The following is a 211282-nucleotide window of genomic DNA, read 5'->3' on the forward strand; positions in this document are numbered from 1 at the left end:
GCCAATCAATGGAAAAAACATTAAATTTTCCATCAGTTCTCTAGTAATAACATGCATGATGAGCTAGGCAAAAAAGCATAGCGTAGGGTCCTGAGCTTCCAAGCTCTCTCGTTTTGGACAGTTTTTTTTTCTCTGAACTGACTTCCTCAGTTCAGTTCCATCTGCTTCAGAGGCGTTTGTGTCTTTCCCTCAAACTAGTCAAGAATTACTTTTGCCTAACTATTATTCAAACTGATTGAAACGTTTTTGCAATACAATCATGTAGCCAATCAATGGAAAAAACATTTCCATCAGTTCTAATAACATGCATGATGAGCTAGGCAAAAAAGCATTGCGTAGGGTCCTGAGCTTCCAAGCTCTCTCGTTTTGGACAGTTCATTTTTTCTCTGAACTGACTCCCTCAGTTCAGTTCTATCTGCTTGAATTCAGAGGCTCCTCTCCATAACACCTGATTATTTTTAAAAAAAATGACAGCTTTTCATAACAACTTTTAATAGAAGTTTAACTCGGATGGTGAGCCAATTCTATGATCTGTATAAGATCTGGTTACGTTGGTGGACAGTTAGTTAGTCATAACTCGTAACATTTTGTCCTCCTTTTTCATCGAAGTGGTGAAGTGTAACGCAATCATGTTGATCCGCACGTGCCGGGTTAGACACCACCGCACAGAATGGAAACAGGGTGGAATGTCACGGCTACCGCTGTGGAGTAGTTATGATCATGAAGACTCGGGAAGGAAAAGGACAAAAATGTTACGAGTTATGACAAACTGTCCACCAACGTAACCAGATCTTATACTAATTTTTCCTTTCTTCATCATAACTATATTGGCTCACCATCCGAGTTCAGCAATGGAGTAGAGTGAGCATTGCCATTGAGACTACGTGTGTACCTGGGGGAAGGGGATGCTGACCTACATGTTTTTTTGAAAATCCGGTAGATTTCAAGTATAAAATTTCCGGTATACCGGGATGAAAGCAACAAAACAAACACAAAGGATTTTTGAAGTCCGATTAAAAATTGGAGGCGTATCCAATTTCGAAAGAAAAGGTGTCAGCACCAACGTAATCCACACAGTCAAGTAAGCCGATTTGGTAACCGAACGTTTTCGTTCCCTTCTCATCATGGGTATTATTATTACATGTAGGCGCATTTTCGCGTTGAAGTCGACCGATAGTTCCACTTCTTCGCTTGTACTGGACAACGAAGGCAGGAGGATAACAAAATGATATGCTGTGGAAAAAAGGTCAAACGATCACTGTATCAGAACCAAAACAGTACAAATCAGAAGAAAAGGGGCAAAAGAACCGCAGAAGTTTAAAGTCAGTGGTGCCTGAACAATGAAGTAGAGAGCGTTGAGTGATGGTGTGGTGAACAGCAACAAAGACACCATTCAAACACACAATGTTGCATGTACATAATCATTGAGAATAATTCAGATATTGCAGTGTCATCCGTCCCTTGCAGATCCTTTTCTGTTACCCGTTGACACAGAGCTCGCCACTCGGCCCGATCCGCAGCAATTTTCCTGATTCTGTGCAAGTCCTCCAGACTACTCAGCTTTCCGGCATCTGCTGCCTCCAAGTCAGCAGATATTGTACCCGGCAGGCTGGTCCTCGGTCGTCCTCTCCAGCCCTTGGGATCTTTGCTGGTGTAGTAGCTGACCATCGCCTGGACGGCTGGTTTGCTATCGGACAGGCGGAGGACATGTCCGAATAGCTTCCGTCGCAACATCTTGATGGTGTGGCTGATCGGCTGGCTTTCGCATCGAGCGTATACTGAGTGCGTTGTTCGACATTGTCTGAGGCCACCTGATGCCTATTATAAGCAAGAGTTTATGTACTCTTGCTATAAGTATAAGCGACCTCAGTTGACGCCGATGGAAAGAGTCCAGTCGCTCCTGAGCTGTCTTGGTAACCGCCCACGTACCAGATTTGTACAGCAGTACAGGGATGATGAAGGCTTGGTATAGCCGTAGGCGAAGCTTTTCGCTGACCTGCTGGCCTCGTTTCCAGAGGTTCCACAGGCCACGGAAGGCAGCTATCACCAGTTGCTTCCTCCTCAGCACATCCTCGTCATCACCAATCAGACTTCCAAGTTTTCGTGTTGATCTCCACTCTTCTTTGTTGCGATCACATTGAGTCTGGTGATTTCTGTGTACTCCGTTTTGTCATGATTCATGTTGAGCGACCATTGCACCAGGGTGGAACTCGCCGTAGCTTCTAGCTGAGAGAGCCACCGCCGACTGGTGCTTACAAAATCTGTGTCATCAGATTAGCTCAAACGGCAGGTGAAGATCAGCATGGGGTCTGGGAGCTGCTTCCTTTCTCAGTTGCCGTAACCAGGTAACGCTGCTTCCAGGTACAGTAGGTATCGGTTATAGCGTGGGTGTTCATGGTGTTTGAAAACGACCAGGGAGTCGTAAAATATCTTTACGACTCCCTGAAAACGACATTTTGATTCTTATTGCCGATATTTCTTACACACGGTAAATCACGTGTGACATATCATTGTTCCTTTGGGGCCCCAGCTTTGTGCATTTGTCACCATGAGTTTCGCCAGCAATTATCGACATACTGTAAATATACAAAATTTCGGCGCTGCAAAATTTCGGCACTTCACGATTTTTGACATTTCGGCGGCGATTTATTTTCGGCGTGGGGTAGAGGGCATGGCATTGCGACAGATGCTGTGAAAAATTTCATCGGCGTTTTAATTATTTAGGCGTTTTGGGTCGGTGCCGAATATAGCCGAAATTAAAGGGGAAGTTAAAGGGGAAGTCCGGTGAAAAATTTAAATTTCAGGTTCGGTAGAGTTTCGGGCGCTGAGTCGAATGGTGTTGGTCCCACGTGTCTCCGACAAAGCGTTCTCGAGATATTTCCGTTTGAAAAACTGAGTTTCGGGGGCTGCGCCATGACGTCATGCGGCCGCGCCACACCCTCTGCAACGTCATAGCGTGCAGCTAGGTCAAAAGGAGTGCGTGAAAGCAATAGTGTCAGTGCTATTTCAAATGATTTGGCGACAGATAGTTTGGTGCAAGCGACCCCGAAGACCTGTAACTCCTTGTGAGAGTGAGGATGCAGCCATGGCTGACCTTCATGAGTTCGGTCTGGGGCTGAGAACCTCGGTATTCAGCTGAAGAAATGGCCACGCGGGCCGGTCAAGAGTGAGCGCTACTGAGTTTCCGACTGATGAAGAAGCAGCAGCTATTGCAGACGAGGCTGATCAGATCGCTGGAGAGCAGGGTCGCCAAAATGGAGAAGAGTGATGCGAGTGCTCTAAATGTTGTTCCATACCGATTAGATTCGCTTAGACTCCAGTAGCCTGCCACATGGTGATGTTTTGGTGCGAACTAACTTACTTGGAATATTTCGGACTACTCAATTGGAGAACAGTGCAGGCTCTTTGAACCACGGGCACGACTCTTCGCTCGCAACGCTATGGAATCTGAAAGTTCTAGGTCCGGGAGCTGTTCGCTGTTTTGTCACTTGTCACGGTTGTGCACTCATCGCTGTAACAGAAAATAATGAGGCGGGTGCGGAAAACTAAAATTTTCTTTCTCAAAGCACAACCACCGGCACCGGCAAGGAGAAACGCACGTTCTCTGACTACATCATACATGACTGAACAATACGACTGATACGAGTGTACATGACAAGTCCGTGTGTTGACTAGTTTTCTGAGTCTTGTGTCAGTTGTGACTCAAGTCTTGTACAAGTCATACTACCCCAGAACGGCAGTGCGGGAGTAGTTCCGTCTGTGATGAGTTTGTTGACTGCACTACAGCTAGATAACACACTGCACGCACTGCATGCACGCAGCGCAGAGCGCGTAGAGGCTGACGGAAAAGTCCAACTCGGAAACGGCTATAATACGGTATAACCTCCAGGTTTACCGAGCTGAAAATCACAGGGTACGTAGTGTTTGTAACACTGAATCGAATGGTCTTGGTCCGAAGAAGCTGCGACAAACGGCTCCCCAATCGAACGCGCTCCGAATATGGCCATTTTTGTACACAACTAGATGGTGTGGCTACCTGGCTGCACGCTGTGACGTCATCACCTGGATCTGGGTGATGTGCGCTCAAATTCGCACATGTTCGATTGGGCGTATCTGACGAACCATAAGCCGCAGCCTCCTCGGACAAAGACCATTCGACTCAGCGACCCGAACTCTACGGACTGTGAAATTTAAATTTTTCACCGGACTTCCCCTTTAATGCCAAGTCAGGATCATGTGATGCACACCTGCACTGCTACGTCACGTGTCAATGCATTGTGAACAATACTCGAGTCAATACCATTACATTTTTGTATACTATTTTGTCCCATCAAGAAGTAACACTATTAGTGGAGTGCCTGGTAAGTGTGCCGGTCCACCTAACCATGTACATGTACGAGGCCATGCCAGGGATACTCCTCTCTGGCATGGTATGCATGATCCAACCCGCCTAGCGCCTGACATGATTGATGTATGATGGATGATGACAATGCAGCCAGGCCCAAGGCCAAGAAATACATGTCTGGTCTAGGCCGGTCTGGAGCCAGTGGAGGCGTGTCAGGGGTATGGCCATTGGCATTGTCTGCATAGCAGGGATCTAGGGCGATGTAAACTAATGACTATGTGCTTGACGTGTAAATACATGACATGATGTCGGTCTACTTGGCTAAACTCTTTGTCCTTGACAGTACTGAGTAGTGTCATATCACGGTGGTATGTAACTACTACAACTACCAAGAGGCAAGAGTCCATAACCCAGGTTATGGACTCTTGGTACTACTAGTACTAGTAGTCTACAGTAGTGGACTACTACTCCAGTACTAGTAGACCGGTACTTGCACACGGCTAATGAAGCCTATCCTTTCGTTTCGGTCTGTGGGCGGTCTGTTCACTCGTGCAACCGGTGTCGGTGAGCTCGGAGGTGAGGAACTAAACGATTTGGAGGAACTCATACGTAGGTCTACTGGTAACATAATTATTATTACATACACACAAGAGTGCATAAACACTGCACTCTTGATACACACAATAAAACACTGGAAAGGTAGTAGGCGCTACATAATGTCGCGGGCCCAGACCCCAGGCGCCAAGGCATATGCACATACATGTACAAACAAAAAAACATGTACCGGTAATCATTTGCGTGGCCGCGCCGGTGATGATTATTTTTTTAGAGTTTTTACATACACGCAAAATCTTCTGTCTGTAGCTGTGTGATTCACACAGACAGATTAATAAATTAGATGATTTTGCGTGTGTAAAACCCTAAAAAAATAATATACATGAAAATCAAAATCAAAATAAAGAAAACCCTAAAAACGAATTACGCAACCTCGCGAACACGAATCACGAATTCACGATCGCCGCACAAGCGATGACGACATGCGGGTGAGACAAGTGTCTGTGTGCATTTACGCTGTAGATCTACGTGGTTGTCAAGAAGATCAACCAAAGCAACGAATACAGTCACTGGTCACAACTCTCTCAAATCAGCACACTCAGAGTTTTGTTTCTGAACACTGTCGGCTTGTTTTGTTCTTCTCCATCATGGTAAGTATCATTCTCGTGGAGGTAGTGGCGACATTTCCGAATGGGTTGGATTCAGCTGTTGCTGCATTTTGCTTGTCGTTCCTGCGATCCAGACAACGTATACGGATAAGGGACCGAAGGTAATTTTGGGACTTATTCCATTGTTTCTGCTAGATAGGTGTAGACATGTAATACATTTGCTGTGAGAGTGTAATCCTGCCTTGAAGACTGTGCAGTTCTGTTGAGATTCTTCGATTTATTGGACAGTTTTTGAATGGGTACGTCGTACTCGTAGTAAAATAGGCACGTGTGTCGTACATAGGATGGTTTTTTTTAATCTCTTCGCCAGTAATTATTGTGTTGAGCACATTTTGTCCCACGAATTTGCAACATGTGAACCACAACATGTTGCTTATGTTGTGGCAGCCGACAGCTATGACTTTTGGAAATGCATGGTACTGGATGCTAGGTTCGTGACGTCAGGGCCTGTTCACCTTGTATGAGCCCTACAATTTGTAGTGTCAATAGCATGTCTTTTGTTTGCCTTGTGCGCATACCAAGAAGTATCCTCTGAAACATGGTACATGTGCTGCTGGATGTTTCATTGGTGATGCATACAGCCATAGTTTTGATAGTATTGAATACAATGTGTGCGTCGGAACTCAAACTTACACTTATTTTTTAAGCAATTATTTTCTCATAGTAAGTCCAATTGGGTGAACCCACCCATTCCAAAATACTCTGCAAATTCCGAACCATTCCATTATACAACGTTTCGGCCAATGGCCTTCTTCAGGTAGTCAATGATGTCCCTGAGGCTGCAAACGGGCGGTTTAAATATGTGCCTGTTCCGCCCGAAGCGCGCGATCTATTCTGCTAACGGGTATTTTCTCATAATAACAATAAAGAGAACACATTCTGCTGTCATCGCCACACTACAACGAAGTCATGAAAGTTTACCAAAATCACAAGAAGATCGATTTTGGTAAACTTTCAAGACTTCGTTGTAGTGTGGCGATGACAGCAGAATTTGTCCTCTTTATTGCTATTATAAAATTGTTGTCTCCACGTCGATTATTTTAATTATTTTCTCGATAGCAATATTCTCAATAGCAATATTCTTAATACCACTATAATTATAATAATACTTCTATAATTATAATAATACTATAATTCTGAAGAAACCACTATATAAGTGAACAAGCGCTTCGGAGACAGCAGTTTTAATATAGCTACTAATGTACCTTTCGTTGTGTGCCTTGCGATAATCGTACAACATTTTACGCATACATGTCGACATATATGAAATGCTTACTGTGCAATTAATTGTCTTTGTAGCTATATTAAAGGGGAAGTTAAGGCAAAAATTAAAATTTCACCAATTGTAGTCTTCGGGTCTTGGGATTCAAGTGGGAAGGGAGCGTCTCAGCTTTCTCGGACCAAGACCATTCGACTCAGCACCCCGAAGACTACAACTGGAAATTTTAATTTTTGCCTTAACTTCCCCTTTAATATAGCTATATCTCCATTGTAATAGTTTATGCAGTAAGTACTGCAAAGAAAAAAATCTCTATAAACTAATACCAGAAACACTAATATTCTAAAGCTAGCACTATAAAGGCGTTATTACATGGGGAGCAAGCGGAGCAGTGTGACAGCATGTGCAAATTGGAGAAGTGTGATAGCATGTGCAAATTGGAGAAGTGTGATAGCATGTGCAAATATTGGAGAAGTGTGATAGCATGTGCAAATATTGGAGAAGTGTGATAGCATGTGCAAATTGGAGAAGTGTGATAGCATGTGCAAATTGGAGAAGTGTGATAGCATGTGCAAATTGGAGAAGTGTGATAGCATGTGCAAATTGGAGAAGTGTGATAGCATGTGCAAATATTGGAGAAGTGTGATAGCATGTGCAAATATTGGAGAAGTGTGATAGCATGTGCAAATTGGAGAAGTGTGATAGCATGTGCAAATTGGAGAAGTGTGATAGCATGTGCAAATTGGAGAAGTGTGATAGCATGTGCAAATTGGAGAAGTGTGATAGCATGTGCAAATTGGAGAAGTGTGATAGCATGTGCAAATTGGAGAAGTGTGATAGCATGTGCAAATTGGAGAAGTGTGATAGCATGTGCAAATTGGAGAAGTGCAGGTGAGAAAGGTACATGTACTGTAAAAGCCATGCCTGTATAACGAATTGCTAATTCTAACGGGTTAACGAGGAGAAATCTGTCGTTAACGCTGAGAATGAGTGACACTCGTTGCCTTTGGTACACGTAAACCAGTCAATTTTGGGAAATCGTTATATATGCGCCTCGTTAGAATAATGGCTTTTACAGTATGTGAGTGGGTATATGGGTTTTGGTATGTTAAGTGAAGAGTGTGATAACGCCTTTATTAGTGCTAGTGTCATGACCCGGACTCGACTCGTCGTGAAAGCGACCACGCAATGAGATTCAGCAGCCAAAAGCTGGGCTCCGAAATATTCTAGAGTTCGGTAAGAACCATGATTAATCCCGCGAAGGATTTGGCACTTTCGTTAGTTGAGCAATCATGGCTTACAACTCGTGGCCTCGAGTCACAAGTGTTGTCGTACGGCGGCTACACCTTCAGTACAAGTCGTCAGCATTGTACTCACTACACTGTTGAGCTTGAGGGGACCCTGCTTAGTCCTGCAAGGGAGCTGATACCTTTGTTAGTCGAGCAAGCAAGGCCCCTCTTCTCGCGTCATACGACGTTAAGGGTCCTGCAAGTGCTTCGCGCACTGCGGACTCCGTTATCCCTATTTGGGAGAGGTCGCGGCTTGACCGTGAAGCGCCCTACGGGGTAATGAGAGGGAAGAGCCTACGGGGCAGAAGATGAAGGGTGACCCAATCAAGACACCGTACGAAGGCGGCGCGCTCTAGCTGCAGCAACATCCGACGGCGTACTCCAGGCTCCGTCGCACGATCGACGTACGAATAACCTCGGAGATCACTCATATTTGTAACACTATCATGTAATGTGGGTGAGCGAGCTCCCCGAAGCTATACTAAATATTTCCTACTAATTATTATATCACAATTATACTATAACCAAAATCACATAAAAGCCGCCTTCTTCCAACGAATAAAAGTATCTTTGATCGCTCCCCTTCAACCTTCGACTACCTTGTGTGAGCCGGAAAACAGGTGTGAGCTAGCAACTTGGATGGCGACTATATTGGTCGTCTACCTGGGTAGCCACTAGACTGATCGAAGCATTTGTGAACGCTACAGGGAACCCAAGGCAGACTTGGCGTGTATTGAATCAGCTGAGCGGACGGCAGCCAGTCCACACTCTTCCCAAATGCTCCCCGGATGACATTGGTAATGTGTTTGCAGGCATTGTCAATGATCCTCAACGTCCCCCAGCCTTGACTCTACCTCAAGGCCCCATGTCTCCGAACAGCCTTTCAATCTTTAAGCCTGTTACCATTGCCCGTGTGCGTAAGCTCCTATCGTCAATAGCCATGACAAAAGCTACTGGCAGTGATGGCTTGCCCGGAACGATTCTTAAATCATGCGCTGACCTTCTTGCACCCTCACTGATGCTCATCTTCAACAAATCATTGTCCGAAGGCCAGCTGCCACCAAACATGAAAATCGCCAACATCACTCCCGTCTACAAAGGTGGTGACCCCAGTCAACCCACCAACTATAGACCTGTCTCTTTGCTCCCTATAGTCTCCAAGCTGCTTGAGCGTATCGTCCATGAGCAACTCAGTCAATACCTGGCTGAACATAATCTTTACCCTTCCTGTCAATTTGGCTTCAGACGCCAGCACTCTACAGAGGATGCTCTCACAATGGTTACAGACAAATTCCTAAGAGCCCGAGATGACGGGCTGTCAACTGGCGCTGCTTTCCTGGACATGTCAAAGGCCTTTGACAAGGTCCAGCATCAGACACTTGTCGAAGACCTATTCCAGCTTGGAATCTCCGGCGCAGCCCTGAACTGGTTAAGCGACTACCTCTCAAATCGTCAACAACAAGTCGCCATCAGCGGCGATAGTAGCTCATCTTTCACGTGCTCAAGTGGGGTTCCCCAAGGGTCTGTACTGGGACCACTATTGTTTGTCATATATGTCAGGGATGTGGCCAGTGAAGTGGATCAGTTTGCCGTCCAGGTAACCCAATTCGCGGACGACATCATGCTACACGATAGCAGGAAGGACAAGGTAGTGCTGTCACACAACCTGTCTTCAGCCATCACCCATCTCAGCAACTGGCTTGGTGAGCGCAACCTAATCCTGAATAGTCGAAAAACACAAATATTGTTTATTCCTGCCAATCGTCATGACGACAAGACATTGAATGTGCACTGTGCAGCTACACTCCTCCAGCAAGTGACAAGCGCCAAGTACCTGGGCTTGCACATCGATGACGACCTGAAATGGAACACAATGGTTGACCATATAGCCAAGACAGTGTCCTCAAAGATTGCCATTCTCTTCCGCCACAGGCAGTGCCTCCCAATGCCATGCCGCTCAACCTACTTGAGATGTATAATTTTACCCACATTCCAATACGCATGCAACAGCTTTTCCTCTTCCCTTTCCTCTGCACAACGTGATCGTCTTGAGAAACTTCTCAAGCGAGCTGTGCGCGTTGTCTGCTCTGCTCCGTTCCTGTCTCCAACTGCCCCTCTTTTTGAACGCCTCAGCATTCAACCCCTGCAATCAATGTATTGCCGCAAACTCCTCCTGCTAACCTTTCGTGTAATTCATAATAACTGTAGTGTGCTTCTTCATGACCTTGTCACACCTCTGTCACACACCCGTCGAACGAGGAGCACAGATGTTCCCCTGCTTCTTTTCCCGAGGATCATATCTGCCGCTGCCACACGCAGCCCTTCATATCAATGTCCCGCTCTCTGGAATAAGTTGCCTGCATCTATACGATCACTGAAGAAACCAGGTCAATTCCGGACCGCTCTCTTACCCCACCTGAAAAATTCACCGACTTACGTTGCTCACTGATCAAATAATTATGCAATCTTTCCTCTGCTAGCTAGCTGCTGTCTTAAATCCTACTCTTTTTTTCTATTTTCTTTTTTTTCTTTTTAATCTTTTCCTTACATTTGTGTGCCTGTTTGTCTTTAGTCGATCTCATGTAATAAGGCAACACTGCCTGTTTGTTATTCGACGTTAAATAAACCAATCCAAATCCAATCCAATCTAAGCCAAGTCACAAACCCGCCAAGCGCGGCCATGACACTAGCTTTAGAATATTAGTGTTTCTGGTATTAGTTTTAGATCCGATATTGTTCACTTTATGGTACCATTATAATGTCTTTCCTTTGTATTCTCTATATGGAAATGGCTGGCAAAAGGTTTTGCAGTATGCAATTTGTTGTGCAGTATCCTAATTTTAATATATTGCACATGGTGGCCTTTTAGCATGTGTCCCATCTCCTATTCTTCTCTGCAGCCCGACGTTGGCAAGTTTGAAGGGTTCGATCACATTACCTTCTGGGTCGGAAATGCCAAGCAGGTAAGTGTGAAATCTTCTTTTGTTGCATTTAGTCCAGCGCACCATATCTATGCAGCTGTCTAAACACACGTGCACTTCTCAATTTTGAGCATCGTAGCCAGCACACTATGTGACAGGCATGTAGCATTCCATCGGAGAACTGGTCCAGCCACCTTAACAGTACCTACTTTTAAGATGGTCCGAACAGTCCACTGAATAAGCTTTTGAGAACTGCCCCCCCCCCCCCCCCCTGCGCGCGCAAGTAACAGTTTTTGAGTTAGGCTGGCTGCTATGGCCGTGTTGCAGAAGTTGGTGGTCAAACACTAACTCTCGACCTAGACACCTGCCTACTCTAGGCACTGCTCTATCTGTTTTCTTCTTCTTATAAAAGATGTTATTGGTGCATTTGCTACTTCACTGCATCCTCCCCATCTATCCTGTCACTTTGTATGCTCGCCAGGCCGCTACCTTCTACAGCGTACGGTTTGGCTTCGAAGTCCTTGGCTACCGTGGGCTGGAGACTGGTGACCGGAAGGTGGTGTCATGGGCACTGAAGCAGAATCGCATCATCTTCGTATTCCAGTCTGCGCTGAACCCAGACGACCAGACATTAGGCCCCCATCTTGTTCGTCATGGCGACGGAGTCAAGGATGTGGCTTTTGCCGTTCAGGACTGCAAGGGAATTATTGAGGTTAGGAGACCTGTGTGTGGTGCATGACTGTCCTCCTCTAGTGCCTGAGTAGTGTGTACTATCATTGTATGTGTATGCACGTCTGTGTGTGTGTGTGTGTGTGTGTGTGTGTGTGTGTGTGTGTGCGTGTGTGTGTGTGTGTGCGCGCATGTGTGTGCGTGTGTGCGCGCGTGTGCGTGTGTGTGTGTGCGTGCGTGCATGCGTGTGCATATGTACTTTGCCAATGCATGCATTTCTACAACAATAAAGTGATAGTCAGTCCGTGCATGTACAGTATGCGAATCCCCTCGTATCAGCTGTTGATAGGCTTTGTCCGGACTGGGCCATTGTGGAAGAAATCATTATACATGTCTTCTTTGGTCACCCTCATCTTCCGCTCCTTTTGCTGGGCTTCATCAGAATTAACCAATAACATAGCACTGGTGTTTGTTTGTTGTGTGTTCAATTGTTTGCTCTGCTATTCAGAAAGCACGCAAGCGTGGTGCAACAATTGTAAGAGAGCCATACACAGAGTCAGACGACAATGGCACCGTAACATTCGCACAAATTCAAACGGTAAGTTTTGTGTGACTGTGTGTGTGTGTGTGTGTGTGTGTGTGTGTGTGTGTGTGTGTGTGTGTGTGTGTGTGTGTGTCGTGTTGTCTATAATGGTTACTCCAGCAAGTGTAGGGTGCGCATAGTGGTAACTGTCTTGGCCGTTCTATTCCGATGTACATGTACTCCGTGTGGTGTAGACCAGTTGTGCATTAGGGGTCGATTCACATGGTTTCGCCAGTTGTGTGGATTAGACAGTTATCTGTCGCTAGTCTTGTTCTGTTTCATTCAGAATCAGATCCATGAGTGCACATCCAGTCCATTTTCAGATTTGTGTGCTTCTCTTGCGACGGACGTATACATGGTACATCATCGTAACATGGCACATGGTGCGCGTATGTGTGTGTGTGTGTGTGTGTGTGTGTGTGTGCGTGCGCGCGTGTGTGTGTGCATGCGTGCGTGTGTTGCACTCAACCTGCCCTACTCTTCTCTTTGTACACAGTATGGTGACACTACTCACACATTTGTGGAGCGTGCCAATTACAGTGGACCATTCCTACCTGGCTACCGTATCAATGAGAAAGTCGATCCCATCTTGGCTAAGCTGTAAGTGTCCTCCTTGCCGGTTGCTCTCGTTGCTACGTCTTCTTCACCATGATGCTGGTGTTTTGTTTGAATGCTTATCGGGCCATTTGTGGCGATGGTTTTGTTTGTATCTCCAACGTTATGGTATCCATGTGCATCTGTGTGTTTCTGCGTGGATGGTTGGTTGTTGTGCGATTACCACAGTCCGGTGATTGGCCTGCAGTTCATTGATCACGTGGTGGGCAATCAGCCAGACCTGCAGATGGAGGAGGCAGCCAGTTGGTACGAGAAGAATCTCATGTTTCACCGCTTCTGGTCTGTGGACGACTCTCAGGTAGGTTGTGGAGTTTCGAGTGTTTCGAGTGAAACTCGACTCACGCCATCTTTATATTATTTACTCTGAAGTTGTGCACTGGGTGACTAGTACAGGCCCACACACTCCAGGAAAACAGATCCGCCTAACAAAAGTTCAGGTTAAGGATATTGTTGCTAGTCAGAAGTCCTGCACGCAGTAGGATTGCAGTGCTCTTCAGTTGCACTTGTCTGCCCGGACTCCAGACCTTACTGGTATTACAATGTACAGCTAAACGCTGCTACTTGAACCATGTCCTTGTACCGCTACATGTGGTGGTGTTATACTACCGCTGCACTAGGTGAAATCCGACCTCCCGAAGGACAAAACTGGCACCCTGGACCTGTTCCGATCATAGCATTGTACATGTGTACGCCTAGCAGCATTCAACACCCCTAGCCCTTCCCGAGTGTGCAAGTCCTGGGCACCGAATATGCACTTTGGGTTGGATTTCATCTGGCGCAACTCTAGTACAGTACCAGTGGTTGTCACGTGACAATGCGTGTCATTTCTTCTTCAATATCTTCCTTTTCATATCACGCTTAGACCGTGCTAACTGCTCCCTTGGCTGCTGGTGGTAAATGTTTTTAGCTTTAGTGTATAACACACCGCAGCCAGTGTGTGTACTCTAGTAGCTGTATGCATCTGAACTTTCTCACGTTGTTGACTTTTGTTTGCACTTGGGTAGATAGTTTTCCACAAGGTTGCAGTACGTAGTAGCTGTACATACAAGTACGCATCCTTGTTTCTGTTCCTTTACAACTGGAGCTTCTGAGATGCAAGTTGTAGTAAAGCTCTGTCTTATGCTTCGAATTTGTGCTATTTGTGTCAAATAGATGTACTTTTGCAATCTGTATTGATGTGTGTGTGTGTGTGTGTGTGTGTGTGTGTGTGTGTGTGTGTGTGTGTGTGTGTGTGTGTGTATGTGTGTGTGCACGTGTGTGTGTTCGTGTGTATGTGTGTGTGTGTGTGCATGTGTGTGTGTGTGTGTGCATGTGTGTGTGTGTGCATGTGTGTGTGTGTGTGTGTGTGTGTGTGTGTGTGTGTGTGTGTGTGTGTGTGTGTGTGTGTGTGCATATGTGTGTGTGTGCATATGTGTGCATGTGTGTCGTCACAGATCCACACAGAGTACAGTGCGCTGCGTTCGATTGTCATGACCAATTACGACGAGACGATCAAGATGCCAATCAACGAGCCAGCGCCAGGCAAGAGAAAGAGCCAGATTCAGGAGTATGTTGACTACAATGGTGGTGCCGGTGTACAGCATATTGCCTTGAACACATCAGATATCATCAAGACTGTACGTACTGAGTCTGGCCGTATATGTGTTCTGTGCTCTCTGCCTGTGCTCTCTGCCTGTGCTCTCTGCCTGTGCTCTCTGCCTGTGCTCTCTGCCTGTGCTCTCTGCCTGTGCTCTCTGCCTGTGCTCTCTGCCTGTGCTCTCTGCCTGTGCTCTCTGCCTGTGCTCTCTGCCTGTGCTCTCTGCCTGTCTGCTGCTGTCTATTACATGTAACACATACAGTACTGGACGTAAGTTAGTTCCCCGCATTACCATGTTTACAGTACCTGTACCTGTTGTGGAGTCGGAAAGCCAATGGTGGCGACGCTGTGCTGCCCTGGCAGCATGCTTTCGCACAGCATTATGTGTTAGCAGCTTAGCATTACTGTTGTGTGTTGCGAGTGCATACAATACGATTCGCTTGTGACTCGGGCAGACTGGATTTACCGCACCTGTAGGAGCGCCAGCATGCGCAAGGATGGTGAATGCAATTGTATTGTATTGTATTGTGCTCCTATATACCGTAAAGTACCGCCAGAGCGCCCCACCTTGATTTTTACAACCAGGGAAAGGAAAATCATATGGCAGAGTGCAACTAAACTTGTATGGTGTGAGAACCTTAATGTACTACAATCACGCTCAGCCTGTTCTTGTAATTGTGTGGAGCTCCAAGATGAACTGAGTGTGGATTGACTGCACAGCATGCAATGTGTGCACAAGGTACGTGTCGTGTATGACGTACAGACCGCTGACCACCTCTAAACACGATCATGGAAGGGAGTAGATTATGGGGCTCTGTCACGGTACTATAGGGTCCATGTAAATAGATGATTGTATTGATAGTGACCCCCGCTGTGGACTATTCTCTGCCTCACGTGCGCGGTGTTATGATGTTTTTGTCTGTGTTTGTTAGATAACTAACCTGCGTGCACGTGGCCTGGAGTTCTTGAGTGTGCCTGATTCGTACTACACGCAACTCAGAGAAAGACTGGCACAGTCCAAAGTCACAGTTACAGAGTCTCTTGACATTGTAAGCCATTCTTTTCTGTTATTGCAGCACTGTGTGTGTGGGTGGGTGTGTGTGTGTGTGTGTGTGTGTGTGTGCATGTTGGTGCATGCGTGTGTGTACTGATTGAATGAGCGTACGTTGAGAATGCAAGCCCCCCCCCCCCTTCCATAGAACCTGTCTGTAATCTGAGTCATCGTCCTCGTAGTGTTTGTCATTGAGTCAAATTTCACCGAGCGCAACTGTGGACAGTTTGACCGTTTGGGTATTGGCCTCAAGTCCTGTCATAATCAAATCAAGCACACTCTGGAGATCATGGTGGCTGATCTGCTCCTTGAGCTCATCCGGGGGGGGGGGGGGGGGGGGGGGAGGGCATAGTGACCTCTAGAGTGTGCTTGATTCCACACGTCTGTCTTAGTGCTTGCTGTTGTGTTGTCGACTGTTTTTTTGTTTGTGGTGACGCGTGCACAGATCCAGCAGTTGAATGTCCTCATAGACTACGACGATGACGGTTACCTGCTTCAGATTTTCACCAAACCTGTGCAGGACAGGCCCACACTCTTCCTAGAAGTCATCCAGAGACACAACCATCAGGTGAGTAGTCCCAGTGATAAAAATAACTCGCCGACTTCGCCTGCCGTATAAGCCATGAGTCTAGCGAGACGCATATTTTTTAAAACAATTATCAGGCGAAGGGTGTACGCATCAGCACGTGGCCGCTTATTCAACCGTGTTCGATTGGGAATAAGGGCCGATTGCTGCAAAAACCTGGTTGACGGAGCGTCCGAAAGACTACCACATACCGTACTCACTCGATTAGAAGCCGGGAGCTTCTATTTTTTCAATACCAATTTTGAGGAGGCTTCTATTTGAGAGGGGCTTTTTATTGCTCCATTCCATACCAGTATTCAAATCGAATCTATAAAACTTTCATATTCACAGCAACTCGGCCCTGAGTTAGTTTGCACACCCTACGTCGACCAGGACATGTACCAATATGAACGAGATTTTTTTTGCGCACTTGACCTTCATACATGGTACTACCTGGTCACCCCATGCTTTGCGAATAGTAGTCCGGGCTTCTATTCGAGAGGGGCTTGTAATTTTTTAACAGTCCTTGTGCGGGGCTTTTACTCGAGAGGGGCTTCTAATCAAGTGAGTACGGTATGGGCTAATCTCGTTCAACCGTGCTTTTATAAGAACGAAATGGCTTTTAGTGACATTTCGCATACAAATCCCCATCTAGTAGGGCGCAGTCACCCAGTTTCAGTGGAAGTGGCGAGTTCGATTGGGAATAAAGGAGGAAGGGTGTGTCGGCACCCTGAAGACTGAGAGTAGTGAAATTTTGATTCTAGGCCATATTTCATATATTATTGGTAACCTTGGACATGGCATGAAATGAAAGGATACTAGTAAAAACTTTCAAGATGTTCAAGAGCCTGAAGTGTGTGTCCTTCTTATCAGTATTACAACTCTTTCTGCAAATGCTGTTTCTGCATTTCTGGGTGCTAGGGATTTGGTGCTGGCAACTTCAAGGCATTGTTTGAAGCAATTGAAGCTGATCAAGCAGAACGTGGCAATCTTTAATTTTGTCCGTGCCAACGTCGCTGCTAACAGTTTAGCGGTGTGCAGTGGCAGCGTGATTCAGATACATCTCTATTTACTCTGATGCCAACAAAAGAAGGTCCAGCGTCCTAATATACATTAGAAGAAGGTCCAGCATCTAATAATAAACATTACGTCAGTGTTAGTAGTGTGAGAGAGTATTCAGTGTGCTACTTCGAAGTGCGCTTATAAGACAGGCCTCATTTTTGCAGTGGGAAGCCAAACTTTATAGTGGCATCCCAGCAAAGACTGACTGGCCGTATTAGCTTTAAGGCATGGCAATGTGGTGTTGTATGTATGGCCTATGTGTTACTTACACAGGTTGCTACAAGTTTTGGGAACAACTGACTCATCAATATCAGCGATAATTATATTCGTTCTCTGATCTTTCTGGCAAGAATGGCACACCAATTGATTACCCCTTTTTTTATAGATCAGATTCTTGATAATTTCCATTGTATTGAGAGTTTGCTGGCACATCCTCCATACCGGTGGTGTATTGTGTATCTACTGCCGCTGGTGGTGGCGGTGCTGCTGGTTGTGGTGGTGGTGCCGCTGCTGGTGGTGGTTCTGGTTTTGGTTCTGGTGTGTTTGCTGCTGGTTGTGGTGGTGGTGGTGCCGCTGCTGGTGGTGGTTTTGGTGTGTTTGTACACTGTACTTCAGTGGGCTTCTCCACTGGGACATTCTCGCCGTTCGTGTGCTGGCTCCTGGAACTGGTGCCGTGTCCTATGCTTTCGCTTCCACTGCCGTTGTGGCTATCGCTGTTACTACTACAATGTCCTGTGCTGCTTGAGCTGGTGGGATGTGCCACTCTGGTGTCATCCTCCAAGCTTATAGAGCTGGGAGTAGAGCAGTCGTAAGTAGAAACAGCATGGGCCGTTGTCTTGTTTGATACATCTACCCTTTCCGGTGGTAGATAATCAGTGCCATGACCCTTCGGAAAATGCACTCTGCTGTCACCTTTTCTGGCAGGCGATGCTAAGTGATCTGTCTTGCCATCCGAGGGAACATCAACTCTTTCCTTTTGTGCAGTGGTGTGATCCCTGAGAAGAGGGTCATATCGGCGAGGCGAGGCAGCATCACCATCAGAGCTTGCCGAGCTTTGGCCAGATGTGTGCGAGTCGGTGCGAGGCCTATTTGAACCACCTCTTGCGACAAGCTCGGATTGCGCATCAGTTGCAGCTCCTTCAGCACCAACAAACCCTCTTCTTGCTGTGCACAGCAAACACACAGAAACTCATGCATTGGTGGCCCATGTACATGTATTGTGTGCAGTGTCTGAATTCAAATGGTCCTAAGCAGTCGCGTCACATGGGGCATCAAGGCGTTTTTTGTCGGTGTGTTCATGGCGTTAGGGCACATGTTCCGATGCGCTACAGATAGTTGCTAGTGTAAGAACCATGGCCCACACAACAAGTAACAATTGGCGATTGCGACAAGAGTGGATTCATTGAGGCAAATTGTTAAAGGGGAAGTATACCCTAAAATCAAATTTTCACCAGTTGTAGTCTTCGGGGTGCTGAGTCGAATGGTCTTGGTCCGAGGAAGCTGAGACGCTCCCTTCCTCCTTTATTCCCAATCGAACTCGCGCACTTCCACCGAAACTGGGTGACTGCGCCCTACTAGATGGGGATTTGTATGCAAAATGTCACTAAAAGCGCCATTTCGTTCTTATAAAAGCACGGATGACCGCGATTGGCCCATATGTTGTAGTCTTTTGGACGCTGAGTCGACTGGTTTTGGTCCGAAAAGGCTGCGATGCAGCGTTCCTCCTTTATTCCCAATCGAACATGGTTGAACAAGCGGTCACGTGCTCCTGCGTACACCAGTCACCTGGTCACCGTGCCTGCAGGGTACAACTTACTAGCCTGTTTGACCTTTTTTGGGTGCAGTCCTGTCACTCGAGTTGAACCTTGGTGTGAAAGTTGTCGCCTGCTGGCGCGGTGACCAGGTGATTTGGGCACCCAGGAGCACGTGACCGCTTGTTCAACCATGTTCGATTGGGAATAAAGGAGGAACGCTGCATCGCAGCCTTTTCGGACCAAAACCAGTCGACTCCGCGTCCAAAAGACTACAACATATGGGCCAATCGTGGTCATCCGTGCTTTTATAAGAACGAAATGGCGCTTTTAGTGACATTTTGCATACAAATCCCCATCTAGTAGGGCGCAGTCACCCAGTTTCGGTGGAAGTGCGCGAGTTCGATTGGGATTCAAGTAGGAAGGGAGCGTCGCAGCTTCCTCGGACCAAGACCATTCGACTCAGCACCCCGAAGACTACAACTGGTGAAAATTTGATTTTAGGGTATACTTCCCCTTTAATGCAATGTGACGCAATCTCATTATCTGCGATGCGAACTAGCAAAATACTAGTAGTAGCATTCACAAGGTGATGTCAGTAATGCGACATCGCCTTGCTCATATGTTTCAAAGTGTAATGCAGCTGTGTACGACAATCTGGCATTCACATGGCTGGGTGCAACTTGTGCAATTCTATAAGCAACAGTTGAACTTAGCATACAACCGTTGCCCAAATCGCATATCGCATAGTGAAACTTTGGTGATAGCCAGTTCCGACGTATGCATGTCTTGCATGAGCTGCTGGTGCATTTGGGAATGTCCTGGTTTAGCGGCGTTACGCATGACATCGCAAAAAGGAAACCCAATTCAGAAATAGTGGAGAGGTTGAGCATACTGAAAATCTGTACAATTTGACCGTTGTGGCCTTGAGTAACAGAAGTCGTAGGAACTTTCGACGGAAAAAGAGCTAAGCAACGATTTACTTTCGTTGCAATCGCCAAACTGTCACACAGTATTGAGTAATGTACGACAGCTGCGTACTGTTGCACATTGAGCGCATGCATGCCTGACAGTGAAGGCCTAACTTGAAGCACTTTTGCGCAAGCTCTGAATCAACTGATTTCCAAAGCCTTTTCCGCTGTTACTTGATCCGTCGAACGTTACGAAACTTCGTTAGGCGCAACCTCATTTATCATAGTCTTAACATAGTCTTACTCCTTGACCTGCCCGGTACGTGAACCCGTCGATTTATTTTTTATTTTTTAACATAGTCTTACTTGATGGGAGATGTGCCATAGTATCTAGCTCCTGCGGCTCATGTTGAGTAGGGGCTGTAACGGCAGGATCGCGTGACAAGCCGTTTGTCTCGACGTTGCTGGCATTCATCTCCTGACTAGCGTAACAGACTGGTTGAGTGGAGATTGTAGTAGGAGTAGCAATGTTAGGCAGACTGATTGACAGGTCCTCTTGCTCCATCCTTATGTCATACCTTGAAGTCTCCACCAACTGGCTATGGGCCGAGTCGCTGGGTTGCGTCGCTTGGGCTACACGTGCAGAAAAAGACAAAGTGGCTAACACTCACACGCATACAGTCGACTCCACTTGTAAAAAAACCCTCACATATAGCTAATTTCATGATATACCGAACCATTGTCCATGTCCCTGTTCGAACCCATACAAAATTGACCCTTTGTAGCGAACCGTTTTCGTTTATAACCATAATTATCTGGTCGGGCTGCATGTAAACCAAGTGCATTCACTCATACCATCATGGGTCACGTGCCAGTTAGGATGTGTTGCCTGTATAGTGTGAGTGCATTTCTTTTACAAAGAACTTCGGCTACAAAGAACTAATTCTCCTGCACAATGGTGTTCATTATGATCAGGAGTTGACTGTATATTGGTTGTTATCATGGTCTGGTGAATAAATTGATATGTGATCATACAGTCATGGCAATGTACCAGACTCAGCAGAGGACGTTCAGGTTCGTTACAACTCCGAGTTTCATGCCACAAGGCAATCACCAGACAACTGATACTGGGGATCTATCCAACATTACACTTATAACGTCGTTATATACACATGCATGGCCAAATCTAGTGCTGGGTGCACGTCAGCATTAGATTGTCGGAAAAGTGGGCAGAGGTGTTAGAAAGACAGCGGCCGGCAACAGGCGGGTGGTAGGGCTAGGAGGATGGCGGGCAACAGGTGGAGTTCTATCCGCCGATAGGCGAGAAGCTCCTCGGTAAGCCCTATCGGTTGCAGAACAGTTAATCCCGATTGAGCAGCGTTAGATGGCCATCATCATATGTGCCCGAAAATTGCTCCTGTTCCACAATCGTCATCCCTGGATGAAGGACAAGGATGGCATTATGTTTGATGTAGCCAGGAGCAGTTATGATGGTGCTGAGACATGAGAGCTTGTCACGGCCCCACGCTGCTCTCCTGCTCAATCAGCTCCCACGCCACGGTGATAGATCTGCTCATGGAAATCTTCAAGTGATTCGTCGACCCGCGAATGACTATCGACTCCTACCAGAAGATAGCGGATTTCGTGGACATCACTATGAACCTGGGCACGTGGAAGTTCCGGCCCTTCTAGAAGCCGAACGACAACCCGCTATATGTCAGCATTGTCAGCAGACATTCCAATCATCCACCGAGGATCACCAAAGGTTTTCCCCGTTGACAAGTGCCTTTCAACTAGCCTATCATGCGATGCTGACGGGTTTAACAATGCAACCCCCTGCGCATCGGCATGTATTCAAAGCCAGTGTGTATGCATGAGCCTTGAGCTTCCAGTCCAAGGTGCAAGAGGAAAGGAGTAGCAAGAATCGTAGCTGGAAGGTTATTTGGTTAAAAAAATACCTCACTTTAAGAATGTGAGCACAATTGTCGCTGGCAGATTCCCCGGCCTTGTCACCAGACATTTTTTCCCCGAAGACATGAAAGAAACAAAACATATGTACCCAGAGAGTACCAAAAAAGATTTTTTGGTACTCCCGCTATGTGCTGCAGAAAAGTTCCACATTCTAGATCCTGACGGCACCGAACTGAGAAGCTTGTGCTAAACACGCGACCCGAGATGATCTCAAAATGCAGGCACGACAAAAAGCTCCACGCCTCGCAAATTTTATACCTAAAAAATGAACTGATCAAATGCTATTATATTACCAGTTGCCCGCTATCTCTCCAATACCCCGCCCCTCTTTTGACAACTCATGCAACCCTATGTGTTTATATGGGTTGAACCCCAGTATCAGTCGTCCGAGTCCATCATTTTACTACGGTTGACATACATATACAATATACACGACCATTGCTTGTTATCGAAGCATTCCTATGCCTACCCTCAGTGACAGTGTGGTGGATGGTCTGGTGGTGGACTGCTCCGTCGGATTCGCCCGGTTGGTCCTCGTGATGCACCGCCAGTGTGGGTATTTGTGACGGGGCACCTTGACGCATGACCCTAACGTCGCGCATATGATTGGGATCAGTTGCTGGTGGCCGAGGCTGGTTCTGCTCATCCCGCCGGAACGCCAACACTGAATACTGCATCTCCTGGCTGGCATACAAGATGCAACGCTCACTATTCTTCTCTTCAGGCTCTGCCACTCGTGTTGGGTATGCTATAGCAAACATAGCAAGTATGCATGGAGAAGAAACATGAAGACTGAGACAGTGGGATGACAGTTCACTCAGAATTTAGCCAGAGAGCATTTTTCCTTTTTTTTCTTCTTTGTTTTACTTCGCAAAATCCAAACGGGAATTTCTTCCCAATGACAAGGTAGAAGAGAGAGAAGAAAAAAAGAGAGAAAAAAGTGTGTATGCACTGGAAATGATAGTCAGCTGGAGATCAATAAGCCCATTGCGCAATGACGTAATTTGTACCATAAACACCCCAGACAGCCACCTGGGCATGGTCGTCTGGGGTGTTGAACAGTGCATTGCTGATCCCAGTGTACTCACATGCATTACTCATACCTTCCATTTTGGCAATGCGCAATGGGCTTATAGTACGGATCCATTGTCAAACATGGCATTTAGTACTGTTGCATGTATTTAGCAAGGAATACATCAGGCACAGTCAAGGACCAATTGCATACGGTACTGCTGCAGCTTTGAAGGAAGCATCACTGACATTTTCAGCCGGGCCCGGCAAATTTAGGGTCAAGCACATTTCACAGTCATTATCTCGTTTGAAGCAAGAGCTTGTGCTCCGAGTCCTCAAATGATCTGTACTACGGATCAGTTTGGGATATGTGTACTTTTCCAATGCTCTGTTTTCTGGGCACTAGCCGCTACAGCAATTAAAAATAATAATAATTACCTGTAGCTTGTGTTGAGGCTTGGGCTACTGGCGAAGCAGGATGATTTGGCCGATCAGCTGTAGTGAATAATACATGTACAGCACAAACCCATGACATGCTGGGTCAGGGAATTTAAACTGATCTGTACTCGTACTACGGATCAGTTTGGGATATGTGTACTAGTACTTTTCCAATGCGTTGTTTTCTGGGCACTAGCCGCTACAGCAATTAAAAAATAATAATCACCTGTAGCTTGTGTTGAGGCACTTGCTTGGTCTGCCTGTGTTGAGGCTTGGGCTACTGGCGAAGCAGAATGATGTGACCCATCAGCTGTAGAAAATAATACATGTACAGCACAAACCCATGACATGCTGGGTCAGGGAATTTAAACTGATCTGTACTACGGACTTGGTCAAGCATCCTCAAGAAGATGACATGCATGCACTTGGTCTTGGTCATGTGTTCTGTACGTATTAGTCCCCGATTGGTCGTCCCGATTTGTCGTCGCAATATTACTGCTTGTTCTTGTTGTTTTCTTTGAGTCTTTTCCCGGGTGTCTTTTCCCGTCGTCGTTTTCAGTCTAGTCTTTTCGTCTTTCTCCTCCTGTGCCCTTTCCGTTTGTATAAGAAGTCCGAAACTCTACCAAGTTGTTTGCGCTGTTGTGTGACAGGGGCCAGGGGGAGAAGGCAATACTATTTATATTTCACACTGATGCAGGTGGAATGTGAAGATCTATGGGCTTTGCTTCTAGCCTATCTAGGGTGTCCATTCTAGACGCCTCTGTGGCCCAGTGCTGAAGAACTGGGGGTCAGCCTTCTAACCTGGACCGTTCTTATTATTATGTATGCACACATTCTATGTCAATATGCATTACTGGACTGGGCGGTGTTCGGGACCAGCATGTTGTGGCCTCAACCTCAATAATTTCACAGAGCACGGATCACAGAGCGCTTCAGCCGGGGTTGAAGCACACTTCACGATCACACAGCACTGTCGAAGCGCACATCATTCCGGGCGCTGTGATGGGTCTCACGCCATCTCCCTTCTTCCTCCGCACACTTTTTTAAGACTTGCTATCGTGATTGATGATCATGCAGGAAACGTGTTTCACTGACCCGTGTCCCCCCCCCCCCCCCCACCTCCCACCTCTCCCCCCTCACCATTGCTGACAGACTCCTGACGAGGAACACAAGATGGTATGTCCACGCATTGGTTGCCATGGCCACTCCTCGAGCGTCTTCTCAGCATAAGTATAATCGCCAGAATGATGGCAAGGACCACTAGGACACCTGCAGCTAGTCCAATCCATAAATCTGTATGAGGAAGACACACAGGGCAACCATTGATAACTACACCAAGCTGCATGCATGCCCACAGAAGCGGTCCCTTGAGCAACAGTACAATCCACGATCCGGAAATCGAACAAAAAGAGGGATGTAACAAAGTCTGAAGAAATTGTTAAAACGTATTGGAAACGGTCCCTGCTGGGATGCGGATGATTACACCAGCCAACGTAGTGGGAGAGCATCTCTTGCCTATAAGTTAGTGATGGTCCCTGGTTGGAGTCCTGGCGGTCACGGTGACAGTTCATTTTTTCTTCAGATGTCTGCACCCATTACTAGGGGCCATTAGTCAGTTCACCTGCCTCAGTAACGAGTATATGACTCACCCGTGCCTACAGTATCTGGACAATAGCAGATTGGGAGAAATATGACTTTTTTGCAAAGTAAGGACAGTTTGGGAAGGCTCGAATTATTTTTTTGGAAACTCACCAGCTGCATATTAATGGGAAATACATGTAACTTCTACTAACAAGGTATTCAAAATAGAAGAAGAAAACACATGGACACGAGTTATGAAGCAACTATCCACGAATGTAACAAGATAATAAGCGGTGAGTACGTGCTATAACAGGGCACAGAACTGACAGGCTACTGAGACATTCAGCAACCTAAGACCTAGCTCTAACACATCTCCAGTGCGCAAACCAACAGCCTTCCAACTTGGAAGGTTCAAGGTTCTATTTTACGTTTCATACTGGCTCATTATCCTCGTTGAATTGGTACTCAAGCTAATAATCACTCCCGACCCGTGTGAGCTGTGGTGCATTTAATGCAGGACGCGTGGCAGGCGAATTGAATATTTAAACCAACAAGGAGAAAAACAAGTCATCTAAACCGTGGCAGTTACTGTGGAAGCTGTCAAGGTGACCCGCTGCACTCTGATAGGGTGACCACCTGTTCCAAAGGGCCACTACAACTATGACCCACGCGGCAATGAATGTTGTTTTTCCAGTCAGTGAATGAACCTGGATAAGAATAGTGACGTCTGTACACCACATCCGGACCACATTGTGTTAGGTACCTTGAGAAGTATGATTGGTGGATGGGAGGGGGGGGGGGCACTCTGAGCACTGCACCCTTGGCTGGATGTGATTCCCAGCCATCTAGGCTGGCTGAACATACCCACTATCAGTCCGCAGTGGTAACACACTGGTTTGGCCTGTGGTGAGAACCTGAGTTTATAGCGGAATTATAACACGAGGTTGATCCTAAACCTCAAATCTGAGGTACGTGTTATTGATGTTGACACATCCAATGTCAATTCACAAAGTGTGATTATGCAGCAAACTATTAGGAACATAATATTACCATACATACGTATTACCATCTTACCAGTTTTATCGTTGTGTGCTTTGCTGGGAGCAGTTGCTGAAGCAGCCGATTCCTTGACAGTGCCTAAACAATGGGTAGAGAGGATGCACAGGTAGGAACGTCACATCATTGCTATAAGCTGTAGCATAAGCTCAGCAACATTCCTATTTCCAGTAGCTCCTTCTTTACAAGAGAATGCCGGGCCAAATAAGCAGGTCGCAAAAGATACGACTGGTACCGTATTTTTCCGGTTGTAAGTCGACCTTTTACGACTAAAAATAGAAGGAGAAAGGGTGGGGGTCGACTTACAACCGGAAACTATCAGAATCTTACAAAAATTGACCTGCCCTGCATGCATGAGTGCACGATGTGTACACATGTTTGCCAGTTTATTGGCATTTTTCAAGGATTGGGACGTTACACCCTCCAATAAGGAATGTTTACATGATTTGTTGATGTGTTAGTAGCAGGGAATGGTTAGTAGTGCTTCGTTGGGTGAAAACTTTAAAACGCAGAATAGAGACCTCCGGATACGGGGGTCGACCTATAACCGGGGTCGACTTACAACCGGTAAAATACGGTACATGACGCTGTCAACCAATTCGGACATTTTACCCTCTGGTCTCTCTCTCTCCTTCTCTCTCCTTCTCTCTCTCTCTCTCTCTCTCTCACACACACACACACACACACACACACACACACACACACACACACACACACACACACACACACACACACACCATTGGACCATTGGACGCCCATCGCCGGAGGCGATGATAGCGATGCTACGGCAGAAGCCATAGCAGCTTGTGCTGGGATTGCACCATTCAACAGCTTGCAAGGCTGAAGAATTGGCCACCACTATTCAGCCTGGTCTACACCACACAGCTATGAAGTGGCTTTTTCTGGCCAGTGAATCCCTACTTTTTGGTCTTTTTCATTTTTTCATTTTTTTTTCACGCACACGCATCACGCCACATACTCCGGCATGCACTGGCTGTTGGTAACCACCCAGGAGAATGAAAGAAAAGTCAGGAGGAGTCTGAGAAAGAGAAGAAAGACGTGTGTGACCATAATCGTCGGGAATCGAACCCGCAACCTATCGATTGGACACACACACACACACACACACACACACACACACACACACACACACACACACACACACACACACACACATCTACCCGGGTAACACGGAGTACACCATCACTAACAGTTGTGCCCTGCAGAAGCCCTCTCTAGCCAAGGCCGTGCTGATGCCAACTGTGGCCACGTGGTGTGTGTAGCACACCAGTACGAATTGAACAGTAAAACCCAGTTTCTTACTGGCAGAAGTGTGGACTGTCGGTATGGTGGTGAGAGGAGGAATACACAGTCCTCCAGTGGAGTTACGGCATGGCTTCACAGCCTGCTGGTCAAGTGATGTGCACATGAGGCACTGCTCGCAGGTGTTATTGGACTCTTCGCTGCACGAGGCACAGGCTGTGTCGTGAGTGCTGTTGCATAGCTTGACGTAGGACTGTTTAGTAATCGCATCACAAACAGCAACAACAAAACAACAACTGGATCAAGTAGTTGCAGGCAAACCTCAGTGACTCACTTCGCACAGTACCCTGTGTGCACATGGGGGTACATGAATGGTCTCCAGCTGGTCCGACCTGTGAGCTCTATACAGGGTCAGGGCGAGGGGGGGGGGGTAGCAGCAACAGGTCCATATGATTGTCAGGTTTTGGCTGGACTCACTCCGGCGGCTCTGCTCATCACCACAGTCCAACTGGCCAGCTATCCAGAGGTTGAGAGGTTCACTGTGCATTTAATGATACTTGGGCACATCAGTCAGTATGCAGTGATACGGTTCAGTATACAGTCAGACCTCGCTTATCCGGATCCCTCGCCAACCGGAAGAAAATCGTTGGTTACCGATTTACAGCATATGCCATGCATACATACAGTATGTGTGTTCGATTATCGGGTTCCCTCGCCTCTCCGGAAATTTTTGTGGAAAACGGATGTGTGCGGTTAAGCGAGGTTTGACTGTACCATACTAGCCTTACCATGGATGGGACGTAAAGCACTATTTTCTAAGGACTCTGCATTATGCTATACCATTCGCTTCGCCTTGGACACAGTGTACTGCAGCTAAAAGACAAGTTGTTACAACCCTTGGACTGTTGGAGGCATGTTATACTCAAGTACAGTACAGTACAGTCATGGGATTCAAGTCAGCAGGTCTGTTAGAACCACCTGACCGGCATACTGTGCTATTATCAACTTACCCCTGCACTGCACTGAACAGTAGCTGCAGGTCTGCAGCGCCAGCACTGTGCTGATGACACGGTGGGAGAGTAGTCAACGCCCGCCGTGCATGGGTAGCAGCTGGTATCGCTGCGCAGGCGACAAGAGGTGGCCACCGCTCCAAACCCTGGACAGCCGGGAGAAAGCAAGAGAAACATGCGTCATAATTGTTAACTGAACATCACCCTTTTGTAACATTTCACTTGGTGGTACACCAATAATACATTAGTGCGCAATTGCGCATGGTACACACCCTTTCCTCTTTCCATTTATTCTCCCAAGAAAAGTACACTTTAAAAGACATGAAAGTGGGATTGGTTCCACACCCTTCCCTGTACCATCACCCTGCTGCCTGACGGCAAGTTGCACCATACATGGAGTGACTTACGGCAAGTTGCACCATACATGGAGTGACTTCAGCGGTACGGGTATTCTACACTACCTTTGGTACTACTGTTGTGGACATGGAAATCCGGTCCCACGTCTAGCGGCCCCAGAGCGCTGGCCATCCAGCCGTGGATAAGCGGTACACACTTGTATTTCAGCGCTGCAGCGCTCTGGTCGCATCGGATCAACAATGATTATGTGCATTGCACGCAGCGTTCTGTACTCGCTGAGGGCGCCGGCCCCGGTCAATCGACTAGATTTCCATGTCCACGGCAGTAGTAGGTTCGTTTTTGACCAGACGTGACCACAAACATTCTCGTCTGGTCGGAAAAAAGAACCTACTGCTACTATGAATCGACAGACCAAATGAAGATGGCAGCATCGAATTAATTGCTACCTTCAGAGCATGTGCCGCACTCGAAACACTTGGTGTCATTGTAGCACACGCTGTGGCTTGGACACTGGTAGCAATCGCCGTGCACGGTTTGCACTAGCCTGCCAGGACGCAAGCCTGGATGCTCTGTTGTTGCCGCCACCAGATCCACGGGCAGCAGCATGACACACGACAGGAACCCGATGGCCTGTGCACCAGAAAGTATATAAACAACAAGATACACTCATGGAGAGTCACGGCAGCTCGAGAGAGTGCTTGCTGCAGCCTACGTATATCAGTCACATCCTCAATCTGTGGACAGAACTGTTTCGTCCTGCATCTATATCAGTCACATCTATAGGATGCTGTAGTCAATACTGTCTGATGTCGCTAAAGCGTGAAACTCGGAGTTACAGCAACAACACGTTGGTTCTCTTCTCTGTACAGTCAACTTTGCGGCTAACAGCACCCGGCGGGGCATCAGAAAAGTGTCCTTATTCGCAAAGTGTCCTTATACCCGAAGTCTCATTATAATTATGTATACAGGTAGAATGGACTTTGCTCTGGGCATGGAAATTCTGTCGTTGTTGGCGAATTGTCGTTATATCCGCAGTCGTTATTAGCGAATTGTCGTTATATCCGCAGTCGTTATTAGCGAATTGTCGTTATATCCGCAGTCGTTCTTAGCGAGAAGTTGACTGTACGTTTTAAAAACCAAGATCAATATCATGGCACCAATCAGTCTAGGGTACAATGTAACTGATCGACGGGCTACTCTTTGAAGATGTATGCCATAATAGGGGTTATAGTGAGACATCAACTCCTGGCATGTAGCCTGGATTCTGAGCACAGCGGGGCAAGTTAAGTCAACCCAGCCGCACATGGCACAAGGTCAAAATAATGATGTTGTAAGCAGGGAGGGACTAGACTGGAAGCCTGGTCCTGTATGTACAGTAAGACCTCGCTTATCCGGTCCTCTTTGGCACCCAAAGCACCCCCCCCCCTGCCTACGCCCCTGCAGGCATCGCCTGGTAAGATCTTTATTGTACTCCTTACCATAGTAATATACAATACTACAGAATCATCGGAGTGATATTTATGATAAATGTGATCATAGTGAGTAGGTCATGTGGTGCTTAGCTAGCCGACTTCGCGCGGTAGATCTGTGTCTGGACTACATGCGGCCCAAGCCAGAACAGCTAGTTCTCTCCGCATTCATGATCAGTGTGGATAACCAGTCTGATAGGAGATATTCCGTAGTCAATAGTGAACCTGTAATTATTATTGACTATGGAATATCTCCTCACCGTATCCGACTAGTCATCACTGTGCGCGCACAGTGATCATGGACATGAATGCGGAGAGGAGTGAAGTTGAACTCTGATTCAGTGATTGGAGTTCGCCGAGGCTCCTCCATTCTACCTTAATTTTACAGTATGTATGGAAAAGATAAACAAATGCAGAACACAGCACCGACGAGGCCGCAGTGACCGTGATAATTATTTTGGCGGTCCGGTCACGATTGTACGAGTCACAGCTCTTTGCACAACTGTGACAAGATTCCTCCCCATTGGTTTCAGTAGAAAACTGGCGCGTATGACTTCTAACACACCACTCTACCCTTTCTCTTCGTCTTGCTTTGTTTTCACCAGTTTGAGCATGGGGAGTAGGCCTCGACCAAATATGCTGGCGCATATTTCCGCATATTTTTGTGGGACAGTTCATATAGGCATATTGAGCGACAAAGGAAATATTGGAATGAAGCCAGCATATAATTCAATTATTCTGAAGAAAATGAGGACAAAACATTCATATTCTGGACAAAATGCGTTCAGAAATGCCTTTTATGGATGAATTTGGAATGGTTGAGGCGTTTGCTATATTTCCCCATGGATGAACACTATCGCTACTGTTGCTGGGGACACACCCCAGCCATACTATTCCGCATGTGTTTTGATTTGCACCATAAGCATGATAGCCGTAAAGCCAATGAATATTCCAAGGTTGTAATTTTACTGAAATAATCTACACCTTCTGCTTATGTCGAGCATATTTTGGCATATCTTTCTGCATATCTTGCTAAGCCTTTGGCATATTATTATTATGGACGTTTTCCCTGATATGCGACGAGCATAATAATGCTCTTTTTTTAGCATATTTGGTCGAGGCCTAATGGGGAGGGAAGCAATCGGCATTTCCAGCACTATTCAGATTTCTGAAAAGACAAGTCAAGCCTCCATTGTGACCTACACAGTCCGGTCGGAGGGAACCGCAAATCAGTGCTTACCAGCAAAATCGTCGCCTCTGGCCTCTTTGATAGGAGCCGCCCTCTCGACATGCCGGATGGACCGTCGGGTAGCAGAACCGCTAAGACAGAACGCAGTACATTTGCAATGTACTAGTACCATCGGGTGGTCGGGCGCAAACGGCGGGCCTAAGATTTCAGTCGGGCAAGCTGGGCTACACGGCAACTCACAAGTGAAACAATGCACCTCGGGCTACACTTGTAAACAACATGAGGAACGGTCAGCGTTGGGTGGGGCCATGTGTGAGTCCGGCTAACCTAAATTCCTCGAAGCAATGGGCAAAGAGAGACACAAAAGCACAACGAGAAAATGATACCGTGACAAGGTTTGTGTCAAGCAAACAGAAAGAGACGAAACACGGTTGCGCGGGTACTACTAGTACTTTTTAGTTTTGGTCTTTCGTCAAGCGGCTTGTCATTCACACCTCCCAGTATGGTGCTGTCCTTCGGCTACGCAAACTGCTACTGACTGGTGATGGCACTTGGCCGTACAGGGACTTGAACGGTTCAGCGGTCAAGCACGTGAAGAACGTTTCAAGCTGGCAAAGGGACTGACCCAAGGCTTGCAAGGCGATAAAACTCAACAGCCTGTCTGGGCGACAGACCGCAAGGGGATTTTTCTTCGCCCTTTCCATGATCCAGGCAATGCATCGATGACGAATCGTCGAGTCGACTGAAGCTTCTACTCTCGTACTCGAAAAATGACGGAATGTGACAAATGAACACTACATGTAGGTACTGTCCTAGTGACATAGCCTAGCCAGTGAACCATGATGAACATACATGTACTGCGAAGTAACGGTACGACGGACTAAAAGAGGTTGGTCTAAGCCTCTAAGCCTTAGGTTGTATGTTGGCCTACACAAACGATAGTCACCCCGTCCTCTGATCAACCTCACTTTCCGACCTGCATGCACCACCACACGCCCAGGCCTCAGTGTCTTGCCTAGCATGCCTGCCTCCAGATGTATTATCATAATACTACTGATAGTTATACCTTGTAGATATTCCTTGATTGCGTAAGCATGAAACTTAAAGTAGCAGCAAACAAGCCTTGATTGTCCTTGTTGTTCTGTTGTGTACTACGCTCTGCCTTTGTGGTGTTGAGCACTTTCAAGCACTCTGGGTACATCCTTCGGTAGATATTCCTTGATAATATTATTTGCAGCAAGAGTATACAAGCAGGTTATGTACTCTTGATTGTGATAGCAAAAATGCGGCAGGTTAAGCAACGAATGCACGTGTACGTAGTAGGAAGTAGCACTCGAAGAAATGTGACTCCCCCTACCTGTTTCGAAGTCCACATTTTTTTAAATAATGATAGTAGCTGACTGGCCGAAATTTAAAAAATGTGGAATTTTCGTCCTGGGGGTTGGACAAGGGGAAGTAGCCATGCAGGGGCGTGAGCTCGCCTTCCGGCACCGGGAGTTGCAGCTCGCTCGACTTGACTCCACTGAGTGCAGAGGACCCACATTTGTTTGGATCTTCACACAAACTGTGTTCCTTTGGCTTTCACCAAATTTGCTGGCGTACCTCTTGACCATACATCATGCTCCTTGAGGGTAGATCTACGCATGAGTACAAGCCAGGACTTAGCGGCTCACAGCACTACAGGATATGCTGCCGGCATGCCGGGTAGAAACACTTCACTTGTACCCGGGAAGACAAAAAACACAACCGTACCGTAGATTCTGAAATTCAATCTGAATCCATGTGCTTCGTTAAAAAAGGTAGAAAATAAGAAGAAAATACGTATCTAAAAACAACAGGAGAAAAGAGTAAGAACATGTGACCAGTGGTTAGCTAGCAAAACCTGCCAGACATTATACTGATACAGGTAGTAGATTTAGCAAGAGCGGGATCGCTCAAACAGCATTCCCATTTCAAGGGAGGGGAAATGGTAAAAGGGCTGTAGGTGCTAGGTAGGTAAGGGGTGCATGGCAGAACATTTCTACTTGTCCAGAGCCAGAGAAGATTAATGGGAGACAACGAGTAAGTGATAATAGTTCGTGGGGCTAAGACAAGAAAGGTGCACTTCCTGTGCTCAAACACCAGACAGTGCCTGACTGCGCAAGTGTGTGTGTGTGTGTACGTGTGTGTGCGCGTGTTTGTATCAGTGTGCATGTGGTGTGTGCATATGTGCATGTGTGTGTGTGTGTGTGTGTGTGTGTGTGTGTGTGTGTGTGTGTGTGTGTGTGTGTGTGTGTGTGTGTGTGTGTGTGTGTGTGTCAGTGTACAAACATATACGTGCAGAATCGGTACAGTTCGCTTGGCTCAAAAGTTTGTGCGCAACGCCCTGTGCTGCATGTCGAGATCAGACCAGACGTGTGTGCTCGGTAGTAGGACAGTGCCAGCCCAGCCCAAAGGCACATGATCATCCGCATTGAACATCAGTGTCAACAAGTTGCCGCTGTCGTCACAGACATCAGTCATCGGTAAAAGTAGATCAACTGATAACGCCACCAATAAGAGGCAAGGGCAGTAGTTACCAGTTTCCTTGGTTGTAAGCGTGGCTCTTCATCATGCTGGCCGCATTGCCAGCACCGCCACCCTGCGCTGCCGAAGTGTTGTGGGAATGATGCTTGTGCATGCCACCACCAGCGGAGCTGCTGCCACCGCCGCTACCGCCCGATGGCATCTGCGACGTTGAGGGCATGGCAGCACCGCCAGCGCCACGGCCACTGCCACCGCCTTGTTGCTGTTGCTGGGACTGTACAGAGACTGCTGCAGCGGCGGCGGCCGCTGCAGCCGCCGGGTTGCTGGCGTCGAGCACGGCGGGATGGAACGGCGAGTGCAGTGACTGGCTGCCGGGCAGGGTACCGCCGGTCGCAGCCGCCACCGCCGCAGCTGCCGCCAATCCGGGCATCATGGCGTGCTGCGACGCCGCCTGTCCCGCGGCCAGCTGCTGATAGGCTGCCGCTGCCTGGGCCGACTGCTGGTTGCCAGGTGCTGGGAATAGACCACTGGAGCTACCCTGGTAGTTTGATTTATCATACTGTGGTGGTGGTGGTGGTGGTGACAGAAAAGAACAGAATAGCCCATACCAATGAAAACCAGTTGACGAAGTTCACAAACCGTACACTAGCTCAAATATTCTTAGCATTTTTATACTTTATCAACCACCACACATTGATAAGAATCTGGACAAGGCCGAATGCCGCTGCTTACCCCTCTGGATCATTGTTATACCTGTAGAAGCAATACAGATCCCCACAGGACAAACTACTGGTACCCCAACCGGTCTACTAGGATATACCATATGCTACACTGGTGCAACACCATACACCACTGACAGGTGAAGTTGTAAACGAACACTGGAGAACGTACTTGACTATTTGCACTGAAGTGCATGTCCGGGGTCTTAGCCAAACACCAAACTTCTGATCTACTTTCAGCAGTGAAGTTGTAGCCAAAGCCGCGGGAAACACGGTACTGTGGGCACAATGTACCCCCCCCCCCCCCTACACAACGAGCACAGGTTGGAATGCAACCTGTCTCTGGAGAGGCTGGCGCAAGTGTGTGTGTGTGGGGGGGGGGGCATCTAGCTACTCAGCAGAGGTATAGAGTACTAAGGACTACACGTGATTCTACACACGGCACTTGCTTGGCCAAACACAGCACTGATAAGGAATTCAGAGGCAATGCTACCTGGCTTACCGGATGCGATTTGTTGTAGGACGAACCAAGATTACCACCGGCCGATGAGTTGTACGATGCTGCAGTACCAGCAACACAAGCACAGAAGACATAAAGCAATGACACACTCATACAATGATAATCCCCCCCCCCCCCCCACACACACACACTGGATCAAAACACTGGATCGACACAAAGTCATTAATGTCAAATTTTGACATTACATGTATCTTCATCTTCTAGTGAAGAAATTGTCAGTCACTGCAGCTGTCCTGAAACAATTTCTACGGAAAAGAACAGCGCTTCCTAATCCACGTCATGAAAAGCCTTCGGACAGCATCACGTCGTTCTGAAGAACGGAAGAGGAGCATGGGCATAGACAATTTTTACGACTTCCAGTGTTGTTGTTGTTCGCCAACATTGCTGCGCACGAGTTGGTGCGGCAAGAAAGGCCACTGAGATCCGCTAAGGAAGTCAGCCACCTGGAAGAAGTCATCTCCAATCAAATCTTTGCACTTTGCCTCCCACGGGCTTGAATCAAATTTCTAGAGAAGGTGGGTTTCTTGAACGCTATTTTCGATCCTGAAGCGCCATCAGGGATCAATGTTTGAGCTACTCTTGAAAAGAATGAACTTCGAATTACAGGTATAAGAACTCCCTCTCACTTCGAAATAAGCGTTCGAAGGACATAGTCACTGTACTGTAAACTGCTCTTCTGTACGAAGACTGAGTTCGAAATATACAGCGGGCGCACTTTTCTTACTTCGAATTATACCGTATTCGAATTTGACTTGAAGTGACTTGCAGGAGATCGGTACGACGAAAAAGTTTGAATTACACGGAATGTTCGAACTTCGAATTATACCGTATTCGAATTAGAGGGAGTCTACCTGTATCATCCAGTAGATCTACATGTATCCTCATCTTGAGAGCACTATGCCACAATCAGATGATTTGTCAATATTCCCATCCTGGTCTCAGTTCACCTACCGGATGTGCTTGCACCTTTGCTGCCTTGAGTTGATGGCTGGTAGAGCGAGGTCTTGAAGTCCACATCATCGTATCCTACCCCAGTGGAGCACACACACCCCACACCCACGCATGCGCCCACACATACACACACATGCAACACACACACACACACACACACACACATGAAATACACACACACACACACACACACACACACACACACACACACACACACACACACACACACACACACACACTACTACTACTACTACTACTACTGCTACTACTATGTACAGCTACCCTATCGGGCCACGCCGCTCCCAGAAGCGGGAGACAACGACAAGAAGAGAGAAGAGAAGAGAGAGAAATCGCAAAGTCAACATATTTGGCATGGCGTTGCAAGTCCTGTGGCCTTGAGAACCGTCTTTCGCAATGCTCGCATTCATGACGGCAGTTGTTCCTGGCTGCACGTGACATCCGTTTCGCACGGTCACAGTGATGACGGCTCACACCAGAACGAGAGCGGAAAGAGCGGCGACAAACATCACATCGAAAAGAGTCAGATTCATGGCGAATAGATACAGTGGGGACATCCGTGGACACAGGACAGCGATGCACAGCCAGTCCTCCAGCGCTCCTCAACACACACACACACATGCACACCCACACACATGTGCACACACACGCACGCACACACACACACATTATACACACACACATGCCCCCCCCCCCATACACACACATATTGCACACCACTGAGACCGCTTGCATGCATTGCGGATTCATTTGCTAATTTCTAGTACAATGACAGTCACACTCAGGTAAACATGAGTGGAAAGCGAGCAGCAGCTTGTCTCTCCACAAAGGGTTTAGGTGGACAGGGTTTTCTTTATTCTAATTCTGCAGAGTATAATTCTGCTCTTTGAAATGGCACTGTAAAATGGCCCAGCGCCTATTTGGGGACAGCACTTGGAATGTTTGTCAAAGCCAGAGCAACACGGCACGTAGCAGCGACACTAACCGCTTACCCTGTCCATATGCAGCCGCAGCAGCAGCTGGAGAAGGCATGAAGCCCGGCGCGCCAGTACCGAAGTGACTACCCTTTGGTACCTGCAAGCAACACGCAAAGGAGAACATCCCAGGGCTTGCACTGAATCTGAAAGGAGAAATTCCAGTTTTCAATACCCAATCTAGACCCAGTGAGAGAGAAGAGATCAGACTTTTCCAAGTTCCAATTTGGAAAATGGATGAAATTATACAGTCATGGAAAAGGCTGGTATAATCACAGCATATCAGTGTTCTGCTTACAGTTGCCAACACGAAACTACTGGCTCCACAGTGCTGATACGTTTTAATAACCATACAGCCCATAGAATTTTCACAGTACAGATACAACACAAGCAAAGCTAATGGTTCCCCAAACCTTCCTAAACTCTTGACTGTTTTTTATGAACTTTTCCAGGCTTTGATTCAGTTCAAACACAACCACATGCACGCTCTGGCCTTTCTAGGCTTGGAGAAGATATTCTTGAACACACTTTTCCCCACAACGTTCAAAGCTACTGTGATACGAGGCCAGAACTTCCTACTTGCTCCTGACGTAATTCCACAAAACCTACCCTCAAATTGATGGGCCTCAATTACGTTGTCATGCATGCGCAGAACCTTTAGCAATGGCGAGAAGAAACTATCAGCTTCACTTGTGGAATATGGTGATGATCACTGTCCGGCCACTTGGCGTGTACTTACCGGAGGAGGATAACCGCTGTACATAGCGGCCGGGAAAGGCATCATCGGTGCCATGTACATATTCGGATACATGCTGTACATGCCCAGCTGCTGTGCTTGCGGCTGCGCCGCCATGAAGTTCATACCGCCTGCACAGTAGCGTAGATACACCAGACATATGCACAACAACCACACCCACGTCATAGTAGAAATGGGATGCATACAAGTATAGGCGGAGGGAGAATGTCAGATTCATAGGGTTTTTTTCTCCATGCCATAAACCCATTCATATATGGAGCTGTATGCCAGTGCACCACGAAAGACCCATATTTTCATGGAGAACCAGGCCAGGAATAGAATAGAGTCGTATATTTATAATATTCATGGGAGTGGGATACCTGTAGCACCACTAGTGGGCTATCTGAGAGGGCCACCAATGCTCTACTACTCTTTTTTTTAAAGAACTCTTTTGTCACATGGCATGCTGCATCATTTCAAAATGCAAACAAATTAGGGCTGAAACGATCATGCATTTAGCCCAATCGATTACTCTTTATCATAACGATCGATTATTCGATTATAATCTTTAAGAGGCCGCACCTGGAATATGTACGTAGAAAGGCCAAAAGTGGAAATATGTACAAAATTTTGCACAAAAAAAGTGTTATGTATGCAGACCGGACGCGACCTTGACCTTCGAGCTTCATGCTCCAGCTGCGTTGTACTACACTGCACTAGGATAGGACTGTTTTTCGATTTTGACAGCATGTAACAAGGCGAGTCGCGCGTGCAGTGCGTAAGAAATTGAAAATTTAAAAAACGCAAAATAATCGTAATCGGTACTCTAAACGATTGCTCGATCGTTAGAGTTATCAAACGAGTACTCGATTATTCGGTATAATCGTTTCAGCCCTAAAAAAATGCATGCAGCATGCCACACTCACTGGGGGTGCCAAGGATGGAGCTTGACGAAGATGATCCTTCGTGTCCAAACTTGCCATCCGCGTTGCCTGAAAACGAGGAGAGTCGCAATCAATAGCAGGAGCTCTAGATCACACTGTCACGGTCAGTGACAATAGCATTCATGCTTGTGTATGCGAGGAAATCATCCACCATCTTCTTCACCCCCGGAGAAGGCAAAGCTGAATACAAGGACCAATCATTTGAATGATTCTGTGTCTCTCGCAATGACAAGTTTCCATTTCACAAGGATGTGAAAGGGAGACACTAGTTGAGGTGCCTCTCAATGGAATATTCGTCATGCAATGGGGGTTAGTGCAAGAGTCACAACCAGAGACTGACCCGAAAAGCGATGTCATATTAAGTTAGAAGAAAAAGCCTTGCCTGTGGCCGGTGCACATACCTTGGAAGTTAGTATTTCCATCTCTCACACCAGACTGGAAACGGAGTAAAAAAAAAGTAAGAAACACAATGACAATAATCGGAAACGGACAAACAAAACACGCACACAAAAGGTGGCATTGCAATCCAGCCAGAGAGAGAGAGAGAGAGAGAGAGAGAGAGAGAGAGAGAGAGAGAGAGAGAGAGAGAGAGAGAGAGAGAGAGAGAGAGAGAGGAGGGAGAGAAGGAAAAAAATTCGACGGGTTCGCGTACCGGGCAGGTCAAGAACAAGGAGTCATACAACTCCCTGGTCAAGAACCACCTTTCCGCTTCCGTGGGACGCCACCACCCCACGATCAGGCGTCAGATGCGGCTCCTAAACGGTGGGGGAGGATAGATCAGATCCACCAACCATAGGCCAAAGGCCTAACTAAATCCCATTTGCCACATCCATGTTTTATTCATGCCAGGCCACGAGTTCCTAATTAACTGTGGGTCGCAGCACGGTTGGAAGGAAAAGGAAAGAGAAGGAAAGGCAGAAGCAAAAAGGAGAGACAGAGAGCGACCAAAAGTTTGATTGACATACCATTGCCAGACCACGCTGCTGTTGAGCTGCATCAAACTCTCCAGAATAACCAGGCATGACGGGCATTCCCTACATGACAAATACAGACGGATACACCGACACACACCGACTGCTATTTTAGGCACTTGTGCAGCACCAGCGAAAACATTGTCCATATTAATTAAAAGCAGAAACTATTGTCGCACACATTCAAAAAAGGTTAATCACATCGCCACGCCGGGTACAGTAAACTTAGGCGTGCGCTTGTGCTCCAACAACAGCATACACTGTGACAAACCTGGCCAGTAACTGCTACAACAGCGCACATGGTATCAAACCTGGCCAGTAACTGCTACAACAGCACACATGGTATCAACTCTGGCCAGTCAGTAACACTACACTAAAACATGCACTGGAATTCAATTACAGCACGTACTAGTAGTGGTGCAGCATGGCTTCTCAGAGACCAGACAGCCAGAGGAACATGAAGATGCTACTGTGAAGCAGGTGTACATGTACTTCCTCCGTATACAAAAACTTCGTGACTTTTTTTGAAAGCTGCGCACACCTCTGGAATTGTTCCGTTTGACTCGGAATAACACTCGTGGCATTGTCTAACCTGTTTACACGCTATATACAAAGAAAAAAGCAACTCAGACGAATGAGATTGAGTTTTTTCAGAGTCTTCGTCGCTCATGTCATTGTCACCTGACGACGCTGACTCCGCATCGCTAACAGTCGCTGCTTCCGCTCGCATTTCGTTCAGATTCTTGTCACCTGCAGTGATGATCCGACGCTGGACTTTGGCTACGTCCTCTTCATCTCTAGAGCTGTGTACGAATCGGTGTCGACTATATTCAGTCGTTCCAACCCGCGACCTCCATTATGCCGTGAAATGAGTCGTACAAGCACATCCACATGCTTCGCATTTTCTCGCCAGGAGAATCCTCCAAAACATTCTACAACGGCTTCGAGGAGGTCCCTGCGATTTCTCTTGGCGACAAAGGAGACGTCTGACTGGTGAGAGGCGAAGAAAGCCAGGCCATCGACATTCTGATCCTGAGTCTGTGCTGGTTGCACGACGACTGAAATGTTTCATTTCGCCGTGCGAGCGAAACAAATCTATGTTCTCACCCTGCGTAGATCTATGGGGCCGCGCACCGCAAGTACGAGCCTGGCCAGTTTCAGGGCAGCGAGTGCCGCGTGACTCTGTGTTCCAGCCACGAGCTACACTTCGTCACTGTGTCAGTTTCGAGCAAGTAAGTGTTAGTTTTTTTTCATTTGACTCTTGAGTTTCTGTCGGCAACGTCCTCACACGCATGGCGTCCGTGGAGAATCTGTTCGGGATCAACCAAACTAACCTCGACATGGACGTGGGTTGCCGATGACAGCCTTTGGCGTCGTTCGTTGAGCAGGTTCTTGCTCAAAAACACCGTTCAAACAAAGTCAAGAAGTTTTTGTATACGGAGGAAGTACATGCACGGTACAGCAGCTGAGTTTTACTGTGGTCACAAAAAGATGGAAATAAGAATGCCCGCCGTTGGCCTGGATTGTTTCTCTTGCTTTTGCTTCACATCTGTAGGGGGGAGTATCCAAACAGGCAACTCAAGTGTGCCAGGTTGCAGATGCACTTTTGCACAGCCAGACGTTTGAGAGTGCTATAGTATACTGGTTGCAAGCTCCGGGTGACTCTCGATGCATGTACCTAGAAAAGAGAGGATGGCTGCATTCTCGCTTTTTGCTCTCACCATGAAGTTAGGCATGTAGGCAGCAGCATTTGGTGCTGTTGGTCCCATCATCATGTTCGGGGGCATGGACTTCATGCCTATACACACACACAAACACCGGTATGAACACACAGCACAGCACAGCACAAGACACACAGCATGCACAGCACAAGACACACACACACACACACACACACACACATACTCAGTACACAAAGCAGATGTACATCAAGAGTGCACGACAGAAAAGCATACCAACAACAATAACTACAATCACATTTGTATCATGTTCGCACCTGTAGCGCTCATAATCAGCTCACAAAGAGATGCAGCAACATGGCATCTCAGCTGCCAAATGCAGCAGAACAACATACAAACCAGTATAAGTCCAGACTACTAGTACATTTCGAAAACATCACAGCAGAAGGCAGTGGAATCTGATAACGGGGCATTTCAACCCGGCAACACTCGACGGCACCCTACAGTTGTGCAGTCCAGCACGGTTGACGTACCCAAAATGCAACCCACACCGCAGTTCACGAGGCAATGGTCAGATTTCACTGCGGCCAGCACTGTAGTATTATTATGTTACTGCAGGTTACAAAACTTGCTCCACGTGCCACCGCTGAAAACGGTAGAAGAAACAAGTGTGAACAGCTGCAGGCGTTTGCTGTACCCTACCGAAAGAAATCGCAACACAACCGAGTAATGTGAAGCGATTCTTGATCAGGGTTTACGACACACACACATACGCGTTGGCATGCGTGCGTGCGCGTGCACACACACACACACACACACACACACACACAAGCAGAGGATCTTAACATCACGCAGACAGTCATTGCCCACCCACCTGGCATTCTCATCGGCAAATTACTAATTCCTGGTGGAGCACCAGCATGGCCATGGTGTGCCGAACCAGATGAAGACTGTCCAGATGTTTGCTGGTGCTGGTGTCCATGTGTTTGGCTATGAGTACTCGAGTGTTGCTGTTGCTGCTGCTGATGATGTTGCTGGTGGTGAGATTGCTGGTGCGACTGCTGCTGGTGATGGTGGGACGACTGAGAAGAGCCTTGCTGTGACGACGTTTGTCGCTGCTGGCGCTGTGGTTGCTGCGGTTCTTCAGTGTGTGCTGAGCCCTGGCTTGCGGCAGTGGTTGCCGCCGACGTCGTCTGGGGCTGTGACTTCTGTTCGGCCTGCTGGCTGGTAGCTGGCTGCTGTGCTTGCTGCTGAGGGGGAACCGACGGCGGTTGTTGCTGCTGTTGTTGCTGTGAAGGTGGCATGGCAATAGGTGCTGGTGGTGAGGCCGAGTGAAAACCAATGGTGCTAGGGTCCTGGGCAGTCAGGCTTGGTGACACCGACACCGCTGGTGACTGAGTAGAGCGCAGCTGTCACAGCACACAGCACAAAGACACGCATTGCCGCAGCTGAAACTCACAATGCAGGAGAGAAAGGGAGATGGAGATGCGCTTCCAGGAACAGAATTTCTTCGATGACAGGAATCTTCATCTGGATTAGGGTGGATTAGTGTACATGCAAAAACTGTCATCAAACGGAGAAGAATGGCAGTTTGCGTTTTTTTCTTCTTCAGACTCTTCCCTTGACTGCTGACGTTTTCACAGTTGTAGTTGTCTTGTCTTGGCAAACATGCCATGCCTATGGGGGTTCGGTGATGGGACAACTGTCTGCTCTCATAGGGCTTCGGCTTCACAATACCTACGGATTGACGAGGAATGTCCACTATTCCTCCAGATATGCGGTCGACTTCTAACTCTGCTCCTGTTAGCCGCATGGCAGGCAGGGCTTCCATGAAGGATGAGTCCACACCTCAAGCACAAATTCCAATGTTACTACTTGTACTGCGACAAAGTACCTGAAACACTAATACATATACATGGACATGTCTACATACCGATGGTGCAGGCGGAGTTCCCACAATTAGAGGTGACTGATGGGCAGTGATACCCGAGTCAGCACCCGGTGCTGAGCCTACATTCGACGAGGCGCGGTCCAGGAAACCCGACGTGCCGAGCGAGCCAGCCGGTGTTGAATGTGCGGAGGATGAATGTGCTCCGGAACCGGGAATGGCTATGGCGCCTGCAGCAGTTTGAAGAGACCAGAAACAGGCATTGCACACTCCCAGTCAACACACATACGTGTTACATCATACTTATCACCATGACTGAACAATGTGGCGTGTAAGCATGGTACTCGCTAAGCAGTGCAAGCACACCGAGGCAAGATTTACCCGCAACATTATGCCCTGCTGCTAGTACGTACATGCCGTGAGTACTACCCAATGCTGTAGACAGCAAGCTGTTTCAACCATAAAGGCCTCATTAGTAACAGCTACGATCTTTAAAGGGGAAGTTAAGGCAAAAATTAAAATTTCACCAGTTGTAGTCTTTGGGGTGCTAAGTCGAATGGTCGTGGTCCGAGGAAGCTGAGACGCTCCCTTCCTACTTGAATCCCAATCAAACTCGCGTACTTCCACCGAAACTGGGTGACTGCGCCCTACTAGATGGGGATTTGTATGCAAAATGTCACTAAAAGCGCCATTTCGTTCTTATAAAAGCACGGATGACCGCGATTGGCCCATATGTTGTAGTCTTTTGGACGCTGAGTCGACTGGTTTTGGTCCGAAAGGGCTGCGATGCAGCGTTCCTCCTTTATTCCCAATCGAACATGGTTGAAGAAGCGGTCACGTGCTCCTGCGTACACCAGTCACCTGGTCACCGTGCCTGCAGGGTACAACTTACTAGCCTGTTTGACCTTTTTTGGGTGCAGTCCTGTCACTCGAGTTGAACTCGAGTTGAACCTTGGTGTGAAAGTTGTCACCTGCTGGCGTGGTGACCAGGTGATTTGGGCACCCAGGACCACGTGACCGGTTCTTCAACCATGTTCGATTGGGAATAAAGGAGGAACGCTGCATCGCAGCCTTTTCGGACCAAAACCAGTCGACTCAGCGTCCAAAAGACTACAACATATGGGCCAATCGCGGTCATCCGTGCTTTTATAAGAACGAAATGGCGCTTTTAGTGACATTTTGCATACAAATCCCCATCTAGTAGGGCGCAGTCACCCAGTTTCGGTGGAAGTGCGCGAGTTCGATTGGGATTCAAGTAGGAAGGGAGCGTCTCAGCTTCCTCGGACCACGACCATTCGACTCAGCACTCCGAAGACTACAACTGGTGAAATTTTAATTTTTGCCTTAACTTCCCCTTTTTAAATAGGCCGAGAGTACTATAAAGATTCACACACACACACACACACACACACACACACTGCAGGTATTACAAAGCATCACGTTTATCACACTGACCTGATTGGGTAGGTAGCAAGTCGCTGCTTAGAGACAATAGCGCATTGGCACCAACAGACGAAGGTTGGCCGTCGGCACCCAGTCCTTCTGCTACAATCTAGAAAAGCGGACAAGAAGAAGCAGGCAACCACTGCAATCATCATTAGAAACTACAAAAACAGGCGTATGGCTACTCTCTAACAAACTATCGAGTACATGTACAGTAAGTTCGGACGTCAAAGAATGGGCTGCTGAAGAACATCCAGGCTAGAAATTCACCAAGATAATAATAAGTTTAAATAATAACGTTTCAGGCTTCAAAAAAAATTAGGAGCACCAGTGTGTGTTTTCATGCAGCACTGCATGCACAGTGTACCTGTACCAGATAAATGTACTGGCACAGAACAAGAACAAAGACGCTGGAATCTCGAAAATGAGATCACTAGCATGAAACGGAGCCCGATTTTACATTGGAATTTACATTGGAATAAACACCACACCAATTCTCACAAGAAAACATTTCTTCCTTGTTTTCAGCAGCACACTACGGTGGGAAATTCAACCCCACAGCCACTGTGACCATGCACAGAACCATTGGACCCATAGACACTACAAGTACACAGTATGCTGCACAACACGCCCAGATCATAGCGACCACAATACTCATAACTAAGCTCCAACACACTAAGAGTACCCGTCTATTACAACTCAGGCTGAGACAAGGATGTTACCGGTATGTATAATTCTAGTCACAAAAGCCAACAACTCGGAAGTCACTTCAAGGACTCGGAAGACAGAACAACAAGGAAAGGGCAAGGAAGCACAGGTTGGCCTGCGTGCATGCAGAGTCCTAGTGACGTCTTAGTGACGTCAACACAAGACATGTACATGGATATCACACCATCAACCTACACAATCTATCAAGTCTCTACCAATACTAGTGTACGCCGCTCAGGAACCAACATGCAGATACCGGTAGGCCATATTTCAAGCACAGCAGTCTATACACAAGTCTACATACACACCTACCGGTTGTGTATCAATGGGCGCATACATACACACCTACCGGTTGTGTATCAATGGGCGCATACATACACACCTACCGGGGGTTGTGTATCAATGGGCGCATACATACACACCGGTTGTGTATCAATGGGCGCATACATATACACCTACCGGTTGTGTATCAATGGGCGCAGCAAGTGAAGCGTGTCCAGGTGGCGGCCGCACATGACTAAGCGCTCCCATTTGACCATGATGTACGTTGGTCAACGGCGAGTCAAGGGTGGTCAAGTTCGGAATAGGTGATGTGGAGCTCAAGGGCAGGCCCTCCATGCCAGAAACACCACCGGTTGGACTGGATGGGCTATTGTAGGATGTAACAAAGGGCACATACACACACACACACACACACACACACACACACACACACACACACACGCGCACGCACACACACACACATACACAAGGCTATACTGTACCAATGTCCAGTGCATATATACAAGTATTGAGTACACGCTAGAAGAATATTACATATCTTGAAGCATTTTACATGCGACAAGTTACCATGCAAGAGTTACACATCCGGAAAACTTACGATGCCAATGTCTGGTGTGCCGACGAAACATATTCAAGGCGGTCATCCTGCAACGCATACACACCATATGCACAAACACATTAGACTATCAGACACTGATTCGTAATATCCACAGTTCTGCAGCGGGATAAGCCTGTGTGCAAATCCTCCTAGAAACATTTGACCAAAAAAGTCTTGTGTCACTTCTCCAAGGACACGGGAGCTAATCTCTCTGTTTGTACCCTGAAATTTTGTTAGAAGGATAGTTCTTCTCCTTCAGTTATCGTCCCCAATCCGGAGATTGGAGGGGGGGGGGGGAAGCCATCCTGTAAACAATGCAAAGGTGACGTCATGGTTTCAAAGCTGCTCCCAAAGCTTGCCACAGCTCAGTTGTTGGCAACAGCAGTTGCTGTACCATCCTCGAACTCGCTCAATCAGCGGGAGAGTAAAACTAGCGAATGCAGTGCCATGAAGATCGGCCATCGGGCAAGCTGTCTGCTTCCATGGTTGGTGGATAACTGGCTAAGATCTCAAAACCTGAACTTTGCTTTGCAGATGTACATGTACACTTAGAGCACATTTCTGGAAAGGGTTGATCCGATCCAAGACATCTTCACTGAGAAGAAAAAACTGGCCACAACGATGCATCTCCCTCCCGAGACGCCAAATTAAATGAGGTCACATCGACAGTTGTTTTTGTTTGTACAGTACAGAAATGCATGTGCATAGTGGATGCCAGGCAGGCCTTTCGGAATGAATGTTTGGCTTAGAACACGGAGAAAGCGCAATGAGCATAATATGCTCACTGCATGTTCCCCGTGATATAAGCCACAAAATTATTATACAGGTCCAAGTGACGGAGAGTATAAAGTCTAGCAGACACAAACCTGAACAGAGGAGAGATTCGCAGGTGTCGAGCAAGGCTCTGTCTGGAAATTACCAAACTGTCAACACAAACACCCACACACACATACACGCACACACCCACACACACATGCACGCACGCATGCACACAGACCCACACACATCACCGCCACCACAACACCCACAAAGACAGAAACACTCAGCATCAACACATTTAACACACGCTAACACCACAAAATCAAGTTGATGGAAATAGCAACAGATCAAACTCTTGTTGCCAATGATATACTTCAAGTAATAAACGCAACACATTCCACCAAAAAGTAGAAGGGCTCGATAGCTGATATGTGTAATTGCCTAATTGGCAAACTGCGGAGACCCCATACTATTCATCAATCTTCTTTGCACAAATAGAGCACCATCGGCTTCAAAATAGACTTGCGGAACACGGTTGACAATCTGCAAAATGTGCCCGGCAAGGACCAGGGGTGTTTCCTTCAATTCCAAACTACAGTAAAACCTGTGACTAACGACCACCCCTTGGGGCCAGAGAAAGCGGTCTTTAGTTGCAGGTGGTCCTTACTTAGAGGTTTGCACCGCGCAACCATTATATGAATGTGAGACCGTCCGTGCCTGGCAAAGTGGTCTGTAGTGCCAGGCTGGTCGCTAGTCACGGTGGTCTTTAGTTACAGCTTTTACTGTAGTTGAGAGTTAAAATACTAGCACGCATTGCTATGAACATCATCTACAAGGAGGACTCAGCGCCACCAACACACCTGAATATGGCTGATGTCTTGAATGACGTGATGAAGAGTTGGCATTTCTACCGGCTGAGCAGGGATCTATCACAAGGCGTAACAAAATGGTAGTAAAGGATCGAGTCGAGCTGTGTTGCATGAAAAACTAGAAGAAAGCAACTCCCAAAGCACCAAAGCAGCTTGTGCATTTGGGGTGAGGGTGGGCTAGGCATGGAGCTGAAATGGAAAGGTTCAGCAAACAACAATAGGGAGGTGACAGCATTTGCCGAGATCATTACTACATTAGAGTTGAAACGACTATGACACAGCATGTTCACACGGAGTACAGCGTTTAAAACGAGTGGGCTGTCATGTCCTGAACATGGACCATAATGTATGTAGTGCGCATGCTCGCACAGGAGCTGGGTCTTTTTCGGGTATGGAGTTTGAGATGAACTGAAATTTGTAATGGCCTCAAGTGTGTGTGTGATCGAGCTGGATGAGTCCGAGTAGAACCCACCTGGGGTAGGACACAACAACTGGCGACGAAGATATGGCTCGGATATCATCGCTTCAGCCGTTTTCCGGCGGCGACTTTGAAGAGTTTGAGGAAAGACTTGAATTCTATTTCTTTGCCAATGATATTGGAACCGTGGCTGCTTCGGCCAATGCTGCAGACAAGTTAGCTGCCAGCAAGAAAAGGAAGGCTGTATTAGTGAGTTTGCTGTCTGCGGAAGTCTACTCGATTTTGAGGAGCCTCTGTCTGCCAGCGAAAGTAGCTGACAAGAAACTGTCGGAGATTTGCGATCTTTTGAGGAAGTATTTTCAGCCTGCAATTTCGCAAGTTTCGGCGACGTTCAATTTCCATCAGTTGAAGCAGAAGGAAAATGAGTCGACTGCGGATTTCATCATTCGTCTGAAGAGATTGGCTGTGAGGTGTGAGTTTGCTGATCCCCTCGATCGAGCGCTTCGAGACCAGTTTATTGCTGGCTTGAGCAGCTCATCCACTCGAAATTTCTTATTGACGAAAGAAGATACTTCGGCACAGTCGTTCAATGACATCGTCAAACTAGCTTTGACGCAGGAATCGGCTGCGCGCGCGGCCGTGCAGCTGACCTCTCGCTCTCAGCAGGAAGTGCACAAGGTGAATCACCGGCCAGTGGAATCGCGTTCGCAGGCGCAGTCTGGTGTTTCTCATCAATCTCGAGAGCAGAGATTGTGCTACCGCTGTGGGTCTACTCAACACTTGGCGGATAAGTGCAAACACAAGGCCACTGAGTGTCGTCACTGCCACAGGAAGGGGCACTTGGAGCGTGTTTGTCGGCAGAAATCCACGTCAGGCGCGTCGGTGCACAATGTTGTGACTGATGACGCAGGTGAGCATGAATCTGCTGATCTTGAGTGCATGCCAATGTTCCACATTTCGGATCAGGGCGAATTGAAGAGCAAATCTGTGCCCTCCTACAAATTGGAAATTGCTGTGAATGATGTTCCTGTTGTAATGGAAATCGACACGGGCAGTGGCATTTCAATCATTTCTGTCCATGATTTTGAGTCACTTGGGGTGTCTCGTACAAATTTAACCAAACCGAGTGTACGCATGACCGGTTTTTCTGGGGCAGAAATCAAATGTATTGGTGAAGGGAAGTTCAATGTCAGCATTGATGGTGTGGAGAAACCAACACTACTCCGTGTGGTGGATAATGGTGGTCCGTCATTGTTGGGCAGGGATATGTTGTCCCAATTTACTCTACCGTGGAAACAGATTGTCAATGTCAATCATGTTCAAATGGATGGTAGGAGGAGAGCTCTCATTGAGGAATTTGAGGAGCTATTCGATACGACTCAGGTTGGCAAGCTGAGGTCGGCTCAAATCACCCTGAGAGTGGATGATTCTGATCCAATTTTCCACAAGGCGCGTCCCGTACCGTTCTCTATCACGGAGAAGTACGAGGAGGCTTTGGAGATATTGGAAGCAGAGGGAGTTATTCGCAAAGTTGAGCGCTCCAAATGGGCATCGCCTACTGTGCCAGTACTGAAATCGGATGGTAGTATCCGAATTTGTGCTGATTACTCTCGCTCAATCAATGCCAAGTCTGATTTGGAGCACTACCCGCTACCTACTATTGAGGAAATGTTAGCGAAATTGTCGGGGGGAGATGAATTCACCAAATTGGATCTCTCCCAAGCCTATCACCAACTGGAGCTTGATCCAGCTTCTCGGCCGTACACGACAATCTCTACTCACAAGGGGTTGTATGAATACGTGAGATTGCCGTTTGGCATTCACTCGGCAGTGGCAATTTTCCAACGCACAATGGAATCCATATTGGCAGATCTGCCTGGGTGCATCGTCTATGTGGATGACATCCTGATTACTGGGAAGGATGAGGATGAACACCACAACAACCTGATCAGGGTACTACGTCGCCTACAGGAGGTCGGGATGAAGCTTAATCCCAGTAAGTTTCATTTCATGATGGATGAGATTTCCTACCTGGGTCACACGATTTCTAGTGCTGGTGTGGCTCCCACAGCGGATAAGATTGAGGCAATGCGGGACGCTAAGGCTCCTTCGAATGTTAACGAGCTTCAATCATTCATTGGAACGGCGAATTTCTTGCGACGGTTCATACCTCATTTCGCAACAATAATGGTACTTCTTTTCTCACTCACACGTCAGTACTGCACACATACTCACACACACACTCTCTCTCTCTCTCACATACACACACACACACTCACACACACTCATCACAGAATAACAACTGCGGGGGGACAGCCACAGCAAGGCTGGTTGCACTCTTGTGTCCAGAACACAGACAGAAAAACGTCCAGCGAAAACAACACCTCATAGAGTGACAGCATTGTGCGAGGTGAATCATACAGAAAAGCACAGCAATCGACAGAGCATCCGCACATTCCACACCTCGCACAACTTATAACCTGTATTGTAGCAGCAATATTGAGAAATCTATCAGAGAGAGAGAGTAACGCAGCGCTCTCACAATCATGATCTGTGTGTGAAAACCGTACAAAGCTCCTCATTGGGAGGGAGGGTGGGAAACCAGCTTGCAAAGCAAGAAAACAAAAGATGAGGGACTGCGGCGTACCAGTACGCCCAAAACTGTTGGACCTCGGTCCCAGACCTGTTCGTTCGAAAAGAACAACATTTCTTGTTTATTTCGTAAAACTCAGCCAACAAGAAATGAAAACTTCTTTTCTCACTCACACGTCAGTACTGCACACATACTCACACACACACTCTCTCTCTCTCTCACATACACACACACACACTCACACACACTCATCACAGAATAACAACTGCGGGGGGACAGCCACAGCAAGGACACTAAAGCATAGCAGTAGAGTCACACAGCTAGCACTTGAGACACCTGCAGCAGATTGGGCAGGGATTCCTGAATGTAAGCCTTCATAGCATCACTTCTCCATCCTCCCTGTCGCTGAATGAGCCTATCTGGTACTCCTGCTGCAGCAGCCGTGGATGCACCTCCCGATCTCAAACTGTGTAAACCATACTCATCTGGGTTTACGCCGATACGCTTCAGAGCTTCACGCACTAGCTCTCTTGCTCTGCTGTAGGATAGCGAGTGCTTGATGGCGGTCCTGCCCTTTACACGAGCTATACGCCCGAACAGCTTGACATGACCTTGGTGCCCTCCTTTTTCAATCAGATGCTCCACTAGCGATACCGGGCACAGGTCACTCTCCCACCGGCTGATGAACACCCAGCTACCTTGCCTCAGTTGGTCGTTCTTGCGAACTTGCAGGAAGACCGCCATATGTGATGACTTGATGGCTACCTCATCCACGAAGATGTTGGCCAAATCATCCCACCTCATCATACCGGCATAACCCAGTACTATGAGGGTTAGGGTCTGCAGGTCTTGCAGTGATGAGCTTGACAGTTCCCGATGGAGGCGCTCCAGAAGTGGTTTTGATAATGGCAATTTTCTATCCTTCGGTCGAGCCAGAGAGCGCTTGGCTGCCTGCATCACATTCTTCACCACTCCGTTAGAGCATGGGTCCGAGTATCCCTGGATATCATGTTTCCATGACAAGGCGCACACGGCTGAGACCAATGGGCTGACAGTTTTGGCATCTTGCATGATGTAGACCAGATATAGGGCTACGTGAAATGGGTCTGCTGGCAGATGAGGCACCTTCTGACGCTCTGCCCATTTGCTCCATCTACAGAAAGCAGAGTCGTACTTCTTCACAGTTCTTGGTGCCCGACTCATATTCATAATGGATGGCAGACATTGTTCCAGCGCCTTCATGTCCTCTGAGAGGTTGTCCTTGGCTGGTTCTGAACAGAGAATAGAATGGTTTCTGTCAATGCTTCCTAGCTGGCTATGTCAGAGCAGTCGACTCGTCAGCTTCCTTCTTCCCCCAGGGGGATGTCGTCGCTATACCTGGCGATCTTCCACCACTCCTGCCATTCACTCGCACCCACAGCTTTCCACTGCCAGGCAGTTGCTTACGTGCTCAGAGCACAATCACCTCCCCACAGTGGGGACATCCTGCAGCAGGACCTCGCAGACACTGCATGCACGCATTCTCGCTCATCACCACATGCTCCACAAACAGACATCTTTCCGTCAGAGAAAAACTCCAGCGGCCGGCGAATTTCAGCATCCCTCTTCTAACAAACACAGTTTGTCACTGTACAAATGCGTAGTGCATACACGTCACAAGGACTCACACTGCCCCCAAAGAAATTGTATGGACAAGTACCCTCCAGGAAGGTATCATGAGACTTTGGCAGGCTGATTGCCTCCTTAACGAAATCTGCCCACTTTGGGCCGCAACGCAACTTTGGCCACCATGGCGCCGATTGCCATTCTGGAACAACCAAAGTACCGTGGCATTTTGACACGATCAACATATCTACCACACGCCCTATCAAGTACATTGGTGGTACCAGCCAAACTCTTTCTCCGCTCCAATTCACAGTGAATGCATCAATACCCGAGCACCCCGGGTTCCACCACCTTGAGCAGAATCTACTCATTTGCTTTGTTCTGCTGCTTGCAAAGCAATCAATGCTGTGAGGGCCCCACATCGAATCAAGCCAATCGAACAATTTGGGATTTAACTGCCAGTCATCCGTATCAGACAGCTTTGAAAGGTAATCGGCCAGCTCATTTTCTTCGCGAGGCACCCATTCTGCCAGCAACTGAATACCATGCACGGCGCACAGCTTGTGAATCTCCAGTGCTTCGCTCTGCAAATGAGATTTTGAACTGCCTACTTGTATTATGTGCACGGCTGCCTGGTTATCGCTTCTGTGAATGCAAACGCCACCTTCAATCTCTTTCGACAGCGAACTCAGAACCAACAAAATAGCTCGCAGCTCACGCCATGTGGAGCTGGCACCAGCCTGCACAATTTCTTTGGTCCATTCCCCTTTAGCTAATTCAGTTCCTTTTGATGTAACTGAGAAACCTCCCCAGCCAGAGTCGCTCGCGTCGGACCACGAGAGCACTGTCACCCTGGGGTCTTTTTTCCAAAAAGGTTGACCGTGGCATTGACTAAACGAGCCAGACCAAAACTCCAGATCTTGAAGCGCCATTTGAGACCAGCTGAGTTTTGCATGCCACGACTCACGGTTCATAATCAGTGCATAAAATGACCTCGTCCTCAACCTGCACACGGGGCCCAATGCCAGCGACATAGATAGCAAATACCCCGTAAGCCTGGCCAATTGTCTGGCAGTTGGATATTCGACCTGTGACAGCTTTTCTACAAACGTCTTCAGCTTTTCCACCCGTCCCTTAGTGACCCGTATGATCCCTTCCCTCATGTCGACTTCCATGCCAAGCATTTCTACCGTCTGTGAGGGCTCCCAGTGGCACTTATTTTCGTTTGGAACAAATCCGGCCTGAACTAGATCTGATTTCAATCTTTTCGCTACTGCCTGTGCACCCTCAACTGTAGAGTGCCCACCCGACCCGTCATCCATGTAAAGCTGGCATCTGATGCCGTCCCTCCGCCAGTGTCTTAGTAAGACACGGGTTACCTTCGTGAAAATGTATGGGGCAGTGGATAAACCGAAGGGGAGAACACGGAAAACGAACCACCTGCGATCACCCCCCTTCCCCACCCAGGAGAAACCTAAGTACTTCCAATACGCCTTCGCAATTTCAATATGATGGTACCCACTCTTCAAATCGAACGTAACCAAATAATCTCCCTGAGAGTACACATTTGCCACGACCTTCATGTCCTCGAGCTTGAACTTAAAGTTTTGCAAATGCTTGTTTACATACCTCAAGTCCACAATGAGTCGTAGCTTCTTGCCGTTGTTCACAACGCCTAACGGACTGGTGACTACAACATCCTCCCTTTTTACTTCTTGAATGCAACCCTGGTTCAGCAGACTTTCCACCGAGTCACAAACAAACTCGGCATTCTCGCATGCACTGCGGTGGTTTGCAAATTCTCTTGCACGCGGGACCTCTATGAAGGGCAGTGCGTATCCATGCAGTACTATGGTTTGAATAAACCTAGATGCCCCCATCATGCGCCAAAATTGCATACATTTAGCTAGGCTACCTACTTGAACATCTTGAACACCAACTTCACGCACATCCCACCCACCATCAGCCTCCATCAAATAAGAATCAACATCTCTTTCTTCATCGGAATGAATTGGTGCAACAACAGCAGGCTTATTTTCTAGCAGCGGGGGCAGAGATGGTCTGGGTGCAGAATCTGACGAAGTGGTCAGCGCTGCCGCAGCGGTGGCACACAGGCCTGGGGGGTCTGGGGGGAACTGCTGGGGCAGGGGTTGCTGTGACGCCCGGCGTGAAGGGGATTGGGGAATTGCCCCAGCTCCTGGACGAGGTGGCTGGGGCACTGCCACGAAAGGGCTGCCTAACGTTAACAGTGGGGGCTCTTTGCTTCGTGCTTTGAATCGCAGCGATTAGCTTTTTTGACTTTTCGGAGGACGACAGGATGTCGACCAGCTCACCCCCCTCTTGAAACCTGCTGGCCGCCTCGTGGCCATGCACATCCGCCACCACCAACCATTCTTGTCTAGCAGACAGCAACGACTCACCTCTTCTGAGCCTCTTAGAGAGACTTCGGCCACCCTTCAGCTTCCGCAGGTCCCGCCTGGTCTTCTTGAGTTGGCGTTGCAGCTGCTCATTCAGGCCGTGCTGCACTTCATAAGACCTTGTCTTCCACTTTCGCGCTGACATCGAGGTGGAGGATCTTCGCGACTTCTTCGATTTTTTGAATTTTTTGGTTTTTCTTTTCCGGCGGGAGTCATCCGACGAGTCAGACGAATCTGATGACGAGGACGATGAAGAAGATGATGACGAAGAAGATGAAGACGACGACGACACAGAAACATTACGGCGTTTACGCTTGGACGAGGACGACTCATTTCCCCGTTCCAGCTGTCCCTCGAGGAGCCTGATTCTCAGGGCGCTCTCTTCCTTTTCCGCCTCAAACTTCTCCCTCATTGCATTGAGCTCCACGGTCAGCTGCGCTGCCGAGGGGGCCTTGGATTTTTTCCTTGGAGGTACCAGCTGCGCTGCCGAGGGGGCCTTGGATTTCCTTGGAGGCATAACGGAAAGGCAGGTAGATCTACGACTGACGAAATCAAGGGAGTCCAGAAAAAGGCAACCAGCTTGCAAAGCAAGAAAACAAAAGATGAGGGACTGCGGCGTACCAGTACGCCCAAAACTGTTGGACCTCGGTCCCAGACCTGTTCGTTCGAAAAGAACAACATTTCTTGTTTATTTCGTAAAACTCAGCCAACAAGAAATGAAAACCTCTGTACAATCTGGTGAAGAAATCTGCTGAATGGCAATGGGACCCCGGAATTTCAGTGCGGCCAAGCTGTCCTGGCTTTGAATTTCGGCAAAGGAGGAGATAAGTGGGCCCCAGCCGTGGTCACGGCTGTTCTCAGTCCGATGACGTATCAGATACAAGTCGGTGATGCAATGTGGAAACGCCATCGCAACCAGCTGCGTCCTCGGCAAATCCCTCAGTTCGATGCAGGGGTGTTTGAGCAGAGTGGAGCAAGTTTAACCCTTTGAGAGCCGATTGAAAATTTCAAAATTCTGCATATTTTCATGTTCTTTGGGACGTAACTTCAGTTCTACTCACTCAAACTTCACAATCTTGGGCTTCCTGGAAAGGTCTCCGCGAGAGGAAGAGACTGAGGTCACGCATGATGACCAGGACGCCATATCTCCAGCGCCAGAGAGCAGCGACCTAGCGAAAACTGCTTGAAATGCGTGCACTTTCGTCCTGCTCCAGCATTTTCATTTTTCTTGATCGCAGAGTTTCGATTTTTTCGCTGTGTACCCTTGGAAATACTACCAGTGAAACCCACGCAAATTTGAGTAACTCAGCGCGAGGAAAAGTCTCAAAATTCTCAACTTTCGAGTTGCACTCCCACGCTTTTCAAGTGCCGCGATCGCGGCTGAACTTACGAGCGATTTATCTCAAGAACCGTTGATCGCAGCGCGTCGCGGATGGGTTCTACGGCACGCTGAGAGTTTTCTCTTCAAGGTAGATATTTGGATCGTTGAATTTGAGCTAGTTTTGACCGAGTTACGGCCAGTTGAAGTCTCACAGTCGAGTGTGTAGAATTCTACACATTCAAGTATGGGTCGGCTCTCAAAGGGTTAACAGCCCAGGCACAGCCGTCACTCAGCAACAACGACGCCAGTGTCACGGCAGCGGAGCTAGGCGCGCCGGTCTCAGCAATAACCGGTACTAGTGAGTCTGCGTCGGTTAGCACTTCACGTGCCAGCTACAGCAAGACGTCGTCACCGCAAGCTGAACGACGGTCAACCCGCGCTACTGTTCGACCAGTTCGTTTCAAGGATTGACGTTCAGAACACACAGTTCATATAGACCTATTCTAGTCTGTGGAGTTTTAATGATATATTTTGGACTCTGCTGGATATTGTATATAATTATATATTTATGGTGTAAATATGGTGTATAGTGTATCATGAAATATTATGTCTCGGCAGTTTTGAGTTTTGAGATTGCATGTTGATATGTTTACTATTGCATAGTTCTAGATGCTTCGCCTCAACTAGTGAGGGGGAGATTGTCATGTCCTGAACATGGACCATAATGTATGTAGTGCGCATGCTCGCACAGGAGCTGGGTCTTTTTCGGGTATGGAGTTTGAGATGAACTGAAATTTGTAATGGCCTCGAGTGTGTGTGTGATCGAGCTGGATGAGTCCGAGTAGAACCCACCTGGGGTAGGACACAACAGGGCTATCCAGGTAATCGAAAACCTCCCTGATCAAAAATAAATGGCTAGACCACTGGATGGTCTACTCAGTCACCTCGCATGTGGCATTCCCTAGACTAGATGGAGAAAAAGAACAACCTTGCGGATGTGCACTCACAGTACACGTAGGCTCGCATCTACTTCCATGCACATGTACCATGACGTGCACAGTGACATCAGCATCAAGCAAAAAAAACAACGTGACACACGTACCTCTGGTCGCTTGACGAACATGGACGTTAGAACAGCTTCGGGCATGCCTGCGGGAAACGTCATGTGGTAGGACTCCAGGCTAGTGCTGGGCAACTCAACAACGAGCCCAGTCGGAACAATGTCATCCGCAGCAGCCAGCCTGAACAAAAATAGCAGCCACACAACAACATGTGAAGCCATTGACACTGATTCAAAAATGAATGAAGAATCACGCCTGGAACACAATTTGCAACTCAGCACAGGCAGTATTCCAACAGCTAGAACTAGAAATGAGAGGTGCACTTCGAGCTCGTCACAAAGTGGACTACATTGTATTGGCACGCGATGTGCTCACGCTCATGTTGTCAACACATACCCCAGAGTGGTACATCTCACCACAAGACAGAGGAATTCACGGGGAATACGACATGAACAGCATCCAGCAGTCACTTACTGTTCACTGGACTCAACAGTAGTCATGCCGAGCATCGCATCCTTGCAGGAAGAAACAGCAGGTCAGCATCCACAGAAAGAACACAACGAATTATTCCCCCAAGCTATTCAGAAGACGTTGCACAGGGGCGTTTGGCATAGCCAAGGTTCACAGCATAATACAATTTGAGCCATGGAAGCCGTGATCCATTCAAACTCGTAAAAATAAATAAATATAAAGCAAAAAAGGTTGATACAGTCAAGCCTAGACAGGTGGTTTTCTATGCAGGTCAACATGTATGTTGAAGCGTGGATTAGTGACAGAGATGAACGGTATCTACAGGCAGGTGGTGTCCTATTGCAGTGGTCACTACATACAGGTTCCACTGTACAGGTATATGATGTCCTTAGCCCACAATCAACACATGCTACCTATGGCAAACAAAGGCCTGCAGACATATTGCCGACAAGTACAGTACTGTACTACTTAACCCTTCAAAACACCTAGTCCGGTTAATTTAAAAAAAAAATCCGACGGGTTCGCGTGCCGGGCAGGTCAAGAACAAGGAGTCGTACAACTCCCTGGTCCGGTTACCATTCCTTTAAAGACGGGAAACCAGTTAGCACAGTACACTTACCTGCACATGATCAGCATCAACATTGCCATCAGCCGGCACGGCAACAGCAGTAGCAGTAGCAGTAGGGGTGGCAGCACTAACATCACCAGTGGTCCATTCACTGGCGTGCCCATCAACGTTGTCTCTCCAGCTTTCGATCTGCAGCTGGTGAGAGGAGTCATCGGCAGACTGCCAAGTGCTGGGCTTTGCGGACACATCGGCGTCGGACACCAACGCTACAGGCTCACTGTCAGTTGGCCAGCCATCTGACTCTTCCTTCGACTCTGGCTGAGTGCTAGGCCAAGTGGCAGGTGTTTGCTTAACAGGCGAGGCACTGATGTCATCTCCCCACTGCGCGGTGCTGGTCTTAGCGCCAGTGCTCATGCCCCAGCCTTCATTGGCCGACGGCGACACTGTTGCATCAGCCCAATTGCCCACGACCGGCGGCGGGTCGGCGGTGCGGTTGAACCTTGGCGTGGCATTCACGTCCGTGCTCCAGCGGTCAGACTGATCGTCGTCCAGGCCCTTCGGCACTGCTTCCGGCGCAGACTTGTTCATAGTGGCGCCCCAGCTCGGGGCAGATCCACCTGCACCCCACACTCCAGACGCTGCGATCGGCTTGTCGACCTCGCTGTTACCCGCTGCAGGCCAGCCAGAATCTAACAGAAGCAGAATAAGTCCTAGGATTAGCTCTTGCCTTCCAATGGGAATCCATGCTACTGAAAACGGCCCACAATCGCATCTACGGTCTAGTTGAAAGCACAGTGTACAGTTTCAGGATAATAGTATTGTAGTGTTATCTTGTATGTGTGTGTGTACCCATTGTGCATGCTTGTTTCTCTTATTTGTACCTTCTCTTTATAGATCTAGACTATCCATTACAGTATCCCTTTCATGATTCATCCCATATCTAGATGTCTCATGCACCGTAGTGTACCCTCAAGTACTCTACTAGATCCCAAAATGGAGTACCCGCGACTGTCTTGCTGTATTATGTTTCTTTCACGACTATTTGTGTTCTTGCACTGATAATGAAAAGGGTTCTTTGCCTCACAACGAGACCGTGTTAAAGGGGAAGTTAAGGCAAAAATTAAAATTTCACCAGTTGTAGTCTTCGGGGTGCTGAGTCGAATGGTCTTGGTCCGAGAAAGCTGAGACGCTCCCTTCCTACTTGAATCCCAATCGAACTCGCGCACTTCCACCGAAACTGGGTGACTGCGCCCTACGAGATGGGGATTTGTATGCAAAATGTCACTAAAAGCGCCATTTCGTTCTTATAAAAGCACGGATGACCGCGATTGGCCCATATGTTGTAGTCTTTTGGACGCTGAGTCGACTGGGTTTGGTCCGAAAAGGCTGCGATGCAGCGTTCCTTCTATATTCCCAATCGAACATGGTTGAACAAGCGGTGACGTGCTCCTGCGTACACCAGTCACCTGGTCACCGTGCCTGCAGGGTACAACTTACAGCCTGTTTTGACCTTTTTTGGGTGCAGTCCTGTCACTCGAGTTGAACCTTGGTGTGAAAGTTGTCGCCTGCTGGCGTGGTGACCAGGTGATTTTGGCACCCAGGAGCACGTGACCGCTTCTTCAACCATGTTCGATTGGGAATAAAGGAGGAACGCTGCATCGCAGCCTTTTCGGACCAAAACCAGTCGACTCAGCGTCCAAAAGACTACAACATATGGGCCAATCGCGGTCATCCGTGCTTTTATAAGAACGAAATGGCGCTTTTAGTGACATTTTGCATACAAATCCCCATCTCGTAGGGCGCAGTCACCCAGTTTCGGTGGAAGTGCGCGAGTTCGATTGGGATTCAAGTAGGAAGGGAGCGTCTCAGCTTTCTCGGACCAAGACCATTCGATTCAGCACCCCGAAGACTACAACTGGTGAAATTTTAATTTTTGCCTTAACTTCCCCTTTAAGTATCACGAAAAAAAGATCAAAATGGCACATTAAAACCAACGGCCAACTGTAACACTAACAGGTTCTTCACAGAAGAGTGAAGACGTACAGCAAAAAAAGCAGGCGGTTCATGTCTCACTTCTTGCTAAGCCATACTGATATTGCAGTTGGTGTACAGTGGGGAAAGTGAAATCCAATCGGCGGTTTCAAGTACATGAGAACATACAGAGCAATCAAGCCTATAATCTCGCTGAACCGCAAGAATAAAGAGTCGGATTTCACTTGCTAACACTGAACATCTGAGCTTTAGTCTATTGTAACAGTGTGTGATATTCAATTATTCAATACACGACTGAAACGCACCATCATTCTTGACATCAAATCCTTCTTCAGCAATTGGGGCACGTCTCCCTCGGTTCGCTGGAGTCTGCTGTTGTCTGCCACCACGACCTCCGGCACCACCGCCACGACCATTGCTACGATTCCAACGTCCACCTCCACGTGGATTCGTGTGATCGTCACGTGGTCCGAAGCCGTGAGCCGGTGCACCGAAGCCAGATGAATCAGAAGCTCTGCCACGCCCTACACGACAGATGTGTGCATGTATGCAAGGGTGTGTATGTGTGTGTGAGAGAGAGAGAGAGAGAGAGAGAGAGGGGGGGGGGGGGGAGACACAGACACACACAGACAGAAAAATCAAAGACAAACGCATGAGAACTATAACCAGAAACAAATACTGGAGACAGTGGATATACACATGTGTGTGTGTGTGTAGCCGATCCACAGATAACTATATCCCTGGGCTGTTTACAGCACAGCACAAATCAAATCAATAAAATCACAGATGCACAACAGTAGCTTCAATTGATTCTTCACACGGCACAAGACAAAATGAGACGACACAGTGCCTTTATCTAACTCGACCCTCGCAAACTGTCCACCCGTGTGACCTTGTAGCAGGAATCAGGTGAAGCTCATGCACAAGTCCAGATGAAGTAACTACCCAAAGCTTACCAGCACGACCACGAGATGAACTATTACTATCTGTGGAGAATGCTGGTGCAGAGGCTGTTGTAGATGCGCCAAACGATGATGCCGGGGTGGCTGCCGATGTCTTTTTGTTACGACTGGTAACATTGGTCCACTCGTTGTCATCGCTGCCGCCCTCGAGCAACGAATGGATAGCAACCCCCTCGTCATAGCCGCAGTCATGAAGAGCAGCCGCAACCTGAAACATGCCACAAAGGTACAAAGGACAAAATTGATTAGAATCCTACACGTATGTGGTAACCTGTTAAACGTTTGCTTCTGGTCCATGATCACCTGCATCTTACTGTACCAGCTTATTATTAGAGTGTACGGGCAAAACGGAAACCGGGTGCATGCTTCCAGTCAATGACGGCACAGGTGTGCCAAGTAGGGGTGCCAAGGTTATGCGGTGTGTGCCACATACATCAGTGGGACAACTTTGTCAGGAACAGGCAAGGACACTAAATTGCTACTGTGCACGCAAAATACTAGGACACAGAGAGCTTGAAAAAAAACAAGTCCTGGCACAGGAGGGACCAGTGCTTTTGTCTTGCAAGACATAGCACACGCTGACAAACCACACCACCAAGTTGTGTGCTTGTCCTGACTACTTTCCGTACAAGGAACATCATCACACGAGTGGGATAGAGCATCCATCTCTCTCTCTCTCTTCCCCTGCGAGTCTTTGCTTTCAGTGGCATCAACTTGTCAATGGCTGTGTGCGTCAGTAGGCATTGTGCAGCTACACTTAGCGGTATTTCAAAATTCTTTGAAACTTACGGACGGCTCCTAAGCCCCCTGAGCATGCCATTCATACACTACAGTGCTGCACAATGAAATCCGATTGCGTGCATCAAGTACGCGGCGGGCGATGCGCAGCCCTAGACCTGCGCGATCGGATTTCATTGGACAGCACTGCACATAATAAAATAAAATATTATAGGTGGAGGGTAAAGTAAAGCACTGCACATGTACTAAAATTGCTTTTGTCTTGATCGTGAATCTCATGCCAACAGCAAATCGAACAATTTCATTCAGTGCGTCGACGGCCTACCTTGTCCTCGGACGCACTCGTCACTTCCATGACATTGCGTACCATGCCTGCAAGGCGGTCAGGGTCGACTTTGGGACCGTCCATCATCTCCGCCATTCGCAGCTGCTCCGTACTGGCCGCCTGACCATGGAAGCAAGACAGCAAACATGCACAGAACGATGACATCGTCATTCTCGTCGTACAAGTAGAAACTTCATCAGACGTTTAGAAATCCACATACAGTAAAACCTGTGACTAACAACCAGCCTGCTACTACAGACCACCGTGACTAACGACCAGCCTGCTACTACAGACCACCGTGACTAACGACCAGCCTGCTACTACAGACCACCGTGACTAACGACCAGCCTGCTACTACAGACCACTTCGGTAGGCGAGGACGGTCTCACATTATGGTTGTGCAGTCCAAACCTCTAACTAAAGACCACCTGCCACTATTGACAGCTTCCTCTGGCCCCAAGGGCCGGTCGTTAGTCACAGGTCTTACTGTACATGTTTTGTTTTTTGCAAGACAAAAATCATTTTAAATGGTCCACCAAGACAAGGGCTGCAGGCTCTGGAGCATAGCACTGACCTTGGTATTCAAAAAGGACAGTTACACATACGACAGCCACACTACATTTCTCCAGCCCGGAAAATACTTGTATCCGCTCACAGACCATATCCACGGCAAAAGCAGCTGCTTCTGACCCTGAATGTGGCCCAAAACTAATGCAGTACCCCAAGCCATTGACACTGCTGTAGATGTGCCCGCACCTCCACTTTGATGGGGAAAGGCCATAGATATGGCATATGGTGTCACTATTTCCACAAAAGTGACAACAACAAAAAAAATCACGGTTCGCGTGAGACTCGGCCAAAGGCCCAGTTTTCCGCATCAACAGGAACGCCACCACCCTCTTGGATCAAGGCGCAGATGCAGCTCCTAAGCGGTGGGAGGTGAGTAGATCAGACCCACCACAAAGTGGTCAAAGTGACAAAAGAGTTGTAATATTTCCACTGAAACTCGCCCAAAGGGTGCCCGGGAGACCGACGTGCCCGTAACTTCGGTATCTGGATAACCGAGGTATGCGTGTACGGGTGAAATCCTGATAATTTGAATATGGCTTAATTAGAAGTTTCCTCCGGGACCGATTTCTGTCAGTACGATTTCCACATAACAATTTCTGATACCGTAAAGTCGCGGATAAAAGCCGGGCTTATAAGCACATAAGCCGCTTTCTGCATCAGGCTTCAATGCAAACCAGGCTTGTATGCAAACCATGCTTATATGCACCACTGATATTTTTGCCAGGCTTGTATGCACATCGGCCGATCCAGGCTTGCATAGAACTAAGAAGCCAGGCTTCTACGCGCGACACGCGTAGATCTACCACTGACTACCGGTATGGCGGCAGTTTTACTATGCACTGTACATAGCGCATGCACTCTTGACCTACCCGATCCGCGCCTGCATAGAAGCCAGGCTTCTACGCGCGACAGGCTTATATGCATTTGACCCGTTTGATTTTCAGGCTTCTATCCGCGATGTGCTTGTATGCAAACCCGGCTTTTATCCGCGACTTTACGGTAATTAGAACCTCGAACTGGGTATGTCCGGTTAATTAGAAGTCCCACGGAATCCGCTTACGTAGAAAATGTGTGGGATTCGTGCTGATAATTCGAAGTTAGCAAACCATAATTAGAAATGGACCGATTGCCATTTGTACAGATCCACGAAATCCCGTAGAATCCCGTAGACCCGGTAGGGTGTTGAATGTGCAGGACCCAATTGTGTTTTCTGCTATTTCCACTAAGAAATGGGGCCTGAAGGCATTTCATACGAAAACTTTTTCTGACAAAGATCTAACTAGTCAATAGTTCTAACCAAAGTGAAGAAGCTGGAAAAGCCATTGCTGGTCATTGAATAATGACGCTAAAAAGGTCAAATGCGCATGCATAGCACACAATGAGCACCCTACCGGGTCTACGGGATTCTACGGGATTTCATGGATCTGTACAAATGGCAATCGGTCCATTCACTTTATTTTCTGCAAATCAGTTTGGTTTGCATGCGCAGTCAGTTCGGTGTCCACTAAATATGTGTCTAAGGTGCGTAGTGCACTAGTGCTATTCTGCGTGTCAATGCGAGCATTTTGACATACTGTACATAATGTGTTGTGGGTACATGTTTGGATAATTAGAATGTCCGAATAATTAGAAGTTTTTCCCCGGCATTTTGGTGTTCGAATTATCAGGATTCCAAATGTAGTAGTATTCGTCTTTAATAGTCTATACTTTACACGTACAGTACTGTCAGGCTGTGTTTACATCAGAGTTTTCAACCCGGATTGAAAGTCTGTATGATGGAAAAAAATAGAAGCCATCATGGTTGTTTAAGTTAACTAATGTTACTTTACATAAAGACAGGTGACCCGGGTTAATTACTGATATGCCGCCAAAAATCCACTTCTAGTGCCCAGTATACCGTAAAATTCCGTTCTAGTAAGCCCTGGGCGTATACTTTGCAGAGCAACAAAAACCGGGCGTATTTATTTATTTATTCAACATCTTATGGCTTCCGATGGCAGCCAAAACGGGAAGATGTGGATGGTAAAAGGAGAAGATTATATACATGAAAAGGAAACAGCCGAAAAGCTATATTGATTAGTATATTTGGGCATGGGCGTTATTTCGGACGCATTCTACAGAAGATCAATCGATCAGCAACCCACTAGTTTCAGTGAACCACCATTCACACTGAGCGCGGTACATCAAACCCCAGCTGGAAATTTGGTCGTAACCAAGAATGTAGCGATGAATTACAGATTTGATAGGTAAACCACTTGTCCACTTTAATTAACGCCCTGGGCTTATTTCGGGCATGGGCGCTAAAACGGACTTGAAGTGTACACCGCCTAAAACTGGGCTTATTATCGGACATGGGCGTTATTTAGGGCGGGCTTGTTTACGAAATTTTACGGTATATGGTCACGTGAATACTTTCGCGCGAAATTTGCCTGTGCAGTGTTGTTCAAATCTGGCACCAGGTACACACACAGAAGTACGGTAGAATGATTTCTCGATTTCAACCCTCCCCCCCAGGGGTGGGTTGAAATCAACCCGGGCCAAGCCCAATACGTCGTGTATCAAAATGCGCCAGTCAATCTGTATTCATGGCGTGCTGAAACTTGACCCGGGTTGAAATGATTCATGTAAACAGTCTCAAGTGCCGAAGGACTGGGGGTCAGTCTCGTAGCCTAGGCTGTTCGTAAAAAAATTATGTAAGCTGTCTTTGCGCAGTAGAGTCACTGCTGTGCTTGGTGAAATTCTAGCCTGTTCGTTCTTCAGCACCGGACAGTACTGTACACTAAAGAAGTCTGCACAGAACTTTCTTTGCTCATTTTAAAAATTAGGTTTAATTAATAGTTTCATGAGAGGGTCAAACAGCCCCCCCCCCCCCCCCCCCTACCACCATCCAGATTGTTTGAAAATATTTGATTCTGTATCTAACTCATATTGATGATCAACTAAGTGGCACAAACAGTGGGATGGCATGCCGGTGGGGGGTGTCATGCCAGTGGGGTGACCGTGGGGCTACCAGAATTGGGGAATGGCCTTTCAAATGCCTTTTTTCCTGGTGTGGAGAGCCCGGGTACACAGAGCTGTACTCAACAGCTGATATAACATAACTGAGATGTGTACTCTACACTACTGACAACAACAACCGACGTGTAGCACCTTTAGCTTGGTGTTGGAGCGAGACGAGGCTGAGCCAGATTGATCCTGCTTTTTTACATCATTGCGCGCCATTGGTCGCTGGACTGGCAGGATACGCTAGGAGCCAACAACGTCGAGAAAATACGACAAAAACAGAAATGAGAGCAACAGAAACACTTCTTGGATCGATATCACTGGCTACCGATGGCAGGAGCACCGCCATAGGTGCTGCTTGCACGAAAGGATCCAGAGCAGCTAGCACCAAAAAATTCATATCAATGACCTTGAAGATTCAGGACTTTACATTGCCAAAGTCAACGTACCAGCAGCAGCACAGAGCTCCACTGGACCAAACAGGCAAAAGCTTCTTCGAGATTAAAAGTGATGTGTTAGGAAAATAGGTCCAATGAATACTGTTACAGCTGATAAAAGATGATGTCTGAGAGAGGGAGAAGATAATCAGTATCACCAGCGATCAATTTCGTTTTATTTTTTGCTGCCGCTGTAGCTTGTTCTTCACATGTGCATCATACTTCCTGTTACAGCATACCCAGGCTAGGCCCAGACCAACCAGACTACAGTACATACCACGCCAGAGCAACCAACCTGTGACTGTGTAGACTGCGGTGGCTGTGAACATGGTGAAGCCAGAGCTACAACACTCAACAGTCAACAGACATTGTGAGACAACACTCACAACAGTCAGTGCAAGCGCACAAGATAGTTAGTCATGCATGTACTGATGTCGTGATGAGGAAAGCTTTCACACACACTGTTTTTTTGCGCTGGGGCACGCGACACTGACGCTACTCATAGTATCGTCAAGGTAACAGTCCACATGGCGCGAAAATCCAAAGACAAGGATGTGGAAATGGCGCACTTGGACCATGGCTTTCCTGTAGCCTTAGCGCGCGCCTTTCCTGTAGGCGCTAGGCGCGGGTACCGGGCACGCGGAGCGGGGAGGTCCGGACGCTGATGACGTCCGCGGATCCGGCGCGCGGCGGTCCATCATCAGGTCAGGTCACTCGATCGTATGCGTACGACTCTGATAGTGATACATGTATAGCCTACACTACTCACTACAAAAAAGTGATCCTGTAGTCTAGATATAGACAGTGTATAGCGTGCAGTGTAGAAAAAAAAAGAAAAAAAAAAAGTGTAGAGCCATGCCCATGCCGGCCATGGAGCTAGCTAGCTACCATGGCTACGGGGCTACGTAGATCTACGTGTACGCGTGTGTGAGTGAGTGAACGCAGCGTTAACGCGTTACAACGAAGCGTGCCTGCAACGTGGAAGTCGTTGAAATGATCACTCATCACATGCGCAGAACACACATGCACTGCACTACACTCACGATCACTTGCACTGAGATCAGACTGTAGCCTGTTCTGTTCACTTGCGATGCCGGTGATCTGGCTACAAAAAAAATAGAAAGTCGAACACAAACTACTTTGACAAAGCTAAAGTCAAGACAAGTCCTGATTAGCTTTACGTGTTGTTTAGTTTTGAGCCAAAATCTTCTTGATAACGGTGGTCACTCATTTCTTTACTTGCAGTGCTTGATCTTAGCTCGTTGAGGAGTGAGCCAGTTTCTTGGATTCCATCGTTGAACAAGTAGCTGATTTGTGTGGTGGCTTGAGGCCTTCCGCAGGATATTTCGCTTGGTCTGTCACAAGATTTATTTTTTGTGTGTTGGTGGCCATGATCTAGGGCTCTGTGTCCAGTGGCAGTGTGAATTTTGTCGGAAGGACTGCGGTACTAGTATTTAAGAGGTGTAGAACTAAGACATCCGATGGAGAAGTCACTGTTGACACTGCTCGTTGCAGTTTGTATTAGCATTAGCCATGCATTCTATCTACCTGGATTAGCCCCAGTCTCTTACTGCAAGAAAGGCGCTGTGAGCAATCCACCCTGTCAAGTAAGTTCTTAGCTACCTGCGTACGATAAGTATAGTTATTGTACATGTACATGTACTAGTAATTCTCTGAACCGTTTCTGTCAAATGGATTTGGCTGCATCTGCCCTTCTTTTACTAGTAGTTTGCTGAAGTGACGTAATTATTATGAGGATTCTTTTCGTTTACAGTGTACCTGGAAGAATTTTTCCCTTTCACCCCCCAACTAATGAATATTTGGAAGACAAACATTATGATTATGCCAGTACATATTGTAAAAAAATATATCCAATTGGTTGTGTCCAGTTTGAAGCTCTGACCGTTATGCGATACACATAGAGTGGGTTCCCATATACACGACTCATACACTTTGTTGTATGAATTTTGTCAAGAGTACATAACCCCAAGAGTACGCAACTCTGCATATGGGGTCTGGCGCGGCTCGCTGCCTGCATTACGTAGCCACAAAGATAAGTCGACTGGCCAGTCGATAGGGTTGAGTCAATAGAAGGAAAACCCTTATCAACTCGCACATCTGTTAAAAAGTACATCGTAAATGCCCAGAAAGTACATGTAGTTCATGTACTTGACCTGGAGTTCAGGCCATGTATTGTGAAGTACACTTGACACGTAAATCCATTTTGCTTTAACGCACAGCTGAGTCCAAGAACGGTGCAAAACTGGCACATTTTGCATGGGTCCATTTTAACATTGAAACCTACAGTGTGCTCATATCGTGCTTCTGTTTGCTTGTGCATGGGTGTGCGACCATGCATGTGCATGTATGGATGCGTAAATATATTGTGATTGTGCTCATGTGCGAGGGCAATGCCAGTCGATAAACAGTCGATAAGGAATTTGGGTCAGTCGTTTCATCCCTAGTCAACAGTGCTGTTGGCATGATCTTCTTCGGCCTGAGACACAAAGAAACTGTCTACCGCGACCTTGTGTGTACCATCGACCATTTCTTATCTGTAGGGGTCCGGCATTAGGGAAATCCCTTTTGTTCTTGGTCATGTCAATCCAGCGTATGTGGGGAATATTAATCTGAAGGCTCTTGCTGGCCACAATGCCAACATGCCCCATGTGGTTTCGCCAGTGATCGTTGATAAGATGTCCGAGCACTCGCTTTATATGTTCCGTGAATAAGGTTTTTATCAATCTATATTTGAACAGGCGGCGAGGTGACAACAGGTTTAAGATGGCAATAAATAGAATCAGCTGAAGCGACATGTTACGAAGGTTTTATTGAGATTTAAAGTGGTGTTGGACAAAGAAATTACTGTGGTGGAAATGTAATGTGAAGAACAATTTGTCAATAATAGGAACGATGAAAAATAAAAAAATGCATCGAACTTGTTGAGTGTTGTGTGAAAGCTAGTTCGATGCATTTTTATATTTTTCATCGTTCCTATTACAGGTGGAATCCTGATAATTCGAACCTCAAAATGCCAGGAAAAAACTTCTAATTATCCGGACATTATAATTATCCAAACATGAACCCACAACACAATAATTATGTATGTCAAAATGCTCTCATGATCATGCAGAGTTGTGCTATGGACCTTAGACACAGATTTCACGGATACTGAACTGACCAGCACAGCCTGTTCATGCAAACTGAACTGACCAGTACAGTGTAGAGTGAGCTTCGAATTACACTTTGCTAACTTCGAATTATCAGCACAAATCCCACACATTTTCTATGTAAGTGGAATTCGTGGGACTTCTAATTAACCGAACATGTCCAGTTCGAGGTTCGAATTATCAGAAAATTTTATGTGGGAATCGTATTGATAGAAATCGGTCCCGGAAAAACTTCTAAATAAGCGGTATGTTCGAATTAAGCCATATTCGAATTATCAGGATTCCACCTGTATTGTTCTTCACATTACATTTCCATCACAGTTATTTCTTTATCCATCACCACTTTACATCTCAATAAAACCTTCGTAACATGTCGCTTCAGTTGATTCTGTTTATTGCCATCAATCTATATTGAAGGTAATAAATTGATGAAACAGGCTTTTGTCTGCAAAGAACTGTAATTAACATGTATTGTAAACGTTGCCTTTATCTGCAGACTGATATTAAAGTATTCGTCAATCGGTTAGATTCGACAGAATCCATTCTCCCGTATGACTATGAGAAGTAAGTGTTGTAATCCGCATCATGCATGCGTCTGTCTGTTTTCTTTCGTGGGGCAGCTGCGATGTGCCTCGATGTCACGCATGGCAAACTTTGTTTACCATCAAGCCCCGGTGACAATAGCTGTATCCACCAGTTCCCATTACATCTGTGCATGCACTGTAGACCTCAGCTTGTACATGTTGGTGTCTATGTATTCTTGGTGTAATTTCCCGACTGTTTCCTTTGCCAGATTTGATTTCTGCGAGGCAAAGAGTGACCGTCCATCCGAGAACCTTGGACAGGTACGTTGTGTACAGTGATGTATGGTGAGCGGTGATGGTTCAGTGAATACCCCTTACACCGCCTGCACCTGCCAGTGGTTTAGTGGTATGCCTATTTCGCATGCATGGAGATTGCTCTGCTCTCAAATTCACCACCAGTTGGCCCACTATTGAGCTTTTAAGAATAGCTGGCATCTTTGTAGCGTGCACAACTTTCACCGGTATGCAACTCTTGTAAAGATGCAATAGTTTTGTTCGTCAGTTTGGGGGGAATGACATTGTTTGGCATGTTTTATTCTTGTTCTACTTTGCAGGCTGATTGTTGCTGCACGGGGTTTTGTGTTCCATTAACCACTGTTAACTTGGAAATTGTTTCCTTGTTCTTATTTGTTGTTACAGGTGTTGTTTGGAGAGCGTATTGCCGGATCCGTTTACAATGTAAGTCATTCTTCAGGGCTGACGAAACTATGGTATAGGGTACGAATACCTTCTAGTTGTTAGCTTCCCCCCCCCCCCCTCTCTCTCTGTTGCTGCTGCTGCGGCGGCGGCAACAGCAGCAGTAGTGGAGTGTGGGCAACATTTTAGGAGCATGTGAGAATGTTCAAGTGTCTCTGCTGGATGTATTCTCCAATTTTCTTTCTTTAAAAAAATTGTGTTTTCACCCTTCAGCTGTCTATGCTGGAGCCAATTGCTTGCAAGCTGCTCTGCCGCAAGGAGTACGCTAAGAAAGATGCAGGTCAAATGAAGAAGCTGGCTTTCCTCGTTTCCAAGATTTTGAAGAACTACGAACACCACTGGTAAGTTCACCATGTGCTGTTGTGCCTTATGATAGTCATGTGTGTTATGGTACTGGGCTTCTCGGCAGACATCTCATTCATTTGTTAGTGCAAACCAGGCCGCCGGCTAGAGGGACATATCTCCATTCAAGAAGTGATACAATGCATTGGTAAAAAATAAGAATGTCCGCACTTCCGCGTTACCACCGGCTATACAATTGTGGTGAGAAACACACAACCAGCTTAGGAAGCTTTGCTCGTGCCAGGCCATCACCATGCCTGGTTATACCAAGGGAGCAGCAGATGCATAGCCCAGCAGCAAGGGCTTGCCCTCACTCTGACTCGCTCTGAGTAGTGAGTACCCATTTGACTGTAGGTGTTGGTTAAAGTCATGCAGTTGAGTGTCTTTCTGGTCCACATCACTTTCTTTTCTTGAAATTTCCGCTCCCGGCTGCATTGCGTTACTTGCTTGCACTTTGCACGCATATTCATGTGTTCTTCCAACACTACAGCCGTTTGGACTTGGTTACATGTGCAGTGTACAATGTACATGTCCATACTATCGTTGATCGGACTGTATGCCATTGCTCCTGCAGTCAACGTATGCAGTAGACTCACAAGAGCATAGACACACTTCCTGAGTTGATCAGAGTGGATTATTAGCAGCAGTAACTGTTGTAACCAGTAACCGAAGAGCACCATTTTGACATACATATTGCATACGGTGTGCCCAACTAACTAAAACATAAACCTCACTATAACGTACAACTTGCCATATCCCAGAGATTACGGTATAGCAAGGTCTGACCTGTAGCTTGGTTTCTTGCGATTCTGACAGTATCTTCGGTTGTCCGAAGTCTTTTCACTAACTATGTACATGTACTATCACACATAGTACAGTTCCTACGTGCTGTAATACAATTAATGTGAACCTTGCAGGCGAGCTGCTCGGTGGACATTTGTTCATTCAGCTGGCGCAGGCGCAGGCACATTCTAGGCCACACCGTTTTTTTTCTATGTTTCGCGTCACCTTTATATTCGATGAAATCAATGAGGGAGGCGAAAAAAATAAAAAGCCATCCAAAAAAAAAAGTGTACGTGCATTGCATTTGTGTATAGTGGGGCTTAACCCTTTCAGTGCCAGAGCACTTACTACACAGTTGGCCGGCACGCGCGCTGGCACTACACGCACTATTCCCTCTGGGCACAAAATATCGCCATTTCACTCACCAGTAACAGATTTTCCTCATCTTAGGCTCTCTAGAAACCTGAGGATCTCCCCTGTCGATCCATGAGGCTCAGTGTTCTGTAGGTGCAGGAGAACGGCCTACAAACACTTCGAAAGCTGCTCCAATGCGCCTTTGTAGTGCTATTCTACACTCAGCGACAATTTCTTTCGATTTGCAGCTCGTACTCAACGTACAGCAACGATTCAAACGCCAGCAGAATCAGGCTGTTCTAGCCCTCAGTTTGGTGTATGTCACGCATGCGCTGTTCCCCGGGGGAAATCCCCGTAATCAAACACCTTGTCAACTTTTGCATGCAGTGTGTCACAGTCACACACTTGAAATTTGACATTCACCCGTTTCCCGAACTTCAAGCTTCGGCGCTCGAGTATTTTTACTTTGCGCTATATCAAATAATACACCGTTGGAAAGCTGTGTTCAATAGCTTTCCAATGAGTCGTCATTGGATGAATTTGAAGTAGGGATACCGAAGTTATAGGTGTTTGTACAGTGGTCTATGCTCGTTTCTATGCCCCGTGTGCGGGACGAGTTATCTCGTCCTTGGCCATTCAGGGTGGTTGTTTCAGGACGAGTTATCTCGTCCTGTGTTAATTCACACATGCATACATGAATACATGAGTGTATTTATATAAATACGATGAGCGTCGCAAAGTAAGTTTATTGCACAATGCAAAATCTACTGATTGGTAACAATTGGCCAAACTGTGTCAGCATTATCAGCTGGATGGGAAGCCACACCTCTGCCATGCTTGTGGTCCATACACAGGTGGCATGTCTTCCCAAATTTAATGGGGAAGTTAAGCCTAAAATCAAATGTTCACCAGTTGTAGTCTTCGGGGTGCTGAGTCGAATGGTCTTGGTCCGAGGAAGCTGAGACGCTCCCTTCCTCCTTTATTCCCAATCGAACTCGCGCACTTCCACCGAAACTGGGTGACTGCGCCCTACTAGATGGGGATTTGTATGCAAAATGTCACTAGAAGCGCCATTTTGTTCTTATAAAAGCACGGATGACCGCGATTGGCCCATATGTTGTAGTCTTTTGGACGCCGAGTCCACTGGTTTTGATCCGAAAAAGCTGCGATGAATGCTGTGTTACTCAGTGCAATTTAATCTGTCCATCACCTATCCTCCTAAACACTGCACATCTGTGTATTATATGTGTGTGTGCTCTTAGGATTGCAGACAACATGCCCGTCACGTGGTGCTACGAAGTGAAAGGACAAAAAAAGCCGTACTGTGCCACCGGCTTTCCGATCGGCTGCTTTGCCAACGACAAGGGCGAGCCGCAAGATGCTTGCGTTGCTTACACCAACATGGCGGAGAGGGGAGCAGTGTATGTGTTCAATCACGTTGACCTGACCATTACGTACCACAACCCTACTACTAATGATAACGTGCATCGCCTTGTCGCCGTCAAGCTGCAACCGCGCAGTATTCACCATCCCGATGACGCTGCCTCTGTAGCATGCAAGGCAGACACGAAACCAATGAGAATCGTCTCCGGCAAGACTGCTCCTGACAAGCAGGTCATCAAGTACACCTACTCAGTCAAGTTTGAGGTGAGTGCCATGCTGGACAACGCATACAGTACTGCCAAATACTTTTCTTCCAGAATCACCTTTTTTCCAGATGGCCAGTGGAGACCGGGCAGTCACCCTCTTGTGCTATGGTTGCATACATGTAGACTTTACTCAATCTCCGGACAGCTAGTTGTTTCGATCTTGTTACTCGTCAGCGGAGCGCTCCGAGTTACTGGCTGAACCGATCGCAATATGTTTTGTCGTTAAGTAGACTGTATGTGAATACACGTGCATCGTGTAGGTCGGCATGAGTGTGTCAAACTGACCACAACACGTGTACATGTAGACTACATGTATTATGACAATGGGGGAGCTTTGTTACAAGGCAGAGGACGCACTGTAAGGAACATTGCTCCTGGCTGCAGAAACCGGTCTGTTCCTTGCAGGTCCTCCACCTTGTAACAAGCAAATCATTGTCATGCCTGGTACTTGTACATGGTGAGCTCACAAGTAAGCCTTACATATTTAGACTACGGGTGGGATCGTGCTGCAGGATATAACTCTGTTTTTGGTTCATTTTTGTTTGCTTTTTCTGTCATTCCTACTGCTCTGCAGAGAAACCCTGATGTTAGATGGGCTTCTCGGTGGGACTATATCCTGGCGTCTTTCCATCATTCCTCCATTCAGTGGTTCAGGTGAGGTTGCACCTGCTGTACTCTGCACAATGTTGGCTGTGTTCTTGTTGCCGGTGCCTCTCTCGCCCTTCATCTCTGTGTCCTTCCTGTGACTTTGTATGTTCTGCGTACGTTTTTTCTAACCCAGCCAAGCTGCCTCGAATCTGCACAGACTATCTGTGCAGCTTTTCAATGTATTCACGTTGCTTTGCTCTAAATGCCCTGTGTGATGGTTTGTGACTCTGTGCAGCATTGTCAACTCGATCGTGATCATCCTGTTCCTGTCTGGTATGGTTGCAATGATTCTTGTGCGAACCATTCACCGTGACTTGGTCCGCTACAACCAGGAGTCTGCTGTAAGCTGTCTGGTGTTATCTCAAGGAACTGTAGTACTGCTGCTCAGAAAGGGCACCCGGAGATGGCTACAGATAAGATTCTGCTCCGCTCGCCTCGATATCTTGCTGAGCCTTGCACTACAATCTAGAAACTTGATATTCTACTCCGTTTTGCTTCGGAAAACGGGTATTTTACCCACTTCCCGTACAAGGTTTCATAAAAATCTCCCGGTCGGTTTCTCAACACGGGTTTTCACACATAATATTATGTCATTGTCACGTGTGTGATGTGTCCGGGTTCTTCCGAAATCATGGTGATCCACAGTGAATCCCAGTGATATTTTCAGTGAAATGATTTTGCCTTGTGCGATGTAGCGTGCTGAGTGGGTAAGAAAACAAGGAAATCCAAGGATCAGGCATCAATTTTACCCAAAATCTCGATATTTTGCTCCGATTTTGGCGGCATTCCCATATTTTTCTCAATACTTTGATATTTTGCCGAAAGAATTGCCGGCAGAATCTGTCTGGGCATATCATGCACGCATGCACATGAGTGATTGACTGATTGATACAATGTACATCATGTACATTGGAGGGGGCGCAACCCTGGACTGAACCTCACCGCACTCATGTCCTCTCTCTCTCTCTCTCTCTCTCTCTCTCTCTCTCTCTCTCTCCATTTATCCTATTCGATGTCGTTGGCCTTCTTTCACTTTGGTGGAGAATGCATGTACATGTACATGTAGTTCACTTATTATCTTTGTTGTCCGTGCATGATACTTGTCTACTTGCCACCAACACCACCACCAGCCTGTGCGTTGTTTTTGCTGCTGTTGTACAGGAGGACCCACAAGAAGAGTTTGGGTGGAAGCTTGTCCACGGTGATGTGTTCCGACCACCCCGCTTTGGCATGTTGCTTTCAGTGCTGCTTGGCAACGGTATCCAGGTGACCATCATGAGTCTTCTGGCCCTGGTCTTTGCCAGTTTTGGCTTCCTTTCACCATCAAACCGTGGTGCTCTGATGACTTTTGTGCTGGTAAGTTCAGGACTGTGCTGCTAACTGCTGGGCAGGAGTTACCATCACCAATGCCTGTGCATAGCTGTGCTTACTTTAGTCCTAGCTCACTGCTCGCACGGACTACTTTTCTTTACTATCCTTGAATCTATGCATCACTTTAATATAGGAGCATCTCATAAGTTCGCATTTTTTCTTTCTAAACGTAACGCATTTCGAAACAAGGGTAGCGCCCTTTTCGACTAACCCTTGCACTGCATGCATGCAGGCTACTCGAGGTGTCTAATGTCACATCAGCCTGATCAAATCGTGTACCTGGCCAGCTTTTCCAGCAGTACATTTTAATTGTACAGTTGTGGAGGAACTATGCATTTTTAATTAAAATTTTAATTATCCTCACTCTCCCTCCCTCCCCTTTTGTCTCTCTCTCTCTCTCTCTCTCTCTCTCTCTCTCTCTCTCTCTCTCTCTTTTCTTTCCCTGTGCTGTAGGTATTCTATGTCCTCCTGGGCTCAGCTGCTGGCTTTGTGTCGGCCAGGGTATACAAGATGTTTGGAGGGGAGAAGTGGAAGTCCAATGTTCTGATGACATCCTTCCTGGTGCCAGGCTTTATCTTCGCCATTTTCCTGAGTCTCAACCTAATCCTGTGGTACAAGCAGTCTTCTGCGGCTGTGCCTTTCGGCACTCTGCTGGTCGTTCTTCTCTTATGGTGAGTGTGAGCATCAGTAGAACTTGTTTGGAAGACGGGTTCATAGTTGGATCTAGGTCGTCTTGGGTCCAGTTATACCGATCACGTTGCATGTCCAGTCATTTGGCTGAGTATTGCCAGCATTCTGTGCTCAGTCCAGGGATATTGGGCAGTCACCAGTGATGCAGTGGTGTGCATGTGCTCAAGTGTATTCTCGCCCAGCTGTCCTCTGAATCTATTTGTTCTGCCGTTGCGTGATTGAATTGATGTATTTAGGTTTGGAGTCACTACACCGCTGACCCTGGTCGGTGCATTCATTGGTTTCCGTAAGCCGGCTCTCGAGCATCCCGTGCGTACTAACCAGATCCCGCGTCAAATCCCTGACCAGGTTCTGTACGTCCGACCCTTCTTCGGCGTTCTCATGGGCGGTATCCTTCCGTTCGGCTGCATCTTCATCCAGCTGTTCTTCATCCTCAACAGCATCTGGTACGTTCAAGCTTCAAGCTGTTTAATAGTCTTCTCATCATACTCCATAGCAGCTGTGCCAGTAAAAGGCATTTTAGTCCTTCTGATCATGTGGTAACTATAGATCATTGATCATTGCTGTGCCGTTGGCCGAGGGCTGCAAGTATGGCTGCTGTTTCAGTACATGTGTCTTAGAATGCCGAAGAAAATTTAATGTATTGAGTAGCAAAGTATAGGTTTCTTCTATTAACAGTACAATCATGTACATATCCAATAGTGTGCCATCACTGGGGGGGGGGGGGGGGGCCTGTGGAATTTTTTGTGGTGTCAATCTTTCATGCCCATTTGGCTTGCTAATGCCATAACGTGTACCCAGAGAATCTGTACCAGTCCTTCGCATGATGATGCTATACTTTACTCTGTGTGCGTGCGTGTGTGTGTGTGTGTGTGTGTGGTACATGGTGTGTGTGTGCGTGGTTGCTGCTGCTGCTTCTACAGGTCTCACCAGACATACTACATGTTTGGGTTCCTTCTGCTGGTCTTCATCATCCTGGTCATTACCTGTGCTGAGACGACCATTCTTCTCTGCTACTTCCATCTATGCTCGGAGGTACCGTCTATTGTTTCTCAGACACCTCTTAAAACTTTTGAGTTTTAAAATTTTGAAAGTTTCTTTTGTGTAAACTTGTGCTTCTTGATGATGGTGGCAGTCTGACTAGCCTCATGCAGTGGGGGTTCTACTGCAGTAACGCTACCACTGCTTTGTTCAAAGTCCATTCAAGAGAGGGCGCTGTTTTTTGCTGATACGATAACATCACCCAGCATATAACGAAGAAAACATAGAAGAACAAATTCTTAGCTTCTAGTTCTGTTAGGCTGTGATGCAACCTTATTCTCCGCCTCACTGCTTTACTATCTTTCTTTGGCACAGGACTATCATTGGTGGTGGCGTTCGTTCCTGACCAGCGGCTGCACGGCCATCTACTTCTTCATGTATTCGCTGTACTACTACCACTACAAGATGGAGATGAGCGGCCTTGCTAATAGCATGCTGTTCTTTGGCTACAGTCTCATCATGGCCACGCTCTTCTTCACTTTCACAGGTAACGTTTGTCAATAGCATATCTACCTCACACCCCACAACACTGCATTGTTTGGCCTGCACCGTTAAGTTTGCGCAAGGGAAGCTGTCTGTTTCCTGCCCCAATCCCCCTCCCCGAGATGAAGTAAGCGTCTCTGAAGGTGATTGGTCATGTTAGGCCACGTGGCTGCTCCTCTTTTCTCCTCAAAACTTCAAAGCCAGCTAAAAACGAAGAAAATCATCAGTCAAACCGCGGACCTTGCTATTCGCAAGCAATACTCTAACCAAAGATTCGAGTCCTGGTGATGCCGCCACGGTAGCTAATGTGTTTTCGACTTTTCGTGGTGGTGATGGTAGTGGTGATAAATTGATAATGGTGGTGATAGTGGTGGTGATAGTGGTGCTGGTGGTGGAGTTGTAGGTGTTGTTATCTTTTGTTTTGTTCTTATTTGGTTTGTCAATGTTGTGTTTCGGACACAGAGAGAAAAGAGCTGGGATGGGTGGGGCAAATTTCCTTAATTAGACATTTCCGCGAAGTACAAGTCTGAGGCTGAAATTGCGATGAATAATGTTCTCCTTGCTTTTGGTGTTCCATCTCTGTACATGTCTGTCGGTCCCTGCAGGCTCTGTTGGGTTCTTTGCTTGCTTGTTCTTCGTGCGGAAGATCTACAGCATTGTCAAGCTCGATTGACTCATAGGCGTGTGATCCTCAGGCTGCCTGCTTTCATCTACCCTTCGCTGTATGTGCTCAGCTATAGGGCTGCTGTAAAATATTCCCTTTGCCAGATGTAAAGTTTTTGAATGCGTTGAAATTTAAGCTGTGTCTTGTATGACACATCGGCCTTGTGTGTAGATGCTAACACCACTTGTGATATCTATGCAATTACTAGCTTCCGCACAGGAAATTTGTGTTGCCTTTCACACAGCCATTTGCCCTGTGTGGTGCTGTCAGTGTGTATGTGCGTTGAGAGCAGTGAATACACAGCGAATTTTTTTTGTTTGTTTTTGACCCCCTCGGTGTACCGCATCCTGCATAGCAGAATACTCCGTTTAATCACGGTGTTGTATGCTCTGCCTCTCTCTCTCTACCTCTATAATTTCGCCGGTGTGTGTCATGTGGAATATGTGTGCATTCATCTTCTTCTTTTGTCGATACTCACACGCCCCCTTGGTATTTGTACGAGCACATTAATTTTGTAAACTGCCCATTTATTTCATTCCCATCGATAGTCCGATTAATTCCTTGTCGTTCCCTCTGTCTTATTGCTGTAGGATCTATTGCAACTAACATGTATACGACTGCTATGTTGCTGTTGTGTATTGCACGCAATGTTCTGATTACCTATCCTACTTTGATATGTTCAATATCGAAGCAAACCCTTTTTCAGAGTCTCTTTCATTTGTTGCCCGTGCAAGTTTCACATTCTGTGGTAAGTCTGCGGTCACTGAAAGCTCAGCCAACACCGTTGCCTGCAGATGTCTCACATTACGTCTAGCATATGCACTCAAACTTCACCAGCCTCGTCCTCACACTAAACTTTCAAGCCCCATACAGTGACTCCATTGAAGAAGAAAAAACATGCACTTCATCTTTGAAGTACTACAATGTAGTACCAGCACATACCTCAAAGCATTGGCTGTCCATGGCAGCAAGAGCAGTCCTAACCCCCAAGAGTGTGCAACTCGACTATGGGAAGGGGGGGGGGGGATTATGTACTCTTGATGGCAGCGAGCGAATTGAAGGAGAAAGCATACTGGCACAGACACTGTACTGCTCAAACCGTATTTTTTAAATAAAATGCACAATACTACAGGAAGGAGAGAGAGAGAGGGCTACGGATGGTTAGCAGCAAGACTCTATAACCAGGTTGGTGACGGGGAGTGGATGGGACGCGCAGTTCAAAAAATGCTGCGGACAAAGACTCTATCAGTAAGCAGAATGCAGGCATGACATACAGAAAGAATATTGGCATCCAAGCTACTAAGTTAGTACAAGCCTGCTTGCCGTCATCATTCACAACAAGCCGGAGATAACAAAGTATACAAGAATACAAACCAAACTCAGAGCCATAAAAAAAGGTTTAGGAATAGGCTTCGTGAAAATAGGGGTCACCGGTGGGTGCCGAGTCACACTGTGTGGCAGCAGCATGCATAGCTACAAGAATATTCACAAATGCGCCTGGTAAACAAACAAATATTAATTTCAGCCGGCACACATGATTGTGTGAGCAAGTAGCTTGCAGACACCAGGAAGTCGCTACTTTAAATTAGGTTATATAGGCCATCTCGCATCAACAAGCCGGGGATGCATGCACTATAACAGGATGAAGCTGCAGTGTTTGTGCACCACAACACAGCCAGTGCTCTATCCATTGTAAGGAGAAGGCATGCCACTGTAGCCACCATAGCCACTATAACCGCCGGTGGTGGCTGGCGCCTGGCGAGCGTAGGGATTGCCAGCACCACCCGCTGGTGGTGGTGCTGCTGCTGCTGGTGGTGCAGACGTAGCACCACCGTATGGTGTAGGGAAGTTTGGTGGCGCAGATGCTTGCTGAGCGGGCTGCTGCGCTTGCTGTTGGGGTTGCTGCTGCTGCTGCTGATAGGGATAGCGAGCCTGCTGGGCACCATAGCCACCACCGTAGGGGTTACTTGGCGGTTGGGTTGCTTGTGGCGGCCCTTGGCTGCCTGGCTGGTTGTAGTAGCTGGCAGCTGGTGACGTTGTAGCAGCATTGCCAGAGAAACTTGCTGCAGGGTAGCCAGTAGGTGGTGGGGCAGAAGCACTTGTGCTCGGAGGCGCTGCTCCACTTGCTGGGTATGCCGCAGTCGACGATCCAGGATACCCAGAACTGGTCGGGGGCATTTGCTGCTGTTGTTGCTGCTGGCCAGTTTGCTGTGGCTGTGGCGGAGCTTGAGAACTGGGCTGCTGCTGCTGCTGACTTGGTGGGTACGTGCCTGTAGTCATAGCATCTGACGGAGGGGCATTGGGCTGCTCCGGGGGAGGCGCCATCTCTGCACAATTGAGAATATTACGAGCAGAACGAAGAAGAAAAACCCCATATTGCTCTCATTACTGCAGCAAAGTACACACCCAAGCAGATATACCCTGGTTGCACCTGGACTCACATAATACACTTTACAAGACAACTACTTCAAGTACAGATCACAAAGACACAAAGGCGGAAGAGAATGGTGATAAACGGTTTTAAAATTAAATTATAGTTATAACGCAGTGCTCCATGCACATAGCCAGGCTAAGGAAAATGAAATCCAGGCTCGCTGTATACAACCAGCGGCGTTCCTTACCGTCCGCAGAAAGGCCAAACGAGTCGGCAATGGCTGATGCCGTTCCGACGGGTTCCGTGGCGGACGATACAGGAGTGGCGACTGGTGCTGCTTGCACTGCTTGCATTACTGCGCCACTGTGGTTAGAAGCAGCTGGGCTTTGCTGTGGTGGCTGTTGTGCTTGCGGTGGCTGCTGTTGCTGCTGTTGTTGTTGCTTGAGAGGATCAAAAAGAGTCTGAGCAACAGACAAACCAGCCTGATCCACAGGGCGACTCGGATCTATAAGTCATAAAGGAAATACAAGAACATACACGGCAGAAAGGTAAGCTGCCAGCGGGCTAGCCGGAGTGGTCTGAAACAGAATCGATATTGGTCGATTAAAGGGGAAGTTAAGCCTAAAATCAAAATTTCACCAGTTGTAGATTTCGGGGTGCTGAGTCAAATGGTCTTGGTCCGAGGAAGCTGAGAGGCACCCTTCCTACTTTAATCCCAATCGAACTCGCGCACTTCCGCCGAAACTGGGTGACTGTGCCCTACTAGATGGGGATTTGTATAGCGCCATTTCGTTCTTATTAAAGCCTGGATGACCGCGATTGGCCAATATGTTGTAGTGTTTTGGACGCTGAGTCGACTGGTTTTGATCCGAAAAGGCTGCGATGCAGCGTTCGGCCCTTATTCCCCATCGAAAATGGTTGAACAACCGATCACGTGCTCCTGCGTACACCAGCTCACCTGGTCACCGTACCTGCAGGCTACAACTTACAGCACGTTTACAGCATGTTTGGGCGAGTTTCTGTCACTCGAGTTGAACCTTTGAACCTTTGAGTTGAACCTTGGTGTGAAAGTTGTCGCCTGCTGGCGTGGTGACCAGGTGACTGGTGTACACAGGAGCACGTGACCGCTTGTTCAACCATGTTCGATTGGGAATAAGGGCCGAACGCTGCATCGCAGCCTTTTCGGACCAAAACCAGTCGACTCGGCGTCCAAAAGACTACAACATATGGGCCAATCGCGGTCATCCGTGCTTTTATAAGAACGAAATGGCGCTTTTAGTGACATTTTGCATACAAATCCCCATCTAGTAGTGCGCAGTCACCCAGTTTCGGTGGAAGTGCGTGAGTTCGATTGCGATTAAAGTAGGAAGGGTGCATCTCAGCTTCCTCGGACCAAGACCATTTGACTCAGCACCCCGAAGGCTACACAACTGGTGAAATTTTAATTTTAGGCTTAACTTCCCCTTTAACTGGGTGATCAAGAGAATGGCGTTCAAAACACTAAGCCAACACATGTTCATATACATATAGCTGATGGTCAGACTCACCTTGTCCAGTGGTATCAATAGGTGCTGGCTGCTCGATAGCTGGCCCACTCTCGTGTTTGCTTGCATCAGGGACAACCAGGTCAAGTAGATAGTTGACATGATCTCTGATCTTGATGAGCTGCTGCCGTACATCATTCACGTCACAGGAGCAGCCTGAAATATGCGGGAACATCTTTCCACGAACTGTGTGCCAACACACACACACACACACACACACACACACACACACACACACACACACACACACACACACACACACACACACACACAAGATAAATGTGGGACATACTGTGAAAGCTCTTTATAATACAACGAGGTACAGGTGGAATCCTGATAATTCGAACCCCAAAGTGCCCGAAAAACTTTAGTGGACACTGAACTGCCTGAGGTTCGAATTATCAGACATTGTTATGTGAAAATTGTATTGATTTATCAGGATTCCACCTGTACTACATCTAACAAGGTAACAAGGAGACATCTGTCGTTAAAATAGAAACATTACAATCATGATATCAACACCTACCTACAGAATTCAGTGGTGAATTTGAGTGAATGAGCAAGACCCGTCATTTTATTATACAGCACTGAACTAGTAGCTGGTCAAGTTTAGGAAACTGTACATGCAATAATAATAATTTCATTCAGCTGACCAGCTAGCTACTGGATAAAATGTGCCTAATTAAATTCATAAGCCCTCAATAATGACCTTCACAGTAACTTACTGTAAATCTTCAAATGCAGAATCCGACTGCACTGTTTAGCGATGGTGAGGTCAGAATTGTCAGCCATTGTGATGAAGTCACCATCTAGCACACATACACATACGATACACATATCCGTAGATTCGAAGCGACCATTTCACACAAAGTATACTCCCAAGCACAGAAATCAAAGCCAGAACAAACGTACAACAATATCACACGTATGCACAGGTGTCATATCGGGATCTGTAGGGAGGTTTAGTCCCACGTAATCCGTGTGTACATTTACGTTTACGTGTGTGTACCATGTGATACTCAGTGACCCACGTACAGACGTTTTCTGATTCACGACATACCGTGTAGGGAGGCTCACCCACGTTTCGCCAGAACGTGGGTGAAAATCAGAATGGAGCGCATTGTGTAAGCTGTGAGGGTGCTCAGCTGAAGAAGTTTCCGAAGCACGAAATCAAAATATTCGATGAGCTTCGAAGCTTCGTCTTTGACCAAGTTTGGGCCTTTCGCTTCATGCTTTTGTTTGTTCCGTGTGACTAAAGACAACATTGCGAACGTGGGTCCATTGCATGAACTTTACGTGTATCACCCACGTTCCCGTATCCGTTACGTGGGACTTAACCTCCCTACTACTACTTACTAGCTGACGGTCCCCCTCCCCCAACAATGGCGGCAACACATGCCGAGTGAACGTGTTACCATCATGCAAGCGGGAAGGTGTAACGTTCCGCTATCTGCGTACGTCATAACTCATATTTAGTCATAAGGCATCCTGATATACGCTACTTGCACGTGATCATACATGTATATCACTTGAATGTCACAATGCACTATAAACGATTAATTTGTATACACTATAAGTATAGCATTTGTACTGAACTGTTGCTTGGGTACAGTGTTGTCCAATACGACTCTCTCTATCCTTGTATACCCTACTCATGTCTCCCTTACTTGTTCATTGGTTAAATCTTAACAGCTCTTTTCTTTGTAATTGGTTACTACTACTAGTAGTTCTCCCACCGACTGGGCTCTTCACTGTCTCACACAAAACTGCTGCTTCACTCTTTGATCGTTACAGTGAAACCTATTCGAAGAGGAATGCTCAAGGGACCTTCACAACGTGGTCTCTGTTGCCAGGTGATCCCCTTATCCAGGGTCGTTTGACTGGAAATAGCATCCCTTGGTCCTGGTTGCAGTGGTCTTCTGGGGCAGGTGGCTGCCTTGACAGGTTTTACTGTACATCCAACCTTCTCATTGATCTTATATCCTGAGCAAGAACAATCTCTTCCTCCTTCAACTGTTACTTATATTGTCAAGGTGAGCGTGTGGGGCTGAATGGATACTTCGATCAACTATGTTGCTTGATAGCCTGATTGGGTTCTTGCGGCACAACGTACGTAGATGTTGTTGCCATGGGATCAGTATTTCATGTCTGGCATGACATACACACACACGCACACGCACACACACACACACACACACACACACACACACACACACACACACGTGTAATGGCTTACCATCGTCTCGATATTTGACGACAACATCGTCAGAGCTGGTAACTTTGCCAACAAATACTCGCTGCATCATGAGCAACAACTCATCGTAAGTGATGTCCTCGTTGTGAATCGGAATTCGTCTAACATCATCATCACCTTCGATCCTGATTTTGATTATCAACTTCCCTGACAAGTCCATAGATGGGAATGATAGTCCACTAGTTGCACCGTTCGTAGATGCAAAGTTATTGCTACCGCTTGTGGTCGACGTCTGCTTACTCATGTTCCCGGGCTGAGCAGTTTGGTGCCTGGGCTGGGTTGGGGAGGGAAAGGTCGCCATCTGCTGCTGGGCAAAGGCGCCTCCGAATGTGGACGATGTCCCTGCCATCTTCCTATCAACAGCTACCTCACTATACTGGATCAGATGGAACGCGCACAGGCCGGGTTATACAAAATGTGTTCAAAACTTTCACAATGCAGCTCACTTCATTTCACTTCCTTTGCCTTGGATTTCTTTCTCTTGCTTGCTGTCATTCACACCAAGAATGCAACAAAGCAAACCAAGCAATGAAGCAGAAATAAAAAAAAACATTCAAGAAGGCAGCAGCTAGCTGGCTAGCTAGCGTCAGCAGTGTGACCATGGTGATTGGTGACGTGTCTATATAAAATCACAGTTTTTCGTCATCGCTTGGAATATGACGTAATAATCATCATTTTTTCGGTGACCGAACGCTCAAACGGCGAGCTAACTGCGCTATCTCTGATCTACCACCATCCAGGCATCTAATCCTGGCTGGGCCAGTACGAGTGCAGTACGAGTACCATCAAGAGTACATAACCCCATGGGGTTATGTACTCTTGGTACCATGTACATGTAGGAAGGAACAGCCAGCGGCAGGAGTATGGGGCGCACCTGTCGACGTCGACATAACCCGGCTGGACGAGTCAGCGCTTTCTTCTCGACAAGGCTCAAGTCTGGGAGTCAAGAGCAAAGGCTGCGGCAAGACAGAAGAGCCTATTGTAGGGCAAGGGCAGGGTAAGATGATTGCAAGTGCAAACTTGAACGCATACAATGACTCAGGGCTCACCACGACCATACAAAATTCAAAAAGCGTCGACCACCATTTTGAATGCCGCCAAAGCCAGAGTTTGTGCAGTCATAGCGGCTACGCACCCGAGTTCATGCTCATCGATGTACAGCGATGTACAGTCTAGTCGTAAAATACCGGTATTTTACGACTTCCTGGTCTACTCTGTACAGCGAAGGGCCAGTGCCGAAACGAATCTTGTTGTTTGATGTCGAGAAAGACACGCGGAGAAGACGTCCTTTCTCCAAGCAATCTTGGTCATTTTTCTCAATCCGCTGGTGGGTGTCGACCAAGATATGTCCGTGGGGTACTGGTTACTTGAGTCCTGGCATCTACAAGAATTTGCCGCGCCTAGCTAACCAATGTTGTCAGTAGAACTCAGCGTTTCCTGATCGCGACTCGGCACACTCTTTTCTGTTTGGCCTAGCTCGCAGCTTTCACGCTGCGAGTGGGGAGTTTCCTTGTCACAAATGAATCCCTTAGTCATGACCATGATGAGAGGTGACTAGTATGATCCCTGACTGGCATGAGTCCTTAGCTTGAGTCAACACGAAGGTAAACTCTTCACTTGGAACGCTTGCTGTCTCCTCCGCCCTTTCTTGTTGCACTTGCAGATATGCGCACGGCTGCCAGTTTTTGTTGGTGCGCGCGGCGACGCACGGCCGACCTTGATGTCTTCAAAAAAGTAGAACAGCGGTTCTCCTTGGCCGATTCTCATCATCGATAGCTCATTTTCAAGGTCTTGGAATTCTCTATCGGTTTACCGTCCCCGATTTCTAATTTTCTCTTCATTCACTTGTTTGCACGCCTTCGCGTTTGAGTGATTTCACCATCCGATCTCAGCCAAACGAAGGCCAAATCGAAAAATTCGAGACGGTAACCCCCCAAAGACACACCTTCTGAACACGAATCCACAATGGCCTAATGTCTAAAACCAACGAATACAGCCAAGCTCCACTCAGAAAACACCCCACAATTGCAAGAAACAGCCCGTTTTGCTGTGCGCTGATTGGTCAAATCCAAATGACCGTTATTGACGCTTTGTATGGTCGTGGTGAGCCCTGAATGTAGTAAAAGATACTAAAAACTAGACAAAAAAACTAGAACTGAGCAAAAAATCCATGGAGCGGGGGGGGGGGGGGAGAGGGGGTAAAAAGCACCCGAGCCGTTGACTTGAACAGTTGAAGATAACCCTCTCTCCCAAACGGTCACCCGGTGGTTTCTAGTTGCCATGTTCACTGGGGTACCGGTAATTACTAGTTCGTATAACTTTGATCATCACGGCTTGCTTCATGGGATCGCGAACCCGGTTTGAGATGTCCGTGTAAAGATGCTTCCTCCCTCGAACCAACACTTCACACACCTCATCATCCCATACACGCTCTTAGTCCACTTCGTCCCTTAGTCTTCCTTTAGTGTCTCGCCGCTATGGTTTATACTCGCTTAGCTTTCTTGGTTCTGATCATTGGAACGCACTTCCTGCTGATATTTGCACAATCTCCTTGCTCAGAAATTTGCGTTCATCTATTCAACAATTCATAGGGTACCCTGTAAAAAGGCCCTAGGCCTGTGGGACTGCCCTATCCAAAATTTAGTAAGAATACCGTATTTCCGCGCATATAAAGCCATGGCGTTATATCCGAATATAAGGCCACCCTCACTTATAAAGCCATGGCGTTATAAGTGAACAAAAGTCAATGTGGAGGAAATTGCATCTGGCGTTAAAAGTGAGTTCAGTTCTTTCAGTGAACCTACAGTAGCGGTGATTCTCTCTGCATGTACCCATCCCCACTGTCACATGCCACCTTGTACACAATAGGTTCACAATTTGAAATTTTCAGGGAAAATTGAAAGTACATGGATGCTCGACATGAACGTGCAACGGCACCATCCGAGTACTCGAAGTTCATACTCTGCCGATTTTTTTGCATGTACGCGACTCTCACTTTTAGCGCCATGGCGTTAAATCCGAGGCTATTTTCTGTAAACATTTGGTCCAAAACAGCGATGTTTCACCTATAACGCCATGGTTTTATATGCGCGGAAATACGGTAATAATAATGTCAACTAGGAGCAAACGGTGAGGAGCTGCTGTGCCCCCACCTCCAAATTCTACACTCTCGATTTTTGTTTAATTATTTTCCTTTCATCATCTTTGAGTGTGGATCATGATGTGCGGTGACCACTGTAGGACACGCACTCCACTGAAACACTGTGTGTGCTGTGCACTGCCAGGATACCAACTTATTCATGAGCCTGGATTTCATTTAGCCCAGTGGTATGTGCCATGCATGCACATCCTCATCCATCTTTTAAAACATTGTAGGTCTTGCCAAAATTGGTAAATATGTGAGAGATACTAGCACACAATCACTAGCATGTAACAAGACTGCTGCAATGTACATGGAGTGTAAAAAATCGGACAACGGACGATTGAAGCCGGTCACTAAGAGAGAGAGAGAGAGAGAGAGAGAGAGAGAGAGAGAGAGAGAGAGAGAGAAAGAGAGAGAGAGAGAGAGAGAGAGAGAGAGAGAGAGAGAGAGAGAGAGAGAGAGAGAGAGAGAGAGAGAGAGAGAGAGAGAGCCTCGGAGAGAGCCTCGGAGAGAGACAGAGAGACAGAGAGACAGAGAGACAGAGATACAGAGAGAGACAGAGAGAGACAGAGAGAGACAGAGAGATAGAGAGACAGAGAGACAGAGAGACAGAGACAGAGAGAGAGAGAGAGAGAGAGAGAGAGAGAGAGAGAGAGAGAGAGAGAGAGAGAGAGAGAGAGAGAGAGAGAGAGAGAGAGAGAGAGAGAGAGAGAGAGAGAGAGAGAGAGAGAGAGAGAGAGAGAGAGAGAGAGAGAGAGAGAGAGAGAGAGAGAGAGAGACAGAGAGAGAGACAGAGACAGAGACAGAGAGACAGAGAGAGAGACAGAGAGAGACAGAGAGAGACAGAGAGAGACAGAGAGAGACAGAGAGACAGAGAGAGACAGAGAGAGAGAGACAGAGACAAGGGGCAAGCTTGGGCTAGGCTGGGGAGGCCTAGACTAATCCACCCTTCCATGTACAAAATCAAGGTACAGTGCGTATCGGTTATAGTGTGGTCGTATACAAGAATATACTGCTTACAAGAATGAACACTCATTTTTTCATTATCATAACACATATTTTATGTGTATATTTATTCTTACAAGCAGTATTATCGCATAGTAGAATATATCGGCCCTAAGAATGGATTTTGTGTAGCAAAATATGCCAGATTAGTGCAAAGTGTATCGCCTGTAGTAATAGCATCTGTGCTCTGTGCATACTCAATACAATAATATTCAACACAAAAAGAGAGTTATGTCCAAGGGAGCATTGGAGAATCACTTCTTCTGTCCAGTCGGACTCTTTCTTCAGACTTCTCTCGTATCCGCTGCTCGGCAGTCACCTAGCACGACCGCGAGTCTGATTGATCCGTGTACCAAACGTGCGTGCATATGATATGTCACACGTGCATATGATAATGTCACACGTGATTTATCGTGTGTAAGAAATATCGGCAATAAGAATCAAATGTCGTTTTTCAAACACCCACGCTATAACCGATACCTACTGTATCTTATGTTGCGGCACCAGTGCCCAGGACAACCTTGCAGCGGAACAGTGAAATGTACTTCACAAGAATCACAACATGTACCTAGTAAGTTAGTCGTATGCTGTGAGGGGATGGCGGGGAACATGCATCCGCCGCGGCTCAGGAACCAACCTTAGAACGGTTGGGCGTTGGTTGCAAGCATCACTTCCAGAGTTTGTTGCTGTCTGGAGTGCTCCTTGTTCAGTATTCCTTGCTAAGTATCGTACGTTGTTGTGCACAGACAGAAAGAAGACTACCAGTCGAGGAGGCTGCTTGTGACGGAGGCTCAGCACGCTGAATGCCTCGTAGCCACTTGTTCTCATGTCTAGGTACCGGCAGTGGTGTCAGGCATGTGTGATGGTGTACATGTACATGTATGTGTGTGTGTATGTACATGTACTTTTGAAGTGTATGGATGTGTGTTTTCGTGCGTATGGAGTGTTTCATAGTTTAAGTCATTGCTTGCGACTGTAACATTGGCTCCTCGGCGAGTTGCATCATTCCTGGCAATCTTGGTCACATTATCACATACATGTACTGGTACATGTTTGAATTCTTTATTCTCACGATGGCACCATCGCCAATAAGAGAATGTTGTTTTTGTTGTTGTTGTTGTTGTTGTTTGTTTATTTAGAGTCGAAGAACAAACAGGCAAATTATTTGCCTAATTACATGATGTCAACTACTATGCTCTGGTTGCAGCTTGTTTAGGCCTCAATGTGTCAGTCAATCGGAGGCAAGGTGGTAGAACGCGGTCATAATTACCGTATGGTGAAAACACATGACATGTGTTTTCACCATACTGTGATGCTCGTATACAGAACGGCATACAAGTATAAATTTCATCATTTCACCTACCATTCTATGCCCTGCCTCAATGCACTGCAGACACATGTATCGATTGTGGGACACGTTCCCTGGATCAAGACCGTAAGCTTGTCACCAGCTGACAAGTGACTTCTACAAGACTGTCAACAGCAGGCGGTGCCTGTTTATTTGCAAGGTGGCGTCAGGTCATACCAAGCGTCCTATCCAATGGCCGGAAATAACAACGCTCAACGTGAACGCAGGAAGGACAATATCATGTGCATCGACTAATACAATGTAACGTTAGCTTGCGAAAGTGTCTGATCAAAAGTTCAGGAAGCTACTGTCCCGTCAGTAGGTATTTTATCTACACAATAATGTGCATCTTGACTATAGCTCAGTGGTTAGAAGAATGTGCATGTACATACATTTACGTACCACCAGTCACTGGTCACATTCTGTTAGAGTAGATTGTCGTTTGGTCGGCAGTACATGTAGTACCAGTCGGTCACTCTACACTGCACACAGGTACATTTTTTGTACACAGGTACATGGCACATGGCACATGGTACCATTGTGCTGTGTAGTGCATGTACCTTGTAGTGTAGGCCACCTGTTATAGTAGTCTGAAAGCTACATGGACATCTTGTCCATGTGACGATTGTAAGATTTTCATCGAGAGTATACTACTTCTACTACTAGTGTATGTGGCATTATGGTGACCGTGCTTGGGTTTAGAGGGATCGACGTGAAACGTCCCACCTTCAAATGCACACTACTGTACTGTGATCCCATGGCAATATCAGTGGCCACAAGGTAACATTGTGTCACCATGAAGCATGTGCATGTACCCCACTGTGCATGTACATGTACGTGCTGCTCAATGAAATCCAGTCGTGTCACTTAAGTTTGCGCCTCGCATCATTTCGCAGCCCAGTGTTCGCAGGTCTAGGGCTGCTCAACGCCCGGCGTGTACTTGAGTGACACGACTGGATTTGCAACACTGTATATACATGGACATGTACATGTAGGTTGTGTGCATTGCTGTATGATTTTCACACGCCTTTTGCGGACTTTCCTTTATAATGGCCATTGGCATGACAACTGGGACTCCCCTCCCAGCTTACCCGGCAGCTTATGGTACTGTCCTACATGTATTTTAAACCCACATAGAGTGCCATGATGATGAGACCCTAGCTGGCATAATGGTTTGTTTGAATGGAGTACAATCCTACACCAATCAGGCCCCTTGCCTGCAACAACAAAGTAAGCATGTTCCATAAATTGGCATAGTCAGATCATGTCCGCTGCATATCATGATGGCATGTTGTCTCAACTTGTTTGCTTTGGTGTACAGTCATGTACATGATGTCAGCCTGGGGTAGGTCCAGGCATCTACACCTAAACTCTAGTCGCAGTTGAGTTTCAGGCACATACCTACACAAGTCACTAGAACTGTAGAAGTAAGTAATTAGTTGGATACCTTGGATCAGCACTCTTGCTACATGTATTTGCTGCTTTCAGTGGTGTGTAACGGAATCACAGCCATTCCGTTCCCCGGGACGCAGGACACAAAGGACAAGACTGGTTTGTTACATTATTTATATTTGGACATTACGGAAATGGAGACAACACTCAAAGGGACGAACAAGAAGACTGACAAAAGGACTCTCGACTACAAAATCGCGCATGCTCATATCACACATGCACGCGACTAGACGAGACAGTTTGGGGAATGCCATCACACAGGAAAACAACACATCATTTTACAACACCTGCCCCCTTGATGACATTCCACAAAATAATAAACCGACACCACGTTCCACATGCACAACAGCAAAAGGAACCACAGCAAAACAGAAAAACCAAAACCAACCAACAGCTTACAAAACATTGTAGCACAACAAAACTGGGCCACGACACATGGCTAAACCAAAAAACACAAGAGCCGACGCTCTAAACTCAGGCACACAAGGCCAACCGAAACACGAGAGCCAAAGCTCCAACAAATAACAACATGAGCGCAGCAGCGCAAAATAAATCTACAACGCAAATTAATGCAGAACAACAGAACGACGAGAAGAGCAACATACCGACAACCAAACTCAACAACACAGCAACGAACCGAACAGCGAGAGAAACATGATCAGACAATTAAGCGAGCAAGACAACAACAAGACGAACAACAAAGGACGACACACAGTCGGTGATGCCAGACTCATCCACTGGCCTCTGGCGAGCCACGGCCACACGCTCCATGCGGTACCTGCCGTCCCAGGCTCCAGTCCCCAGCTTCTGCCGATCCACCACCTTCTCTGCCTCCTCTCCGCGTCTTCTTCCGCTTCCACCAGCTCCTCGTCTCTCCTCCATCCCCACGCTTACTCTCTAGTTGTACTATTACTTGTATTAGTTGTTGACGACGACGAACAGACTCATGACAAACTTACTCATCCTCTGCGTCCCGGGTTTCGGCACCACGTTGAAACGGAATCACAGCCATTCCGTTCCCCGGGACGCAGGACACAAAGGACAAGACTGGTTTGTTACATTATTTATATTTGGACATTACGGAAATGGAGACAACACTCAAAGGGACGAACAAGAAGACTGACAAAAGGACTCTCGACTACAAAATCGCGCATGCTCATATCACACATGCACGCGACTAGACGAGACAGTTTGGGGAATGCCATCACACAGGAAAACAACACATCATTTTACAACAGGTGCCAGCGGATAATGCGGATCATGATACCTTGTGTCAAGCTGAGTGCTTGTGTCAGTACAGGTATGTGCCAGACAGAAGGTGGGGTGATGAGGTACTGGCTTTGTCCATTCTTCATGCTTATCACAATTACAGCGTGTACGTCACGAACTGTGACGAAGTGAGAGGCAAAGCAAAAAGGTTCCCCGCTGGACAGGGGACTACACCATTTCCGGGACTTTAAAACACACGATATTATTGCCAAAGAGCAGATTATAGCTGCGCAGTTTGCTAAGTAAGAGTGTGTTCATCGAGCGCAAAGTACCAGTCATGTCAGTCATAACAACAGCTGCACAGCAACCACTACAAGTCATGTACAATCATGTACAGTACAAGCTATTAGTTATTACTATAACTTATTGCTTTGAGTCTTCAATAGCCCCCACTTGACCTGGACTAATCCTTGTAATTACAGTGGATGGGTCGCGATATTTTTGGACCGGAGTTTAGCATTGGAATCGTCAACTCCATTACATGCACATGCACGATCGTATCACTACAAATTACATTGGCCTGCACTCGAGAATGTCATGGTTATCTCACTCTGAATATCACTACAGAATGTGCTAATGTTAATTTTTCACTATGCCCTAGGGCAAAACGGACGCAAGGATCAGCTGCAGCATCATGCAGGCAATGCTTGCAACTCCAAGGCTCTATTCCTGTTGTGGACGATAAGGCAGTGTCGTCGACGTGATCTCTAGCGCTCAATTTGTACTGCAATCCATGTAGCAGCGTTGTGATTGAGGACAGGAAAGTCGCCCTTGCCTCAGGTCATTGTGCTTTTCCCCGCAGCGTTGTATCCCAAACTGGACGCATACATTGTACATGTACCTCTTAGACCCTAAAACGTGACTCGCAGCCTGGCCGGCCTAGCGCCTACCTCTGTAGTCTGGTCTGAGTCAAAAGAGTCAAAGCAAAGGTAGCCGACGACAGTACCAGACAGACACTCCTGTAGTGATAGGAAGAGTCTTGTAGCCGACGACACTACAAGTACAAGACAGATACTACTAGTGAAAGGATTTGTACTTGTAGGTAGGGTGTTGTAGGTGTGCCTCTCATTCCTGGCGGTTTGGATTGTGACCTGGAAGACGCACTGAGGACATGTCAAGCTGGAAAACACGAGATTAGAAACAGGTACGCACTGCGACCATTGGCATTTCGCGATATCGGACTGTCCAACACTGCAATACATGTGCTGCTAGCAGCAGGCAATGCTTTGCGGTAGCCACACACAGCAGTACAAGCATGTACATATGCAGTGTGCCATGCATGCCTAATATCAAGAGTCCACCACGAGATCGAGAGTCCATGATGAAATCTCGGCAAGGGATTTATGAACTCTTGCTGATAGTATCATAATGACGGCCATGATGCCAGTCTGTAACGTCGTTAGATTCATGCATTCCTTGATAAAGTCAAAGATCAGCGGCTTGATAGATTCAATTATTTCCGGTATAGACATACATGCGTATTGCCACCTCGGTTCGTGCTTCAGTTGGCGAACAACGCTTGTGTCGGTGCTGCACAGAAGGAGCTATGACTTCAAATGGCAGGGTTCGAAGACTTCAAACGTTCGTCCATGGCCGAGCTATCTAGGAGGTGTTCTACGTGAGCCATGGAAAGAGTTGGAAAATACGTGGCTGGCTAAACGCCCTTGTCTCAGGGGATTCTGTCCCTGCATTAGCTATGCTTGTCACATGCTATGAGATTGTGTCTAGTAATAATAACAATAATAATACTCGTGTTATTAGGACTAGGGAGGCAGTCCACAGCCATTATCAGTTTATCACACCTCGTCCATGGAGGCTTGAAGTCATGGTCTTTCGTTGATGGATCGCTCCATTGACTTGCTATGGTTGTCTATGGGATTCGCGACCCGTGTGTTACAGGGATCGGTGCGAGGTCTCAAGGTTTGAACTGCAATCTGTTGATCAATACACGTACACAGGCGAGGAAGAATCCATATTACCTGGCTCTTGGTCTTATGCAGTTATGGAGCCTTGGCGCAGCGCACAGCGGACGGCACAACTGTGCCTAACACTTCCTTTTGCAATTTGTCCTACACGATATTTTTAAGTCAGAGTAGACGACGTGCTCAACTGGAAGCCGCCGAAAGGCCACGGACATTGGCACGATGCTAATGATGCACCTGCCACATTTCTAGTACATGCTGCTGAGAGTGGCATCTGGCCACGTGTGTACAGGGAGACGGAGGAAGAGTTCGCCTCTTTCGTAAACACCTACGTCAAGACATTTCACCCTGGCACGGAATCCCATCTGTCCGCGCAAAAAGCGAATTACGTACACAATAGGACTGGCTGGGTTGCTGTTACCTCTGCGCATTTCCAATATCCGGCGGGGCCAGGGCCAAGCGGAAATGCAATGCAGATAGTCATCTCAACAGGATCATCTGGTGATAGGTGGCTGGTTCGCCTCGCTGTTCTCAGCTATACCCGGGGCCGGGGTAGTAACGGTTACTAGTACTAGTAGTAGGAGACAAAGCGAGGGTCTGTCTTTGCCAATACCCATGGCGAACAGAACCGTGACTCCCACCAGTTGCACCACTGCTATCGCTACCCTAACCGAGTCCAGCAGCAAAAGTACTAATACATGGAACCCGTTTTCATGTTGCCTACACGAAAGGAGCGTTGAGCTACACTGACTTAGTAGTAGTAATAGTAACTATGTCATGTACCAGCCTGGAGCTGTCAACACCATTATTCTCGAGATGGGTGACTCGGTGACGGAACGACGTCGTCATGTGGAATCGTTTGCATCTTGAAGAATTAGTCATTTAGTTTAGTTCATCAATCTGTGGCAACACAGTAATAATAAGTTGATATACTATTACATATAGCGCAAGGAAGTGGCCGAAGATGCAGATACTACTGTACTACTACTAGTACATGAGATGGTGGGGATGCCAGGCACCTTCACGAGCAGAGCGCTGGTGCAATAGCAGCCACAGGTTACGTGCCATAAAGTGTCGTCAGGACCCAATCCACACTCTGCAACACAGTTTTCACAAAGATATCTTTAGATTCGTACCGTCATTCACATGTACAAAGGGATCCCACTCCCAGTTCCCCAAAGAGCGAAGAATACAGGTTGCTCAGGTGCGCGTGTCAACAACCCAACTAAAACCCTGTGCGTGAGACTTCGATTAACGTTTAATATGAGTAGGTAACAGCGACGACACCACCATGTATACTCTGTGCGAGGAATAGTTGGGGGAAGATCCAGTGCTATGCGTAGTGCCGCAGGAGTGACGTGAGTTAAAAGCCTAGCTCCCAGTCGGACGTGATCGCCCTGTGTCTGGAGCAACTGACAAGGTCAGTGGTAGCAGTGGGTGGAAGCCTCCAAGGCATAACCGCCATAACTCTAGAACATCTTACAATGTACATCCGACACACTCACACTCTCAGCATCCATACTTATAAGTCCTTGGTCTCCTAGACTTCTCTAGTGTCCATGGTATCAGGGACTCACAATTCTGAGTTCCCAGCTCGAAGCCTCATCATTTCCACTCACCGTGACATGCTGAGCTAGGTCAAGCTGTTGTCTATCAAGCCATTCAAGGCTTAGCAGGAGGTGCGTGTGCGTGGTCACTGGTCGTATTATGGTTCACGATGGTCTTGTTTGCAGTGTAGTGGACGACTGACTCTGTTCTCTTCCCCTGGCCCTTGAGCTGAGTTGAGGGCTGATTAACTGGTGGAGACTGTTACATGATGTTCCCAAAATCCTGGGTGATGTGTGCCCTTCAAACTCCGCAATTGAAATCTGTTGAGCGCGGTATGAAGGTGAGGACACTACGAGTGCGCACCCCGTATCAAATGCGTCTATCGTCTGGTGCTCTGCCAGGCAAGTCGGGGCAGGCTGGTCTCACAGACTCACCAGGGTTCTTTCTCAGCGTTGTACTGTGGATATGGGGAATGCATTACTGCACTGCTTAGCCTCCATAAAAGAATTGCCATTATGTTTTCATCGCGTGACCATTGTACAGCACCCTTTTGACGCTACAACCGCAGCCTCGTCATTGTTTTCCCCTGGGCTCCGCTCGCGTTCGGCGGGCGTTGTTCATTCCTAGATCCTGCAGACTGCAGTAGTTAGCGCTAGAGTAGGCTTCACTCTAACCCGTACCCCTGTACCTAAATGTAGCTAGCAGGACTTACACGGGAGATGACGGGGCGAGAAATGACATCGGTTGAAACTGGCGCGATCGAAGGTCGACGGTGGTGTTAAGCTGGCAATCCTGATTCTGCTGCGGATGCGATGCCTACTCTAGTCCTTCCTGATATGGTGGCTGTTGACTAAAACTCCTGCTGAGCCTCACGGCAGATCTCTCACGCAACGTCAGCTCAGGGTTGAAGCTGGGTAGAAAGAGAAGAACTTGATGTACATCACCGTCAGTCTGATATTCCTGGTCGACAGCATTGAGGCACTGAATTATTACTACACTCCAAATCCTAATTCTTTGGGGGTGGTTAAATTCTTTGAATACTGTTTCTACCTCTCTGGACTCTGCGTGACCTACGCAATGAGTATGGTGAAAAGTAATCGGATGCTTCTGGCAGTGGCGGCGTTCGTGCTTGCCTTGATCAGTGACAGGTGAGAGTGGTTTGATGAAGAGTAATTATTCTACTTTACAAGTTAGTTGTATGCGACTGGTGGTTGTTGTTGCATAGTATACATGATGATGGGGCAATGATTCTAATTACAATGCGATGATAATATGGATGATGATATGGATCTGGTCAATTGTATTAAGCCTGTTTGACGCCCTTTCTGATTGCATGATGGCAAAGGGATCCTCCGAAATTTGCTTGCACGCGTGCATGCTGAATTGTTTTCTCGAGTTTGTATTTGGCTGTCGCCCAGCAGGTTTAACTGTATACATGTAGATCCAGGGGTTGTCGTGGTTGCTAGCCAACATCTACACTGGAACACTCGAGGTCAAGACTTCAGATGAGTAGTGGTTTAGAACAGCTCACTGGTAATCTCGCGTGATGTTCGGGATACATGGGCATGGGGCGGATCAACTCGTCCTTGTTAGCACTGAGAGTACCAAGTTTCACCAAAAGGCTTAGGCCGTTCATGCTCAGCCGGTTATATACATGTAGGCACATCTCTTTGCTATTGTGGCTTGTTTGTAATTTTCGACCAGGTACCAGGTAGGTCAATGTCAAACAGCACATCACTATCGACAACTGGCTGTGGAGGTTAGGCCCTCTGTAGAGCAGTGGGACATTGGTGAGGGTGAGAGTAGCACCACTGGCAATGCAACAACCACTGACAGCACTAGTAGCAGTGTACCGTCCGCGGTCGGCGGTCATGACCCTGCCGAGGAAACCGATGGTATCGAACCCGACGGGCGAGCCGCGTGCAGCTTTCTACCCGGGCTGACAGAGCGCCAACGACTGTGGTGCAGGGACAACTACGTGTTTCTGGAGCCCATCGCCAGTGGCGCACAGATTGCACTGGCCCAGTGTCGAAAGCAGTTCGCAGACCGGCGCTGGAACTGCCCCACGGACAACCCGGCCGTCTTCAGTAAAATCTACGACAAAGGTGAGTGACGGTGGGACGGGGTGACAGACGGACAGGTGCACCGCCTGCACTGTTCATCATAAGCATAAGGTACACAGGATCTGTCAGGTGAACTGTACTGCCGCTGTTGGCTGCCTGTACCAAAATTATAACGCATGTCCTTATATGTATACCGCCAGGCTGTTCCCATTGTAATGCGTCCCAGTCAGAATGTGGCCTTTGTACTACACGAAGCTTCAGGGATCTAGGGAGTAGACCATTGTCTGAACCCGGGCAGAACGCTGACCTCAAACTCAAAGTGTGTTTTGTTAGGTGAATCATGTAGTGTACATCCAGTACAGTAGTATAGTTAGCTGATCAGGGCGCGGCAATGACGGTACACTGTACACCATGGTACACCGTACCTTGTCCCAGATCTTTTGTCTTTATCTACTGGCCTCGTGTTGTGGTACCTGCTGGTACTAAGATAAGTAAGAGCCGAAGCGTAGGCAGCCATTGCGCTATAGACATTCTGATATTGCATCACAGATGCATGTGGCAATAATGAACGAGACAAGGTGCAGATGCCATGCAGATGTGCACCGTCCTTCGCAGTGTGGAACGTGTCGGAATGGAGTGAAGTGCTTGTCCAGGCTATGTCATGACTCGGACATCAGGGCCTGACCGTCACAATCACAACTAACTGTTACTTTCTCTTCTCAGGCTTGAGGAAGTAGGCTGTATGATCGACACCATGGCAATAGCAGTAGTCTAGACTAGAGACTTAGAGTGCTAGTTGCGTCAAGAGCTTGTAGGTCGTTTCCAAGGTTATGCCATGGAGAATTACATATGGCCTACAGGGAGAATATAGAGAGACTAGCAGCACCCCCGCCAGCGTTGCCTGGCCGAATGTGGCGTGCGGGTGAAGCAAGTACATGAACACAGCACACGTGCTCAGCGCGTGGTGGTGGCCAGACCGCTGAAGTCCTGGTGAGGGAGGTTCTTCATCGTTGGAAGGAGAAGGAGGGACGTCTGTTACACCTTCGGGAGGCTGGTCAGGGTTGTCCATCACCTGGTGGCGGATGAAGCGGCTCAAAAAATTCATAAACTTACTTACGAACAAAAGTGCGATGCGCTCTTCACTGCAGATCAGATGCAGAGTGCATGCAGTCAGTGCAGATCTTTTGTATCCTTTTGTTGCAGATGTTTCTATTTGCAGAGAACGGTTCACGTGGTCCGCAGCGCTTGTGCGGCTGCTAGTGCTACCTATGGCCTAGGCTAGGTGGCTAGGCTACATGATTCGCACGCTTCGCGTGCTCAGTGCTTCTGCGCGCGGCTGCTACTGCTACTCGTACTGATCGTGTCTGCTATAAGTATAAGCGCTACCACCGTACCTACACTGTTCGCACGCTTCGCGTGCTCAGCACGTTGTGGTGGCTACACGATTCGAACGCTTCGCGTGCTCAGTGCTTCTGTGGCTGCTTCCGCTAGCTACACGATTCGCACGCTTCGCGTGCTCAGTGCTTCTGCGGCCGCTAGCTACACTGTGCTACACTGTTCGCACGCTTCGCGTGCTCAGGGCAGCGCTGCTCCGCAGCGCTTCAGCGTGACACAAAAACACACGTCACAGGTGCCTCTTCTTTATAAGGAGCGTGACACACACACACACACACACACAGACACACGTCACAGGTGCCTCTCTTTTATAAGTAAAGATGAGCCTACTTTCCTGGCAGGGCGTTCAGAGCAGGTCGATTCGATACACGAAGTCTTTCGCTCGGTTCTCTCCGAAATCGGAGGAGTTGTTCAGGTAACCGGTCGCCATCAAGTGCCACCAACGACCTTGTGGGCCTTGCATTCGCTCTCGTTCTGGAGTTGTCAAGCTGTGCACCTGCAAGGAAATGTCAAGACGCACGCAGCTCTGCACTGCAGACAGAGATCACTGAGGCAATGGTGGAATGTCCTGAGCAAGAATGCCGGTGGCGCGATTCACAAGGAAGTGTTGCTTTGATGATGTCCCCAATCTATATGCCGACTTATTATTATCTCCACTTGGTGGACTGGCACTGGTCGGAGAAGTATGCTCGTGACGGCGGAAATGACAAGGCATTAGAGAGGTTTCGCTTCACGTTGTTCTGCACTACACCGTGAAATTTCACGTCGGTGTGGCAAATTTTGGCGTCGAAACTCCCGTTCATGACGTGAGCTGAGGTCAACTCACGTTCGACGTGACGCGAGTTTTTGCAAATTTAGCCTTGCTATCAGGTTGGGATTATTGACTCGATTTGTCGATTTTGCCTAAACTAGCTATAAATAATATTTGTGCGACTTTGGCCTCACCAAAAATCACTTTTTCACTTTTTGAAGTTTTCGCCCCCAGTTTTCGCTCCTGTCGTCAGCGAAACGACGTGCTTCACAAGCAACGTGAAACGAAAGCTCTTTCTGAGCTCGCGTCGACGCAAAAAATTGACGTTCACGTAAGAGCACAAATCACGCGGGTCGAAACCTCTCTATTGCTCCCTTTCCTCATGGATATACATTGTGCATGCACTGTACATTATCATGTGCATGTATGCACGTGTTCATGAAGTTGTCCTGGACTCTGGGCTAATCTTACCAAGAGTATGGGGTATGTGCACTTGATATCCCTGGCTGGATTTTTCAATGCCGATCTTGTACGTACATGTACAATCACTCACTTGTCGAGGCCTGTGTCAGCCCGATGCTGCCGCATTGTTATGTTTTCACCTTAAAAAAATGGCCGAAGTTCAGTACAGCACCAGTAGAGATTTCCATGATGCGGCAACCTAGAAACATTATACATGTATCATGCACGGAGGAGAGTTATTCGTGCGAGACTCTTGGCATGGGCCCTTAGGGATGACCAGTTCGTCCAAAGTGCGTGTATGCTCTGGGGCGAGTGGGCGATCATTTTGCAATCGAATTACAACTGTCAACTGTCACCACACACACCTCAACTATAAAATTCATTGCAGTCCGGCTACGACGGCAGGGGACGGTGAGGCAAGAGGAACTGAAAAAAAGAAAGCCGAAGAGGGTGAAAGAGGGTTGAATCAAGGCCTGAAGCAAGAAGGAAGAGGATCCAATACCAGACCCAGTAGTACTGTGTGAACCGTGGAATATAGTCCATCGGTCAAGTCTCAAAATCGTAAGTGGTGATGCACTGAGCTTCCAACTAAACGCGACCATACCCAGCACGTAGAGAATATATCAGAGAACACTATTCCGTTTGTTGGACGTGTCGAATTCAGTCCAGGGCGTCGGTACGAAGCGTTCTTCGTCGCCGAGTTTTTTACTGTGCGCTCCATTTGAGAGTGCGCAGAGTTCTGATCGAGAGTTTTTTGAGCAGATTTTCAAATTTTTGAGGCTGTCAGCTGACAGCTGTCAACCCTAAATGGCACTTAGTATGTGACAGGCAATAGGTTTTGGTGCCTCCGTATGCCTTCTAATAAGTTCTATCTTCCTTCGTTTCACTTCGCTGCTTCGCCCACCACCTCAGGAGATGACAGCGTACCTGCACTAGTCAGCTCTCGCTAACCCTGTCTCTCTTTCTCCGTCTTAGCGCTCGTCATTCGTGTCCTTCTGCTGGGGCGAGCTTGATACTGTTGTGTCGTAGTTTTTAGGCAATAGTGGCTGTTGTTCGCGTGACGATCAGGATTTATGGAGAAAGACGACGACTCGCCAAGTTCCCATGCAGCCACAGACGGCGTAGCAATTCTTACCGCCAACCCTTCGAGCAACGGAACCGGCCTGAGTTGGAAATCGTGTCTGTGTAATTGTGCCACGATACGGATGAAACACACAGGCTCACATGTGACGAGATGAAGATAATCTCAACAGGCTGACGGAAATCCAACAGGCTCACGGGAACGCTGCAGTTATGGTCGGAGACGCGGAGTTATTTAGTCACTGGTAAATGTTGCATCGAGTGCTGTGTGGTAAAAATCATGAAAAAGTAAAAATAATGCAATGGTGGGGCTGAGTGGTGTTCTGTGGAGGAGACGTCGCTGTCTCAGTATTCAACGCCGGACTCTGTATTTCAAGTCTGTGGTCATGCTCGATCATAAGTTCCTGTATGGCTCCAGTGCCTTCTCAGCATTGTTGGCGGGTAAGCACCTGGATCGTGTCCAAGTACTGCGGCTCTGGTGGCTTGAGGGTTGTACGGGTGCTCGCCGTGCACCCCTGCCGGCAACCTGCTAGTGAAGCTTGGTACCTACTGTGTCCGGGAGATTTTCATCCAGAAGCTGATCTTCCTAGGCTGGAGCTGCTGCTACTCCTGTGCTAGCCCTCAACCACTGGCGCTCCTACTCGGCTCCAGTGTGGGCCATTAACCACCCTGCCCGATTTCGCACTGTTGCTATTCCACACCGTCAGCATTTAACTCTGAGGTCAGACCTTGGTCCCTCCCACCATATGCTATCTGCCTGTCTGCCTCTCTCTCGCACACAGATGTGCGCGCATACACACAAACACACATGCACACACACACACACATGCACACACAGTGACACAAACACACACATAGCCAACTTCTCTGTGTTTGGTGATCATCATCTGTTTTCTGATGTGCAAGCTCACCTCTGATGCCGATTACTTCCTTGCGTAGACCCGGTCTGCTATTAGACCAGTCTGCTCTCCCTTCACTCGCTTGTAAATCCTACTTGGAGCAGTAAGGTTGTGTCACTACTCCTACTGATGTCATTGTTGTGAAAGCAATATCATCGCCATTGGTGGTAATTTTCCACCGTGCATGAATCATTAACAATCATTATCTATGTGTCACGGCCTAACCATCCTCGTAACTCCCCTCATCGTGACTAGTGCTGTACCGTTGAAACCTACTTTGCTTCAGTGTATATTCGCTCCAAAGCTCTTGTTTTGTTGCATAGTGATCTGACGCAGTGTGCTATAGCCTATCGGGTAATATGGATAAGATTAGTACAGTCGGCATCGCCTATCGAGTGACCAGGTACATGTATAAGGATACTAGTACATGTATACCGGCTTAATGATATCGGAACACAAATAGCACTATGCGTGACAGTGCAATATTCCTTTCTAAGCTCACGCAGTGCGGTGCAGATAGGTCATGTGTCGTTGCCAACTTGCGGCATGTGCATGTGCAGCAGGAAGGCACCACATGTCGACTACTACTTATACTGTACAGCATTGTGTGCTTACATGCATCTACGGCCTTGTGGATGCAATTGAGTCTCACATACATGTACATGAAATATTGCTTGTAGTGCGGCATCAGGTGCATACAATGGCTAAATATTTTTCTCGCAATAATGACCGTATTCACCACAAGTGTGTTTATGTCCAGAGCCAACTCAAGTCCTGTATTATTTATGACCATGACAACAAGACTTCCGGGCTGAAATTCTTCTATGACAGGCATGAACACTTGCCTTACAATTGTTCGTGATTGTACGAAGTACATATTCGCTGTTGCATCAATTTTGCACCATTTACGTCATTGTAGTGCCACTAGTGCCGTAGTGGTATCACCAGTGACCTGCATGCGTATTGAGTCAAACAAGGTTACCTCTGTATAATTATGCTTATCGTGGCTATCAAGAGCTTCGATGCAAATTCCCAGCTGACGAATGGTGTCCAGCTTGTGTTCAGCTCAGCTGGCACTCACAACTCATAATAATTGCGTTCTAGACGCCAGATGAGATGTTTCAGCTACAATGTAGACAAAACGTCCGTGTTCAAGAAAGCCGTCACTTCATCTTCTGTCCATCCTCAATAACACGTTCAAGCAAATACGTCTGAAACACAGTAGCGACAATCCGACAGCGGCGACACGCCGTCTTCTCCGAATGAGCTTCTATATATTCTACCGTTCTAATTCAGATTCCCCCAAAAATTCCAAAATAAATAATAGATTTCCACCAAGCTCGCTAGAATCTTGCGAACCGTCAACATGCAGGCATTTCAAGTGTTCGAGCGTGCGTAGATTCTGCTCAGCGGCTCAAGAACATTCGCCAAGCGAAAAAAAGTCGATGAGAAAGATGTAATGGTGGACGAAATTACGAAAATCGGAAGAAGGTATTCGACCCAGTTCGACTATCCTGGACTGGATTGGCAACGTCCAACAAACGGATTCGTATTCTATGGGGTCTCATGAGCTAGTGTGCCAAAGGGCGTTTAGTTGGAGCTTCAGTGCATCACCTTCGCCGAAAGAGGCCCTTTCTGAGATTTGGCCGATGGACTAATAGGAGTAGGAGTCATGGAGCACTGCAAGGGGTGTATGAAGGTGTGTTGAGCAGGCAGATCATCAAGTTCTGCACAGCTTGGTCACTTGCAGGACTGCTTGGCCAGTCTGAGAAGAACTGCTAGAGTGCATTGTCAGTTCGGGAACACAGTCACATGAGCGTGGAAGGTTTTGCCTTTGCCAATCATTAGTCTATTACCCCTGGCTTAAAATGCAATCTGAAGTGCCTCCGAAGAGATCTGGTCACATACACGATATTGATAGGGGCAGTGACCGACGTCACTAATGCTATCAAGACTACCCACCTGCGGCGCGTACATTGGAAACCACTCCACTGGCTTACCACACACGCTTCGTTTCTTTCAAATAATAATTAAATACCCTCTGACAAAATTGGCAAACGTCAGGACTGTGGCCTGACTGTGGGTCCAGTGTGGGAGGGAGCTACATTGTATGTTGCATCGATGCGAAAACGAAAAGGACTTTTTCCTGGAGCGATCTGAGCCGTATCCGAGTGTCAACTGCGGATAATATTACATGTACATGTACATGATGCTGCAATGCTGTCAGCTTCACTAATTTTTAGTTTTTCCTTCGGAATGCTGAAAAACGACAGGACAATGGCTTCGTTGGGTAGATTGTGGTGAAGCATGGAGTGTTTAGTCGCTAATAAGATTATCTGCCGATATCGACAGATTGCATTCGATTATACGATCAGTATTATCAACAAAGGGCCACACTGCCCTGCACAAAGGGATATGCTAAATGAACGAACAGGAATACTCCATACCGTCTACGAGTAGTTGTGTGACTTACATGTACATGTAAACGATATGGTATGGAGTTGGTCTACTCGTCTAAGTAACTTAGTTAGTTACTTACTTATTACTAACTTAATTAATTCCGTGCATGAGTAAAGTCACAGCAAGTGGATGTACCGCAGATCTGCCCACACTACGCGTGATATAAACCAAATAATGAAGTAATTATAGCATTTTGGCTCAAGGGGTCTGACTTGCATTATCTACAATAGTCATGTACATGTACATGCCACAAATTGGATTAATGGGTCTTACATGAAAGACAGGATGTTTTGCACCGTCACCCTGTAGTGGATACTCTGTGTCTCATAACGGGTCTGTTGCCAGCGCTGATTTACCTCACATGACTGACAACAGGGAAATAGCAGAGCATCTGCACCGCAAGAACCAGAATGCTGTGACCATAAGTCGAACATAGGGTTTATCGGGTGTTAGCGGCCGTCGTGAGTTCCCTTCGGGAACGGACACGATAATTTACTTTTACTTTACTTAAGTCGAACATAATATCATTGATGTACATGTACATGTACACACGTTATGTATGTTGTAGGGGTGTTCTACCGGTTCGTGCTGCAGTAGAGGCTAATCGGATGCGTCACTTGACCCACTACTGGCACTAGTAATAATTATCATTGATGCAGACAGCGAGATCTGGATAGATAATGCTTCATTGCATAATATATTATGGAAGAAGATGTCATGTTTTAACAGACAAGAGACTTCTTGATATCAGTGCTCCCCTTCTCTGGATTTGCCGACCCAAGTCTGTACTTCCCCGGGCCTCTTCTGCCGCCTCCTAGTTGTCGCTTTCTGCTTCTGTTTATGGCCCCCTTTCCCTTCTTTCTTTCTTTCCTTCCTTCTCTCTCTCTGTCTCTCTCTGTCTCTCTCTGTCTCTCTCTGTCTCTCTGTCTCTCTCTCTGTCTCTCACTGTCTCTCCCTGTCTCTGTCTCTGTCTCTGTCTCTCTCTGTCTCTCTCTCTCTCTCTCTCTCTCTCTCTCTCTCTCTCTCTCTCTCTCTCTCTCTCTCTCTCTCTCTCTCTCTCTCTCTCTCTCTCTCTCTCTCTCTCTCTCTCTCTCTCTCTCTCTCTCTCTCTATCTATCTATCTCTATCTGTCTGTCTCTGTCTCTGTCTCTGTCTCTCTGTCTCTCTGTCTCTCTGTCTCTCTGTCTCTCTGTCTCTCTCTCTGTCTCTCTCTCTCTCTCTCTCTCTCTCTCTCTCTCTCTCTCTCTCTCTCTCTCTCTCTCTCTCTCTCTCTCTCTCTCTCTCTCTTCTACATTTCTGTTCTCATGCATCTTTCATCACAATGCACTGCGTCATAACATACTTCTAGTCCCATTTGTTGGAAGTAACATGATATTAGTTGGAACGCGAGACCGTCCAGGGGGCACTCTTGCTTGGACCTACAGGTGACAGGGAGAAAAGGTTGACACACTCAGCTGGATAGCCGCAACCTCATGACACAGGTCAATAGCTCGGGAAGCAGGTCTGCAGTTCCTCAAGCCAAGGAACATGATTAACAGCTCTATTGCTCCAGAGCCTACGTGAATGCAATCAAATGGCCTTCTATATTTAGCCTGGAGCCAATGTTCACATTCCTCTGGAGCAGAGCAATCGTGAAAATGGTGTCTGTTTCTTAGGAGAGCCCCTGACACGTACACGTACTCTTGCATATCCATTGTTCCTTGCTCGTTGATTGGGAGGCATCTGCCTTGAAGAAGTCTCTCTTGATTTCCTGATTCTGCCGGGTCACGCTCTGAACGAAGAACAAAGGATGCCTGATTAGGACTGACATGGCGGTCACAGGTCTAGGGTCCAGCGTCTCACGTCCATCTGGTCCAACTACTACTGGTACTTGGCGTGTTTCATCTCATAGTCTTATGCACAGATCACGCCGACTTGAACTGCTCGAACTCGATGATCGTCTTCCATGAACGTGCCAGATGACCCGTTTCTCGCCCTTACGACCCCGCAGAAGTCCTATTGGTACTATGGTAGAAGACGATTGCATGACTCGCTGACAATGTATGTCTGGCCAGTGATGATCCTGCTTTGCATCAAGTCGCTTTCTGAGAGTTGGCCTTTCCTGATGGTAAGAATTGCGTCGCCGGCCCCACACTGCGAGAAGACAATAGACGAACTGTGCCCCACCAAGCCCAAAAGGACTTCCTTTGTCCACCCTAGTTCAGGTCTACAAAATGTAGGCAGGTTGAAGTTTGGATTGTCACTGGCAATCAATGCACACTACTAGCACTGTCTGTGGCCCCAGTGTGGGCTTGGAGTGATGCAGGGAGTCATACGAGTACAATAATGTACAATCATAATACCTGTATAAACCACTCCCTGGTGTGTTGCAGACTTCACCGGTTAAAGCATGCCAGACTCTTTCCGTTTTCAGTTTTCCTTATGCTATGTACAGTAGAATCGTGTACAGTAGAGTCGTGTACAGTAGAATCGTGTACAGTGTACTTCGAAGTACTAGTACATGAATCAAGACTACAGTAGTTACGTTACAAGTTATACTCTTGGAAGTGCACAACAAGCTGTTCCGGTGAGGCACATTTAGACGACCATACGTGGTGATGATCGTGAGTTCTGCAAGTGCTTGACTGCTAGCTACAACATGCATGCTGATCGACTTTTCTCGCCGATTGGGACTCAGTTCTTTCGAAGGACATCGAAGAAGCGACAGGAATGAGTAGCTCAGACTGTCTGTAAGTCGTGAGCTGCATCCCAGCTCCTGTACTCTGGTAAGATCATTAACATACTGAAGTAATACTGTCAGAAGCCACTCTAACTACCAGACGTCGCAGGTAATGAACTACCAGTACTAACCTGTACCGCAATAGGCAATACAGTATCACGATATAGGCAATACAGTATCACGATATAGGCAATACAGTATCACGATATAGGCAATACAGTATCACGATATAGGCAATACAGTATCACGATATAGGCAATACAGTATCACGATATAGGCAATACAGTATCACGATATAGGCAATACAGTATCACGATATAGGCAATACAGTATCACGATATAGGCAATACAGTATCACGATATAGGCAATACAGTATCACGATATAGGCAATACAGTATCACGATATAGGCAATACAGTATCACGATATAGGCAATACAGTATCATGATGATCCAATCCATCATGCAGAGTAACAATGCCTTTCCTTTCGGCTTCCGCTTCACTGTCACTGCAACAATGGATAGCGCTTCCTAGAGTAATCAGTGGAACTGTGTTATCATCGGCAGCACGGAAGACCTCGGAAGAAACTATCTCACTACAATTGATTTCTCAGCTCGTACAGGCAATCTTGCCGATGATCTGCTTCCGCCGATGCCCGCCAAATGAATCAGAAACTCAGCGTGGTCAAGATTGGCAAAACAGCTGGGGGCCATATTCACGAGGCAGATCAATATTGACAACCAATGAGCACAAATCATTCAACTCCTAACCGCGACGCGCTAATGCTACGTAGGATGTTTCCTATCCCGAATTCCCGAGAGATCTCTAGGCTCACTGTTTTCTTTACTCCACCTATCCAGGTTATCCTATCTTTCATCCGTTTGGGCATGATTGTCCGCAATGCATTTATACATAAAACAAAATTAATACACAATACATGTACATGTACTTGGGATCTCACAGCCTAGTATTCCCCTCTACAATGTACTAGTACCGGTAGTTGTCCTGCTCTACCACATCTCGTCACTGTTTTCTTCGCTCCACTTAGCTTATCCAGGTTATCTTTTCTCCCTTTCCATCGTCATCATAACAGTCATTGGGCATGATTGCCCGTTTGACTTGCGATGTAAAAAGAATTTAAAAACAAACAAATACAATCAATCATACATACATGTACATACAAAATACAATATTCTCGAGATCTTGCCCTCGGCTCGGGGCTCCGCCCCTCGGGCGTCTCGACCTCGGGCAAGATCAGACTCATTCAGAGCGTCTTGCCCTCGCAACTGTGTAGGATTGTGTATATCAAGCAGCGCTGAAAAAATCATGAAAGTCGCAGAGTTTGCATCGACGGCCGGTACAGCGGTCTGGTTCTACACTAAGTCTTGTGGCATGATTTATCCACTCCCGATCCCTTCTCCTGAGCATGATGTTCTGTTTTCACCTGAGTGACGTTTTACACTGTACAATGTAGTTGCTCGACTCACTGCTGTCCCACTATCCGTGACCGTGTGTACATGTGGCATTGGCAGATTCATGGCCCGAGGCTAAACGCGTTCCTTCCTACACCCACTTGAACCGACCTTCGTGCCAGTGGCCCAGTGCCCCAGTCGCACCATTCACATGATTCAGGTGTTGATTCTTTCTTGGGAAGTTTAGTTCTTCCTAACCAACGTAGGCCTCCTCGGCAGTCTCTGCTCGGTAAAGAACCTTCACTCGCTGGCATGGCATGGGAGACGTAAACACTAATATACGAAACACATATTGATTGTGTTGCGCCGGCGGGCTGGAAAGGTTCTCACGGACGCGCCTATTTACCGGCTTGCTGCAATAGCAGAATGATACAGATGAGTGACTATGATTAGTGCTGCGTTTTACAATTGTAACGTTATTAATTTGCATGTGTAATTGAAATGTTGAAGTACCAGGGCTAGAGTTTCATGTAAACACTTCGCCAAGGGGAAATTCGACACTGAAGGCTTGACCTTCCTCTATCTCCCGAAATTTCCCATCATTACAGCCATCGATTGTAGCAAAGCTGTGGCATAAATTATCACCTCTGATGTGGCGTAGAAGAGGGTTGCTTGCAGGTGGGAGTGGAACAAGATCTGAAACAGCTGCCCAGCAGTGGCAGTAAGAGTACATAATACTTCTGCATGCTTGGACCCATCGTTTTTTTGCGGATGCATGTGAGTTGAATGAGTTCCTGACAAACAAATCAAGTCAACAATCACTTCAGGCTGCTGGAAATGTCAAGTGTCGGTATGTTTTCATGTAATATGATCACTTTGGCAGTTGGGAAGGCGGTGAAACGGTTCTTACACTATTTCTACATGTACAACATTCTCAGTCTGAATCCTTTGCATATTCAAGTCTTGCGACCTGTTTTTCATGTTCTCTCTGGTTTGGCTGACATGCAGGGAGCCAAGAGACGGCGTTTGTGCACTCCATTCAATCAGCCGGTGCCACACTGGCCATTGCACGGACATGCAGCCGAGGTCACGCGCCCCGTTGGTGTGGCTGTGATACGACTTGGACGAGGAATGAAGCTGTCAACTGGACGTGGGGATCTTGCAGTGACAACTATGTCAAAGGATATGAGCTTAGCAAACAGTTCCTAGATGCCGGCGAGACGGACACATCCACACCGAAATCAAAAAGCACGCTCTGGAACAATGAAGCAGGAAGATTGGTAAGATAGTCATTCATGAGAGGCCATAGATACTCATCAGTAAGATAGTCATTCATGAGAGGCCATAGATACTCATCTCCAGTGATGCCCGTTGAGCATGTGGCGGGGAACCAAGGCCAGTTGTGTGCCTGTACTTTCAAAATTGGTGGGTGGTTGGCAAAGTGTTCAGAGCATTGGCTTTCTGAACGTGAGGTTGCTAATTCGATTCCCAATATGTGCGAAGATAATTACCCCCTCTCCCCGCCCCCCCCCCCCCCCCCCCCCCAGAGCAGTTTGGGTTTAAGTAGTACAACCTGACTTTGATTGGGATGCCGAGGAAGATTAGGATTGCCCAAACTATGTTGAGCTGTTCGAAACAAGAGGACTGGCCTTAATTAATCAAACACACCCTGCCCCTAACGATCAGAATTGAGTATGGACTCGCTTTGCCTTACTCCGTAGGTAAAATGCCTGTAGGGCAGTGGTCAGATTAGCATGTTCCATAGGACTGTGCACTCAGGAACATGAAGTTTCAACGAATGTACTTTAACTGTTAATAAAGTCAAGCCTATTCAAGTGATGTTGTAATTGATACTGCACTTTGAACATACGAATACTTACATTAACATGCTTGTAGTGACGCAGTTGTCACAATACCTCAACATCTCCGCATTCCTAGCCTTTCGGAAAGCTCATTGCTAGCTTGAAGGGAAGGTAATGGTGTAATGTCAGTGGGCACGTAGTCTGGTTTGACTGACACAATCTAGTGCTGGCATGCTTCTTTTGCCGCAGGCCGTGCGGCGATTGATGCGTCTGCAGTGCAAGTGTCATGGCCTCACCGGGACCTGTGCGCATCAGACCTGCTGGTACAGTCTGCCTCTGGTGCGAGTCGTCGGCAACCTTCTGATGGCCAAGTACGAGAGTTCCACTGCCGTCAAGATGAGCTCGTCAGGCTCACCTCGCCTGGTCGTGAAGCGGACCACAGCGACAGCACTGCCTTTGACCACCGAGGACTTGGTGTACCTGCGGCGCAGTCCTGATTACTGCTTGTCGGATCCAGCTGCCGGCTCGCTTGGAACGTTTGGCCGAACATGCAAAGGGAAGAAGTCCGGCTATGGTGGCTGTGATCATTTGTGTTGTAACCGGGGGTTCAATGTGCAGCGCTATGCTGAGAAGGAGAAATGCAAGTGCAAGTTTGTCTGGTGCTGTCACGTACGCTGCAGGACGTGTTTGGAGAACAAAGAACGCCACACATGCAACTGATTATGCGCTGCTGATGTGTGCGTGCGTGTGTGTCTGTGTGCATGTGGACGTGTGTGCATGTGTGTGTGTGTGTGACCGGGAAGCGTGTAAGTGGCGATGTGCCTGTGTACATGACTGAGTTGACGCCTAGCCTCGGAGCAGTATATGTATTGGACAGAATCAGCATATGATAATTCCACTAGCACTTGTGCAAATATCCCTTGAGATATATCGTTTCTAAACGTTTCTAAATTAAGTGGTTGCATGCACATAATCAGTACGGTAGAGGGCAATACTGGGTTAGGCCACCTTTTAAAGCCACTTACTGACTAGTCACAGAGTAATCTTGTAAAGCTTGATTATATATAAATATATTGCATTTGCTCTGCCCTTGTTGTTCATTCAATGCGGCATCAAGTGCTCTGATCTTTCAATGATTAAATATTTAATTTTTAAACTTCCATATTTTCTCATTGTGCAGTTTTGATTCGTCTCACTTTAATATCCTTGTGTTCATGTGACACAAGTTTCCTTGCAAAAGAAAAAAACAACACAATTTCAAGTATGTGCCATCCCGCTTGCTTCTCTCTCTCTCTCTCTCTCTCTCTCTCTCTCTCTCTCTCTCTCTCTCTCTCTCTCTCTCACACACACACACACACACACACACACACACACACACACACACACACACACACACACACACACACACATACACATCTTTCCAATGACCCTGCACAGTAATTCACCACCAGTGAAGCGTATCGTGTTGGTGAAGCAGATCTATTGGCAGATTTCGTCTTGACTAGAACCAGCATAAGTTATCTGCAAAGTGTAACCCTGGAACCAAGCCTCAGTGATGTTTCCAAAACAACAACACAATTTTTGAAATCACGGATATAGCAGCCACTAACAGGCAAACATTCTGTTAAATACCAACATGCTGAAAGTGAACATACCGCTGCACCTGGTTGCATGCCGCTAGTTTGGGCTGTACTCATGGAGAACTGATCAGCAGTTGTTAAGATAAAAACTTCAACTTTTGAGCCATTTGTCAATAAGGGACAAGTACAATTCAGAGTCTTTGTGCCAAGCCCAGTACCAGCGGAGATCACTCGAACCAATAGTTTCGTTATACTTGTCTCCCAGTGACGTCCTCCAGGTTAAAAATGATTGCTTATCGAATGCTTTGGCACGGGCATCCACCTCATCTGGGTCAAGAAGGTCGCGTAAAAGTGCCCTAAACTGACTGAGAATGGCGGGCTGTGATGTGGCAACACTAATTAGTTCATTCGGATCGCTGTTCAGATCGAATAGTTCAGGATCATAATCACCAGCATACTCAATATATTTCCAGTTGTCCTGGCGTAGCATGAACTGTCCAGTGTTGGAGTGGTCCATGTGTGCCTGTAACAGAACATAGTCTGGGTGAGAGTCACCCATCAGCTCATCAAATCGTGATGCAGACGCCGGCACACCAGCGTCAAACCATGCATGCATACTACTCGCATTCATCAGATCTGGCAGCAGCGAGTAGCCAGTTAGTCCAGCGGGATGCTGTGCCTTAGCTAAATCCATGACGGTGGGGAACAGATCTATGAGACTAGTAGGTCTCTGCACTGTAACGCCGTGATGGATTCCAGAGCGCGGTGGGCCAGCAATGATCAGCGGTACACGGGCACTGCCTTCAAGAGCCGTCTCCTTGTAGAATTGTTTGTGATCCATCGCCATATCGCCATGATCCGACCAGAATACCACTACAGTGTTGTGAAGCAAGCTGCTGCTGGCTATCATATCCAATACGCTACCAACAAAGCCATCTGCCTCGGCCACCATGGCGTAGTAGAAGGCCCTGATATCTCGCACTGTATCTGCACTCCAGTTCCCAGAGCAGTTCTTCGTGATGGTTTCATAGCGCTGGACAGGATGCATGTCCTTCTCGGCCTTCCACCGGGGCATCGTGATGCGTGTCTTGTCGACACCGTTCTCCAGCCAGTATGGCGACGTGGAGTACGCCGGGTGCGGGCACGTGAAGCCACACGACAGCATGAACGGCTTGGTGCTGTTCAAGCGACCCTTGAGCCAGTCAGTGCATTTCCCTGCCCTTCTCCAGTCCGCCGTGTGAACTTGCCGTGTGGCGTTGAGCTGTAGGAGTGGCTCAGGTCTATCTTCCGAAGGGATGGCAAAGTAAGGCACCGGTCTTACCCACGTGCTTAAGTTTGCAGACAGAGTGTGGTGTTTGCCACTGAAGTCATGCCGACCTATAAACTGCGTATCGTAGCCCACCTTACTGACCTGCTCCATAATGATAGGATAGTCTGGTGGCAAACCATGCCCGTTTGCCCACACTCCTGTTTGATCAGGTCGTCTGCCAGACCACAGGGCGCTGCGAGATGGCACGCACTCCGGAGAAGCACAGTAGGTGTTGTCGAATCTGACGCCTCTCCTAGCTAGCTTGTCCAAATTCGGGGTGAGCGCTGGCGAGTCTTCCAGTGCCGTTCGTCCATCCATGCTGTCGACATGAATGAAGATGATATTCGGCGTTGCACCGCAGGCTGCTGTTGGTGCTGCCTCGCATCCAAGTAGCGCCTGAAGCGTCACACCGACGAAAAACCAGGATGTGATATCCCAGATTACTGGCTCCACCATTTTTTGGTTAGATTATCAATGAGTAAAACTACTGTACTAAGTAACGCCACTAACGGTACTACTACTAACGGCAACGCAGGTCCAGTTTTACTCATCGACTGATACGATGCCAGTAAACTGAGTAATGGCTTCCTTTGAACACGAATGACAATGAAACATTGGGTGCTTCTACGATGTATGACAGTCGAGGTCGAAAATGAAGGAACAATTAATTTACATGGCTGAAGGCTCAGCTGATCAGATATCAGGTGAAAGAAAATGTTTTGCTATGACCATGATCACTACACCTGTCACTACTGCATGTACCGCCTAGCGCCTAGGACTAGGTACTCTAATTTCAGAAATTTTCGGTGCTCAATATTTTCGGTATGAGGGCAACAGTTAACAGGCTAGGTTAGGTGAACAGAAATTTTCGGTACAGAGAAGCAGGTCCGAGTATGTGTGTTAGTGTTTGTCCGGTGTATTGAAATTTTAGGTGTGAAACAGACGCACCGAAAGTACCGAAAATAAAAGTACACCGAAAATTTGTGAAATATTACAGTACCTGTCTAGAGTAACCAGTTCCGGTGCTACAAAAAAAAGCGCCAGTTCACCCTCACTGAGTCACTAGCCGGGACTAGGCGACATGTCGACATGTCACTTCATCACAATTCACCGTTCGCGTACGTCTATCAGGGCCCTAGTCTACACTTCACGCCTTCAGTCTTCACACTAGTCGAGGTTAACTCACATGAAGGGTTCGAATGGCACAATTTTTAAAAACAAGTGTGAGAATCAAGGCCGGGAAGCTTTTCTAATACATGTATGTTATTTTCATGCACTACACAGGCTATACAATCGTGTAAACAGCCAGCTAATAATTAATATGTCATATTAGTTGGCTGTTTACATGATGCTTAGAAATGATGCAGAACATAATCAACAAGCAGACTGGCCAGATCGTAAATCTCCTGATTACAAGAGATAACCCATGATTCCCATGATTCCAAATGTGCTTGTAACACAGTAGTGGCAAACGGAATGATATCATTGACTGCACTAACATTCACATAGCAGAGTTTAAGTGCAATGCACATTTAATACTATCACTTAAAAACGGGTACATCAAGCGCAGAGCAGGTTCATGTGCAATACTGACGCGTGTGGAAGACTTTGGCGTAAATCAAAAGGAAATCCACCACGTAAGTGTGTGTGTGTGTGTTTTTTTAAAGCAGTTGTGGGCAAAAGAAAATCGATTCAAGCGGGCATTTGCTAGTCATGAACTGATTGAATTCTGGTACAGTATTACTAAAGTGTTATCTCAATCTACATGTGGAACCGTATTTCCATTTTTGCAGGCACACCAGTGCTGCACATAAAAGCGGCAACGCCAGACCCACACAGCCATGGAGAATACAAGTAGTGTGTTATCAATGCAAGGGCACGTGTAGGCAATTTTAAAATTGTTCGCACTGGTACAACAATCTCTATTTTGCATCTTTATATTCTAATTCGGTGTCTTCCAATTTGAAGGCGTTGACGTTGTCATCTCGTTGGAGGAAGTCTTCGACTGTTCCACTAGCTCTTCCCACCATTCCGAGTTCCTGGAGATATTGCAGTGTGCAGTGTGGACATCAAAGATTTCCTGATTCAGCACTGTACATGCCTCAATGAGATGTATGACTCAGTGTACATTGACTTTACTACCATTACTGCAAGCTAATTTCCTGGCTCCTGCGGTACATTGTGGTAGTCAGTTGAAGTGTGGCCCTATTCACAGTCATGACCTCGACATGTGCCAGTTTGTAGCACAGATTAAGTTACTAGTAGTATTATAGTAGTATGTGTGCCCCGTTCCTACTACCAGGTATGTGCTTGGCCAGGAGATCTCTATTCACATGCTCCATGATATTCTGCTGTTAAGCAACAAAGTCAGACAGACTATAGCAGCTGATTCTACTAAGATGGTACAGTAGTTCGTCCTCCTTTGATAAAAAAAATGATGAGTAAGAATGTCTACAGAAAGTCTGGACAACAACTCACCATGATGGCTGAATCTGCCACTGGCTTCATTTGAAAGTAGAGTGGAGCAATCGTGTCTGGCCGTGGTTCGTTGTCCTTGGTGTTGAACGCCACGATCATGCAGCGCCGCCAGTGGTCAGACGTGTTGGCATTCGACTTGTGCAGAGTGTTACAGTGCAGCATGAGTACATCACCCGCGTCCATCTCGCACGGTACAGTCTCCATCAGCTTGGTCGCCTTGTCCACTGCCCAGGGATCAGCTCCCACCTGTTACAATGCACAATGCACAATTTGAATTATGACTAATAGCAGCATGGACACTGTAGTTTTTCCTGATGATGGCTGAAATGGCCAAACCGTTTGCTATCTCTCCAGCTGCTTCTGGTACTGTGTTGGCTGTGCAAAGACCGTGCTGTATTCAGAGAAGAGAAGAAGTACCTACTACAGTATAGGTTGGGATTTACATGTAATGTGGTGCTGGTACCATCGAGATGGTTGGCCGTGAACTGGGTAGGGGCCGTAGGGTAATTCCCAGTGCATTACCTAGCCAATGCCTGTGTCTATGATGCAGTATAATGCTGGTACAGCAGAGCCAGGGCAAAATGCAATGTCACGTGACCGTTGTTTTTATCCAGGGAGTACAGGCGATGACACAAGACCATAGTACCTGAGACAGTGTGCGTTTCGACTCTGGATCAAGTCAGATTTTGAAGTTCTTCACGATCCGTAGTCTATGCAACTCATATTCGCAACCTTGACCTGCTGACCGCAAGCACGGCCCAGATAAGCGATGCCACATGTGAACGTCTATGAATTGGTGCTGCCCCAAGGGAGACTGCACCGGGAAGCCCGGGAGTGAACCCACAATAGCATGACCACACGCAAACAGAGAGGTTAGATAGATGGATGGATGGATGGATGGATAGAGAGAAGGAGAGAGAGAAAGGGAGAGAGAGCAAAAGACATACACACATACATGCTTACTTGATTTCCTGTGTTGCCATGGTGAATGCGGCCTAACCGGTTTGATCCTTTCAGGACATCCAGGCAGCCATTTTGCACAGTAGCTTTGTCAATAGCTACCATGACGCTCAGCATTCTCTCTGGCTGTAGGCAGCCCACTTCGTACCAGTATCCAAAGTCCTGGTGCCATTCCCAACGTCCTCCGATGTGCGGCTCTGAAAACAAAAGAGGTAGAAATTATCCTTTAAAAATGTCATGGCTTCTCACCACTCCGGTACTGACAGGACTGAATAATATTAGATAGGAGGGTAACAAATATAATTATGGCAGTTGCATTTTAAAGACATTTGACCCTGACCTTGACTGCTTGGCTAGAGAAGAAAACTACATGCTGATCATTGTGAGCAGTAGAGAAACTCAGTTGTCTGCTATTGGGAGTGTTTGGTGGTAGCAGTCAAAGTCAGGAGGGTATGAGAAGTCCAAGTCCAAGTGCCGATTGGCAAACGGCAAATTTAGGAGTGCAATACATGATACACTCAGTGGCGCACCGAGCTGTCACGGTGATCTCCATCAGACCTTTTTTTCTGACCGTGATGCTGCATTCTCTATGCCTAGAGTGCATGACCCCAAGAGTGTGCTACTCTGGCATCGTCCCAATAGCAAGCTGACGATGATGTCATTTTTAGATTCACTGCGTGGTGGTCACACCTTTTCAGACAGAATCGCATGGACCAGTGTTGAACCATTCCGCAACCTGATCCTATGCAAACTTGCGAAAACAGACACATGTGGTGCATTGACACATTTGAGCAGACAAGCCGCTGGAAAGCATGCATCATACAGATGTGATCAATTTGAAATCATACACAGGATAGCACTGCATGAGAGAATTGCACAGTTGGGGGGGGGGGGGGTGCGTTCATAATGTGTTCGGCAAGGAGTAGTAAAATACTCCCTGGTATGCAGTTGCCTGCGTTGAAGATTTCTGAGAGGTGCCTTACTTTGTAGTTGTTCGTTGAAAATGCTGTGCACACCAGGTGTGTTGAGTATGACATTGGAAAACAAGAGGAAAGCGTGCGTCGCCTGGGAATCAAACCCGGATCAACTGCTTTGGAAAGCAACTACGCTGACCATTAGACCAGCGACGCCTAACTGACCTTTGAGCATGACCTTGGTGTGGAAGTGATAAACTGAGTCATCGTTAGATCCAGTGGCAGCTTTAGCAAAGTCGACCATACGGCGACCTCGAGAGAACATACCGTAGGTGTCATCCCCTTTTGAGCAAAGCGCAGAAATCAACATTGGACAATTTCCACGTTAACCGTGTTTTCTTATTTGTTTGTTTTTTCCCTACACAATCTACGCAACTCCAGACACTGAAGTGAATAATGGAGTGTGGTGCTGGGGCCCATTAAGCTCAGACAACCAGAGGTCTCGGCTTCATAGCTCGATGGATGCACCAAAGGGAGACCAGGTAATTATGGAAGTACGGTGCATGTATGACCAAGTCCAGCACATGCACCCGGCTACATGCACAGTGGAACGCCAGCTTCCGACCAACTCCGAGGCAAAACCCGGGAAATGTTACCACTCTTCACTGGTCCTGCCTAAAGTGAGATCCACAGAAGGCTTTTGTGATGTGACATGACTGCCAAGTAGTTGTGCATTACGATTTCACGCACATCAGCAAGGCGACGTCACATCACTGACTTCTTTTCTGAATTAATAATCTACGTCATTGGCACAGCCACAATGACTCGTACTAGTAAGCTGAAAAGTGAAGGGACTGGATAAGGAAGGTTGTACATGTACCAGGGTTTCCAACCAGGGAGTAGTACAATACCGATATTGTACTACTCTCTGGTTCCAACCAGAGAAGAATGCCGGGTAGGGAGCAGGGAAGCACAGTCTAGAAGTATGGAATCAAGCAAAAGTACGAGTGTGAGATCGCCTAATCACAGCCCGCCATGCGAAGCGCGAAGGGCTGTGATGTAGGCTGATTGAACACGAATACGAGTGTTTTGATTACATTTCTGACATGCACCCACGCTTGAAACTCATGTCGAACCGCTAAATACTTCACGAAGGGCTATGATTGACTGATAGAACATGAACACGACTGTTTTAGTTGGATTTCTGACATGAACACGCCCTTCGATCTTCCTATCGCGCTTGAAAGCACGACTCAACCTTCTGAAGCCTGAGTCGAGTAAAAAAAAGCGAGCTTGATCAGTAAATCAAAGCCCTAGTGGAGCGGGCTTTGATCGTAAAATCAAAGCCCGCTCCACCAAATATGGAGTTCTACTTCTTGTAGCATGCTTTGATCGCCTCATCCAGGCCCCGCTAGGTGCAATGCGATTTGTCATCTCCGTGCCTCCAGTCTTGTGATTTGTCAGAAAAGCCCATTTCCATTTTCCAGTATTGCCTTGTCACACACAAAATGCAACGTACGAGTGGCAGCGCGTGCCCGGAATGATTAATTTGTGGCTGCATTTTTGTTGTGTGAACTGAAAAACACCCAAAAAAATTGAAAAATGAGAAGGGATATGATATTATTGGTGTAGGGGAGGGGGGGAGGGGGGGGGGGGGGGAGTGCTGTGCCCCCTCTCTTTGGCGAGAACACTGTGTACAGTACTTGACCTACATGTACATGTACAGTCAACTTCGCTAATAACGACTGCGGATATAACGACAATTCGCGAATAACGACAGAATTTCCATGCCCAGAGCAAAGTCCCGTCTAACTGTAATACATAATAATGGGATTTCGAGTATAAGGACACTTTCTGATACCCCGCTGAGTGTCGTTATGCGCAAAGTTGACTGCACATGTACAGGCACTATACTGCAGTACCAGCATAGGCACATGTAGGTACATGTGTACAGTATCTACCGGTATCCGTGGGCCAGTGCATGATACATGTACAGTCGTGGCCAAAGAAATCCAACCCACGTGCCGAGAGCCAAGGCTCATGCGGCCGGGCCTTGCGGCCCTCAGATCGGTTTTTGGAACGTGCACGATGTAATTGAAATGGAAAAGCAGCGTTATCTTTGACCCATGGGGCGTGGGTCGGATTTATTTGGCCATGACTGTACTTTGATAGTCTAGCATGTTCTGATTATGTCCAAAGGTTGTAGTACTACTACAGTGCTGGCAAGTGAAATCCGACCCCCTTGCCGGCGCGGCTGAAATCCGACCCCCTTGCCGGCACGGCTGAAATCCGACCCCCTTGCTGGCACGGCTGAAATCCGACCCCCTTGCCGGCACGGCTGAAATCCGACCCCCTTGCCGGCACGGCTGAAATCCGACCCCCTTGCCGGCGCGGCTGAAATCCGACCCCCTTGCCGGCGCGGCTGAAATCCGACCCCCTTGCCGGCGCGGCGCGCCAGCAAGGGGGTCGGATTTCAGCCGCGCCGGCACTGTACTAGGAGCTGCATTGCTGCCATCAAGAGTCCATAACCCAAGAGTATGCAACTGTGATCTCTTTTCTATGGGCCAGATGCGCGGCGCGCTGCCTTCATTACATCATTCAGCTGCAGTCCGCGCACTGCGGAAAATCAAACACCGCACTTTCCCTCCAGTTTGAAATGAACTTTCGTACGGAACTGGAGTTCACGCGCCAGAATTCAGAGATTGTGTAGGTACTGGAACGAATCGAGCAAAAACGGATGGGCTCGTGCGAGAAATTGAGAGTTTGAATGCATGCTTTCAGAGCGTGATGAAGGCAAGTTACGTAATGAAGGCAGCGCGCCACGCATGCACCCATAATCACAGTTGCATACTCTTGGGTTATGGACTCTTGCTGCCATTAGTACACATGCAGCTGGCCTGCATTGTCGGACCAGGTTCGGATTCTGAATCAGCATTCTGAGTATTTCATAGAGCCTATTATTGTCTTCGACAAACTGTCGGTCTGCGCATTGTACGGCCACTTACCGTCGTGTCTCCAGAGTGTCAGTCTGCTGGTCTTGCCGCTACTATCAACCATGTCCATCACATTCTCTTTCAGCATCTGGTCAGCTAGCACCGTCTCTCGCAAAAGGTCGATCTCCTCCTGGTTGTATACATCTCTCAGAATGACGAATCCGTCCGTGCGATACTTCCCCAGCTCCTCGGCAGTCAGGGGTCGACGAGACGATAGATCAGCTCCTGATAAGCTGCGACGGAAAACCAGTGCTTGAGAAGCGGGTGCGCAAGCTCCTGCGCCACAGGCCAAGGAGCGTCGAAGTGCGGTCGAGCACAATCCGCCGATTGAGAAAGCCATGCTCCAAGCCTACGACTTACAAGTAAGTTAGTTGTCTGTCTCTATCTTGAGAAGGATCCAGAATCTAGGACTGGCGGACTTCGAACCACAGAACGCTTCACGGTCAACCCGAGAAGATATCAATGTTCGGCTGGCCAGCAAATAATCGGCGATGACTGGATCAATGACAGTGCACTGAGCAGATACTTGCCGACGAGGAACCATGATCACTCAGTACAGTAACTAACTTCACAAGTCATGTGAATGACATGATTGTAGACCTACATGTACAGTGAAACCTGTCTAAGACGACCGCTCAAGAGACCTTCAAACCTGGTCTCTGTTACCAGGTGGTCTCCTTATCCAGGGCCATTGGACTGGACTCGAATAGCATTCCTTGGTGCTGGTTTCAGTTCTGAGCTACATGTAGCTCGATCGAGTGAAAAGCATCGAGACCAACGTAACGAGACGACAGCTCTGATCTGAGCTCTGGTCCTAGTAATGCGAAACTGACTACATGTACCATAATTATGCCGCTAGTATGTGTAGTTATGGCCCGTCGCTGGCGAGGGAGACATGCCATGGCATTCATCAACAGACTGCTACATGAACTCGTAGACGTTTGCTAGTCGTAGACATCAATAGTGATGCCTGCTCCACAATCAGAGACAGGTCCTCACAGACAACAGCCTTCAGTGACCCGATTGAGAGGGTGTGTGGCCATGGACATGGTTGAAAGAAATCAGCCATGTACATGTAAATGTCCACACTAGGGTGCGGACCGTACTCCGACGCTCACACTGACTCAGACTGACCGTCGCACTGACCTGGTTGAGAAGTTGGGTTCGTTGAACTAACGTTTTACTTCTAACGTTTTACTTCAACCGTCTCTGTTCCTTTGCTTGCAGGCTTTGGCCTGCATGATCGATTGTCAATTCGCCTAAACTAAACGGAATAAGAGTGGACGACTCTGCTTTGACTTTCAATGTAGAAGATGGTGCCAGGCACAGCTAGCTGTACCCGACTAACCTCCAATGTCAGAGCTGGTACTCCAATGTCAGAGCAGACAATGACTGGTGATAATAATAATGATCTCCTCATCCTGGCTCTGATTCTGCATCTGTCGGTCGCTCTCCAATCTCTTCTTTTTCCTTGGAAAAGAACACGCTGCTTTAGACTCCTCACAATCAACATCCGCTCAAAGCTCTACCACTAGTACTTTCATTGTCTTTTCATCGGATGGAGTACATGACTGTACAGGCAAAAGAAACTGTCCAATCACAATAACTTTTACACAGTAGTGATGCGATAGCAACAGCGCAAAGAAGAGTAACCAACAACAACACAGTAAATGCGTCACCTCATGCACATAATGAAATGACAAAAGGTGCAAGCGTGAAGAAACCGAACAAGAGATGTGTTTCGAAAACACTAGGCGCCCAACGGACAAAACTAACGAGTTGTTGACCACCCGAGTAGTGACCAATGGAAGAGCTTCGACAAAACAATGTGTCCTTTTTCTGTTTCCATTTTTCCTCTTCTTTTCCTTCCACTCATCCCCCCCTCCCCCCATCCCATCTTATCGCACTGTCTGTTGTGTAGAGTCTACAGTCTACACTATACACTGTCAGGCGTATCATTTTGGCGCGTATGAGCCACACGGTGAAACTGAGACCACATGATCTCTCCCTCCTCATGCTCTAGTCTGGCTGTCAGTGTGTCACTGTTAGCATTCCGAATTTTTATAATGGTGACTATAGCATAGCACGCGTCTAGCTTCGTGCTTCCCTATCGCCAGTATCGGGTTTTATTTGGGTATCATCACAGTGGGGCTCAGAGTGACCGAACGGCGAAGAAGTAAGTTCGACGCATAAGAGGCCGAGAGCTCTGGCTGCTAGAAAGGCAGCCGCGGAGCTCTGCACGAAGGCAGAACGATAGCCAGTGCTAACCAGTAGATCTACACACACGTGCTTATCACTGCCTAAATTATTCACCGGTGGCGGTGGTGCTAAGGATGTGGTCCCAAGTCACCCGACCACACACCGATTCGCGACGTGGCCTGCATGCACCAACACAGACCTTCCTTCTATTCTAAGCCGACAAAGCGTATGTAAGTACATGTACCGGTATGTATTTGCAAAGAATGAGCTGAATTTACTGTGCTACGCCAACTACCAACTGTGCATTCTGTTCTTGCCCTTCATATCAGTCTTCACCCGACTGTTCTTACAGAATAAGATCTCATGATGCAGGCACAGTCATATGACCATGAACAACACTCGAAAGCAGCTAGAGAGCAGTGTGGGGGGGGGGGGGGGTCTGCTTTATATATCGCGGATAGATCAGATTGCAGTGATAATTTAGAACACAGATGCATACTACTTTAGAAGATCAGATGGCGGTGGAATTAGAACACAGATGCATACTACAGTAGCACTGCAGTAGCACCAGGGGTAAATATCGTGGCTATGCTCCCAGGGAGCATACACGTACATGTACATGTATGCTCTTGCTAGTAGATCTACCGGTTGTCACATATTTGACGCACATACAATGTACGTGTGCAGAAGAAGGGAAGTGGTTGCCAGAACTTCCCTTCTCACACCTGGCAGCAAGAGTAAATCGGGTCCATGTATGGCACAGAAGTCTCGCTAGCAGTCACCTAAGAGATGTTCTGCTTTCCTCCGACATCGCTTCTGCATACTAATAGTGACTACAGTAAACAATTACATGTACATGTATACTGTACTTCGAAGAATTGCAATAATTTTGTCCAAGCTCCCCACCACATGTGCTCTCCGGCCGACCTCGTTCACTACACCAGCAACAACGACGACTGTTGTATACAGATTCATTCGTGCATTCATTTCATTCCTTCATACAGTTGATTCGTACAGATCTCATCAGTGAAGGTTGCAAGAGCACTGACTCTGATGACTAGTGTCAGTAGTGATTCGTGAACCTGTGAATACTAGTAGTAGCACTCTTTGGGCGTATGTGGTGGGAAGTTTGGACTAAAATAATGATGAACAGGCGGTACAGCTGCTGTTTACCCTCCTGACTACCAAAATGTTTAATATTGATGCTTGGGTTTGACTTCACTGAGCTGATAAAAACCTCCAGGCCAGGGCCCAGCCTGTTCAGGTTCATGTGGTGTTATCCATACATTGTATGTACTCAGTATTATGAAGTACTTGTACGGAATTCGTCACATACTCCACCTACATAATCATTGTATACTGGTATCGACCCTCAACCTTACGGTGCACTTGGTTGTAGTGAAAGAGTATAAGGATGATAGCGACAAATCAAATACTAGTAGTCAATACCTGACACGGTACCTTGGTTTTTGTGCTTGTGCGTCTGCACGTGTGTTCTGTTTTCCCCCCATAGCTACAGGTGACTTCCAGGACCCTGCTGGTAGCTCAGCTGCCTGATTTTGGCCCTTCCAGTTTCTGTACTGTTGTTAAATACCGGTAGTATCGCGATCACAGATTGGTGTGTCATCCCTAGGAATAGCTACCAAAACACAAACACAATAATACCAAGAGTCCATGGACTCTTGATAATACTTGTATCATATACACGTATGTGTGGCACAGTCTATCGCAGACTCACTGAACCATGTGAATGACATAGCACGAGTCTACATGTACATGTACATGTACACTCGACAAGAATCTTCTTTAATAGAATTGTACGAGTCGATAATGATCGAGGATCTCATTAAAATGGGGGCGGGGGGTCTGTAGCATAGACTCTACATGTAACATTATATGTAGTGACAGTATGTACATGTACATGTACATGTATTATTGACTGTTCGTAGCAGTATGGAGTGGCATCCCAAGCACGGGGGGAGGGAGGGAGGAGCACACCGTACAAAACATTCCGAGACAACCATCATCTGAAAGAATAGTCGCGTTTTCTGCCCATGACATTCAATGATTCACATAGCATCCATACCTTACGAAGGTAAGGAACACACTTCAGGCTCCTCACTAGCGACGACACCTTCGAACTAACTTGAAAGTGTTATCACCTCTTAGAGTCACTCTGCTGTACGGTATTCATTGTTCTTGTTCATTTTGCTTTTGCCTGTATTCCGGTACCTGATGTGAAGCCATTACTTGTGGAAACGTTTTCGAAGCTGCAAGGCGTTGCTTGTAAGGGATGTGAAGTTTGTTCTTTTCCCAGGTGTGATTTTATAATTATTGTCTCCAAGATCAAGAAAGCCTTTCACAAAGAAATTCAGACAAAGAATAACAGAGGGAAGAGTTCTGTAAGTTTATAACTCACTACAGTAACTTGTTACTGTTGTTAGCAAGGTATTGTAATTTGTAACACGTGCAAGAGATCGTGTGTCTTGAATGAATGCACACATAACTTTTCAATAATTATAAGTAATTACATGTCACCAGCCATAGTACCAATGCCAATGCCATGGGACAATACTGAATAGTACATGAGATGATGAGGTTTGCATTGTAAGAGCTGAATGTGCTATGCAGGTGTGTGGATGCAACTGTATGGACTAGTTGAAGTTCTGCACCTACAATGCTACATGTACTTGAGCAAGTGTGATTCACTGCCGATTGCCGTCCAATCGTCCAAATCGATCATTTGATCGGAATCATTCATCATCAGATATTCATGCGCAGGACAGTGTCGCTGGTCACTGCTACTACTAGTAGTAGTAGTAGTAGAACTACACTCCACAGCTGCACCTGCAAAGACTCTACTCTACTCTAGACTACTGACTCTGTAGTAGTAGTACGCTGTAGACCAGTGCCAGCAGTGGCAGACTGTAGTGTAGTGTTACTATACAAAGTATACAGTCATACAGCCAGGTGTAGATCATTCATCATTCATGGGCCGGATTCATGCATCAAGCACAACGACTTCCGTAGTAAGTGATTATTTCACGACGTCGACTCTGACGGAGTTGCATACATGTACATGTAATTATAACGACTACGTAACGTTATACGTTACGTTACGCTATCAAGGTTTGGCTACACTACAAAGTACAATACCGGCAGACTACTACTACTAAGTACTAGTAATACTAATAGTCGAGGGCTAGATTCCAACGGTTCTGTTCACAGACTGCCATGTTACATGTATTTTAGCAGGCAGAGTCGATAATGTGTTGAGCCATTTCAGTTTTTTCCCCGGTTTTGCGGTCGTGCGAGGGCACCAGGTGCAAGCAGTGTATGATGCATTACTAACCAAGACGGCAAGAAGTAAGAGGGAGCAGCAGGTGATCACAGGCACACTCTACTATGATAACTGGAGTGATGGTCTCTCGGTATAACCAATGACAGTGATCATGACGTGGGTGACGATTGACGTCCAGTTCCAGTGACTGGAGCGGAGGTCTAAATAGACTAATATAGTAATAACCGCCGCATTGCACGTCCGTACACTGTACATGTGGCCTTCTTGAAACGCTTTTGTTTTGTGCTGCTCCGCGGCAAGCCAAGCCATGCACATGTTGTATAAAGAGTATGAGCCAGACGTACCCAAATTCCAAATAGACACCACACTGAGTTGACCTTTCCTGCCTGGACAGACAGTACAGGTTGAGTTGAGTATCTACACAGTCACTGTATGAACGTACCCTTGTAGATCATGGCAGCACGTATAGTCACAAAACCAAGAAGCTTTTTTGGCTTGGCCTTGGTGCATGTAAAAGTAAAGTAACGTTAGTTTGTCCGCGCCGTTACCACCTGTTGAGAAACACAACCAGCTGTACTGATACAGTTATGATTTGCATGTACATGTATTTGGTTTCGCTTATGCCAGGCTACCTAACCATCGTTGTATGAAATAAAGCAGTGGTGCGGCGACCTACTAGTACTGGCTGCTGTAAAAATGTCTCAACTAACTTCAAGCCTTCACTCTACTCTTGACTGTAGTCTTTGTGGTAACTATTACTTTCTGTTCCCACCTCCTCCTCGTTCCAGCTTTACTCTAGTCTAGGCTAGCTCTGTTGACGCGCGAAGCTCTGGCCCAGCAGGCCAGGTGACCCACGTGGGGCGTGAGTTGTCGCTGTGTCACTGAGTCTGTGTGTGTGTGAAGGAAACTGCACGCTAGATTGGCGCCATTCTGTCTAGGCTTATCGAGGCGCAATCACCTGTATGCACCGGTCGGGATCATCGGTAGCTCGTAGTGAGAGCAGCACCACCACGACTAGTTTTTGTGTGTATGTGTCCGCTATGTGACCGCCGTCACACTGCCTGCATGCAAGTACTAAGTGTTCACAAACGCTGACTCGCACGTGCTTACACACTATCGGCATCTTAGCAATGCAAGATTACCTGTTTTGTATGAGTGTTTGTGGTGCGAAATACCCTAGCGGAGTAGCGCAGCCGCTGTGGACCTGGTGCAGTGACATGGCCAGCCGCAGTGGTTTGTGTACGGCCCACAAAGCGCACACCTGCAGCATCTCGATGTGTGTGCGGGGTTTGAGAAGACGCCACGTGACACCGAAGCTGTAAAGAAAGCCTGCCTTGCAGGCCACACTTGTCTGCTGCTTCGCCCAACGACCTACACACAGGCTGGCAGGTCTAGGCGAATGTCGACGGACGATTTTGTGCACTCCGCTTGCCCGTCATTATCTACATCGCGCGCTGGCGCTGGAACGCCAAAGGAGGTTCTTTTTACTGGCAGCGGCTTGAACCCTGCTCTGCGACCGGCTCGTTATTTATTCACGAGTTGTCGCTCCAGCGTAGATCATTTGGAGCTGACTTTCGGTCGAATGGTTTTGCTTATTTGCCTTTGCATTGGTACTAGTAGCGAGCACTACAGTGGTATCACGCGAAATACAGTCAGCTTACTGGAAAAGAAGAATATAGACAGAGAGAAGAGACTGGTTAGTTTTAGCTGCTAGTCTTTCGCACTGTATTGTGGAGCACATCGTTGTTTGCTGTAGGACACCGTAGTTTCTTTCACGTTTCACTCATTTTAGCAATGGCAACTGCAACTGAGCAGCCTAGTTGTGCACTGCCAATGACACAAGCAGCAGGAGATTCCCTGCGCCAGGAATCAGCGGAATCACCCATTCGTCTTGCCAGTAGTGGCAGCAACGCCACCAACCCTGGCACGGGCGATGAGAAAAGCGCTATGCCGAGCAGCAGTAGCACGGCTGCTGGTGGTGTTGGTGGTTTGTCGGATCAGGACAGGCAAGGTTTGGAGCAGCTGCGTGAGATCCTGCCAGTACCTCAGTCGGAAATGCAAGCTAACGTCGACGTTCTCCTCCTCACCATTGACTACATTCATCAGCTAGAACTAATGCTGAAGAAAAATTAGAAGAGCGAGTGTCTTCATGGCGACTGGTGCTGCCGTCTCAGTTCTCTACGTGCCAGGAAATTGTCTTGTTTATCGTCGTAAAACAGTAAATTATGCAATCCGAATTCCAGACTGGTGATTGGAATTTCCGAGGATTGTTACCTATTTCCGCTAGTGTCTGCTCATCCTCTGCTTGAGCAGTGTGACAGGGCATAGTCAAGACCCTTGTGCATTGTTCATTGTACAGCTGCTGCTGGACAGCAAAACACAGCTGGGATATCAAGTTTAGCTATCAGATGTGTGCTGCATGCTTGAGTAACACATTCCTGTGATCCCAATGAACTCAGCTCAGTGTCCAGTGGTGGATGTGTGTTTCCTCATATTGGCCTTTTCTTCATCATCATCATCATGATTGTGCTCCAGGACTGACTTCAATGGAGGAGTATGCGTTTCTGCTTCCTCAGCAGTGCTGCTGTTGTCTTTGGCGTCCACCCGAAGGCTGGCGTCACAAACTAACCAGAGAAGCAGCGCTCATGTTTTAACGTGCTTGATTATGTACAGCGTACTGTGTACTCACTCACATCACGACAAAGATTCTTTGAGAAAATACAATAAGCTATCAGTCTTTGAATAACCCAATAATATACTTTCTGTTTTCTTGAGGTTTTGTTGAGGTGTTTTTTTGTCCTAGTGTGCCCCACGTCTTCCTTGATCTATTGTACTTTCCCGGAATGGCTGGCCTTTGCTTGTTGATTTTGTAATGATGCACATGGCATAGATCCAGTTAATATTACTTAGTCAATTAGTGTTGAGTGGGCATAGACTAGATATATGTCAGCAGCGGTATATCCCATTCCAACCCTGAATTTTTTCTTGGTTCTCAGCACACGATATCTTATCTACTTTAATAGTTGTAGTATTTTATTGGCTGGCAGTTTATTTTCACAGAACCATAGTACAAATTGATAACCGTGTTAGTTGTCTTCGCACACAGGTGGTATCTGTATTCAGGGTCTTTTGACGGGAAAGGAACATAGCTCTACTTGTTTGTTCCTGTGGTCCTCTGGGGCAGGTGGTAGCCTTATCAAGGTGGTCCTTTCATCGGCCCAGGCACGTATGGTGAGAAATCATGAATTTTGTTTTGAAAACATTGCCACATTTGTCGACGGTCCTTTCTCAGGCTTCAGCCTTAGAAATGATAGGCGGGCGTAACGTTACATGTATCTAGCTGTAGTGATTTCCCACCAACCACTTCTTTTGTAATCAGTGTAGGCAGAGGATCTACAGCTTTACTAGTACCTGGGCTGATCCATGGATTTCGTCTGCTGTATTTACCCTACGATTACTGTACTCATCAGGCAGATATGTAGTCTACATGTAGTATACCTTTTACAAATTACAGAGTCTGAGCAACTGTAGCAGTTCACACTCGAATCACAAGTATAAACCTACAGAATTGAACTTACTTCGGACATGTCGGTCAGACGGTTACTGTAAGTACATGTAGATTGGTTTTCATAGGGAAGTACAAGGATTATGACTTGTTGTAGTCAATGACTCGCAAGAATCGCAACGGGCCAGGCAGACTGCCCTCGTTTTCGTAAAAATGCCAATGTTTGACGTTTGGATGGATAGGTCATGTATGGGTTCAAAAGTCCAAAGTTCAGTTTCATGGAACGATCGGATTGTTCCAAATTCGCGAAGATATGTCTTCTTTCTTGTTGTCATTTCTTGGTTGACTCGACTCGAGAAGAAGTAATATAAGACTATTAGTGTAAGTCACAAGATAGTTGTTGCTGGCTAGTGCTTTTCATCACAGGATCTACCTTTGTAGTCCCTGAACTAGAGAAACTCGAAGAGCTGGATTTTGATTCGGATGTGTAGAAGATTCTGACGCTAGGACTAAAAGTGGTGGTAGTTGCAGAAGTACAGTGACTGTGTACATGTGAATGATAATAATATGGATGCAGAGAGAGCAGCAACTATGGGAACAGCCGCAGATCAAACAGAGGCAAGTTCATGTTTTCAAGTCGGATTTCTAACTAGAAACGGCACAGAACGAGTCCTGCACTGTGACAACTATTCTAGAGAAGAACTTGGACAGATGTGGACCCTACAATGGAGGGACACCATAAAGTTCAAGGCTCCTATTCCAAACTCAAAGTGAGAGTGGTCAAACCTCAGAGTGCGTGTAGAGTGCCATACCGTTTGTTTCAAACCCTAGAAGGGGGGGGGGGGAGGAGGAGTCCACAAGCATCACATTATTGTATCTTTGGGCTGTTTCTTGAAAATAATCGTAGTAGGAGTTCTTTGCCAATGGTTCTTTAATTTAAAAGCCGGAATGCAACGACCCCTATGATGATTCCGAGAAGTAACTCCCAGTCCCAGCATGGATCGCATACCCGCAACCCAGGTTTCTCCATGACTTGGCACTGCCATGCATGAACAATGTTGCTGTCAACATACCCCGACTCCAATTAAGTTGGTCATGGCATACCTACGTTTCTTTACAACGCTCCCAGTGTCTTGGTCTTCACTGATGAGTAATGTTCCCATTTGTGGTGCCAGCGTAGATGCCACCAGTATACTGGATGGTTATTCCACACACTAGACCTTCTCAGGGGCGTAGCAGCCGCTCCGGCCGGTCCGGCTTTGGGCGGACCACTTTTTCGCCCGACCACGACCACCATAGTAAAACAATGCCAAAAGTGCCCAGAATACAGGATTTTGCACCCTAATTCAAAAAAATTCAGGGGGGAGATCCCCCCGGACCCCCCTTGGCCGGACCGCCGCCTATGGCGGTCCTACGCGCCTGCTTCTGCAGCTGAGAAAGTAGAGGTTATTGTGGGCTTTACTCACATAATCAATACTTGTACAGCTGCACTAGGTGACTCTGACACAAACTGTGCAAAGCTGGCACTCTAGACCAGTTCCCACATGTACAGTAGAGTCTCGCGCTGAAGAGCGTGGAGCCCAAGAACGTCCAGCCTGACATTCTAAGAACGCCATAGCCTAAAGCTAAGAACGGCGGTGTTGGTTTTCTGGCAGCTTGTGGGATATGTATGATTCAGTACGGATTGTTTCTACGGAAGAACGTGCTATAAGAACACAGCCAGATTGATGAAAAATAAGAACGCCCCAGGCTAACCCCTTGGAAACAACATTCTTGGGTGCGCGACTCTACTGTACATGTACATGTACAGTGCGTATCGGTTATAGCGTGGCCGTGTAAAAGAATATACTGCCTACAAGAATGAACCCTCATGTTTTCATAATCATAACATGGATTTCAAGTCCACATTTATTCTTACAAGCAATTTTATCCCATAGTAGAATATATCGGTCCTAAGAATGGACTTTGTGTAGCGAAACATGCCAGATGAGTACAAAGTGTATCGCCTGTAGTAATAACATCTGTTCTGATGTGACTCTCATTGCGTCGTAGTGCTGCAGATTCAACTGTTGTGGCCATGTAACTCATTTTGCATAGCCACATGGTAAGCCCATGGGACTATGACCAGCCACATGCACAGAAGTACTGCATTGCATGTACGATGATCTTCCTGCCCCTGCGCACATGCATATGATATGCCACACTTGATTTATCATGCGTAAGAAATATCAGAAATAAGAATAGAAAGTCGTTTTTCAAACACCCACGCTATAACCGATACCTACTGTATATCACATCAGTGATCATATTTGTTTACACGTAACGAGAGAGCTTGGAAGCTCAGGGCCCTACGCTATGCTTTTTTGCCTTGATGACCTACGCAAAAAGCATTAAATTTTTCATTTCTCCTATTTTTTTAAGGCATAGCCTGGGATTCGAACCCGCGCTATCGCCCTACATGCACTCCCCAATACACTTCGCATTCATACTCATTCTTCCAAGTTGCTTCACGTTATGATCTTGCATTTGAAAGCCCTATTTGAATATTGTGGCCAGCTGTTTGTGGCCAACTGTGTTTGATGGTACAGTACGGTACGGGACAGATGCGGGATAGCGCCAGGCGCTAGGCGTGACACAAACACACAAACAAAAAAACAAACAAATACCAAATTAAAGCTGTGTGGACCCTGGCTAGCGCCAGACGTTACTGAAGTAACGTCTTCTGCATAGCTACGGGAATAAAATTATTATAATGTGTACATGTACATGAACATGTATGTAAAGCCTAGTTCACATTCGACGCAACGCCGACGGTACGGGACGTAAGGGCTTGTCGGGAGGGCTGGGGTGAGCTGTACAATCCTGTACGATTCGTACGACACGACATGCAGCAGTCGTTGCGACGTTCAACGTCGAACGGCGTGAGTCATAAGGCACGGTCCGTGACGGGGTGACTTTCGGACCTAATTTCTCGTTTTTCGGGATTTCTTTCAATTATTTCTCCTTAAAAGAAGCGGAATCAAGTTCCCAATACCAGTTTTTCATGAAGATCAAAAAATTAGACCCAAAATTGTGGCATTCAAGTAATAGCCCCAGGAAATGATAGAATAGTTCGTCTGTCACGCTTCTGAACTATCCCTAAATACAATAAGTGACATGAGATCTTATGTTGCTAAAATTCAACTCAAGTTGTGCTAGCCATTCTGTTATCATGGGAAGCGCAGGGTTCGAAATGCTAAAAAATTCCAAGTACGAATCGGGAGTAGTCGGCGCACGACGCCGTCTCCTGTTCACACTCGAATTGCAGCCGTTTTGTACGCTTGCGTCCCCGTCTACGTCCGTCTACGGTATGAAAAGTTGGATCGATCCAACTCTTCCCGTCGCTTCCCGATCTGTACGGTAGTACGGTTGCGTTCCCGTTCCTGGTGTTCACATTGGACGCCGTCAGACCGTCCCGTCGCTTCCCGTTGATCCTTACGTCGCGTCCCGTCGCGCCCCGTCGAATGTGAACTAGGCTTAAAGCACCATTCGTACAACTAAGTTACTTCCTGTCCGTCAAGCATCATGAAAGTTCGGGGTGCCCAACATGCACTTCGGGTCGGATTTCACCTAGCACCGACGGTCCGTGCAACTGTGCTTAGGGAGATGGTGTGGACGGAATTGTTTCCATGTATTTATGTCGATCTAACTAATTACTTACAATTTCATTCCTTTCATACATACAATGTATTCAGATGTACAAGGCCATGATGGGTCGTCTAGATGGCATTACCAGCCAGCTAAATGATGTGAAAGGAATGCTCGTGGATTTGAGCAGTAAGTACAATCGTGTACATGTACATGAATAAATTTGAGTGCCAGTAACCCTATTCACGCGGCTTATCCACCACCCCCGTCCCAGTCCCTTTGAGCACTTTTTCCTTCCTTTGTCCACAAATAAAGGCTTGGAGATGTGAAAAGAGGAGAATACACTGTACATGTACAGTCCTGCTCAATGAAATCCACGGTGGCACTCAAGTTCGCGCCTTGCACCAGTTCGAAGCCCAGTGTTCTCAGGTCTAGGGCTGCGCAATGCCCGGCGCGTACATGAGTGCATGAACTGGATTTCATTGAGCAGCACTGTACGTGTACATGTACAGTGAAACCCACACTACAGTAGTACTGTAGTACCAAATACGTGGACTGTTGCAGGACCGCCGGAAGAAGTTTTCAATTCGCCCGTCGTACCATAGTCTTTCATACTGTTGTGTTTGATATGGCGGGGATATACATTGTACATGTATGCCCTCCTCAGCAGGAAACATGCGTTGATGGCCAGAAAGTTAGCCGGGTGATAACCTGACCAACTGGACCGGTACATGGCCAGAAAGTTAATTGTACATGACAATTGTATGTGTCAATGTACATGTACGTGACTGTGTAATGCATTTTAGTCATACTGTACTACAAGCATTGAGCTTGTTCTTTTTGTGTTGTGCTTCACAGTGCGTAGTCACCTCCTCAACGTCGACACATTGACCTTGATCAGTCCCGAATCACTCGATATTGTGGAAACGGGCCTGAGCCAATGCGCTGAGGCTGAGAATCGCATCAAATCACTGCTACAGGCCAGGGTTACCAACGCTGCTGTGGCGGCCACCGCTATTCAGTCATGAACAGTGAAAATTACTGCATGTACTTCAAGTACTATAATGTGCAGGTATTATGATTTGATCGTTGTTGTTGTTTCAAATCTTCATTCTCACCTTTGAATGTTGTTGTTTGCACTGGTTTATTTAGAATTATTTGATTGTCCACTGAGTCAGGTCTGCCAAATCAAAAATTGTCAAAAGCAAAGTCTCTGGTAAAGATAATCGTGCTTCTACAGTATCTTGAAAAGAGGGAGTCACGGTGCATGGAATTGCTCACCGTGTCCTCCTTGCCTTCAATCCTTGCTATCGATTCGGTAGTACAGGTACAACTACATGTAGATCACAAACTGAGCAAGTCAAACACGGAATGCATTTCGTGTGTGTGTGTGTGAGTCGTAGAATATGGTCAGTCAGTGACTGACCATACTCAACGTTCTGCATACACACTACAGCAGATTTGCGAATCTGGAGACTATTGTCTAGCTCGGGCCTAGCTCGTGCTCGCAGCCGCTTCAACGATTTGACTCCCAGACGACCATACCAAACATGAACTTGCACACCCGGTCTACACGGACCTTCGCCTTCTATTCTATTCGGCCTCGAGTCTAGAACTAAGAACTCGTACCTTCACGATCTTTGCCAAAACTGGGGGGCAAAAGAGAGCCGTGGACTTTGGGAAAAGTTTTAGTTTGGCAGACTAAAATTTAATAGCCTTGCGTGTGAGTGTCTGTTCATGGACTTGTTTGTTCGGGCCTGGCTGGGGTCATAGGGTCACAGAGAGCAGCTCTGAAGACAACTGGTAGACTGCGCATGCGAGTAGGCGCTACGCCAGGCAGGATCATCGGAAAAATGGCGGGAGATTGGAAAGGACCGCGTGACGTCTTGAGCGTCACTTCAAATGTACGAGTACGAGGCGCATGCTGGCATGGCGTCTCTTTTGAAACGAATGTCGGAATGTGATGAAGGCAGAAACACAGCTGCAACGCCGACTTGTACAGACTTGCATGTCGGGTTTTTGTACAACATTTGACGACGAAGACAATATTCTTCTTCAGTTGCTCTAAGTTTTGTTCTACCGAATGTCCGTGGATGTTGGAAGTCTCTGCTGTGCTTAGCCATGCCCGTACGAGGAAATCGGGCAGCCGCTGGGAAGGCTGATGGAACCAAGTCATCTCCGGTGAGCTGATAAAACGTGATCAAAATTTCAAGAATCATGTTTTCGAAATTGTAATATCCTTTTCCAGGCAACCTTGGGAGTCAAGTCATTCCTTTATTGTTGTCGATCAGTCTGGGTCTCTAGTGGGGAACAATGCTGGTATTCGCTATTCTCTGTTACATGTATTTTGTTGTAGGTTTCATGACTGGGCGTGATCCTAAATTTTGCACCTCGAAATAATCTGATGATTGATCACACGTATCTTTGATGTTGTTCGGAAGATTTGAATCCTATATCTGGGTGTGTATCGATTGGATATATGTGCGATACTAGTATCAAGATCTATTAGTTTTCCAAGCAGTGGGAGTGCCAAATGGCTATCTGCAACATTTGTCAACTATGAAGTGTACATCTACAATACATGGTACCCACAGGCATACATGTATACACTTACCTGCCTACATGACTGTAGTGTCCATTGTGAATATACATATAGGTGCATAGTGCGTGTACAAAAAACCAACAATATCATACTACCGTACTGGCAATATATGTTGCCGCGTAACACGTAACGCAGGGGGGTGCGGCGTAACGCGCGACCAGGCTTGTGCGACAAATTTTCGTTGCGTTCGTAACGCGCGTCCGGCGGGGTGCGGCGATCTTTTCATTGCAGTTTGCACTGCAAAGGCTGAAAACTGTGAAAGCCCGTGTACCGCGTGGCAAAAAAAAGGACTGCGGCAATATAGAAACCTGAACGGCTCCTGTGCGACTTTGCATGTAACGCCCTGCGTGCGGTAAACATGTGCCAATGTAACGCTTCATGGCCTCACTGCAACCATATAATTATATTGCCAGTACGGTAGTATTATTATAGACAGGGACCGACCCTGTCCATAACGGAGACATGTTACCCAGAACAGGCTTTTTGCATGGCTGAATGATCTTGAGTTAAGATGTTGCGACGTCGGTGGAAACATGTTGAGAAAGGGCCTCTCCGAACATTGGAATTTGCGCTTCCTGCCGACTGATTGACGCATGACTGCTGTCTGGAGCGCACCAGAAGCACGATCTAATGATCTCGGTTTAGCAATGCACTGATTATCCTGTACGCAATCACATGTACCACATTGAAGTCCAAAGCAGTTCTCATGTGTTTATACTTTATAGCATTCTCCAGTCCTATCACAGCTGTATTATACTAGTAGGTACATTATACACTGGTATGGTTGTGGCTATGGCACTGATGCACTTCTTTATCCTCCAGTGGGTTGCAGGATTTAGAGTTTGACCCCGCAACATGTATTTGGAAGTTCTACGTGATCTGATCCATGATCTATACGGACACGTTTGTGATCTGCTGACTGCGAACGCGGTCCAGACCGGCGGTGTCATTATCGTTTAACGCTCCGCTCACCATTGCTGCCTCTCCAGATGCTACAACTCCCTGATATCCACGCTCTGGCGAGGCATACATGACATTGTTGCCTTTGTAGGTCTGGATTAAAAATTAAAAACGCTTTCGGTTGAAATCAGCCAGGAAAGGGATAAGACCTGTTAACGGCGTCCGTGTATCCGTCTGTTGTTTATAGTGTTCAGAATGCACATTCGAACAAGGTCAATGTTTCTATGCATCTACAAAGTATAGGACCTTTGAATAATGAAAGGACATTTTACTCTGCACGGCAGGTCAAGTGCATTGAAAGTATGATGTAGATGTTCTACTACCAGTGCAGCCAGTACGCAGTGTATCACATTGCACAATGCGTGCTATCATACTGTTGGACTCGTGTTTGGTGCCTAAGTCCGGCTATGCCCACGATGGCCATGGCCATTTTTGCTTGATTCATGTTGCAGGTGTTAGTAGGCTATCCCAACCGGTGATCCTGGAATTTATTGCTGCATGTTGTTCATGTGTTCCCTTTGTGTAGGTGCCTGTACGGGGAAGCCAGAGGCTGAGGAAGAAACAGGAAGAGGAAGAGGAAGCACAGCGGCTGGAGCAAGAGCAGCAAGAGCAGCAAGAACAGGAAGAACAGGCAGATGACAGCGACGATGAAGGCAATGTCGCTAAGTAAGTGTATCCAAACTACCGGTAATCCAGAATTCGAAACACTTGTGTCGAAGAGTGTCTGGCGCCTTTTGTAGTGCCGTACTCCGCGCCCCTCTTGATCACGTTACTGAAGTCTATACTGTGTGAACTGCTCGAGGTATTTTGTGAACTCGGCATGCCGCTATATACGATATTTTTTTATTTGTTCGCAGAACACGTGGTTCTGTCTGAATTTTATCCTGTATTGTGTCTAATGTGGTGCATGTTTTGTGCAATGTACAGTGAGTCTGGTGAAAACAGTGACGAGGTTGAAGACAGTAGTGACGAGGAAGAAGATGAGGATGATGATGACGACAACGATGACGAGGATGATGAAGAGGAGGACAACGAATCGGGCAGCGACACGGAGCGGCCCGTTGGCCGCGTTGTGGGTCCCATCAGGCCACGAGGTCGTGGCGGTGCTGCCGTTGCACGTGGTGGTGCTCAGAGGCAGGTCAGTCTGCCGTGTTGGAATGCATGTGTGTTTGCTCTGGTGCTTGTTTTTATGCATACTAGATTGCATTACAGTGGTGCCTTCAAGAACTCAGATGGTGAGCCGAGGAAAACATTTGTAACATGGAAATTGTGGGCACAAGTTATGCGATCGAGTCCACCAACTAAACCAGATTTTGAACAGTAGTGCCTTCCTCATTGAAAATTCCACACGTCTCCACGAGCTACACATATCTGTACGTTATAGCCGGGGTACTGTGCATATCCAAGGTCACATGATTTGTGTTGTATTTTGCAGTGTCGTCACAATAGCACTTCGTGGCACATGGTTTGGTACATCCATGATGCTTTCTGCTGTAGTTCACTGGTCCTATCGCATGGTAATAGATAGGCCCACTGGCAAGTAGTGTGTGGCGCGGGCTCCTGTGTGTGCACTCCGGAAGGGTGCTTCTCTGCAGGGACCCAAGTGATTTGGCGGTCGTTTAGCTGTGCGTGTGGCATGCTGAAGTACCATAGGAATCACTCAGCTGATGTCAATTGAGCGTGAATCTCCTGCCCATGACAAAATCTGCCTGAACACCATAGGTCTGTTGCCACACAGGTGTTTGTTCCCAGCATAGTGGATTTCTGGGTAGATGGATACCCACCTGGGGTACAGGTTTTTTGTACTAGCTAGGAATCTCCCTCTTGCAGGATTTTCACAGGTACAATTTTCTATTTGTTTTGTACAACTGCATCGTTGTGTGTCTTGCAGCAACCGAAGTCGAAGGCAGCATCTGCTTCAACGAAAGATCTGTTTGCCACTATCAAGGAGGGTCGTTGTGCATTCAAAGTGAGCTCTTGTTTGCCCTTTGTTCTAGGTACCCTCCTATCAGTCTTGTTGCTTAGAATTGGGAAGGAAAGCTGTGCCGCAGGATAGCATTGATGTCTCACGAATCTATTGTAGTTCAAGGTTCTTGCAGTGCTGTTGCGTAGTCGTTAATGCTTACAGTAGCGTTCAGTACTGACCGAAAGTTTACGTTGATGGCTAATCACCGATCATTGCTTGTTGGATTTCTGTTTGTTTGTTCAGCTGATTGTTGATGAGTGGATAGATGAATACAAAACGGAGAAAGGCACTGCCATTACCAAGCTCATTCAGTTTCTTGTTAGCTCCTCAGGATGCAAAGGTGCGTAGCGTACGGTGACAGTGGCGTGATTCAGATTGGCTGCCCTGACTTTACCAGTGCACATGTGCCTTCTGTGACGGCACAGCCTGATAGCTGTTGTCGGGACTGACACCCTTGCGTCCCATCCCTGTAGCTATGGTGTTCTGGCAATCAGGACTTTTTGTTGTTACAAAAGGCTGTTTGCTTTATGTGCCTGTCCTTTTGTACTGCCTTTATGCATTCTCTTCTCTGTTTCATGCCGGGAGGAATTCACTGCTGCTGTAATTTTTCAAGTGAAGTTCCCCTTGACCTTAGGAGGACTTGTTTATCCTGCAGCCGCGATGTATTATATAATAAACTCCTATGCTGAAAGGCGGTCGGAATTTTCAACCCCTGCTATAACTAACTGCCGCTGGGTTATTTTGACACAATTGTCATTGGTGCAATGATATAAAGTGGGGGATACTTCCAAGAAATATGCTGTTTGGTGATTTTTTTGTTGTCTGCAATGCTCAGCCGAAGTCACACAGGAGATGGTGGTGTCGCGGAATTATGACAAGACGTTCAAGAAGCTGACTCAAGACTTTGGGGAGGTAATCCACTTGCTTTCATTTATTGTGACTGCCGGTTACACCGGCGGGGTTGACTGTATTCCATCTACATTTGTAAAATCCAGACCGATGTACACTTGCAATGCTGAAGAACGCTTGTCCTGGATGTCCTGAGCACTCTCACTCTCTCTCTCTCTCTCTCTAGCACATGTGCATCACATCAAAGTTGTTTCGTGATTCAGGGCATGTACACCAGTTTGGGTTTCACTTTTCCACTGTACGTATACATGTAGATGACAGGGTGTGCATGCACGTGCAGTCTTTCAAGTCCATGTTCATCGAATCATGCATTCTATACTTTTTATTTGGGATGCATGTCCTCGCTCCTGAATAACAGTATGTGCACTACAACATGGATACTATTATTTTTGTCATGGACGAACGTTTTCTTATCTCTCTGTCTCTCAGTGCCTATTTTGATATGGCGGAGTTTGTTATGCTCCTCGCTATTGCGGCAAATTGTGCTATGTTACTACTATGTCTCTTGCATACTTGCAGTGCCCGAACCAGTTGTTTGTGGCATGGATGATTTCCATGGCCTATTTAGTAATACATGCATCTGTGTTCCCACTGCAGACATCAACAGAGTATCCTTTCATCGCTTCAGGACCGGCATGGAAGAAATTCAAGGTATTAGTCGCATTGTTGCCATGTTTTGTGTGTGTGTGTTACAAGTAGCTTGCTGCTGCGTGGACATTAACATGGTATGGCATGTTTGATGGCATGTCCTGTGCTAGTCTATGCTAGTCAGGTGGATTCACACACTCATGCTGATACAATATGTGGGAAATTTATCTGAATAGCTCGCAGCTGCAATGGACCAGGGATGTGTTTCTATTCCTGGGTATCTTTTCAGCAATGCGTGACGTGCATGGTATTTGTTTTCTGTCTTTCATATGTCGACAGAGTAACTTTGTTGACTTCCTGGACAATCTCATCCAGCAGTCGCGCCACACCCTGCTGTACGATGGCTTCTTTCTGGAGCAGCTTTTGCCCTGGCTGATGACCATGTCCACGTCACAGGTGCAAGCGTTTAGACATACCAGCACTCTGGCAGGTAAGGCTAGGGCGATGGTAGTGCTGCTACTGCTGCTGGTGCGTATGTTGGTGGTCGTGGTGGTGATGGCTGTGCTGCTACTGCTGGTGCTTATGGTAGTGGTGATGGCTGTGCGGTTGGTCATGGTGGTGATGATAGTTGTGATGTAGATTTAGTAGCAGCAGCGATGTAAGCATGTCACTAACGTTAATTCTAGGTAGTGCGTGTGTTTGACAGTTGAGACGTAGTTGTTCTGTGGGCCATGTGCAAAGCAACTCTGACAAAGGGCAGTGTGCTCATGAATATCTACGGATGTGTGCGTGTAGTTGTACACTGAGACCCTGTTATAGGGATATCAGCAAACACACTGCGCAGGCATGTTGTGCATGAATGATGTCATGCAAAAATCAGTGGCTTGCATGGTCGACAGAATCGGGTCCAAAACAAAATGGCGACTGGTACGCTCGCAGTGCACGTGCTGCTAGTTGTCAGAAAAATTTGTAAAATAGAAAAAAACTCGCACTTGAGTTTGGCGTACATTCAGTACAACTAACGTTATTTGAAGTGAAAGAGAGAGAGAGACAGAGACAGAGACAGAGAGAAGGTCAAGCATTTTTGTCTTCTTACCTGATACTGCCGTGGATCTCAAGGCGTTACACTACTGCGTCGCTGCTACAGCGGTCTCGCTGGCGCCTGCAATTAGCTTCGTCAGATTCCGTGCCAGCTCTTCCCAGGTGAACTGCTTTCCTGCTGCTGACCATTGCAGTAGTGTTTTGTCCTCCGCCGTTTGCTGAAGGACCACCTTACGGAAGCGGATCTGGGTCTTCAGCGCTTGGATTTTCCTTGAGCACAGCGGAATAGCAGCGAGTTTATCAGTTACTTCCGCAGCAGACGACCAGAGTCCGACCTCGCTGATGTCCTTCGTGAGTGCTTCCTTCGTCAGCAATTCTTGTTTCTCTTTCTCCTCTTTCTGTCTCTACTTTTCCTGGATGGTCTGGCGATGGTGTGCCTCGACTGCTGCCCAACGCTTGCGGTAGAGACCTCTATGCTCAGCGGCACCCTTGAGCGCAGCATTGAACAGCTCATGTCGTCGCTCTGGTGTTTGCAGAGCAAGCCAATTGCTGGTGTTGTTACCACTGAACAAAACTATGCATTCAATGGCCACACGAGTGGCATTTGGCTTCTCGTGCTTCATGCGATCCAACTGCGCAAATAGTCTCTCGCTAGAAACATTTGTTGTAGCCACTGATTGTGTCTGGTGAAGAGCAGCCGGTGACATGGTGTGGAAATCACTACCCGGCAAGTGGTCTTTCAGCACACGCTTGGAGTATTGCGCAAAGGCTGCTGACAGGAGCTGCAACACTACTAGTGTGCTGGTGTCATGCTCTGATGGGACCAGCAGCTCATTGTGGACGTCGTCGACTGTTACTGGCTGTTCACTTACTGATAGGCTCTTGTTTGATTCGGGTATGGCTAAGCTCCGATGCATTCGGCTCTGGCGACGCCGTTGCCATAGCAACCGCCGACAGAAATGACGTGACCCTTCCCTGGGCACTTGTTGACGTTGTAGGTGTGTCAGAAATACTCTTTACAGGTGCATTGCTTTTTACAACTGTACTCTCTCTCTCTCTCTCTCTCTCTCTCTCTCTCTCTCTCTCTCTCTGACACACACACTCCGTCTCACTGGCTTCACTGCCTTGCACACTGTCACTGGACACTTCTTCTTCATCATCCACCTCCTTGGCCTCACCCAGTTTCTGCCTGTTACTTAGGATCCTCCTGATTTCCCGAATTGTATCCCGCCGTTCGATGGTGGCTGGGGAGCTGGACGTCGTGCTGGCCAGACTCGGGCGCCTCGTGCTGGTCTCGAGCACGTCACTGGCCCTGGTGACGGCTTCCGCGAATTCTTTATCCAGGACGTCCAGCTCTTTAAACAGGTGGGTGGTCGTTTCCACCACCTCGACTAAACTGAGGATGGCTTCCACGGCCTCCATTGCTGTTGGCCCCAGCACATCCATGTGAGCCTTGATGATGCCTGGCTCTGGTTGCTCGCTCATCACGGCCGTCAGTAACGCCCTCCTGGCGTTCATGAACTGGGTTTTCGATTTTGCCTTCCTCACCTTGAGGTCGGACTCTACAGGTGGTCTCGACGATGATTCCATGTCCTTTGGTCTGCTCTTGGTGGTATCTCTAACCAACCATCCTCTGCTACCAAATGTTGCGGACTAACGTGGTCCCGCAACTGACCATCGATGAGCAGACCACAAAACACCGAGAAACTCCTTTACATTGACATTACCACTCGTTTCACTTGAGATGCGCACGTGACGCGATGCGCAAGTGCCTGCGCAGTGTGTTCGCTTATATCCGTACCTGTTAGAATTGCACTGATCATTTTGCCCATTTTCTTATTTCTGCTCCAAAACATTTTCAGCAATGAAGTTGTGCACGTCCTTCATCAGTGTGGCGCAGAAGATTCGACGGGAGTTGGAAAACTCCGAGGTAAAGTGGCTGGCACCGGCTGTCTGTGCACTGGTTTGGCTGTTGCCTTGTGACTCATGTGGTTGTGACATAATCCTGCTTGCTTGCCTGGTCATTGGCGTGCTTGTCAAGTCCAAGCGGTCATGTGAATGATGGCATCATTCCATTTGCTTTGCATGGAGTCTCAAACTTATTCTTATGTTGCCACGCTGTACGCAACTCGAATGATGATGCAATCGCACAATCTCCATTGCAGTGTTTCTACTTCTGTTGTGGTGTCCACCTCAGCGCATGCTGGACGTAGAGCGGAAGAAAGCCAGCAGTCGACGGATCGAAGTACTAGAGGGGCAGCTGGATGAGGTAAGCCACTGAGCATGCTATGCAGTTTGCAAAGAGACGATTCATACAGCGATACCACACATGCCTACCTTGCCAGTTGTCACCTGATTGCTTACATCACGTGGGATGCATTCTGGAAGATCCTCACAGCAGTCACACGTGCACCATCACAATATGCACGATACCATTGTGTAATCAGGCTCTAATAGCTTTGTTATACATTACTGTCAGTGCAGAGGGTGACAAATAGCTACATGTACATAAAGGGAGAAATCACATGGAAACGAGTTATGAACCAACTGTCCACGACTGTAACAAGATAATACGCAGTCAGAAAGTGCAATAAACAGGGCACAAAACTGACAGGCTACTGAGACATTCAACAACCGACCCTTTACTGGCTCAATATCCGAGGTAAATTTGTACATAAAGGAATTCTCATATCTGTCCTCTATTGCTAACGTTATAATTATGATGTGTGTGCGCTTGTTAGAGTCGTAACGTGTCTATTTTGAGGCCAATTCTTACCCGGTTTTCATTGCCCTGTATTGCTGTAGAAAAAGGACCAGATTTCTGATTTGGAAGAGCATATGCAGAAGATCTTCTCTGGTGTCTTTGTGATGCGATATAGGTAAGAAGCAGAGGACACAGCATAGAGAACTGTGTGTGTGTGTGTGTGTGTGTGTGTGTGTGTGTGTGTGTGTGTGTGTGTGCACGTGTATGCACGTGCATGTGTGCGAGTGTGCGTGTGTGCACTCATGCGTGGGTTTGAAGGACTCACTGGTCAGAAAAAAACACTTCAAGGAGCAGTGTAGTGTAGACCCAGCAAAAATTAATAGTGATAGCCAATTCTTCAGCCTTGAAAGCAATTGAATGGTGCAATCCAAGCTGTGTGTGTGTGTGTGTGTGTGTGTGTGTGTGTGTGTGTGTGTGTGTGTGTGTGTGTGTGTGTGTGTGTGTGTGTGTGTTTCATTCAAGCTGTTGAATGGTGCAATCCCAGCACAAGCTGCTATGGCTACTGCTGTAGCATCGCTATCATCGCCTCCGGCGATGGGCGTCAAATGGTGTGTTTCATCAGTTGCATTCATGTGTTATGTTGTGTGTGTGTTGTGTTATCAATGCAGAGATGTGGTCGCTGACATTCGATCTCTTTGCCTTAATGAAATCGGAGAGTGGATTGTGGCATACAAGTCAGTACATTTATCGCACAGGTGTTTGCATCCTTGATTGTTGTTGTGGCTTCTCTAGTTCTACTTCTAGACTAAGTGTTGTGATCATTACTGTCGTCCTCTTAGATCCGTGCTTTCATGATTAAGTTAGCATATTGTTGGAGTGCATAGCCCAATGGTGGCACCGTGGTGACCCTATCTAGCTTTTGATGTCGGATTTCATTTAGCACCCTTGTGTCAGTAAGAAATGAAATTGAAGTAAAGCTTTGTACTTTTCAAAAACCTGTGCTTGTGTCTGTGTCACAGTTCGATGTTTCTTGGTGACAACTATCTGAAATACATTGGATGGATGCTGTATGATAAGGTAGGGGCATGATGGTACAATTCTCTCTCTCTCTCTCTCTCTCTCTCTCTCTCTCTCTCTCTCTCTCTCTCTCTCTCTCTCTCTCTCTCTCTCTCTCTCTCTCTCTCTCTCTCTCTCTCTCTCTCTCTCTCTCTCTCTCTCTCTCTCGCACGCACACACACACACCACGCACCACACACACGCACACACACACTCTCTCTCTCTCCTGGTATGTGTCCCATTGTTACATGCATGCCAATTTTGTGTACTTTCTCCGGTTCGGTAAAAGTGTCGCAGTTCTCTGAGCAAATGTATACGACAGAGACAATTTTAATGAGCCAGAGAAAGTTTATTCTGGTAAAGGATATCCCTGTATGTTATCATTCAGTAGCTATGAATTATTTTGTTGACTTTTTGAGCTCTGTGTCACTTTTTTCTCTTTCTATCTTGTTTTCAATTTTCCCAGGCTGGTGAGGTACGTACCACTGCCCTAATAGTACTGGAGCGTCTCTACAAGAACGAATCATTCCACCAACACCTCGATCTTTTTACACACAAGTTCAAGGTGAGTTGCACGCCCATGCTAGTCCTTTTTCAGGACTGGCGAATTCAACGTGGACTGTAAAATGAGGGAGGTGCCCTCAGCACTCTTTCATCTTTCATTGTTTTCCCAGGAACGCTGCTTCTTCTTCTAACGTGTTATTCCTCAGCGTGATTCGGACAAATCATAATAATAAAACTAGAATGAGCATCGAGGCTTGTAGAAGTCGTTGAGCATAGATAGACTTGTACCGGTAGATTTTGATCATCAATGTGTCTGACTTATGGACTGCGCTTTTTCTTGTTCGTATTCCTGTTTGCATGTAGGATCGTGTTGTGGAGATGGTGATGGATGTTGACGGTCAGGCCGGAGCTCATGCTATTCGTGTGGCCTGTGCACTTCACGAGTAAGGCCAATGTTGTGCGTCTCTCTCTCTCTCTCTCTCTCTCTCTCTCTCTAGGTCTCCGTGTCTTTCTTACTTTGTTTCTTCTTTCACTTACCAGTCCTGAAAGGATGGCATGGAAGTACACTTCCTTGTACGTAACTTTCTTTATCTGCTTTTGGTTCTCCCTTGCTGTGCTAGCATGGATGTTTTGGATGATGACAACTGCGAACAGATCTATCAGCTTGTCTTTGTTCGGCCACGTGCCATAGCGCAGGCTGCTGGAGAGTTCCTCGTAAAGTTTCTCTTCAACACGGAGCGCTTGGCCACGCGTCTGAAGGAAGAACAGGAGGCCAGTCAGCAGACATCCCCGCGAAAGAAGCGTGGTTAGTGCCATGCAATGCTTTCGTATTTGGATGTGTGTGTGTGTGTGTGTTGGGGGGGGGGGGGGGTTGGGCGGGGGTTGGGCGTCAAATGGTCAATTGTGTGTGTGTGCGTGGGGGGGGGGGGGGATGGGCGTCAAATGGTCAACTGTGTGTGTTGGGGGGGGGGGGGGGGGGGATGGGCGTCAAATGGTCAATTGTGTGTGTTGGAGGGGGGGGGGGGGGGGTGCTTGTGCTTGTGTGCCCACGCACCTGTGCTGCAGTGCATCTTTAAAGTTAAATTTTCGGTTGTTTGCCTCTAACGTTTCTCTAAGGTATCCTGTGTTGATTTGTTACTTTACTGGCTTGTACACTCTGTGTGCATATGCGTGTGTGCATATGCGTGTGTATGGTGTATGCGTGTGTGCTTGTAGGAAAGAAGAGTGCTGCCATCTCTGAGACACAATTCAAGCTGAAAGAACTAGCAAAGTTCTTCATTGAATGCCAGGTATGTATTGCATCCGAACACCTGCACATTTACTGCAGCTTACTCGTGACTCTTCAGTCTTGACCCCAACTACTTAATACTTGTCTGTTGCAACGTCCATGATTCTGTTTTTAAATACTTTTCTTGAAAAGCTCTTGCTTCATTTTCGGTTCCTTGAGTCTCGTCATTGCTCTGTGTTTCTCCTGCATGTTGCAGGCAGCATCGTCAACCGACTATTTTATGGACAGCCTTCTTCCGTACATGGAAGAGCTAAAGGACTGGCAAGCGTACACATCCCTTCTGGAAGAAGACACAGGTTTGTGATTAACCAGCACTGTGCGCCTTGTGTTTCTGTTGCTACTGCTGCTGCTGCTCCTATTGAGCTGGCTGGCTTGTCGTGAGTGGGAAGCCAATGAGTATGTGTGTGGAGGAGGGGGGGGGGGCTTTTCTGTAGCTAGCCAAGTGAAGGAAGCTAACGGACACACATTGTGCCATTGTATATGTATGTACGTATGGTTGATTCAAATGGTGGTAAATACGCACCGGCAATATGGCGGTAAATACACGCCTGCCCACACACACACTCTCTAGGCTGCAAAGTTATTCTGGCACAGGGCTCTCCTTCTCACCACCACCACCATCAGCTCGCGCCTGGCGCCAAGTCGATGTGTGTGGGCAGGCGTGTGTTTATTACCATTTGAATCAACCATAAGTACAGCTGCATTGGTGTCTTCAGCTTCATTCTCCCGAGTCAAGCTCATTGTATGTACGGTTATTTAAATCATAATTCAGCAGTTATGCAGCCTGTGTTTTGATGCTGACAGGAGTCTCTCACCCCACTGCTGCGCCACATCTACAGCCAACTAACCAGCGTGCAGCACCTGTGACTTTTTCTTTAGCGGATTAGCTGTCATGTCTGCATTCCACCTGTATGTTCAGCCAGTGTGAGTGCTCTAAGTCTCTTGTCGTACTGTGCACTTGTTGTTTGTATTGTGTACTTGATTGTTGTTGTGCAGGGTTGTCAAGCGAGGAGGAAGAATGCTTGATTAGCATGATGTCCTGCGCTATTAAACGTGCTGTCGGTGGTCTGGGGCCACCGTTCAGGGCGTATCGCAAGGTAAGCACTCCGCCAGGACATCTGCGAATACGGGTTTTTTGTCGCTGCGTGTAATTTTTCGTGTGATTCCACGTGGTGCATGAGGTGGCCTGCTGGGTGTAATGTGGCTGGTTAGTCGGCCGACTCACCTGAAGCTGGTTCATCTGTTATGATGGTAGCATTGTTGATTCAACTCAAATGAACTACTTCTCTGCCTCTGAATGTTCATGACTGATAGTGTTGTTGGTTGTAGGCTTGACCTATACGTTCGAGGGATCCCCAGCAAACGCACTGTGCAGCCATATTTCGCATACTGTAAAGCGGCAAGCTTTCGCAGCGCGCAAATTTAGCGTTTTTCTAAAATTGGTCTGGTCCACGATGAGAAACTTTTGCGATTCTATATCTTCTGTCGGATCTTGTACCGTCTACAATCAATGTACGGAGAGGGTTGCGGCGATTTATATTCGCGAATGTGTAATGGTCACGAAAATAGCGAAATTTAATCTCTAGCGAAATGCTCACCACCTATGAGTATACCACCAGTGTGCGTGTGTCTGTGTGTGCATGCGTGCGTGTCTGTGTGTGTGTGTCTGTGTGTGCGTGCGTGTATGCGTGCGTGCCGTGTGTGTGCACGAACACCTGTTACATGTTGCCAGATTTTGTCTAAAAAGGAGAAGCTATCGCTGGAGGAGCAGAAAAATGCGGTTAGCAGTCACTTTATGTCCTGCTTGCCTGCATTGTTGGTCAAGGTGAGTTGTGGCCAATGTCATGAGTTCATGTTTCTTAGCAGGGGTATATTCTGGAATCAAAGCAGAAATGAGCGTTCACTCATGATTCTGTGGAAGTTTTCGTGCTTGCGTATTGCATCTCCGAATTCTCTATAGGCTGGGTTGATTTGCACATGAACTGAAGGAATCCACCTTACCTGTCCTAATATAGCACCTTTGCCGTGTTTGTGCTATTTTGGTGTGCTAGTATGATGCTGATGCTGCCAAGGTTATGGAGCTCGTGTCCATTCCGCAGGCCTTCGACTTGTCGCTCTACTCTTCGTTGCGCCTAAAGAAGGTACCTGCTGTTTGGTGATAGTCATGATTTCTGTGTGGGTGTGGGTGCAGGTATGGGTGTACGTCCACGTGCCACTGGATAACAACATGTCACTGTGTGTATGGATGTGTGTGTGTGTGGGGGGGGGGGGGGGGGGGGGTCGTCGGATAACGTGTCACTGTGTATGGCTGGCGTGTTGACACTACTTATTCTGACGTACTTGCTGTTCTGCTGGTGCACTCTGCAGCAACTGTCGGACTTCCTAAGCGCCGTACATCGTATTGTCTTCAAGCACTCGTCTGAAGATGTAAGAGCTGTTGGCTTTGGTACTTCTAATTAGGTCGAGAGATGTGGTCCTATGCTTCGTGGCTCCCTGTGTTCATCTGCTTGTTGACTACAGTTTTGTCGGGCGCCGAAGAACTGGGGCTCAGGGTTCTAGCCTAGCCCGTTCTTATTTTTAGCGAACACAGCAGTTTCGTTCTTATTCGATGGTACAGTCTTACATGTACATTCATGCAGCGTTATACACCTGGGTGTACATCATAGTGTATATTACGGTTTCCGTTCTTATCTGCAAAATATCCAGCCTACACCGTTCTTAAAAAATTGGTGAAATTCTAGCCTGTCCGTTCGGCGGACAGTACTGTATGTGATTGAGAATATGCGTAGCCTGGCATTGGCTGTTTCCATGTTGCTCTTCTGGCAGCTTGGTGTGTCTCAGTCTCTGTTCCTAGCCTTGTCTTAGTTGACCATCCCATGCATGCGCTCCACTGGTGCAATGTCAGGAGTTCCAGGTTTCTTTTTGTTTTGGACTGCGGTCAGCCGCGCATGCATGTGTTGGCTTTCGGCCAGGCACGATAGTCGTGTTGTTTGCATGCCGTCAATGCCGGGATTGGGTGTACATGTATGTGATGAATGGGTGGCTGCAGCTTCACGTAAATTTAATGTGAATCCTCCAAGTCACATATGCATGTCATCTTTGTTTGTATATGTGTATGTATGTGTATGTATGTGTATGTATGCGTATGTATGTGTATGTATGTGTATGTATGTGTATGTATGTGTATGTATGTATGTGTATGTATGTGTATGTATGTGTATGTATGTGTATGTATGTGTATGTATGTGTATGTATGTGTATGTATGTGTATGTATGTGTATGTATGTGTATGTATGTGTATGTATGTGTATGTATGTGTATGTATGTGTATGTATGTGTATGTATGTGTATGTATGTGTATGTGTATGTATGTGTATGTATGTGTATGTATGTGTATGTATGTGTATGTATGTGTATGTATGTGTATGTACATGTATGTGTATGTGTATGTATGTGTGTGTATGTGTATGTATGTGTATGTGTGTGTATGTATGTGTATGTATGTGTATGTATGTGTACATGTATATATGTGTATGTGTGTGTGGCACAGGTATTTGAAGCTGTTGCAAGCACGCTATTGTACCTGCAGCAAGATGATCATCCCCTTCAGAGTACTGTGGTGAGTTGTGTTAATCAAGGTCGGAATCTTGTTGACACATACATTGTTTCGTTCCTGATATGTCGCAGAGGAGAGGTCCAAATAAGCGGTGCTTTATTCTGAAGCGAATGATCTGGTGAGTGTCTAAGTGTTTGCTCTCTTTCTGCTTCTCTGTGTGTCTTGCTACCTGTCTGTTTTAGGATGTTGCGATGGAAAGTCTCCTTGATGCGATCGCCGCTGAAACTAAGAAGAGCCAGTCCCAGTACACAGTGAGTTGCCTGAGCTCTTTGACATTGTGTACCCTGTAGACTGTAGGTGCTGTCTTTTCTGTGAGTGCCCAGATGATCACAAGAGTACATAACCCCCAAGAGTGTGCAGCTGCCTGCACAACCTCTATACAGTGCTGCGATGGCAGAACTTCACATCACGTGACATGGTTCAACAGGTTACGCTAGTAAACAGTGCAAAGTGACGACCATAGAGTTGAACCCAGATCAAGAGTTGCGTCATATGCTGTATCTATCATACGCAGGGTGCTAGTAATGTTTACGTGTTTGTCACGTGGTGTGAAGTTCTGCCGCCGCAGACCCCGTAGACTGGAAATGCACACACTCTTGGGGTTATTTACTCCTGATAGTAGCTACAGACGCACTGCGTACTGTCCGGTCTGCTGCAGTGCAAAGGAAGAGCAGATTGCTATGAAATAGCAACTGGCAAATGGTTGTGGGTGGCCGATGAAGTTCTAGAAGTACTCCTACGCTTTCGGCCAGTGGGGGCGATTGGCGGAGATGTGTCATCCATTGCAGGCAGCTGGCGAACAAGATTGGCTTAGCTGGGAAAATCTAGCAGGACGCTCAGTGGCACTTGGATGGGTGCGACGATATTCAACCATCTGCAAATAGGCATTGATGAACCCCACTGCAGAAAATCAAAGAAAATGCAGCACCCTGATTTCTTTGACCGGTGCAGCAAGCTGAAAGGTGATGCTAGTTGGTTCAAGTGATCGACCAGCCACATATTGGTTGTATTCTACTATGGCTGCTGGCTGCTTGATTGGCTGCTGGGGCCACTGGAACACATCCTACTGATGTGGCAACACTGCCTATATAATGTTGTCTAGTTTCTAATAGCTAATCGCTGCAGTTTGCGTTTCGTTTGAACCTTTCGTTGCGGCAGGCAAAGAAGACCAAAAGTGAGGAGGACACCTTCGCCCTAACGGTACACCTGAAGCGGGTTAGCGTCTTCTCTCGGTGAGTGGTCACGATTGTGTATGCGTGTACGAGTGTGTACAAGTGTGTATGCGTTTGTGCACGTGCCTGTGTCTGTGTGTGAACATGGTTTGCAGTGGTCATCATTGTATGACTGGCACAGTACACTGTCTTACTCTAATCTATCTATCTATCTAGGGGGAAGTGGTCCCGTCCACCGCAAAGAGGGCTCAACAGCGCTGGGGTGCACTGGAGCTAGTACACAATGGAAGCGGTCCTCACCAAGAAAACACAATCCGTTGCTACTCCGAGTTTCTTGAGTTTTTCAATCGTCAGGCAACTTTTCTAACTAAAGCAGGGCTGTCAGGTCCACTAAAGATATACACAACCACACAGCAAGGCGCACAAAAAGAAAGCGTGAAGAGTGAAGAGTTGCTGCTAGGTGTAGGCAGTGTAAAATATTGATATCAATCTATTTATCTGTCTATCTATCTATCTATCTATCTCCTTCTGTGCAGCTTTGTGGACATGAGCAAGTGGGAACTGTTCAATGCCCTTCAAGCTATTCTAGCGCTTGGCTGTGAAGACCCGGATGCTATGAGCAATGACGTAAGGGCAGTGCTCTTTTAAGACTAAAAAAAAGTCAGGCACAGGACTTCACGCTGGATGGAGTTACTTGCGATAACTCTGATACATGTAGAATGATTTCATTGGATTGCGCACATAGTCTAGTCAGGTTGCCTCGCACTTCGTATCAAGTATACCGTGTTCTTTGTGTGAACAGTTCTGTGGTGATTCAGAGTACGTTCCTTTACGCTTTGTCAAGCGGAAGTGCGTACTCTTGTCCTCTGTGAAGTTGAACATCGGCAAGCTCTGCTAGTGTTTCCAGCTTCGGACATGGAAGAAAGTGGAGGATTCCTGCATTTGTGACTTGTATATGCCAGAACAGACTTTTTTTTGTCCTTTTTGGCAGATCCTGGGAAACTCAACTTGCACTCAAATGTTTCCTGATTGCCATGGTGAACTTAAAAAGTTTTGGATCTCTTCTCCTTCCCAGCAGACTGGAAGAGCAAGTTGAATAAAAGAACACACCTAAGTTGTGTTTTGGTTAGACTGTACAGTTTGATACTGTATTTGGCATTCAACATTCCCAAGTTGCCTGGGCCTAGAATGGCTGCAGGTGGCGCACGCTGAGGGCAAATTGCTGTTTGTGGGGTGGTGATCAAGCGGACTCATGTGTTGGCTTTCTGTTTCCACTGCGTTACACAGCTGATCATTGCATGCATGCACGGCCTCTCAACTGGAATGATCATGCTGGTCAAGACACTGTCCGAGCAAGATTCAGTCAAAGGCATGAAGGTGAGTGTCTGGTAATATACTTACTGCACTCGATAAAGCAAAGAGCAAGGCGTGTGTAATGAAGTGGCTTCTGTGAAGCTTGTTCGGCTGTTCGTGATGGGCCGGCATGCGTGCTGATGAAAAGATGAAGATGCAAGCAGTTGTTGGGTGATGTCTGATGGGAGTGATCTTAGACAAAATGGAAATACTGCTCTGGGGGCACATGGGCAACTGTGTAGTGCATACTCTCGAATTGACGTGTAATCTCACAGTTCAAGGTATATGCACATACTTCGAAGTACGAATATAATCATTAGAATGGAATTGCCCGTCCTGGTGTTTGTCAGCATCATGCTGTTTCACACTGTACCTGTGTATGTGTGTGTGTGGCCAGAAAAAGCCACTTCATAGCTGTGTGGTGTAGACCAGGCTGAATAGTGGCGGCCAATTCTTCAGCCTTGCAAGCTGTTGAATGGTGCAATCCCAGCACAAGTTGCTATGGTTTCTGCTGTAGCATCGCGATCATCGCCTCCGGCGATGGGCGCCCAATGGTCCAATGGTGTGTGTGTGTGTATGTGTGTGTGTGTGCATGCGCGTGTGTGTGTGCACGCACGTGTGTGTGTATGTGTGCGTGTGTATGTGTGCGTGTGTCTTCTTGCAGAGCACTGTGAAAACTCTTCGCTCTCACATGCATGAGTTCATTGTGCGTTGTGATGAGCTTGTTTCCTACAGTGCACCGGAAGTGCAAATGCAGGTATGATTAGTGTTGCCGAGCTCCTGTAGTTGTGCAGGTATGATTATTGTTGCCAAGCTCCTGTGGTTGTGCAGGTATGATTATTGTTGCCAAGCTCCTGTGCTTGTGCTGTAATTCTGTCGCTGATGACGATGGTTTGTACCGCCTGTAGTGACCTACTTGGATGCCAGATTATTGGATGTTGTTGTCTGTCTCTCTGTCTGTCTCTTTCTTTCTTTCTCTCTCTCTCTCTCTCTCTCTCTCTCTCTCTCTCTCTCTCTCTCTCTCTCTCTCTCTCTCTCTCTCTCTTGCTCTCTCGTTCTCGCTCTGTCTGTCTCTCTCTCTCTCTCGCTTCTTGCAGGCTTTTATCCTAATGGCCAATACCATCATGGTAGGTCATCATCTCAAGTTCAGTAAAGGTGAGGGGTACTGTGAGCATGTCACTGTGATATTCCATGTCAAGTTGTTGACCGGGTCAGACCCATGCCATGCCCTTGGTGCATCCTCGACTTTGAGTATTCTTGCTTTGGGCTGCCCTTGGTTGGTTTTGAAGCCAAGCATTAACAGATAGGGGATGTTATCCCTTTTCGTGCTGTATGATATCTGGTAGTACGTCGTTTCACAATAGGTATACTCCATACTATCTATATCGATTTTGTTCCCGCGTGTCTACACAGAATCACAGATTACTGCACTGTGGTCCGATCTGGACTTGGCAAGTCAGGACCGGTGTCGTGAATTCATCGTCGCCAACGTTCTCATGTACAAGGATGACGACGCGGCACAGCAGGAGAAAGAGGATGACGACGACGACGAAGATCCTGGTGAGTTGCAGCTACAACTAGTGGTGAAGTAACCTTGGCACAGTTTTCACAAAGTCATAGGTGAACACTTCCAGGACGTTCTCAGTAACAGTGTTATGGATGAGATAGATTCATGCATTCATTTTTTTTATTTGAGGGATTCTACGAAAGTAAATGGATACTTATCAGGGGAGTTTCCTGAAAGGGTGAATGGGAGAAACGGGACGTGTTCACATTGTATTCTTTACTGCATTACTAGGTACATTCATTAACATGCTCCACATAACCTGTCCTGTGTTCAGATCTCGATGCTGAAGAGGAACGCAGTCAGAAGCTGGTCACTCGACGCGAAGCTCTCTCGGCATACTGCAAGCTGGTGGCGTTTGGTATGTTTGACCTGAAGCTTGCAGCTCCTGTACTGGCCTATCTGATCAAAGTGAGTGCTGTGCTAGTTCTGAATCAAGGCTTTTCCTAGTCCCTCTTCTTTTGCACCATGCTGCTGCTTCGGGACAGCATCAAACTGCCGAAAGTGAAGCTAGCAATTTCTTTATTTCTGGTGTTACTTGAGCTTGGCCGGGTTTCTCTTTGTCCGTTGTCAGTAGCTCTTGTCTGACTGATACCAACGTTAGTTCAGCTGATTTTGCCAAGGGTTCAAGTGCTTTGAATTTTTCCCTTTAGACATTCCATTCTTTCTGTGCAGTGTGACTCCTCGGCAAACATTTCATCATATTCATCTTGCTCTCTCTTTTGATCTTTCTCTGTCACTGTCCGGTGGTCTCTATCGGTGGAAAGCGTCACTGTATTTCTCCATAAGCAGTTCTAAGTACATGATAAAGTAATCCGAGTACATATACATGTACCGTAAAGTACCGCCAGAGCGCCCCGTCTCGCGAGAGCGCCCCACCTTGATTTTACAGCCTGAGAAAGGAAAATCGTATGGCAGAGTGCAACGAAGGTACGGATTGACTGCAAAACGTGCAATATGTGTACAAGGTTCATGTCGTATGACCTACAGACAGCAGACCACCTCCACAATACGACCACGAAAGGATGAGATGGTGGGGCGCTCTGGCGGTACTTTACGGTACCACAAAAGCATTTTCTCAGCCAATATGTGTGTGTGTGTGCGTGTGTGTGTATGCGTATGTGTGTGTGCGTGTGTGTATGCGTATGTGTGTGTGTTTGTATATAATCACAGTGCTTTCCTGACTATGGAGATATCATCAAGCTCTTCCTTGCCAAACTGCGCGAGTTCAACCACGTGGAGTGTGCCAAGGTCATGTTACTGGCCCTGCAACAGGTATGCCTCATTTTGCTGGCCTCTCACAAACCCTTTGTCTTTGTCTGTTCAAGACGCTGGGAGCTTTCACCGCATGGTGCTGTTTATTTTAAACTCTTCCTGCAGTTTCAAATACTCCTGCGAAACTGCTTTCATGTCTGCGCTTTTTTCCATTTATTTGGCCTTTGACTCGGGAACACGGACATTTGGAAAGTTAGCCACGCAATTGTCTAGTTGGTCAATATCGCCATCGTTGAATGCGTGCAAAACAGCAGCCGTTGCAGGTTCAACTGTACACCTCGGAACACACGGCGGTTTGGATCAGCATCTGCCGACACAAACTTGGCCAGCTCTGTAGCAGCTGCAGCATCGTCTTCTCGCAACTTCTGCAGTGAGTTTCGGAATGCCTTCAGTTTTGCTAATGCAAATTGTAGATCAGCTGCTGGTTCTTTCCGGCAGCAACATAGAGCTGTGAGCGGGTTGATCAAACTGTCAAAGAAGAACAAACTTGAAGCTTGTCAACTTCTTCAAGTATGCACCAAACTTCACCTTGTCAGCTGGCCTAAGGGATGATTCAGCTGACGGCATTGCTTGAAGATGGCGGGCAATTGCACTATAACCAAGGATGAGGGTTTGGATCACCCTGGGTTTGTGCTGCACACAGCGAGTTCCACGGGCCTTTTTCTGTACTCTCTCAAGCGTTTTGGACTTTTCTCATATGCGTAGTATAGATTCATCAGCATCGTGCTGACGTCGTCCATGAAGATATTAGAGAATGCGTCCTTTGTGGCCAGCTCCAGACGGTGGTTCATACAATGGATAGTCCCATTTGACGGGCTTTTTGGGCATATACTGCGTAAAAGGAGCGCGTCCCTTGCACTTGACCATGCGCTCGTCAACACTAACGCACTTGCCAGGGATGAACAAACGCTTGCAGGCCGCCTGCACATGGTCGTGATGGTATCGCACCTTACGAAGCCGATCATTTACATCCTCTGTCCTGAAGTCCACAACCTTGAGGAAGCACATCAGCGCTAAGTACCTCCGGTAGGTTCGAATCAGGCAGCGTGCATAGTTTCCGTTGTACAACGACGTAACGCGCCAGTAGTCCCTCGTCGCAGGCAGAGGATGAAATCCCTGGAAGAAGAGAAATGCAAGGAGGCCATAGACCTCATCACGGTCGGTTCCTTCCACACACCATCCGCCTGGTACGTCTTTTTTTTCCAGCGATATGCTCGTGCGCATACAAATTTGTAAACTTGACAATTGAATCCACAACTTCGTCCGTGAAATATAGTTTGAAGAAATCAAGTTCACATGTTGGAGCGAAATTATCAGGTAGGTTCGAACCAGTGCCAGTTATGTTGAACTCAGGTGTATCGGTTTGCAGCTGGTCAACATCATCGTAGCCACTACAACTGTCGTACTGTCTACCACGTCCTCGCCCTCTTGCAGCTCCGTGTCCTCGCCCTCTTGCAGCTCCCCGTCCTCGCCGTGTCGCAGCTCCACGTCCTCGCCCTCTTGCACGCGCGGCGACACCTACTGCTTTGCCTCTGCCACGTCCACGAGCAGCAACGGGAACAGGAATAGCGATATCGTCAGCCGAATCGGATCCTATTTCCTCCAAATCGGAAAAGAGATCGTCATTCAAGCGATCTTCCTCGTCAGACGAAATAAAATTGTTGTCCGAGTCTCCTACCTTGTCACCTGAAGAGCAAACGATATCCTCTACTGGGAGATCTGCTTGGTCCGCGTCTTGTATTAGGCGAAGAGCCTCATCTGCATCCATCGCTGGAAAAGTCAAAATTCTAATTTTGACATATTGCAAAATCACTTTTAAAGCGTGCTATCAAAAAACATTTAGTGGTGACCTATGTCATGTGTTGTACCTACGTCACGGAAATCTTCTCAGCTACGCGGTGGTGAAGTTTCGGCGCGATGCGGTAAACCAGTCAAGCGTGACGATCAAAAATGTGACGTGCATTTGAAACGAGCGAAATCGCTCGTTGAGCGCACAAAGGGTTAACTGCTGTTCCATCAACGCATATGCTAACCAGCTTGTCAGCTATGTCGACTCCAATGTCAGCAACTGCTTGATCCCGGCTGCGAAAGTGCTGGGGACATGCTTCATTGTGAAGAAGCAACAGCCAGGCTTGCCAGTTCTGTCCACCGTCAGGACGTAGGCAGGCTCGTTCTCCGCCACACTGGAATCCGTCGAGCCGTCCATCAGCACGTGCAAGTACCACGACTGCCGGACTGCAGCAACCACATCATCCTTCCATGTATCGCCCCGATCACGCACGTGAACTCTGTACAATTCCGGTCTGTGCTCTAGGCAGTACCAAGCGAGAAGCCGTGGCGTTTCTCCGACTCCACTGTACAGATGTGTTTTGTAGACAGCATTTCCTCCTTAGCCACCTTGTAGGCAACGTCACACAGCTTGCCCAACCTGGCCGACCCCTCACTAGACGCAGTTGCCATTGCTTTTCCAAGTGGCGTTGACTTAAAAATCTGCGCCGGGGCTTTGGTTTGGGCTGGCTCCATGTTCAGCGCCTTGGAGTGCGTATCCGACCACAAGTGCTTCACAACATTGTTCTTCGGGGCAGTTCCAGGGATTCTGTCAACAAAGGAAGCACTGAAGTTTCGAATATCTCTCAAACAATTGTGATTCTTCGAGCAAAGCGCATAGCCTATTTACGTTTCCCCCTTTCCTCATTGAAACGAATGCACTCTCCTAGCACGTCCAGTTTTTTCCACTTCTGGACAGTAGTCAGATTAGCTAACCTGTTGGCTGTCGATGTGTTTCGAGACACTGACAAAGAACAATCTACAGTTATCCACGCGCCGAAAGCAGCGCCAAGGCTTGCGTGGCCCCGCGGCTTTTTGGACTGTGTATGATGTAATTGAAATGAAAACGCTGCGCTACTTACGACGCGAGGGTCGAATATCTTTGGCCACTACTGCCCCTTTCCAACAGAAACAAACAGCTGAACGGAGAGTAACCACACTACTGGTTTTCTTGCTACATGACACATGTAGACCTACGTTAATATGACTGCGAGTTCAAGACTTCAAAAGACAAAGCTCACCAGTCACTGACCAGTGTTCCGAATCACGAAAAAAGCGATCTGCCACCTGTGCGAGATTGAAACGGTCCGAGTACCAAGAGTCAGGGATCTAGAGAGTAGTAAAAATACTACTTCCTGGTTGGCAGTGTGCGCACACGTGTGTGCAGAAGCAGCACGTAGCCCAAGTATGCACGACAGCTGCATGTACTGAGCACAGTCAATACCACAGTCTGTAGGCCTACTGTAAGTCCGGAAACAATCTGGAATCCTTCGTGGTTCTCGCGATGGGTATAAAATTGCGAAAGTAAGCCGGCGCGAAACGTAGGTTTGTAGTAAAGAAGCTGAGGAAATTAACTCCAAGTGCAAACGTTTCCAGGCGCAAATTTGTCTGTGCTTGCAAATCGCGACCTAAAACCGGCGCAAACGTAACCCGGTTTACAGTCTTTGTACATGTACATGCATGGGCAGACAAAGTGCATCGCAATTTTGGGCAATAAAAACCGAAAAGTGAATCACGGCCAGTCATCTTTTGATTCGCAAACTGCGATGCAAACCCGTATAAATTGATCCCTGGAAACATTTCAAACACTATTTTCGTTCCATTTCGGAGTGATTTTGTGCAGTAAACACACCAAGTTTGTTCCATTTTGGTGATAGGCCATTGTCATGTAGCCTCTGTCTGCTTGTGGTGTGTCCTCGTGCAGATGTTTGAGGAGATTCGTATGGACAATGACGATGGTGTTGTTGATCGCCAATCAAAGGACTGGAGTGCACTAAAGGTATGGCATACCATGTGAAGTTCATCCACCGTCCATAGAGGGCTCTATTTGCCCAAGGCAAAGCGGAATACACTGACAGAAGACCGAGCAGCTAAACCCAGAGTTACGAAACAGCAACTGCTCGTTCTTCTGTCAAGGTATGGCATATGTACTTGTGTACTTGTGCTCGCTATGCAGATCAGTGTTGTCACTAGTTCTGTACCTGTACCAGTCTGATGGCCAGCTCCAACGTTGAACGCCGCCATCTGCCTTCTGGGGTGCTCACCTGTTTGTGTTTATGTTTGCAGGAACTCGCCAAACGCTTTGGTCTGTCCATGGGAGTGGATAACAGCAAGACAAACGTGCGAGAGATGGTTGGAACTATTCACAGGTGCGTACGTGCTTCTTCTTGTGTGCAACTGTCTGTCTGGCATTTACCGCTTCCTCGGAGCAAACATTGTGTGTGCACATGTGTGTGTGTGCGCACGCGTGTGTGTATGTTTTTGTGTGTGTTTGTGTGCGTCCACATGCACACCTGTGTACTAGTATTCAATAATTAGTGGTTACTGTTTGAACGCAGAGTGGCTGAGACTGGAACAATGACTTGCCCCTGTAGGCTTGAAGATGTGTCCATGATGTACACATGTGAACAGAAGGCTGCTGTCCGGAATGGCGGACATGCTTTCCTAGGTCCCTAGTGCTCTGTTCTGCTGTTGCCAACACACATAGTTGATGTTGTGCATTTGTGATGCTGTGTATGCGTGTGTGCGTGTGTGTGCGTGTGTTTGTGTTTGTGTGTGTGTGTGTGTGGTGTGTGTGTGTGTGTGTGTGTGTGTGTGTGTGTGTGTGTGTGTGTATTGCTGTGTTTGCTGTGTTTGCTTGTGTGTGTGTGTGTGTGTGTATTGCTGTGTTTGCTTGTGTAGAGATGGCATAGTGTACAGTCTGTCACGCGTGCAAGGTCTTTCCCAGAAGTCAACTGGTGCGGATCCCAGCCTTCCGCCAAACCTGGACTTCTTTGATATTATTTTCGAATTCCTGTTCCGTCTTCACGCGACAGATCGCAGCAACTCACCGAACAGCATGTGAGCATGGACTTTGTGTGGGTGTGGGGCTTTAGCTGGTCTCTTTTTCTCTGTGTCTGTGTGATCGGGAATCTTGGTTATTTGTTAACCCTTTAGAAGCCACCCCATACTAGTAGTTGGTGGACTCGATCGCATAACGTTTGCCCACATTTTTCTATGTTACGATGTTGTTTTTTTAGTCGGTGAATGTTTAGTTCATTAGAGTAGATTGGTGTGAAGCGGATGAGCTTTGACTTGCTTCAAATATCTGGGTCTTGTTTGTTTGGTTTGATGTTTCTCGTGTGTTGTAGACTGAGCTTTTTGGACGCTCAACTGAAGGATTCTTCTGCGTTGCCAAGCAACATTATTGCTCAGCTGAATCAGTCCAAGTGGCAGACGCTGCAGAAATACCGAAACGTCCTGACCAGTGGTGGTAGTGCGGCAAGCAAGTCAAGCGCGGCTACTGCAGCGACGGGAGCAAATACGGTGGGCAACGTTTTGGATGAGTTTGACGATGTCAGTGAAGCTGGAGATGTTGAGCAAGGTCAGTCAGTGATTGAGCACATTTCTGCTGGAGGGTGTGTGCGCGTGTGTGTGTGTGTGTGCGTGCGTGCGTGCATGCATGCATGCATACACGTGTGCGTGTGTACGTGTGTGTGTGTGTGTGTGTGTGTGTGTGTGTGTGTGTGTGTGTGTGTGTGTGTGTGTGTGATATTAGAAAAAATAGTAGCAACTTTTCTGTGGCAACTTGTGTTGAGAGTATTTCATTGCTTTCTCTTTGGAACTGGAATAGTACAGAAGCCATTCGAGTTTCAGCATGCCGCTTTCTCTCCTCAGTGGAGACGTTGAAGTACCTGTATGAAAAATGATGTTTCTGTCTTTTGGCTCTCACTGACATTGCAGAGCCGGCTGCAAAGCGGAAAGCAACGGGAAGGAGCCGAAGACCATCCACTTCTCAATCCGGCGGTATGGTTGCAGCATCACGGAAAAAAGGTACGGTGAGGTGATGTGTGCACATCATGCCAAGTCGTGTACAGCATGTGTGTTGTTCAAGATACCAATACTTGAGTCTATGGTTGTGTTGTGCTACAAGTGTTTGACAGACATTTGCGCGCGCGCGCGCGCGCACACACACACGCACACACACACACACACACACACACACACACACACACACACACACACACACACACGTGTGCACACGCTCACACGCACACAGCTGCGGTCTATAAGAAGAAGATGCTGTTGACTTGTCCACACGAAACATCGATTGTACTGATTATTGTTTGCCCGTGTACTACATCAGGGCATTACTCCGATTTTACAGTAAATCATACCCTTGTGTCATTGCCTTCTTTGACAACGGTGTGTTGTCAGGTGCTGATGATGTCTGGCTGCAACGACCGTCCGAAGCCGAAGTACGGCAGCAGAAACTAGAGAAAGCCAGAGCGGCAGCTGCTCGGTCTCGCTCTGGCCAAGGCCGTGGTTCAACTTCGTCAGGACGCGCAGCTAAAACTACTGCTGCGTCGTCATCCTCACAGCGACAACAGAAGGCCTCGCAGAAGCGACGGCACGAGGAGTTATCTGAAGAGGAAGAGGAGGAAGAAGAAGATGCAGATGTGGTGAACCAGGAAAGTGAGGAAGAGGAGATGGAAGAGTCAGAGAGGTGAGTTAACTGCTGTCTCATAGCTGATAACTACTCGTATGACTTGTGCTTGTACCACTCAGTATCTCCAACAGTATTGTTGGCCGTGCGTTGTGTCCTGGGAATTTTGTTTGTCCTCTGTGATATACAAGTACTGACCAAGGCTGCGTTTACTCGACAACGCCGGGGATGAAAAATCAAGAATAGAGGGCCTTTTGGATGCGTGATTTGGGTGCTGCAGAAGTACATGCTACGTGCAATAATCCGTAGGAGGGCAATGATCCGTAGGAGTAGGAGGGCAATGATCCGTAGGAGTAGGAGGGCAATGATCCGTAGGAGTAGGAGGGCAATGATCCGTAGGAGTAGGAGGGCAATGATCCGTAGGAGTAGGAGGGCAATGATCCGTAGGAGTAGGAGGGCAATGATCCGTAGGAGTAGGCGGGCAATGATCCGTAGGAGTAGGAGGGCAATGATCCGTAGGAGTAGGAGGGCAATGATCCGTAGGAGTAGGAGGGCAATGATCCGTAGGAGTAGGAGGGCAATGATCCGTAGGAGTAGGCGGGCAATGATCCGTAGGAGTAGGCGGGCAATGATCCGTAGGAGTAGGCGGGCAATGATCCGTAGGAGTAGGAGGGCAATGATCCGTAGGAGTAGGAGGGCAATGATCTGTAGGAGTAGGAGGGCAATGATCCGTAGGAGGGCAATGATCCGTAGGAGTAGGAGGGCAATGATCCGTAGGAGTAGGAGGGCAATGATCCGTAGGAGTAGGAGTGCCACACGAAAACGGAAGACAATATAAGTACTGTATACCGCCGGCCAAAGAAGAGGAGGTTGAAGACGGAAATGTTCCGCCAGGAAAGCTTCTGTGTGTTGATTGGCATTAGAATTGTTTCTGTTCTGTATTCCAACTGTTTTCAAAATAGTAGATGTATAATGTAGTTCAAGCGTACATTAGTTTATATCTGGGTGTTAGGTTTGTGGCATGTTTCAAAAATTGTTTGCTCTTTTCCCAGTCCATCTAGCACAGCTGTTTGGAAGACTGCATGCAACTGCTGCTGCTGTTGTGTTGAATAGTGCCCTGTTTATAGCTAAAGATAACAATGTTGTGTTTTGGACAAGACAAGTAGTGGCAGGTGATTGGCGCATGTATTGTCAACAGCATGACCCACATGGCCAGTTGTCATGGATGATTCGCGACCTGTTAAACCGCACATCACGAAAGGCAGCCCTTGAAATGGTTATGGGATGAAAAGCAGAACAATGGTGATGTGATGTCGTGTAAACACAGACCGCCTAAAGTGTATGTACGGGTCTACTCTCGTCGGTTACAAGACAAACCTCATTAGTAGACAATGATCCAAAAAAAATCTGATGCCTGAAACGCATAAATGCAAGTCCGGATAGTGGATAATACTCGTTATAAGACAAAAAATTGAACCCCCCGGGGTTATCTACTAACGAGAGTAGACCTGTACTTGGACATGTGTATTCCTTGAACATGGTTGTCTTTGCTACTGCTTCTGTGTTGATGTGTCACGTCACTGCCGCTGCCGTAGCTTGCAGCAAGCGTCACAAGCATCCTGGCTGTCCAGTCAACCAAAACGTGCAAAGCCCGACGCACGGCGCAGCTACGGCACGGCTGACGTCCGAAGTCCCCGCGCTGACAGGTATGTGTGTGCATGTGCTTGTTATCTTGCAAAGGCATGAAAATTACGGCTATCCGTAATGCGTATGGCATTTCTTGCCAAGTAAGGTGGTCGGCGATTACTACTAGTCTCGCGTATTGCTTCGGGTGCACATTTTTGCATGTTTGCAATTGTACTTGTACAGGCTTTGTGCCTTGCACTGAGAAACCTGTGTGAGTTTGTGACGCAAACACAGTGTTATCTGGCTCCTGTGTAGGTCACGCTTGACCACTCGACCGGCTGCCATGCATGCACAGGAAGAACCAGCGAAAGAAGCCTCTCCCGTGAAGGCGGTAAGTGCCGTGTAGTCATGTTGAACTTGTTGGTGTGTTTGCTGATATCATGACACAGTGTCCTTGCTGCAAGTTCCATGTATGCCCGTCACGAGAGAAGCACGCAAATCCGCAAATTCACTGGGTGTATGCCCACAGACTTGCTCTAATAGTGCCGATAGCTTGCAAGATCTGAATGAAACAGATCAAGCCGAGGGCCAGATAACTGCCCAATCCACGCCACTGGCAAAGCCATGTGAAGCGGCCCCCAGTGCATACCTGGTCTACACCACATGGAATGCACACCCACATGCGCAAACATGCACTTGCTCACACACGCACACACACACACACACACACACACACACACACACACACACACACACACACACACACACACACACACACATATGCGCGCGCGTTCATCCTGACCATGATCGTGTGTGCATGTTTGTCATGATTACTGTTGCCATTCCAACCGTTCCGTGCATTTCTGTCACTCGCTCTAGCGTGTTATTTTCTAACCTCCACTTTCTTGTGTCTCCTACCTGCTCGTTTTTGTTTTCAGCCACGTCGCACACGCAGAGTTGCCAAGCCAATGCCTGATAATATCTTCGATGATGCATTGGGAGGAGATAATACAGATGATTCGGTATGTTCTCTGGACTACCTGTTTGTACTACCTGTTTGTTTTACTGTCGTGGACATGGAAATCCGGTCGCACGTCTAGCGGCCCCAGGGCGCTGGCCATGCAGCCGTGGATAAGCGGTACACACATGCATTTATGCGCTGCAGCGCACTGGTCGCATCGGATCAACATGCGCTGCACGCAGCGTTCTGTACGCGCTGAGGGCGCCGGCCTCGGTCAATCGACTGGATTTCCATGTCCGCTACAGTTGGAAGATGCTTGGAAACTTGAAAACTAGACGTGTTCGTAGGACTTTTGTTTTAATGAGAGCTATGAAAAGTATGAAAGTTGCGGACATGACCATGCAACACAACGATGTACGTCTAGAGTTGAATGTTTGAGATATAAATTGTACAGATTTTCGTTGCAATATTTGCGTTCCGCTCTTCAGTGGCTCACGAAACTATTATTAAAAGTGCACGTTGAAGTAACAGTTCTTCTGGGGTGTGATTAAAGGGGCACTCCGGGAATTTTTTCGGTGGTGTGTTCTCTTCATGGGGGCCTTATATGGCCCCCAAGGAATGGGGAATCGCGAGAGGTGCCCCTGGTAGAAGCGCAGCCTGATGAGGGCCAGGAAATTGGAGCGGACGACTTCACTGGTCGACAAGGAAATAACGATTGGTGTTCCTGCCAGAAATGTGGGTTGATGCAGAGGGCAGTCGATTACCTTCGCTGTCGAGAGAGCGCTGCAGCTGTTAGCATTGACAGCCCTTTGACATGCGTTACACATCACCCCGACTTCGCGTCAGCTTGTCCAAACAAAACTGTTCTGACCATATGCCTCACGGCGTATAGAGAATTTCGGGATCCTCGTACTCGGAGCAGTGAAGTCGTCCGCTCCAATCTCCTGGCCCTCATCAGGCTGCGCTTCTACCAGGGGCACCTCAGGGGATCCTTCAGGTTCCTTAGAGTATGTCCGCAGTTGTGAAGCTTGGGAATGTCGACCAAACATCGTTCTTCATCACCAGAAAATTCAAACAACTAAGATCTTCAAATGCAGAGAATTTGAATATTAATCACACGTGACGTCATCAAAACCATCAAAAGAGGAGACAAACTTGGCCCTCCCTGGCTTCATATATATCGACGTTTTGGGTCTAGTTTTCGCGATTCCCCATTCCTTGGGGGCCATATAAGGCCCCCATGAAGAGAACACACCACCGAAAAAATTCCCGAAGTGCCCCTTTAAAACGAGTTGATATGATTGTACTACACAAAACAGAAAATTGTATGACTTCATAGTGCAACAGTGTGCTTAACATTCCGTATACCGTATTATCTCCCTTATAAACACGGTACTTATATTTTTTCAACCCACCTCGCACCCGTGCTTATAGAGGAGACCGTGATAATACTGGAGACCGTGTTTATATTTTTTCAACCATGAAAAAGTCAAGAAAGTTGCATACCGGTAACACACTCAAATTGGAATTTAACTCAGATTTCATGATCAGTATTATCACTGTGACTATGTTGGACTGTGCGTTTGTAATCTCAACAGCCCTCCGACCTGTGCTTATAATGGAGACTGTGCTTATAATGGAGACCTGTGTTTATAAGAGAGATAATGGTAGTAGCTAAGTGATAGTATGGTGTTTTACGTCAACCATGACGGCTACAATGGCCAACCAGACCACAACGAAGTTAGGGCCAAAGAGAAAGTTTATTTCTTTCATGCGAAAATATATACAGAGGCCATTTTACGAAAAATGATTTATATATACAAAAATGCATGTACGAGGTCACTACATTACACCCCCACCAGAGATGAAGCCGAGAGCAGTTGCTGAAGAACGCCAAACGGAAAAAGATCTTGGAAAGGAAAGGAAAGAGTGGGCGGAGCGGACAAAGCGGAAAGACGGGAAAGAAAAATACACTGTACAAAGAGAAAAAATACGCGCTGCATGTGGAATACCGTTGTATGACACGTGGACACAAGGTCCGAAACAAGGTAGAAAAATGCAGGAAAGGGAAAGAGGAAACATGCGTGACAGAGGTGGAAGAACGTGCCAGAGGCAGTCTAGAGAAAGAAAGAAGAGGAAAGAACAAGGGAACGTACGCTTGACAGAGGAGGACGGATCTTGATCTTGTCAGAGGCGGCTGCGGGCTGGGAGATTGTGGTTGTGGTTCGGGGGATCGGTGGATCGGCAGATGGTGGATGGTGGGCCGGTGAGGTCGTGGGCTTGGGCGCCTGCTCAATCTGGGCCGCGGAGGTCGAAGGCGCGATGGGCCTGCTCCATGCCATCCGTAAAGCACTTATAACTCCGACTCAGCGCAGTGTCAGGGGTTACCAATTATTTCTCTTTGAGCACATCGTATGGGTTGTGGGCTGGAGGGTGCAACAACAAGTCTCGGACCTCCAATGCGTACTCGTGCGACAATGAGCTTATTACATAGTCAAACTTTGTCTGTTGCTGCGTGATACGGCGCGTGTTGAACATGGCTTCGGCTTGGGCAAACCATATCAATGGATCTGGAGGCCAGAAAGGCGGCAACTTAATGGATACAGCAGAAATAGAAGCTGCTCCGGACCGAGGGTGGGCCTCTGCTGTGGATGAGACTGGGAGCGAGGCAGCAAGCGATTCTATGCGCTGCGATAATGCAGCCTGTTCCTGCTGCAACTGTGCCACCAGGGTCTGGTGTTACAATATGAGGCATCGGCAGCAAGAACCGGGGTCCTGGCGATTTTTCAAAATGCCAATATTTGCGAAAAACCGAACCGATGTCGTTTTTTAGTCACCGTGATCAAAGCGGAAAGACTTCTTGCGATATCGCTTTGAAAGTGCTCTCCTCTTGGTGGCTTCGCTATAATTTGTTGTCATCGCCGTTGTAGTTTATCCACCAAGCACTTAGGATGTCCAGGTAGGCGTTTTCAACCACCGTGGAGGCGTTTGCGCTCTGGGTAGCGTCTGCAAATCATGCGCTCAAAAGAGAGCGGAACAAATAATTTCTTGGCGGAACGATTCCGTCACAAATTCTTGATGAAGAACGAGCGACTAGAATATTTGGCAGCTGGACCTCCAGAGATACTCCGCTGCCTGTGATAGTCCCCCACAAGAAGAATCAGGTGAAAGTGAAGAGGTTTCGCTCAGATGACAAGCCATCAGCGGAGGCAGCGCAGACGATGAGTTTGAGAGCTCCGTGACACGAAGTGGCGACGCGGACAGCAGCGCTGAGAGTGACGAATGAGATTCAATACTCCGTGGCGACTATTCGCAGCTGGATAAGTTGGTGAGATACGGAGACAGCCCTGAATGAACTAAACCTTACTTGATACAAGATATTTTGTGAATAAAATTGTTGCAAGTATACATGCACGATTGCAGTGCGCAATTTGTCACAGTATAATGCATGTATCTACGAGCTGCTGTGCGTAGGAGAGCAAGACATGCTTGGTGGATGTATCTGGCTTGGCCCAGCATGCATATTCTAGTCTTGTACTAAGTTGCAGATTCTTCCCAGCCATGTAAATCGTCAGTTGCTTGGCTTCTTTCTGTCTGACAAGTCTGCATACAACACCAGACCTGCACATGACAGGGATTGAGTTTTCAAGTAACATTGCAGCAAGTGCAGGCAACAATGTTACTATAAATTAGTACAATATCAACTAGAGTACGCTGTGCTTCCCTGAAGACCTATAAATATGCTAAATTATTCTCAGTCACTCCATTAGAGCTAGCTGTAACTGCGTCCCATTTTGCCTTTTTTGCTGACCATTTTTGTTGACCGTGACCCATCATTTCGGGCGTTCTTTTTACCATCTTGGAAGGTGCCCAGAGCTCCAAAATTTGGCCCGTAGATCACTCATTTAGTGGACAGTTCAAAGCCATCAAAAACTCATTTTCGCCAAATATCACCTAACCTTGGTTTTTGCTGCCCATGCCTCATATATCTTACTGGCTTTCATAGCCTTCCTCGTCTTCTTCTTCTTGTTGTTCATCATCATCTTCCGGATCCAGAGCCGGATACCAGCGTGCAAGTGGATCTCCTGAAGGCTCCACGTGGAAATCGACACGAACATCCTCCGTGTCCTGTGGAGCCTCCAGGAGTTCAGTGCTCTCCACCTGCACGCTGGTGTTGTTGCTCACCGTTGTGCCATCTTCTCAGATATGTATGGTTTGCACCATCAGGGTCTTCTTCACTATCAGACACGCTGATGGTGCCATAGTTGCCGTGCTACATTTCTGACTTCCACTCAGACAGTACTTCGAGTCGCTGATGAATGAAGTGTGCACAAAATCAGATTTGACTAGAATGACTATGCTGTTCTGAAGTATTGCACTATACATAGCCCTGTTTCTTCCATGGGGTGATCATTTCTTCTCCACAAATCAGCGAGAAGCAGCTGCATTCTTCGATAAATTGAGTTCACCAGCTGCTGTTGAACTATTGCACCATGCACATAGTGCACTATCTCTTCCCAGAGGATCGTCGTCAGTCCCTCTCCATAAATTGACGACTTGATCTAACTCTCATGACATGTTGAAACTTATTGAGACGAGTTGATACACGTCTCGATCACAAGCCATACCTATATGGGTCTACAGTCACACTACTTAATATGAACCACATGTTCGTCGGCGCTCATAAGAACCATGGAGCCTGACTATGAACCCGGGGGACCTCCAGCTAAGAGGACACCATCAGCAACACGACCTTCATTTCAGAGGTCGGTGCACCGCGCCGCACTATACTACTGCCACGTCCTGTGCCAGATACTGGAGTCCTGGGGTTATCCGCTCGGGAATCCATACGAAAGTCCTCAGTGTGTTGTTGAAGTAAACTAGGTATGGCAGAGTTACTGCTGCGCTGAGAAGAACTGTTTTTACCACCAATGTAGGTGGAAATTCGAGGTCACCAATTATGGTGTTTTACGTCAACCATGACGGCTACAATGACCAACCAGACCACAACGCAGTTGGGGCCAAAGAGAAAGTTTATTTCTTTCGCGCGAAAATATATACAGAGGCCATTTTACGAAAAATGATTTATATATACACAAATGCATGTACGAGGTCACTACAATAGCGGGGGTACACAAGTGACACTAATTGCACAAATAATGCCAACTTATGAAAACAGCTTTAGAGCTACAGCATATTTCTTTTGTTTTGTTTACGTGGAACAAGCTTGTGCAAACGAATACAAATGGCTTCAAGAACGTTTGTTTGAAATCGTTAGCACGACGCAGTACAGAGAAGTGAGAGTCATCATATACACTCAAACAATCAGGACAAGGTACTACTGTAAGTACAAATTTTCGTTGGGAATTAACTTTCACTATATTCGTTAGGGGGCACGAAATAGCTAAAGTTTTTTTCTGAACGTTTGGGGTGACAGACCTCGACCAAAAACGAAATTTAGTACGTAACAAGCCTGCTGGCGGAGTGATCTAACGAAAGATTTCGTGAGCGAAAATTTGTACTTATACAGTAACAAGTGACAGAAAATCGCTGACTGTAGGTCTGTGTACTGTGGTGTAGTGAGTCTGCTCATGACATGTTGTCCTCTGCTTCTTTCCTCTGCAACGCAGGATGGGCTGGCCGCACCGCTGTTCTAGAGTCTGCCATGTCATGCCGCCTTGCACTGCTGTGCTGGGTGTGTGCACCGTATATTGCAACGATGAACGATGAGTGATTGTGTCACCTGCAAGCCTCGCACCAGTCTAGCATATTATTATATTGATCACTCTTCACCGGAAATGCATGAAAACAGACCTCAACGTTAACATTGAATTAAATTTGTATCAACACTATACCTTAGGTACTCACTCACTTACACCCCTAAAAGCAAATCACAATCATGAAATTTATATTGCCACATAATCAGTATAAGTATAGAACTCCTTCGGGATACAAAACTCATAGTCGTTGAAGACGAGTTGGCGAGTAGTTACAGCATATTTAGAAATGGACTCCCCGCCTGATCTATCCTTCTCCGTCTTCGCTCTCTCTCTCTCTCTCTTCCCCTCTGCCTCTTCCCATGCTGTGCGCACCTGTGTCCGCGTGCTGATGCTGTATTTCGAATTTGTTTTTCCTATCTAGTATGCTGTATGGTATCTGCTTTGCTAGTGCATGAGATTGTGTAACCGTATGACTGAGTTGTTGACCTCCATCCATCGTTCTTCCCGCCTTTCCTCCGCTGTTTTGCCAGGCTCTTTCCTGACTTTTTATCTTTTAAGTTTTGCTAATTCTTGCTAAGTGCAAACATCTAGGGAATTTGGCCTAAGGTGGCTGCTGCTGTTACTGTTGATTTTTAGTACTATCACGATAGTGATGGCATATCTCTGTATATGTCGATCCTTAGCTTGTTGTGTTGGAGCCATGCTCTGTAATGTTCTGCTGTTTGTCGGCCCTGGGCCACATCTAGTTCACATGACTGTAGTGTTGCTCTGTTGTTTTCGCTTGTCGTCAGGCCCTGTGCCTGCGTGTTTTGGGTTTGTGAGCATACAATTATGTGGTATCAGTTGCTGCCTTCTGCTCGCCGACTTCTATGTGGATGTGCCGGCAATGTGTGTGCGCATGTGCATGTACAGACGTGCGTGTGCGGACGTGTGGGCGCATATGCATGTACGTGCTTTGCGGATATCCAGATGCCATTACTGCATTAGTCCTTTCCTGCACTGTCTGTATCCTCACCCTTCCCTTATCTACTCTTGATGGCACTGAACAATAGAATGCAGCTAGCTAGCTGTATGCATATTATGGCGTCACATTCACAGTTTTTTTGCAAAAAATATAATGCGTTTTCGAATATCAAAATTTGAATTGTTTTCGTTGCATGCATGCATAATAATTATGTGTACTGCACTGCCACTAGTGCACTGGACTCTGGAGACTAGTACAGTGACTGACTGAGTAGGACAGAAAACAATGGCTGGTGAGAAATCATCATCGGACTGCTTATCGGTCACCAATGTTGAAGGGAAAGGCCGTGGCTTGCTAACTTGCAAGCCCTTAGCTGCTGGACGTGAAATCTTGATTGAGAAACCACTCTTTCATCTTTCGGTCAAGAGCAATGTCTGTGACTTTTGCTTGAGAGAGGAGTAAGTACCTTTAATACATGTAGCACTCATGAGCCTTTCTAATCTGTACACTCTTACGATCGGGATTCCAAGAAGAAGAGAGTTTTGTCAATGCAGACAAAATAAGTTTATAACTACTACTTGGGAAGGGAACACAATAAAGGACTGAATCTCAATTTTAATACTCACCGTGTCTGTCTGGCTTTCTTACACTACAGTCTTACTTTGAAATTTCTACTAACATCACGTTGCACACACAAGAGCATATTACACAGTACAACAAGGGCAAGGCTATTTTGTAGCTACCGTATTTTCCGGAGTATAGTGCGCACTTTAGATGTGCTATTTTAGGCCCTAAATCGCAGGTGCGCATTATGCTCCGAATATGAAATGCATGTACTTCAATGAAGATTGAAGTGCGCACCCCCAATGAAGATTGAAGTGCGCGTTATACAAAGGTGCGCACTATACTCGGGAAAATACGGTACTCCAAGCAAGAGTACAATAGCGTAATGATTACTAGTAGCAAGAACACAATAGTGTAATGCTTACTAGTATGTTGGTGTCAGATTTAAATTTGTAGCGAAATGCTAGGAAGGTTCTCGTTCGATTTCCGGTTGTGTCAATCAATCTTTTCTTCTCGCTCCCAGGCTGCCCAGTTCCAGTTACCCAAAGGTCAGGGCCCGTGCACTCTCACCGTCACATTATGACATCGCTGGTCTGGGCCTCATTTAGGGTCAGCATATCAAGGCCGCGAGCTGGCAGCCTCGAAAGCCCACGGATCACGTAGAACCTTTAATTCCGAGGTCCTTGAAAACCCACACAGTCGGGTGCTGTGATCTCTTATGGTCTCTCAATGCTGCCACTCCCTGATCTTGGCTATAAAACAGTGATCATAGCACGGGAGAATTTAATGCTGGTTTGTTTTCTGATGCGGTGCTGTGTGTGTGTGTGTGTGTGTGTGTGTGTGTGTGTGCGCGTGTGCGCGCGTGTGTGTGTGTGTGTGTGTGTGTGTGTGTGTGCATGTGTGTGTGTGTATGCGTGTGTGTGTATGTGCGTGTGTGTGTGTGTGTGTGTGTGTGCTTGCATGTGCTTTCATGTGTTGCATTTCCATGTGCTTCCAGTGAGAGTTGCAAACGCTGCACAGCATGCAAGCTTGTCTACTACTGTGGTCGTGGCTGTCAGGTGAGATAGGCTGAGTCTCTCTACAATTACAGGCCTAGGCACTATGGACAAGTGGATGGCGATGTTTAACTTGACCAATATGGCTTGAAAGTGCTACGTCACAGCTAGCCCGGAGTCATACCAAAGCTGTTTGCTTGGGTGGTTTTCCTTCACATCAGCGTGACGCATCCGCCGGGCGCTTGGGTGGTTTTTCTTCACATCAGCGTGACGCATCCGCCGGGACTGTTCGGCACCCGGCAGTGCTGAAGTGTTATTTACTCCCTGATTTCATAACGCCTGTCTTGCGCCTTATTTGCCCTAACACAAACTAGTGTCAGATACTCGTAGACTACTGGCCAGTGAAAACATTGCCATGGATACTGCCAACTCCAGTAACGTCGTGCCGCGTTCGAGTGCACAGCCCAGTGGTAATAGTCCTGAGGCCTTGCAGTGCCTGACGGTGTTCTATTCATAAGGGCTAGTATCATCGGCCAACTCAATTCCATTTAGCTGTGCATTGTTTCCTACTGTTCCTTGTCGTCGTTACCCCCTTTCAGAAATCGGCGTGGAAAGTGCACCGGCTTGAATGCCCAAACTTGCAAAATGTTCCAGCACCACCGTCCGGTGAACTTCCCCATCAAAGCTTTCGATTTGTTGGCCGTGCCCTGCTGGTCGGTGTCAGTGAGGTGAGTTTAGAGCGGACTTATTACTGTAAACCGCCCAATGTTTGCATCAGTAAATTTTTGCGATCTCTCGGAACCAGCGAGTTTACGATGGCGAATGTTTGCGGAGCACTGTGGCCACACGTATACACCCACTGTTGAAGTTTGATTTCATGGTGGTTAATATCTGCGTTATGCTCTTCTCGCAAAATTAGCAAACATTAATACGTCACAAACATCAGGCAGTCTACAGTATTCCATCTTTATGGAGAGAATTTATGATGGATTGTATGCCATGTTCTGTTACAAGTTTTCTCTCACTTTCCATCTCTCTCCTCTTGTGACCTATTAGTCTCATCTTGCAGTCAATGACTTGTATTGATGATTGTTATGCTTATGTGTGTTCAGGGCAGTACATGTCTGGACGAAATGAAAGACATGGAGGCACGTGAGTGATTCTGCGCAGTTTGGCACTGGAGTGTGTGTGTAGTGGTAGTGTCTCCATCTTGGACAGTGTTCACCCTCATCCATGAAAAGTACGGTGTTGTACTGTTTTGCCAGTGTGCAGTGGAACTCAGGTTTTTTGTTTGCTGCAAGGAGCAACTGCTGTGTGTCTTCTGCTGTATGGATTGATTGCTGATTGATGCCCAAGACATCGTGCACTCGCTGTGTGTAGTCTCCTATTTGCTATTCTGATCGTATATGGTTCTATTTTGTTGTTGTGTTGTAGATTTGGATAAATACATGAACAATGGCAGTGCTGTCAGCAGCTTGCTGTTCATCATGACAAAGTACCTTGGTGGTGCTAGCAGTCACTCGTTTGACCAGAGCTTGATCATCGCTATAGCTGCAAAGGTATTAGCTATTGTATTGGCAGAGCGAGTGTGTGTGTGTGTGTGTGTGTGTGTGTGTGTGTGTGTGTGTGTGTGTGTGTGTGTGTGTGTGTGTGTGTGTGTGTGTGTGTGTGTGTGTGTGTGTGTGTGTGTGTGTGTGTGTGTGTGTGTGTGTGTGTGTGTGTGTGTGTGTGTGTGTGTGTGTGTGTGTGTGTGTGTGTGTGTGTGTGTGTGTGTGTGTGTGTGTGTGTGTGTGTGTGTGTGTGTGTGTGTGTGTGTGTGTGTGTGTGTGTGTGTGTGTGTGTGTGTGTGTGTGTGTGTGTGTGTGTGTGTGTGTGTGTGTGTGTGTGTGTGTGTGTGTGTGTGTGTGTGTGTGTGTGTGTGTGTGTGTGTGTGTGTGTGTGTGTGTGTGTGTGTGTGTGTGTGTGTGTGTGTGTGTGTGTGTGTGTGTGTGTGTAACCTTTAAGGCAGTGGGTCAACAGGACAGGACAGGTGTGTGTGTGTGTGTGTGTGTGTGTGTGTGTGTGTGTGTGTGTGTGTGTGTGTGTGTGTGTGTGTGTGTGCGCGCGCGTGTGTGAGACAGTTATCGCAAGTCTTGATCTGTCTCATTTAGATCTTGTTCGCTATCGTGGCTATAAGAGAAAATCTGTGGATGCATATCCAGTGCATTGGCAGATTTGCGTGCTTCTCTTGCGACGGGCGTATACATGGTACATGGTATATGGTGTGTGTGTGTGTGTGTGTGTGTGTGTGTGTGTGTGTGTGTGTGTGTGTGTGTGTGTGTGTGTGTGTGAGAGAGAGAGAGAGAGAGAGAGAGAGAGAGAGAGAGAGAGAGAGAGAGAGAGAGAGAGAGAGAGAGAGAGAGAGAGAGAGAGAGAGAGAGAGAGAGAGAGAGAGAGAGAGGGGGGGAGAGAGAGAGAGAGAGAGAGAGAGAGAGAGAGAGAGAGAGAGAGAGAGTGAGTGAGTGTGTGTGTGTGTGTGTGTGTGTGTGTGTGTGTGTGTGTGTGTGTGTGTACGTCTCACTGGCTTACTCACTCCCATGGATTCATATGCATGACGTGGTTACCTACTCCCTCATAATATATGCACTACAGTCTACGATTTTTGTTTTTAATATATGCACTAATTTCTATCCCTCTCTCTCTCTCTCTCTCTCTCTCTCTCTCTCTCTCTCTCTCTCTCTCTCTCTCTCTCTCTCTCTCTCTCTCTCTCTCTCTCTCTCTCTCTCTTCTCTCCTCTCTTTGCATGTGCCCGCTGTTTAGGTTGCTTGTAACAGCATGAGTATTTACAACTCCGAGTTTCAGAATACTGGCATAGGCCTATATGCACGGTAAGTGACTTTGTTTGTGCCTGCTTTCCTGTGTGTCACCAGCCTTTGGCCAATCCTTTTAAAAATTAAAAATCAATCAATCAATCAATCAAAATTTGGATTGAATTGTCGTGCACAGTTCTTGATACAAGCGAAATGTCTCAGTACTCCTCGTCAGTTTTGTGCCATGTTGTCACACTAGCTGACTGTCTATGATCTGGTTACATTGGTGGGCAGTTAGTCATAACTCGTAGCATTTTGTCCTTCCTTTTATCCATGATTACATTGGCTCAATATCCAAGTTAAAGTTTTTTTTTCGCTTTGCTTTCCTATCAATGTGCTACTACTGTGCTATACTAGCTTATCATGTCCATGTGATGCTTATGTCTGACTTTCTGTGCACTATTTTCATGTCCATGCGAACACAGGTTGTCGAAAATAAACCACTCCTGCGATCCGAATTGCGTTGTCATGTTTAATGGGCCGACGGCACATCTTCGCACTCTCAAAGCTATTGCTGAAGGTGAAGAGGTGAGTTGCTGTGTTTGGCTGCCATTGCCAGTATTTATCAGGAAAATTCAGACTATTTACCAGACCAGACCTGAATTAGTACGCTAAATTTGCCATCATCGGGGCCCCCGCACCAGAAAAAACGTAAAGATTGACAACAGCCGCATGGGTGCATGGTACTGTATGGGCATGTACACTCACTTTCTTCAAGCTGCACAATCTTCACTGCAGCCACTTCAGGCGTCCAACTCTCAACCATCACCGCTCACCACAGGCGCACCGTTGTATGGTGTCCAGGTTGTTCGGAAACAAACCCCGGGGGGTTTGCTTGAACTGGGCATCATCATGATCATAGACTGCTTTGAAGTACATGCACCTGCCTAGAATACTAGAGACCTGAGGAGTGAGGACTATGGTCGGTTGGTTATTGTTGGTGTTGGCTTGTAATTGTATGGCCAATTCATTCACTTTGTGTAGCAGCTGCCGCTGCAGTCAAAACAAAGCTCAAAGCCGAACTTGCAGAAAATACATAAGCCACCGAGGGGTTGGCAGACGCCTCTCCACCGCTTGCTTGTTTCAAGTTCCCATGTGTGACTGGCCGGGACCTCTCCGACAATGATCATCTTGAATCTCGTTTTACAGGGCTTGAAAAGCTCTTGGTGCGTATTCTTTTGAGTCCCTGACTAATACAGTGTACTTTGCTGCAGTTCCCCATAATCATGCCAGTGAAATAGGTATTGTGTTGTTCTGAATTCTCAGTTGGATTCTGCCATGGTAGCTTAGCACAAGAGGGAGAATGAGGGGGAAACTGGAGAGGCCAAGGCGCATTTCCTGGGACACAGATTGACAGTTATTATTTTGTAATAAAATAATAAAGATCTCAAGTCAATCTCTTTTCTCTGTCATTTGCAGATAACGATCAGCTACATTGATGTGCTCAATACCACGGAGAGACGCAGGGACCTGCTTCGAACACAGTTCCACTTCTTCTGCACGTGTCCCGTGTGCGTTCGAAGCTCACAAGGCGATCAGGTATGCCACTGCCGTGTCACGTAGACTCATTATCACTCCACTTTTGCTTTGACCCGTGCGCTTGACTCCACCAGAATTGTCAGGCACGTCTATTTGTGATCGCCGCATCCCGACATTCTGTCTCGATGTGTTTTGGCATTCATGTACTTGTAGCTGATGCTCCGCTTTAGGAGCTGCGTCTGCGCCTTGATCCACAGAGGGTGGTGACGTCCCTACAGATGTGGAAAACTCGGCCTCCTGCCGAGTTTAACACGATCTGTGATTCTTTATATTTTTTAGCTGACGCTGACTTTTTGAGTACATTGAGTGGCGCTGTCAAACTCTTCTGCTTCGAATGCATGAACTAGTTTAGTGTCACATGACTGTCTTCTGTCCTGGTTGATAGCAGTGTGTTGCTTGGTTACCTGTGTCATCCAGGATGCAAGCACCGGGACTGTAGCGCTGCTGGACATGGCACCTGTCGCTCAGCGAGCCGATGCCAGCTGCCCGGCGTGCGCTGATGACTGTGGCTTTCCAAGTGAGTCGTACAGTCTTCTGCGCTGTCTTTTAACTCTTATACTTCACTTGGGTACGACCTAGGGCTGAAACGATCATTCAATAACTCCTAACGATCAACCGATATCATTAACGATCAATATATTGGTTTTATCGATTCTTGTCGGCTCTACCTGTGCACCTCGGACACCAGTTTATGAAGAAATTCCATGATACCTTTGCTACGTTAGAAATTTGTGGCACCCCACTGTTGGCATTTGTAGATATCTGGCTAGTTTCATCAACATGAACTAGAGAATTTCATGTTGTTTCTAGAGCAAAAGTCTTGTCACCACCCTCTGGCAACTGCTATTCTCCAACCTCTCCCACAAATGAACTGAAAAGGCAAAGTTTTCTCTCCTTTTACTGCGCTTGAAAGTACATACATTATCGTACTCGTATTCACTATCGGATGGAGTGCAAGGGCTAGAATACTGTCACGGATATGCATGCATAAAAATCGTTAGCACTTGCTTTGAACACTAACGATTATCGATCGCACTCTTAACGATCGATATGCGAGTTATCGGTATACTTGTTTCAGCCCTAGCGCCGCCCTACTACGACCCCTTTGTCTCAAAGTCCTTTTACAGAATGGCTCGCTTTTGTTGTAGTGCCTGTCTGCTTTCTGTTAGCTTGTAGATTAATGTAGTTCTTTGGGTAAATTATATTGTTGTGAGCAAATGGCACTGGTCGGATGTTGATGCAGACATCTGCAGGCAAACATATATTTAAAAAGAGAGGACCAAAGGTTTACAAGTTGTTCGTTTTTTGTCCAACACTAACAATTATAAGCATGATCCTTGGCTCTCGATCCGAGTCTGAATCAAAGAATTGTTTTAAAAAATGTGTTGTGTACATGTATGTGCTTTTGTTGTGTTTCTATCGCATCAGCAACATGGGACACCGGCGATGCAGCGCGTAAGGCCTTAACTGCAATCACAAAGCTACTGCAGTGTGCCACTTGTTCGTTGGGCGACAGCTCCCCGGCGCACTGTCGCTTGAAAGACGCGGCCAGCGACTGCTGCGTGGCTTTGAAAAGCTACGGCGACGCGCTGCGTTTCTCGTCGACTACTTTACCCGTGTATCGCCAGTACTACGGCCGACAGCATCCCAACGTTGGAGTCCAGCTGATGCGTGTCGGCAAGCTGTGCCTGTGTGTCAATGAGGATGCCAAGGGCATGGAGTGCTTCAGGGAGGTAAGGATTATACAGTACGACAGGATGAATAATATCAGTGGTCTTGTGAATGTGTGCTTGGCCTGCTATCTGATTTATTTTGTGATTGGATTGTTGAACACATTCACACTTAGCTTGTTTGTGTTGCTCATGTGTGCAGTAAAAGGAGCCAGAGGTGTATGATTTCATGGCCTAATCAGTAGGGCATAGTCCCAGAAAGACACGTGTGGTCTGCCCGTGAATCCTTCTTTCACAGCATAATTATGTGTGTATCTGTGGCGTGCCTGTGTGTGTATATGTGTGTATGTGTGTATGTCACGTGTGTGTGTGTGTGTGTGTGTGTGTGTGTGTGTGTGTGTCACGTGTGTGTGTGTGTGTGTGTGTGCACGCGCGCGTGCATGTGTATGTGTGCTCTTTCAACTAGGCGCTAACCATCCTGCAGATTTCTCATGGAGACGGCCACCCACTTGTGAATGAGTGTCTGGAAAACTACTATGGTCTTGTACAACAGCAGCAGCAGCAGCAACATTTGTCTATACGATAGTCGCATGCCCGCTGCTGTAACACGAATATACCCTATCCGTCTCATACAGCTCTGAGAGCCTTGGCGTGGGATGTTGATGAAGAGCAGTTCTCAAGCTCTTCTCTCTTCAGTCATACACAACTGACATCATGCTAGAGCAGAACCTTGCTGACTGAGCAACACGATTACAGTTGTCATTCAATTATGCCCAGTGTGCTACTGGTCCAAGGAGACAACCCAGCAACAACCTATAGATTGGAGATCTGCCCTACCTACCTACTTTGTTGACTTGCAGTATTTCCAGGTTGGCACCTTGTGGATGCAGAGTTGCCTCTGACGCACAGCTATGATCCGGTGAGAGATGACGGCTATGCCATATGCCTCCTGATGAGGCCAGTACAGCACGAGAGTGACTGGAGGCGTTGTTCTGCGATGCACATTGTGCATTGATCGGATCGCCAGCAGTACATAGTAAGAGACAGGGATGTGTTCTTTCCAGCAGCGGAACCCATTGGAACCTGTTAGGGTGCTTCCTGCTCAGAGAAAGCTGCTGGAGTTTCTCTCGTTTGCAGGTAGCCTCGTAAGCTGCCTCAACTGGAGCGGTGCGTGGCTTGATGACGAACATCAGAGCATTGCTGTATGGTGCAACACGGCAAGCATTTGGCCATGGCCCGTATGAAGCCTAGCTCGTCTTTGGCATTGACCACCAGCACTTCCAGCACTGTTACATGGACCTGAACGTGCCTATGGTGCAAATGCTGTGCTGCTGCTCTACGTGTGTAAGAACGACTGTTGGAATAGAACACATGTGCAATTATGAACCTGTGGCCCATGTATCCCATGAACCTGTGGCCCATGTATCCCATCTATGCTGCATACTACTACTTTTAAAGTATAAGCTACATTTGATGAGCTTGCTTATAGTGACCTTCGTGACAAGTTCAGCCCATTTGAATGGTGCATGATTGTGTTGCTTTGGTGCTTGTTGGCGGCACACCAGAAAAATCCGTTGTCGGCTGTGCCACAGTGATTGCCGGTATGTTCTTCTCTAGATTTATTTGCCCATGCACCCCGACCTTCACTTCACTCACCACAAAATGCGGGGTGTGCAGGCTTTAAAAAAATGTTTAATGCTCTTTATCTTTCCGTGACACTGCAAAGCCTCAAGCAAGGGGTTTCAGTGCTGAATTCTTTAAGTCTTGGCTTTTCGCGGCAGCAGCAAGCGGCATCCAATGCATGTTCTTCCATGTGTCACCGCAATCGATAATCTATTTGCCGTGTACAGTATGCGGTAGTTTTCGATGCATTCAGCGGCCAGCGCTGCAGGGCAGTATGCAGTCAGTACTGCGTGTGATCACATGACTGTGTTATCTAGACTATAGTATAGAGTGCAGTGCAAAACGTTATGCATGATGGCATGATAATAGAATGCGATCCGAATAGGATTGAGAAATCATGAATGCATTGAACTTTTGAAGGCAGATTTGACACATGCCTAACAACTACAGTAGCACATGACATGACCCAGCCAAGTTCAATGTCAAATCTCACTCTATTGTGGGCCGCTGCGTTCACTGTTCAGACTATCGAATACAATAACCCAGGCAATGGGCCGGGGGGGGGGGGGGCCGGGGGGCAACTTGGCAAGTGAGTGAACACAAATGAAAAATAAAGGACCTAAAGCTTACGTAATGCCCTAAGGGCATTACGTAAGCTTTATGTCTCCGATCCTTCATCTCGATCTCCTGAGCACAAAAACAGTCCATGCGCCAAGGGCCAAAAATCACCCGAATCTTTATGCAAAATGAAGATGACGACGCCGCTTTTTTCGACTTTTTCTGTGACCAATTTTGAGCGGAATCATCATTTTGATCGTCTTCGATTTGGCATGGAAGACTTTCATGAATGCTATTGTAACTTGGCCTGCTGAGGGCTAGGATAGTCCCTAAACAAAATCTGGAAGCCGTTCCGCCAGAGATTTTTCCGTCATGTTGCAGCAGAGCCACTTTTCTCAATTTTGCGTCGTCCAGAATTTATGATTTTTGGATGCCAAAATACTTGATGGCGTGAGAACCAAAAGTGAACTACCGGACACCGTCCAGACCTTAGGTATGTATAGTCCATTGTCCTAGGCTGCTCATAAAGCAAAAATTGTCTTGATAGTAACTTGCCCAAAAATTTGGCGAATTTTTCCTAATACCCTAGTTGCCAATGCACGAGAATCACGAAAACTGGTATGGCTGATGGATTTCTGATTTTCTTCTCGTAAACTTGAGAACAATTATCTACGATGTTACAAATATTAATAGGTGTTTTGAATGTGAACAAATATACTTCAAAAGGCTGATCACGTTCTCAGATCAGCTGCAAACGAGGGTCAAAATTGTAGTTCAGAGCGATGTCCATTGAGGCACTTCACCCGATTTTGCAGTTCATACATGGTAGTCATGGGAATTTGGGTAGAATTAAATATGTATGTATGCACTCTTATTTACTCCATAGACAAAGACATGTTCTGGAGTCTCATGGTGTTTGGCAGGCGCAATTATTACTTTCATCGTTTCTCGGTGAATTAACTCACTCCACCATTCCACACTGCACTCTTAGCCGACCCACGCCGCTTGCACATCACCAACACAACGGGGACATTCCTGTTGAGATATTCCTGCCCCGTAAGCCAAGAAAAAAAGGACAGCATTAGTTACACATTACAGTGAACAGACCCTGACAAGAGGACCATATCGTAATGGCCCATGCGCTTATACACACGCTTTTGCCGTATTTGTAACTTTTGCAGGTCGATTGGTCTCACATAGAGGCACGCACATGTGCTTGTAGTTGTGTTACCAGTATGGAATGTGGAAGCTGTGCATTAAACCCTGTAAAAATGGCATATGGTGGTATCAGCGTGTCGTGGCCCGTGGGATTGGGTTCATCTATGAAGTACAAGTAGGGCTGAAACGATTATACCGATTACTCGGTCATTGATCAATAATTCCTCACAATCAACTTCATAATCGTTACGTTATAGATTACTCGTTATCGATGTTGAGTTCAAAACGTACTGGAAACCCCATTTTGTGAAGTTTGAATTAGTTTCCACCGTGAGTACCGTAGTTCCGCGCATATAAGCCCATGGGCCTATATCCGGATATAAGCCCACCTCCGTTTATAGGCCCATGGGCTAATGAACAGACCCAAACACCGTTTAATACGGAACCGATAATACAGCATGTCAGTGCAGACTACATTACCAGTACCGGTACCTACGGTAGGCGGACAACCGCGCACAGACTTGTACTTTTTCGCGTGCCAGCTGCCTTCAAAATTCGAATATAGGCCCAGGGCTAAAAAACGAACCATTATTACTGATTTTTTTCCGGGAAAATGCATTATTTCGTATATTAGCCCATGGGCTTATATGCGTGGAACTACGGTATGCAGTTGCCAGGGGTATGGCTTATGTTCTGAGGTTCAATTGCATTCAGAATACACTGTACAGTCGTCCCTCTCTAATCCGGCACTTGTTTATCCGGAACCCTTGCCAACCGGCGCACTTTCTGACGAAACCGATTTTTTTCGTTCAATTCCTACATCTTAATCCGGCACTTGAATTCCGCCTCCGGCAGTGACTTTTTGAAACGAATCACTCAAACTGCACGTAGTTTGATTTCATAATCCGGCAGTACGATCGTACAGGTGCACTCCTTGCCAGGCCAGGCTAGGCCAGTCTGGTCAATGTTGTGCAGGAGACAACGGCTAAGCAGTCAACCATACTTTCTTATTTTAGCAAGGAGTAGTGTCCTGCCAATTTTCAGGTGTGTGTGCGTGTGCGTGTCTGTGCAAGAGTACATGTGAACATGTTCTCTGTTTTACTTTATCATGTTATCACTGTGTATATTCCCGGAGAACAATTGAGAATATAAAGCCGTGCACCAAATACTTGGGTCAACACGGAAAAACCCTGCGTTTTGACGTATGATACATGCATGCAATTGGGTAGGGCCGGGTCAGAGGGCAGGATTTCTTAATCCAGCATCCTCGTTAATCCAGCAGAAAACGCCGTAGCAAAAGGTGCCGGATTAGAGAGGGACGACTGTAGTAGTTTACATGTATACTAGTCACGATGCTTATGACTAGGTGTGGCTTTTCATTTTGTTTTTGTCCATGCAGGAGTCAGGATTATGCCATCTACTGAACATTGTCGCATGCGTTCCTATAGAGCAAGCTGGCTGCTCTCCATCTTGATTATGGACCTCAAGTGTGGACCCAACTGGTTAGAGAAGTGAAGGAACAATCGTCATGGTGTACTCTCAGGCCAAGGGTATGCCTTGTGAAATGTGCCATGTGCAGTTACTAGAGGGATTGTCTCGTTCTTTTTCAAGCTGTTCGGTCACAGGCAATACTGCCACATCCCATGCACGGCTGAACTGGTTTTAAGAGTACGTGCACACCCGTGATGTCCTTTGCCGAGGAATGTGGTCCAGCGTTTCGAACACAGCACGCTGACCATTTACAGCTCGTTTGTAGTGGATTGTGTGAGTTTGGTCTGGTGGGATTCGTAGCCGTGTTTAAACAAGCCACTGGAGACAGATTTTCAGTGCCTCTGTCTTGGTTGAGGTTTTTCCAATCATATTCTGTGCACATATGGGTATCCAAGTGCCTGTCGAGTATCATGGTCATGGTCACTGCATACAGATCCATGTGGCTCTCGAATATGGACAACAGTCTTCTGTTTGATGGCCAGGCCTGGTGAGTGTTGTCCTGATTTGGTCACTCTATCTTATGCCGACATTCAGTGTGTAAATGCTGGTGCTGGCTAGACTGTGAAGTATGGGGAATGACACATGTGCTTTTCTCAAGATGCTCGTGTAGAATTCATTCCCTTTGACCGAAAGCTTGTGTTCCCGGATCCTGTTTGTAGCTGTACACAATTTCTCCGTTCTTCCTTGTGGTTAACTTTCGCCTCCGACTATCCCTAACCATCATCTCATTGGGGCGTCTGTCCATGACGTGGCTGGCTGGCATCGGAGTTGGGCACTGCCCTGTCATCCACTGGCATAGTGTTGAACCTAACTGACTTGTATGTCACATACTAGCTGGAAGTTGTTTAAAGGGTTCGGTTTCAGTCTTTTTATAATTATACCGGTAGTAGCTTTACCATAATTATTCCTATTACTCTTCAGACATCAATCCTGAATGGCATAAGCGAAAGTGGCACCCCCGCCACCTACGCGGACATGCTTTTAATAATAATAATAATATAATAATAATAACTTAGCTATTTCCTTTTCTCGCCCTTAGGACACTTTCTTCACCATACGCTGTGTTTCTTTGGCCGTAAAAGAGGCAGTCTGCACTTGTATTGAGTTTCCTCATTGTGATGGAGATGGAAAAGAAAGCACACATATAGCACTTCCTGCCTGTGTCTCGGCTATAAGCACTTTTAGCTGCTACCATGTAGTTGACTGAAACCAGGGTGTGCCAGATTATTGATCAAGAATGCATGCTGCAGCTCGGCTGTTTTGTTCCTTTTCTTATGTAGATCTACAGTGAAGGAATCGAAATCGCATGTAACGTGCAATGTGTTTGCAAGTGAAATAATGTGAAGTCCCCCCCCCCCCCCCGGAATACCTGCGCTCGAATGTACTATCATGTGGTCCATGTGCATAGCTGTGGTCCATTATTGTATTGGTTCAGCGCTGTATTCCGGTGTATGTGCTGAAGTTGTTTACAGGTAGAAATTGACGGGGGCACACCAAGTTCTTTACATCACATGTACATGTACAGTAGAGCCTCGTTAAAGGGGAAGTTAAGCCTAAAATCAAATTTTCACCAGTTGTAGTCTTCGGGGTGCTGAGTCGAATGGTCTTGGTCCGAGGAAGCTGAGACGCTCCCTTCCTTCTTTATTCCCAATCGAACTTGAGCACTTCCACCGAAACTGTGTGCCTGCGCACTACTAGATAGGGATTTGTATGGAAAGTCACTAAAAACGCCGTTTCGTTCTTATAAAAGCACGGATGACCGTGGTTGGTCCATATGTTGTAGTCTTTTGGACGCTGAGTCGACTGGTTTTGGTCCAGAAAGGCCGCGATGCAGCGTTCGGCCCTTATTCCCAATCGAACACGGTTGAGTAAGCGGTCACGTGCTCATGCGTATACCAGCCGCCTGGTCACCGTGCCTGCAGGCTACAATTTTCAGATCAAGGTTCAACTCAAAGGTTCAAAGCAGGGAGTCGTAAGAGGCTTTTGCGACTCCCTGGTTCAAAGGTTCAACTCGAGTGACATAAACGGGCCCAAACAGTGTAAGTGAGCACGTGATCGCTTACTCAACCGTGTTTGATTGGGAATAAGGGCCGAACGCTGCATCGCAGCCTTTTCGGACCAAAACCAGTCGACTCAGCGGCCAAAAGACTACAACATAATTATGGACCAATCGCGGTCATCCGCGCTTTTATAAGAACGAAACAGCGTTTTTAGTGATTTTTTCCATACAAATCCCTATCTAGTAGGGCGCAGTCACCCAGTTTCGGTGGAAGTGCGCGAGTTCGATTGGGAATAAAGGAGGAAGGGAGCGTCTCAGCTTCCTTGGACCAAGACCATTCGACTCAGCACCCCAAAGACTACAACTGGTGAAAATTTGATTTTACGGTATACTTCCCCTTTGAAGAACATGGAGCCCAAGAACACGCAGCCTGAAATACTAATAATTAAAAGAACGCCAGAAACCAAAGCTGAGAATGGGGCATATCATTTTCTACCGTTCTATAATTCAGCTTTTGTTATACATGTACACATGTTATAAAGTGCACACTCCAGTACAATAAGAGTCTAAGAATGTGCTATAACTCAGAACGCAGCCATATTGCTAAAAGATTGACTCAACTGCAGTTCTTTGCGCACATATCATACTAAGAGTCCATCACACATCTCCCTTGGGGTTGTGGACTCTTGGATCATATTCCCATTGACATTCACAATGACGGCTTAAGACCTTTGCGCTTCATTGAGAATTGAAACCTACTTCAAGCTGTCCTGAGAGTACATTACAACTTTCAGTTTCGCACGAATCTTACAAGAGAAGTTCATGAGTAATAATAGGGAGGTTTAGTTCCCACGTAACGGAAACGCGTACGTGGGTGATCCACGTAAAGTGGATGAAGGGCACCCACGTTGCAATGTTGTGTTTAGTCACACGGAACAAACAAAAGCATGAAGCTAAAGGCCAAAACCTGGTCAAAGACGAAGCTACCCCGGCCTAAGAAGCTCATCGAATATTTTGATTTCGTGCTTCGGAAACTTCTTCAGCTGAGCACCCTCACAGCTCGCACAATGCGCTCCATTCTGATTTTCACCCACGTTGTGGCGGAACGTGGGTGAGCCTCCATACACGGTATGTCGTGAATCAGAAAACGTCTGTACGTGGGTCACTGAGTATCACGTGGTACACCCACGTAAAGTACCCACGGATTACGTGGGACTAAACCTCCCTAATAACATGATTGCAAGCCCGAAGAACACGCCAATGCTTCATAAACTACATACAGGCTATTGGCTAGGCCATTTTTTAAGGGACCAAAAAATGACATTGAAATTGCGGTCTGCAGACCCTGGTTAGAACTTCGCCATTTGAACGAAGATGATGTGGGCTTCTATCTCAGGCCCCTCAAGAGTGAATATGGGTGCTGGTGCGTTTCTTTGCCATGTAATACGCCTCCCACTGGTGACGACAGACAATGCATTGATTTTGTTTTGTTCCAAACCGTGGAGGCCACCACGACCCCATCAAGAACCGGACACCGATGAACGCTTCTGGAAGTGTTTCCACATAGGTGGAGAGTCAAAGGAAAGTATCGATGTCTACATACTACCTTGCCCAAAAATTTGGCGAATTTTTCTTTGCCACTTGCCTGATTTTTACGAATATTTGACAGCTCCCACAAGAACACTCCCAGCGACGTCGAGACAATGAGTAACGACCACTAAAACTGACTTACATAAGGTCAAAGACCCAATCAAGGTGTCCGGAAAGCAAAACTTCCGCAAGCAGGCACTAATGGAAAGAAAACTGCAAACGACTCGAGACATCTAACATTTTCTTGACAATTTTTCAACGAAGATTTGAATATATTCAGCTCCGAAAAGTGGCTAATCTGCATAAAAAAGTACAACTTTTAGACGACTTTTTCGGTCTTGGCGCATGGACTGAAAAAGGCACATGTTTGTAAATTGTAAGCCGCACGTGGACTTCGTACATGTGAAGAACTCCTCCTTTCTGGATGAGCAGATCAGACAGAGAGAAGAAAACATTAATTTTTACTTTTACTTTTAGCAAGAGTAGTTTTAGCTTTGCTGTTGTTCTACGGTGCAAGCAGCCAACTGGTTTACCAGAGTAGACGCTTGGGAAGGAAAAGTGCTTCGTCACCGTGAAACGTGCCTGCATTTCGACCACGGTGGAACGACATATCGACCCTCCCCGAAGTGCCCTGTCTGAGCTGAGTGTCACTGTCTCACTGAGCTGAGCACATACATGCGGACTCGCAAACGTGACAAAGAGATTCGCGCATGATGAACACTGCATGCAGGGTACTCATGGTACTGCCGGTCTTTTGCGTGAGTTGTACATGATAATGATGTAGCTGAACAGACAGACGTGAACTGCATCTTGAGACTTTGAGCTCAACATCGGTCGTTGAGATCGTTTTTGTTTCAGATCCTTCTCGCTTTCGGTGAAGAGCAGAAGTGAATCAGTGTCGCGGCGTCCTTAGTTATTTATAATATTTCCAATTTTGCTGGAGCAGAGTCACCACCTTGATCTATCCATGTCGAGTGCTGTTGCAAAATGTCCATTCCTCCGGCAGACTTCCAAATCGTTCCTGGCGAATGCTGGAGGATCTCTAAAGTCATACGCTGAGCAATGTCCAGTTATGAGAGATGTCCTGGCTAATCCTGTTCGAGCAGCTTGTACAATTGCAGGTGAGAGGAAAGAAATTCTTACTGTTGAGGCTGTCTTGTCCTGATGGCTTTCATGGTTCGTGTGGTGGATATGGATTTGAATTCGTCCTTTCTTTTTCTTGATTTTATAGGTGTGAATTTTTTGAATTCCGGAACTCCTCAAATCATCAAGCGCTTCTGAAGTATTTGGTCTGTTTTCTATCTTGTGATATTTAATTTAGCTCCTGCAACTGCTCCTGCGACTGCTTTTGTGGCGAAGTCAGAGGGAAGCGAGGAAGGTGAGGCGAGTCATGGCGTAGTTTCGCTTTCTTGGCTTTGTCTTTCTTGTATAATTTTACATTCAATGTGAGGATAGTTCACATCTCGTGGCATAGTAGAACTTAGTCGCACAGTCGTGTTGTTCCTTTTCCGGATGGGCTAAGTGGTATTTGGTGCATGCAGTGGATCACTCTCAAGTAGGGCTCATACTGTCGGTGGTGTGTTGTGTATCGTCTGCTCCGCGATCCGGTTGTTTGGACTCGTTCATCTCAGCGTCACGAGAGAGAAGTCATACGGTACTCATTGACTATATCCCCGTCGCTCGCGTATGCTGCTTGTATTCTTGCTACGGGTGCTGCTGCTCGTGCGTCCGCTTGCGAAACAACAATGTCAAAACTACTCCCATTTGGCCCTGGGTTGCCTCCACTTCTCTACTAGTACTAGTGCGATCCGAGCATTACTTAGTGACTAACTCATCCGTTGCTTTGTGGTCACAGCCCTACGTCAGTTCGTGGAGTGAAGGTCTCTGAGTCTGATTAGTTAGAACTGTGGCAGTATGTGTGTTGTCACTGCACTACGATGGCAATCGCACGCAGCAGCAGCTGAGGCTGCCCTGGCTACCCTAGCCTAGCCTAGACTGTGTGGGTTGTTGTTTTCCTCCGTCGATAGTCGTTAGGATGCTGCACACGCTAGTATACCAGTAACTAGTTTCTCGTCGGATTCTTCGCAGTGAGTCTACTGCAAGAAAGTCGGGAACATCAGCAGCTATGGAGGATTGATTTATGTCCCTAGTTGAATGGAGACCAGTGTAGTGCGGACTTAATTTTGTTTGCTCTGCTGGCTGAACGACGAAGAGATCATGATGTTTTGTTCAACACTAGTACGTCCAAGGGTACATCATGTACTCTTGGTGCGACCTACAGTGACGATACGTTCTTCTTGCAGCTCGCTGTCTTCTCCAGCCAGTCTAGACCCTATGTTTGGATTGCTTGGTAATACGCTGTGACAGTCACTGTTGCTTTCTATGTACACAGACATTGTGGAAGTGCTTATTCTTGTGAAGTATTAGTTGTGGTGTTCTATGACTTTTCCACAACCCAACTTTGTTGTAAAGACTAACGTCATCGTGATTGATGTGTAGGGAGCACTGCCCATGGTGATTGCCAGTGAAAGTGCTGTCTTGCTTTTGATGGACAGTGTTGTTGAAGGGGATCTGGGCTGAGTTTCAGTCCCAACTTCCTGTTGATGAATGTGCAACTCTTGAGTCTTGGCATCCTGTTCAATGAGCACTAGCTGAGTAGTACCCTGCTGTCCTGCTCAGTGCCACTGTGGAAGAATGCTCATGTCATGTTGTGATGTGCATGGGCATTTGCACTCAGCAGGAAGTGGGGATGTCACATTGCACCCTCGTTTTTCTTTTTATGACCCGGACTCCTGTGGAGTCCCACAGCAGTCCCTCATTTGACTGGGGGGGGGGGGGGGGGGGGGGGACGGGACTAGGAATTAGCACTAGGTGTCTGGAGTCTGGACACCCAACTTTCCCATATGCCCTATGTCTATGATCAACTATTGTATGCGGTGTTTGCTTATACATGTATGTCGAAGTCCTGTATCTGTGGATGCCATGCCATGGACATGATAATGGTGCATGATGCAGCAGTGTATTGTGCAGTGTATGTACACGGTACTTCAAGTAGTACTATATTATTGTAGTAGCAGTACCTGGAGGCAGGACCTCATTCCCGGGTTTGTGCCATGTGTTTTTGTGTTCTCAGACCAGGATGTCACTAGGTCAGCATCCCTCTGCCCGATGAACTGCGAGGATGTATGCAAGGGCCGCATGGAGGTCAGACCGCCGAAACCAGCAGGTATGTGTACTCTGCTGCTGCTGCTATTGTTATGACCTCCGGTGACTGTAGGTCTTGGTGTGTATAATTTCTTCCATTATGTTTGTGTGTCATATGCTGATGCCTGTCTTTGTGCGTGTGTGTGGTTGTGGACGGTAGAATAGGTGCAGCAAAGTGCATAAGCCCTTTGCTTGGTGCTCACGTGGAAATAATGCCTGGTGATGATGACCCTGAAAATTTCCCTTTTCACTTTCCCTTGTTGGTTTGTGTTGATACCTGTAGACACTGCGGTAGAGCAGGTGAAGAAGAAGTGTCCCTTTGCTAGCGCTATCCTATCTGTGGCGAACACAACGACCAATGCTCGCAGAGTAGCTGATGCAGTGAAGTCGGCTGCCGACAAGTTCTTGCCCCTCCAGCTTGGTGAGTTTTGTCGGTGCTGCAAATAGGTGTGAATGTGTATATTTTAAAAATGTTACTAAGCCGTGTTCATTGACCTAACACTCGGTGGGTTTACTGGGTATGCATATGTACTTTGCTTGCAAATGGTTGTTGGATAAATAATTTGCCTTCAATGCCGCCAACCTAGCTTGCACATCTTTTTAAAAGTTTTTTGCTTAAATTCATGCTTTCTGTCTGTCTCACATTGTAGGATGTCCTTTCCTTCTGTCACAAGACGATTCTGGTGGTATTCAGTTGGTGCATGTAAGTCTAACGAAATCTGCGGCAGCAGCTCAGGAAGCTCAGCAAAAACAGCAGCATGAGGAATTCTATAAATCATCAGGTACGTCATTCGAAACAATTTGGCTTACTGTAGAGGCTGGTCACTCTCATTGCAGTGCAGCTGTTGCTTTCCGCTTGTACATCGATTTTTCTTCTTCGTTTTCTTTACCCTGATAGGGTTTTTTGTGTGCGTTTGGCTGCGGTTCTGTGAAATCTTGTGTGTGTTTTCTTTGCTGTGTCCCGCTCGTGTAGGTCCCGAGGCTCTGTCATTTGACTATCGGCACTTCTTTGAGGCGCAAGTGCAGGAAAAGAAGCAGAAGAATGTGTATCGCGAGTTCAAGACGATCAACCGCCTGGCATCTGCACACCCGGCAGCCATGAGTTTCTGTAGCGACGTAGCCCGGTCAGCTGTGGATGATGTGCTGCTTAGCTTCAGCGCTGGTGTTGAGTCTGCCTATGGGGCTGAAGGCCGCGACCTGCCTAGCGATGTTGCTGATCTCCTCATCGATATAGTCAACCATACAAACGTTGCGCAGAAGAGCAAAGTTGTCTGGTGCAGCAATGACTATCTGGGCATGAGTCGACATCCTTTGGTCAAGGAAGTAGCACAGTGAGTGGCGGGAGAATGCTGGCAGTTACATCATTTTGTATAGCTTCATGCAGTTACTCGAATTTGAGACATGTCTATAGTGCACTATAATTATACTGATGTGTGTATGTGTGGGAAGGGCAATCTGACTGACTTTGGTGAGAGCCGTGAAATTGTGTGTGTGTGTGTGTGTGTGTGTGTGTGTGTGTGTGTGTGTGTGTGTGTGTGTGTGTGTGTGTGTGTGTGTGTGTGTGTGTTTGAAGTCCAACTTGATAATGCCATGTAATTTGACTGTTCTTTCCACTACCAGGCGTGTAATCGACTGTCATGGAGTTGGTGCGGGTGGAACCAGGAACATCTCTGGAAATGGTCGTTACCACAACTTGCTTGAGCGGGAGCTGGCAGCGCTGCACTCTAAAGAGCAAGCCTTGCTCTTCACATCATGCTTTGTCGCCAACGAGAGTTCTCTGAGCACCATTGGGCGATGGCTACCGGACTGTATCTTCTACAGGTATGCCTGTATCTGGTGTTATAGTGATCCTTTAGTATGACGCTTCTATTCTCTGTGATGTACCGTCACACTGGTCAGGCACTTCTCTGTTTGCCTTTCCTCTGTGACTTTCTATGGTTTTCTTCGTTAATTCGTATCATCTCAGTGGGAATGGCCAGGTGGACTTATATGTGATTTTATGTTCCAGTGTCCACCTGGTGAAATACCGTATTATCTCTAATATAAGCACGGTTCTTTATTTTTTCAATGTACCTCCGCCCCGTGCTATTAATGGAGACGTTCCTTTATTGGAGACTGTTCCATTATTATTTCAACCTCATTTCAGAGGCATGTTGCCATGCCAGATTTATCTGTCAGACACACATTTCAGGGTTTTTTTTCGCCGGTACAGATAATGAATTTACACAGTGTGCTTATAATGGAGACTGAGCACTTTATTTTTTGAATGCTGCCCTAAAGTGTTCTATTATTGGAGACGTGCTATTATTGGAGACTGTGCTTATATTAGAGATAATACGGTATCAGAATGTATGTGTGCTGCGTGTGTGTGTGTGTGTGTGTGTGTGTGTGTGTCTGTGTCTGTTGTTATCTGGCGCTTAAATCTTGATCTGTTTCATGCAGATCTTGTCCACTATAGTTACTATAAGAGAAAATCTGTGGTTGTACATCCATTGCATTTGCAGATTCACGTGCTTCTCTTACATGGTGTGGTGCTGTTGTGCATCTCTTGTTCACTGTTCTTTGTAGTGATATTGGCAACCATGCGTCGATGATACATGGCATTTGCAATAGCCGCTGTCCGAAACGCGTCTTTCGCCACAATGATCTCGATCACCTCGAGCAGTTGCTGGAAGCAGACTGTCAAGAAGAGCTAAGACGTGGCATAGCTCCTCGGCCGAAGATTGTGGCATTTGAGTCAGTGTACTCGATGACAGGTGATGTGTGTCCGATTGGTGATATCTGCGATCTTGCGCATCGCTACGGTGCATTGACCTTTATCGACGAAGTCCATGCTGTCGGCCTCTACGGCAAAACCGGAGCAGGCATAGCAGAACGTGACAACTTTGTTGACAAGGTCGACATCATATCGGGCACACTGGGAAAGGCATTTGGTGTAGTTGGTACGTACCTCTCTCTCTCCCTCTCTCTCTTCTTTGTGTTTGCCTGCATACTTGTTGATCTTTGCGGGGTGGTGGCATTCCTACAGATGCTGAAAACTCAGGCTTACTCAGACTCAAGCGAACCGTGAAATTTTGTTGAGAATGCTGTTTGGATAAATGCGTGATGCTGGCTCGGTTATCTACATGCAGCACTGATGACAATGAAAACGAACCTAATGAATATAACAGCCCTGGGGCTGCATGGCCCCATCACTACAAACCCTAGACCATGCTGTGAACATAGCGTCCATGAGTGGTAGCATTTTCACTTTCTACTTCATTGTACTGCTTACCTTACATCTTGGCCAGAGGTTGATTACTTAGTGGCTGCTCCTTCCTATGTTTGTTTGCTGCTGCTCCATCTCTCAGGTGGCTACATCGCCGGCCCACAATCACTTGTCGATGCAGTCCGCAATGAAGCGCCTGGCTTCATCTTCACCACCTCGCTGCCTCCATCGTCCGTGGCTGCCGCTCTGGTATCCGTGCGTCTCCTTCGCGGTGCAGAAGGCCGGGACTTGCGTGCTCGCCAGCAGGCTAGCGTGCAGATTGTGCGCAATCGTCTTCTGGCAGCCGGCTTCCCTGTCATCGACTGTCCCAGTCACATTGTGCCTGTTCATGTGAGTACCCTTGCTGTACTGATGCTGCAATTTGTCAGCTCTCCTGGCTACTTCATGCGCTCTGTGCATTTCATCTCTGTGCTGCCTGTTGGTGCTCATACATGCTAACAAGAGTGGACTATGAAACTGTGATCACGAGCCAGTGTGTAGTGTGCTACAGTCAGCCTTTCCAAGAACAGCCCTCGACAGTGCATGAGGAAAGTGTCGTTATTTGTGGGTTGGAAGTATGCAGTCGAACGTCCACTACAATGTACGTCTGAAGATTGTGTCATTATTCACGAGTTGTTGTTATACCCGAGGTTGTTACTGTACCTTCATTATGTAACTTGACTTCACCACGCCCTGAACTCATGCTCAGGCCCTCGGAACCTACTACTACTTCTGACACGTGCACATCCATCCGTTTTGCTTGATTCGTTTGAGTCCTGGCACATCCTGTTAAATCATGGTGCATGTGCTTCAGTTCCGTCCGAAAGTTCATTTCCAAACACAGGGAAAGGGTAGTGTTTGATTTGCGCAGCGCCCGGATGAAGTTGCGAGGTGCATTGAAGGCCGCATGCCATGCAGCTGCAGCTGAGCTGCCCCCGAACAAAGAAATCACAATAGCATACTCTTGGTTATAGACTGTTGACGCTGACCTTCTAATGTGTAGATGCATTGGAGGCTTCAAGGTGGTGAGATACACTACATTGTCCATGGCGTAGTAGCATATCAGTGTTGTACGCGTACTGCTGGCAAGCATGCAGGCATGCCGGTCACGGTATGGAAAATATGAATATTCTTTATGCCGGTCACGGTATGGAAAATATGAATATTCTTTTGAAATATATTCGGCGCTCGAGTTCTTATTCTGGAGGTCATCCTGATTTGTGATGTCTTGAAAATGTATACAGAGCACTGTTTTATCTTGTTTCTGCTTTCAGGTTGGTGACGCAGGCCTGTGTACCAAGGTTTCCAGTGATTTGCTGGAAGAACACGGCATCTACATCCAAGCCATCAATCCTCCCACGGTGCCTGTTGGCCAGGAACTGCTACGACTGACGCCAGGTCCGCACCACACCGAGGAGATGATCGACGAATTGATTGCCAGCTTGCTACAAGTTTGGCGCAAACACAGGCTGCCCTTGAACAGTTCTACCCGTGTCACGCCCATGATGAAGACAGCGAATGACATTGAGCCAATCAGCATCAATGCTGCAGAGCCGCTATATGCCGCCGCATAGCTTCGCTCTCGAGTGAATCTGCCAATCGTCTTGTCCAACTGTCATGTCTCAAACAACCTGCTACTCCCTAGTTTCACCGGCGATTCCCATAACTACTCTCATAACATCATACCAGTAGATGTACGAGTAAGGTAATGTAGCTCACATTTTACTCTGTACCTGTAGTTTCTTATATATTTCTATTTCCTTACTCGTCATTTAGTGCTAGTGACTCTCTCGTAGTCCTGGTGTCCTAAACGATACCCGTAGATTGATGTATTTTCGTCTCTATCTTTGGTCACTAACATTGTTGCATGCATGTGCCGGGTTACTCTAGCATCCTCTTGCAACACACTAGACAGTAGTTTAAGTTATAGTCTTGCATGCTATGCCTCCTCATCTTCAGTAGTACCAATATACTAATTTATGACATCATGGCCTTCTACTTCAACATTACTGAGTCTTCGTCTCACCCGTTTCTTCTTGTTAGTTTTAGAAGTTTTAGAATGTATCTCACCGACGAACTTTTAACCAGTCTAATCTGTGTAGGTTGGTCTTCATATGTGCAGATTCATTGTTGCTTTCCTATCCCGATTTAAGCCATGGCTGTTTTTTCTGTGTTTTATTTTTAAATATGACATCATACAAGTAATAGTTGCATAGATCAGGGACAAACTTCTTTTTAAATAAATTATCTTTTCAAGCTGTTGTGCTTTCTATTTCTGAAAGGCAGCACTTTTTAATACGTTGCTCTGTGGCAATTACTGTACTGATAAATCTCTGCTGATTATCCGCTGAGCTCGGGATAATAAAGTCACCAACAAATCGAGACTCGCGCGATATATGTGGACTGTGCACTGTAGATCTACACCAGGGAGTAAAGATGTTTATTACTACAAATAGTATGTCCTCTACTCTAGCACAATAGCAAACAAGATCCAAAAGTAAACAATGGATGGTCTCTCTTGAGCCGTTGTTTGAAACCTGGAGGTTTTGTGCGTTCGTGAAGAACGAGTTGAAATGTCGTAGACCTCTTGTACAAGTACTTCTACCAGGTCCCAGGGAGTAGTAAAATGCTTTGTGTTTTACTACTCACCATTACATTTTTATGTATATAATAAATGTAGAGCCGAAGGATTTATTGCAATTACATACCAGTATAAAAACCGAGTTCCCCCGAGGTTTTTATAACTGGTAATGGTATGTAATTGCAATAAATCCTGAGGCTACTACATTTATTATACATATGTTGACCTTCACTTTCCCTAAAACGGAGTATTTTATAAACAGTATTTATTGGCCCAAAAGCCAATTAATACTGTTTATAAAATACCACTAGGCCAATAAATACTGTTTATAAAATACTCCTTTTTAGGGAAAAGTGCAGTGCTGCATGGAAAAGTACAGTGGTATTTATTGAGTCAAGCAAATTTATTTGAATTTTATACTGTTGATGGTGTGGTCACTAATGAGTGTGGGTATTTATCAAAGGTCAATATATTCCAGTTTTAACCGACCCACTAGTATAACTAATACTAGTACTTGCAGATCCACCGTCCACCATTCTGGTCCATAGTCCACAGCAAGCAGAGAGTCATGAAACTTGAAAGCTGTCACGGCTCCTCCCAAAGACTACAGGCTAGTACAGCACAAGTACATGTACCTGTAGTAGCAAGACTTGCCAAGAGGCAAGAGCACAACCACGTCGACTGCACTCTTGAGTTTGATCTTGCAACACTCACAGTCAGTCAGTGTCATCAAGACCTCATCATTCATAGTTCAACTTCAAGTAGAGCAGAGATCGAGACTGCAGTCACGCAGTAGTGTCTCCATCTCATCATACAGGTAGCTAGATCTGCTCTCGTACAGCACATAGCTGACCAGATCCAGAGCGGAGAGGCGTTCAAGTCGATCAATCAAAATTTTGAACACATAGTCATAGGTCTCAACTCACACTCAAAAACAACAGAGAGCTCGACTTGGTCACTATTTCCAACCGGTCGAAGTGAGAGTTTTCCTAACATAAGATCAGCCTAAACAGCCTCGTCTCCTATTCCACTATGGCCACTTCTCTTGACCAACTGAAGCAGTTCACGACAGTCGTTGCTGACACCGGCGATTTTGAAGGTGAGGACATTTGGAGCTCTATCAGTCGAGTGACCCCGAATCACACCCCCATTTGTTTTCTTGTCGTCAGCCATTGGAAAATACAAGCCGACGGATGCCACGACCAATCCATCCCTTGTACTGGCTGCTGCTTTGAAGGAGCAATATGCGTCAGTTGTGGAAGATGCCGTGAAATTCGGAAAGGCAAATGGCTCGTGAGTGTATCCACATTATTGAAAAGTGGATTCGTGTAAGCGACTGAAATACTGAACATGTTTTCGATTGCTTTTCTTGTTTTCAGGACCATGGCTGAGAAACTGGAAGCTACTATTGACAAACTGGTAAGGTTTTCATTGTACGTCGTTCCTTTCCTTCTCTTCAATCCTTGTGGTGACTCCTGTTGTTATTGTTTTCGGTCTGCTGTCCGTGCAGTTTGTCAATTTTGGTCTGGAGATTTTGAAAATTGTGCCAGGACGCGTTTCCACCGAGGTGGACGCCAGGTAAGCGATACCTGCTTGGTCTGGACCCTATTGTTTTGCCCGTTGTCCAAGGAAGATCGTCTTTTGTGCTGAGCGGAAACTGCAGGCGTGCTTCCTGTCCTGGATTCTTTGCATGACTTTGTACAATGTACTAAGTGCGTATCCTAGTCAAGTGCTCCTCCCAGCCAGGCACTTGACTTGCAAACAGTGCTGTGCAGTGCCGGTGCCGGTGTGCTGCTGTAGATTTCCGCATTTCAGCCTCTCCAACACACTTAGGTTCACCACACATGAAGTATTTGAAAGAACAGATAAGAAGACCCATTGGAAAGAATGCTGGAATCTTGAAGTGGGGTACCGGGCACCATGCTGCTATGTCCTGCAATGACATACGACATACATGCACCACCCTTTTTGACCCGTCATTATGACCTCCCCCCCCCCCTTTTTTTTCCGGCCAAGGGTAGCCTGGGTACTACTACTACTAGTACTGCTGCTGCTGCTACCGTACTGTAGTATCTTATGGAAAGTAATACGTGCATGAAGCTATTGTCCATTCCGCTATTGTTCCCATGTATGATAGTGTAGACTGCCCGTATTATGATATAAAATGACGCCGGGATTACACCTGTGTGTGCTTGTGTACTAAAAGGTGTTTGAACATTTATCGAAAGCACAAACCACTTGCTTGCTTGTGTGCATTGTACTAGTACTACTGATGGCATAGTCATGTGTCTGTTTCTGCACTACTGTATCTTCCAACCTTGCCCGTGTAAGGTTCAGGTGTAACCCTGATACAGACTGTACTAATAATTCAAACGTCCACTACCCCTCCTTCTCCAGCCCCCCCCCCCCCCCCCCCTCTCTCACACATCAAGGCACAATAACGAGGGGCTGCTTTTTTTGTTGCTTAGCAGGTATGTATACAACTGGTTTATTCAAGCACAATCATGCTATACTAGTAAGCAGTGCCTGCTGCTCCTTTACCGATCTGTGGTGTGTTGTGAAAGGTGAAGAAAATTGATGGCCACTTGCACTGTGCCGTTGATCAAGTAACTTTCTGTGATGAAGCACACCATGCTGTTGCTGCCATACCCTGGGCCACGGCATTGGCCTCACAATCTGTGGACGATGCGTGACCCAGCGATCTGGCTAGCTTAGGACAATGTACTCTACACCTTGTACCTGCGGTGCTGGCGAGAACCACGACGTGGCCCCTGTTCACTAGCCAGTAAAGGATATAGCTTGCCCATCCTCTCTCTCTCTCTCTCTCTCTCTCTCTCTCTCTCTCTCTCTCTCTCTCTCTCTCTCTCTCTCTCTCTCTCTCTCTCTCTCTCTCTCAACCATAAGTAGGCGTTGCGTGTTGCCCATATATGTGCAGCCTTTTACTTTTCCACATGTAGTACACTCCCGCCCTCCCAGTTAGCCCGTCATCACACTACGTTCTCCGACTCCCGTTTACGTCTACGGTGAAAAAACCAAAACGGGTGGTCGTGTCATCAGACAGGCACAGTTCTTGACGCGTACACGCAGTCACGTTTTTGGAGAAATTTGAACGCATGTACATCGAAGTACAGGGTCGCTCGGAAAAAGGCTGGGGGAGATACGCACGTTCATACAAAAAGTCGTATACCCCTCCCCTCTCCATACCACGTCTACGTCTCCCGTTTCCTCTGCTCCCGTTTTCACCCCGTATACGGATCATCATGACAACCGACCAAAAACTCCTTACGTGGACGTAGACGCAGCGCTTTGTACCATGGTGTGATGACAGCCTTAAAGCAGTTACGGTATTGCACATTGTATTCTCAAGTCCACCATGGCGACCATAATATGCATCACACTACTGTCTAAAGCACTTCCTAGTACGCGCCCTGTGATCCTTCCGTGCCAAGATCAAGAAGAGACCCTATGGCCTACCTGGTTAGCAATTATGACTAGTGCTAATATGGCATCATACACTCGTACTACCTGCCAGTAGTGTGTGTATAGTTTGTAGTATGAGAAGCAATCCTTGTGTGCGGCTTGCGCCAGGCTCTCGGTACCAAAAGGGACGTTGATTTTCGCCGAGCAGCTTGCATGCCCTAGCCGGTGGCGTAACCAGGAGCCCCTGGCTGCGTCTGCGCCGTCAGCCTGCTCGGTTGTCGGCAAACACTACATGTACTTCTTATATCCCCGGCATACTTGTTCGGTATACCACACAGGTGACTGAAATTGCTGCATGGTGGTGCGGCAGATTTTCTCTCTGGTTTCTGCATCTACACCGAGGCAGTTCTCAAGTTCACCGCACCACATATCGACCACATCACCCTCAGGTGTACCGGAAAACGCATTGATGTCATGTTATGAAGAAGACGGCAATACCGGGTGCGCATGATGCAATTATTTTCAACTATGATCCGTAGGTTGGCAATCTTCTTCGTTCTCTCCACATCCTCACCTGAAAACGCGGAACCTCCACAACGGACTGGGGGAACCACCAACTTCAGCCCTATTGGTTGCAGAACCTAGTTGGACAGCGTAAATCCCTTGTCCGCAAGAATATCATCCCTCACAGCTAGCAGATCCAGAATTCCTGACTTCACTGTGATGGAGCTGTCAGAGATGGATCCAGGGTATCCATGCAACACGAAAACTTATATAGCCGTCTGGGGTAACACCAAAGAGACTCTTCACAGTGTTCCGGGCTTTACAAGCAGAGTACATCATGGCATTCAGTGAGAGGGAAGTCGGGGATTCCATCTCAAATTCAGCACAATCCAATATCACACGGACATTTCGATATGTCGCGTCTTCCTTGAAGCCAGCTGGCATGTGCTTCAGAACACTGCGCCTGGACGGTCACTTTAGCAAGGGGCGAAGAGTTCCAGCCAGAAAAGGAACCCATGCCGAAACTATTTTACTAACGTGACACACATCTCACAGCCGGAATCGATACTGTAGATTTCTCAGCTGCAAGCCGATCCGTATCCTCATCAATGTCATCAAAAATTCATCATCGAGACTCAGCTGGCGCTGCGGACCATGTTGGCAGCCATCCTTCGAGTACAGATACGCACTGGTCAGCTTCAGGCTCCTCAGCAATGCCTCGAAAGCATCTATGAGTATGGATGGCAAGCCAGTGTAATACTTATACATGTCACCGACCATGGCAAGCTGCACTTGCCATGGTCTGCAACTTTCTGGACAAGGTCCTCGTTCTGGCGTTCCAGTTCAAAGACACGTTGCTCACGCTCCTCAATGTCGTGCTTTAGTTGTGCAACAATTTTCTCAGTATCGGCCAGCTGCTTCTCCAAGCTGCCAACACTATGACATACGCGCTTGGGTTAGGGCATACGTCCTCATCCGCACAGGAGGTGCTGTTTTGAAGGGATGAGGACGTATGCCCTAACCCAAGCGCGTATGTCATAGTGTTGGCATTACTACTGGCCTCAATATCTTCTGGACTTATCGCTGGTGCAGTAGTGGTCTCTGACGACTCCAGTGATTGGCGAGAGCGCTTTACACGATGCAGAGGGTAATGGCGGTGGGAGAACAAAACTGGATCTGGTTGCTCGGCTGTCTTACTCCCTTCATGAAAATGCGCTGAACACAAACGAGTGTTGTCTATGACGAAATCCTTTCGTCATATGAAATCCTTTCGTCATAACTAAACTTTTTTCCTTTTCTGAAAATTATCAATAACACCAGATGGCCCATTCCAGTTAGGGCCTAACTGGACTCGCAACCCCTTTGGTCATGGGCCGTCCGGATTTGTTTTGCCATGGCGCCATGTTTGCCTACAAACATTGGCTCTGCTCAAACAGTGAGGGGAAACTCATCCATTTCGAATCCCTCAGTTCAGGTTATCCATGGCGGGAGGATCGTGCAGGGCTTGCTGTAGCAAATTGTAGCTTAGAGTCCTTCACATGTACATGTACTAGTATTTGAAATTTCCAATTCCTTTTTGTTCATTTAAAAAAACTCATATTGTGAGCCGCGGAAAAATTGTATCACGTAACTTGTGCCTTTTGTTCAGATTGTCGTTTGATGTTGAGAAGTCCATCACGAAGGCACGCCGCTTCATCCAGCTGTACGAGGAAGCCGGTATCTCCCGCGACCGTATCCTGATCAAGTTGGGAACAACATGGGAAGGCGTGCAGGCTGCAAAGTAGGTGCCGGTGCATTGGTTGGTTTGCCTGTCTGCTTTCGCTGCTATTGGTGCTGCATGCACTGTGCTACTGCGGTCATCATTTCTTTCTGCCCGAGTTATTTTATCCTCTACACCGTCTTTGCTTCTGTTAGTGTCGCTGCTGTCGGCTAGCTAGGAGATTTGTTGATCACATACTGTCATCTGGGTAACTTCAGTACTGTATAAACAGAAATATTCGTCTGGAATTTAATTTCGTCTTTTTCGTCCAAGGAGCTTTTGGACTAAATTAAATGTAGGACGAATATCGATTTGTCCAGTGTTTCTATACACTCTTATGATCTATGGACGAAATTTTCAACCGGACGAACTCCTTTTCTTTGGAGGTGGACGAAATTATTGACCGACGAAATGTTCTGCCTCTACAGTATTTTGTAGTGATCTATGTTTTAGTTTGGATTTGGGCACTGACATATGTACTATACATGTACTTGCTTCTGTAGGGATACTGATGTTGTGTCTGTGTCTATGTGTACATTGCTTGATTCAATTGTTCTTTACAGGGTGCTGGAAGCTGAGGGCATCCACTGCAACATGACACTACTGTTCTCCTTTGCCCAGGTATAGTGCCATGGAAGTGTCCTGTTTTGGTTAGCGAATAGCAAGTCACTTCGACCACTATTGTGTTAGGTCGTTCCATTCAACTCCAAGCAAATATTATGTTGAATGTATGTGAGTGGTACAATAGTGGGTCATGGTACATGGATGGGGGGGGGGCATGTGTATGCTTCGCTGTATGTGTGCATAACTGGGTATAAAGCATTTGTGTACATATATGGGTGCACATGCTGATCCGTGCTTAATACATGAGCATGACTGTATCAATGTTTTCCATGTGACAAACATTTCGAAACTGTTTTATTTTTTAAATGCTGTTGTGCAGGCTGTTGCGTGCTGTGAGGCTGGTGTTACTCTTATCTCGCCATTCGTGGGCCGAATCCTCGACTGGTACAAGAAAGCTGAGGGCAAAGACTTTGTTGGGGCGGAAGATCCTGGTAGGTCTCTCTCTCTCTCTCTCTCCCTCTCTCTCCCTCTCTCTCTCTCTCTCTCTCTCTCTCTCTCTCTCTCTCTCTCTCTCTCTGTGTCGCATGTCCACATGCAGACGCTCCCTTTCTTCTGTGTGTAGGTCTTCGGACTATGGTGTTTAATTCTCCCGGTATGTTGGCCGCTCTTTGAGTGTTGTGTATGGTCATTTCCATACTTATTACTATGCTTCCTCTTGTGTATGATTTTGGTTGTCAATAGGTGTGGTCTCCGTGACCCGGATCTACAACTACTACAAGAAGTATGGCTACAAGACCGTGGTAATGGGTGCTTCATTCCGCAACACTGGCGAGATTCTGGAGTTGGCTGGGTGCGATCTGCTAACCATTGGGTAAGTGTGGACTGGTTTCCTGGTAGTCATGCTGGGAGGGGGTCCATCTTGCATGTCAGGAGCGCATTTCAGAAGAAAAGAACTTCCACAAGTATCAATGCTGTTAGTATAGTACTTAGAAAGGACTGGAAAGTGCACTTTGTTCGCAGTGTGAATTGGAGAATACTTGAAAGGTTTAGTGTGGAGGTGAAGCATTTCAGCGGTGTGATACAGATGTTGGCATGGATATCACTGTGCCAAGCGCAGTCGACGAAAGACTGCGTGACAGCAGCTGTACACACACGCACGCGCGCGTGCACAGACACACACACACTGTACTTGCTCACTGCCAAAATTAGTCATGTGGTTCTCCACAGGAGAGTGGAGAGAGACTGAAAGGAATGGGGAATATGGCTCAATTGGCTATTGAACTGCCCAACAGCCGACACCCCCTGAAATCCCCAAACTGTGGATGGACTTGGACATGATCCCACTTATGGGCTCCCCCCCCCCCCCCCCACACACACACACACACACACATGCGCGCGACTACTGGTGCAACAAGCAAACGTTCTCTCATACTACTGCTCTTGGCTATTCATTGGGTGCACGAAAGGCCAACTTTAGTACATGTACTTGTAACGTGTATTTGAGTATTCTTTTCAACAGTGTTACACTACTTCTGTTTTGTCTTCAACAGGCCTGCACTGCTTGAGAAGTTGCAAAACATGAATGATGCTGTTTCCCACAAGCTGTCCGCTGATAATGGTAAGGCTGTGTAGTATGCACTCGCTCACTTGTAGAGTACAACAAACCTCTCCGACTGCAAGCAGTAGATTCACCCGGTGACGTATCCGTGATACTTTGGTATTTCTCACCGGCCCGATTCCCATTCTCGCAACAGTACGCAATGTTCAGTGGGCGAATCACATGAAGTACCACTATGAACAGGCATGTCAAACCCAAAGGACGGTATCTATTCGATCAGAACTACGAAAACCATTACCGAATTTTTAATGATTCCAAAATACTTCACATTTGCGATGTGAAGAGAAGCCTATCTGTGCCGAGAAAAATCACCCAACGTGAAGAGACTGCATCTGCATGTCAATGATACTGATGTGCACTTTCACACATTCTTTGTATGGTGCACTTACACATTTTTGCTGCACCCGGGTGGATGTGTGTGCGTGGTCTTTCTCTGCAGCTGCCAGTGTAACAGAGCCAAAGATCTCCCTGGACGAGAAGGAGTTCCGGTGGATGATGAATGAGGACCCAATGGCAACAGAGAAGCTTGCTGAGGGTATTCGCAAGTTTGCGGCTGACACTGTGAAGCTGGAGACCTTTGTGCTTGCAAAGCTCCAGTGAACGGAGCCCAAAACTGTTCCTCTGCTCTGACCCTGGTGTGCACACTGCACAGCCCCAATTGTCATTCGATCACTTCCCAGGTGTGTCTTGCTGCACGCGCACTTCTAGAAATTTGAGTTGCTTGTCGACCAGCTATTTTTAGAATTTTACCGAGCGTTCCCGGCACTGTCGTCCTGGTCTTGCCATCATGCTACTGTCACAGTATCCTACGCGTATCACCAGCTTATTCTCATTACTAGTACTTCTTTTTAGTCTTAACGCTTATTACCACTGCTGATTTCTGGTTGGTGTTTTCTCCGCCTGCGCAGGACAGTGCTGGAGTTTAAATACACGTAGTCGCCTTGACAGTACTAGTATGGCGTGCCTACAAGTAGTGTATCAGCATGCCTGTGTGCGTGCAACTACCACTGCAGCTAGCAGTGCCTTGCAGCTTAGCCTAGCTTACGGAGGTAGTACGTACAGAATAGGTCACGTGACCAGAATCCTGTAACTAGTTACTCTGTATAAAAACCAGAAATTTTCGGTGGTGCAACGTTTCGGGTGCATCCCGGTAGCGTTCTATTTTCGCAATTTTTGATATCGGTCTTTGGTGCACTCTTCTTCAAGTACAGTGCTGCTCAATGAAATCCAGTCGAGGGAGTCAACTTTGCGCCCTGCACCAGTGCACATCCCAGTTTCCGCAGGCTTGGGGCTGCACAGCGCTCGGCACGTACTTGACTCCTGCGATCGGATTTCACTGACCAGCACTGAACTACTGAAAATTTTAAAAAAAATTACTGAGATGATGGCCGTGGGCTAGGCCCGAAAATTTGGTGTAATGTAAATTTTAATCGCAGTGAAGAGACCGTTTGGAGTTGAGAAGTGCAGTTTCCTAACTGTGTAAGTGGCTGCGTTGGAGTTATTGGACAAGTAGAAAAGAAAATTTAACTCCAACGGATGTTTCTGGTTTTACTGTACTGTACACGTACACTGTACATGGATTGGCCTAGCGCTTGAGAGCCTCGTATCAATTGTGCAAGAGTATCACATGTGCGCTATTTCAAGAGAACAGAAAACTCCAGGGAGTTATGTTATTTTTGTTTTCTCTTAGAGAATAAAATATTATAAGCTCTTATGTAGTATTGTACTCTTGCTTGTAGTCATGTGCGTTGGCTGCATGAGGATTCTTGTTCTGTTTCGTTCTGTGCTGTTCTATGGGGTCGATTCCATATGCCATTGATGACACAGTTGAGATTGCATAATTATAGCCTGCATATTGTGCAGTTCAAGTATTTCGATAGTACTGCTGACATCATTCCCACAACTTTGACTGTCATCAAACTTGTACGCATGGAATCAGACTTTGTATTGCTTGCAGAACCCGGCACACACTACAAAGTCCGTGGGAAAGATGTGAACAGTGAGGCATAGCAACATACATGTCTGCTCAGCAGACCACTTGAAACCAAGTGGTCCAGTTATACCAAGTGGTCCAGTTATACATTCAGTTATACATTCACATGTGCGTTATCATGATGGTCTGCAGTTCGCTGATATGCGCATCCAGGAACTGGGGCACTGGCAAGTCAACATCGGCTGCTTTCAATGATGACAGGAACAGTATCAAGATGATTCTGTACTTATCTTCGGCGGTGAAGCCCGACATGGGGAAGGGCGCGCCGGCGGCATATTAAAAAAATGACAACGATTCTGAACAGGCTGTCGTAAAGAGTTCGGAGAAATCGTTGGAACATGCAGACGCCTTGTGCCAGTCGAAGCTGATCCTCGATCCTCGGCAATGCAAACTTTTAGTGCCGATTCTGTCACGTATTGCTCCATCCTACTGACAGCGGCAAGAGCTTGGAGGATCTTTAAGGAAACCACACTGGCCAAACGTAAAAGAGTATCCACTTGCAGCTGCTAATTGGGCCTACCCTGAGTGACTGTCAACACTTCCACTACAGATGTACGTTCTGCAGGCATGGAGCTACAATGTAGCTCTACACGCATGTACTCCGAAAATGGAAAACTAAATGACGTATAAAAACTAAAAAGGGTTCCCTGTAGACGATAGTTATCCCTATTCACCAGGACACACAGTAAGTCGGCCACAAGCTAGCTAGGAGGCCAAGAAGTTCAGCTCCTCAGCAATTCGCACTTTATTGGTGTTTGAACTATCCAGCTCAAACAACGTGATCACTTTCCAGCCGTCCAACCTAGCCATCCAACAGGACAGTGCCATGGTGCCCACAAGCTGCCGGCTAGTGTTCAGCACGGACATTGTTGGACTGATGGCTGTAATGGCTATTGGCTGCAGTCCCAAAGAAGTGGCTCGCTGGACATCGACAACCACCGGGAAAATCCTCTTCTCTTCCAAATCCATATACGCTGATTGCGTGGTCGTGTCTAGATCAGAGACGAAATCATAGTCGGACCATCTAGCAAGAGCGCCATGGGCATCGATCAGCACAGCTACATCGATGACATAGCCAGAGGGTGAGACAATATTGCTCAGCATAGCATCCTCATTGCCGACTACACTGTACACCATCTTGCGAAGATTCTTAGAGCGTGCCGTGCGAAGAAGCGAGCACATGCGCGTGATCATGACGGTCTGAAGCTCGCTGATAAGCGCATCCGGGAACTGGGGCACTGGCAAGTTGACATCGGTTGCTTTCAATGATGACAGGAACGCTATCAACCTGTACTTATCTTCGGCGGAGAAGCCCGACATGGAGAAGGATGGCACACTCAAGATTCTGAACAGGCTGTCGTAAAGACCTCTGGGAAATCGTTGGAAAAAGCAGAAGCATTGTGCCAGTCGAAGCTGATCCTCGACACTGCAGATTTTCAGTGCTGATCCTGTCACGTATTGCTCCATCCTACTGACAGCAGCAAGAGCTTGAGGATCTTCAAGGAAACCACACTGGCCAAACGTCAAGAGTATCCACTTGCAGCTGCTAAGCGGGCTTCCGGTAAAGCGGTCCGTTCCCATGTGCTCCACAAACATGCACAATCCAGACAACATGCGCGGTATGAACAGCCGGGTTCTCGTCATGGATCTTCCAAGACCCTCAATATCACGAACGGTCAACTTCTTGAATGCACCTTCCTCGTGCAGTCGAACGGCAAGATGTGTGTAGAAGCGTATCAGTGGCCGGAAGTCGGTCGAGGGAAGCTGCGCCAGCAAATCCACAAGTTGGATAGCGTCGGAGAACAACAGTGTGTGCATGTCAGAGATGGACTTTTCACACATCTCTTCAATCAGTTGAGATGACAGATGTGGATTACTTGGCGCTTTGTTCAGGTAGGTTAGGAGCGTCTTGCGGCGAAAGTACGTTTCCATGAAGAAGGCGATGTTGTCTCGCAGGTACGAATTTAAGGCTATCTGGTGCTCTTCTGGAAGCATGATTGAATAGGTGGTAAGGAACTGTATCAGACTTTGGATGAACATTGGCGGCTTATCTTCAATGCTGCCGATGCTGTTCAAGATGAGCTGTTGCAAGTGCTGGTCCACCGCGTCTCCATGGTCGAGCAGCGTCAGCACACGCATCATGTGGTCTTTGGTCATTGGGTCCTGCTCGAGTGACAAACGAATTGACTGGAATGTGGATAGGAGGAACTCAGCCGACATCTTTATGTCAAACTGCTTCATCAGCCTGAGCGAAAGGACAACGACGCCAGGATGTCGAGCCAGCAAGCGATCAAATTCTACTTCAAGAAACTTTTGGACTTTGAGAGCATAGGATCGGGGCAGGAGATGAATGAGTTCTCCTTGGTAAGCCGACAGCACACCAGGCAATGATCCATGGTGTATATGCTCATATTCGTTAATACGCACACCGAGGTGTTCCATGACTTGCCTGTGCCGGGGGTAGTCCTTGGCGCGTGAAAACACCTGTGCAGCCGAGCCCAGAATGACAACCGGCAAAGTCCTATTATTGTCGCAGACCAGCTCGTCCAATGCCTGGAGTACACCAATTGGCAGCCGCTCGTACCGCACCATCAGAAGAAAAGTCGAGATCACACTGTGTACTTCCATATCGTTGCGCAAGCGTGCGATGAGAGTGGTGCATACCATCTGTGAAAGCGTGGCAGTGTCCACCCGAAGTTCATGCAGAGTAGACATCAGATGCTGGATATCTGCAGTGTGTAGCATAGCAAAGTCGGTGTTGTTCTCAAGCTGCTCCAGAGTATTCCTGACAGAAACCATGTCCGGAGCAGAACGCAACACTCGTACGCAATCATGAATGGAGCCTAGCCTTGTTGGCAGCTTCTGTACGCGCTTAGACTTCTCTCTCTTCCTTCGCAGTGCAAGTGCCATTCTCTGATGGGGCGTGAGGCTTGGGTCATCCAGAGAGATTGCTCCGGACTCGTTTACGGGAACATTGCTCTGCCCTGCAGAAGGAACATTGCTGCAGAAAGCAACAGCGTGTCTCAGTGGGCTAGCTCTCGCTCCTACTCGCAGCAACAACGCCATCTCGAGCACCACCTGGCTTTTTCAAGAACTACAAGCTACATAACTAATGCAAATAATTATTCACATTCAAAACTGAGCAAAACTTCAAAAGTCAAAAACACCTTTTCACTTTGTAGCAGCTAGCAGGGAGTCGTAAAATACGGTATTTTACGACTCCCTGCTTTGTAGCATCAAGAGTACATATGTACTCTTGGTAGCATGCACTGCTAGCAGCAGCTTGTAAAGTTAGGTGTAGTTGTACAGTACTAAGTACAGTGCTGGCAACTGAAATCCGACCCCCTTGCCGGTGCGGCGCGCCGGCAAGGGGGTCGGATTTCAGTTGCCAGCACTGTACTCAGTCTGTTACCAGGTTACTGTACTCTGTAGTATCAAGAGTACATAACCCACTGGGTTATGTACTCTGATCTTGCCGTCTTGCCTTGTCTTGGTAGTATCAAAAACCGGCTATGTATGACGTAAACAATCGTAAAAGAAGACCCTTTTTTCTGTTTTGATCACCATGATCACAGGGAGTAGCAAAAATACGGTACAACACTA

At 47.1% G+C, this 211282-nt stretch overlaps 13 protein-coding genes and 1 long non-coding RNA gene across 20 annotated transcripts; 9 read left to right on the plus strand and 5 right to left on the minus strand.

Moving 5' to 3' along the window:
- The first annotated feature begins 5432 nt into the window (after window positions 1-5432).
- On the plus strand, window positions 5433-17556 carry LOC135809407 (4-hydroxyphenylpyruvate dioxygenase-like). The gene is made up of 11 exons (XM_065322752.1): window positions 5433-5550; window positions 5643-5669; window positions 10977-11039; window positions 11479-11709; window positions 12175-12264; window positions 12746-12849; window positions 13033-13162; window positions 14298-14480; window positions 15373-15489; window positions 15937-16059; window positions 16978-17556. Exons 1-11 carry the CDS (start codon window positions 5548-5550, stop codon window positions 17050-17052), a joined length of 1146 nt encoding a protein of 381 aa, XP_065178824.1. The 5' UTR covers window positions 5433-5547; the 3' UTR covers window positions 17053-17556.
- LOC135809406 (uncharacterized) lies at window positions 17098-31595 on the minus strand. 3 transcript variants are annotated; one of them, XM_065322749.1, is made up of 12 exons: window positions 31578-31595; window positions 31177-31452; window positions 28914-29097; window positions 28111-28256; window positions 27161-27353; window positions 25856-25918; window positions 24341-24493; window positions 23427-23510; window positions 23201-23257; window positions 22221-22499; window positions 20147-20413; window positions 17098-18282 (listed from the first exon to the last, which is right to left on the minus strand). In XM_065322749.1, the coding sequence occupies exons 2-12, from the start codon at window positions 31225-31227 to the stop codon at window positions 17498-17500; spliced, it is 2262 nt and encodes a 753-aa protein (XP_065178821.1). In that variant the 5' UTR covers window positions 31228-31452; window positions 31578-31595; the 3' UTR covers window positions 17098-17497. The 3 variants fall into 3 exon arrangements, with proteins under 3 accessions (XP_065178821.1, XP_065178823.1, XP_065178822.1); XM_065322751.1 differs by lacking the exons at window positions 24341-24493; window positions 31578-31595 and having other exon boundaries at window positions 31177-31562; XM_065322750.1 differs by lacking the exons at window positions 23201-23257; window positions 31578-31595 and having other exon boundaries at window positions 31177-31562.
- Window positions 31596-32879: 1284 nt separating this feature from the next.
- On the minus strand, window positions 32880-66359 carry LOC135809412 (AT-rich interactive domain-containing protein 1B-like). 2 transcript variants are annotated; one of them, XM_065322756.1, is made up of 24 exons: window positions 66183-66358; window positions 65881-65976; window positions 62161-62280; window positions 61092-61305; window positions 60441-60659; window positions 58195-58832; window positions 57579-57619; window positions 57146-57284; window positions 47681-47746; window positions 46928-46984; window positions 46062-46108; window positions 45641-45830; window positions 44486-44582; window positions 43076-43260; window positions 42017-42551; window positions 41185-41261; window positions 39458-39526; window positions 38894-38927; window positions 38475-38540; window positions 37552-37679; window positions 36831-36912; window positions 35821-35895; window positions 34852-34910; window positions 32880-34189 (listed from the first exon to the last, which is right to left on the minus strand). In XM_065322756.1, exons 2-24 carry the CDS (start codon window positions 65950-65952, stop codon window positions 33680-33682), a joined length of 3720 nt encoding a protein of 1239 aa, XP_065178828.1. In that variant the 5' UTR covers window positions 65953-65976; window positions 66183-66358; the 3' UTR covers window positions 32880-33679. The 2 variants fall into 2 exon arrangements, with proteins under 2 accessions (XP_065178828.1, XP_065178829.1); XM_065322757.1 differs by lacking the exon at window positions 38475-38540 and having other exon boundaries at window positions 66183-66359.
- Window positions 66360-67268: 909 nt separating this feature from the next.
- On the plus strand, window positions 67269-79345 carry LOC135809408 (transmembrane 9 superfamily member 2-like). Its single transcript, XM_065322753.1, has 14 exons — window positions 67269-67777; window positions 69837-69904; window positions 70134-70185; window positions 70564-70602; window positions 70834-70961; window positions 73362-73746; window positions 74323-74402; window positions 74632-74737; window positions 75558-75752; window positions 76221-76438; window positions 76694-76903; window positions 77381-77492; window positions 77814-77985; window positions 78587-79345. The coding sequence occupies exons 1-14, from the start codon at window positions 67652-67654 to the stop codon at window positions 78652-78654; spliced, it is 1959 nt and encodes a 652-aa protein (XP_065178825.1). The 5' UTR covers window positions 67269-67651; the 3' UTR covers window positions 78655-79345.
- A 181-nt stretch (window positions 79346-79526) lies between these two features.
- On the minus strand, window positions 79527-85357 carry LOC135809409 (protein TFG-like). The gene is made up of 5 exons (XM_065322754.1): window positions 84800-85357; window positions 83289-83372; window positions 82567-82749; window positions 81267-81524; window positions 79527-80972 (listed from the first exon to the last, which is right to left on the minus strand). The coding sequence occupies exons 1-5, from the start codon at window positions 85164-85166 to the stop codon at window positions 80329-80331; spliced, it is 1536 nt and encodes a 511-aa protein (XP_065178826.1). The 5' UTR covers window positions 85167-85357; the 3' UTR covers window positions 79527-80328.
- A 308-nt stretch (window positions 85358-85665) lies between these two features.
- LOC135810815 (uncharacterized) lies at window positions 85666-91120 on the plus strand. The gene is made up of 3 exons (XR_010552406.1): window positions 85666-85814; window positions 89711-89798; window positions 90358-91120. It is a non-coding gene; the product is annotated as an uncharacterized LOC135810815 (long non-coding RNA).
- A 5070-nt stretch (window positions 91121-96190) lies between these two features.
- On the plus strand, window positions 96191-112819 carry LOC135809414 (protein Wnt-4-like). Its single transcript, XM_065322760.1, has 4 exons — window positions 96191-97651; window positions 98208-98608; window positions 110753-111024; window positions 111796-112819. Exons 1-4 carry the CDS (start codon window positions 97437-97439, stop codon window positions 112264-112266), a joined length of 1359 nt encoding a protein of 452 aa, XP_065178832.1. The 5' UTR covers window positions 96191-97436; the 3' UTR covers window positions 112267-112819.
- Window positions 112820-113006: 187 nt separating this feature from the next.
- Window positions 113007-115045, minus strand: LOC135809413 (arylsulfatase K-like). The gene has a single exon (XM_065322758.1). The coding sequence runs from the start codon at window positions 114889-114891 to the stop codon at window positions 113278-113280; it is 1614 nt and encodes a 537-aa protein (XP_065178830.1). The 5' UTR covers window positions 114892-115045; the 3' UTR covers window positions 113007-113277.
- A 606-nt stretch (window positions 115046-115651) lies between these two features.
- Window positions 115652-122487, minus strand: LOC135809410 (L-proline trans-4-hydroxylase-like). Its single transcript, XM_065322755.1, has 5 exons — window positions 121793-122487; window positions 119013-119129; window positions 117877-118070; window positions 116914-117159; window positions 115652-116474 (listed from the first exon to the last, which is right to left on the minus strand). Exons 1-5 carry the CDS (start codon window positions 122118-122120, stop codon window positions 116358-116360), a joined length of 1002 nt encoding a protein of 333 aa, XP_065178827.1. The 5' UTR covers window positions 122121-122487; the 3' UTR covers window positions 115652-116357.
- Window positions 122488-131125: 8638 nt separating this feature from the next.
- On the plus strand, window positions 131126-135644 carry LOC135810816 (uncharacterized). Of its 2 annotated transcripts, none has more exons than XM_065324246.1 (3): window positions 131126-131403; window positions 134520-134601; window positions 135271-135642. In XM_065324246.1, exons 1-3 carry the CDS (start codon window positions 131353-131355, stop codon window positions 135438-135440), a joined length of 303 nt encoding a protein of 100 aa, XP_065180318.1. In that variant the 5' UTR covers window positions 131126-131352; the 3' UTR covers window positions 135441-135642. The 2 variants fall into 2 exon arrangements, with proteins under 2 accessions (XP_065180318.1, XP_065180319.1); XM_065324247.1 differs by lacking the exon at window positions 131126-131403 and adding an exon at window positions 131441-131555 and having other exon boundaries at window positions 135271-135644.
- A 744-nt stretch (window positions 135645-136388) lies between these two features.
- LOC135809415 (cohesin subunit SA-2-like) lies at window positions 136389-172631 on the plus strand. Its single transcript, XM_065322761.1, has 42 exons — window positions 136389-136593; window positions 138501-138640; window positions 138902-139112; window positions 139866-139943; window positions 140184-140280; window positions 140776-140852; window positions 141447-141500; window positions 141777-141927; window positions 144341-144408; window positions 144676-144747; window positions 145284-145357; window positions 145851-145916; window positions 146202-146259; window positions 146705-146803; window positions 147106-147185; window positions 147363-147547; window positions 147958-148031; window positions 148227-148326; window positions 149027-149127; window positions 149763-149855; window positions 150082-150171; window positions 150398-150457; window positions 151581-151649; window positions 151829-151897; window positions 152805-152878; window positions 153355-153445; window positions 154106-154195; window positions 154836-154928; window positions 155269-155326; window positions 155585-155731; window positions 156013-156146; window positions 156909-157010; window positions 160762-160836; window positions 161124-161206; window positions 161739-161897; window positions 162188-162420; window positions 162780-162869; window positions 163254-163542; window positions 165078-165188; window positions 165424-165499; window positions 166047-166130; window positions 171700-172631. Exons 1-42 carry the CDS (start codon window positions 136534-136536, stop codon window positions 171724-171726), a joined length of 4242 nt encoding a protein of 1413 aa, XP_065178833.1. The 5' UTR covers window positions 136389-136533; the 3' UTR covers window positions 171727-172631.
- Window positions 172632-172993: 362 nt separating this feature from the next.
- LOC135809416 (histone-lysine N-methyltransferase SMYD3-like) lies at window positions 172994-182294 on the plus strand. The gene is made up of 11 exons (XM_065322762.1): window positions 172994-173211; window positions 174315-174375; window positions 174912-175040; window positions 175425-175464; window positions 175747-175871; window positions 177112-177179; window positions 177587-177689; window positions 178581-178700; window positions 179118-179217; window positions 180129-180433; window positions 180837-182294. The coding sequence occupies exons 1-11, from the start codon at window positions 173039-173041 to the stop codon at window positions 180954-180956; spliced, it is 1344 nt and encodes a 447-aa protein (XP_065178834.1). The 5' UTR covers window positions 172994-173038; the 3' UTR covers window positions 180957-182294.
- Window positions 182295-189597: 7303 nt separating this feature from the next.
- Window positions 189598-197622, plus strand: LOC135809417 (5-aminolevulinate synthase-like). Of its 3 annotated transcripts, XM_065322763.1 has the most exons (10): window positions 189599-189910; window positions 190111-190167; window positions 191923-192015; window positions 192277-192414; window positions 192644-192775; window positions 192967-193324; window positions 193614-193814; window positions 194562-194935; window positions 195344-195591; window positions 196515-197622. In XM_065322763.1, the coding sequence occupies exons 1-10, from the start codon at window positions 189757-189759 to the stop codon at window positions 196812-196814; spliced, it is 2055 nt and encodes a 684-aa protein (XP_065178835.1). In that variant the 5' UTR covers window positions 189599-189756; the 3' UTR covers window positions 196815-197622. The 3 variants fall into 3 exon arrangements, with proteins under 3 accessions (XP_065178836.1, XP_065178835.1, XP_065178837.1); XM_065322764.1 differs by lacking the exon at window positions 190111-190167 and having other exon boundaries at window positions 189598-189910; XM_065322765.1 differs by lacking the exons at window positions 189599-189910; window positions 190111-190167 and adding an exon at window positions 190459-191139.
- A 1115-nt stretch (window positions 197623-198737) lies between these two features.
- On the plus strand, window positions 198738-206631 carry LOC135809418 (transaldolase-like). Its single transcript, XM_065322766.1, has 10 exons — window positions 198738-198920; window positions 198991-199114; window positions 199201-199240; window positions 199332-199399; window positions 203394-203525; window positions 204068-204125; window positions 204448-204559; window positions 204810-204939; window positions 205619-205686; window positions 206126-206631. The coding sequence occupies exons 1-10, from the start codon at window positions 198854-198856 to the stop codon at window positions 206284-206286; spliced, it is 960 nt and encodes a 319-aa protein (XP_065178838.1). The 5' UTR covers window positions 198738-198853; the 3' UTR covers window positions 206287-206631.
- Window positions 206632-211282: the final 4651 nt, after the last annotated feature.

The sequence above is a fragment of the Sycon ciliatum genome, chromosome 2 (assembly GCF_964019385.1).
Source record: "Sycon ciliatum chromosome 2, ocSycCili1.1, whole genome shotgun sequence".
NCBI classification, from domain to species: Eukaryota; Metazoa; Porifera; class Calcarea; order Leucosolenida; family Sycettidae; genus Sycon; species Sycon ciliatum.

What these genes read in the sequence shown, in the direction of transcription:
- LOC135809408 (XM_065322753.1), top strand. Translation starts at nt 67,652, where the DNA reads ATGGAGAAGTCACTGTTGACACTGCTCGTTGCAGTTTGTATTAGCATT. An exon ending in CATCCGAGAACCTTGGACAG is followed by an intron (nt 70,186 to 70,563) that starts GTACGTTGTGTA and finishes TTGTTGTTACAG; the next exon opens with GTGTTGTTTGGAGAGCGTAT. An exon ending in GCTACAACCAGGAGTCTGCT is followed by an intron (nt 74,738 to 75,557) that starts GTAAGCTGTCTG and finishes GCTGTTGTACAG; the next exon opens with GAGGACCCACAAGAAGAGTT.
- LOC135809416 (XM_065322762.1), top strand. Translation starts at nt 173,039, where the DNA reads ATGGCTGGTGAGAAATCATCATCGGACTGCTTATCGGTCACCAATGTT. An exon ending in ACTGTGGTCGTGGCTGTCAG is followed by an intron (nt 174,376 to 174,911) that starts GTGAGATAGGCT and finishes ACCCCCTTTCAG; the next exon opens with AAATCGGCGTGGAAAGTGCA. An exon ending in AATGAAAGACATGGAGGCAC is followed by an intron (nt 175,465 to 175,746) that starts GTGAGTGATTCT and finishes GTTGTGTTGTAG; the next exon opens with ATTTGGATAAATACATGAAC.
- LOC135810816 (XM_065324246.1), top strand. Translation starts at nt 131,353, where the DNA reads ATGGATGCAGAGAGAGCAGCAACTATGGGAACAGCCGCAGATCAAACA. An exon ending in CAGCCGCAGATCAAACAGAG is followed by an intron (nt 131,404 to 134,519) that starts GCAAGTTCATGT and finishes CAATGTATTCAG; the next exon opens with ATGTACAAGGCCATGATGGG. An exon ending in AATGCTCGTGGATTTGAGCA is followed by an intron (nt 134,602 to 135,270) that starts GTAAGTACAATC and finishes TGTGCTTCACAG; the next exon opens with TGCGTAGTCACCTCCTCAAC.
- LOC135809414 (XM_065322760.1), top strand. Translation starts at nt 97,437, where the DNA reads ATGTACATCACCGTCAGTCTGATATTCCTGGTCGACAGCATTGAGGCA. An exon ending in CAGTAAAATCTACGACAAAG is followed by an intron (nt 98,609 to 110,752) that starts GTGAGTGACGGT and finishes GCTGACATGCAG; the next exon opens with GGAGCCAAGAGACGGCGTTT. An exon ending in ACAATGAAGCAGGAAGATTG is followed by an intron (nt 111,025 to 111,795) that starts GTAAGATAGTCA and finishes CTTTTGCCGCAG; the next exon opens with GCCGTGCGGCGATTGATGCG.
- LOC135809417 (XM_065322763.1), top strand. Translation starts at nt 189,757, where the DNA reads ATGTCGAGTGCTGTTGCAAAATGTCCATTCCTCCGGCAGACTTCCAAA. An exon ending in GTTCTTGCCCCTCCAGCTTG is followed by an intron (nt 192,415 to 192,643) that starts GTGAGTTTTGTC and finishes CTCACATTGTAG; the next exon opens with GATGTCCTTTCCTTCTGTCA. An exon ending in CCGGACTGTATCTTCTACAG is followed by an intron (nt 193,815 to 194,561) that starts GTATGCCTGTAT and finishes TGTTCTTTGTAG; the next exon opens with TGATATTGGCAACCATGCGT.
- LOC135809409 (XM_065322754.1), bottom strand. Translation starts at nt 85,166, where the DNA reads ATGGCAGGGACATCGTCCACATTCGGAGGCGCCTTTGCCCAGCAGCAG. An exon ending in CGTCAAATATCGAGACGATG is followed by an intron (nt 83,373 to 84,799) that starts GTAAGCCATTAC and finishes TATGTGTGCTAG; the next exon opens with ATGGTGACTTCATCACAATG. An exon ending in GTTTGGCCTTTCTGCGGACG is followed by an intron (nt 80,973 to 81,266) that starts GTAAGGAACGCC and finishes TCAATTGTGCAG; the next exon opens with AGATGGCGCCTCCCCCGGAG.
- LOC135809407 (XM_065322752.1), top strand. An exon ending in ATACGGATAAGGGACCGAAG is followed by an intron (nt 5,670 to 10,976) that starts GTAATTTTGGGA and finishes TCTTCTCTGCAG; the next exon opens with CCCGACGTTGGCAAGTTTGA. An exon ending in TCCAGAGACACAACCATCAG is followed by an intron (nt 16,060 to 16,977) that starts GTGAGTAGTCCC and finishes TCTGGGTGCTAG; the next exon opens with GGATTTGGTGCTGGCAACTT.
- LOC135809418 (XM_065322766.1), top strand. Translation starts at nt 198,854, where the DNA reads ATGGCCACTTCTCTTGACCAACTGAAGCAGTTCACGACAGTCGTTGCT. An exon ending in TGACACCGGCGATTTTGAAG is followed by an intron (nt 198,921 to 198,990) that starts GTGAGGACATTT and finishes TCTTGTCGTCAG; the next exon opens with CCATTGGAAAATACAAGCCG. An exon ending in CAAGCTGTCCGCTGATAATG is followed by an intron (nt 205,687 to 206,125) that starts GTAAGGCTGTGT and finishes CTTTCTCTGCAG; the next exon opens with CTGCCAGTGTAACAGAGCCA.
- LOC135809410 (XM_065322755.1), bottom strand. Translation starts at nt 122,120, where the DNA reads ATGGCTTTCTCAATCGGCGGATTGTGCTCGACCGCACTTCGACGCTCC. An exon ending in GACACTCTGGAGACACGACG is followed by an intron (nt 119,130 to 121,792) that starts GTAAGTGGCCGT and finishes TTTGCTCAAAAG; the next exon opens with GGGATGACACCTACGGTATG. An exon ending in ATGGCAACACAGGAAATCAA is followed by an intron (nt 117,160 to 117,876) that starts GTAAGCATGTAT and finishes GCATTGTAACAG; the next exon opens with GTGGGAGCTGATCCCTGGGC.
- LOC135809415 (XM_065322761.1), top strand. Translation starts at nt 136,534, where the DNA reads ATGCCCGTACGAGGAAATCGGGCAGCCGCTGGGAAGGCTGATGGAACC. An exon ending in GTCTTTGTGATGCGATATAG is followed by an intron (nt 145,358 to 145,850) that starts GTAAGAAGCAGA and finishes TTATCAATGCAG; the next exon opens with AGATGTGGTCGCTGACATTC. An exon ending in AAGCCTCTCCCGTGAAGGCG is followed by an intron (nt 165,500 to 166,046) that starts GTAAGTGCCGTG and finishes TTTTGTTTTCAG; the next exon opens with CCACGTCGCACACGCAGAGT.
- LOC135809406 (XM_065322749.1), bottom strand. Translation starts at nt 31,227, where the DNA reads ATGTCGAGAGGGCGGCTCCTATCAAAGAGGCCAGAGGCGACGATTTTG. An exon ending in CAGAGGCGACGATTTTGCTG is followed by an intron (nt 29,098 to 31,176) that starts GTAAGCACTGAT and finishes TCTGGTGCACAG; the next exon opens with GCCATCGGGTTCCTGTCGTG. An exon ending in AGCCTCAACACAAGCTACAG is followed by an intron (nt 22,500 to 23,200) that starts GTAATTATTATT and finishes TGTTTGCTATAG; the next exon opens with CATACCCAACACGAGTGGCA.
- LOC135809413 (XM_065322758.1), bottom strand. Translation starts at nt 114,891, where the DNA reads ATGGTGGAGCCAGTAATCTGGGATATCACATCCTGGTTTTTCGTCGGT.
- LOC135809412 (XM_065322756.1), bottom strand. Translation starts at nt 65,952, where the DNA reads ATGGCGCGCAATGATGTAAAAAAGCAGGATCAATCTGGCTCAGCCTCG. An exon ending in TTTGCCGATGAGAATGCCAG is followed by an intron (nt 41,262 to 42,016) that starts GTGGGTGGGCAA and finishes GTGTGTGTATAG; the next exon opens with GCATGAAGTCCATGCCCCCG. An exon ending in TGGAAATACTAACTTCCAAG is followed by an intron (nt 38,541 to 38,893) that starts GTATGTGCACCG and finishes CCTCGTTTTCAG; the next exon opens with GCAACGCGGATGGCAAGTTT.